This window comes from Eublepharis macularius, chromosome 14 (genome assembly GCF_028583425.1).
Source record: "Eublepharis macularius isolate TG4126 chromosome 14, MPM_Emac_v1.0, whole genome shotgun sequence".
NCBI lineage: Eukaryota > Metazoa > Chordata > Lepidosauria > Squamata > Eublepharidae > Eublepharis > Eublepharis macularius.
The window spans coordinates 11,176,656-11,465,013 of record NC_072803.1 but is presented as its reverse complement, the minus strand read 5'-3'; the positions used below and the strand labels follow the sequence as shown (position 1 = coordinate 11,465,013).

Genomic DNA, 288,358 nt, shown 5'->3' with positions numbered 1-288,358 from the left:
TGCTGGCTAGAGAACAGCCCTCTAAATGATGCATCAAAGTGCTAGGTTCCAGCTTCCCAAACCAGCCTTGCTTCCATCCAGGGAGGAAAACGGTTAAAACTCCCATTTGAGTCACTGAATTAGATCCAACTCCAGGAAATTAATAGCTTGCCTCTCCCCTAGGCTGTCTGCTGGTTCCTGTCATCTATAGTCACCCACTCCACCAGCCACGGCTTAATGCTTCTAATCCCTACGCCATCCCCAGAGAAATCAGCTCATCATTGGGGTGCAGAGACGCAGTAAAGGATTTTCAGCAAGCAGATGCTGCTGGGAGAGATCTTGGCGGCTGCAACCTGAGCCTTTGTCGACTTGCAGGGAATTCCCTGCTTTCCCTCCCGCTCTCCCCTCCTCACTTGCAACCCCAGCCTCCTGAATTTTATAAACTAAACTCATTGTAAGCAAACCATGAAATTGCAAATTTAACTTTGTTTGTTGACAGAGACTTCAAGGAAGCTAATGCTCCTTGACTCCTATCTGTGGCTTAATTTACAGAATCAACTGGAGATGTGCAGGAAGAGGAAATCTAAAGCAGAAGCAAAGGCGTATCATTGGCTTACAGTATCGTTGGGATGCCTCTTGATATATTTCCCTGTGGAGGAAGCCTTAGCCAGATGGGGAGCTGTGAATACAAAGTCTGTTATGTGACTTTCCCAAAGTCTCACCAGTAATCAGTGGCAGAGAAACAAAGCAACACTCCTAAATGATCGACTGTTTCTTCTCTCCTGTACCCATGCAGTTCTCGCTTGTCTGATTTATAAAGCATGGAAGAACATGCGGAAGAGAGAACATTGGACTTGGATCAGAGAATTCAATTCCCTGCTTGGGCAGGAAACTTATGGTGTAGGACTGGGCGACTCACTTTCCCTCTCAGCATTACAGAATGAGGTGCAAACATAAAACGGGCTAATAGAAGGTGCGCTACAATGAGCAGTGGAAGATTTTTATTTTGACCAACCAAAGCTGCCAGTTATTGTCCCAGCATGTTATCTCCCTACCTGTTCTATCTCCATGCAGAGTATATCATAAGGAAAACCGGATTAGGTCTAGCAGAAGGTGGAGTGAAAATTGGCGGAAGGAACATTAACCATTTGAGATATGCAGATGACACCATGTTACTTGCAGAACATAGTGAAGACTTGAAATGACTACTGATAAAGGTTAAAGGAGAAAGCACCAAAGCAGGATTACAGCTGATCATCAAGAAGACAAAAGTAATGACTACTGAGGAAATGCATAATTTTAAAGCTGACAATGAGGCAATCGAAATTGTTCAAGACTTTCTATTCCTTTGCTCAGACCAAAAGGGAGTCTGCAATGAAGAAACCAGAAGAGGATTGAGACTCGGAAGAGCAGCTGTGAGGGAACTAGAAAAGATCCTTAAAGATAAGGATGTCTCTCTGGGAACCAAGACCAAGATAATCCAAACAACGGTATTCTCTATTACTATGTATGGATGTGAAAGACGGTGAAGAAGGCTGACAGGAAGAAAACTGACACATTTGTAATGTGGTACTCAAGGAGGGCTTATGAATACCATGGACCACCAAAAAGACAAATAAATTGTATCAAATCAAGCCTGATTTCTCCCTAGTAGCTAAAATGACAAAACTGAGGCCATCGTACTTTGGTCACATCATGAGAAGAGAAAGTTCTCTGGAAAAGTCAATAATGCTAAGAAAAGTGGAAGGCAGCAGGAAAAGAGGAAGACCTAAAACGAGATGGTTTGACTCCAGAAAAGAAGCCACGCCCTCCAGTTTCTGAGCAAGTCTGTTAATCAGGGCTTTTTTCCAGCTGGAATGCGGTGGAACGGAGTTCCGGAACCTCTTGAAAATGGTCACATGGGTGGTGGCCCCGCCTCCTGATCTCCAGACAGAGGGGAGTTTAGATTGCCCTCTGCACCGCTGGAGCGGCACGGAGGGCAATCTCAACTCCCCTCTGTCTGGAGATCAGGGGGCGGGGCCACCACCCATGTGACCATTTTCTCCGAGGGCAACCCACTGAGTTCCACCACCTCTTTTCCCAGAAAAAAAGCCCTGCTGTTAATGATAAGACATTTTGGAGGTCTTTCATTCATAGGACCACCATAGGTCAGAAGTGACTTGATGCAACATAACACGGAAAAAGAATGTTACTCAACAAAGAAAGCTGCACACATTTCCCAGCCGAGCTGCCAGCCCCAGTGCCTTGGGCAGTGATCTGCTGTGGTGTCAAGCCCAGCCTCTGCCTCTGCCCGGCCCACCCCTCCAACTGCTTACAAAGTGTCAAATACCCTGTAAAGTGTAGGGGGAAGGGGAGGGCTGGGAGAGTCCTCATTAAGCTAATGGAGTACTAATTGTTTGCAGGCAAGAGGGAGGGATTGGCTGTGCTGCCTCATTTGCTCCATGGAAGAGGGTCATTAAAAAGAAGGGTGGCAGGCTGGGAAAGATGGAGTGGGCGGTTGGGGCTGCCAGCTGCTGGAGGGATGGAGTGGCGGGAGTGGCGTGTTTAGTCCGATCCGGACAGATGAACCCTGAGCAAGCCTTTGGAACATGGCAACGCTTTGCAGAGCTTAAATTATGCTGGGGGAGGGGGAGGCAGCTACAGCTGTAGAAATTATCAAGAAAGTCCTCCAAGCATGACAGTTTGGCTTAAAAAAATTTTTAGGGGAAATGGTAGTTAATTAACATCAGTTTACAAGTTGCTTGCCTTGGATATTTAATCCCACGGAATCCCGGAGGCTCTGATCAGACACATCCTCACAGTAGTCTGAGGATGTACACAACAGTAGTCAAAATTAGACAAGACAATGACAAACGGGACCCCTCAGCTCCACACCCATTCCCCATAGATTCCTACACTGGCTCTTGTTTCAAATGAGAGCCAGTTTGGTGTAGTGGTTAAGAGTGGCAGGACTCTAATCTGGAGAGCCAGGTTTGATCCCCCACTCCTCCGCTTGAAGCCAGCTGGGTGACTTTGGGTCAATCACAGCTTCTCGGAGCTCTCTCATTCCCTGGCAGCCCTAATCCCAGCTCTGCCAGAGCCCCACCCACCTCACAGGTTGATTGTTGTGGGGATAATGATAACATACTTTGTAAACCGCTCTGAGTGGATATTAAGTCATCCTGAAGGGTAGTATATAAATTGAATGTTGTTGTTGTTGTTGTTGTTGTTGTTGTTGTTGTTGTTGTTGTTGTTGTTGTTGTTGTTGTTGTTGTTGTTGTTGTTGTTGTTAGAAACCCTTTCCTGGCTTCCAACTCAGTGAGATCAGAGCAAGAGCCTGGTCTCCCTCTTCCTCTGATTCCTCATATTTAGAACTCCAATGCGCTGGAGCAAAATGAGCTCTATGGGAACTTCCTATGCTCATATGACTTTCATATGACTTGCTGATATGACTTGTAAGGTTTTCCTGAAATGCCCAAGAGACGGGATTTTTCATCTTCCCTTGGCCTGTGTCTTAAAAAAAAATAAACCAAATTAGTAAAGGATGAAAGACCATATACTTTTTAAATTTAAATATGCTCTCATCTCCCATGAGATGGGGAAAAGAATCCCCCCACCATTGTTTATATATGTGTGTGTGCGTACATATGAATGTGCATATTTGCAAGTGCATGTGTGTGAGTATATAAAATCTCTTCTCTTCTCCAAACAGAATCATGTTTGAAGGATTAGCTGTCAAAGGAATGGTTCAATACCACATTATTACTTTCTATTTTTGATGAGAGATTCCTTACCTCCTTTCTTTCCTTTTCAAGTGAACAAGGGGGAAAAAAGAATAGAACAGACCTTAAGCGTCACTTTCAAGCCTTTCTCTGGGTTGAATGTATGTACATTGTGCAAGAAACTTCTCGCTCCCTCATTCTTTTAAAGGCAAAGTATTTAAATGCTTGCAGATTTGTTCCCTGCTTTCTGGCCCCCTGAAGATTCCTGCACAGCAAATAATGTACTTAGCCCTCCTTCTTTAAAAGACTCAATCTACTATATTTCCAGAGTGTATGTGGTTTGATCCCCCCCACACACACACACGGTTACTAGAGCCACAGCTAGTTCCACAGTTTAAAACAGACTGACAGCCACCTATTTTTAACAATAACCTCTACTAACTCAACATTAAAGATCGAGGTTTCTCTGTCTCCAAGTGTTTTATTATTAGAAGTGGAAATGCTGCTTCCCCCCTCCCCTCCGCTCCTGCATGCTCTCTTTACCTTCCCACTGGCAGTAGAAAAGAAAGGGAGAAATCTGATATTGACAAGCGCAGGATGCACTTGCCAGATTGACAATCGTACAAATTTTGTGCAGGAGAAGGCAAGCGGTAGGTACCAGCATTTCCACTCCTCCTAAATATTGCCAAGCTCACTTCAGCCTACAAAGGCAGAAAAGGGAAAGCAGCAAAAGTGACAGGAAACAAGAATCAGCAGGCATTAAAAAAAAAAAAACAACTCAGAGCTGAGTTTCTGACATTCTGGGACTGAAGTAATCCACTACCATTTATTTGCTTAGAGTATTTATCTGCTGCCTTTCTAGAGACTTACTCATGGCCACTCCCAAAGTAAAATAACACAATAAAAATAATAAAAACAAACATCCCGGCAGCCTAAAATGAGGTTCCTACCCACAGTCTTCAGGCTAGAAGAAGACCATAAAAGCAGCTGTAAAAGATGCAACCCCTCAATTAAAAGTCTGGGCAAAAAGAATTTTGACCTGGAACCTAAAGGAGACTATTAATCTCAAGAATGAATCCTCTTGTCTTGTAGGTATTTGGGTCACCCTCGAGAAGTTGATGCACAAATAATTTCTTCACACAGTGCACAGTTTAATTCGTGGAACTCAGGGCCAAGCTACACATGACGAATGACACTTGAACGGCAAGTGGATTGAGTGGAGGGCAAGTGAATAGGCAGAAATACACTTGCTGTTCAAGTGTCATTTGTCATGTGTAGCTTGGCCCTCAGTGTTACAGTATGTAATGATCCCAGCTAAATTAGATAGCTGTAAAACAGGACTGCAAAAATACATGTGGAGATAGGCCTGACAACTGAAATCAAGGGCAGTATCTTTCTGAATGCCCTGACCCGGATGGCCCAGGCTAACCCGATCTTGACCAATCTCAGAAGATAACCAGGGTTTGAATCCCCTAGCTGCCACCACCACCTCCTCTGCTCATCTGGCCAGGGGGAGGGGATTAAAGAAGGAAATGGGGACTCAATGGCAGGTTCACATGGTTGCTAGTGACATAATAACATTGCCAGCAAACACATTGATGTCACTTCCTGTGCACCAGGAACAGACATCATCACATTGCTGGTGAAGCCATAGTTTGAGGGCAAAAACTTTAGAGTTTCTGCCCGAAAACCAAAGCAGTTCCAGTGGGCTGGAGACATGGTGATGTCATTTGTGGAAGTAGATCAAGATAGGTAGCTGTGTTGGTATGTCAATAGCAGCAGAAAAGAGTTCAGTAGCACCTGTAAGACTACCAAAATGTGTGGTAGGGTATGAGCTACCACAAATTTTGTTAGTCTTACAGGTACTACTGGACTCTTTTCATTTGCAGAAGTGACACATGATCAGGCTGGTAAGTCTCCTGCCGCCTGCCATCACTCCCTGCCCTCCTGCCTGTTGCTAGGGGAAACCTGGCAACACAATGGATGGGAGAGCATGAAGGAAGACCAGGGTCACTCCACAGAAGCAGGCAATAGTAAACCATCTCTGTTTGTCTCCTTCCTTGAAAACCCTACAGGGTCATCATACGTGGGCTGCAACTGTCTGAATATTAGTTGCTGGGAGGGGGAAGGACAACAAGAGAAAGCGTTGGCCTCGGTGCCCGTCCAAATGAATCTTCTGGGGCATCTGGCTAGCCTTTGTGAGCAACGGCATGGAGTTATCAATTAGGTGCACCCTTGGTTGGATCCAGCAGGGCTTTTCTTGCGTCCGTATGAATCAGAAAACGGAACTGCAAGCAGTTCGAGCTAAGACCATTGCAGAGCTGTGCAGTTTTTGCCTGACCTGGGTGTTGACTGCCAAGTGACCCTGGAAAGCCCAATCCAGTGCTGCTGTTCAGGATAAGGCTACCAAGATCTATCTTCCTGCAGTCTGGGCACCTTATTGCCTATGGAGACTACCAGCAGGTTCTCCATTTAGGCAGCCAGGAGAGAGTTCCGCAGATATGTGATGCCACAGAGTTCATCGTCTGAACTTGCCACTTTCTCCGGGGGAACTGATCTCTGTAGTCTGGAGATTTCTTGTAATTCCTGGAAAACTCCAGGGCCTGCTTGAAGGTTGGCAACTCCAAATACTGACCTTTGTTGACCCACAGTTTGACTGCCTATAGGGCCACTTCATGTGTTCATAGGGGCATATCCAGGGCTTTTTTTCTGGGAAAAGAGGTGGTGGAACTCAGTGGTGGAACTCAAGACTGCACAATGATGTCACTTTGGGTCAGCTGGAACAAGGGGGGAGTTTTTTAAAGTTTAAATTGCCCTCGGCAAAAATGGGCACATGGCTGGTGGCCCCACCCCCGATCTCCAGACAGAGGGGAGTTTAGAGTGCCCTCCGCAAGCCTAGAATCATGGCGTCCAAGTATAGCCACCTTAATTCCCTCCTCACTAAGAAGGAATGCCATGTTTCTAGATGGGACTCCAAACGAGTTAATAGGAAGTCTGTGATTAACTCACAAGCAATAGAAACTTCTAGGAACCTCTCATAAATCCCAAGTATCTGTATTGCTGGTGTCAATCTTAGACAAATAGAAAAAAGTCCAGTAGCACCTTTAAGATGCATCTGATGAAGAGAGCTGTGGTTCTTGAACGTTTATGCTACAGTAAAGTTGATTAGTCTTAAAGGTGCTACTGGACTCTTTTCTATTTTGCTACTGCAGACTAACACAGCTAACTCCTCTGAATCTTAAACAGTTGTTTTTAAGCTGAGAAATTTTAACCTACTTCTTAAATAAACCGTACATTTCTCCCAGTTAATCACCCTTCTTCCATGCCTGCAGTCAGGACAGCTAAAGGAAGATCCAGCCCTGCCCTGATGACTTAAGCAGGAAAACTGTGGTCATTCTGAGGGACAACAGTGACCTTGATGGACAGACGGTCTGATTCCACATAAGGCAGCTTCATGTGTGTGTTCTTGATCATAGAAGCTCTTCAAAACATTTCCACGTCAATTTGGTGACAGCTCTAATTGCTGGTCTGATAAACGATAACCGTAGTTTGGGACTCAAATCCTGTACATAATTCTGGAATTTTGAGAGTCTGGTGGATACCTGGGCTGGGGCAGCGATTACAAAACATCAGGGGGTTCCATAAAATGTTAAGAAGGTTCAAAACGAGTGGAGCCATTAAAGAAGCAGCTGAACAAGCTCCACAAACCCACATGGGACCAGCCAAGCCCAGTAGAGCAAAGAGATGCAGAGGACTCCTCTGAGGAAGAGGCATCCGGAGAACCTGACCCAGATCCACAGCCAGGGGCAGAGGCACTGCAGGAGGAGGCAGTCTCTGAAGGATCAGACATAGACCCACACACAGACCCACAACCAGGTCCCCTGGGCCGGCAACAGAGAGGCAGGCACCAGTCAGCTCTCCTCCCTCATCACTGGGGCCCTGGGAATGCTGTTGGAGGAAGGCAAGGAGAGACCTCCAAGTCAGAAGGCGCAGCGCCCATCTAGCAGCACAGCACCAGCCCAGCATCAATACTGACGCTCAGCGCTTGCAGGAGCAGGATTGAGGCAGCTGGCAGCTGCAGGGTACAGCACAGGTGGCTGAGCAGTGCGGGGCTTAAAAGCAGCAGAGACAGGAGTGGCTGAGTGGAAGCGATGCGTCCACTAACTACTGACTTTGCTGCTTGCATTCAGAACTGATCTCCTCATCTCTGACCTTGGCTTGTTCCTGAGAAACCTGATTCCAGAACACTCTCTTTGACTTGATGACATGAGTATTGCCTGGCCTGTGCCTGAACCTTGGAACTGTACTCAGATGTCTCAAAACTACCTCTGTTTGCCTGCTGTGCATCAGTAACCAGGACAACGGGCTCTTCTGAAGTGCCTCCTCTGCCGAAGAGGTTAAACCATAGAGTTTTGGCCAAATGCTAGAGTGTCACTGGAGGTGCACTTACATCATTTCTGGTTGGACCAGAGGTGATGTCAGTGTGTCACTGACAATGTCATTATGAGGCATCCCTAGTCCCCTGGCTCTTGTTTCCTATCACCACTCAGATTATATGTATGCTCTTGCACTGCTTCTAGAAGATATCAAGAATTATAGGGAAGGAAATTCCAAAGCTGAGAATCACCCTTAGAGAATGTTTCCTGCATAGTCCAATGGTCTTCATTTGCTGCATAAATAATGCACTTAAGGAAAGGAATCCCAGGAGGAGATCCTCAGTGTTATAACAGAGATCTCTTGGCTATGCTGGGCTCAGATTCTTTAGGGTGTGAGCATCCACCAGCATCTTGAATTGAGCTTGGGAGGCCAGAGGTTCACTGAATAAATGACATCATATGCTCTGGATGAGCCGCCGTAATCAGAAAATGGGTTTCGGAGATTTCCCATGCCCAGAAGCCAACACACAAAAGATATTGCAGTAGTCTAGCCTTGAACTAACTGATCCAAGATCAACAGTCGCTAGGTCTCTAAGCAGAGACCACAGAAAGAACTACCCTTGCCAGCTCAGTGAATGGATCCAGCAGCATCTCAAGGGTGAAAGTCCAAATGACCAGAGGGGATCAAAGTGGCCGTGATGGATGACACGCACAGTGAATGAGTCAACAACATAACAGGGCAGCATTTGGCGCACGCTCAACCCTGAATGCCAGCAGTGTATTATAGATGTGAATTTGCAACAATGTCAATTTTGTGATCCTATAATTAGTTTGGGAGACAAAGAGCAGCATTTACCCAACCGTCTGATTGCTGCTTCGAGCCGGGGTTAGGAAACCTGAACACCATCATTTGCTCCTGCGGGTAATTGCAGAGTAAAATTCAGGCTTGGATGGAGACACTTTTAAACTTCGAGTCCTCAATATGGACGTCATTCCCCTTTTGCAAAAATCAAAACATTTGGTATATTCAGAAATGCCACCTTCCTAATGTCAGTCATTTTAGCCATCTCTTTGCTGCTCATTTCCATGTTTTAAAAAAAATAATAATGTGAAGTGTGGGGGGAGGAATAGAATTCCAGCTTGCATTCATGTACACAATAGAACCATACAGCAAAAAGGGGAAAATAGTTATATAAATGAACAGGTAGATGAGCTTTCATTAAAATTGCTCCATTTAAAAAACCCATAGATGAGACTGAAGACATGAGGTTAGATTTAATTGACTAAATCAGCAGAGACGCTAAACACTGATTATATCGTTGGGATAAATGTAATATTGGCTATCACAATTTTCATAATATATTATTACACATCAAAACCTATTATTCAAAAATAGGGAGTACAAATAATATTTTCCCCTCAAATCCCTGACAGATTTAAAGAAAGAAATGATTGGGCTTTTCTTCAGCACTTGAATAATTTTCATGCGACTGATCGAAAGACTTGCCGAGTTGGAGGAAACGGATCCTTTGAAATCATGGAGACTGAAAGATGAACACAATACACCAGCCAGTCAAAGGAACACAACGTGACACTAGGAATTTGAAACAGTCTTGGTTTTCATAAACTACTGGGAATGATCAGGGCTTTTTTTCTGGGAAAAGAGGTGGCGGAACTCAGTGGGTTGCCCTCAGAGAAAATGGTCACATGGCTGGTGGCCCCGCCCCCTGATCTCCAGACAGAGGGGAGTTTAGATTGTCCTCCGCGCCGCCGAGCAACGCAGAGGGCAATCTCAACTCCCCTCTGTCTGGAGATCAGGGGGTGGGGCCACCAGCCATGTGACCATTTTTAAGAGGTTCCGGAACTCCGTTCCCCCACATTCCCCCTGAAAAAAAGCCCTGGGCATGATCCACAGAAACGTCTGCTCTGGCTGAGCCAAAATGAAATGAAGGAGGCCTGCTGTCAGGCTCGGCCAGTTAGATCCCCAGTTACTTCACTGAAGACACTTCAAGAGTCCAGTTAAAGTTTCTTTATTAGAGATCCATCAGTATCAGTGCACTCAGACAGTAACATTGGCAGAAGTGACATAAAGGGGGAAAACAATGTTAGTTATAGGCAGGGGTCATTTTGTAGAAAAAGAACTGGAGGAACATAACTCATTAGCATAACTCATTAGCATATGCCATGCCTCTTGACATCCCCGGAAGTGGTTCATTAGCATAACTGATTTGCATATGCCACACCCTCTGACATCACCTATCCTGGCTGTTTTGGACCCAATCCTGGCCATTCAGGGCCGAAATTAGGCCCAAAATGGCAAAAGGGGGCTGAAAATGGCCAAAAAGGGGCCCAAAATGGTCAAGATCGGGCCGCTGCTGAGTGGGAGAGTGATCCATCACCCATCAGAGGCCCGATCCGGGCCGTTTTGGCCCCAATCCAGGCTGAAACGGGCCCAAAATGGCCGAGAGTCAGGTGGGCAGGGCCACCTGGCATGTGACCTCTTTGGGGAACTGCCGGAACTGCGTTCCTGAGCGTCCCCCCTCAAAATGAGCCCTGGTTATAGGGCAGGGTTCCCGCCTGGGGATAAAGACCGTTAGAATTTAGGCGCACAGGGCCTAGGAGGTTGGAGGGGGTAGAGGAGAGGAAGGCAAGGATGAGCTCATTTCATGTCTTGGGGAGATACTGCTCCGGCCAGCACTTCAAGGACACTTTCCCATGCCAGTCGAGAAAGTGAAAGCAGCCACCTGCAAGATAAGCGGCTACACAGTTAGACAGCTACACAGACTGTTCTTTACACATTCTCAGAGGCCCCAAATACAGCACAGAGAATAATAGGCACACATGGCAGATAAGCAGGGCGCATCTGACACCTGCAAAAGAACAAACGCATATATTTGGTCCATGAAATCTGCTCCCAAGATACCATTTCCAGGTCTCTCAGCACTCCCAGGTTTTTGTATAAATAACCTAGACCACATCCAACATTCTGTGTTAAGAGATACTAATAAGCTATCCAGTCTTTTGCACATGGGCAGTGAGATTATAGTTAATTAGATGTAGTATGAAGAAGTACTTTTGTTGGTTCTGAATCTACCACATCAATTTTGTTGCGAGTTGCCAAGTTCTAGTATTACAGGACAGTAGGGTTGCCAAGCATTGTCTGACAACTGGAGGGATTATGGGAAGGTGAGGTCATGTGGGGGCACCACCAGCCATGGTGTGATGTCACTTCCAGGAAAAGTTATGTCACGCCTCTTTAGGAATTGCTGGAGAATCTATAGATTTACCATAGCATTTCTGGAAATTCCCAGAAAGGCATGGATAGACACACACAGAAGTGATATCATGCCATTAACCAGATATAAGTTTGTGTATTTATTTTTCTCCCACTGCCACTCTGAGAGGTGGCTAGAAATGAGAGCTGGGGCAGGCGATGCAGCCCAGCAGCTGGCAACCCCTAGAAAGAATTGGAAGCAGGGTCCTGGTGCTCTGGCATCATGATGGCATCCTTATGTCATTTCTGGTTAAAAAAATGGATGTCTTTAGGTACTCTAGCATTTATGAAAAACTCTACAGTTTTACCATAGAGTTTTTGTAAACTGCTTGACTGTCTAAAGACGTCACTTCTGGTTTTTACCAGCACTCCTTCCTATTTCCTCCCATCAGCACCTTGGGCACTGGTGAGCAAGAAGTCTGGATCCCCATCTGTGGGGAGAGTCAGGGAAAAAGTTTGAGCAGCGCAAGAAACCAGGCCTCTAGAACTCCCCAAAGATGGAAACTATTTAAGGAATAAATATGACATTGTAAAAATAGGTGGATCAGGTTCTGGAAGCTATTTGCTCCTTCAGAAAAAGGAGTTAATGCCACAGCTGCGATTATAATGGATAGTTCAGTAGAAAAGGAAACTCCAATTTGATACAAATTTGTTCACTCTGTCCTTTCCAGTATCTCCTCTTCCCAGCACCAGCTAACCCCTGGCACCCAGTGCTCTTTCATACAAGGTATAGAGCAAACCACCAAGTCGGGAGTGATTAACTTGAATTTATCTCTAGCCAGCAGCAACAGTTGCTAGAAAATGCACAAATAGGAACATTGGAGGGAGGAGAAAGACACAACAAAGATTTGATGTAATGTTAAAAATATGCAGATAAGCCCTAACAAAAGGCCTTGGGCTCTCAATTACACCAATTACATTCTAATTACAGACAGTGCCATCAAGAGCTTTTCAAAACCCACATCTCTTCTTAAAAGTATCTGTCAGACAGGCTTCCTTGGAATTAGGAAGCTCCAATTAGTATGCAGGTCTGAATTCTCTGCTCTAACTCCCCAGAATGGAGGAACTTGATGGGAATTGGTCTCCAAAGCAAGAGGACGACGACAGGCCATTGCAGTTTATCGAGAAGAAACTCTACCTATAAATTGCCAGGCAATAGAAGACATCCTATGACCCTGCTTTCCCAAAGCATCTTCTATCTTCATCTGAAAGAGATTTGCACACCGCCTAATCCACCAGTTTATGTTTACTGCTTCAAGCTTAATAGGCGAACGGAAAGCACAACGCCAAATAACTCTTAGCAACAAACGCTGGTATTTCTACCAAGGTCTCGGCTGGCTACTCTGATAGCTTAGATTGCTTTAAAGGCATTTTACAAAGGGGCTGTTTGAGATTACAACTATTGAGAGGTTACGGTATTTCTGCCGCTTTCGGTTGTGACTGTTTATGACTTATTATTGATTGAACTGTTGCAAGTTTGAAGCCTCGATACTGCGCAAGGGTCTACCTTACAGGCTTGGCCTAAAGCAGCGCGCCTCGGGGAAGCCAGAGCCTTCGACTAAAGGAATGCCAATGTTTCTTAATAACGGTAGTCATCACCTCAGGGGCCTTAGCTGTTAGGAAACAGCTCCGGCCAAGTACCAATCTGGTCTCAGAGGAGGTGACCTTTCCCAGCTGGAGGGTCGGGGACAGAGGCATGTCTATGCCTGCATTTTTTAAGAGTCTGGCAGAGATGGGAAGAGAAGCCAACAGGCTTGGATGAAAACTACATTTTCCACCAGTGGATCAGAGCTTTCCTGCCTGTCTCCTATCGCTGCAGCCCACTGAACTCCACAAAATGCTGTTTCTGGGGCACAGGGAATCCCGAGGAACAAACTGATGCAAGTCCAAACTGCCAGTTTAGTTGGGATCCAACCCAGAGGTGGCTGAGAGTTGGCGGAAGCTCCCAGAGAATGTGGAATCTCTTTCCTCAGGAGATCCCATGTGGGGCAGTACTCTCCGGGGTCTCAGAGCCAAGCTACAAGTGACATCTTATACAGGTTGGACACTTGTCAGCTTCCCTCAAGTTTTGATGGGAAATGTAGGCATCCTGGTCTTGCAGCTGTAATGGAGAGCCAAGCTGTAAAACCAGGACGCCTACATTTCCCATCAAAACTTGAGGGAAGCTGACAAGTGTCCAACCTGTGTAAGATGTCACTTGTAGCTTGGCTCTCAGGCAGAGGTCTGTCACATCTCCTCCTACCTGGTTCTTTTAACTGGAGATGCCAGAGATTGAACCTGAGACCTCCTGCATACGATGATACAAGGCGACGCGTGACCTGAGCTAGAGGGTTTTTTGAGGGGGGGGGGAGAGCAAGGCCTCCACCATCCCACCATACTGCCTGGCCCACACTTAGGAGCAGGGTTCCCAGGTCCCTTTGCCCTCCCAGCGGGAGTGGGTGCACTCAAATTGCCTTTGCTCCTTGTGAGCGCATGCATCTTTTGCAGCAGAGGTCTGTCACAGGAGCCCAAATCGTCCCACTGAGAAGCGCAGGAGCACTCTTGGGGCGGCACAATAATGTCACTCCCAGCAGTGGTGGGTGGAAGGTGAGAGCGGGGATCCACCCAGGGACCTGGGATCCCTACTTGGGAGCCTCAGCAGCCGATGCAAGATGGGCAAGTTCAAGAAGCCCCATTGGGCCAGCATGATGCTCCATACTGCTTTTCAACACTCCTGGGGAACAAAGCGGGAAGCAGCCTGAGCTGCTCTGGTTCCTCAATGGAGTAGGAGTGGGGAGAGGTGGGGGGGCACAGGGCAGAGAGCCTTAGGAAGCAGCCCATGTCGATCCCTTATTGGTGAGAACGTGCCTCCCTCGGACCAGTCAGCCTTAATAGCAACTCAGCAGAAGCCGAACACAGCTCCTGCATTTCAGGCCTGACTGGCCTGGAACTGAAAAACTGGTACCAAAAAATATCAAAAGATATTTCTCCTCTTGTTCTAGGGGGTCCACGCTCCCCTTCATTCTGCTCCTTCTGAATTCCGGTTTAAACTAGGAGAATTCTGGTCATTAATTGCAATTGGATACAGCTGTCAGTTCCTTCGAAATGGTTGGCATCTCCCTCCCTCCCTCCCCATGTACATTATTGATGAACACATGCTTATTATCAATTCTGCATAAAAGCAATCTCGGTGTGATTGTGTGTGATGATTGCGGAATCTTTCAGGGCTGCGTTTGATGAGCACCCGTGCTCATTGGCAGTTGTGTCCGTCCGTACAATCACATCAAATCTCATTTTTGCAGGAGGTTTTTATTATTAGCATTGTTATTATTACTATTAGAGCACATGTGCTTATCAGTAATGTAGAGAGGCACAGAGATGCAAAGAGACAATTTTCAAAGTTGCCACAGATTATGCATCATGGTATTCAGGACAAAAATCAGATTTTTTTTTTAATGGAAAGTTCCTTTGCATCAGTTCCACCTGAGAAACAAGTTTCAAATGCCAAAATCTGAGAAGGCATATGGACGGGAGAATTTTGGACACATCCTTAATTTGGAAGTAGCTCCTAAGCCATCACACACAGCCAGTGGGCTTCGTAGCAGGAAATTGTGCAAGCTAAATTCTCAGTGAATCTGTGTTGTGGATACTGTTGCTGCCCCAAGTCTCAGCCTTTTAGGGAAGCCTTTGGGGGTTGCCAGGTCCCCTTACCCTCCCAATGGGAGGAGAGGACCCAACACTCACCTTTTCATTGCTCCTTGCATGCGCATGTTCCTGGGTTTGCATGACGACATCACTTCTGGAAAGTGATGTCATCACGCCGACCTGGGACCAAACACACACACTTTGCAGCGGGCCAATTTGGAATTTGGCTCATTTGGGGCCCTAGTTGCCCCACTGCAAAGCACACATGTGCTCCCAGGTCTGTGCGATAACCGTTTGGGACCAAAATCATCCTGCTGCAAAATGTGGAAGAGCTCCCGAGGCGGCATGATGATGTCACATCTGGGAGTGACATCATCACACTGCCCCAGGAGCACACTCAGGAGGCCTGTTTCCCCCGCTTTCCCTCCCGTCAGCCAGGTGAGTGATGGCGGGGGGGGCGGAGGGTTGAACTGGGCATCCCCCACCCCCACTGGGAGACTTGGGATCTCTATAGACCATTCAGGTCAACAGAACTAGTAGCCAGCCTAGGTAGATGGAGTCATTCCAAAACCTAGGAACACGTCAATATTCAGAGCTCCAGACAGTATGTTCCTGGTTCTAGCCCTGGCAGAGGACAACGGCTGTGATGCAGCAGGAATTATTGAGATTGCACACCTTGCCACGGTTATCCATACTAAAAATATCATGGTTAAATAGGGTTTCTAACCTCCAAGTGGGGTCTGGAGGTCTCCCAGAATTACAACTGATCTCCAGATTATTTCAAAGATCAGCTCCCCCGGACGGCTGCTTTGAACAGTGAACTGTACAGCATTATAAGCTGCTGAGGTCCCTCTCATCCTATCCCCTCTCTACAAACCCCACCCTCTCCAGGCTCCACCCCCTAATCTCCAGGGATTTCCCAACCTGGAGTTTGTCTTTGCAAACTGCCCTGGAATGTTAATGGATACAAATTGATACAGCAAGAATATTAACTGGGGCGTTCTGCAATTAGCATTTCACTTCCACGTTCACCTCAACGTGCTGATTTTGATTTCAGTGGCCCAGGGCATCTCTCGAAAGGATTGCCTTCTCCTCATATGAACCCTTCTTTAAATTTCCTTATTTTCTAAGGTGACCAGGAACGGCCTCTCTCCCATGGCACCACATCTCTGGAATTCCCTCTCCACAAGACACTTTCACTGCTGTCAGTGAGACATCATTGCTCCTGCAGGCTTTTCTCAACTCCAGAGTTTGGCCAGAAGTTTATACACTGCTGGTCTGCTGACTTTCTTCTTCTTGTTACTTTTTTTCTTGTTGTTGGGGTTGAGTAGAGAAATTTCTGGAGATTTGGGGGCGGAGCCTGAGGAGGGTGGGGTCTGGGGAAAGCAGAGGCCTCAGCTGGGTATGATGCCATAGAGTCGACCTTCCAAGGCAGTCATTTTCACCAAGGAACGGATTTCTGTCATCTGGAGATCAGGTATAATTTTGGACGATCTCCAGCCACCACCTGGAAGTTGGCGGGCCTAGTTGTTACTGGTTATTTCAACACAGTTTATCCTTTTTAAAAATTTTTTAAAAAAATGTGTACTAGCATGATGCATACCTCAGAGCTGATGCCATAAAAATGTGCCTGCTGTGGTTGCATCACCAACTGTATAGCTTTGTAGTGCAGACCATGTTTCTTGAGTATGCATATGACCGATAATGTAGATCCCACAACAGAGACGTGAAAAACCCCTGAGAAAATTTGATGGGTCTTATTGGAAATTTTGTTGTGTGTCTTGAAACTTAGACTCTTGAAACATGCCAGTCTGTGAACTTACAGTCTCTACAGGCAAGATCTAGCACACTTTAGAACAAGGTCCTGGGCTCCACAGCCACCCAATTTGGCCCGAGGAGGCGGCAGGACTGATGGGCACACCTTCCAGCCCTTCCCTTCTGCGATCAGCTGGCACTGCTGCCCTTCTTCGGCTCAGATCAGGGCACTGTGAAGGGGGCAATGCCAGGCCCAGTCACCCTGCCCTCCCCCCACCCTGATCATAGCGCTGGCTAGCGGGCAATGCCAAGCCCATTCGCCCTGCCCTCCCCATGCTCCAATCAGGGTGCTGGGGAGGGGGCAATGCCAGGCCCGGCTGCCCTGCCCTCCCCCTGCACAGATCAGGGCACAGGGGAGGCAACAATGTCAGGCTGAGCCACGCTGCCCTCCCACTGAAGGGATCAGGGCGTGGCAGAGGCGGCAATGCCTGGCCCGCCTGCTCTGCCCTTTCTAGAGCCTATTGTATTTTTTCTCCACAACTGGCTTTGTTACTAGTGACCTATAATGCAGATCCCACAATAGAGACATGAAAGACCCCTGAGAAAATGTGATGGGTCTTATTGGAACTTTGTTTTTGTGTCTAGAAACTTAGACTCTTCAAACACGGCAATCTGTGAACTTAGTCTCTACTGGCAAGATCTAGTACGCTTTAGAACTAGGTCCAGACTTTGGACAGCCTGGGCTCAGTACTGAAAAAATAGTTTGTGTTTAGTAGCATTAACTGGTATGGTTGGCTAGAAGAGGCACCGCATTGAATGAGAGTTTGCGCCCGTGCTCCTGCCAACACCCTCACCATTACCATCTTCATAAATATCTTGCCAGGCGAGAACTGTTGCCATACCACTTTGCATTTCACATTGGCTTGGCTCTGGCTGGCAGTGCTGTACGTTACAACCCCATGCCTGTTTCATTTTGGCTTCCGTAGCCACTCCGCCACCTGCAAGGCCTTCAGACTGTGGCAGCAAGTGGACAGGCCAAAGCATTAAGATCCTTGGCACAGGCTGAGAGGCAAGCCTTTCATCAGAACCTTGCAAGAGAGTGGTTTAAAAACCTGCCAGGCTCCCTCCTTCTTGCTACTGATTCACTCGGGCTTATTAACAACAAGAAGCACTCTGTGGGAGCTTCACTTGTTTTCCAACTCCAAGGCGAAATTCTGTCATTAATGAGCTCTGGAAATTAGGGGAAGTGGGGCAGTGTCTAAGCTCAAAGGCCAAGCTGGTTGCTTTTTTTTTTTTTTTTTTTGCCCTGGCAGGAGGGGAAAACTTGACCCCTGAAAGCTGAGACAGAATGGCCGCACTTGTATGAACATTGTCCTTGGAGGAGACTTGAATGCTTTTAGCAACAGGAAGATGGCAAGAATAGCCCTGCTTATTGTGTGTGTGTTTTTCCTTGCCCCCTTCCTCTGAGTATGACAAGTTGCAAATCACTTCCAACTTTATCTACTTGCAAGAAAGCACAGGTGCCTAAATCTCAAGATTGCCTTCAAATCATGAGAGGTAAGAATAATGCATGTAAGATTTACTTTTGCCTTCTGGCTTCACCTGAGCTAGCAGAACATATAATTCAATGAGTCATGAGTGACATTTTCCCTGGAGGAATAAATTTCGCTTTCTGACTTGAGGCTGCCAGCACAGGAGCTCTGCAGGCTGTATTGCAACAGCCTGGGTTCTGATGCTGTTAATGGGCAGTTTAACCCAGTGTGTGTATCGGGGCTAGCTGCGGAAACTACCCTGCTGGCTTTAATGCTTTCCTCTTGCTTTCCTTTGGCTCCTTTCTCATCAAATCCTTGGCCCTTCTCCAAGAGGTAAGGAAGTCTGAAACCTGCAACGCAGCCTCAGGGCCAAGCTACAAGTGACGAATGACACTTGAACGGCAAGTGGATTGAATGGAGCGCAAGTGAACAGGGAGAAATACACTTGCCGTTCAAGTGTCATTCGTCACTTGTAGCTTGGCCCTCAGTTGCAAGCTCAGAATTTTAACACAGCTCTAGGCTCAACCCTCAGACTAAGAACAAAAGGACAAGAGTCCTTCGACTCACACCTCTGTGCGTGTCCAGTCTTAAACACCTGTGTGCAGAAAGTTTCAGGTAGGTGGCCATGCTGGTCTGCAATAGAACAGCAGGATTTGAGTCCCATGGTACCTTAGAGATCAATAAGTTTAGGAGGGCATCAGAATGTAATGGGACTGGAGCTTGCTGCAAGCAGAAATTAGCATCTGTAGTGAGATAAGAATCCTACATTTTTACAAATCCTAGAGCATGCCAGGACATTTTCACTGGAAGTGTGGTGATAAGCCAGTGTCCACCTCTTGAATTTTTCCAGGGGTTGCCAGGACACAACGTCATAGCACTATCAGTCTTCCTGACACTTTATGGAGTTCCTGTCTTCATGGAGCTTATTGATCTGAATTCCAACGTTGAAGAAGCAGAGGAAGAAAGGGAAAGTCCACAGCAATGAATAAAGAAATGGAGCAGATACTGTTGCATTTCCCTATTTGTTGCCCTAAAGTTTTTCTTTCCTCCTTTTTGCTCCTTCACTGTGAGAATGTAGACGAGTACGCTCCTTGAAGATGAGAGAATCCATTTCCAAAAACCAGTGAGTGGGGGGATTATTGGGGAAGGAGAGAAGAGAGAAGTTGCAGCCCTTGGTCCTCATCCTCTTACACAGTCCACAGCCATCCCCTGTGGAGTGGGACAATCTGTGAACAAGGGTCTTCTCTAATTAAAGCAGGGTTCTCCAACCTCAAGTGAAAGAGGCCCGGAATTGGCAGATAAAATATTGCAGAACTGTGCCAAAGCTGGCAGCCTGAGTATGTGTGCGTATGTGTGTGTGTTAAAAAAGAAGATGATAGCAGAGGTCTTCATCTGGAGGGGCACAATTATTTCACTGCCATGCTAGGCTTCTATTCCCCAAGCTGTCTGGCAAGTTCTGTTTCCAGCTTGCCTATTTGATCTCTGGTTATATTTGCGGTCCTTTCTTTGCAAAAACCTTCTTCTCCCCGGGCGGCTATTTAATTTGTTTCATTCGGTGCAATGCTTTCATGAGTAACTTGCATGCACACTTTTCTTCTTCAAAACTTCCCTTCCAAAATTTTCCAGTTAAAACACTGAAAGGGGAGGGTTTTAAAAAAAAAATCGCTGTGCCATTAAAGGTGATTTTTGCATGTGTTGCAAGAGAAGAACAAACATTTCAAAAACTAGAGAGCAGGGAAGGAAGAGAGGCCTTTGCTAGTCACTCCATGGTGTTTGGTATGAAAGAACCAAGCAACCTCTCTGTGTCTTAGCCAGTGGCTTCTAAGCAAGGGCATCAAGAACACAGTCAGGAGCAAATCAAAGCTTCCATACAGCTGATGGCAAAACCCAAATGGGAAACCTTGTTTGACAACCGTTCCTCTCTTGTTCAAAGGCCTCCACGGCTGTCTCCCCACTTCACTGTGGCCATCAGCTGTGCTTCCTCCCACTCAGCCTGCTCCATTCACAAGCACGGATGACACAGGTATTTAAAAAATGGTAACAAAATTAAGAGGGAGTGGCCCATGGAAAAGGAGCTCCTACAAGAGGACCTCCATCCTGGGCCAGCTTCACCTAAGCAGGGTTGGCAGAATGGATTGCATTTCTAGGATTGCCTCTCTATATTGAAGACTCCCCTCACATAGAAAGCTAGCATAGCAAGCAGCTATTTATGCTAGTTTTCTATTTGCAGGGAAGAGGGGGGTTTGGAACACATCAAACAAATATCCACCGCCTACATCCTGAAGCAGGGCAGTCCAGTCTCTGGTTTGCCCCCAAACCAGAGTGGTTCTGGTGTGCCAACAATGTGATGAGATCATGGAAATGATATCATTATATTGTCAACATCACTGGCAAGGACTTGTGGCAGCGGGTAAGTCCCGTCACCACATTCTTCCCCCATTATATCAGGTGTGCCTGTGTATCAATGCCTCATACTTTTATGCCATCTGTCCTCCAAGGAGCTCAAGTTTGCGACACAGTTCCCCTTCCTCCACTTTATCCTCACAACAGCCCTGTGAAATAAGCTCGGCTGAATGACAGTAACGGGCCCAAGCTCACCCAGGGACCTTTATTGCTGAGTATGGATTTGAACCTAGGCCTCCTTTTTCCTAATCCAGAACTCTATACATAACACCATTTTGACAGTCACTGGACTCCCTGATCTCTCTGTCTACTTCTGCGCACAAAACTCTGGAGACATTCTCGTAGGCAGGGCTTTTTTCTGGGAAAAGAGGTGGTGGAACTCAGTGGTGGAACTCAGAACCGCACAATGACGTCACTTTGGGTCAGCTGGAACAAGGGGGGAGTTTTTAAAAGTTCAAATCGCCCTCGGCGAAAATGATCACATGGCCGGTGGCCCCGCCCCCTGATCTCCAGACCATGGCGCCATGCCGCGGAGGGCAATCTAAACTCCCCTGTCTTGACATCAGGGGGCGGGGCCACTGGCCATGTGACCATTTTCAAGAGGTGCCGGAACTCTGTTCCACCGCATTCCCGCTGAAAAAAAAGCCCTGCTCATAGGATTTCACAGAAAACAATTCTGGTGTGGAGAACAGGTTCCTCAAGAATGCATGACTAGCACAAAACCAGCCCAGATGGATTCGTTCTGATTTCCCGTTTTCCTTTTGTCAGCTTCATTAAGCCAAATAATTAACACAACTCCACGATGTTCCACACAACAAGCGTGCATTTTGAGCACTGACTAAACATAGTTCCCATACACACCTCCCGGGGCCTGGGGCAAGCACATTTATTTATCATAGCACTCTGACAGAATCTAAAGGTCACGGTTGCTCATTGGAATGTCTCCCGGATGTCAGGTGGAGAGGGGTGCCAAGGCCCATCTGCTCTTGACGAGAGCCTCAGCCCGCGTCGTGACTATTGCTTACTTACTGCCCATGAAGGAGAGAACATCTGTTTCTCACACAAGCCCTTTGAGTATTTCCCTGCGTCTATGTTCTTTCAGTTCTGGGGGGGGGGGGGAGAGGTAGTCTCCTGAGTCCACATAGCGATATGCTTCAGCTGGCTGACTCTCCTATACAACCTCATATTTGGGTTCTGTGAGCAGGCAAGAAGGGGGGGAAAACCCTCCCCTGTAGTTTCCCCTGGTGGTCTTGCCTGGGTGAAGAGGCAGATAAAGTTTAAGCCGCTGTGCTTGGGCTTGAATGGACAACTGCTTTGTGCTCTCATCAGTGACCAACAGATCTAGTCTGTGAGACCAGAAAACAGAACAAGCCAGGGAAATTTTACTCACATTTAACCTTAACTACTTCCTGTACTTTAAAATCCAAATCCATCCATCCTTACTTATCTCAGCCCAAGCTCCCCAGCTGAACTGTGGGGATAATAACAACGTTGACGTGGTCCACCGCTCTGAGTGGGGCACTTACCTGCCTAGAAGAGCAGCATATAAGCGCAGTTATTATTATCATTATCATTGTCAGTGGGTAGGGTTGCCAGTCCCCCACTGGGAGTGGGGAATCCCCCACTCCCACCCTCCACCCCACTACCACTTACCTGGCTGGCACCTTCTTGGCTGCAGCGGCCTGAATCCAGCCCGATTCAGGCCAAATCGGGCTGCCACAGAGCATAGGAACACTCCAGGGTCCATCATGCTGCCCCAGCAGGACTTCTGCACTCCAAGCGGCCCAGTTCCCAGAAGTGACGTCATCGCACAAGCTGAGAGTGCACATGTGTGCAAAGCATGCGCACAAGGACCACACTACAGTAAGTGCCAGATCTCCCACCTCCCACCCAGAGGATAAGGGGACCTGGCAACTCTAGCAGTGGGTAGGGTGAAAAACTCTCAGTATCCTTCTCAGACAGAAACTCTGTCAATCTCTCTCTAAACCTGAAGTCCCCAGCATGGTGCCCCTGGGCACCAGGACACCCACCCTCAGCTTTTCTGGTGCCTACCAAGTGTTTTTAGGAAGTGGGCAGGGCTTTTGCCCAGCAGGCTATTGGAGTTCTGTGTAGAAAATTTTTTAAATGTTGCTTTGGCAGCAGCTGTCACCACAACACAAGGATCTCTATTGCATGACAAAACGTAAGTTGCATGTATGCAAAAAATATTTTTTAAAAATATGTACATTTTAAAAGGCATCCTATTAGAACTTCTGCCTGAAACGCTGAAGATTAACAGTTCAGATTATTTGATTATTTGGTCTCATGCCTGCAGGGATTGATCCTCCACCTAAATCATTGCCTTATGCTTTTTATTTAACTACTCCAAACTATTTTAGAGTGTTTTTATTAACTCAGTTGAATGTGCAGCCCACTCCTGTTATGAACGGAAGGCTAAGAAAGATTCCTTATTCAGACCGTATTTGCAGTTGTTCTCAGGGGAAAATTGGTACTTTAATACATATTTTGTTGGAGTGTCCTCTTTATATCAGCTTTAGGATTAGGTTTTTAACTCAGCATCTAGATAATTTTTAATCTTTGTTTAATCGTAACTTATTTTTCTCCTCTTATCTGATAGATCTCCAAATTTTACCCTTGCTGTTGCAAGATTTTTCTATTGGTTTAATGTTGTGTTCAGCTGAAGTTAGTTAGCAGACGGGTTTTGACTGCTCAAGACTTTTAATCAAGGAGCTTTAATCAGATTAAAGGAAAGGAAGGAAAGGATTAACAATTAGAATTAGGCATAACTTTCCTCTCTGACATTTTGTGGTTGAGCCATCACCCTGAGCCAAAATTTCAAAGATGCCTGCAGGCTCAAAAAGGTTGGAGACCCTTGTTCTGAAATCTCTCAAGGAATTCTGGGTTTTTCCCCAATCTGGACTAGTTAACTACAAAGAAGTCTACTTGCCGATCTGAATTTCATCACATATTAAATATTACCCACGTCCTATTTAAAGCAAAGCTTCCACTTGAAGCCAGCTGGGTGACCTTGGGTCAGTCACCACTTCTAGGAGCTCTCTCAGCCCCACCCACCTCGCAGAGTGTTTGTTGTGGGGATAATAACAACATACTTTGTAAACCGCTCTGAGTGGGTGTTAAATCATCCTGTAGGGCGGTATATAAATCAAACGTTGTTTTTGTTATTAAATGCTTCCATGCACAATCATTTCACTTGCAGTTGCGCTGCATCATAGGTTTTACAGTTTCAAAGATGCAAAACAGCAGTCCGTGGAGGCCTAGAAGGAAAGGCATAACATTATCACCTCCTTCTTTCTCCTCCTCTGCAATTCCTCATTGGTCATGCTCTTCCGGGGTGTTTTACATAGGTCCATGCCAGCTACACACCCTGCCTTCCCCAAAGCCTATTGGGACTTGCAAATCTCAGAGGCCAGACTATCCTTCTTTGATGCTGAGTACATCATCATGTCTTAGTGCCTTCCAGGTTAACTCCTGCTTCCAACCCAAGGTCTTGCCACTTCAAATCCACACAGGCTTCAAAAAAGGCATGATCCTCTTGTGCCTTCAAACAAGCTTGCCAGTCTTCTATAAGCTGTCCTAAATTACCCTTAGCAAAGCTATTCCCTTGCTGCTCTCTCTCCCCCATGTAAATCTCCATGGTAAACTAAGATTTTCACCTTCACCCAGGATGGATTACTCTGTGACTGACTCAGTAGACTGGGGGCTATGAGAAAGAACATCTTTTTCAACTGCTCAGTTCTTAGAGTCTCATTAAACTCCCCTCGCCATTTATATCCGATAGCCTCGCTCACTCGCTCGCTCTTGGGGAGAAAAAAAATCCTTGGACTGCTTTACTTTACACTTTTATATGTAATCTTGTTTTAAAATCCATCCTAAGTAAAGATCAAACCTTGACAATTTTAGCCTCTAGTGTCAACGCTTGGTATCCTAGCAAGAGGGGCTTACAGTTGTTAGACTGCTTAAACAACCCGCTCAGTTTTTGTAATATTATTGAGCATCTGTCAAAACCTTGGTAACTCACAGGCTTTTCATACACTTACTTGGCTTTCTGGAAATCTATAAGTAGCATTTTAGGAGCTGCCTAGTTGCTGCAGCTGCTAAGCTTACAGAGATGCTTGTGTGCAACAGTTTTGGAGCTGCAAGCAGAGCATTCCCGGGCATATTAAGAGCTGTTGCAGCCCTCCCGCACCCACTTCCTTCTCTCGCATGCTTGGATGCATTTGTGTTGGGTCGCTTGCAGCAGCAGGGATAGATTCCTGCTGTACAAAAGAAATGCAAGGATAGGCCAAACGGAGCATGTCTCACAATTATCCAAGGGGTGTGAGTGTGTGTTCTATTACATGTTCTGCTGTGCATCAATGCACAGTGTGTCCTTGAAAAAGTTACTGCACCATAATTGCACCAAAGCAAATTTGTCTCGAAGATAAAAATAATAAGGCATAGAGGTAGGAGCACGAGGCAGCCATTATTAACTTGTCTTTACGTTAGCTAAGTGTTTCACAGTGAACAGGCTGGTGTCAGGTGCCAGCAGGGCAGCACAGCTGCAGAGGTTCTGAAACAGGCCGAAGACCCACCCCTCACTGGGCCAATCTCATGGAGAGAAATGCCCAGAGGCATCTGTGGAAGCAATGCATAAGAGAGGAGCATTGTACCAGCCACCCCTTGCCATTAGTCCAAATAATAATAACATAATATTAACATTCAATTTATATACCTCCCTTCTGGACAACTTAATTCCCACTCAGAGTGGTTTACAAAGTGTGTTATTATTATCCCCATGACAGTCACCCTGTGAGGTGGGTGGGGCTGAGAGAGCTCCTAGAAGCTGTGACTGACCCAAGGTCACCCAACCAGCTTCAAGCGGAGGAGTGGGGAATCACACCTGGTTCTCCAGGTCCTGCCGCTCTTAACCACCACAGTAAACTGGCTCTCTGCAATACAGCAAAGCCCTTTCTTGCTTTAATAGGGGATTAAACAAAATTCATGGAGGACAGGTTCTTCAATAACTATTAGGCACAATGACCACATGGAACCTCCATGTTCAGAGAAACTAAGAGCGGAACTACAAGTGACAAAAGGCACAGATTGGACCCTTGTTAGCTTCCCTCAAGTTTTGATGGGAAATGTAGGCAGCTTGGCGGAATGTTGGACAAGTGACAGTTGAAAAGTCCATTGGACAGCTGTCAGAGAGCCAAGCTGCAAGACTAGGATGCCTACATTTCCCATCAAAACTTGAGGGAAGCTGACAAGTGTCCTATCTGTGCCTTTTGTCACTTGTAGTTCCGCTCTAAGCTTCTGAATATCAAGGCAAGAAGGGTAGGGTTCCCAACGCGACCTCCATAAATGCCAGTAGATTTGGGGGATGGTGCCTGGAGAGGCAAAGTTCAGGGAGGAAATAGCAAATAGTTGGCAGCCTTGGCCTCCAAGGCTTGTTGATTGGTCTTCACGAAGCATCTGATGTGCAGTATGTGAAAAAGGATGTGGAACTAGATGGACCATTCCTCTTGATGGATATAGATTTGAAGAAAAGGATTTTATATATTACTTTTATATATCACTTATATGCCTTGCACTTTTTTCCTATGCTCAGGAGCCAATGTAGTACTTGTAATGCAACCTGTAAGAATATGACACTTGAAACAAGAAGATCAAGAGAAGTATGCTGAAACTCTGCAAGAACTGAGAACTAATAATATACTGCTTGTAGAGCTGCACTTATAAAACATTATGCATATGTTATATTATTCTATAAGATTCCAATAGGAACCAGTACCAGAGAGCCTTTTGTAGAAAACTGATTTGATGCAGCAAGCTGGTTTTGGCCACCTGTGGCCGTATCTTCCTTAAGGCTGAGAAGAAACTGGGGGAAAGGGCACAGATGGAAAAAACATCCCTTCTTACCAACAGACTTCAGTTATCAGAGGGTATCAAGGTTGCTAGATTGAGACGCATTGGCGCTATTGAAAGTATTATGCCCAGAAGAAAGTAGGTAAGAGGTTAGAGGATGTCCTTCTAACTTGAGGGCAAGATAAGGGGGTTGCAGGATTTGGAATTCCCCCAAGTAGAAGAGCCAACCCAGAATTGCATCTTCAAATCAGAACTAACCCTAGATACTTTACGAGCCAATAAGATAACAAATATTAGAATATTGTAATATTGTTATGATTATCTGAAAGTATTAATTGCTCAACGCTTCCATTGTAAGAGGATGAGCTTTTACCCACAAGGAGACCATCTACTTCTGTGTAAGAAAAAGGGCTCATCCACTGGGTAAATAAAAACCATCTGTTTTGCTTCAATTCAAGAAGGACTCCTGGATTTTATTTTAATTTTTATTGTGGTTGGTCAGAAAAGGGAGAACGAACCACAAGGGTGCAAAATTTTGCACATAACACTCTGATCATGCAGGGCTGCTCTTATGCTCCTTTCAGCTCTACTGGTACCAAGGATCCATAAAAACCTGTACCAAGCCATGTGGTCCAGTATATCAAAGCAACCTCTCTGCCCCGAGTCTTGCAATCAAAACCATAGAGATCCAAGAGGGAAAGGGAGGCATAAGAGACTAAAGTAAAACAGGATTTCAGACTGATGAAGCGGCATACCTTTCAGGATTAAACAAAATCAAGGTAGACAAGCACAAAGAGCAATTCCTGTTTTTCTCCCCTACCCCCCATCTACTTGCTACTGAACTGTAAATTCTTTGCAGCGGGAATCTGCCTTCTTTGTACAACTCTATCAACTTAACACTGGGAGTCATGCTAGTCTGCTGCAAAATAATCCTGTGGCACCTTGAAATACTAACAATGTTTTATTCTGCCAAAAGCTTTGGTGGCTCTGTCCACCAAAGCTTAAGCTAGGATAATAATGGCTGCACTTATATACCACTCTTTTAAGGCAGATGAGTGCCCCACTTGGAGCGGGGAACAAAATCAGTGTTGTTATTATCCCCACAGTGCAGCTGGGGAGCTGGGGCTGAGAGGAGGGGCTTACCCAAGGCCGCCTACTGAGGTCATGGCTGTAGTGGGAGTCAAACCACCAGCAGAGCAGTGTTTCACATCCCAACCACTTAAGCACTATGCTATAGCGGCTCTTGATGCTGCCTATGCCATATGTATATTCACCAAGTCAGTGTTATTATCCCCACAGTGCAGCTGGGGAGCTGGCTTACACAACACCACCTGCTGAGCTCATGGCAGTAGTGGGTTTCGAACTAGCAGCGTGCTGATTCATAGCCCAGACACTTAAACACTGCTATGTTCTTTCTGAAGGTGCCACAAGACTCCTCTTTAAGAACTCAGAGAATCTAGATGGAAAATAAGCAATCAAAGCAGAAAGGTTTAAGCTGTTTTCCAAGAGGATCCCCCAGCTAGTCCGTTGAGGGATGTGTGTTGGCCTCTTGCTTTTGCATTTGGCTTCATATCCCCTTGAGATGCCAGACTTCAGGACAGAATACAATATAACAAGGCAATACCCAGTACAGCAGAAAGACTACACAATGAAAAATCACCCGGGTATTTAGAAAAATATTCAGTTGTTATTATTTAGCAAAAGGACAATCACTATACCCAATATGTGTGAAAAATTCATACAATGTGCAAACAGTGCATTCCTATACTCTAATTATCTCAAAGAATGTCCTTTTCTCACAGTCCAAACCATGCAGGGAACTCCATGCCCCGCTCCGATCCTCTTAGGAACAAGGCAAGTACTCCGTGGGTAGAAGAGATGGTAAGTATGAATCACTTATGATCCTTAATGTATTTGATGTCTTTTCTTTTCTTTCCATACAGGTGTCTTCCCAGATGTTATTTGTAGTGTCCAACCAAAAAGCAGCCCTAACTGCAACCGCTAAGCGGCAGATTTCGTCCTCATGACTTCCTCAGGGGCTGGTGGACCACCTGTACTCATAAACATCTGTCTCACCACCCAAAGAGCGACACGTGTATCAGTACTCATGAGGATCGGAGCAGGGCATGGAGTTCCCTGCATGGTTTGGACTTTGAGAAAAGGACATTCTTTGAGATAATTAGAGTATAGGAATGCACTGTTTGCACATAGTATGAATTTTTCACACATATTGGGTATAGTGATTGTCCTTTTGTTAAATAATAACTGAATATTTTTCTAAATACCCGGGTGATTTTTCATTGTGTAGACTTCAGGGCAGGGCATGTGTGTCTCCTTTCTCTTTCTCCCCAGACATTGGTAAGCCAATCAGCTCTTCCTGTGCCAGAATGAAGCGTACCTTCCAGCAGTTTTCCACGCAGGGCCCACCCTTGACTCAAGCCAATGCCCCCACTATTGAACAAGTACCCAGGTGGAGAGAGACACTCCATGCACCACTCTCCAAGCAGCAGCTGCCTGCCTGCCCTCTTCATACGCATCACAGAAGGACCATCTGTTCCATCCTTGGACAGGGCAAGGGCAGGCCAGAGAAGAAAAGCAGCCATCCTCTCCATCTGCAGCTCTCTTTAGCAAGCTCTGGCTCCAGCCAGGTCTGCCTCCACAGATCATTTCGCGGCAGAGGCACAGCCAAGAAAGCCATACTTGCACGCTCACTCTTCAACAACTTTCCTGCCACTGCATCCAAGAAGTGGCTGCCGCCACCGCCAGTTTCACCTGCTCCCCTTTTCTTTGCCTGCCAGCTCTGTCAGGCACAGGAACATTCAGGTGAAGCTTCCTCTGAGGCAAGCGCGGCTTTAATTAGTTTGCAAATGCATTTGCTCAGGAAACATTCGTTTTCTGCGCCCTGAAGGTCACTGAACTGGCTGCAATGCAACCTCACTAGCAGCTTTCATCTGCTCTACTAAATTCTTTCCCCTCTAGCCAGCAACTGATTTCATGGAAGGGGTTCTTCCCTCCCCTACCTTTAATTGAGGATTGGTTTTTAAATTACATCCTCTTGAAAGTTTGCAGCTGGAATATGCAACAGGGCTCGTTTTAATACAGAACACTCCACACACAGTCCTTTTAGAGGCGGGCACGAACCAAAATACAAACCCAAGTTCATCATGAACCGAGCTGGTTCGTGGTTTGCAAACTGGTGGTTTGTGGGAGTGCATTTCTCATGAGCCATGGCAAATTTTAGCCTGGTTCATTTGGTTCGTATTTTGGTTCATCACTGCAGACAGTCTGGCACCGATCAATCAGTTTCCTAGGCAACAGGGGGGGTGGGCTCTCTGCAGACCTTCTGCTGACCTGGAAGTGACATTTTTCATGAGCCGAATGAACCGCTTGGCAAACTGGGGCAAGTTCATGAAAGTTCATGCTCTGTGCTTCATGAAACACGATGAACCACGAACCGCAGGGTTCAGAATTTTCCTGGTTTGTGCCCATCTCTACTACAGAGTCTCTCATGCTCCTCCAATCCACATTATATCCTCTTCTGGAAAATATCTGTGAGGCGATCGTAGCCAAATCAGACACTTTCTATCTGGAAACATCTGCAGGCAGGATCACACTTAACTCTTATGCAGGAGTACAAGTCTTACACCTGGAAGATCCAATGGCCCAAGGCATTGAACTGTAAATGGTGATAGCAACAGGACTTCTTCCAGCTGGGAGAGACAGTTGTGTGTTTTTGATAATCCATGTATCAGCATCTGGGAAAAAAGAATTCCTAAAGTGCTGGGAAGAGAAACAGAGATAATAACGTGATTTGAACACTTTCCTTGCAAAGTGGAGGGGTCATAATATGGGTTTATCAAAGATCTTAACATTGTGAAGGGACCAAAGATATATTTTGCTCCTTCTCTGGTCATTGTAGACTGCATGGTCACTAAATTAAGTCAACAGGCAGCGGAAGTCTTTTGTCATACAGGACATAAAGCAAACATTATGTCTGAGATCCATGCCTGGTTTTTGCAATGATGGGGTGGAGGCAAAGCACCCACTGACCTCGGAGCCCCGCCGCGCCACTCTCAGTGAGGATCAGGTGGAGGTGAAACACCCAACGCCCTCAGGGCCACGCCAAGCTGTGCCGCAGCGCTCTTGGTGGGGACCAGGCAGAGGCAAAACACCTGTCGCCCTCGGAGCCCTGCTGAGCCGCACCACAGCACTCTAAGTGGGGACCGGGCAGAGATGAAATGCCCATCGCCCTCGGAGCCCTGCTGTGCCATGCTGCTCTTGGCAGGGACTGGGCGGAGGCGAAACACCCGTTGCTCTCAGAGCCCTGCTGCACTACACCGCGCTGCTCTTGGAGGGGACCAGGCGGAGGCGAAACACCTGTCGCCCTTGGAGCCATGCCGAGCCACGCCACAGCGCCCTCGGAGCACTGCTGAGCTGTTGCCTCCCTACCTGCCATCCCTCCCCAGACCCCTCCTGCCTCTCCACCCTCCTCAAACCCCCATTTCCTCCCTACCTGCCATCCCTCCCCAGACCCCTCCTGCTTCTCACTTCTCCCCAGACCCCCCTTGCCCCCCACCTGCCAGCCCTTCCCAACCCTCCCAACCAGCCCTCCCCAGCCCCAGCTTTCTAGAGCCCATTGTATTTATTTGCACAACAGGCTCTGTTTCTAGTTTAACCATAACTGCAGTACGAACCAAATCCATGTTTAGTCTTCCTTTACTCTCCAGTTTCCTGATCTCAATCATCCCTTTAGCTCCAGAAACGGAAAGAGAAGTTTAGGCACAATCAAGAATCTTATGTGTAATATGTAGTTTGGCTCTTATCTTACAGAAATCACTGCATCAAGATGTGGTGATACCAACTACGTTCAATGGCTTTAAAAAGGGATGAGGCACATTCATGGAGTACAGGTCTATCAATAGTCATGAGCCTGAAGCTAAATACAGCCTCCATGTTTAGCGGCAGAATACCTCTAGGTATCAGAGGCTAGGGGTGAAAAATAGTCAAAAGTTATAGGCTGCTTGCGAGTTGCTGAAGATCTCTGTCTAGTAAACGAAAGTGAAAACCCACAATTCGGGAAAATGAACAGAGCTATGCAAAATTAGACGAAATTTGTTTATATTTAAATAGAATATAAAATGAACTAGTGCTCAATAAATATACTATTATAATAACAATAAATATTTTGTACAAAATTAATATAAGCAATATCCCAATTCAATGATATATCTCTATATAAATCTGCTCAAAAATGGGCAACGGCTGGAAAGTTCATGTAGATGAGTCCAACAACATCTTCTGCAGTGGTTTCTGTTTTCTTATAGGTGCCTGGATCCAAGGTGTTCCAGAGAAGGTATGTATAACTTTTACAGGTACGTAAAAGACAGGTCGAGGACTACTGTCTTGAACTGAAGATTCTCAATTGTTTATCTTTTGTTCTCTCTTCATGTAGGTGGATCCAGAAAAATCAGGACACAATCCTGTGTAGAACCCGACAAGTGGCCAGTTAAATTACACTTGTTTCATATGGAATCATATGAAACACACGGCTTGGTTCTGGGTGTGCTGGGACAGACACACAGGACTATGCAAGTGTGTCTGCCGATCTTTGGTGGAACTGTTGATGGAACCCTCGATGAAATGATTCCATATGAAACAATTCGTTTTGCATAAAATATTTATTGTTATTATAATCGTATATTTATTGAGCACTTGTTCACTTTATATTTTATTTAAATATAAACAAGTTTTGTACCATTTTGGATTTGTTCATTTTCCTGAATTGTTGGTTTCCACTTTCGTTTACTAGTTCTGTGTTCGGGGAGGCTTGTTTGGTACATTGAAGGTCTCCATTGGGCTGCTGCTGGAAACAAAAAACTGAACTAGAAGGACCTTTTGCCTCATCCATTGGAGACAGAGCTCTCTGGGGCCAACTGCTATTCTCTCCACACTTGCTTCTCTGTTTGCCTCTGATGAAGTGGACTCAAACCCATGAAAGCTAGGATAAACAGTGCAATCCTAAAATGAGTTGTTCCAGTCTCTCTGTATATTATGTGCCGTCAAGTCGCCTCTGATCTATGGTGACCCTATGAATGAAAGATCTCCAAAATGTCCTATCAATAACAGACTTGGTCGGATCTTGCAAACTGGAGGACATGGCTTCTTTTACTGAGTCAAGCCTAAGCCCATTAGACTGGAGCAACTCATGTTAAGATCACACTGAAAATATGTTAATCTTGGTGCTGCAAGACTTGTGTTTATTTTTGCTTCTGTACTGTGATTTTCTGCTCTTTCTGCCATAGTTTGGTCCTTTTTTAAAAAAGTGCCCCCCCCTGTTTTCCATAAACAAAGTTAAAGCATTGCTCTGAGCAAAGAGGGGGCTGGAAGGATGGCCTTGTGACTGACAGAAGAGGCAGCCAATCAGAGGTCTATACAGCCAAATAGGGAGTTGGGAGGAAGATAGATTTGTGACAGTCATAATAAACACTTTAGTGCTCACTCCTAAAGTTGATGCGCCTTTATCCCTCATGGCCTTATATACTTGTATTTTCCCAAAAGTTCTTATTTTTTAGGACAGTGCCCTTCTTCTCAGTATAAGTTCAGGTAGCTGGGAAAATACAGTCACTTTCTCTTGAAATTAGGATCTGAAAACCTGGTGAGTATTTAGCACATGTTGAACCCTGAATATTTTGATGTTTGGTAGGAGAGAGTTTGTGAAATAATAATATAATAATAATAATATTTGATTTATATACCGCCCTTCAGGATGACTTAACACCCACTCAGAGCGGTTTACAAAGTATGTTATTATTGATGGTTGTTGTGGGTTTTCCGGGCTGTATTGCCATGGTCTTGGCATTGTAGTTCCTGACGTTTCAGGAACTGTTATGTTATTATTATCCCCACAACAACACACCCTGTGAGGTGGGTGGGGCTGAGAGAGCTCCTAGAGGCTGTGACTGACCCAAAGTCACCCAGCTGGCCTCAAGTGGAGCAGTGGGGAATCAAACCCAGTTTTCCAGATTAGGGTCCCATGCTCTTAACCACTACACTAAACTGGCTCTGCTCCCCCACCAAAGTGTATATTTAAAAAGAGACCTAAATGAAAGCATTGGGAAAGCACATTTTGAATCTAAGACTTCACACATTCTGTGGTGTATTATACCAACAGACCACTTGAAGACAAGCTGGTTCCTTTAGCTTGACCTTGACCTTCCATTGATTCTTGGTGGCACTAATGGAATAAAGATGCACCTACTTCATTTTGTCAGGTCCTGGAGCAGACAAGATTCTCTCAGTCAAGAACTCCAGCCCTTCTGCTGCTCTAAATCCTGGCATAAATCGATTAGAAACTTAGGAAGTGTTCCGTTGCAGAGATATACCTCAGGACTCATTTCTGGAAAGGCTGCTGCCAAAAAAAAACAAATTAACTCCAAACACAGCGCCAAAGAATGGGAACAGGCCCAATTTCTGTGCTGAGAGGAAATTATGGAAAGGGAATAAGCATTAGGCATGCTGAGAACTTTGACATGGACACTATTGCCAGGCGAACTGATTGTGTTCAAACACTCTTTGTTACATGCAAGGCAAGCTCCTGATTGGATCACCTTGAGGGTCCAGGGTGAAGTTCATCTGGAGTGTACAATCATGCCAGGCAGTTTTGAACCTGCAGAGGAGGCACCCGGGCAGGGCGGCTTCTGACTACGTCTGCCCAGAACGGAACGATCTCATTTACAAAAGAAAAGACAGGGTCATCCTACTTCAGGTAATTAAAGTGAAGTAGCCTTTAAATGTGGAAGTAGCCTTTAAATGAACAACATTGGCTAGATTGCATTGGCTTCTTTTTGCACCTGCACAGTATGTTCGGTTGCCAGCCTCCAGGTGGTGGCTGCGAATCTCCCGGACTGTCAACTGATCTTCGAGCTATAGAGATCAGTTCCCTTGGAGAAAATGCCTCTTTGGAGGGTGGACTGTATGGTGTTATACCCTGCTGAGGTTCCTCCCCTCTCTAAGCCTCCCCCCTTCTCTAGGATCCACCCTCCAGATCTCCAGGAAATCCCCCACCTGGAGCTGGCAACTCTAGCAGCATGCAGCATTTATTCAACAAATAGTTGCAACGGCAGATCCTGAAACTTGATTCTGTCTTCTACTGTATTTGCTACCCCTCCCAATTTAGTATCATCTGCAAATTTAATAAAAATTCCCTCCATACCTTCGTCCAAGTAATTTATAAAGATGTTGAACAGCACAGGGCCCAGGACAGATGCCTGAGGCACTCCACTTGTCACTTCTCTCCAAGAGGATGGAGGAACCATTTACAAGCACTCTTTGGGTGTGATCTGTCAACCAGTTACAAATCCACCTAACCGTAGCAGGATCTAAACCACATTTCACCAACTTGTCGACAAGAATATCATGTGGAATCTTACCAAAAGCCTTACTGAAATCAAGATAAACTATGTCTGCAGTATTCCCCTGACCCAACAGAGTAGAACTCTCTCTGAAAAGGAGATGTTGGTCTGACATGACTTGTTCCCGAGGATCCCATGCTGGCTTGACCAGACAAAGAGCTTACAGGCCTTCCAGCACAATGGACAGCTCTAGCCACAGACAAGTTGGGCGGCTGAGCAGCAATTTGTAATCCAGTAAATGGGTTCTTCAGCACCCCTCCCATGGTGCTCCATCAACCTCTCTACCCTTATGGCTACAGGGTGCCTGCAGCACTCTCTCATCATACTCTGCTCTCCGTTTCTACATCCCCAACCACCACCGTCATCCTTTCTCAGAAGTGGAACAAGGCAGATAGCCAGCCAGCCTTGTTCCATATCACACCTCTCTGGGATAATAATGGGATAGAAATTTTAAATCACATTGCCCGTGTCTGTCAGCCCGATCTGAAGTGCAATCCCCCCCTCCTGGAAGGCAACGAGTGATAAATCTGCCCAGTAGAATCGGAGGCAAGGGTGCAGGGCGAGGACTTATCCTTCACATACATCCATACAGGATTTATTAAATATTTAAAGTCACTACATAGATCTAAAGAGCTGTGTTGTTTATTTTCTGAAGGGGCTGCTGATCAGTCATGGATGTCCCCAAAGGAAACCAGACCTTTAACTACTCTTCTGATTACAGCGGCTCCATCCCCGTCGCCCCTGACGGAATAGTGCTTAATATTTCATCAGTGCAGCTCCCAGGCAAAGCAGGACTGGAGGCTGATTTCCTAATGGAACAGCTATTTGGTTTGTGGGATTTTTTTTTAGCAATTTGGACTGAGGGGATGGGTGGGAAGAGAAAAATCACCTTACCGTGGTTGTCTTTGCTTTCTCTCTCTCTCTCTCTTTCAAAGTCTTGGCAGATTTACTTTACAAAACTAATCCTGGCAGAAAGGGGAGCTTCCGTTTCAGCTGCATGAGCCAACATGCTGGATCTGAGCAACACAAGCCGAGGAGCGGGCAATGTCTGCGCAGACAGTAGAAGCTGCCCACAGTCTTGCATGGGTCAGCCAAGACAAATTAGGCATGTTGGAGACAATTAAGAGAAAGGGCCACTTTGTTGAGAAATAGTTCCGCGCCTTCCACTTAGGGAAGGCATGCTTGAAAGATGCTTTGCATGGCCCGTTCTCTCATCGGAGAGTTCTCGGCAAGTTTCTCAAGTTGGGCCTGGTAGTCACACCTAAGAGCCATTTCATATTTTTTTTAAATTTAATTTACGTTAATTTTAGTCCGCCTTTCTCACGGAGACTAATGCATATTACACAGTGTAATTCAATACGATCAAGTTCATCTGGGACAGAGAACTTCCTGGGAGGCCAATACGGACCTGAATACAGGCTTGGCAGACGGCGGTGCCTTTGTACAGTAAGCCGCATGAGGAGAACGCATCATAGCACACTCGCTATGTTCTAGTGAACTTTGATAAAGCCAGGAACTCAAGGCAGCATGCATGGTTCTTCTGTCTTTCCATTTTAACCACACAACAACCCTGTGAGGAGGGAAGGGCCAAGAGTAACTAACTGGCTCAGGATCACCCAGCCAGCTTTGTAGCAGGATGGGGCTTTGGACCCGGGTCTCCTGGATAAGATTGCCAGCTCCAGGTTAAGAAAATCCTGGAGATTTGTGGGGTGGGAGCCTGGGACGACAGGGTTTGGAGAGGGAAGGAACCTCAGCTGGCTATAATGCCATAGAGTTCACCCTCCAACCATTTTCTCCAGGGGAAATTATCTCTGTTGCCTGGAGATCGGCTGTAATTCTGGGAGATCTCCAGTCACCACCTGGAGGTTGGCAACCCTACTCCCGGATCCTATCCCTACACTCTAACAGCACGGCATCACACTGGTTCTCCATAGTTAGATGTCTGGTGAATCCTGCACGAGTCACAATAGGTTCGCAAGCAGGTTCTCTGGAGAGGCGGCGTAGAAATTTTCTAAAATGTACATTTTTGGATTTTTAACACATAATGTATTAATTTTGGTGTGTACATGTAAACTAATAAAATTAGTTTTCAGGAACACATTTACATACACGTATGTATTTCCTGGCTTAATTGTAAAGATCTCACCCCTTTAGGTCCCTTGATATGCCTAATGATCCCATCAGCCGCACACAAAAAAATCTCTTTGTGCACTCCCAGCACAGATCGGGCACCTCTTGCTGTGTCTCCTGTCCCCCCACCCTCCGCCAATATTTCAAGTCATCCAACCATTTGGTGCATCAAGTACAGTATTTATTCAAGTGCAAAACTAAATTTTCCCCCAGGTATGACATCAAAATTGGGAGGGAGAATCACATTACATTCACATACAAGTTACAGTTATGTTCAGTAATCCATTTTTGTTTGCATAACATTTTTAAGGGGGTCGTCTTACTTCCTTTCAAGTATATACGGTATGAGAAAGAACCTGAAGGCTGATCTGATACACAGCAAATCCAGGGGAAAAATCAGCTTAATGTTTAGATATCCATGAAACAGCTGGATAATGAATCCTCTTTTCCAGGTCTAATTACAAATTGTGCGTAGGGGGGAAAGGCCTACCCATCACTAAGCATTCCATAAACCAGGATATGCATTCACTATTTATTTAAAATATTCATACCCTATCTACTAGCTGAAGTTTGAGCAATTTACCATGTATTTAATATGCAATAAAACAAGCAATCAATGTTAAGACATAAAGACAACCTGCCAAAAGATAAAGAACGGCGGCAGAAAAAGAGAAATGGATCAATCCGTTTCCAGGCTGATCAGCAAAATGTTATGGACTAGGGAGGTCACTCAGACCAGTCTGTAGTGATTGAAGTGCTGGGAGGGAAGTACAGGGAAGAGCCGGCCCACACATCTCTCAGATACACAAAAATAAGATTTGGGAGCTGATGCCTGCAGGTAAGGAAATATTATTATCAGCCATCTGTGTTGCCTTGTACACCAAAGGGGGAAAAAAACGGCAAGCTGAGAAGCTTGCAGCTGCTTGCCCTATGAGAATGCAATAGCAGGTGGGAATTGGGCTTCTGCTTTTAGCAGGGAGAAAACTTCCAGAGCAAGCGAAACCCTCGAGACCCCCGTTAGTGTTTCTCCACATCTGAGTGACTCCAGGTTGCATGCTACGGGCAGGAGCCTGTCATTTTCCTGTGCAAGAGAGAGTTCTCTCCTTGACAGTAGATGGCCAGTGTTGGTGCACGGCAGCTACCGAATGACAACGGAAATTTTGAAAGTGACGGGGGAGCTCTTGGAGCCAAGCTTCATGATCAGCAGCCTCACGTGAGGAGAGGTTCTTATGGCTCGACAGCAACATTACAGATTGCAAGAGAGGAGCTGGATGCAACTTTTCTTTTAAAATTGCTGTATATACAAAAATGGTCAAGGAGGCAGTTTTAGCATCGGTTTCTCCTTATTATTTTTACCTTCAGAGAGCTTCCTTTCCAAAGGGAGCATCCAGGCAAATATCCAAAACCCCGACTGGCTGTTTCAACAGTACCATCCTATGATGTTATCATTGCACAGAAGAGACTCAACCCAGAGAAATTTTATTTTCACCACAAAAAGGTGTGATAGAAAGAAACCTTGAACTGTTGGCTGCCAGCAAGAGCCAGGCTGCAACTAGAAAGTGAAACTGCTCTTGCTGAGGATGAATTCCAGCTGGGAGGGCTGGAACTTTGCTTGAGGTTGCATCATGCATCCAACTCAGACAGGGGCAGGATGACTACGGTTTGAAAAACAAAACACTGCGCTCAAACACATTCGTTAAAGTTAGGCCTGAAATCTCTAGAGGAAACCAGAATTAGGGCAAATCTCGGAAAGAAGGAGAGCAGGACTCCAAGTGCTGCATTTCTGATAACTGTGCAGAAGACAGGTTTGCACTGCAAGTTGTCATGCTAGAATTTGTAGCAGCTTTCAATGAATATACATACCCCATTGTTATTAATGTACATGTTCACATTGATGGCGGTGGAGAGTTCCCTCAAGTCATAGCTGACTCACGGCGACCCCTGGTAAGGTTTTCATGGCAAGAGACTAGGGCATTGCCAAAAAAAAAAAATCTGAATGTGATCAAAGATTACATTAAAATGGTCATAGATCCAGAGGAGTTAGCTATGTTAGTCTGTAGTCGCAAAATAATAAAGAGTCCAGTAGCACCTTTAAGACTGACCAACTTTATTGTAGCATAAGCTTTTGAGAACCACAGTTCTCTTCATCAGATGCATGCATAAGCTTTTGAGAACCACGGTTCTCTTCGTCAGAGAAGAGTCTGTAGTCGCAAAATAGTAAAGAGTCCAGTAGCAACTTTAAAACTAACCAACTTTATTGTAGCATAAGCTTTTGAGAACCACAGTTCTCTTCGTCAGATGCATGCATAAGCTTTTGAGAACCACTGTTCTGTTCATCAGATGCATCTGTAGCATAAGCTTTTGAGAACCACAGTTCTCTTCGTCAGATGCATCTGTAGCATAAGCTTTTGAGAACCACAGTTCTCTTCATCAGATGCATGCATAAGCTTTTGAGAACCACAGTTCTCTTCGTCAGAGAAGAGTCTGTAGTCTCAAAATAGTAAAGAGTCCAGTAAAAACTTTAAAACTAACCAACTTTATTGTAGCATAAGCTTTTGAGAACCACAGTTCTCTTCATCAGATGCATGCATAAGCTTTTGAGAACCACCGTTCTCTTCATCAGATGTATCTGTAGCATAAGCTTTTGAGAACCACCGTTCTCTTCATCAGATGCATCTGTAGCATAAACTTTTGAGAACCACAGTTCTCGTCAGATGCATCTGACAAAGAGAACTGTGGTTCTTGAAAGCTTATGCTACAATAAAGTTGGTTAGTCTTAAAGTTGCTACTGGACTCTTTACTATATTACATGAAAATGGTTTTTGTGTAGTGTTCTCATGATGCAAACCGTGCCCCTGAGTACTCATAATACTCACACAAAAGGAATCTTGATACAACTGTGCATACAATCACGTCAAGATTTCTCTTTTGCAGCTTTCTATTACCACCCAAATGTACATTGGAGGAAAAGGAGTCCCTAAAACTGAGCATCATGACAAACTGTGCATAAGCAGTGCTCAGATGTTTTTTTTAAAAAAAGCAGAACTATGGAGAATATCTAATGCACGTTCCACTTCAGGAACCAGGTAACCCAGAATTCCAAAATTCAAGAAGAAAATTTGGAGGGGGAAGATAACAGAAACAGTCCTACATATCCAGAGGAGTTATGTTTTGCTGACATGAGTAAATCCAATAAAAGCAAAGTACATATATTTTGGTAAGTCCTAGATTGCAGCAGAGTTCTGAAGAGCCTTTTATCTGTTCAGTTTGGCAAATAGGAACCATCCCCCAGGTGGGCAGGGAGAGAAACTTTGGAATGTCGGAAGAGAATCAGTTGATAACTAAAAAATGTGAATCATTCATGTACCGCAACTGACTTAAGTGTCTGTGATGGGCAGGTAGGCTAGTTATTTTCTTTTTTTTAAAATGGACTCATAATTCCATGCACTCATTTGCAAGGCTGATTTATGTTGGCAGAAAAACACAGCAGCCTCCAACCTTACTTTCCCTGGTGTTTCCACATACCACATGTTTCTAATTTTTTTTTTTAAAAGACCAGATACTTCCCTTCATAAGCTCTGCTCTGCATTATAAGGAGTACTGCAGGGGGACCTAAAACTGCATATGTGAAGCTACTACAAGTCACTGCACTGAGCATTAGTTGCACTGATCTGTTTCAGAAAAGGGCATTTTCATGTTCTCTGTCCGGAGCACTCCATGGAGGGGAGTGGATTTCTTTAATGTTAAATGGGGATTGCTCCAGTACATCTCTTTGGCAAGCCTGGTCTAACTGGAATGCTCACAGCCGTGCTTGCAGGCCATGTATCACAAGACCAGCCACAACTGTATCTACATAATCGAGATTCTTCTTTGCATGGCCAAGTTCAAAAAAGTGACAAAGAAAAGTGGGAGGAAGCCAGAGGAGGAAAGGAAGGAAAGGAGGAGGAAAGGAACAGCTTTGCCTTAACCATAGCATGTGGGTGACAAAGATGAATGGTGACAGAGAGAAAAATCACCATTTTGCTGGTCTGGAACATTCCTGAGGGGGAGCAGGCAAGAAGGGGGCATCGAGAGGCCAGTCCAAACACATTCCAAAAACAGAACCCGTAAAAGGACAACATGCTGTAGAGAAGCTCATTAGCAACACCAGCACTCGTTTGAGAACAAAAATTTCACTAATTACTCTCTAGCCATGAAAAAGGCCTTTTGATGAACCTGGAAGAGGACAGAAAGCCCCTTCGTCAGGAGTGGAAACCCATCCTCCACTCCTGCGGCAAACACTTGTATGCTCCTCGTCGACAATTTCCTTTCCATGGGTCTGGATTTTAGATGGAACAAGAGCAAAGAGCCAGCAATCAAAGCCCGTTGACTGTCAGTGCAACTCTAAGGAGAGTTACTCCAGTCTAAGCCCACTGAATCAAAGGGCTTAAACCACAGTAACTCTTCTTAGGATTGCATTGTCAGTCCCTGTTAAATAGTGGGTTCAGACTCGAGGTAATTCAACAGCTCTTTATTTTGCAGGAACACAACACACACTGACTGAACAGAAGCCCTCAATATATATACAGCAGCTCCACCCCCAGAATAACTGATAGCCAATGAGAACACATACTTTACAATAGCATCATTTGCATAAACTATATACAATGTTTGAAGTAGGCAGGCTACTGATTGGTCTATAGAGGACCGATTGGCTGCTGCCTTGAGAAAGTAACCTGTGATATTGCAGGGATTAAGGACCAATGAGAATGCAGGCATTGGGAGCCTTGACTGAACCTTAAGCTCAACACAGTATAGTGCATTGCAATCAATACAGTAAATCCTTTAGAGGCCTTGCTCGGCCCAGTACACAACAGTCCCTCAAGACCGAAGACATGAGAATCCCTTAACCCCTTTCTCCCTGGGCTGAACATCAAAAGACACCTGGCAAAGTCCCCTCCTTTCATGCATTTACAGTGCCATTCTAAGTAGAGTTACTCCAGTGTAAGCCCATAGAGTGGAGTAACTCTGCTTAGGATTGCAGTGTAAGTCACAAACAGGGGTCAAATAACAGCGGGGTTGCATACAGGGAAGGATTTTCCTGAAGTCTCTATTGCTGTTTGTCTCTGTCATGATCTGGCTGTGCCAGGAAGGCCTAGCAAGGCCTCAGAAGCCTGTTAGCAGTGGGAATAGGCCTGCCTATGATTCCCAGGAGCCCCTGGGCCGTTTTGGCGCCCTTTTTGGCCAATCAGAACACAGGGGACTGGTGCTATATAAGTCCAGGAGGGGGCAAGCCTACGTTCTTTCTCCCAGGGAGCAGGCCAGAGGAGGTTTCTGCTAGGGAGAGGCCCTCATCCAGGTAGGGTGAGAAGACAGGCCTGGCAGACAGAGGGACAGTGAGTTCAGTTGTGCTAGGGCCTTTTGTTTATTTTGCTTTCACCCATCTATTGTTGGTAATGCACTTTGCTTGTTTGTTTGTTATTAACTGACCTCCTTGTAAATAAATCCTTTTGTTTGTTGTTACTGTGCTGGGTCCTCATGCCTGTTTATTGGCCAAGCTATGGAGGTCAGAAAGGTTGGGAGGGTACTCTGGGCCTTCCCAAGGGACGCTAAATCCCAGAGTGGTGGCAGCATAAGGTGGCTCACCCCACCTGAGGCATGACAGTCTCATATACAACAATGTGTGGTATTGGTTATAGTGTTAGACAAGGACTGGGGGAGAAATGGTTTCAAATCCTTATTAGCCTCTCTAGAAGCATGCAATGGTATACTGACACTTGTTGCAAGCACCAGCAGAGCTACCTGCTCTCTGGACTCCCCTCTACTAACCTTCAGATCTGTTTGCCCTTCTCTCTATTTTCCTCCTCCCACCTCTTTTGATGGCCACTCTAAGGGAATGGTGTAGCTAGCTGCTTTCTGGGTTGAATGAACCTGCATTATATAATAAAAAAGGTGAAAATTACTAAATCCATTCAAAGTTGAATGAGACATAGGAGTAGCGCTTGTACTTGCAATTTTCAGCTGAGCTCCCAGGAACTGTGGGGTTTCCTGGAAACACATTGTGAGACGATGCATAATGGCAGATGAGAGGCTCTCGGGAGAAATGGCTTGCCTGCTGCTACCCATCTCCTTTACAGCTGACAGCCAGAAGCAGGAAGAGAAACTGGTTTTTGCCGGGTTTCAGCTCATACTGGACAATGGCAAGGCCCAAGAGGACCAGTCTGTGCCTTTCCCACCTGCTTCTCATGTGCCTCTCCCCCCTCCCCATTTTACCTTCACGACAATCCAGCAAGGCAGTAGTACAGGCTTTATCTATTAAAATATTTGCATCCCGCTTTTCCTCTCCCCTCACTGCAGATAAGGGACCTAGGACAACCCTCAATTTTCATGCCACAGCAGGCATTTGAGCCTAGGTCTTCCAGATCCTAGTCCAACACTAGCCATCGCATCACACTAGCCTGAACTGAAACAGCCAAATGAGGCACCAAGGTGGCTTGAAGCACTTCAGACTGCAGGGGGGGGGGGTGTGCGTGAGAGTAAGAGAGGCAGACAGACAGACCAGACAGATAGGAATGGAAGTACAGCTGTTGGGGATGCACAGTGATGCTCTCCTTTAATTTTGTTTCTACAGAGTGTCGCTAGCGTTACTTCTGCTTTCACTAGAAAAAGAGCCCGTTGTGCAAATAAATACAACGGGCTCTAGAAAGCTGGGGTTCGGGAGGGCTGGGGGGAGTGGTTAGGAAGGGCTGGCAGGTGGGGGGCAAGGAGGGTCTGGGGAGAGGTGAGAAGCAGGAGGGGTCTGGGAGGTGATGGCAGGTAGAGAGGCAATGGGGGTTTAGGGAGGGTGGAGAAGCAGAAGGTCTGGGGAGGAATGGCAAGTAGGGAGGCAATGGGGGGTGGGGAGGGCTGAGAGGCAGGAGGGGTCTGGGGAGGAATGGCAAGTAGGGAGGCAATGGGGGTCTTGGGAGGGTGGAGAAGCAGGAGGGGGTGGGGAGGATTGGCAGGTAGAGGGACAATGGGGGCCTGGGGAGGGCTGAGAGGCAGAAGGGGTCTGCGGAGGAATGGCAAGTAGGGAGGCAATGGGAGTGGGGAGGGTGGCAGGTGGGATGTGTTGCGCTAGGGAGGGTGGGCAGGCAGAGAGTGGCATGCCACAGCTCCTGCAGGCCTCGTAGGGCGGCAGCGCTTCGCTTGCACACCCTTGCCCCGGGTCTGAGGAGAGTGGCGCGCCGTGGCTCCAGGAGCCTCTCAGGGCGGTGGCGCTCCGCTTATGCCCCCTCGCCCCAGGTCTGCGGAGAGCGCTGCGGCTCCTGCGGGCCTTGCAGGGTGTTGGTGCTCCGCTTGTACCCCCTCGCCCTGGGTTTGAGGAGAGCGGCGCACCGCGGCTCCAGGGGCCTCTCAGGCCGGCAGCACTTCGCTTGCGTCCCCTCACCCCGGGTCTCCGGAGAGCGGCGCACCCGGCTCCGGCAGGGCTGACGCGGCAGCGAGCGCTTCCCCCTTCGCTCCGTCGCCTCATCCCTGCCGAAAGCAGTGCAGCTCAGCTCCAGCGGGGGTTAGAGGGCGGCGGGCTGCGGGCGCTTCTCCCCCGCCGCGGCTCCCCCTGTCAGAACTGTGGCTAGATAAAATCCTTACTCCAGTCTGCCTTCTGCAATTAGACAAAAGTCCATTGTTTCCAAAAAGCATTTAATGAAGAAAAAGATTGTTATAGTCCACTGGCCTGAATGCAAGATCCAGGTTGGTACATATTCATTGTTACCAATGCTAGGCAAAGCAAGAGATACATATTAAATATCATAGCTGACCCATCCTCCCCCCACAGTTCTCATAATATTCCCTTTGAAGCGGCAAAAGCGAAAGCTTCCCCAAGGCCGGTTCTTGGTGGAACGTCGGTAGCCAAAACAATGCGGGTCTGTGAGATAGCTGCCTGGGAACCTCTGCACCTGGGGAAGAAAGCACTGAATACTGAAAGGATTAAATATGGAGTCGGTTAAGCATAGGTATACAAAAGAGCGTTCTGATCCTGACATTCTGCCCCCCCTAAGAAGCCCCCCCCGGTTTATGTGGATAGCGAGAGTGGAACGCTTTCACCAGTCTAGGGGCATGAACATGTACAGCACTGACCCACTCATCAAACCCAGAATCAAAATCCTTCCATCTAATTAGGTAAAACAGCTGGTTTCGTTTAATTTTTGAGTCCAGTATTTGTTGTACTTCGTAGTGGGTCTGGTCATCGATTAACGTTGGAATAGGGGGGCCTTTGATGTGCCACTGGTCATCTGTTGGAGCCCTTTTTAGGAGGCTGACATGGAAAACCGCGTTTAATACCCCACTCGGACAATATGAATATTTAGTAATGCCTTTTGGCTTGACTGGCGCCCCGTCAGTTTTCATGTCCATGATCAATGAAGTCCTACATGAATTTCTGTACCAGGGTGTAGTAGTGTATCTTGATGATGTGTTGATTTACTCGCAAACGGAGGAGGAACATGTGGAACTTGTACAAAAGGTCCTAACTACACTCATGAATAACAAACTGCCTATTAAACTTTCCAAATGTGAGTTCCACAAAACAAAACTCAATTATCTGGGCTATTGTATATCGTCAGAGGGCTTGAAAATGGACCCAGAAAAAATACAAGCTGTATTAAATTGGCAAGTCCCCTCCACCAGAAAGGAATTGCAGTCGTTTCTAGGGTTTGCCAATTTCTATAGAGAATTCATTGCTAATTTCGCCCAGACCACGCTCCCCTTAACTGAACTGTTAAAAACGAAAGACAAGGGGGAGCAAGCAAAGAAACCTGGTGCAAAGCTTGCATGGACACCCGAATGCGAGGCAGCATTCAATCAATTAAAAGAGCAATTTGTCTCAGAACCCGTCCTACAACACCCCGATGACAACCGCCCCTTCATAGTACAGGTCGATGCCAGCGATATGGCAATTGGGGGTGTGTTATTGCAACGAGGAGAGGACGGGAATCTCAAACCTTGCGCCTTCCTTTCTCGAAAGTTTTCTGAAGCAGAGAGAAATTGGAATGTGTGGGAGAAGGAAGCCTTCACTGTTAAAGCGGCGCTCACAAATTGGAGACATTGGCTAGAAGGAGCCCGACATCCGTTCGAAGTCTGGACGGATCACAAAAATTTAGAGGCCTTGCGCAGCCCTCGCAGACTAAACGGCAAGCAATTGCGATGGGCGGAATTCTTCTCGAAGTTCAATTTTACCTTAAACTTCCTACCAGGCAAAACTAACTTCCTCGCTGACGCTCTATCACGCATGCCCCAACATAAAAGCAAAAGGGAGGAGACAGTCGACACGGTGTTTTCGCCTACGCAATTAGGGGGTGTGATGACTACGCGCAGCCGCGCTAAGCCCTCCCCATCACCCGATCAGTGGTGGAGAGAAAAGCTGAAAGCTGAAGTGGAGAAGGAGGGGGGGGAGGCGCCCAAAGACAAACTGCAACAATCCGCCACGGGGGAATGGCTTTGGGGAGACCGTTTTTATGTGCCTAAATGTCTGAGAAAGGATGTTTTACAACGATGTCACGATGCCCCCACAGCGGGACACTACGGTTACCTAAAAACGCTGCACTTGGTGCAACGCCAATTCTGGTGGCCAGGCATGCGCAAGGACATTTCCCAATACGTAGCCTCCCCCCACAGTTCTCATAATATTCCCTTTGAAGCGGCAAAAGCGAAAGCTTCCCCAAGGCCGGTTCTTGGTGGAACGTCGGTAGCCAAAACAATGCGGGTCTGTGAGATAGCTGCCTGGGAACCTCTGCACCTGGGGAAGAAAGCACTGAATACTGAAAGGATTAAATATGGAGTCGATTAAGCATAGGTATACAAAAGAGCGTTCTGATCCTGACATTCGTGGGTGTCAGGATCAGAACGCTCTTTTGTATACCTATGCTTAACCGACTCCATATTTAATCCTTTTTTATACAAGATGATCTTGGAGGACTCCTCGCATCTCGGGCATTTGGCAGCGAGCTGTCGGAATTGTGTGGCATAGTCTCTAGCCGACATGCTGCCTTGCCTAATTGCTTGCAACTCCGTTCTAGCCCGAGTTTCCTCCAAGGGATCTTCATATTGCGCCCGAATAGCATCCACTAGCCCTTGGAGAGTTTCTAACTCGGGGGCCCCCACATTATATAGTCCCACGTACCAGTCAGCCGCTTTACCTTGGAGACGCGATCCCAGATGCTCTATCTGACTGGCTTCGCTTCCAAACAGGTGTCCCCAACGATTAAAAAATTGCACCACTTGTACCAGGAAAAATCCCAATTTGGAAGGGTCTCCATCAAAAGTAGCGTCCAGTTTGACCCATCCCATGGGTAAATCCTGTCTGGGGGTTTGGTCTGGCATGGGATAAACGTCCATTGGCCCCAGTTGCAGCGGTGGCTGGCGCGGGTGAGGATACGGTTGAGGTTGGGGAACCGGTTGCCTTGGCGTTGGCTGCGGATGCAGAGGTTGTAGAGGCGGAGGGGCCACTGGCCCCGTTAGCGGTATCGACCCCGGAGATGGCAGGGGTCCCCTCGGTGTCGGCTGGCGCGGCGTCGGCCGGGTTGGCGCTGGTCGGGTGGGGCGAGGTCCCCTCAGCGAGGTCTGCGTTCCCTGAACCACCCGCGGCGTAATTGGTTGACTTGCTTGAGTTGTCGGTGGGTGAATTATAGGAGAGGTCGGCCCATGTGGTTGTGCCGGCAAAGTTCCCGGAACCACCGTCGGTGTGGTGGGTTGACTCGCTTGGGTGGTTGGAGGAAGAAGTATAGGGGAAGCCGGTCTGCGTGGCGGTTCTTCCTCCTCCGTCTCCGTCTCCTCGCTGCTGCTGGTATCAGTGGTTGCGGGCTGGTCGGGGTACCGGTCATCCGGACACGGTTCACCACCTTCTCCCGTCAAAAGAGATCCCCCACCAGTGGCCCCAATCTCCTCACCCGTTTCCGACGGTTGCTGCGGCCATATCTGTTCTTGCAAGTTAGCCAGACTCTGGTTAATGTCAGACAGGCCCGTTGGCGGGGCCCGGTCTCTGTCTCCCGCCACCAAAACTGATAGCAGATGTACAGCGTTGGCTAGACTCTCTTCCATATTCCGTAGTCTATTCTCCAATCTCTGTACTCTGTCTGTGGACTGCTGCGGATCCCCCGTATCCCCAGTAGTTGGAGGGGTTGTCGGGTGGTCCGTGCTCAGCGTCTGTTGCCATGGCAGGGGTGCTTCCACCCCTTGTTCCTCCTGCGACCGCGCAGCAAGTACACCTTTGGTTAATCCCGTGATTGCTGAAATCCCAGAATCAATGGCAATGGTTCTACTCTGGAGCTGTGCCCATTGATGCTCTCCGACATCTGGCTCCCCCTCTCTCGGGGTGACTTCGGCATAGTCCCAGCTCAGAGCACTTCGTTGGGAGGTATCCCCTTCCGTTCGCTCGGCCGTCCGGTTCCAGAACAGCCATGGACAGCCCTCAGCTTGCTCCGGTATAGACCCCAGGCTACGCCGGCTATCCAACTGTATTTGGGTAAACATCGCACTGATCCTCCGCTCCCTCGTCTCTCTGGGCCGGGCGCCCCACTGCATCGGGGTCGGCACGCTGAACAATGGAACGGCTGATGCGCTGGGCCTCGTTCTCTCCGTACTGGGAGCGAGGGTAAAAATAGTTGTAACCGTGGACCCTTGTCTTCTTGGCACAACTTGAGAAGATTCCGAGCCTCGAGGACCGGGAGAGACATACGGATCGAACAAAGGGTCCCGGGGCGGGACAGCTTTGGAGTCCGTTTGATCCGGTTGAGGCATTGGAAAGATGATTGGTAACAAAATGTCAGAACTGTGGCTAGATAAAATCCTTACTCGTCTGCCTTCTGCAATTAGACAAAAGTCCATTGTTTCCAAAAAGCATTTAATGAAGAAAAAGATTGTTATAGTCCACTGGCCTGAATGCAAGATCCAGGTTGGTACATATTCATTGTTACCAATGCTAGGCAAAGCAAGAGATACATATTAAATATCATAGCTGACCCATCCTCCCCCCACAGTTCTCATAATATTCCCTTTGAAGCGGCAAAAGCGAAAGCTTCCCCAAGGCCGGTTCTTGGTGGAACATCGGTAGCCAAAACAATGCGGGTCTGTGAGATAGCTGCCTGGGAACCTCTGCACCTGGGGAAGAAAGCACTGAATACTGAAAGGATTAAATATGGAGTCGGTTAAGCATAGGTATACAAAAGAGCGTTCTGATCCTGACACCCCCGAGGCTTGCCGGCACACCACCCTTCTGGCCTCCCACCTGCCGCCAACTGGGCTATGAACCCAGCGGCAGCAGGCTGGGCCTCCTCTCCCGGCCTCCACGCTCAGCAGTCTCAGAAGTGGCCTTCCACGGCGCCCTTTTATGCTGGTGCACCCAGCATAAATGTGCGTCATCGGGAAGATGCTAAGGAAATTATATAGTAGGATAGGCGAATAAGCATCTGCTGATGGTCCCCAGCTCCAGGGAGGTCCGCCTGGCCTCTACCAGAGCCAGGGCCTTTTCAGCCCTGGCTCTGACCTGGTGGAACTCTCTGTCTGAGGAGACTAGGGCCCAGCGGGATTTGTTATCTTTCTACCGGGCCTGCAAGACGGAGTTGTTCCGCCAGGCATTTGATGGGGGCTAGGTTGTCCTCTTGTCAACCATACCATTGAAGAACGTCCACCTCCCATGCAGGAGCTCACAAAGTCTGATGCAAGGCATTTTGTAAGACTTAGGCCTTGAATTTTTTTATATCTGCCCCTGAGAAATTTTATTGTATACGGGAAAATGTTTTAAATGTTTTAATTGCTTATTCATGATGTTTTTATTGTTTTAAATTGTATGTTGTAAATTGTTGGTTGTTACACCACCCTGAGCCTGTCTGATGGGGAGGGCAGTCTACAAATGTAATGTAATAAATAATAATAAATAATAGGCAGCCTTACCCATTCATGTGTTTCTCTTACGGCATTTCTTTACCACTAATGGCTTAATTGGGTGTCTTTGGCATGAGGAGAGAGACTTACAGGGTTCAATTTGCACAAGGAAGACACAAAGTGAAGGAGGATTTTTTCAGTAATAATAATATTTGATTTATATACTGCCCTTCAGGACAATTTAACACCCCCTTGGAGTGGTTTACAAAGTGTATTATTATTTTTTGTATGGAATTTTTCTTTATTTAAACTATAAACAATAACATAAAAGCTATAGACAACAAACACAAGATAAAAAACAACATTCTAAAAAGAAGACACACTAACAATACATAAACAAGTGAAAAAAGGGGGGAAAGAGAAAAGAAAAATAAACCCTAAAACTAAACTACAGATTGAGTTCTGATTTTCTCCGCCACAAATACGGCTCGTATTCAGAGTCTCACTTATTCTAAGTTGAACATAAGAGCCTTCTTTTTTCTATTGTTCATGATTCTTAATCCATAAATCCAGATGTCATCAAGTCATTATCCATTTCATGTAAAAAGTCTACAAATGGTTTCCGTTCAGTCAAAAATGTAACTAATGTCTTTTCCCTAATCAGTGAAGTAAGTGTGTTACTATTATCCTCATGACAATCACCCTGTGAGGTTGGTGGGGCTGAGAGAGCTCCAAGAAGCTGTGACTGACACAAGGTCACCCACCTGGCTTCAAGCAGAGGAGTGGGGAATCAAACCTGGCTCTCCAGATTCAAGTCCTGCTGCTCTTAACCATGTCACCAAACTGGCTCTCAAGTTGGAACAATGAGCAGCAATTAGGCTTGCTAAATCAGGGGTGGACAATTCCTGGAAATTTGGGAGTGGAGAGTGGGGTTTGGAGAGGAGAGTGACATCAGCAGGATATAATGCCAGAGGGCTGCCATTTTCTCCAGGGGAACTGACCTCTGTAGATGTAATTCTTGGAGCTCTTCAGGCCCCACCTGAAGGTTGGCAACCCGAGTGGCAAAACAAGGTAGCATCCGGCCTATCTTTGAATGCTTCAAACAGTGAACAAATTACCTGCGAATAGAAAACTAGCACAGCAAAGAGAAAAGATGCACTCCTGCACTTTCCCAACTGCTCCGCATCTATTTCTAGCGGATTAATATATATATTCGTATTTCTACTGTCTAGCATCTCGTGAATTTTAAAATTACAATACACCAATAACCATGGCATCAATAAAAATGAATAAAATGAGTCAACACCCAGCATAAAATTTAACAATAAACAACTCGGAAACAAATGCTAAAGTATACCTCCATGCTCAGTAGCAGTGTACCTCTGGATAACTGTGGCTGAGTGGGAAAGAGCAGGGGGAGATCTTGGCCTCGATCCACTGATTGTAAATCTTCCCAGGTTGTTGGCTTCTGTAGGAAATAGGATGTCGGAGTCAACGGCTTACCTGTTTGACGTAACAGGGCTCCCCTAAGTTGTTACAAGAATAGCAATAGGTGTACTTCGCTCTATCAAGCTAATTACAATATGTATTATAGATAACTTCCTGACACTCTAATTTACACTCCTCCCAGCTTCTGCTTGGATTATGATTCTTTTTCCATTCATTGTATCTGACGAAGGGAGCTTTGAATCTCAAAAGCTCATACCCTGGAAATCTAGTTGGTTCCAAATCTAGGCTGTTTTCTCACGGTCTAACAATAGTGCAATACTCACAGAAGGCTGCCGGCTTCCTCGCACAATTTTTGACACCATCCATTTAAAAAACAGTGGCAGGCAGTGATGATGGCACTTTTGTGGCTGCCTGCCTCTGTTTTGTAACTGGGTGGCATCGAGGAAGCCGGCATCCTTCCTGAGAGTATTGCACTATTTTTAGACCATGGGGAAATGGCCCTAGTTGGAAATCTAGTTAGACCCAAATCTTTCTCTTCTACTTGCTCTTCTCCTACAGAACAACATCTGAAACTATCTTAATGGTAACCAGTGCATCTCTTTGGGAGCGAGTTCCACAGCTAGAACATTGCCACTGTCAAGGCCCTTGCTCTAGGAGCCACTCACCTTACCTCAAAAGGACAGAGAGCTCTTCCAAGAAAGCTCTTAGGTCCTGAGCGAATTTATACGCAAGGAGATGGGTCCCTGAAGAATCCCTGCTCTCAGACCATAGTAAGATTTAAATGTGAACTCCCACTACCACCTGCATTCTAAAGCAGCACACTCCATTCATAGAATCATAGGGTTGGAAGGGACTGCCAGGGTCATCTAATCCAACCCCCTGCACAATGCAGGAAATTCACAACTACCTCCCCCAGTGACCCCCTGCTCCATGCCCAGAAGATGTCAAAACACTGTCAAATAGGAAAGAGTCCAGTAGCACCTTTAAGACTAACCAACTTTGTGCATGCATGCATCTGACGAAGAGAACTGTGGCTCTCGAAAGCTTATGCTGCAATAAATTTTCTTAGTCTTAAAGGTACTACTGGACTCTTTACTATTTTGCAACTACAGACTAACACGGCTAATTCCTCTGGATCTAAAATACTGTCAGGATCCCTAGCTGAACTGGAGTGAGAAAAATTGCTACCTGACCCCAAGGTGGTGATCAGCATTACACTGGGCCAGTGAGAAGGGGCCACAAGAACTAAGGACTAACGTAACCTTTCCTGCCCTTCCTCTCATGACCTGCCTAAGTTCACAGAATCAGCATTGCTGTCAGAAGGCCATCTACCCTCTGCTTTAAAACCTCCAAAGAAGGAGAGCCCACCACCTCCCGAGGAAGCCTGTTCCACATTCTTCTGTATGTAGAGATGAAGCTCACGTGTATAACCCAAAACACGTGTGGCTCTGTGAAAGATGCTCTTGGCTTCCTCCACAGTTCTTGCTGTCGAAAGGGTTCCCAGTCGAAAGTTTCAAAACTGGCTTACGCCCTCTAGGGAACGTTCTGTTCTTTGAATTAATTGCATAAAAAGCCACTTTAGGACTCCTGGTTCTTCTGTTCTTTTTTATTATTTCACTTGCACCTACTATGACATTTGCAACAATATTGTATCCCATATTAAAAGACCAATTAGACATTAATAGAAAAGAAAAATGAGACAAATCTGTTTATGCCCAATCTGAAGAAAAACACATATCGCAAAACAGCTAATAGTCTTTTGAGAAGGAAAAGCATGAAGCAATGCAAGCTGAGCTAAGTGCTCCATGCGCAACAGGCTCCCTGCGCAACCATATGCGCCTGCAGGCATGAATAGAAGACTTTAAAAAAATAGAAAAGTCACAAATTTCGTTGGGCAAGAGAATTATTAATCTCACTCTTTGCGCACTTTAATTGCACATATAAATTAAACATTCACTCATTCCATTCTGGATAAAGCCAAGGCACTCACCTCAAAGGAATTGTGCTCGTTGATTTTTTTTTTTGCTCCTCTCCTAGAGTGTAACACACACAATACAAAGCAAATGCCATGCTGAATGGAAAATCAGACTGCCTGCTTAAAAAGAAGAAATAGCCTACGTTTGCCATTTCAACTCTGTCTTGATTGCCAAGATATATTTTTTTAAAAAAAGTTTGCTGCTGTGTTTGTACAGAGTAGCATTAATTGAGTGTTAACGAGCTGTCAGGCCGGCTTCCCACTGTCCTTATTATTGGATGTCAGAGTCCCAGTGATGTCCCAATTACGCACAACCTAAATGCTATTTAATAACACTACCGCCGCATAGTAAACTTTTTCCCTGGGTATCTTCAACTCATTTGTCAAGAGGTTTCCCATTATCGATGGTCTGATTAACACAATACAAAGCTGTCTGCATGGGAAATCCAGATACTGGTGGGAGATGTACATAGACAAGAAATACTGGAGTGGATCCAACCTTTTCCCAAGAAACCTTCCTCCTCAGTGGGTCCGCTGTCGGAGGAAGAGCAACTTAATTTGGAGGAAGGCTCCAAACGTTGCTCAGTTGAATGGTAGGATTGGAGTAGTATCTGCCCCCATGAATCCACTCTACAGAGGTTGCAATCAATGCCGTGGAAGAAGAAGCTAAACTTCTTAAGTGGTGTGTCCCAAATGAGGTGCCTAAGAGGAGCATTGAGGGACCAGGAAAAGCTCTACCTAGCACAGCATCCTGTTTCCAATAAATAGGATTTCCTATTCTGAGAGATCTCTCACCAATTATCTACATTGTCCACTAACAGGAGAAAAATAAAACACAAACTGCTGGTGTTCTCCATGCTGGCACATCACTTCTGGGTATAATCCAGAAGTGACCGTGGGTGTCTCTAGGAATCATCAGAAACCACAGAGTTCACCATAGAGTTTCCAGAAATTCCTAGCGCTATCCATTGCTGACACCATCTGCACTGACAGCAATGTCAAATGCTCCCCCATGTCTCTGCCCACCAGCCCTCCCACTGGTTGTCAAGCTTGACCTGCTAACTCTGCCAATGGAGGCAAGATAACTGGCTGTAGGGAACCCTCACGTGGGGCATGAAAGCAACAGTCCTCCCTCAGTGAGGGACTCCCAGCAGCTGGCATTCAGAGGTACACGGCTGCTTCTAGATGTGTTGAGCTAGTCATCATCAGCCATCTCCTTACAGGTTGTTGGCACTGGGTTGTTGATTTTTTTCCTGCATCCCTCACAGCAGAGTGCTCCATTTTTTCATATTCTGGGATTCCCCCTGATTTCCCCCATCTTTCTCAAACCTAAATAAATAAATATACTACAGAGATATAAGGGGAAAGGTGTATCTCCACAACGAAAGACGCTAGATATACTTTTTAAAAAACGAAATCTGGGGATTCAGAGGACCTGGTCCACACATCGTTAAGATGTGATATCCTTAGGTGCTTAAATGAAATCTGCTTCAGGAAGGGAAGAGATTGACAGCACTGTAGGGGGGGCTTCCCAATTTCCTCTTGATAGGAATTCCCCTTAGAATGTGCCATTGTGATGCAAGTTATCCACATTGCAGGATGCGTATTCCTTATTCCCATTTTCATTTGGTGTGGTCTAAATGGGTGGTGTTGGTATTCATTTGGATATGCATCACCATGATGGAAATAAGGATTACTAAGCGTGTGCAAAACAAAATAAATGAACCAGAAACGCACCCAGAAATCACTGGTTTGGTTTGTTAAAGCAGCTTCTGGAACAGGGAAACAAATTTGGGAAATGAAGCTGTAAAGGTAGTTCCCTGTGCAAGCAATGAGTCATTACTGATCCCAGGGGGGACGTCGATAAGGCATGATATTAACTACTTATAGAACTAAACTACACGAGACACCCGGCACATGTCCTTCACGTGTCAGGTTCTCACAAGTTTCCCTGGGAAGTGTAGTCTGACAAAGAATGGCAGCTCACTGCACTTCTCTGTTGGGGAGAATCACCAGGGTAGGGAGTCCCTCTAGAGGCTGGCCAGCTGTTCTCCCCACTTCTCCCTCCCTTGCACTTTGCCGTTGTTCCGCACTCACACTTCATGGGTCAAATGGAGCTTGCTTTTTTCTGTGGTTTTAAAGATGCATCTCGGCAGATAGTGGGGGAACCCGTTGTTTCTCCTCCTCCTCCTCTCCCTTTCCCTTCTGAGGGTACTGTAGTCACTTTGCCAGCTTTGCAAGAGAAAGAAGAAAAAAAGCAGGCACCACAGCACCAGGGAGATTAGACGCCCCCCCTCCCCCTCCCCCGGCTGCACCACAGGTCGCCCTTTTTTCTCTAGTCCAGTTCAGGGCGGATCACACTTTTCTTCCTCCAGTAGGGAATTCCATGCTGCCTACCAAGCAGCATTTCATGTAGTTTAGCTCTTAGGTACGCTATTTTGCTTTTATTTGAACATTCATTTCAGTTCTCCTCATTTTCATTGATGATTGTTTTATGCCATTTATGTTGAATGGATGCTCATAAAATTATGTTGAAATTTGTTAAAAAATTCCATGTGTGCAAAAAGAAACGGAGGCAACAATAAATAAACAAACATCTTGGGTTCATTCGCCATAAGGGACAAAAAGGTATATTTGGAGACCCAATTTGGTGTAGTGGTTAAGAGTGGTGGGACTCTAACCTGGAGAGCCGGGTTTGATTCCCCACTCCTCCACTTGAAGCCATATGGGTGACCTTGGGTCAGTCACAGCTTCTAGGAGTTCTCTCAGCCCCACCCACCTCACAGGGTGTTTTGTAGTGGGGATAATAACGGCATACTTTGTAAACCGCTCTGAGTGGGTGTTAAGTTGTCCTGAAGGGCGGTATATAAATCAAATGTTGTTGTTGTTGTTATCAAACCAGCCAGCTTTTGAAATTAAACCATAACCCTGTTATCTAAGTCCTTGACACTAGAACTCCTAAAAATGGGGGCAAGCATCCAACTGTCCTAATCAACCCAGAAATTTCCTTTGGTGATTCCACCTTAAATGAAAAGTACAAAAATGGAACAAATCCTCTCCTCCATTGTCTCTTCTTGTTTTGTTTGATCCTCATGTATCACAAAACCCTCCAGTCTATAAGACAGCAAGTTAGTGACAATAGTTGCTTGCAGCCTGTTCAAATCCTTCCACTCCAGCACTGCTTCCCATGAGCTCCCCAAACGATGGTTCCATATGTACATATAATGCATGGGCAGGTGGAATGCCTAAAATTACTAGGTGCTGCGTGACAGTAATTAAAGCCTGCAGACTTTCCATCTTAAAAAATAGAACTGTCTTGACAACAAACTCTTCTTGACTAACTTGGGAGAAACGGGTGCTTATCCTGTCTCATCTGTCTGTTTTAAAACCGATCTCATGCAAAAGAAAACGATCTGTATTTGTGTGTGTGTTGGAGGGGATGATTTATGCCAAGAAAAGTGGTCTGCAAACTTTTCACTCCACTTTCTGTATCTGTTCAATTAGGGTACAAAAAACAAAAACAGCAATCTGTTGCTTTCTCAGAAGGCAACACCGATAAGGAGCTATTTTGATTGAAACAAGAGCAATGATTAGGGTTTAACTGACATGCCAATAAAGGTTGTGTGTGTGTGTGATTAGGGTTTAACTCTGTGTGATGGCAACTAGGGCCGGATCGAGGGGGGCAGGGGGGTACTCTGCCCTGGTGCCCCCACGGAGGGGGCACTGGGCGCAGCTGCCAACCACTGGGAGCACGCAGGCGGACAGCAGGCGGGGCAGGCAAATGACGCGGATGGCTTTCCAGCCCCCTGTGCTGCCTTCACCAACACCGCGGTGTGCCGGAGCACCCGCCCTGTGTGATGACATCACGGAAGTGATGTCATCATGCAGCACCGGCAGTGCACATGCTATGCACGCACATGAGGGGCCAGACTTGGGTTGCCCTAGGCGCTGGCAGCCCTAGGTGCTGGCAACCCTAGATCCAACCCTGATGGCAACAGGTATGTTCACATGTATATGTGCCTTCCCCATTCACAAATAAAGATGAGGGGGGGTCTAATTTTAACATCAAAGAGATGTGAACCAGAAAGGGACCCAAACCCTCTCCCATCTGGCATCTCCACTTTCCATTACCCCTCCACTTCTTTCCCTCTCATTCCAGCATCTCAAATGAACACATGAAGCTGCTTGTCCTGAACCAGACCATTAGTCCATACTGTCAACTCAGACTGATAGTGGCTCTCCAGGGTCTGGGTCTGAGGTCTTCCCATCACCTACTACCTGGTCCTTTCAACTGGAGATGCTGGTGATCGAACCTGGGACCTTCTGCATGCCAAGCGGATGCTCTACTATTGAGCCACAGCCCCTCCCCAAGGTGGGTAGAGAAAGATTCCAGTGACAAGCTGCAAGCAGGTAAGGCACATGAGAGGATGAAGCCCCTTAGCATGTAGAAGTCAGACCCTGCCACACCTTTGCATGAATGGAGGCCTGGGCTCAAACCAGTGTTATTGTTGCCATGCCATTACTGTTGGCCTTTCCACAGTACTTTAGAGATTCAAGCCAACTGCAATTCTTACAATAGACCTGTCAGTAAGATCTCAATTACATATTTAGAGTGTTTATGTGCCACCTCTCTGGAGCCCTGCCCATGGCAGTTTACAACTAAGACAAAGAACCAAAGCCATGAGAACAAGCCATTGCCGCTTTTAGGTAGGGAGGAGCTAGGAGTAAGAAGCTTGCCTTAAAGCCACCAAGTGTATTTACGTCTAAGAGCTAAGCTACAAGAGATGAATTACACGAGGAGGAGCACGTGAGAAAGTCGCAATGTTAGCCGGGAAGCTGAGTTTTAAAAGAGATCAGAAGGCTTTGTTAGTTTCCACTCTCTACAGAGCTAGGAAGATGCTGCTCAGAAGGTTTATTTCCTCTTCGCCTCCTAAAAGGGGAGGTGAAACTGACAAAGCCTTCCAGAGGCAAAGAGGAAATGAACAAACCCTCTGAGCAGGGATCTCCCTGGCTCTGTAGAGAGGGGACATTGACAAAGCCTTCCGATCTCTTTTAAAACTCAGCTTCCCTGCTAACGTTGCAATTCTTTTCAAGTGCTCTTCCTTGTGTAATTCATCTCTTGTAGTTTGGCTCTCAGACAAGATTTGAGGCAAGGACTGCCTAGGTGGTAGCTTATTCTGCTTTTCACCAGCCTGTAGGATCAAAATGAAGAGTGCCAGGAGCGTACAGGGCCCCCGGGAGGGATTCTGTCTAGTACCTTTTGATCCCACCATTCCTCAGAGGAGCTCAGGCAGGCACTCATGGTTCTCCTCCTCATTTTACCCTCACTACAACCCTGCTAGGTAGGTTAGTCAGGCCCAAGAATGGCTGGGGACAACCAAGTGGGGTGTGCCGACCTCATCGCCACCCTGCTGAGAGGGAGAGTAACAACCAGGTGAGAAATACCCAGGCAATTGGCCTTTGCCATGTGCCCTCTTTCCCAAGAAAGGGGCCCCCATGCTGCTAAAGGCTAAAGAGAGCCCAGGGCACATTTCGAGGGGGAACGCACAGGAACGCAGTTCCGGCAGTTCCCCAAAAAGGTCACATGTCAGGTGGTCCCACCCACCTTACTCTCAGCCACTTTGGGCCCATTTCATCCTGGATTGGGGCCGAAATAGCCTGGATCAGGCATCTGACAGGTGGTGGATCCCTCTCCCACTCAGCAGCAGCCCTATCATGACCATTTTGGGCCCCTTTTCAGCCATTTTCAGCCCCTTTTTGCCATTTGGGGCCCAATTTTGGCCCTGAATGGGTAGGATTGGGTCCAAAGCAGCCAGAATAGGTGATGTCAGGGGGTGTGGCATATGCAAATCAGTTATACTAAAGACACACTTCTGGCGAGGGCAAGAGGCAGGGCATATGCTAATGAGTTATGCTAATGAGCTCCTCCAGCTCTTTTTCTGTGAAATGACCCCTGAGAAAGCCTCAGTCCATCAAAGCCAGGCAATAGATTTTTCCAGTTCCTAATGCCTGAAGTAGACAAATGTGTATAAGAAAACCATCCAAAATTGCATTTTTCTTTTTACCCCAAAGCAGCTGGGGCAGGGGGAGATCTGCAGCAGGGGGTGTCTGATCATTTTACCTCTCTTCTCCCCACATCCATACCCAGCAGCTTTTTCTCCTGCAACAGTACAGATAGTGTTTGCCTTGAGATATCTTCCTTTGACCTTTTAATTATGTGCAAATGGACACTGGCAAATCAATGGTGAAGATAGAGCCTCCATGTTCAGAAGCAGTGGCACCACCCTGCACAGCAACAAGACGAGAAAGAAGGACCTGAATTTGCTTGTCTTGGTTCCCACTTGACACTTTTGTGCAGATGCGCTGGGTTTATTCTCCTATCCCTGCATTTAATTGGCATTAAAGATTAAAGAGCAGATCACCAAATGCAATCACAAAGAATCCACTTGTCTATATTTCACAACAGCTCGCAAGCCGTTTGATATTTGCTGTCAGCTGGCATTTAATTACAGTGCCAGATTCACAGCATATAATTGACAGAGTGCTGAGGACTAATTCTTGAAAGGGATGCGTTTGCCATGCGACAGTGCGCGGGCTGACGGAAGCAAACTTCCCCCTTTGCACAAGGCCAGGCGATTTGCTGGATGCCTTCTCAGCTCTTTCTTACACATTAGCAGCCCCGCAACTGCACTTCGCTGTGTCTTGCTTGTTGGGTGCGGGTGGGTGGGAATTGAGGCTTTACATCCAGCAAATGAAAATCTATCAGTTACTCACTGAGTGAAGTGAAATTGACTGGGCTCTTTTCTTTTTTAAAAAAGATCTATAGGAATGTGTACCACAGTGATGAACAGGTGTAGTATGCGAAAATATAAAAACCAATTGGTTAAAAAAGAGAGAGAGATCTGTCAATCAGCAGAGCAAATTGAACACTCACAAAGCTGCCTTACGCTAAAGTCAGACTACCGGCCTTTCAAGGTCAGCGCTGCCTGCTCAGACTGGCAGGAGCGCTCCAGGGTCTCAAGAGGAGGTCTTATTACCTATTACCTGATCATTTAGCTGAAAGAAAAGTGGATTGAACCTGGTATCTTCTGAATGCATATTAGATGTGCTGCCATTGAGCATAGCCCCTCTTCTGTGGGGACTACATTAGAGAACATTTCACTTGTTCGTTTAGAGGGAATGGAGACAGTTTTGCCTTTCCCATTCCAGTTGTTCAGCCCCCCAAATCCCCATTTTAACTTCACATTTGGACATCAATAGATCAGCATAATTCTTGTTCGGAATAAGCGACATACACTGGATGTATGCAAAAAACAAGGGACCTAGATGGCCATTCAGCACGTGTACACAATTCAGAGAAATCTACCAAATAGCAAAAACCAGAGACCCAACCAAATCAACTGACAAACGAATATAAAAACAAACAAAATAAGGAACATTTCTTTATTATTATAGAGAGTTTTATATCATTAAAAAACAAACCTAAGAAGACTACAGGTACACACATACTAATAAAATAAAAACAACTAATCCACAAACAAGAATAACAAAACGTACATAATACAAAAAACACGATAAAAAAAGAAAAACAATCTAAACTAAAAGATTTCCAATTTTCTCCCAAACCCATATTCATATCATATCAAATTTACACTTTCTCTAGATAATAATTAGAGTGCACTTTTTTTCTAACATCAGAATCTCATCAAGTTGTTATTACCTATTTCATATAAATAAATCTATGAAGGGTTTTCACTCACCAACAAACATACTAATTGACTTGTCTAATCAATGCTTTGCCATCTTTGCCAGTTCCAGCATCTTTGTCGACCATTCCTCTACTGTGGGCAGTATTGCACTCTAAAATAAAGAACGTTTCTTAATCCTTAGGCACACAATAAGTCTGGTCCAATTCTATAGTTTGCCATCTTGTTATTTTCCAAACTGGAAGATTGAAGTTTGGAAATAAATTGGTTCAAGATGCCTATTCTAACTTTTAGAAATCACACATTGGGAATCAGTCACCAGAGCCTCAAATATCCTCCAAATCTCATTGAAAAAAATCAAAAGTGATCCCAGCTTCCAATAGCCCTGAAATAGAAATGCGTTTTTCAGCTACCTCATGCAAAGAATAATTGGATAAAACCTCCCTGTTGACATTCTAATAAGCTCCATCCCAGCTCTATAGAGTTAGAGGATTTTCATGGAAATTATCAGAGAGTCCCTCACCAACAAAAGCAACCTTCCCCATCAGCAAACCATTATTTGAACACTTCTAACAAAGACTTACAAGCATTAGTTGGTGGGAATAATTGACTAATGAATTAACTGTGGATTAAAAAGCAATGTGATGTTTTCCGCGAGTTGCAAGAATCAAGGCTATCCCTTGAGAAAGTGTGCCGGTGCAGGCGGCACTCCGGGTAAAAAGCTACTTCTCTAGATTTTAGATGTCACATTCTCATGAACCCTGGAGCCGGCAGGGTTGCCAGGCAGGCCAGCAGGAGAAAGTAGCTGAGAAGTGGAACCGATTCCCAGGAATCCAACACTGATTTAATAGGGGAGTGGTCCACAAAACCAACAACTGTTGCCAGGTAATAACAACAACAACAACATTCGATTTATATACCGCCCTTCAGGACAACTTAACACCCACTCAGAGCAGTTTACAAAGTATGTCATTATTATCCCCACAACAAAACATCCTGTGAGGTGGGTGGGGCTGAGAGAGCTCCAGAGAACTGTGACTAGCCCAAGGTCACCCAGCTGGCTTCAAGTGGACAAATGAGGAATCAAACCCGGCTCTCCAGATTAGAGTCCTGCGCTCTTAACCACTACACCAAACTGGCTCTCAACAGCCAGGTAGCAACAGCCAGCCTTGTAACCTCTCTCTTCCTGGTGCATCAGTGTAGGCTCTGATCCAGGAAGTATCCATCAGGAGCTCTTCTTCAGAAACAGTGCTTGGGAAGGGAGAGACAAGCACTCCGTGCCTTCTTCCCAGCTTGTAGCTGGGACTGATGGGATGGTTGTGAGATATCCTGTGCGGTAAGAAGAGTAGGGCAAAGAGTGTTCCTGTTGTGCTGGAAACACCACTAGCTGTGCCTTCCCTTCTGGCCCTACCACGTTCTGGCATCTGCTGGGAGATCGCTCTCCTGTTTTAAAGACAGTCCCACCTGATTCAGGCTCAAAGATGTGAAAGAGCCTTTGGGGACATGCCAGAAAGAATTTCTGCTTGCAACCCATCTGCCCAAGAATCCAACTGGAGAGGGAAGAGATTTAAGCCAGGTGGACCAGCATGCCAAGCACGTGTTCTGCATTTAAGCTACAACCCCTCTGCTTACTCCTCATATTTCTTCCCTATTCCCACCTTTCTGTTGATTTTCCTGCTCTTGCCATTCCATTCGTTTCCCACTCTGGCTCCCATTTACATAGCAAAATTTAAACGGTATGCTCCTTGGAGACAGAGGCCCGTCCTTTGAGCTTTATGCTCCTCTGTAAAGCACCATAAATGCCAACAGCATTGTGGGAACAAAGGATCCCCATCTCTCCTCTTATGAAAGCTCTTTCAAGATCTAAACAGTGGCTTGAGAGGGCAGAAATTAATCTGATTCTTTGCCTTAGTTTTATGAAGCTGCTTTCAGAAAACTAAACAGTGCAGAGGCATAAATGAGCCCAGTCAGATCTTTGCTCTAGTCATTTCTTTATCGCTTCTGCCCTTCCGATGTGGAAAGCTATATTTAAACCCTAATTGTCTCTCCATTGTAGTTATTAAGGCACGGCAAGGGGGATTTGTAACGCATACGCCATGGGTGTTTTTCTTTTTTTGGCCTGGCCCCAGCAAAGTACAAGCTTTGTGTCTTGTGCCCTTTATTGTTTGTCTCATTTCCATATTTTATAAGCACTCAGTTCCGTAAGAGGGCGGATCATTTTGCTCCTTCATTGGCCACCAGCTAATAGCATTTTCCTAGACACTTGAGTAATAAAGGCTTCAAACTGGGCAGTGAAAGCATTCGGCCAGCCCGTTGCTAAGGCAGGTCAGGTCTTATCCGTGAAGGGTAGCCTAAAGCAATAGTCTCCAGGTTGCTTTCCCGTTCATTTTTAAAAAAACACACACACACCATCTCTTTGACATTTGACAGTAGCTCCACACATCATGTGAAATAAACAAACAGTTGACTGGCAAAGGATGTGCAAAGAACTGTTCCCTTCTTGTCATAGATACTTCCTGCATTCCCACAATGCTGGCACTGCAGATTCAGGACACTTTCTGTCCAATATGACTTTTTGCTTTTTCCAAACTGTCAGGTATCACATAAGTGTGTGTCACGAATGCTACACCATCTAGGAGTCAAAACACACGAGACGAAAAACCTAGATTCAACTCGTGTTCTCTTACCTAAAGGTTTGTCGGGAACTGTAGGCATCCTTGCAGCTTAAAGTTTAGCATTTACAGAGCAGCAGAGAGGGAAGTGCAGGGGTCCTTGCAGCTTAAAGTCTCCCGGTGCAGCCAGGCATCGCTCTGCAGGGCCAGGTTGGGTGAGGGGAAGGGAAAATGCTGTGATGCACCTTGAGAGTGGGAGGAAAGGCACCCCCACACCTGCACTTCCCTCCTGCTGCTCTGTAAATGCTAAACTTTAAGCTGCAAGGACACCTGCACTGTAAATACTAAACTTTAAGCTGCAAGGACACCTGCACGTCTCTCCCTGCTGCTCTGTAAATGCTAAACTTTAAGCTGCAAGGATGCCTACAGTTCCCGACAAACCTTTAGGTAAGAGAACATGAGTTGAATCTAGGTTTTTCATCTCGTGTGCTTTGAGTCTAGAATTCACAGCCATATTTGACCCCTAGGAGGAGACAGAAAGATTTGGGTACTACTGACATTCCTCTTTACATCAGCTAGCATAGCAGGAACAGAATTCTTCCCCTTCAGGTATTTAATGGTTTTCTTTCTCCTAGCAGTGAAAAGGACTCACATGAATGCCATTATACTCATTGGTGGTGCAACCACATTTAGACTACTGCATGCAGTTCTGGTGACCCCACACGGTCCTTTTCTATTTAAACAGTATACATTGTGCTAACAAGCCTACTCTTTCTGCATTCTCCCTTCCTCGGCCACCCCCACCTCCCCTCCAAGTTCACTGTTCACCTCCCTTTGCTACTAATGAACATTGAGTCAAACCACCAAAAGACAAGAGGAAGGCACCACATATCTGTAAGTCACTAAGTGTGAAATGTAGATGTTTTCAGGAACTTAAATTGAGCAAGCAGTCGAGGTCTAGACAATTCATGCAGGAAATTTCTCACACTACCTAATGGGAAATTTTTTCCAGCCCCTGTCCCACTGAAGGCCATTTAAATTATGCATCCCGAGGTGTAAAGAAGAGTGAACTGCAAGTGATCTATGCTCAAGAGAGAGGCGCTTTAATGATCCAACCATGACCCTGATGAATGTGCCTATTGTCAGGTAATTGACACTGACTGCAGAGGCAAAAAAGTTAGTGCAAGCCGCATTTCAAATGCATCTTTATTAATATATATATAAAAATTGTATTTAAAAGAAAAGAAAGTACACTAAAGTAAGCGCATAATAAAAAGATTATACAGATTCTAGATTAGACATTAAGTTGAAACTTATACAATCTTATACAAACAATATGTAAACCAATGCAACTTATTTACTGAGGCTTATGTAACAAATTATGCAGGAAAGCCAGTAGAAGCAGATACTGTGCAGGTGTTCAACGTGGTATCCAATTTGCACTTCCAGTAAACTTTAACGCAAGCCAATCAGGGCTCAGCTTGGGTGCAAAAGAGAAATTTAATCAGGGTAAGTTTGCAACAAAAAAAAATTGCAAAGTTTGCAGCATTCCTAATTAAAATGCCAAATTTCTTCCTTCTGCATCTTACCTTTTCAAAGGGCTTAGAAAACTGTGAGCTGCTTTTTTCAAACACAGATCAGATACAGCTAGACAATTATTTAGATCACAAGTTAGAGGTATTCCAGTTATTACCGAACTGGAACCCTGCTAAAATACAAGCCATAGAATAATTTTAAAACACAAGTACTTCAGTTCTTCAGAGGTTCATTGCTGGTATTTTGTATGGAAATTCCAACCACAGTCAAGAAACTTCTGGGATGCATGAAGCCTCCAACTGCCAGTTGGCGTCTCAAAAGATATTTCCAGCAAAAAATCTCTATACGCAAATAGAAAAATCATTAAGAGCGAATGCAATCAGACACAAGGAAAAGGGAGGAGGGGAGAAGAAATCAGCCTGGAATAGTTTCCTGGTTTGGGGAATTTAGAAGTTATATTTAGAAGGGAACACAATAGAACTAGGTAACTAATATAGCTAAATATTTGCACAAAATCTCCATATTAAAAGAACTCTCAAGAGAAATCAGACAAAGAAGCCAAGATTGCAGTCTGAGGAGGCAAGTTAGTCAATAATGAATATGCATAAAGAAAAAAAGTATTATATGTTTTCAGTTAGGAGAGAGAGGAAGCACAGAGGTTGGTAAAAAAAATAATCAATTTTCGACAATACAAATCAATTTATACAAGGAACAAATGGCAGCAGAATCATCCATCTCCTCAGACTCCCACCAAGATCCCCAGACCATCAAGCATTTGTGAAGTGCTTCATGGGTTAGAGAGATCCACTGCTTACGCCTGCAGCAGGCTTCCCCACCCCACCCCCCAAAAAACCAAAAAGATGCAGATCTCAAAAAGTTGCTCCCTGGATAAACAAGGAAAACTGCCAGGTCCTGTTTTCTAGGTTAGAAAGGAAAGCTGATGACTGCAAAACAGCAAAGGCATCTTCAATCTAGTTCATGCTAAGGGGGTAAGCTTTGGCTATGCTACTTCAGGATGTTGATCGGGTGCCCCCAATGATGGACGCCAAGCAGATGTTCTACTGCTGAGTAGAGATGGGCACGAACCAAAATATGAACCAAAACTAAGTACGAACCAGGCTGGTTCGTGGTTCGCAAACCACTGTTCATCAGATACCATTTCTGATGAACTGCCATGAACTTTTTGGCTGGTTCATTGGGTTCGTTTTTTGGTTCGTCACTGCAGACAGCCTGGTGCCAATCAATCGGTTTCCTAGGAAACAGGAGATGGACTTCCTGCAGACCTTCTGCGGACCCGGAAGTGAACTTCTGCTGGCCCAGAAGTGACAATTTTCTGACCTGGATGTGACATTTTCATGAACCAAACGAACTGGTTCGCAAACCAGAGGCAGGTTTGTGAAAGTCCGTGGTTCGTGAAATTTAACGTGCAATTTGACGAACCACGAACCACATGGTTCGGTTGTTTTCCAGTTTGTGCCCATCTCTACTGCTGAGTCACAGTCCCACTCCAGGAATTTCCAGGAATTTTCCAGTCCAGAGCTGGCACCCCTAGTATGGTTGCCAGCTCTGGGTTGGGAAACCTCTGAACATTTTGGAGGGTCTAGCCTGAAGAGAGCGAGGTTTGGGGAAGAAAGGGGCCTCAGCAGGGTATAATGCCATAGACCCCCGCACCCTCCAAAGCAACCATTTTCTCCAGGGAAAATGATCCCTGTTGGCTGGAGATCAGTTGTAATTCCAGAAGCTTTCCGGTCACCACCTGGAAATTGGCAACTCTAACCCCTAGTCTGATGCCCTTCCAAGAAAAATCAGTGGAAAGGGTCTTAAAGACCCCACTTATGACTAGAGAGCACCCCAGAAGTCTTCCCTGAAGGGAGACCCAACTTGGGGGGTCCCTAAGTGAAAGATGATAGGCAAGCCAAAATAACGGGCAAGATCAGAATGTCTTTACAGCCAAAGGAAAAAAGGCCAGCATCAATATTTTCCAAGTGTGGTAAAAAATGAGGGCCCTTCAATTGCCCCATAGTGAAAAGGCATTGGGCACCCAGAAAGTACACATGTCCAGCCTCATATGGTATGAAAGTTGAGGGGTGGCAGCGTCTTAAAGAGTGCCTGTTTGGGCTCAGGGACCTACCTGGACAGCCTCCTCATTTACTCTTCAATAATACCAACTTATGAGCTAAAATGGCTGGGAGCAGGGCTTTTTTTCAGCAGGAACGTGGTGGAACGGAGTTCTGGAACCTCTTGAAAATGGTCACGTGGCCGGTGGCCCCGCCCCCTGATCTCCAGACAGAGGGGAGTTTAGATTGCCCTCTGCGCCGCCAAGTGGCATGGAGGGCAATCTAAACTCCCCTCTGGAGATCAGGGGGCAGGGCCGCCAGCCATGTGACCATTTTCTCCGAGGGCAACCCACTGAGTTCCACCACCTCTTTTCCCAGAAAAAAAACCCTGGCTGGGAGTTTAGTTTGTAATGTTCCAAAACAGAGAAACAACAAATAATGCAATGTGAAAGTAACTTTGGATCCCTTCCCTCCCCGCCCTCCCGCCAAATGCCTGTTCTTTTTTGAATTTTTTTTTTAATACAAAGGCAGCATATGGGTTAGGTAAATGTAGTGTTATTTTACTTCAGTAACCTATAGCAGCATTCATGACAGAAAAGGCTGGTTATAAATAGAGTTTTTTAAAATAATCGCATGGCAGAGTGTCTCTCAAACTGGAATACGGAGTGGGGGGGGGAGATGAATTAAACTTTTTGAGAGAGAAAATGTGTAGTTCTTCGCTCAAGCCCAGATGGAAACTCCGAGCTGCTCCAGCAGGAGTTCATGGTGAGGTTCCAGTCAGCACTATGGCAGCTCTTGGGTGGGATCTCCTTATTCCATGCCATTGGTCCCTCTACTTCAGTCTACTCTGATTGACAACTGTTCTCCAGAATTTCAGGAAGCTTCTAAGCCCCACAATCTGAAGATGCCAAGAACTAAATTTGATCCTGGGACCTTCCATATGTGCTCAGCAATGTGTAAAAACTGTACTGTACCACCTCCCATATGAACCTGCCCGTCCAGTCATCTTGGGAGGCCCTGATTCAGGTGTCCCTGATAGCTGAGGCTAGTTGGCAACCCAAGATAGGTCCTTCTCTGTCATGTAGGCTTCCCAGTGGCGGGCAGTTTCCCAGGTTGCCCCATCGCATGGCATGGCAACCAAGGAAAGCACGCACCGTGTGTAATCTTGGTGGGGAGTGACTATGTCATTTCCTGAAGTGACATAGTCGTGCCAGCCACAAGCATGTTCCTGTGCTTTACTGGGGCCAAATTTGGACCAAACGGGCTGAATTTGCCTCACACAAAGCGCGGGAGCACACCCATGGCCAGCATGATGGTGTCACATCCCTGAAGTGACATCATCACACAATTCCAGGAGTGTGCGCTCATGTGAAATGAAGACTCCCAGAAAGAAAAAAGTGCCCGGTCCCTCCCCTCCCACCAGGAGCGTATAGGGAACTGGCAACTCTTCCGTCGTAGTGCCTAAACTTTGGACATCCCCCCCGCCCAGGGGCATTTGTTTCTCTCTGTCTGTCTTGTTGTCTTCTACTAATGAATAAAGACTTTTTTTCTTTTGTTTGGCATACTCCTAGCAACTATTGTTGGCCCTCCTCCCAGGTTGTGCATTCGTACGCTGTTGTCGCTTTTAATTTTGTTTAAATATTTTATATATATATATATATATATATAATTTTCTCCAGAGGAATGGAGCTCTGTCATCTGGAGGTGAGATGTGATTCCAGGAGATCCCTAGGAGCTACCTGGAGTTTGGCAAGGCTTGTTGTTGGCCAAAGTAGACAATGCAGGTCCATATAATTCCGTCATCCGACCCAGCATGAGAGCTTCCTAAACTCAGTTTGGGGTACAACCAGTCTTTTCAGACCAGCTCTCAAATCTCCAGGCTATTCTTCCGAGCTTCTCCTCTTAGAGCCACCTGCTGCTCTTCTCTAGATTTCAGCCTTGTAGTTTTCCCTAGCATCTCCCCCCACCCCCCACACACAACTCCTCCAAGTGGGTGATCAAGCCCTTCACTCCTGCGCTGATTTGATTCAAAGTTTAGCATCCTCTGATGTTGGCTGAATCTCATCCTCAGACGCAGAGAGCAAGTTCAGCAGCTCTTGCTTGGCTGCAGGGCCAGGCTGTGCATTAAATGACTTAATAACGGGCTACAGAGAGATAATTCATTCAGCGGAAGCTGAGCAAACAGCAGCATCGGCAGCCACAGCCCACTGCACGATCTCGTTTCCAAATATTTTGAAAGGCCTGTCAAATTCCAGTGGAGTGCATGAGTGAAGCTCCACTGAACAGCAGGGCAGGAGCAAAGAGCGGCTGGCTGAAGCTTTCCTGGAAGACTTTGGCTGAAAACAACTTTGGAATAAGGCAAAAAGGCAGTATGTGTGTGTTGGGGTGGGGGGGGCGGCTGTTTCTACCAGTGAGAAAGGAGACATATAAATGGAGAATGGTGGTGAGAGATAGAGGGACAGGAACAGTATTTTTTGAGGAACAGCTCTCACGAGAGGCCAGGAACTTTGAGAGAATGTGTGTGGCTTTCCATACTACATCAAGAAGGGTTGGAAGTTGTCAACTGAACAGCCACAGGCAGGGCTGAAAGAGGTTGACTGGAAGAGGAAGGCAATGAAGAACAGTCTCTTCCTGTATCCCTGGAGGGTGTTACACTCAGCAAATCTACATCTACTGGTGATCCCTGGACACAAAGGATATTCGCCTGGCCTCAACCAGGGACAGAGCATTTCGGCTCCGGCACTGGCCCGGTGGAACGCTCTCCCAGTTGAAATCTAGGCTCTGGGCCAAGCTACAAGTGACGAATGACACTTGAACAGCAAGTGTATTTCTCCCTGTTCACTTGCCCTCCACTCAATCCACTTGCCGTTCAAGTGTCATTCGTCACTTGTAGCTTGGCCCTCTGTGGGACCTATTACACATTCCACCGGTCCTGCAAAATGGAGGCGTTCCACCAGGCCTAAGACTGTGGCTGAAGAGCTGGCGGACTATCCGGCCGGCCCCTTACTCGGTCTGCTCTGCTTCTGCCATCTTAGTTAGATCTACTGTACCTGCCCAATAATAATAACAATAACAACAACATTTGATTTATATACCACCCTTCAGGATGACTTAACACCCACTCAGAGCAGTTTACAAAGTATGTTGTTACTAGAAACAGTAGCACTAGAGGAAAAAGTGATGTTTTGACGACAGCTTGGGTCTCCCCAAATGCTTAAGGATGCAGTTCAAAGTGCTCTTTTAGGAAATAAATGTGTTTGTTCCCATCTCCAGAACAGACCAAGAACATGCTGATATTCGAGGGTGCCCAAAGGTGCTGCCCTGCAACTGTTCCTGGAAGCCAAGCAAGATGCAAGCCAGAACAATGGTGGGCATCCAGGTTTAGAGTAGGGTTGCCAGCCTCCATGTGCAGGTCCTGGAGGCCTCCTGAAATTACAACTGATCTCCAGTCTACAGCAATCAGCTTCCCTGGAGAAAATAGCAGGATTTGAGACCGGTGGCATCTGAGAGACCAAGAAGATTTTTAGGGTATAAACTTTCAGAAGTCAAAGCTCCTTTCTTCAAAAGGGAATCTGGTATGTGAAGAATAAAGCTTTGACTCTTTAAAGTTTATACCATGAAAATCTTGTTAAGGTGCTACTGGACTCAAATTCTGCTGTTCGACTGCAGACCAGCACGGCTACCTACCTAAAATTACCTGAAGAAAATGGCTCCTTTGGTAGGTGGACTCTATGGCATTATAACCAGCTGAGGTCCTTCCCCAAACCCCATCTTCCAGTCTCTCCCCCCCCCCAAATCTCCAGGAGTTTCCCAACCAGGAGTTGGCAAGCATAGGTTGAGCCCTGCTGGAGGAAACCCAGCATGCTCCCTAGATGCTCACTAGGGTAGGGGGTGCTATAAGTGAAAATATGTTGAGCACCCTTTGCAGGCAGAGACAATTTTCAGTCATGTGACATACCAAAAAGAAGGGAAGAGTGCAAGGGCTTGGATCCAATGAACACCTTCCATGCACGCTAGCAGGGGTCATTTCGTCGAAAAAGAGCTGGAGGAACTCATTAGCATAACTCATTAGCATAACTCATTAGCATATGCCATGCCCCTTGACATCACTGGAAGTGTGTCATTGGTATAACTGATTTGCATATGCCACACCCCCTGACATCACCTATCCTGGCTGTTTTGGACCCAAACCTGGCCATTCAGGGACGAAATGGGGTCCAAAATGGCAAAAAGGGGCTGAAAATGGCCAAAAAGGTGCCCCAAATGGTCAGGATCGGGCTGCTGCTGAGCAGGAGAGTGATCCACCACCTGTCAGAGGCCCAATCCAGGCCATTTCAGCCCCAATCCAGGCCAAAACAGGCCCAAATGGCTGAGAGTCAGGTGGGCGGGGCCACCTGACATGTGACCTCTTTGGGGAACTGCCGGAACTGCGTTCCTGCGTGTTCCCCCTCGAAATGAGCCCTGCAAGCTAGAGACCCTCTGCCGCACAGTGTGCTTCCTCTACCACGAGCAATGGTTTTCTACGAGTTGTTCACAAACCAAAGTGCTAGTGAAAGAGGAGGCATACTCCGTGGAAAAAGCTCTCTAATGATTACAGACTCGTTCATAGGATCCAAGCCATAGACCTTGTGTGGGACGTAGTGCATAAAAATCAAAGAATTCGGAATCTAAATATCATTGCAATTTTGGAATAGCTGGCTGCATTCCATCCTGACCCGCTTTATTTTTTTAAAAAACCAAAGCAACGTGGTTTCTTCCTGATTAATCCTAAACAATACCTGGCACCACAGCCCAAGCTTATCCCCAGAATCTTTCAGCAGCACCTCCATTCTTCTTTCTTGGTGCAAAGCTAAACACAGGATGTCTCTCTCTCGCCGCAACTGAATGCAAAGGCAGAACCGATATCCATAAATCAGCATATTACTCATTTTCTAGCACTGCAGCCTGACAGCTGTTACAAGAGCACATTGTTACGAACTGTCAGGCGGTGAAGCACAGTGCCTTTTACAACATATGTTGACTTTTATCTAATGTTGTTTCATAATTAGCCCCAGGGAGTTGGAATCTGGGCATCCAACTGCCTGTATGATCTCAGCTAACCTTTGCTTCTACTGGGAGAAAGTTAAAGCCAGGAAGGGTGGGGCTGCCACGACTTGTGGCTCAGGAAAGGGGGGAAGAGAAGCAAGAGACATTTTCTCAATTTGTCTCCGCACCAATAGGACCAAGTCAATCCCAAATCCCTTGTTCTTCAGCAAAGCCAGATGGCGGTGTGGCGGTGTCCCTTGCCTGGAATATATCAAGAGGCCTTATACTGAGTCAGATGTCCAGCCCATCTAAGGACCAAGCTACAAGTTATGAATGACACTTGCCTGGCAAGTGAACAGACTCACGTGTATTCCTCCCTGTTCACTTGCCATTCACTTGTGCTCCACTTGATCAAATGGGGCGCAAGTGAAAGGCAAGTGAACAGGGAGGAATACACTTGAGTCTGTTCACTTGCCAGGCAAGTGTCATTCGTCACTTGTAGCTTGGCCCTAATTCTCTCTTCTGAGTGCTGCTCCCTAGAATCTCAAGCCAAGAAGTAGCAAAAAGAGTCCAGCAGCACCTTTAAGCCTAACCAACTTTATTGTAGCATAAGCTTTCGAGAGCCACAGCTGTGGCTTTCAAAAGCTTATGCTACAATAAAGTTGGTTGGTCTTAAAGGTGCTACTGGACTGTTTACTATTTTGCTACTACAGACTAGCACGGCTAACTCCTCTGGATCAAGCCAAGATGGCTCCCATCCATATTCTTGTTACCCAAGGCATTTTCTCTGAAGATATCTGCGAACTGAACCTTCTGCTTGTTGAACCCCCAACCTCTCTCCACCTTTAACTTCCAATCTGGAAATCCATGCTCAATTCTCCAAAGGGCCACCAACTTACATGAAGCTGCCTGAAACTATCCCAGTCCACATGACATATCTGTGGACAAGGCCAATGCATGCAAAGGGGAATGGGGAGGAAGTGTGCTACCCTCAGCTCACAACTGAGCACACGAGCCCCAGTTCCCTTACATGTATTTGTCTGGCATGGGCACAAAGCCGATGTGGTACAGCAGTCAGAGAGTTCAACTAGGACTGGAGAGATTTGGGTTCTAACTAGCACACAGCCCTTAAGCTCAATGGGGTGAATTTGGGCCTGTCGTGTTCTCTTTGGGCCTGCCATATTGGTGTAGTGGTTAAGAGTGTGGGACTCTAATCTGGAGAGCTGGGTTTGATTCCCCACTCCTCCGCCTGAAGCCAGCTGGGTGACCTTGGGCGAGTCACAGTTCTCTGGAGCTCTCTCAGCCTCACCCACCGCACAGGGTGTTTTGTTGTGGGGATAATAATGACATACTTTGTAAACCGCTCTGAGTGGGCATTAAGTTGTCCTGAAGGGCAGTATATAAATCAAATGTTATTATTATGATTATTATTATCTTAGCATGACCTACCTCATAGGATTGTGAAGAAAAAATGGAGAGAGGAACAATCATGAAAGCTCCTTCAAGCTCCTTCAAAGAAGAACTAGATAAAAATAGGACTGATCAAAAAAAGCACAGCACATGCCCATATACGAACTATACACATTTAAATGGCGTGTGCCCATCCATGGATGGATGGATTTCATGCCCATAGAGTTTGGTTGTGAGGATAAAATAGAGAAGGCGAGAGTGTTGTAAGCCACTTTGAGTCGCCATTGAGGGGGAAAGTAGAGTATAAATGAAGTAAATAAAATAAACACATAGAGATTGGGGGAAGAGCGAGCATGCTCATTCCATCTCTTTAAGTGTTGGCCCCATGCACGGATATGGGTTTATAGAACCAGGCCAGCAGCCCATTGGCCATTTAACACTGAACGTAACCTGGGTGCAGGACCCCAGAGAAGATGGCCGCTGTTCATGAGCAAAGCTGGCCACTTGGCTGTCACGAGCCAGGCAGGAATCCTACTATATAATTCCCTCCCCAGACCCCTCCTGCCTCTCAGCCCTCCCAAGACCCCCCTTGCCCCTCTACCTGCCAATCCTCCCCAGACCCCCCTGCCTCTCCACCCTCCCCAAACCCCCATTGCCTCCCTACCTGCCAATCCTCCCCAGACCCCCCTGCCTCTCCACCCTCCCCAAACCCCCATTGCCTCCCTACCTGCCATCCCTCCCCAGACCCCCCTGCCTCTCCACCCTCCCCAAACCCCCATTGCCTCCCTACCTGCCATCCCTCCCCAGACCCCTCCTGCTTCTCACTTCTCCCCAGACCCTGCCTTGCCCCCCACCTGCCAGCCCTTCCCACCCCCACCAGCCCTCCCCAGCCCCAGCTTTCTAGAGCTCGTTGTATTTATTTGCACAACGGGCTCTGTTTCTAGTAGAAACATAAAGCTGAAAGGGTCATCTAGTCCACCCCCTGCACAATGCAGGAAATTCACAGCTATCGCCCCCCCCCCACCTCTCTCAGTGACCCCTGCTCTATGCCCAGAAGAAGGGGGAAAAAAACCCTCCAGGATCCCTGGCCAATCTGGCCTGGAGGAAAATTCCTTCCTGACCCCAAAGTGTCGATCAGCATTACCCTGGGCATGTAAGAAAGGGCCACGAGAGCCTGGCACCCGCTTATCCCTTCTTGCCTTCCCTCTCCTGATCTGTGCACATTCAGACTGAGTCATTGAATTATCACTGATGCCAGGTTCCCATCTAGCCTACGGTTGCCAGGTCCCCTGAAGCCTAATCCAGGGGCCCGGGGGGGTGGGGTCATAGGGAGGTGTGGGGGCACAGGGGGAACTTATCCAAGGGGCTGATTTTCATCAAATCAGCCCAGCACGAGGGCCTTCCCTGCTTTGTCATACTGGGAATGATGTCATTCCCAGCATGACAAGGAAGTGCTCCAGCGTACACTCCTGTAGACTCTGGAATTCCTGAGCCCATTCTCTGCACTCCCACCACCACTGCTGGCCAGGTGAGTTGGGGGGGGGGGGAGAGGCTGGGAGAATGGGATCCCCCACTCCAGGGGACTGGTAACCTTAATCTAGCCTCTTCTTAAATACCTCCAAGGAAGGAGAGCCTACCATCTCCTGAGGCTTTAAGACTCAATAATCCTTAAGGCCCACAGTGTGGGGCAGGGGAAAGTTTTCCAAGCAACAGAATGTTTTAAAACCACTTCCAAGCTAGACTGGTTCTTAAGTGTGCACAATCATTTTGTGGGTCAAACAACTGCTAGCTGAGAGGTATGCCAACCTCCCAAGGTGAGGGCATTTCAACAGCTCACAAACACTTAGCAGACTCTCTTTTTAACTATGGGGTTGGCTGCTGCATGGACAGGGCCATGACTAGCAAGCCAATGTACTCCCTAAGCCACGCATAAGCCTGCAAGATTGCTTTCCTCATCCCCGACAGCTATCAGAAAGGGGAGCGACTCGGCATGCCAGGTAACTTTAAAGAGATTCCCTCTAACAATGCCATGCAGGAAAGAGTCTTTGCTTGATGCTTTGGCTGGCAGAACTCCACCTAAGTCAAAATCAGATTGGTTTCTTCAGCAAGACCCATGCCACAGCACACGTCCCTAGCAGTACAGGGTACGCAGGCTGCCTTCACACGTGCCAATTTCAGGATTCTTCTTCTCTTTCCCCTCCCCAGCATGTAACATCAACTGGCTGCAGGTCAGAAACTGTGCTGCCAAGAATAGGGGCAGGCAGAGAAAGCAAGCACAGCTGGAATAGGAAGCTGCTTTATAACAAGTCATGCCAGCTCCATATGGACTACTTAGACTGTCAGGAGGCCTCCTGGGACAGCCTTCCCTAGCCGCTGCTACCCAAGATCCTTTTAACTGGAGATTTTATGGACCAGACATGGGACCTTTTGTGCGCAATGCATATATTCTGCTACCAGGTCATGGCTCCCCTGCTTCCACCCTAGCAGAAGGGAAAGAGGCATTAAACCATGAGCAATTGTTACCATAAATGAAGGCCCGCCAGTTAGTGTTGCTGATCTCTAGATGGGCATCGAATTACAACTGATTCTGGTCTACAGAGATCAGTTCTCCTGGACAAAATGGCAGCTCTGGAGGGTGGACAATATGGCATTATACCCTGCTGGGATCCCTTCCCAAACCAGGCCCTCCCCAGGCTTCGCCCACCCCCAAACCTCCAGGCCTCGCCCACCATTCTGTCTCCAATAGCAGCCAAATACAGAGGGAAATCCCCCGTGGTACACAATAAACAACCTTCCAAGAATTCAAAATGAATTTGTTTCATAAAATGCAATAGTGTTAATGTGCAAAGCTGCTTCCATTACAATTAATAAATACCATAAATATTATATAAACTAGAAACAGAGCCTGCTGTGCAAATAAATACAACGGGATCTAGAAAGCTGGGGCTGGGGAGGGCTGGTGGGGGGGGTTGGGAAGGACAGGCAGATGGGGGGCAAGGGCGGGGCACCTGCAAGCCCTGGGGGAACTGCAGCGGGGGAGAACTGCCTGCGGCCCGCCGCCCTCTGACCCCCGCCAGAGCCGAGCTGCACCGCTTTCGGCAGAGACCGAGCAACGGGGCAAGGGCGAAGCGCCCGCTGCCGTGTCAGCCCCACTGGAGCCAGACGCGCCACTCTCCACAGACCCGGGGTGAGGGGGTGAGAATGATGCTTCTTACCTCTACAGAGGGGTCTGGGGAGGGATGGCTGGTAGGGAGGCAATGGGGGTTTGGGGGGGTGGAGAGGCAGAAGGGATCTGGGGAGGGATGGCTGGTAGGGAAGTAATGGGGGTTTGGGGAGGGTGGAGAGGCAGGAGGGGACTGGGGACAGCTGGCAGGTGGGGGGCAAGGGGTGTGTGGGGATGGCTGGCAGGCGGGATGTGGAGCCAGGGAGGGTGGGCAGGCAGGCTCGCTCTTCCTGCCGCATCCCCAGCTCATGCCTCCTCGCCCCAGGTCTGCGGAGAGCGGCGCACCACAGCTCCAGTGGGCCTCGCAGGACGGCGGCCGCATCGCTCGCGTCCCCTCACCCCAGATCCACAGAGAGTGGAGCGCCATGGCTCCAGAAGGCCTCGCAGGCAGTGAGCACATCAGTCTCACCCCCTCACCCCAGGTCTGCGGAGAGTGGTGTGTCTGGCTCCAGTGGTGCTGATGCGGCAGTGGGCGCTTCACCCTTGCCCAGTTGCTCCATCTCTGCTGAAAGTGGCACAGCTCAGCTCTGGCGGGGGTCAGAGGGCAGCTGACCGTGGGCACTTCTCCCCCGCTGTGGTCCCCCCAGGGCTTGCAGGTGCACCACCCTTTCTGCGCTTCCACCACTGCCACTGCCCTCCTCCTCCTCCTCCAACTGGGCTATGAAGCCCAGCAGCAGCAGGGTGGACCTACTCACTTGGCCCTCCGCCACTAGCGGCGCCCTCTGGAAGAGGCATTCTATGGCACCCTTTTATCCTGCTGCGCCCGCGCAGGCGCACCAGCATAAATGTGCATCATCGGAAAGACACTAACGGAATTATATATAGTAGGATTACTTACCTCAGATCCAAGAAGCAGCATGAAACCCTGTCATCTGCAGTAGGAGAAAACTGTTATTTTGCATTATTTATGTTGTCTTAACCAGCTAATATTGGAGCTGGAGTGTGACTGTTTTGTATCAGTTTACACTTTGTATCTCTTGATTGTCATTCTTGTTATTTATTGACTTTCTATTTATTGATATCCTCCACCCTCCCCAAACCCCCATTGCCTCTGCACAGAACTGCAGAGCCCAGAGCTTCCTGGAAGCTTGCCAGTTTAAATGTGTATATAGGTGGTGGCCCTATACCAACATGCAGGGGGTTTTTTTATGGGAAAAGAGGAGGCGGAACTTTCAAGAGGGAAATGATGAAGAAACATACGGGATTCTTTGAAATCATATTTTCAAGCACTATCGCCGAGTATTTTCAAGAGGTGCTGGAACTCCATTCCCCCCGCGTTCCCCCTGAAAAAAAGCCCTGCCAACACGGATATGATTGTTGATGCCTCTTTATGTATTGATTGCTTGGTTTTATCTGTTTAGGTGTGTGTTTTACATTTGTGTATTTGTTTTTAATTGCTTGTTGTGAGCCGCCCTGAGCCTGTGTGGGGGGAGGGTGGGATACAAGTCTAATAAACACAACATAACATAAAAATGCTTCCTTGGTATACACATTTCCTGGGAAAGCCCAAGAGACTTTCCACAAATTTTCTAGTCAGAAATCACTTATTTCCTTGAATAACCGCCGTTTCCATCCTCACTGCCCCTTAGAACCACAGAGAATTGTGCACCAACACATTCAATCAGGGCTTCTTTTCTGGGAAAAGAGGTGGCGGAACTCAGTGGGTTGCCCTCGGAGAAAATGGTCACATGGCCAGTGGCCCCGCCCCCTGATCTCCAGACAGAGGGAGGTTGAGATTGCCCTCCGCGCCGCTCAGTGGCGCGGAGGGCAATCTCAACCTCCCTCTGTCTGGAGATCAGGGGGCCGGGCCACCGGCCATGTGACCATTTTCAAGAGCCACGTTCCTGCTGAAAAAAAGCCCTGCATTCAATCTTGTCAGTCTGCAACCTCAGCTGTGCCCAATAACAGATGAGGATGTTAAAAAGCAGGTGGAGCCCAGCTGGATGTCCTGATCTCAAGAAGGGGTTTCCAGGACTCGTTTCTCGGCAGCCCATCTGCTGTTCATCTGCCAAGCAGGATCACCAGGGGAGAACACCTCAAAGTCTTGTTCAAAAGTTCTGATTAGCTTGAGCTGCGTGGAAGGAGGAAGTCTGAGAAAAGGGGTTTCCACAACCTCTCATGGTCAAAGCAAAATATTTTGGAGGGCAGTGGCTGGCAGGGAACAAGGAAGACCCCCAGAAAGCGGCAGAGCCCCACACTTCATATACGAGGGTCTCAAGTTTAATCATCACTGCTTTCAATTTTTTGTAAAAAAAATCCTGCTAGGATTCCAGGAAAAGATTGTGGAGAGGTGCTGCCAGTCACAGTAAATAGGCTGACTGGGTCGATCGAAGGCAATTTCATATTTTCCCTCATGCAAGGGTTCAAGGAACTTTGGCTTTATAGAATGTTTGAAATGAAAGGGGGTGGAATGAAGGAACCAGTTTCATGTAGTGGTTAGTGTCAGGCTAAGATGAGGAAGACCTGGTTCTAAAGCCCCTTTCAGTCATGGTGTTAATGGGGGACCTTGGGCCAGAAACACGCTCTCTTCCCTACCTAACTTACCTCACAAGGCAAGAAGAACCACGTGTGCCACTGATGTTCCTGGAAGAAAGATGAAGAAAAGTAGACACAAGACACCCGAGGTGAGTGATTGCTTCCAAAACACACACTAATGGACACCCAACTCTCATTGTAACCAGAACAATTTCTTATACAAACCTAACTACGTTTTTGATAGGTAAAGTGCAAGCACCGAGTCATTACTGACCCATGGGGAACGTCACATCACTTGGCAGACTTTGTGTTACAGGGTGGTTTGCCATTGCCTTCCCCAGTCATCTACAGTTTACCTCCAGGAAACTGAGTGCTCATTTTACCAACTTTGGAAGGATGGAAAGGCTGAGTCAACCTTGAGCCAGCTACTTGAACCCGGCTTCCACCGGGATCGAACTCAGGTCGTGAGCAGAGCTTGGGCTGCAGTACTGCATCTTACCACTCTGTGCCACGGGGCTCTACTTTACCTTGACGTTTTTGATACCAGACCAAAAATTAAAGTTCTGGGCCAGTTCCTCAGCACTAACTTTGCACTCACTTGTTCTGAATTTCCAGGGAGGGTTTGATCTGACTTTGCCACCCACTCCACTCGATGAGCTTTCCTAAACCATCCAAAGACAGGTCCCTGAAAAGCCATCAAGAAATTTTATAGCCTCTTCAAAAATAAAGCTCCCCAGCATCCCATTCCATCAAAATAAGCCTCTAAAATATTCAGTCTTAATATCTGGATTTAAGTTATTCCCCCTTCATGAAGATGGCACACCACTGAAACGGCCGTAAATCCAAAGAGATTAAGTTGTCCGCAAGTGGAAACAAGGATCTTGGCCAGGGAAAAAAAGCTGTCAAAGTTTTAAGGGTCTTCTACACAAGCATAACCCACCCCTCTTGTTCCTTAAATGCGAACAGGGTGCATGTGTGTGTGTTTAAAGGGGGAAATCAACAACATACCAAGATAAATATGGCTTTTTCTTCTTTTCAGGAGGCAGCTGGCAGTTTGCAGTGAATTCTATTGGCTTCCCCACAGTGGCTGCATAATTCATAAGCGCCCTACTAATATGAAAACATGGCATCTCCCCACAGGCCGTCCCAGGCAGGCTTGTCTAACTCTTCAGTAGGAACCACGAAGTTGAGGAAGCGCAACTGGAAACTTGAAAGCTCGTTGGCCAAACCTTAATTGTGAATTACGCAAAGCGCCCCTCTCATGATTTATACAGGAGTCCCGTTGTGCACCAGCAAGGACATCGCTCAGGCAATGGACTTGTTTATACGTTCTGCTCGGCTGGCTTTGAACTGTAGCTCTCCAACGTAACTCTAACATCCTAATTCCCTTTCTTTTTTAAGCAGAAAAGGAGATATTCCTATCCCTGTCGTTTCTTGGCATTCAATTCCTGTCGCTTTCCAAACACACACACAAATCTTTGCCTCCTATAAGTATAGAAACAATAGGATGGCAATTAGCGTACCCACTGGGACAGTGTCTTTTGGTGGCATGTGCGCATATGTATGTGTGTTTGTGTGTTATCTATGTGGCCTAGGGCTGCCAACCTCCAGGTAGGGGTAGGATAACTCCTGGACTTACAACTTATCTCCAGACAACTGAGATCAACTCCCCTGGAGGATATGACTGCTTTGAAGGGTGGACATTATAGAATTACCCCCGCTGAGGTCCCTCCCCTACTCCGAGCCCCACTGTCCCCCGGTTCTATCCCTAAATCTCCAGAAATTTCCATACCAGGAGGTGGCAACCCTACACTGTTATGCATGCCAAGGGATAGGTTTTGCTTTTCCTTATGTCAGCCTCTTTTGTAAGCAGTCAGGCACCCTCTCCACACTTCAAGGACAGTTTATAGATATGGAATATCATAATCCCCTTGCCAAAAGGGCTAGGCACTGCCTGGCCCCAGGCAGAGCAGATGCCTGTTGGCCTGGAGACTGGAAAGTTACCAACCATGAGTTAGAGGAGGGAATGACTGGCTGACGGCCTCCATGCCCTGGACAGTAGCAGAGAAAACAAGGCTTCCTGAGACGACTCCCTGCCTAATCTCATCAGCGCCTTCCTCCACCTTTCCTCTCCCACTTACCTAATCAGGCTATTCAGCATATCTGATAGCCTTCCTGCCCAATACTTACCAGGTCATCAAGCAATATTTTTACCTAGAGACCATCCCAGATAGTCATATCAAACCCTTCCCCAGTTATTGTCTTACCTCCAGACAAGCCATTAACCCATTGTTTGGGGGCAGAGATGTCGGCTTTGCTCCATGGTACATTTTGCGCTATAACTTGGCTGCCCAGCCATGTGATCAGTGTGTTTGGCTTGGTACCCATCCACACACACAGACACTCTGTTTGGGCTTTTTATCTCCATGAAATGCTGGTCATTTTGCTGCTGCTCCGTGGACCTCCTCCGCTTCTTCAAGACTGGTAATTATCACCCTTCTCCCCAAATCTCTTTCCTATTTCCCCACTATCATCTTAGTTAGCTCTATGGGGATGCTGTGTGTGTTTTCTGTATGCTTGCCTTTTATTCCTCTGCTAATAAAGAAACTTTTCCAGTAGAACATCTGCCTTTTTATTTGATAGTTCTTTACGGGAACAACCCCGGTATACATAGGTGGAGATTCCTAGTTACACCCTCTCTCTGCATCTCCTTTAATGCTAATTCCCCATCTAATTAACAAGACCTCCTATTTGGGTAACAGTTTGCTACATGTGCAAGAGAATGAGGTGATTGGGTGAAATGAAGAAATTCAGACTGTCAGAGCCAAGCTACAAGTGATGCCTGACACAGGTTGGACACTTGTCAGCTTCCCTCAAGTTTTGATGGGAAATGTAGGTGTCCTGGTCTTACAGCTTGGCTCTTCGTTTAATTAAAGTTTACAGAACCCCCTCCGCCAGCCAGCGGAGGGGAAGGGGGGCACCCGGTGAAAGCCCGACGCCTGCACTCCCCTCCCGACCGCATGTTCTCCCTCCCACAGACTGCCGCTCTGTAAACTTCAATGAAATGGAGAGCCAAGCTGCAAGACCAAGACACCTACATTTCCCATCAAAACTTGAGGGAAGCTGACAAGTGTCCAACCTGTGTCAGGCATCACTTATAGCTTGGCTCTTCGTTGCAGGGCTGTGTGAAAATAACATGACTGTATTTCCCCTACACAAAAAGCCACCTTCCAAGCACAGACTAGCAGAGCATGAAGACGAGGTCTAGTCCTGCCCATCTGAGCTACTGTTCTATTTGAGGGGAAGCTCTGTGTATAAAGGAGCTTTCAGAGACAACCTCCAGCTACCTCCCGAAGCAGTGCATTCCATTTGTGCACAGTGATATTCTACCACCTCATTCACCTGATGCATAATCCAGAGCAATTCTAATGTTACATGGCCATGCTTATTAATAAAAAGTTGTCACCTGTTTTCACTGGCTGTGCTCCCGTGCCTTAATGGTAGCATGACCTGGAAAAATTAACATGACTGTTGCAAAGCTGTGACTACCTTTTCCACATCAGACCGTTGCTAGAGGCAAAGTTCAGTCCTGTGCAGAGTTATTCCAGTCTGGTCCCATTGATTTCTGTGGGTTTGGACTGAAATAACTCTAATTAGGATTGCACAGCAGAAGTGCAGGGCCAGTTTTTTAAAAACTGCCAGGGAAAAAGCAGCTCCTCTATAAATACGGTTTTAGTGCCAATGGTTGAATTTCTCATATTTTATCCTATGCTCAGACACAACACCTCTTACTTATCTACAGGCTGAAATTTGTGTTGCATTCTCTGGGGAAGATTCTGAGTAGGTTTTAAAGCACACAGTGCTTGGTAAATAAGAAGCTGCCTTGTTGCATTACACACTGGCCTTCCTTCTACAGCATCAGTGGCCGCCTACATGCCTCGGGGAAATGCACAAGAAAGACATGAAGATGAGAGATGCTGCAAACTTTGTGGCAAACCTGATGTGTTCAAGAACCGTGATCTCCCATCAGTGGAACCTCCAATCCTTTCACTTCTCCACCATTGGCCTCAAAAGGCTGTTGAAGAACGTTGCAGCTGTGCAGTAGCTGTGGTGGTAGAGTTTTGTTTCCTTGTGGTAGTGGAGTTTCATTTCTTAGCTTCATGGGTCTTTCACATCTGTGCAATAGATGAGATGATTCTACCCAAGGTCATGCACAGTAAGGTCAGGTGACACACAGGAGAGAACTACACCTCCCATAAGGTGTGCAAAAATGCACATGTAGAATAATGTTGATAACATAGGCTTCAATGAACACCAAAAATGAAAGACCTTTAAAAAATACGGTATTTATCAGCAGCAGCTGACTGATTGATTTGTTTGCTGTTTATTGAGATATGCTTGCCTGTTGAGCAGCAGACAGCAACATTGAGTCTGTGGGAAGTGGAGAAAGATGGATTCCTACTGGGCTGCGTGAGAACGTGCACAAGTTAAACATCGACAATTTCATTGTGCTGTATTGTATGGAGATGTGAAAGCAACCTGACGAGTGATCTCTGACTGTTTGCAAGCAGCCAAATAGATCAGTGAAAAATCAGCTCCCTTGTTTGTGACTGACAAACAGATCATGAGTAAACTAGGTGTTCGTCGAGCATCTCAAGTGAAAGTGACTGCCGTCACTTACCTTTACTGGCCATCATGGGTATTCTGCCCGTGAGCAAGTAGGTCTCATTTTTGTCTATCCCAATTGGCTGATAATTGATAGACCTGTCCTTGCTTTTTTAAAAATCCGTCCAAATCAGTGGTCGTCACTCCAATGGGTGGCAATGAATTAAGTTCATTATTCAGGACAATTTGTAATGAGCAAGGAGGTAACACTTGTGCTTCTGTGCCATCTATCTGCAAGTAGGTCTTCCCTGCTTTTCTCCAGTTCATCGGTTGCCCTTACGAGAGGCTACAGTTTCTACTTTTAAAACTGAACAGATCATTATCATAATCAGATGAGACACAATCCGAAGTGATTACCGTCTCTTCTGCTAGCTCCCTATCCCTCGTTAATGAAACCTGTGCAGCATATTGCTGAGCCTGCTGCACTGGGCTTGATTCTGTAACCTGCAAGTTCATGAGAAACAGGACTCATTACTTACCATGGCCAAACCTAGCTTACGCCGACATTTTAAAGAACTGGCAAAATGCCCACTCGTTGTTACAGGGAGAGAAAGTGCAGCCTTCCATTGCAAGTATACACAAGAGTGCAAATATTCTCCTTTCAGGAGTTCCTTTTCAACAAAAGCCAACTCGTTGAGAGCCAGGGTAAGATAAGGCATGATCCTGTTAGTTACTACCTATTGGCTGAGTGGCAGATACGTTTTTGTTGAGTTATCAAAGTAGGCACACTCCTAGGGTTACCAGTCCCCCATTCAGCATGGGGGATTCCCTGCTCCAACCTTCTGCCCCCCACCACTGCTTACCTGGCTAGCAGGAGGGAAAGATGAGGGAATGTACCTCCTGGGCTGTGCACCCAGGTGGCACGGCATGCTCCCGCACCCCACAGTGGGCCAATTTGCACCCCAAACAGACTGAATTGGGCCTATGTAGGGCCTCAATTGGCCTGCTGTGAAGCATGGGAGCTCTCCAAGGCCCTCCCAGCAGCACTCCCAATTTGGCAGCGGGCCATATCAGACCCGTTCAGGGCCAAAATCAGCCTGCTGCGAAGTGCAGGAGCACTCCTGGGGCTTGTGTGCTGTCCCAGCAGCTCCTCGGCAAGCCAATTTTGGTCCCAAATGGGCCCGATTCGGCCCATTGCAGAGTACAGGAGCACTGCCAGGAGGGCCCTGGAGAGCTCCTGCGCTTCACAGCGGGCCAATGTAGGCCTCAAATGGGTCTGATTCAGCCCCAAACAGGCCCAAATTGGCCTGCTGCAGGGCGCTGAAGCACTTCCAAGGGCAGCATGAGGCCCTGCGTGATTATTTCACTTCCAGGAAGTGACACCATCATGCAGTCTGGGAGCACATGCATAGACCACACATGAGAGAGCTACACTCTGAGTGCTGGGTTTCCCACCTCCTTCTGGGAGGGTAAGAGAACCTGGCAAACCTATATGCTCTGTGAGTTCAGGTGGAATTCCAAGATGGATGCCCAGCCGAGGCTTTGTGTGCTGCAGTTCAAGTAAAGCAGATGTATATCCTTGACCTGCTGGGGTAGACTCTAGACTTTACTGGTATGAGTAGAGCAGGGCTACAGGGAGTGGGGGAATGTGTGAAATATTTGCCCAAATCAACCTCCTGTACACACACTACAGGAGCGGCACAGAGGGCAATCTCAACTTCCCTCTGTCTGGAGATCAGGGGGTGGGGCCACCAGCCATGTGACCATTTTCTCCAAGGGCAATCCACTGAGTTCCACCACCTCTTTTCCCAGAAAAAAAGCCCTGGCTGGGGAGTACAGCAGAGGCATTAACCAAAGGGCTCTTGATCTGTGGTTCAGAGCCTGTGGCCTTATGTGGGCCAAGCCACAAGATGCGGGACTAGGGTAACCAAATTCAGGGTGAGGGCTGGAGTTCTCCTGAAATTACAACTGATTTCCACATCCCTTCAGAGCTACCTCACTTCTAGGATTGCTGTCTCCAGGATGGGAAATTGCTAGAGATTTAGGGATGGTGCCTGGGGAGGGCGAAGTTTAAAAAGGGAAAGAGCTCATCAGGGACGTGATGCCATAGAGACCATTCCCATCAGGGGAACTAATCTCTGTATTCTGGAGATCAGTTGTAATTCCCGATCTCCAGGCCCCACCCAGAGGTTGGCAACCCTACTAATCTGCCCAGACTTTGCCCTTCCCAGACACTGCCCCCAAATCTCCAGGAATTTCACAAACCAGATTTGGCAACCATGTCCAGGTTGCATCCATGATTTTTAGTGAGTTTTGGTTTCACTTTTTTTTTAATTGCATTTTTTTAAAGTTGCTTTGGGTCCCCATTGGGAAGAAATGTAGGGTAAAATTACTTAATAAATATATAGGGAAATGGTCACCGTAACAGAAGCAAGAAGGATGAGTGTGAACAACAGCAAGCACTGAAAAGTTAGGACAAAGGAATTTTTTTTTTAGAGCACCCTCTTCCCACAAGTGCTATTTTTGTGGTGGAAAAGTACGTGTGTGTGTTATGTGCTGTCAAGTCACCGCCAACCTATGGCAACCCTATGAAGGAAAGAACTCCAAAACATTCTATCATTAACAGACTTGCCCAGATCCTGCAAACTGGAGGACGGGGCTTCTTTTATTGAGTCAAGCCATCTCGTTTTAGGTCTTCCTCTTTTCCTGCTGCCTTCCACTTTTCTTAGCATTATTGACTTTTCCAGAGAATCTTGTCTTCTCATGATGTGACCAAAGTACGATAACCTTAGTCTTGTCTTTTTAGCTTCTAGGGAGAATTCAGGCTTCATTTGATCTAGTACCCACTTATTGGTCTTTTTGGCTGTCCATGGTATCTGCAAAACTCTCCTCCGGCACCACATTTCAAATGAATCAATTTTCTTTCTGTCAGCTTTCTTCACCATCCAGTTTTCACATCCATACATAATAATGGATTATCTTGATCTTGGTTCCCAGAGAGACATCTTTATCTTAAGGATCTTCTGTAGCTTCGTCACAGCTCCTCTTCCAAGTCTCAATCTTCTTCTGATTTCTTCATTGCAGTCTCCATTTTGGTTGATGATTGAGCCAAGGAACAGAAAATCTTGAACCATTTCAATTTCCTCGTTGTCAGCTTTAAAATTGTGTAATTCCTTAGCAGTCATTACTTTTGGAAAGTGAGTCTGCACAAAATTCGACTTGGCATAATGCAGGAGGTATAGGGATCCAAGACCAACATTACCCCTTCAGCTATCACACTGAATAGCCGCTGTTGGTTTGTATGGGGGTAATAAAGGAATGTAACTCAAGGACACCTCCGGAATGGGGGCCAGTACTCCTGTGCCTTGAACAGAGTAGTGGGAGGTTTTGTGCCCCTCCTCCAATCTTTCCAATTGCCGCCTGCTACCTTCCTCTCATACAATCTCACAGCAGGAAGTAAGAATTTAGCTCACTCCTGTTTCCAGCAGGGATTCCTTTCTTGGTCATGCCAAAGCATGACAAACAGAAAGCAGAGTCTAGCTTTTTACATAAATGCAATCAACAGCTGACTATTTACAGCCAGGATGCCATATGCTATACTGTATTTAACTGAAGGCAGCATCCCGTGTTGGCTTCAGGATGTGGGGACTGGGGAAGACTTAACAAATGAAGAGTAAAAGGAAAATTGCAACAGCAACGTCACAACCCAAACTGGAGACTGCAGAAGAGGAAGAAAGCCCGATCTTTTACCTGTTGTCAAAGGTGTGAGAAAACAAGAACACCTTCACCTGACAGGTGACACTCAACTTGGGACCAGGCCAATACAGCTGGGGGGGCACAATAACCAAGAAAGCCCCACTGCTGGTAGCTACCCAAACCACCTCAGAAGCACAAAGAATCATAGAATCATAGGGTTGTAAGGGATCTCTAGGGTCATCTAGTCCAACCCCAAAGAGAAGGGTCTCCAACAACAAGCTTAACAACTAAACTGGTTCACATGGGAGTATGTGGTCTTTCAGGTACCTCAGTAACCAGCGCTCTAAAATTAAAACCCAGCACTTTGAACTGGGCTCAGAAGCAGAATGGAAGAGAAAGACTTCTGTATTGGTGAAATATATTCCTAATAGCTAGCAGCAGACTCTGGGCAGCAATCTCCTTCTGCCTCCTCTGGAGCTCTGCCTGTCTTCCAGGGTTGCCAAATGAAAGCCCATGCCCCTCTGCAACACTGCCTGCCTTCCAAGGGGTGCCAAATGGCTCCCCTCCTTGCTCTGCTAAGTGAGAAGATGAATTTTATGTAAAACAGGGAACATTTCTACTCTCTGCCTGCAATTTGGTAAGGACAAGGTTTCCAGGTTCCCCCTAGCAAACAGTGGGGAGTGGGCGACCACATCGGGTAGAGGATGGAACTTACCAGCTGTGGGGCAACCCTTTAACATCACTTCTAGAAGTGACATCATCACATCGCTGGCCTGCTGGAACTAATCTGGTATTTGGCCAAAAACTATGGTTTTTGCCCAGATACCAGGGCTTCACGTGATGATATGGTGATGTCACTTCCAGGCAAGAGGGAAGCGACATCAATGTGTCACCAGTGCTGCCCACAAGTGCACCTTGTGGCCTGTAAGTCCCTTGTTTCCCTCTCTTTTTTCCTCCTACTGGCCAGGTGAGCGTCAACAGGAAGTGGTGGCTGGGAGGATGGCAGCCCTAGATATGGAGGACCCCTTAAGTGTTGGCAGAGTACCTTTACAGCAGTCAGAAGGACATTGAACTGATTTAAGACTGACAAAAGCTCTATAATTAGGACTGACAAAACTGGATAGGAAAGTGGAGAGAGAAGTCTTGCTGCCTTGCTAGCCAAAACTCTGTGCGGATTTCTAGAACAAAAGCCTAAGAATAGCGTTCTGTCGACAGATAAGGAAAAGCCCCATTGGAAAAAAGCTTCTCCCACTCCAGAAGTCTCTAGCTAGAGCCTGCTGCTGCTTGCAGCATCTTTCCCCCTCTGTACACAAAACGTCGCTTATTCCAACATTAAGCACAGCACATACAGTCCCCTGAGGATTTCATGCAAGTTGGAGAGAAAATCAAGATTACAGCCCAGTGTTAGGGGCTTTCCATTGAAACCTGTTTCCATTGCAACAAGAACAAAAGATTGTTTAAGAAAACTAACATTTAAAAACATGTACCTTTCTAGCCTACCCAAGCCATGCTCACTGTGGTAAGCAACTGCAAACATCACTCTCATTAATGCGGCTACTTAGGACTGGGACAGGCTGTGGCTCAGTGGTAGAATATCAGAAGGTCCCCAGTTCAATTGTTGGCATCTTCAAGTAAAAACATCAAGTAAGAGGTGATGTGAAAGAACTCCACCTGAAACCCTGAAGAGCTGCTGCCACCAATTGTCTGATTCAGGACATACTAGTAAGTGATCCTTTGGAACTTTGGATTTTCCTTAGATCTGAAAGGGTTCCTGCTTATCTATGGACCTCCACTAAGAGGCCTATTTTGCAACCCTCTACAGCTGGTCATGGAGGCCTCTCTTCCCTTCTTCTCCCTCTCCCTCTTCCTCTTCCTCTTCTGCCCTCATATGAAACAGGAGTCTTAAACAGGAGAAATTCTTAATTTTTTCATCTCTCTGGACTGGCTGGCTGGACTCTCTAATCCCCGCTGTGATTTTTCTTCTTCTTTGGCAGAACTGAATCAGCAATATTTTATTTGTGCACTGCCATTTTTTGTGTTTTCACACTCTATTTGTTCGGTAAGTGCTTGCATTTTTCAATATTATTTGCGCATCAGTAACTCAGCGTGATTTGCCTAAATGATTATTTGCCCACATGTCAATACCATGCCAGTTGCAAAGAAAAGCCACATGAGATGCGCGTGCGGCACAAATGGATCTACAAAATGCCGTGCAAAAAAGCAAAGAACCAAATCAATGAATATAAAAAGAAAAAGAGACAATTGGCTCATATAGAGTTCCCAGCTCCAAGTTGGGAAATTCCTGGAGCTCTGGGGGGGGGGGGGTGAAACCTGGAGAAAGTGAGGTTTGGGGAAGGAAAAGACCTTGGCATGGCATAATTCCACAGAATCCACACCCCCTCCCCAAAGTAGCCATTTTCTCCAGGTGAATTGATCTCTGTGGCCTCGAGACCAGGTGTAATTCCGAGAGATCTCCAGCTACTACCTGGAGACTGGTAACTAGAGATGGGCACGATCCCCAAAAAATTGCCAATCCAGCTGATCATGGATCGGCGCTGGTGACGATCCCAACTAAACGATCCACACCAATCATCTCCCATTCCCGATCCGTGGATCGTGGATCATGGAGGCCAAAGCGGGGTGCGCTGCTATTCCCAGCTATGTGGGAAGGTGGGTGTTGGTGACGGCCACTGGGCCCGGCGGGCACGGGGAGACGGTGACAAGCCGCCTCCCCTCAGGGGGCAGGGGGTCTGGCCGCTCACCAGCGGCACCCCCCATGTGCCCGCCCACTAGGCAGAAAAGGAGCGTGCTAGTGAGAAAAGAATGGTGGGTGATGCCAGCGGCATCTGTTTGTGTTTGGCCGTCTGTGTTTGGCCGTCAGAGCTGCCTATCAGGGTTTGCATGGATGAAATTGGAGTGCCCATGGCTACAGAACACTCCCTTCCCCCTCCCTCCCCTGGGTGTCTTCTCCCAACTGGTGACTGCTTTGCTGCTCCATGGTTGGAAGGAAGCCCTGCTGATCAAGGAAAGCTGGGCTTCCATTCGGGTTTCCAGGGTGACAGAAGGAGGGGAAACACAGTTCAGGCATTCCCCTGGCTCCATTGCCCCGGGAATAGATTACTGGTGCCTGAGTGTCTGGCTTCCCGATCCGATCACGATCCAGCCCCGATCCAGCCCCCTCCCAATCGCTGGATCGTTGGCCATGGCCGATCACAATCTGCTGAGTCACGATTGCGCGATCGCCATTATCGTGGGTTTTTTTGGATCATAATGCGGATCGTGCCCATCTCTACTGGTAACCCAAGGCTCCATATCTAGTCTTACAATAGTGATGAACAGCAGGCTTCAACCCTGGAATTCTTGAAATAGGGAACTTGGTGACCTTGCCAAAGGAAATCACCTTCTAAGTTCCTGATAGCATTTTCCCCAGATCCTGTTCTTATGAATTTGCATGTGTGTGTTGATATATTTTTGTCATAGACCAATCCTTCCCTGAGGAATCCCACCATGTTTCTGTTGGCTATGCTGGGCTGGCTACAAATGGAGCAAACGGACAGCGAGAGGCTCTTTAATCCAATTTGGAAACCTATTACAGCTTGCAACCAGGGACCAGTGTGAGAGTGGGCCAATTTTGCTGAAATCTGTCTAAGATGATAACTTTTTGATGTGAAGTCGTGGGTGTATGATAATATCAATTCTTGTTTATGAAGGCCAACACCCCTCTCCCTACATGTCATTATTCCATTCAGAATCTGTCCCACACACACCTAGGAATTAAAAATGATCATAGAATTCCAAGAATGCATGCTACAGGAAGTCTTTCTGGCATATGCCAAATGTGTGAATCAGCCTGGCCTGAGATCACCCAGTCAGCTTCATGGCTGAGGTTGGAACCCAGGTGGTCTGACACTCCTAGCCAGGCACTCTTAACTATGCTCTCATTAAACTTCTAGCTAGGAAAGTCTCAAATATTGCAGCAAATGAATCCATCAGGTGGGCTGTCCATGTTCGGTGGGGAGCGACTGCGCCAAGTTGATCCTGAGATTACTACACTTATGCAGCAAATGTCACAAACTCCCTTGTGCACTGGTTGGTAGCTGCACAGGAGCTTTAATGCTACTTGCTTTTATAACACAGTGATGCACAGCACGGGATGGAAGCTGCAGAAACAAAGCTCCAAAAGAGAAGAAATTCAGCTGGGAGAGAGCTTTCCACTGCAGCAATGGAGCTGCAAAATGGGAAGAAAATCCTTGATGTGAAAACAGCCATAAGGAAAATACAGTTCCCATGCTCCTTTGCTAAACTATGCTCGTGCATGCACAAGAGCTGACTGTGTGAGTATACGGTTGCAATGCTAGATGTGAAGCAACCCAGCATAGTAAGATTAAGTGATCACGTTATCCCGTTATCAAATAATTGAGGGGATAATCACAACTGGTAAATATGATGTTAGCCAAACCTGCAGAAGTTAGTCCATCCCTACTTCTAGATACAGCACATTAACTTGGCCTTCTGTACTTGCTTTGGTAGACAGCCCTAGTCTATGAATACATATTTTATATATCAATTCACATACAAAAATGCAACATGTGTACACATTTCAACTATATCCATATGGGCACAATGCAACTGTATGTACAAAGCCAACAGTGAAAAAAGCTCCGAGCCAAAAGAATTGACAAAAATATACGAATGTTTGCATATAACTACTAACAACAATTCCTCACACAAGGAAACACACCAAGGCTCAATTTCTATACCCAATAAGAAGCGCTACTGAATTGAGGCACTTGGTTCTGGGCAGGTGTGCAGAATCCCCCTCGATCAATAAGGGAGCTCTCATTTGATCAGTGCTCACCTTCCACGGGGAATTCCAAGGAAGGATGGGCAAGAGGAAGGAGCAGAGAAAGGGAAACTAACAAACATAAGATTCATGACTGGCGACGAAGATCACTGTCAGGACTATCTTTTTTTAAAAAAAGACTTTATTTTCCATTTTTAATTTAACCAAACAAAACAATCTAACACAGTAACTGTAACATAATATGCGACAACACTAATTGAATACAGCATTAAGTTAGTAATCGGCACAGGTGAAAACAGTAAACATCCATGTCAGATAATATTTGATGAGAGCAGACATATGCAACTCAAAGAGATGATAAGATCATGTAAATCATATTGCTGTCAGGACTATCTTAAGGAATAGTTCTGGAGGTCACCCCGATATCTCCCAAATGTCTTCTAGTGTATCAGAACAGCCGCAGGCTAGGAACGGAACAGATTGAAAAAGCGGAAGATCTCTCTGCCACTCAGATCATAAAGCATAGTGTACAAAACGGGGAGTCTATGAGGAACTGTGTTGAAGGCAACAATTTGAAAGTCCTGTTTTGCTGCCCAATAATCTGTGAGCTCTTCGGGGCTCAAGCAGGCTGATTTTTCTCTTTTTTAATTTAGATGACATTTCAGCTGCTGTCAATAGTCCATGGCTCCCAGAGCATGTCCAGTACCTGCCAGGCTGGTTGCTATTAGATAGTCAAGATACAACGGTTCTTTTACTATTGCAACTAAATCCATTAACTTTTCTCTCTACCATTCTTAAAACCTTAATGGCAACCTTGAAAATAAATCCTGATGCTTAAGTTGTTATTAGTAATATCATGATGAATGGAAATTCATTGGGGGGGGGGTTGTGGGAGGGAGGGAGTTCAGTGGGGACAAGAAGCTATAGAGTCACTCCAAGAAAACTGATTCCCATATTCTGGAGAGCTATTATAATTCTGGGAGAACTCCAAGCTCCACTGGGAGGGTGACTGTAATTGTGAAGGATAACTGGAAGACTCTGGAATCTGTAAGATTTTCTCTGTAAAATCACAAATAACCAGGAACCAAACAGAAAAGAACAGCTGGAGAGGACTCCTGAAAAAAAGTCACTACTCTTAAATATGCATAAGATTATTCTGTAAAATAGTTTATATAGTCAGCAGAATCATGCTTGAACCTTTTCCTTATACCATTTCAGCTGTGGATTGGGACAGGGCAGAAGTGTTTGATAAATCCCCCACCCCATCCCGAAAAAACTTCCATGGATTTAGGAAAGTATCATATTTTTGGGTAAGGTTGCCAACTCTAGTTTGTTTGTTTGTTCGTTTGTTCGTTTGTTCGTTTGTTCGTTTGTTCGTTTGTTCGTTTGTTCGTTTGTTCGTTTGTTCGTGTCATTTATAGTTAACTTTTCTCACTGAGAGCCAAGCTACGAGTGATGAATTACACTTGCCTGGCAAGTGAACAGACTCACGTGTATTCCTCCCTGTTAACTTGCCCTCCACTTGATCACATAGAGCGCAAGTGGAGGACAAGTGAATGGCAAGTGAACAGGGAGGAATACACATGAGTCTGTTCACTTGCCAGGCAAGTGTAATTCGTCACTTGTAGCTTGGCTCTGAGACTCAAGGCAGATTACACAGTGTGAGATTAGTACAGTCAATATCAAGAACAGTTCCATAAACAATGCCATAGAATAAATAGATACAAGTTCAGAAAGACATAGCATTAGCAGGAATCCTATACATGGTGGTGAAGTCTATCGTTCCTAACTCATTAGCAGAACATCTGAGACCCCCCTCCCTACAATACAGCCCTCCTATCTGAATAAAAAGCCTTTTTGAATAATTCAGTTTTGCATCGTTTGCAGAAAGCCAGGCGAGTGGGGGCTCTCCTGACCTCCTCAGGCAGGCCATTCCACAGGAGAGGGGCCACCACAGAGAAAGCCCCTGTATGAGCTGCTGATTTCACCCATGTGCAGGGTGGCACCTGCAGGAGACCCTATTCGGAAGACCGAAGCAGCCATGGAGGAGCATAGGCTGGGTGAGAACTTCTTGGAAATTTGAGAGTAAAGCTTACGGAGGGTGGGGTTTGGGGAGGGGAGGTAACTCAGGGCCAAGCTACACATGACGAATGACACTTGAACGGCAAGTGGATTGAGTGGAGGGCAAGTGAACAGGGAGAAATACACTTGCCGTTCAAGTGTCATTCGTCATGTGTAGCTTGGCCCACAGAGAGGTGTGACACCATAAAATCCACACCCCAAAGCAGCCATTTTCTCCGGGGAAACTGATCTCTGTATTTTGGAGATTAGTTGTACTTCTGGGGTACCTCTAGGCCCCACCTGGAAGTTGGCAACTCTAGTTATGTAAAAGGTAGGCTGAACTGTGACACTGAGTGACACTGAGGGCCAAGCTACACATGACGAATGACACTTGAACGGCAAGTGGATTGAGTGGAGGACAAGTGAACAGGGAGAAATACACTTGCCGTTCAAGTGTCATTCGTCATGTGTAGCTTGGCCCTGAGAGATCTCTGTCTTTTGGTGCTACACCTCTGAAGATGCCAGCCACAGCTGCTGGCGAAACGTCAGGAACTACAATGCCAAGACCACGGCAATACAGCCCGGAAAACCCACAACAACCATCGTAGGCTGAACTCTTCTCTCTATAATTCTCCTTTCCGACATGCCTCCCCCTCCACTTCAAGAAACAGTCAAACACGCCATCCTCCACCTGCCACCTGAAACAGTACAATGCAGGGGGAAAAGTTACACCACTTGATTCCGCAGACAGTCTATGCCAGCTCGTTGATTCCTCGTCGTCTCTGCTGGAGAGGGCACTTGAATGCCATAATACAATAATCCTTTCCTCATCTTGCCACATACAGACTCCTGAGGAAAAGGTTTTTTAAAAAGTGAATTTTCTTTTTAAAATATCTGGGAGACACAAACATGATGGCGAAAGGGAACCTCAGGCTAAAACCTTACGGGAACAAAAGCTCGGGAGGGGAGGGGAGGCAGCAATGCCTTGTGAATTTTACAAGAGATTATGGCAAACTTAGTTTTGTCTTAAGCCACTAAAGACTTCTAAAAACCCCAAAGATGACTGTGAGCCTCAGAAAAGCCTCCTAGGGCTTAGGAGAGAAAAGTCAATTTGAAGTCAGACAAAAGCCTTGCTTAAAGAGTTAGCGGGGGGGGGGGCGTTGTGTGTGAGCTAAAGTTGAGAAGAATAGCAAAGGACAAAGATTTCCTGAACACAGGAGGGCCCTGAACAAAACTTTGATACAGATGTCCCCGTCGGCTATGAAGATGTGTGGTGCACCAAGACAGATAGCTTCGTTATGCGAATGATTCATAATATATCAATGAAACCAGGAAATACTACCATCCTAAATATTAACATCAAGACATGAAGATTAAAAAAAATACCTGCAAGATACAGATATCTTTAGAAACCACCTGGGATCTGAAAGCCATGCTTCCTTTTCGTGTATCTGCAACTTACAGGCTTTTCACAAATTATATAAGGAAAACACCAGCCAAGCAACCACTGATTCTGCAAGTCCCTTCTACGATGGACGATTCTGACTTAAGGCATCCAACCGAGAGATTAAGGAGACAACAGGAGTGGATATTCCCAGTGTTTTTAAAAAAGAAATAGCAGCTACAAGGATTCCCCCAGTTAGATAGCAGCCCTTGTGTTGAAGGATTTTCCTAGGCAGTCATGATGAGCCTGTGTGTGTTGAGGGCATTCCATTAGTGTAATGCACCACATGGGTAGATATCAACCACCCCCCTGCCATGACTCCCGACTTTTCTTTGGATCATCTGGGAAGAAAAAGCCTCTTTCACTTGGTTTAATTCACTTAGCTCTATTGCTTAATGAACCCTAAATTCGTTCTATTAAGTTCATCTCAACTTTGGTTTATTTCATTAAACTTTATTCTAAACCCTTTCATTTGCTTTGTCAAAGCCTAAAGAAATAAAGCTAATCAAGGAAAATTTCAGCTTGGTTAAACAAGGGAGCGGAGAAAATTAAAACAGAAGGTTTGCTTTCTGTACAGAAATCCATCCCAGAGTCACACCTAGCGTGGGAGAAGCACCAGAGGGCGCTTTTGAGCCTCTAGATTCAACCAGGAACGTAAGGTGAACATTCAAGATGGTGATGGGGTAGTAGATGGATGCAAGCGAGGCATTCTCTTAACAGTTAACAAAAATATATTGAACAAATCAGATTCGGTTTCGTTTTCTCAGCCATGCCGGACGCTCCTCTCGGCTGGTCCGGGAGGAAACGACCGGGCACCCTGACCGGGTGGCTGATCCGCAAGGATTAGCCCCCAGGACTCCCAGGGAGGGAGCCAGGGTCCGGGACGCTGCGGGAAGAACTCCCCGAAATCAATGCGGGGGGGGGGGAATTGCCCGTTTGTCCCTATGGAGGCCGGCAGACATGCGCGGCGCCTCGAGTGCCGCCGGGCAACGAGAAACGGCAAATAAAAGAAACAGGCGGAAGCCCGTAAACAAGCGAATCCCTTCTGTTCTACAAGCGTTCGTGAAGGAGAGGTTGATCTGAAGAAGACTCGTTCTTCCCCTTCGGTGAGTTCCAGAATTTTGTTGGCGCCCCCCCCCCCAATGGCAGCAAAGAAGCAAAGTCCCGCTCTCGGTAAGTCAATCTCGGCTACCTTGAAGGGAGAGTCGCTCGAAGAGTTGGTGCGCAGGGCGGTGGTGGAAGCCATAAAACCCTTTGTTGACAAGCTGAACGAAACTGATCAAAGGGTGGGCTTAATTGAAAGCGAAGTGAAAACCATTAAGAAAGTAGCAGGGGGGGGCAGAGAAGTCTGCTCTGGAAAGTGTGTCACTTGTGAAGGCTACAAAAAAGGAGCTGAAGTTGGTTGAGAACCAGCTGATCGGGCTACAGATGGAACGAACGCAGACAATTTTGCGTCTCCAAAACGTGAAAGAGGAGGAAAATGAGGATCTGTGGGAGGTGGTCTCGGAACTATTGGCGATACCCGCGAGGACGACTAAAGAAGAGGTTAAAAGCGCCATTTTGGAGGTCCGTCGGGCTTCTTCAAAATATGCAACAAAGCGACAGTTGCCTCGTGAGATCATTATTGACTTTTCATTTAAAAAGATTCGGGACACCATCCTATATAACTCATACAATGCGGATTTGGACTTTATGGGTTTGAAAGTCAAGATTTTGAAGGACGTTCCATTTCTAGTCCGGAAAAGGCGTTTTAAGTATAAAAAGTTTGCAGCTCTTCTGAGGGACCATGGAATAAAGTACAAATGGTTATTCCCGGAAGGAATATGGTTTAGATATAAAGATCAGGCCTATAAGATACTATCAGAAGATCAACTAAAGGATTTTGAGGATAAAAACCCGGAATTCTGCTGCACCGAGAACGAAGAAAAGGAGAAGCCGGAGGGGGGGGAAGAGGAGGAGAGCACCGCAACAGCGGTTGCACAGAGAGAATTGCGTCCGGGACCTAGAAGGGGGAGGAAAGTTTAATCAGAATTTGAAATGTTTATTCTCTGTATGATTAACCACTCCATCATTATCCTATGGAGCTATTTTTGTATTATGACAGTATGAAGGGAAAACATTGAAGTGTGGTGTTTAGTGTTTGTAGTTCATTCCCCCCCCTCTTCTTTTTCCATCCCCCTTTGTCCCTTCCCTCTCCCCTTTCCTTGTGATAGTCTTGTGTAGTGTTGTGTAGTGTTTTGTAAAATATATATATATATATATATATATATATATATTGAACAATTGAAGGATTTTATATACTTAATATAACCACATAAAGAGAAGGCCCCTAACATAGCTACTATTTCTATCTAGCTTTTCTGCTTCACAAGGCCCACCAAGGCAGCTAACAAATTAAAAAATACATAATAAAGTCACATTTAAAAACAATTAAAAGCAACCAAAACAACAACAATAACAACACACATCATTAAAACAGTTAAAACCAGAGCCCAAAAAAACCAAGACATAAAAAACCCCAATTACAACAATTAAAACATTGGGCATGAAGGAGGGGACACTGAAGGAATGCCAAACAAAACGAAGTTCTTCACCCAGTGGTGGCAACAGAAGGGGCACATGAATTTTCCTGGGGAGAGAATTCCAGTGTTCTGGGCTCTCTCCCGGGTTGCCACCCACCTAGTTTCTCCAATGACATGGCTCCTTCCCAGCGGCGACGCCAGGGTTTCCCAGGGACACGTGCTTGCCCCCTGACTGCGTGATGACATCACTGCATGTGATGTCATCACGCAGCAAGCCAGCCCCATTGGCCAGCAGGTGGCTGGGACAGCATGCAGAGGCTGCCCACGCTCCCAGTCGGGCACAGCAGGTGGCTGGGGAGGTTCCGCACGCCGCCCCGGATGCCTGCTGTGCCTGGCCTGTGGCTGCTGTGCCCGGCTGGGGGCATGTGATGGCAGCAGCAGTGGTGGCGTGTGGCAGGAGGGCTGGCAGGCTGCAGCAACTGTGGGCCAGGCACACCAGCTCCGTGGTGTGCGCCCCCGCCCCCCTCCAGTGCCCCCTTCAGCACCTCAGCGCTCAAGGTGGGGACCTGCCTCAATGGGCTCACCGGCCCTGCTCTTTCCCATCAACTTCTAGTGGGAATTGCTTATTCCGTTATGTCTCCGCATTAAGTCTGATTGGTCATTTAATTGCTGCTGACATAGCCGGATCTATTGCCCTTGCATGTGTACACATTTATATGCATGTGCACCAGAGATGGGATTCATCCAGACTCCAGGAAGAACAACTCAAGCATCTGAGTCACATCATGTTTAATGCCAGATCCACTGATCACAAATTTACCTTGCTCTGGATGAAATTTCTCCAGCCCATTTTTCCTGAGCATGAGTATTCAGTCTCAATTCTAGAAGGATGCAATTTTTGTCAATTTCATGCAATATAAACCTGACTAGAGTTAATGCATATTTTTTGTAGAGTTTATTGGCTATAGCCATAGGCCATCACAAATTTTCCAAACATCACATCAACTAATAAACAGTTAACTTCCAGCATCACAATTTAAAAAGGTTAATTAAAATTAATTAAAACAGTACAGTATACCAAAACATATTTTAATGTTCCATTTGTGAGACCTTCAACCAACACACATGGAGTGGAAGCACCATTTTATTTTTCAAAAATATATTTAAGACATTTTCATAGCTCTTCCTAATCCATGGATATCCAGGATAGCAAACAACTGAAAATCCAACAAAATAAAATAAAAAAATATAAACCCAACAACAAATATAATTAATGAACATACAACGGCAGAGAAATATCGAGAATCATCAAATCAGAAAAGCAAGTGATAACTATATAGATATTACATCAAAATACATTGCATCATTTATTTCCCACCTTTATCCCTGCAGGGACCCAAAGAGATTCATAACAACAAAATATAAGTCAACCAAACCCTAAATAGAAATAGCAATATCTTGGGTAAAAGGTAGAGGTAGTCCCCTGTGCAAGCACCGAGTCATTACTGACCTATGGGGTACGTCGCATCACATTTTCTTAGCAGACTTTTTGTTATGGGGTGGTTTGCCATTGCCTTCCCCAGTCATGTACACTTTACCCCCAGGAAACTGGGTACTCATTTTACTGACCTCAGAAGGATGGAAGGCTGAGTCACCCTTGAGCTGGCTACCTAAACCCAGCTTCTGCCAGAATCGAACTCAGGTTGTGAACAGAGCTTGGGCTGCCGTACTGCAGCTTACTATCTTGGGCAGGAGAAAGAGATTTCAATAGCAGCTTTGGAGAACAGACATGCTCTATGAAAAGAGGGTAACACTAGAATAGGAACCGCAACCTACCATGCTATGATCCATGAGTAGATGGAGGAGACATCTTTCAACATAATTTTAACATCCAAGTGACACTCAGACGTGCAGGAGATGAAGCCTTTCTAGGTAGGGAGATTAGGAAAATCGCATGTTTTGAATTTGTCCCCATCATGATGCACAACTTGGGGAAGGCAAATTTTACACACTTGTAGGCTAAGTTACATCACCGCTCATGCCTAATCTCCTTTCCCCCACCTTCTCCCTGTGCCAGCAACATTTGAAGGAGTCTCTGAGATGGAGCAAGGCATATGGAATATGAGATGGTTTCCTAGAATGTTACTTTCGGGTGGCTCCATCTTCTCCCACTGATGCTCTTGCTCTAGAACAATCTCGATAGGAAACCAGGCTGTAATATGATGCTGTTGTCATCATTACTACCAGAAGAGACGCAGAATCAGCAGGTGGGTCAGAAAGGAAGGCAAGGAGAGAGAGATGAGGAAGAGGGTCGGCAGTGACAGAGACTTGATGTATGCAACACAGCTGCAGAGTGGCTGCTGGCACAAGGCCTGTTCTCCATGCCCGACTCTGCCATCCCATCAATAATATGCAATAGCATCCATGAAACGGGTTGGCCTGGCCATTTGCGTTGGGTTCCTCTCATGCCTAGAGGGGTGTGTAGTGGAATTGCTGGAGATGATTGTATTTCGAGGAGTTGGTGGTGCCATAGGTCAATCTATCTTGTCTAAAGAGCCATATTTGGCTCACATACGCCTTCGAATATGTGCCTGATACTACGTTATGTCTTGTCGTTCTGTCTCATTTGTTGCTGATGCAAGTTTTGACCTCGAGATGGGACTCCCCGTTACTAGGCATAGTGCAAGGAGAGAGGTATCCATTAGACACCTGGAGCAAGAGTGTGGATAACATCGCATCTTGCTGAAGGGAGGACCAGGCAGTCAGGCCTTGGGTAAGTGCCAGCCTTATCAGCTAGGCTTAGGCCGTCAAGGCCAGCTTGACACTGACAGCATTCCTTAGCCTTGGCCCTCTGATTAGTCACCTTCTCTCTCATTAAGACCCTTCTGGGAAGGCTGATGTTGCAGGTGGGCATAAGCCAGCTTTAAGGTATATAAGTCTGAGCAAGGACCCTCTGAGTGGGGATTTGGTACAGACGAAAGCCAGAAGTGTGCTGTACAGTTGTATTTGGCCGTAGGAGTCTGCCCGTCACCGTCAGAGAGGAGCCCCCGGTGACTGAAAGGGTATTGCTTGCATCGAATGGCATTTTTCCTTTACTTTATGTTATGCTGTATGTTTATCCCCCTTGTCTTGTGTCTTTATGTAATGATTGTATTTGCTTTGTGTAATAAAGTATTTTGCTTTCCCCATCAATTGGTTTTTAATTGTCCTCAAATCCCAAAAGAACCACTGCCCCTTGGCAGAACAGGGTGAAGAAACCAAACCAGGTCTCCTAATGGCCTAGACCACGTAAGGCTCATTTGGACGTTATTTGTGCAGCCTGAGATATTCACTTGCCCTTCAGAATCCTCTCTAGTAGGACATCTGGCTAACATACAAGGTATCACCTACGGTAAGATTCCAGATCTGTGGAGCCTGAACATTATAGGCAGATATTCCCCTTCTGAATCCTCCTGAGCAGTGTAAGTAATTGTCCCAGTTTTTAGTTTCCAGACAGTGAGCACCTTTCATTCTTGATACTCGGTGGTAAGGAGAGAAGACACTCTGCTTGTGCTCTAATGATCCTCTACATAGCCTTCTCAAGGGTTAAAAGGGGTCCATCTTTCATCAATCAGTGGGTGGCTCCAACCATCTTCCAAGTAGCTTTCCTCGAACAAATGGAACCTTCATCTAACTTGTGGCTCTTCTTCCAATGGAAGAGCCAGATAATTTAGAGGAAGGCTTCAAAGTGAGCCCAAAAGGAAAGGTGGGGTAAATTTTTTAACAACAACAACATTTGATTTATATACTGCCCTTCAAGACAACTTAATGCCCACTCAGAGAGCTGTGACTGACCCAAGGTCACTCAGCTGGCTACAAGTGGAGGAGAGGGGAATCAAACCCAGTTCTCCAGATTAGAGTCCCACGCTCTTAACCACTACACCAAACTGGCTCTCCAAACTCTGCTTGGTGGAATGGTACTTCCCTCTTGGTGACAGCTTCATGAAGAATGAGTTATCTTCTGAGCGTGCATGCACCCACGCATCTGGCTTTGAGCACCAAGGCTGCTGTTTGTTGATTGTGCGCGCCATAAATCTCACTTAATATTCTGAGCCAGAGATGGTCTTCAAGAGGAGATTGTGCTCATGATACACCTGAGCGTTTGAGCTGAACTGGTTAATATGGTGATGATGGTCATAGATCCAGAGGAGCTAGCCGTGTTAGTCTGTAGTTGCAAAATAGTAAAGAGTCCAGTAGCACTTTTTAGACTAACCAACTTTATTGTAGCATAAGCTTTTGAGAACCACAGATCTCTTCATCAGATGCAACTTTATTGTAGCATAAGCTTTTGAGAACCACAGATCTCTTCGTCAGATGCATTGTCATGAAAAGAGCTGTGGTTCTCAAAAGCTTATGCTACAATAAAGTTGCATCTGACGAAGAGAGCTGTGGTTCTCGAAAGATTATGCTACGATAAAGTTGGTTAGTCTAAAAAGTGCTACTGGACTCTTTGCTATGGTGATGATGAATCTCAGCACCACAGGCTGTGATGAAAACTAGCCTAGGATTCCAGGATGGGAGAGCAATATCAGGTGCCCAGTGACTTTGTGTCAGTTGAGCAGTAGGAGCTTCAATCGAGGGGGAAGTAGAGATGACTGTGTGCCTCTCTGTCTGTTGAGAGCACCTCCAAGCTGGCTGTGTGTGTGTAAATGCCATCAAGTTGCAATTGACGGATGGCAGCCGCAGCTTTCTACCCCCTTGGCCAGCTATATCTTTAAATGTCATCATCTGCTGTACTCCCAGAGTGGGATGGTTGTATCAGTGAAGGACTTTCTCTCTGTCTCACTCCTGTCATCAGTAAGGAAGTCCATCCAAGTCCCCTCCTGTGAAGATTCTGCCCCAGATGTTGGGATCCAGATGTCAGACTTATAGGGTGACCAAAACAATAGAAAAGCAAGATATACATCTTGGAAATAATAAGCAAACAAATGACGTGCATGCGAGTTTGTCTAGGTAAGCTGCAGAGCATCCATTATGCACTTAGCTATAACATGATTGTTGTTTTTTTCTTTCCTACGCTGAGTGTTTTAAAATATTGTTTTATTCCTACATAAATCATTTGGCGCTTAGGAGAAATGGTACAGGAAAGATTTGAGTAACGTTGAAAGGAAGCAAAAGATCCAAGACATGAACAGTGAGACTCCTTTTACTGACAGAAACTATAAAACTAGAAAGTGGATGCAGGCGGGTTCTCTCCGTTGCTAAGGAAGAAAAGCTCCATATTTTGATCTTCAATGGCCCATTTGACCTGCCTGCTGACTTATAACACAGGGCAATTATACAATGACTTTGAGTCAGGCAAACACACATTGTCACTGAAGCTCCCGAAAATGCCTTGAGAGTGGCTGCAGTTTATCAGCAGTGACAGGAATGCACTCCACTAGGGTTGCCAACTCTGACTTGGGAAATTCCTGGAGAGTTGGGGGTAAAACCTGGAGAGGGTGGGGTTTGGGAAGGGGAAGGAGCACAGCAGGATATAATGCCATAGAGTCCACCCTCCAGGGGAGCCATTTTCTCCAGGAGAAATTCTGGGAGAACTACTAGCCTCGCCTGGCAACCCTACACTCTGCTTATGCTCAGAGGCTGGGAAACATATCTTAGTGAGCCATAGGAGTCCTCTTGCTAATAAGAAGCCCAACTGGCAATGCTCTGACTTGCTTCTCTTTTGATTTTCTTTTATGAAGGCTAGAAACAGCCACAATACAAAGTCTTTCAGATGAGAAGTTCCTCTCTTCCCTTTCCAGTATGAAAGCACTAAGATGCTTTCCCTTTATGTTTCTTGAGATTTTTCTAAGGAGAGGTAGAAACTCAGAACTGATCTCAGTCCCTAATACAGATACATAAAATACTCTTTCTGAAGTCTCAGGGCTTGTCTATACATGCAGCAGAGCGATGCTAGAATTCTGAGGCGACAGAGTGAATTTATCTTACTTACTTAATTTCTGTTCTGTTTTTCTCCCCAACGGGGACCCAAAAGGGCTTACATCATTCTGCTCTTCTTCATTTTATCCTTACAACAACCCTGTGTGGTAGGAAAGGCTTAGAAATTGCAGATGCCCAGGTAGGGATAGGGGATCCCCCATTCCTACTCTCCTCCCCCTGCCACCACTCAGTAGGCTAGTGGGGGGGAGGTGGGGAAACAGGCCTCCTGTTCCTCCACAATGTCACTCCTGGGAGTGACGTTGTTGCACCACCCTGGATGAACTCCTGCTGCAAACTGCAGGAGCGCTCCCAGGCCCTGTGTGATGAGGTCACTTCCCAGAAATGATGTCATCACACCGCCCCGGGAGCAATAGCGTGCAAACACACCAAAAAAGGTGAGTGCCGGATCCCCTCCTCCCACCAGGAAGTTAATGGGACTGGCAACCCTAGTTAGGCTTAAGACAAAGTGTCTGCCACAAAGTCACCCAGCAAGTGGGAATTCGGACTTGCATCTCCTAGATCCTAGTCTAACACTGTAATCGCTATACCATACTGACTTTCTAATTGGTTGTACCATTTTAGACCTCCAATGGGTTATGTAAAGTTTTTGAATAATCCTCCATATGTTTAAAAAGAATCTTCCTTGCATATAGAAAAGTAGTATTTCGGGAAGGATCTAAACTATGCATCCCCTACAATGCTAGTTTTCTACTTGCATGGACTTTTTTAAAAATATAGGAGAGCATTAAAAACTATGATGTCTTCCTGAAGCCTGAGGAATGTTTGTCCTACCTTTTCAGCTTCTAACTACATTCTTATGTTCCATGTGTAGGCTAGGTGTTCTTTTGAAAGTTTAGGAAGTTTGTTTGTTTGTTTGTTTGTTTGTTTGTTTGTTTGTTTGTTTGTTTGTTTGTTTGTTTGTTTGTTTGTTTGTTTGTTTGTTTGTTTGTTTGTTTGTTTGTTTGAACTCATTTCAAACAGAAAACTGCACAGCAGGAAGGTTCTACCCCTCCCATGTTATAGTAACTCTATATGCAAGAAGTTTTTATTTACCTGGGAGAGAGGCTTCCCAAACATAATCCCCCTGCATTCTGAATAGGGTTGCCAAGACAAACTTGGGAAATTCTTGGAGATTTGGGGGTAGAGCAGGGGGAGGGACCTCAGCAGATTAAAATTCCGTAGAGTCCACCCTCCAAAGCAGCCATTCTCTTTGGGTAAAGTGACATCTGTAGTCTAGAAACCAGTTGTAATTTTGGGGATTCTCCAGGCCTCACCTGGAGGTTGGCAACCTGAAGTGTCACTTCTGTTCCAGTCCTAACTTCAAGTGGGTTATCCTGGACTTGACCTTCAGCGCCTCTCAGACTACAGGTTGATACCATTAATTTGGATCCCTTTCAAATCCACGGTTGCCGCGAAGTTTGTGGACTTTTGATTGGCCCAGTTTGTTGCTGCCCAAAGGAAGGGATCCAAATTAATGCCCAGAGCAGCCTGTCACCCAGGTAGCTTAGCTCTTAGCAGGGACCCTGCATATTCCAGACATGCCCATCAGTGCCATGCCAAGCATCCCCTCCACCCTCCTCCAAACAGCCAGCGGGCTGAGTTGTCAAGAAAGAACCAAGCTCCGCCGTTTATCCACCAAGCAGCTTGAACCACTGGAATACGCGCCAGACATGCGTAGCCCCAGGATGAGCAGAGGACAGCAATGGCAGTTGAATACTAAAGGGACCGTCTGCCTAGGCCAGCAACGAGGGAGAGATACCAGGAGTTCAGTTTATGTTTGCCGGAGCCAAGGAGAAAATCTAATTAAAGATGGCGTCTGGGCTTGGCAAGGCTGGCGATGGCACTGGAATATAAAACACGGCGACTGCCCACAGATCAGAAAGCAATATTAATAAACCCGTGGAGGGGGGAATGGCAGGATCAGCCGGTAATATTGATAAAATGCAAAGCAAAGACAAAGCATCCAGGGAATATTGGATGGCAATGTTGATAAAAAATGTAATAGGGGGCCCTATCGGCAGCAGCTGACGCCAGCGTTGCTCTGCCTCCCACTAGTGCTCTCTCTCTCTCTCTCTCTGGCCCTTTTCCATCAGGAAGACATCGGTCCCTAGAATGAGCCCTGGCCTTATTCACAGAGGGTGCCACCTTTGCAATATCCGAACAGACCATGTGCCGCTCCTCACCTGCTTCCCAGGTGGATTGTCCACATTTAGTTGCAGGTGGGCGAAATCTCATCGTATTGCAAGTCTGAAGTTCTGGGAGAGGGATTTTTTTTTAGGGGGGAAGGAGGGGGCTGCTTGTATTTGCATATGCTCAATTAAATGTATGCAAATTTAGAATTGCCACTCCAGATGGCAATGGTACAGATCAGCAGCTCTCAAGCACTATCACCGTGAGCTACCCTAAGTTAAAATTAAAACTACCCAAAGCACCATTCACACAGCTATTATTATATATTGAGAAGGGGTCGGATTCCATGCAAGATGCCAGCTCACAGGAGGGATTTCTGTTAGCAGAGCAGGATTTCCCTGCCTCTCTTTCCTGGAGCAGCCCCAAATGATCCCCAAAATGGTGTTCTGGGGTTCAGGGGATCCCCAGGAGTAGCACAAGGGGAGAGTCAAAGTTCTGCTCTGGGAGGGGGGAAGCAATGAAAATCACCCCCTATTCAGTCAGTAGAAAAATCTACTAGATCCAACCGCAGACTTCCCCCCAGATTATTTGCATGGGTTCTACAAGGAATCGTTTGGAACTTCCCTGTATAGAGGCAGTCTACCTCTAAATACTACCTTTTGCATCCTGTTTGTGAGCTTCCGGAAGCAGCTGGTTACCTGCTGTTAAAACAGAATGTAGGACTATGTGAGCATTCGTCTCATCCAGCCAGGAAGCTCTTACATTCACTGCTTCAAATACCGCAAGAAGGGTCATCCGTCCGTTTTTGGTAGAAGCTACACCACCCTCAAACCTCTATGGCATATGATTGTTATTAATGAGGAGTGTAACAGTGCAATCCTATGCAGAGTTAACGCTACTCTAAGCATCTTGATTTCAATGGGCGCAGCCTACTGTGACTCTGCAAAGAATTGCACTGTTAATTTATCAAAGGGCAATTAAAGATCTTAGCATTGTATGTCTCCGACCCCTTTGTAAGGATTCAATGGCTTGATCCTATAGTCCTCTTCTGAAACAGGCTTAGGAAAGAGAAAATGAAATGATTAAGGGGTTGGATCAACTTCACTATGAAAAAAGCCTAAGGAATTTGGGGCTTTTCCATTTATAGAAAAGACAGCTAATGGGGTCCTTGATAGAGACCTATAAAATTGTGTTTGGCTTGAGGAGGAGAGAAAAAGTTCTATCCTTCTTCCATAATATTAAGTTTCTCACAGTGCAATCCTGGGCATACTTGTCTGAGATTAAGCTCCACTGAATACAGTAGGACTTACTTCTGAGTTAACCCACATAAGATTGCTCTGCCAATGAATAGAATGGCAACAGATTAAATGAAAAACAGAAAAAAGTCCAGTAGCACCTTTAAGACTAACCACCTTTATTGTAGCATATGTTTTTGAGAACCACAGCTCTCTTTGTCAGATGCATCTGACGAAGAGAGCTATGGTTCTCAAAAGCTTATGCATCTGATGAAAAGAGCTGTGGTTCTCAAAAGCTTACACATCTGATGATGCATGTGACGAAGAGAGCTGTGGTTCTTGAAAGACAGCCAGTTTGGTGTAATGGTTAAGAGCATGGGACTCTGATCTGGAGAGCCGGGTTTGATTCCCCACTCCTCCACTTGAAGCCAGCTAGGTGACCTTGAGCTAGTCACAGTTCTCTGGAGCTCTTTCAGCACCACCCATCTCACAGGGTGTTTTGTTGTGGGGATAATAATGACATACTTTATAAACCTCTCTGAATGGGCATTAAGTTGTCCTGAAGGGCAGTATACAAATCGAAGGTTTTTATTATGATTATTATTATTATGCTACGATAAAGTTGGTTAGTCTTAAAGGTGCTACTGGACTCTTTACTATTTTCCAACTACAGACTAACATGGCTAACTCCTCTAGATTAAATGAAGTACTTCTTCACTCAAGGAATAATTAACTTGTGGAATTCATTGCCACAGGATGTGGCAGACTTGGCCTGCAGCATTAACTATGGGTGTCATCTCTTGCAGCACTGCAGGAGGAAGTAGGGTTGCCAACTCCAGGTTGGAAAATCCCTGCAGATTTGTGAGTGGAGCCAAGGGAAGGCACAGTTTGGGACTGGACCTCAATGTGGTATAGTACCATAGAGTCCACTCTCCTAAGCAGCCATTTTCTCCAGGGGGATCGATCTATGTGGACAGAAGACGACTTGTTATTCTAGGAGACCTCCAGGTCTCACCTGGAGGTTGGCAACTAAGGTGGTCACAAGTGATTTCCCCCCAAACACACACACACCCACTACTCATACACACACCTATTGTCTGTGCCACTGGCCTGGTCTGTGCTGAGTGGCTCCTAAGGAGCCGATAGAGCAACTGGGATTTGGCTCTTACTCCTGCTAGCTGTTGGCAACTTATTAGGGCAATGACCCACTCAGAACTTTCCCTGCAAGTTATACGGCCAGTCTATCCCAGCCTAGGTGCCAGAAAAATAAAAGGCAACGTTGGATTTTCCCCTTCCATCTTTTTAGGATATTTTAGGCAGCTTTTCTCTCTGGGGCAGCCAATAGACCCCCTCTGGCTCCACTCCCAGGCCCCACCCAGAATCCAGAGCTAGTTGTTTTCTTGTTCTTTGATGCTGACCCGCTGGGGCCAGAGTCAGCCGCACTGCCGGCATCCTTGTTCACAGAATAGAGAGAGGTCAGGGGCTCGGCTGCCCTTCTTTGGCCTTGGGTGTGGATAACAGGATTTGTCAAACAAAGACAGACTGCAGTGCAGGTGGGAGGAAACGGGGAGAGCAGTGGTAGAAAGACAGGCGCAAGAAGAATCAGGAAAAGCAGCTTTGTGTCTGCCATTCTCTGACTCTCTTTTCTCTCTTCAAAAGGGCTTTTGTGTCTGGTAATGTGAATAAACAGCTATCAGAGAGGAGTGACCCCCGCCTCCTTCCCCGGAGCTGGTAATCGCTGCGGTAACAGGCTGGAGGTGGGAAAGGTGGCAGAAAGAGACTGGAAAGGGACACATTCCAGGAAGAAGAAAAAGGCGACACAAATTCCTTAAGAATGAATCGACACAATAGCAACGGGCATAGGGGAGAATGTGTGTTGTGTAAGCAGCATTTCCTACAATGCAAAACGTTTGACACTGACCTGAAGGGGGAGAAAAGGTTGTTGGGATGGTAGTAGGCAGGTTAGGTGAAATTCTAGTTTAAGTGACTTTAAAGGGGGGGTAGCCAGATGGTGATGGTGATGGTGATGGTGATGGTGGTGATGATGATGGATTTATATACTGCCCTTCAGGACAAGTTAATGCCCACTCAGAGCAGTATACAAACTGTGTTGTCACAACAATCACACTGTGAGGTGGGTGGGGCGGAGAGAGCTCTAGGAGAGCTGTGATTGACCCAAGATCATCCATCTGGCTTCAAGTGGAGGAGTGGGGAATCAAACTCTGTTCTCCAGACTAGAATCCTGCCGCTCTTAACCGCTACACCAAACTGCACGAGGACTGGTCTGACGATGGCTACTAATGGTGGGTAAATGGAGGTATATCTCCATGAAGATTTGGTATGCTCAAACATCCCTCCAAGAACACCCACTGGCTTGGCTCACACTCTGCCAGTCAGTTGTGAGCAGGGAGCCAATCATCCGACAGGCTGATCTGCTGCCCACCAGGGGCCTGACCCCATATGTTGAATCTCTCCTTAAGTGTGACGTGGCGTCCTATTCTTCCGCCTTTCCTGCAGATCTACTGCCGCTGCTTATCAGCTCCCTACGCCTCTTCTTCCCACACAGAGCCACAGCTGTTCACCGTTCAGCAGCTGCCCAGAGGCCAATTGCAGCAAGCGAGGGAGGCTCAGGGCTCAGCCCATGGGAAGGCGCAGCAGTTGAGCACAGTGTGCTCACCAGTTGAACCTACTCCTGCAAGACTGGTGGCACCACCGATGAACCCAGGAAGTTGCCTTTCACTGACTCAGAGCAGAACTACAAGTGACAAAAGGCACAGATTGGACACTAGTCAGCTTCCCTCAAGTTTTGATGGGAAATGTAGGCATCCTGGTCTTGCCGCTTGGCTCTCCGCCTGCCGTCCAATGGACTTTTCAACTGTCACTTGTCCAACATTCCGCCAAGCTGCCTACATTTCCCGCCAAAACTTGAGGGAAGCTGACAAGTGTCCAACCTGTGCCTTTTGTCACTTGTAGTTCTGCTCTCAGACAGCAGGTCGTTCTCTTTTCCCCTGCACCGTCCACTTGTTAATGGCAGGTGGTGAGGACTGAGCTACTGTACTCGATCACCGAGCTTTGGATGCCCCCCCCACCCACATTATGACTAAGGCTCAGAAAGGAAACCAAAGGCTGCTGTGGTTTGCACAAGAAGTACAGCCCCCAACGGTGGAGAGACTTTTGAAGAAGGCTAAGGAGTGGTTAATACATGGAGGAAACTGGGTGTGGGATTTATTAAAGAGAGAAGATAGGACAGTATCAGGGATAGGTACAGATGAGTTGGCTGGTGTGGGAAGCCAAAGAACTGCCAGATGGAAAAGGCAGGAGCTGACTGGGTTTTTACCCAGGAGGGAGACAGTGTGGACAGTCTTCGTGTGTAATGATTGGCAGATGGAGATCTCCCAGCTCTAATCTAAACTCAGCCATGAAGCTCACTGGATGATCTTGTCACAGTATCTTTTGCTTGGCCTAGTCTACCTCATAAGGTTGTTGTGGGGGTAAATGGAAGAAGAGAGAATGGAGTATTCTTCCCTGAGCTTCATAGAGGGACATTTGGATTCAAATGTGTCGGATCAATAAGTGGGTCTGGCAGCTGACTGTAGATCAGCCCAGGAAAGAGGTGATCTTCATCTTGAGGTCATTGTTAGGACAGGGTAATCTAGACAGGGCTTCTAGTCAAGACAAGCAGAGTTGCCAGCTTATCAGCTGGCTGCTGTAGCTGTGCCTTTAATAGCAGCTCAGTGCATATACTTTAGCAGATGGTACCATTCTGTGTTGCAAAAGTCTTCACCTGCTGCTAATGTTTTGATTTGGGCAACACATCAAGCTGTTCTTAAGGGCACGGCAACAGGCCAGGCAAGTTTTAAGACCAGTGGGCAACTCTTTTTTAAAAAGCAGTGTTTCACATCTTATCATGCACCGTCTGTCAGAGAGAAAAAAGAATCAGTTATAAAGCACCCAAAAGATCACAGATTTTCACTGGAAAAGAGTCCGACAACCTTCAAATGTGCAAATGCACGCAGTAAGCCATAAATTCTGGGTCATTTCCTCCACAGCCTAGGAAATGGAATCTCTTAATAGAGACAGTCTACCAAACCCGGGTGGGAAGACAGCTGCTAAGTGGCTGTTGTTGTTATACACATGCAGGCAGATGCGCAGGCGGGGTGTGTGTGTTTTTGATCAAAGTCAAGATTACAGAGACGATCATACTGTGGCCCAGTTTCTAGAGAGAGAGGCTAAAAAGCAAACTCTTAGGAGTCAATGAAAGCTGCTGGTAGGCCCACAAACCAACCGCAGATGGCAACGGTGGCCCAAACTGAGGCAAGTGTGCCATCTGGTGGCCAAAGCAGGCCTCAACTAAGCTAAAGTGTATAACTTGGCGTCACGTAACTCCTTCCATGCAAATCCACTGAATGAAGCCCTCATGTCTTTTTTAAAATTGTGAACCGCCTCAAACGCGCATTGGAACAGAGAGCTGGCGTGCACGGTTTAAATTAATTAAATAAATAAATCCCATCTAATCCCACTAACAGTGGCCAGAACTAGATGCTCAAAAGAAAAGGCTGGATAATGAGTAAGGCTGCCATTTCTGGCCTGGGAAATTCCTGTAGATTTGGAAGCGGTACCTGTGGAGGGGGATTTGGGGAGGGATTTCTCAATAATCTGGAGATCAGTTGTAGTTCTGGGAGAGCTCCAAGCTCCCCTGGAGGTTGGCAACCATAATACACACACACACACAAATACGGGACCCCAGGTCCCTATACCTTCCCGGTGGGAACGGGGGGACCCAGTATTTACTGGGAATCTTCTCTTCTCCCACGTGGTCCTAGTACCAACACAATGATGTCACATCTGGAAGTGATGTCATCACACTGGCCATGGGAGTGCTCCTGAGCTCTTTGAGAACTGGCCCCAAATGAAGTATGAGAACACTCTCACAGCTGGTGCAACGATATCACTTCCGGAAGGGACACTGTCACGTCTGCCAGGAGAGTGTGCACTGCTTGTGTTCCCAGAGTGCCTGCTGGTGGCGGGCAATCTCCAGGTGGCCAGAACCCTCCTTCTGGTTGCCAGTGACCAGTAGGCAAGCAAGTAAACCGTCGGGAGATTGTCTGCCACTGGTCTGCCACTGGGATCCCTAACACACACGCACACATATATGGCCCATTTACAGTCAGCTTTGGCAATCTTCAGAGTCCTGCCTCAGGACCGAGAGAGCCAGCGCTTTAGCTCTGGAGGCTTCAATGAACACTGCCCACATATGTGAAACCTCACACATCCACAGGGACAACAATACTGCCCTTTTAGAGGTGGGGAGGAGGGGAGTATAAAAGCCAGGATTCTCAGAATGCATTCGGCATGGTACTCTTGCCACGCAAATATGCATGTTCTGCTTCTAATATTGCATTCTGCAAGTTTACTTGGCTTATATAGTTTTGTCACCAGCTCTCCAAGGAAGGGTCACCCCTCCCTTGAATGGATTTTTGAGGTGTAAGCCTAAGACATAATTGCTAAAATGATCCTCCAGGATAAATATGGGGCAGCAGGAATCTGGCCACTCCACTGAAGGCAGAGGGGGAAAAGGAAGCAAGATATCTGAGATGCCTCCTGGCATCAGGTGGGGGAGGAACAAGGTTGCAGAGCTGGAGGAGGGAGCTTCAGAGGCAGACTTTGATGGCACTGAGTGAATAACTTCGGCCTGCTCATGCTGGGGCTATTTGCTTGTTGCCAAGTAGGCCCCCTCCCCTGCTTTAAGGCCTGCCATGAACTGTGTTAAAGTTTCCTGCATTGCTGTTTCACTGCTGCTACACAAAGATTGCTTTGCACGTGTGTGCTCTGATACACGTGTCAGTTTCCTGCCTGCGTGTCAATTGCCTTGCTGCTGTTATAGACTGTGTAGTTCCCTGACTCCATGTTTGGATAACTGCACAAGGGACTCTTTTTCTGGGCAGCCCTGCCCTGACCTGTATCTGGATTTCCCAGTGTGTGTTTGGACTGTGTTACGAGTATGCCCCGTGCCTGCATTGCCATCTGCCACGGACCGTGCCTGTTCCCTGCTTTGGACTGTGTTTTAAGTGCTGTTCCCCCTGCCTCCATGGAAGCCTGCCTCATATGGGCCCAAGCCGCTGCTAGCAGCCGGGCGCCAGCCGGGGAAACCTCCAGCGAGCCTGGCTAGGCGCTCCCTGGTCAGTTCCCGCCTGGAGTCTCCCGCGGGCCGGCCCCCGAGCCTGCCCTCGCTACCGGGCAGCCTGCAAACCAGCCCCAGCTATGCCCAGCCGGCATCCATGTTCTCAGGCAGCCAGAAGACCCTGGGAAGAAGACTGCTTTGGGAAGCCATTTCGGCGAAGCGGGCACACCACGTCCGCAGCGAGAGTACCTCACCCCGCTCTGCATATCTTAGGAGCCGCCCCGGAGAAGGAACTAAGTGCCGACCATCCCAAGCACTTAGAGAATACATCTCAAAGAAACCTCCGCATTCCAGAACTGATGACATCAGGACAAGCCCTGTCCGCTGGAACATCCTTTCAGCCCACTTGGATTTCCCCCTCCCTCTTTTGTCCCCTCTTCTTGAGGTGTCACTTATCACGATCTGATTACCAAAGTGGCCCATCCAAGCCATTCAGTAACCCATTAGACCCTTTGTTTTAATCTGTGAGAACCACCAAGTACAGCACCAGCCCCAGGGTACGTTTTGGGTTATTTAAGCCGGTCTCCCAGACCGCATGGTGCTCGTGCCATTCCCGTCCTGTCCCAGCCAGGCGCGTGCCATCCTATCCAGAACCCCTCGCTCTCGTGTCTCTGCTTCGCTCCAGGATAAGTGAGTATTCCCCCTATCATCGTTGGGAACCAGCTAATGCGAACGTCTCTGTATTTCATACTCTGTATTTCCTAGATCTTGTGTGTTTCTTGTATGCTTGTGCAAGTTTAGGCTTACGCCACATTGATAGCAAATACACGTGTTTGGAACCTATTTGTAGTCTGCCTCTTTTTCACTAGAGTGTCTGGAATCGGGACCTCCGTAGACATAGGTTAAGATCCGCGCTAATTTTAAGTTACAGACTGCTAAAGCTAATTTCCCCCTTATAATAAAAAGCAGTTCTGGTAACATGCTCTGCTTGCTTTTGAATAGGGCTGCTGAGAGCTTTCTGGGGCCTCCTCTCACCTAAACCACACCTGACTCAAACCTCATATGAGAACCAACTTTGGGGCATCACAATTTGAACCTGGAGACACAAGTTCAAATCCCCACTCAGTCATCAAGCTCATAGGGTCACCTTCGACTAGTCACTTCTCTTTGTTGGATGCTGCCACTCTACCCGAAGCTTACCGAAGTATTCTGAAGTGCTTCGGTAAGCTTTGCTTCAGTATTTCCAAATTGGCTTAGTAATGCTGCTGCCAATTGGGGAATACCGAATCTTTCCAAATCGGGTCCAATTCTGGTTAAAAACCTGAATCAGAAACCCAAAGTGCACACCCCTAGTCAGAGCTACTTCACAGGATCTCTTGGGCAAAATGAAGGAGAGGAGAACCACATTGGTCACCCTGAGCTCTTTGGAGGAACAACAGGATTAAAATGTGCTAGATTGGTGGATTGAAGCAAATCACAGGCCTGTTCCATCTAAGCCCTCCCACAGACTCCTGGATTTTGTCTGTCTCCCTGCCTGTGGGGCACAGGTCCGAGGGCGTTTGAAGTCAAAAGGCTCCCGGTGTATTCAAAAAAGCAAAATGTGATCACTTTCATAACTGAAATTCTGTCATGACAACTATGAGATTTCTACAGAATTTCAGTTCAGTTCAAGCACGATCTTTTTAAAGAGTGTTCGGACCCCTTGTCTCGCTTTCTTCTCCTCAACACGTCCCTCTCATTCCGAAACTCTCTCTGGCTTTGACTTCATTTGTTACCTACCTTCAATTCCCCTCAAGCGCTGCCAGAGAGTATAAACAAGTGCCAAAGGGCTAGGGGCACATATTAAATAAAAGATCGCACATTGCAGGCGCTTCGGGGGATGATTTAAACATGAAGTCAAAGGCGGTAATGGTGTTGTCAAAACCGCAGTGTTAACACCAATCAATAATTCACTGACTTGCTGCAAGTGTGCCTTCAACGGTTGTGTGTGCCTTTAGTGGGAAGATGGGCCTTTCCCTCAGAAACTAGTCTGCTCAGTTCTGGGTGGCAAAGACATGGCTTCGCTTTGTGGCCTCAGTGACACACCATGTTGTTACTTAGTTCCCAGCGAAGGGGAGAATGACAGAGCTGATTAACCTGAGGGATTTCAGTTGGCTCCCTTTGCTGGACTAGGCTGGAAAATTACTTTATTTGAACACCCTCAGAAGCATCTAGAAAAGTCTCCCAAGCCTCTCTGCTTGAGGAAGAATTTAAAAGCACCCTCCTTCACAATGGCAAATCTGTTGGATGCTTTAGTTGGCTAACCTCCTGCCACATTTTCAACTGACAGAAGGATCAAGATGGGAAGCTGTGTTAGTCTGTCTGCAGCAGTAGAAAGAGCAAAGAGTCCAGTAGCATAACAACATTTGTGGTTAGGGTATGAACTTCCGTGAGGCACAACTCACTTCTTCAGATATCTGTGACTCACAAAAGCTCATAACCTGCCACAAATTTTTGTTAGTTTTATAGGCGCTACTGGGCTCTTGCTCTTTTCTACATTTTCAACTGAGGAAGAGTTGAAGGGTCAGAATTTGGGTTGCAGCAGTAAACCACAGGGGTGGGAACATGGGGGGCAGCCACCAGTAATTATGTGGTGTCCCTTCTGGGAAAAACTGGAAGAGATGTCACATTTCTCTGGGAATTGCCGGAATCCCTATGGTCAAACTTTGAGGTAAAAGCATAGAGTTTCTGGTGATTCCTAGGGAGGACTAATGTCACTCGAGAGTTTGTATGGCTTCCTCAGATCTAGTTAGTATTTTGTTTGTTCCCTGCCTTTCTCCCCCATGGGGACCCAAAGCAGTTTACATCATTCTCCTGCATTTTATCCTCACAGCAACCCTGTGAGGTAGGTTAGGCTGAGCATGTGTGACTGGTTCGTCACCCAGCGAGCTTCCATGGCAGAGTGGGGTTTTGAACCTGGTTCTTGCAGATGCTAGTATGACACTCTAAACATTACACCACACTAGCTCTCAATTATGCAAGAAAAGTGACTCTCTGTACATGCACCCTCCCCCACCCCCACCCATAGTTATCTTTCCCTTTCTAAAGAAGCATTTCCTAAACTATCACTGTTGCATTTGACCAAGAACCTCCTTTGCTGTCTTTCAGTCAACAGATCTACAAAGTGTTCAGCCCCTCCAATAGCAAAGACAATCACACAGAAGTAATGGCAAGGTAGATCAAAGCTTAAGGCAGGAATAGTCATCGTATAGAACTGCCTTATATAGGGCGGGGAGATGGCATGGTGTCAGGTCTTGGAAGCTAAGCCGAGTTGGAACTTGGACGGGAGCCCACCAAGGAAGATTACGGTTGCTAAACAGAGGAAGACAATGTCATACCACCGCTGCCCTTCACTTGCCCTGAAAACCCCTTGATGGGGTCGCCTTGTCAGTTGTGACTTGACAGCACACACATACATGCATATATACTATTGGCCCACGTAGCTCATTGCTACCTGCTCTGTCTGGCAGGTCAATCAATTAGAGGTGCTTTCTTTCTGCCCCTGCTACTGGCAGTCTTTCAAGCGGCAATGCCAGACTTTGAACTGGTAGCCTTTAGCATGGAAAAAAAGTGATGTAGTGTTGAATAACAGCCAAGTCCCCATAGCGGAGCCCAGAACTTCACGAAACTCCAAGAAATATTCTGGAGTGCTTGTAAGTTCCCTTGCTACTCTGTGATTTTTCAGTTGGTTCTGATAAAAGGGCATTTATTAAAAAGTAATGGACAGCTGCTGTTTTGGGATTCTCCTGGGTCAAAATGGCTACCTGCGATGTCCATTGCCATGGGGACTGGGGCCAGCTCCGCTTTCGATTCCCCAGAGTGCCGCCAGCATCTCAGAACGGCAAGCGCCGCAAATGTTCTGACAGGCCCTTTGGCCAGAATTCCACGGAGTCCGTCGGCAGCCTTGCAGAACCCATGACCCACAAACCCTTTGATTAGCGCTTCCTTTCAGCCCCATTTAACTACGCAAATGCCTCTGTCATGGCTGAGTGACCACGTATTTGCCACTTAGTTTCCATTAATTCAGCTCAGAATTGGCACTGCCTGGAATGCAGGTGGAGCGGCTTCCCGAAAGCAACCCTCTTCTGCCAGGGTTAATCAGGCAGGGAACAAAGCTCCCTTTGAGTCCCTTAATGACTTCTTCCCTACCAACGGCGGCAGGAGAGGGAGCATTCAGAACGGCAGCAGCAACAGCATTGTCCGATGTGGCTCTCAAGTACAGTTGCCAACTTTGGCCATAGGCCTCTGCTCCAGAACAGACACTGGGAGCTCAGAATGCTGATCTCCATGACAAAAGAAAATCCAGCAGCTGATGCCTGCCGACAGCTGCCCTGTCAGTCACAAACACAGGCCCCATACGGCTTTTGGAGTCATTTGGCAACCCAACATTTTTACAGTAATTTAAAATCCATATAACAAAAGAGCTAACTTTCCAGGTCCCTGGGTGTGCGTATATTTGTGTTTATCTGCGCAGGGTGCTTGCTAAGAAAATGACTCAGAACGACTTCGAGTAACTTTTCAGCGAATCGTTAGAGATTTCGTACTCCTCCGTTTTTTTGCAGAGCAGGAAAAATTAGCTCCTCATTTTGCATAGTTCCATAGATTAGGAAGCTGATGCAAAATGACGTCTGGACTCACGCCTGTAACACCAGGGGGGTCTTAGCCAATTGGCAGTGGAGCAGCTTCCTTGGGCCCTGTCCTGGGGGGAGGCTGACTGCACAGAGGGGTGGGGGGAAAAGAAGAATAGGCTTCTGCCTATCATGTTCATCCCTCACTTGTGGTGCAAACAATGACCGCTCGTGCCCACCACTGCAGAGTACAGATATCCAGCTCTGCAGCTCTGGCTGCTCACTCCTGCCCTGTCTGGGCCTCAGATGGCTGCCTTCTGGTGGCAGATACCACCTACCTCTCACAGGGCTCGCTTTGCCCCTGCAGCAGGACGGAATGTTGGCAGCTGTGATTCTGGGCCCCGTCCTGGATGTTTGCCCAGGGACTCAGAGCTACTACAAGAGATGAATTACACGTGAAGGGAGTCGCAATGTTAGCTGGGAAGCCGAGTTTTAAAAGACAGATCGGAAGGCTCTGTGAATTTCCCCCTCTCTACAGAACCAGCAAAGATCGCTCTTCAGGGGGTTTATTTATTCCCTCTTCACTTCCCAAAGGCTCTGTCAGTTTCACCTCCTTTTCTAGGAGGCGAAGAAGAAATAAACTCTCTGAGGAGCGATCTTTGCTGCTCTGTAGAAAGGGGAAACTGGCAGAGCCTTCCGATCTGTCTTTTAAAACTCGGTTTCCCAGCCAACATTGCGACTCCCTTCACGTGAGCATCATCGTGTAATTCGTCTCTTGTAGTTTAGCTCTCAGAATCACTCACACCATCTCTCTGCAACACCTCCGGAATCTGCGGCCCGAAAGATCTCCTGAGGGACCTGGGTGCCATAGTGAATGACCAGCAGTAGGCAAGTTGGATGCCCCATAGGAGTTTTTAGGATAGGTTTGGTCGCTGGTCTAAACAAGAAGGCCTCACTGCTTGCTGCAGTCCTCTGCTGCAGACTTGCTCTTGCATTGCTCTGTCTCCAGAACTTGCCCCCAGAGAGTTGCTGGTAGCAGGATCCGACAGCCAGGTTCTCTCTGCATTAGCAGATCATTGGTTGTGAAGCACCGCTTCAGAATGCCTGGTCAATACTACCAAGCCATGAGGCCTTGGAAGGCAGGCAGACTCATATCTTGTATTCTAGAAGAGATGCCACTTAACATTTCAGGTGTTTTCCTTTCTTTCTTCCTTCTTGGCCTGTGACAAAATGACCCCACCCTGCTCCACAACTCAGCCCTGTTTGCTGGCTCTAAAGAGGCATCTTTCAAAGTGATTTGAAAGATGCCTCTTTGTTTGCAAGATGCCAGAGTGAGAGCATCATCTTTTGATTTGACATCTTAACAATACCACACAGCTTCATGGTGGTACCATGTAGCCAAACAGGGTTGATGATGTCCAGAGAGAGGGCCACCAGCCATGCTTCCTGCCTTCACTCTGGTGTAACAAAGACACCCCCCCCCAAAAAAAAGGTGCCAAGTAGTAGTGTGAGGACACAGGGAAGGGGCACATCTATCAGGACTAGTAGATGATAAGTAACACAGAACAAAGAGAGCAACGGAGGGCCACAAAATCTTTAATAAAAACACCCTCCCCTGATAAACCTATTGTCGAAAACGTACTTTTTAGAATATTTGGTTCACTGTGCATTGCTCCACTTGGTTATTTCCTCGGACAAGTATATACTGCCATCTGATGGAATTTTGGTGCAAATTGTGCCAGCCAGTTGGTAATCAAACGAGCGCCCCTTATGTATGTACATTGGCATGCACATACAGAACCCCCCCAACCCTCCCACTGACTTTTCACTCTCTAAAAATAATTCTATCTGCATTTTGGAAAGCATTTTAAACATCAAGCAATTTTATTAATACTTCAAGATTTACAAAACCAGAGGATCACAATACCCAGGGCAATTAAATATATTTGCAGGGTTCACACTGCTTGGCTGGCGATTTCAAGAGGATGGAGCTGTTTCTTTTTTTCCCCTCAACTGGCAAAGAAGAATTGCTGAGGAAGAGAAAGGAAAAAGTGAGTTTGGTTCTCCCCCCACAAGAGTCACACTGAAGGGAAGAACTTTTGAATGAGAAAAGAAAATGGGCTGGTTAACGAGGAAGAATTCCACATCCGCCTGGGTTAACATCAAACACCTGCACTAGGGCTGCCAGATCAGCAGGTGTTTTGCAGGCCTGCCCAGTAACCTTGAGTCTCTCTGCACGAGACATCTGACACGTGAGGAACACATGTCAGGAGATGCAATGGTAGCTGGGAAGTATAGTTTAAAAAGACAGAGCTGGCAGCAGCGCAAAGGCTTCGCTATACACTGGAGCTGTGTGAAGGGGCTGTGAAATGCCAGAAGGGAGACTCCAGGCCTCTATAACATCTCCAGGTCCAAGCTCAGCTCTGGAAGGCAGCTACAGCCCATTTCCATTCCTCACTGCCCTCTGTACTAATTCCACACAGTTTTAGACTGGAGAGGTGAACCTGACAGCACCTTTTGGGAGGCGAAGATGAAATTAACAAACCCTATGAGGAGCGATCTCCACTGGCTCTGTCTTTTTAAACTACGTTTCCAGGCTAACCTTGTGTCTCCCTACACCTGAACACGCACCGAGGCATCTCGTATAGAGAGACTCCTTGTTTTTCATCAAGTAAATTCTATCTGGGGTTCAAAGGCAGTAACATCCTCCTTCTGCCATTCCACATCAGAATACAGCTGCCCTCCCACTCCTGATCCACCAGATCATTTCAGGATCTACCCCGATTCCTCCAAGTTTAGGCCTGGTTTCACTCTTGATCCTAACCCCCCCCACCCCCACCCCCACCCAGTACAAACACAATTTTGACATCAAAAGTGGGTACCCCTAGGAAGCACTGAAGACGAGAGCCAATGAACTCATAGGAACCAGTTGGAGCATCTTCAAGTCGTTCCATATAGCCAGCTCTCATTGCATAGAGATTTGTTTGAGTGATTCATGGAGTTACCACCAAATTCTGGACTGGATGAATTTTTAGGACTCATTTCAACATCCAGGTAAAATACCTGAAAGTCTGAGATGGTCCTGGCGTTCTTGAGACCTCTAGGTATGTGGCAAAACCCAGCAGCCTCTGTTTCTTTCTTTGACTAGTTTCTTTCCTCCAGCTACACAAGAAGGAAAGGGTGGTAGTGACAAGGGCCCCCATCTATTTCAAAAGTGTTGGGGAAAGTTCACCCACCTCTAGTCGCACACTACTTAAACTGGACAATTTTTCTTCACACCAGTTCAGAAAGGTGATGTTTTGATGGCAGCAGGGCTGCTCAGTTGATATGTAGAGCTACTGTATGGGATGGTTTTAAACAGCATACAGATATTGGCTGCTGTGATGGAGGGCACGTTTTAAAAAGTCTGAAAGTGCTGTACACATGCAGCTGTACTATTAAGAGTTACTCTCTCACAGATTCAGAAAGCTTTGAATGACAGGCTACTCCAAGGCATCTGATTGGGTAGCATGAGCTGTAAAGAGGAGGGTCTGGTTTTAGTCAGAAGAGAGAGGAATTAGAATGTGAAGAGTTGGGAGACGGAGTCCTAATAGAGAGTAGTTTTAAAACCAACAGGAGAACTGGGGAAAGCTGGCAAGGAGGTTTGGGAAGTAGGTGCAGACTCGCAAATGGGCCAAAGAAATTTTATTTATTATTTTTATTTATTTAGGTCATTTATAGTCTGCCTTTCTCCCTGAGACTCAAGGTGGTTTACATACAGAAAGGAGTTGATTTTCTAAGGAGAGGAGATTTTCCCTACCCTGTTAAATATGGAGGTAGCTTTGGAACGTAAGGAGATCCCTGGTTGGATGGTTGGAAACTACCTGTGAAGACCTTCAGATTCAGTTAATGACTGAAAGAAAGCACTGGTGTGTGAAAAGAGGGGCATTGGGGTACTCAAAAGTGGGTACCTGCATTCCTAACTCCAGAAGAAAAAGAGAATACTAAAAGAAAGTATACTAGAGTGCTTGGAGTAATATATATAGTATTATTTCATAAAATTTCAGCTCCTGATTTCACCTGTCCTTTCCCCTCGAAAGTAAATAAGCTAGTTAGTTATTTTGGGAATTATAAAAGCGCCTCTGGTGCCATTTCTGTTGTTTAAGGATGAGAGAGCGTCACAGCTGCAACATGTTTGCCAGCCTCCAAATATAATATACCTCTTCCCAGAAGAAGATGAGCAAAATAAATAGAATGCCAGCCTCAGGAAAGTTACATTCTTAAGATGTAAGCAATATGGGAATGGAAAGCGAAGAGGCAAGTATCCGGAAATGAGTGACATTGTACCTGTCCTTCTCTAACGTGAGTATTTAATTTGGATATCAGTTTCAGACGGGGTGCTGTCTGCTTGGAACATGACCCGGGAGACACTGAAAAATAAGGAAATGAAATCAGAATATATTAGTGCCCAGCACAATGGTTAAAACTTGGATACTCGGATCTAAAGAACTTCTTCAGGTACACTCAAGGGCTTATTTATTTTCTTTCCTTATTTTCAAAATTTATAACCCACCTTTCTGCCCTCATCAGGACCCTCAAGTCAGCTAATAGATTAAAAACGTACATGATAAACACTCATCTTAAAAACCATTAAAACAACAAAAATCATTCAAACAATGAGAACCAAGTTAAAATACACATACAATACAATACACAAACATAAAAATGACAATGATAAGCAGAGCACGGAAGAGGGATTGCTGAGGGAATGCCAGACAAAAAAGGGTTCTTCTCTGGCTGACTCAAGATGGCAAAATTAGGGGACAGATGAGTCTCCCTGGGAAGAGAGTTTCAGAGTTTTGATGCCACACGCAAGAAGGCCTTGTCTCAGGTTGACACCTACCTGGTCCAAGAAGGTGAGAACACCTGAAGCAGAGCCTCCAAAGATGGCCAAAGTGGTCAAGTAGGTTCATAAGGGAGTAGGTGGTCCTTCAGGGGTGCTGGGCCCGATCCATGTAGGGCTTTAAAGGTCTACACCAACACCATGAATTGTGCTTGGAAATAGATTGGGAGCCAATGTAGATGGGCCAAGATGGGAGTGATACAGTCCTTATGACCCAGTCCAGTCAATATCCTGGAAACAATTGAAGTTTCCAAATACTTTTCAAGGGCAGCCCCATGTAGAGTGCATTGCAGCAATCTAATCCTATAACTTAATTGTCTTAGCGGGTTTCCGATGACTCACATTTATCCTGGTGCACCTGCGCGAGCACCAGGATAAAAAGTGAGTAGTCGGACACGGCCTCCAGAGGGCGCCGCTGGTGGCAGACGGCCAGGGGAGCCTGCCCGGCCCTCTGCCACTGGACGACGAAGCCCAGCTGGAGGGGAAAGGAGGCATAGGAAGAGTGACATGCCTGCAAGCCCCAGTGGAGCCCAGGTGATGGGTTGAGAGCGATGCGCCCACCACCTTGCAAGCCCCGCTAGAGCCGGGTGCGCTGCTCTCAGCGGAACCGGGGCGACGGGGCATCACCAAAGCACCCGGCACCCTGTGAAGCCCGCTGGAACCGGGGCGTGCCACTCTCAGTGGAGCCAGGGCAATGGGGTGCGAGTGATGTGCCCGCCGCCCTGCAAGCCCCGCTGGAGCCGGGGATGCAGTGGGAAGAGCGAGCCCGCATGCCCGCTTTCCCTGGCCCTGATCCCCGCCCTCCCACACCTGCCAGCAGTCCCTAGACCCATCCTGCCTCTCAGCTCTCCCCAGATCCTTCCTTGCCCCCTACCTGTCAGCTCTTCCCAGACCCCTCCTGCCTCTCAGCCCTTCCCAGACCCCTCCTGCCTCTCAGCCTTCCCCAGACCCCCCTTGCCTTCCCTACCTGCCAGACCTTCCCAGATCCCCCCTGCCTGCCTGCCAGCCCTTCCCAGATTCCACCCCCACCAGCCCTCCCCAGCCCCAGCTTTCTAGAGCCCATTGTATTTATTTGCGCAATGGGCTTTATTTCTAGTTTAGATATAACCAGGTCAAGTACCATAGTTGACTGATCTTTTCTGTCCAGGAAAGGCCAGAGATGGCTAACCAGTCAAGGCTGGGAAAAGGTACGCTTCATCAGCCACCTGTTTATCCAGCAGTAGGAGGCAATAGCACTCCCAGACTATGGATCCTCTTCAAGGAGAGTGAAACCCCTTCCAGAACAGAAGACACTGTTAGCAGTCAGACGCTCTCTTCATGCTGAGAGGAACTTACAGCATCAATATGCCGTTAAGTCCAAAGCACTGCCTAGCCCAAGACAGGGTGAATGCCAACTGAGCAGGAGCTTGGAAAACTACCAGAACATGAGTCAGAGTAGCTTGACTGATTGACAGTCCTCCACGCCCTGGAGAAATTAAGAGATAACAAGGTTTCCTAAGAAAAACCCTGTCTAATCTCATCAACACATTCATATATCTCCCTTCACCCATTTACCTTAATTGAAGCTATTCAGTTACCTGACAGCTCTTTCCATCCAGTACTTACCAGATCATCAAGCAATATTCTCATCTATAGTCTATCCCAGATAGGAATCATCAAACTTCTCCCCACTCACCTCAGGACAAATCATTAAGCCATGGTTTTTATAGCAAGACATCATCTTCCTCCAGGGAAGATTTTGCCCTATAATTGGGCTTCCCAGCCATGTGCTGTGTGTATGTGTTCTGGGACCCATCCACACATTCACAAATTCATTTGAACCTTCTCGCATCCCTCTTCCAGGCAACCCTACCTGGAAGTGATGTGGAGCAATGTCTTTTCTACTATGCCCCACCCCCTAAAGTCTCCCCAGGGTGCCAGGCATGTACCGGGCAATCCTAGTCCTATGTCAAGATAAGACTGCAATTCCAATAATAAGCTAAAGCATTAATAATATTACAATAAGAAGTCGTAAGAAAAAAATAGGATATGATCTCACAGACCTTTTTTACAAGCATCTTAGGCTTTGATGCAAAATGTTCAGGTTGACTTTGCTGAGAGAATTAACTCAGAATACCAGTAGGAAAAAAATAAATATTATAGTATTAAGAGAAGCTTATATTGCAGGTGGGAGGGAAGAAATTACACCTTATTTGTAAGAAACTAAAATGTAGCTAAGAGCTTTTTTTTTCTTTCTGGCTCAGCAAGATCCTTCTTCTTGGGTCTTACCTCTTACTAACTTTGTCCAGCCTCTCTTGCATAGCATCCTTTATCATCTCACTCGTGACACGATACACCCGGGTGTTGCTGCAAAACACACACACACATATATACGTATCCATATACAGGTATATGTATATATGTATTTACATTTGGCTTTGTTTCCTTTGTCTTGGTAGGCCACTAAACAAAAGCCTCTTCAATTATCACTCAAGTCCACTTTCCCCCATGGAGAAATTTTAAAAGCTTGAGATAGAGTTCCTAGGTCCCTATCCCCTTCCAGTGGGAGGTGGGGAACCTAGGACTTCCCTTGTGCTGTTCCCTTGCATGCATGCTCCCGGACAGGCTTGATGACATCACTTCCTAAAGTGATGTCATCACGCAAGCCACAAGTGCACTCCCTTGCTTTGTGTGAGGCTAATTCTGGCCTGTTTGGGACCAAAATTGGCTCCAACGAAGTGCAGGAGCTTGCCTGTGGCTGGTACGATGACATCACTTCAGGAAGTGACATTGTCATGCCCCACCAGGAGGACACCTGGTGCGCACTTTCTTGGGTTGCCTGCCAGTGGCAGGCAATGGCCCACGGTAGGTTGCTACCTCCTGCCGATCACCAGCAATTGGCAGTCAACCAGGCAAACCCCAAGAGATTGCCCGCCACTGGTAAGCATAGCCTAAGTCCATGATAACTTAGTCCATTGGTTTACCCACAAGATTTGCTGTGTTAAATGTGATTCATTCTACTTACAGGGCAACATTGCAAAGTAGCTAACTATTATTCCTTTCTTACAGTTGGGAAAACCGAGGGCACTGAGCTCTCCATGGACTATTAGAATTTGAACATGACTCTTTCTGAAGCCATTTGGTGTAGTGGTTAAGAGCAGCAGGACTCAAATCTGGAGAGCCAGGTTTGATTCCCCATTCCTCCACTTGATGACCTTGGGTCAATCACGGCTCTCTCAGAGCTCTTTCAGCCCCACCCACCTCACAGGGTGAGTGTCGTAAGGATAATAACACTACACTTTGTAAACCGCTCTGAGTGTGGCATTAAGTTGTCTTGAAGGGCTGTATATAAATATATTATTATTATTATTATTATTATTATTATTATTATTATTATTATTATTATTATTATTATAACACAATACTGTAAAAGTCAGCCAATTACTCCACTCCTTTATGTAATTCTTTTTTTAGTTAGAAAACAAAAGTTCACAGCTTGATCACAGCCAAAGTCTTCGGATCAAGAAACAAATATGAATTTATACCACAAACAGAATAAAATCATGTCTATATTGGGCCTTTGCTCATTGTAACTGGTATCAGCTTCGTGCTAATGTGTCTCTTCTCCATAGCATCATTTTTAGTTTGTATCTCACAGCTGGATTCATAGATCTGCATACCTGGCGTAATTATGTTTCATTCCAGGTCAACCCACAACAAATTGCTCAGGTTTTCAAGGCCTAACTCTAAAAAACTGGTGCTCTTGCAGACCCCTAATTGGCCACGGTCTGTCATCCATAAATCACAAACAGAACTTGGCCTAATTCTGCTTATTTTCAAGGTACATCTTTAATGTGATATAAAATGTACAATGTCTTATCAGTGGCTTCTGCTTTTTTTTACCCCTTCAGGGACCAAGGAACCTTGGTCAGGAATGGATTCCAGGGCAATTGTTGCTCAATTCACACTTGCAACAGAGATTTCACAGACCACAGTTTCAGGTGGGTAGCCAGGAGGACCTTAAAGACCAACTAGATTTCCAGGGTATGAGCTTTGGAGTGTCTTCAGATACCAAAGGAGAACTGACTCTCAAAAGCTCATATCCTGGAAATCCAGTTGGTCTTTAAGGTCCTCCTGGACCTGAATCTTGCTCACATAGCGCAGATCAGAGGAGTTCGCCGTGTTAGTCTGTAGTAGCAAAATAGTAAAGTCCAGTAGCACCTTTAAGACTAACCAATTTAATTGTAGCATAAGCTTTTGAGAGCTACAGCTCTCTTCATCAGATGCATCTGACAAAGAGAGCTGTGGCTCTCGAAAGCTTATGCTACAATTCAGTTGGTTAGTCTTAAAGGAGCTACTGGTCTCTTTACTACATAGCACAGAGTAATCCTGTTTTTCATCCTTGTCAGGAGTGGTTTCCCTTTCCCAACAGATGTAGATTGGTATCCTGCTGCCCTGAAGCTCCACCCACTTTTTGAAAAAAAAATAGTGTCCTCATAGGATAATATTACATGTTTTAAAAGCCCATGCATTTGCCCAGAATGACACAATGCTTGAATCCTTTGGTAATGCTAATTTCTGAAAGGTGCTGGGTGTCCCATTGTGGCCATTTACACTGAAAAGACTAATTGGCTTCCCACTGCTTGGGACAAGGGGAAAGAGCCCTTCAGGAACTTTTCAAATACTAATTGAGAGAACAGAGGAAACCACTTCCTGCTTGTACTGTAATATACAAACAATGCTACAACATTGCCCTGACTTCTCCAAATTAAACTTGCTGGAACGGTGGGCTGGAAATCGAGTAAGTAAATACATACATATAAATAAATAAATAAAATTAAAACAGAATCAATTTTGTTGGTGTCAGCAATAACATCAAGGGATTTCGCCGGGAAGCATTTCCTTTCATTCAAACACAGGTTGCACCTTCCCTTCTGGATGCATGGAAAAGATGCCATGCCAGGAAAGATCTTTTTTCCAGGTTTAAAAAAGCAGACAATCCAGGCTTTACATGGTTGTTATGGATTTTCTGGGCTGTATAGCCATGGTCTTGGCATTGTAGTTCCTGACGTTTCGCCAGCAGCTGTGACTGGCATCTTCAGAGGTGTAGCACCAAAAGACAGAGATCTCTCAGTGTCACAGTGTGGAGAAGATGTTGGCAGGTAGCATTCCACACCCTGGAAAACTCTTACAGGATGACTCAGCCCAAACCCACCTTCCTGAGTAGATATAAATTGCCTGCCAACATCTTCTCCACACTGTGACACTGAGAGATCTCTGTCTTTTGGTGCTACACCTCTGAAGATGCCAGTCACAGCTGCTGGCAAAACGTCAGGAACTACAATGCCAAGACCACCAGAAAATCCACAACAACCAGCGTTCTCCGGCCGTGAAAGCCTTCGACAATATACCAGGCTTTACATGATTTGTGCAAGAATGGAGGACAATGTCATGTAGAAACAACAAAAAGGCAGATGCTACAACAGATTAAACCCCTCGTTGAATCAGTCAGGGAAATCTTTCTGAACCCACTGCAGCCTTCCATTGGACCTGTATGCATTGCAAATTATTTTGGACCATGTTCTTAGGCTTCCACTCAGTTCATGGAGATGGCTGGTTACAAATATATTGGGCCTCAACTACCAGGTACACTTTAGAATGTAACCAAGGTTCTACTGTGGCTGTATACTGCAAAAATAAAATAAAATAAAAATGAGAGCACATCACAAGCTATTTTGAGAAAACTTTCAGCATCCTCTCAACGGAAATTCTCTCTTAAAATATACTGTTCTATTGGAGTTGTTCAGGTCATGGAGCTGAATTATGTCTCCACTCTTTTTGACCATTTTTAATTGGTGTATCCCAATTTTGGGGCGGTGGGGGTGAGGGGAGAAGCACTGGATATGCATTTGGATACTATCTTTAGGAAAGTATTGTAGAAGTACAGTTTGCAATGTGTATCAAACACAAATTGAAAAAAAGCATCCACACAACATTAAAGAAATTCACAGCGGATCTCTAAAGTATATGGCAGAAAATATTCAATGCCACAATGTTATGGAATGAACACAGAATGAAATGGCTGCCATTTCCCCAACCCTACTTGGGGATTCCTTGGAAGACAATTTGAAAATGCATGAATGTAAATCATTGAATTGTGTGATCCCTTGGCAATTCACAGTTGGGGGATCTGACATTTATCCAACTCTGAGCACTATGAGATTCAAAAACCTTTGTCTGCCTCTATTTTAATATGGTTTCCACATGAAAAGAAAAGAAGAGCTGCAGATTGTGGCGAAATGGGGCCTTTCCTCCCACTGATAGACCCCGCTCTGCCTACCCCTCCCTTTTCATCTCTGGCCAGGCACCTAAAGGGGCTGTCTCCCTTTCCTGTCTCTGGGTAGTTGCTGCCACCACTGTCCCTGTATGAGGTCCTGGCTAGGCAGGACAGCCTCCTAACCTCCCTCCTCTGCTAGTGGGCCCAAGTGGTTGGGGGACTATGTGGAACAGAAGAGCTTTCTTCCTTCATAAATTCCAAAACTCATTTAACTTCTAACTATACACAGGCAAATATACAGTGAATGGAAGGAATACTCTGCTTCTCTATACTCATGCCCTAATTCAATGTTGTGTGGGCAGGCCCAGTCCTTTGATACCTGGGGTTACACTAGATCTACCTCTCCCCTCAGAGCCATCTCCCCCTCCACTCTCCAGCCACCAACTGTCCACTTCCAACTCCCCTGCACCAACTGACTCGCTCTCCCTCCAATCACATTCTACTCCAGAACTGGCCCCTCCCCTCTGCAGCCCATAGAAAGTTAACTCCACAAACAGAATGGCGTTTCTCCACACAGATACTTAAAACGTTACCTCCATCTGATGAATTGGATCCTTGTCCTGTCGTCTACCAGATCTTGACTAGATGAGGTTGAAAGTTTTGAGTGAGACATATGAATGATTTGCTACAAAAAGAATATGGGTGGTCTGGTTACTTGCAACAGAAGATCTTGGCCAAACTTGTTTTGAGAGTTTCACTGTATCAATCTTATCTGACTTAGATTTTATTTCGTTTTCTTGAGGAAACAAATACATTTGAGGCTTACTCCACAGGCTGCTGCTCCACCTGTCAGGATATACAACCACGATGGATCCTGATTCCTGAACTGGTAACCAGAAGGCTTTCAAGGCAAAAGTTTAACTGTTGCTTCATCTGCTCTGAAACTCAAACTGAGAGCCAAGCTACAAGTGACGCCTGACACAGGTTGGACATTTGTCAGCTTCCCTCAAGTTTTGATGGGAAATGTAGGCGTCCTGGTTTTACAGCTTGGCTCTCCATTACAGCTGCAAGACCAGGATGCCTACATTTCCCATCAAAACTTGAGGGAAGCTTACAAGTGTCCAACCTGTGTCAGGCGTCACTTGTAGTTTGGCTCTGAGTCTGACAACCCTCTGCCCACATCCATCTATCACTCACCCTGGGTGGCCTTCTGTCCTCAAAGTTTTCCCAAGATTCCGGTTTTGATCTTGCTGCTGCCAAGTCTTGGCCAAGAGATGGGAAAGCTCGGATCTCGTTTTCGATTTCCTCCTTGTTTTCTGTCTTGCTTACTGGCTTCCGCTGAAAGAGCTTGGTAGCTTCCTCTTCAATCTATATAAAAATGACTTGAAATTGTAGGCAAAGGGCACTAAAAAAAGCCTATATGCATGTATTATTATTCACAGGGCACAATCTGAAGGCAGATGGTTCAGCAACCTTGCTAAGCTAAGCACCTCTGAATTTGTCAGTGCCTGGGTGGGAGACCACACAGGAACTCAGCATATTTATTTATTTTTATTTTATTTATGTCATTTATAGTCCGCCTTTCTCACTGAGACTCAAGGTGGATTACACAGTATGAAATTAGTACAATCAGTATCAAGTACATTTCAATATAGTATCAAGGACATTTCATAAACATTACCATAGGGTAAATAGATACAAGTTTAAAAGACATAGTATTAGCAAGAATCGAATACAGAGTAGAAAAAAATACTGAAGCAGAACATAATCAGTTCTAGGACTAACATTAAACAACATGGAGCACTGGTAGTACATAGGAATACATATTCAAAGCAGCAGACAACATGCAAGGCATACACCCTCCTGAACTACACAATGGCTGAAAAATTAAATAAACATGCTAATTGTACTCTATGTAATGTATAATGTATGGCAAGATACACAGTGGTGTATACCAGATTGTCTCAATATCCAAGAGTTCATGCCAAACAGAAAGCTGTAAAAGGTAATGGTTTCACATGGATAGAAGAGATGGGATTAAACACTTCAACCCACACCCGCTAATACAAACACCAGGCTCCCTGTACTGTTGGATATTTATTTTTATTTTATTTATGTATTTGTAGTCCGCCTTTCTCGCTGAGACGCAAGGTGAATTACACAGTGTGAGATTAGCACAATCAATATCAAGATCATTTCCGTAACCAATGCCATAGAGTAAATAGATACAAGTTCACAAAGACATAGCATTAACAGGAATACAATATAGCAGTGAAGTCTGTGGTTCTAATCTTAACTCAACAACAACAACAACAACAACAACAACAACAAAGTTTATTAGCCAGAGGCCATCACATTCTTGAAATCAATTCAAAATTACATGATTGCACATCAGCGAGACACACGCCATTTTAAAATAAATATTTAAAAGATACATATTTCAACAATTACCACTTTTAAAATTTACTTATAAAATTGATCAGTCCTAAAAGCATAATTATTTGGCAACAATATAAACTTAAAATATCCAGGCAATCATTAAAATGGTAGCTTACTATAATTTACATAATATAAATACCTAAAATTCAAACTACCTTATATTATCAAATTATAACCATACTTATCTAGGATTCTGCACACTAAGCCAGGATTTCCTCCTATAATCTTAACTCATTAGCGGAGCATCTGAGACCCCTTCCCTACATATAAAGACGTACCCTTAAACTTATACCTTTCTCCCCTTTTACAGCACTATCAACAGCATGGGAAGAGTTTTCATCAGTGAAACCATTGCGGTTGAAGGGCAAATCCATTTCCCCCTCCCTACACAGCTTTCATCTGAAATGGGGCTGTGCTTGTGAGCAATTTACCTTTTAAGGGCAGGTGGAAAGCCGTTTTGACCTGAGATGTCAGTCTCTGCTAACTGTTTGCTAACTGTTTGGGGCTGGCTCCTTCTCCAGTCTGATGGAATTTCATTGCTGCCCTGGTGGTGACACACTCACCTTGTTCAGCCAGTGATCCAGTACAGATGCTATCTCTGTCTCAATGACATTAACATCCTTAAAGAAAAAAAGGAGGGGGATAAGAATTCAACAGAATCAACATTATGCCCTCTCCCAAGACAACCCCTCCCATTTCTTCCCTGGCCCAAAGAGCAGCTTGGAGAACTGAGCACAACACTTAAGCACAACAGGTGCTTACTGGAATTTTGGCCAATCGGCGAGAGTGACCAGTAGCTCTGTGGAGGAAGACAAACCCTGCCCAAGTTGTAATGATCATCCTAAGGCATACTAGGAGCTCAGAAGTTCCAACTGTCTCCTGTTCAACCACAAGTTGTACCAGCTATTAAAAAGGTAGCCTGTACACATGAGAATTCTAGCACACTGTCTGTCCACAGAGAGGAGATATGGGCAACATTATTGCATAGGTAAGCGCAAAACATTGCCTAGGCAACCACGATGTCACAAGGACTTGGAAAGGATTGATGCTTATTGGCCAATAAGACCACACAAGGGGGAAACTTCTACCTCTTTCATTTTACAGGTTCATGAGCTGTTGTAGTCTTTTAGAGCTTGAGGCCTTTTATGCAATATCAACTGCAAAATACTGGGTTGGAGCCTGACTTCATTTTCCAATAGCACAAGGGAAATTTTCTGCCTCTAATTGCTGGTCCTGGGGGATTGGGGACCAGGAAGAACTACACGAGGGGGGTCTACAGTGGGAAAATTGCCAATTTAGTCTAAATGGTGCAAGCACCAATCTACTCCACATACAAGACCTTGCTGATGGACTCCAATGGAAGATAAAGCTCCGTGACCACTAAGGCTGAGTCCTTCATTGAAATGAATGTGGAGACCCATGGAAATGAGGGTTCTGAGTATACATTGGACCACATGATCCTGTAGGGGGCTGTACTACAAACTGTACCTGAGGTGCATGTTTTTTGACATTCTTTGTAAATCAGCTGAGCAATCATGCTGGATCACACCAGAGGTCCATGTAATTCAGCATCCTGTTGGACTCAGAAGCCAACCAGTTTCCCCAGAAGGCCAAACAAACAAGGCATGGGGGCTAAGGATCAACCCTGATGGGACCTCCTGGCACTGGTATTCAGAGGTTTGTGTGTATAAAGTGGCATCAAGGCACAGCTGACTTATGGCAACCCCTTGCTTGGGTTTTCAAGGCAAGAGAAGATCAGAGGCGATTTGCCATTGCCTTCCTCTGCACATTGACCATGGACTTCCTTGGTGGTCTCCCATTCAAGTACTACTACTGGGGATCTTCCGCCCCCACTCCCCACACCCTGCCCCCTTACCTGAGCAGCTGGGGGTGCACACCTTCCTTGCACACCCCCTGTGGTGCGGTGCGTTCCCATGCGCCACAGCCATCAGGATCGGGCCCGTTCTGGCCCGGATTGGGGCCGCTGCGGTGCGCAGGAGTGCTCCTGCATTCTGCAGTGCTGAAAATGGGCCTGTTTTCAGCAGCTGCACAGCGCAGGAGCCTGCGCTCCGCAGCGCCCAAAATGGGCCCGTTCTGCCGTGGATCAGGCCCGTTTTGAGGCACTGCAGAGCGCAGGAATGCTCCTGCGCTCCGCAGTGCCTCAAAACTGGGCCCGATCCACGGCAGAACGGCCTGTTTCGGGCACTTTCTGTGGCCCCCGGCCGCACGATGATGTCACCCCCGTGACATCATCGCACCTGTGGGGGCGCACGTGTGTGCACACATGCCCCCCTCTCCCTAAAGGTAAGTGCCAGGCCCCTGTTCCCTGCCGGGAGATTGAGGGGGGCTGGCAAGCCTATATCAGTCTCAAGTTTGATCGAGGTGGGAACACCCTCATTTTAAAATAACCTTTGGAGCCCAGTATTTTCACTTGTAAGGAGTCCATTCGGGAGTTCAGTCCCAACGTTTCCCCCTAATGTTTTCCAGAAATATAGAGGAAGAGTTGCTGGATTTTACTGAAAAGGTCCAAGAGCAGGGGTCCCCAATGTGGTGGCCATGGCCGCCATTGCACCCGCTGACACTTTTCCTGGTGCCCACCGGTGTTTTTAGAAAGTGAGTTGTGGGGCTTCTGTTCTGATTGGCCATTATTGATTTGATTGGGTATGTAGATTTTTAGATGTATTGCTTTGGCAAAAGCTGTTTCCACAGCACAAGGATCTTCACTGTGTGACTGAAGGTAAACTGTAGCAGCCATTTTGTGGCTCGCTCCACCATCTGAAGCAGTCATTTTCTGGCAGCCATTTTGTGTCAGAATTCCAAAGGTGCCTGCAGGCTCAAAAAGGTTGGGAACCACTCTCCTAGAGAAGGTTTCTGCACACTAGGGTTGCCAGTCTCCAGGTAGTGGCGGGAGATCTCCTGGAATTACAACTGGTCTCCAGGCCACAAAGTTCAGTTCACCTGGAGAAAATGGCTACTTTGGGGGGTGGACTCTATGGAATTATGCCATGACAAGGTTCTTTCCCTCCCCAAACCCCCCTTTCTCCTGGTTTCTCCCCCCCCCCCAAATCTCCAGGAATTTCCCAACTTGGAGCTGGCAACCCTACTGCACACTGAGGCAGAACTAGCCTGGCCTCTCAATTAAACAAAGCCACTTGTCTTATATACACTTGGAATGTTTGCACCCCCATTTGCACCCCACTTTTCTAAATGTGTGCCTGGTCACTGAATTCATGTCTTCTTGTTGATTTTGTTACACAGGTTTCCCAGAGGACCTGCTTCTTTTTCTTTCTTGGTGAATTAATTTACTGTTGGTCCCATAATACATTGTCATACTTAATGGCTTCAAGTGCGCCATACTGACTGCAGCGTGTGGTGTGGTGAGTTGTGCGCCACAAGCTATCTTGGTGTTCATGCTTATGTATTTTATCACAATAGGGTGAAAATGCCCAACACTCACCCAAAAGTTTACTTCTGCAGTGCTGGGGAAGGGGCTGAAATGTGAAGAATGACAACTCTAGAACACATTAGCGCACACGCCATGTAAAAACAGCTCCCCAAATCTCCCCTAAGCAAAATATAAAGCAAGTAGGAACAGTGACCTTCTCTCCAGGACAGTGACCAGAAAATAAAACATGAACTCGGACAACATATGATCATAGGGGTTGCTGATTCAGGTTCTTTTTCCAGAACTCTGGAAGTTGAACCTAAACTGTTCAGGATAGTTCTCTAAGGGCCAAGCTACACATGACGAATGACACTTGAAGAGCAAGTGTATTTCTTCCTGTTCACTTGCCCTCCACTCAATCCACTTGCCGTTCAAGTGTCATTTGTCATGTGTAGCTTGGCCCTGAGTCATGTGGTTCAACTTCTGGAGTCTGACAGAAACACCGTTTAGTCCATTTGGACTCTCCACTCTCACATTCATAGATATATGTCTCTCAAACACATAATTCTCTCCCTTGCTGTCTAGTATGGGAAGAGTCTCTTTTCTTCTGGCACATTTAAACAGGCCTGCCTCCCAAGCACCAGATTAGGACTTGGTAGTAAAAAAGCAAAAGAAATCTGGGGATTATTATATTGTTGCAATAGATGGCTACAGCAATCTGGAAATTCCCAATTTTAAAAAAATACAAAAATTGAAAAAAGCCATCAGTGTGTGGGGGATGGCAGCTGCGGGGACTGAGGCAAGGAAAATGGCACCATGTGGTCAGGACTTGCAAAAATGCACACTTTCCCATCCACACAGCATCCCAAGATGCTTTTGACTGCCATCTCTTCAAGAGAGAAAAGGGAAAGAAAAGCGGAGTGGCGGGGACATAGACACAGGCCAAGGAGAAGACGAGGCCATGTAGATGCTCCCCCAAACCACACTGCTGTAAAGAAGCCAAGCTAGAGCAAAACATTATTGCCACAAAAGTCTGGCAAGCTAGGTTTGGCTGAGTGGCTCAAGTCACCCAATAAACTCTCTAGCAGATGGGCTATCAGTTTCATGCAACCCCCCTCCCTCAAAACCATTATTTATTTATTAAAAAATGAGAAGTTAGTTCAAGATTGGGAATTTTCAGCAGAGAAGCACCCAGGGGATGCTTAAGCCCTATTCCCACCTATCCTTACTGTATTCCAAATTACTCCTCCAATTCTCCTCCTTTTCTAGCAGCATATTTCCAAGAATAGAGAAAGCAGGGAAAGCTGTCCTCTGCGTGATCTTGGGAACGAGAATGGTGGATTTAGCCCCACCATGCTTATTCATTGGGACGAAAGAACCAGCTATTACAAAGAAATACAAAACCTCACTCCAGGAATTTTTTTTTTGAAAATGTTTATTTATATCAAAATACAAAACATTTCTGAAGCAGAGTAATGTTACATGTGGAGCAATTAAATGTTAATTTATCAGTTCCAAAATCCATCAGTCTCCTACAGAATGGCTAGTTTGACTTTACATTGCAACACTGCCATAATTTTCTTTACCGGGTACATTTTTTTTTAATAAAAAAGCAAGAAAAACATAAATCTATGAACATGCAATGTTATTGGTGATGATTTGTTTAGTACTGGGGGGAGGGAGGCTTTTAAAATACCAGCAGGAAAAGGCTTATGGGCATACCATTCACATTTAAGGCAGGGGCTGCCAGCTTCCAATATTCCAAATGCCAAAGGGGCCGACGTCATTGGCAGACAGAGCAGGGTTTATTGCTTAGACTCTCCAAGCCACGCGGGCCCAGGAGCTGCCTCTGGTAAAAGCCAAGCTGGCCAGTTTATTATTTGAGGCAGGGCAAAATGGCAGAAGGAACCAAGAGGGACTCAGCAGCAGACACAGTCTGCATTTCCTTCCTTCAGCCACACGAGGTATGCTGCCTAAACTGGCTGCGATGGAAGGTGTTAAGACAAGGCTGTTGTATTATAAGATAGCTTTGCCGGGTTTCGCTCACCCTCCAGAAGCAAATTTTTCCAATCAAAATTCATGGGCTCGAGGAGGACAAGAAGCAACACAAAGTGAGGTGCTAAGAGTGTCTCTCTACACAATCAGTCTCAACTGGTTTGAAACTAAAGTTCGCTTGGATGGCTTCCAGCAGCTGTGGTGATCCAAGGGAGTCTTCCTAAGAAGTCCATAGGTCATGGACAGAGCGATGCCTCCTTAGAATCCCTGCATTGTGAATTATGAGTTAAACTTGTTTTAAACAGGTTTGTATTTATAGTGCAGATGCGCTCCTAAGTGCAGGTGCTACACTCTTGGGCATTTCTCATTTGATGCCTCTTTGGAGGGAAATCCAGAAGGAAGAGAACCTAGTTGTCTGTCTCTCTCCCCTCCACCCCCACCAATTAGTACCCAAGCTGGGAGGAAAATCTCAGTTGCACCTTTTATCATCATCTCAGGGCCTGAAAGAGAAAAGGGGAGATGAGGGTGACATCTGCATTCTTCCAGCCCCTTTGCCCCTAACGTCAAGCTGCTGACGTTCCTTATAAAAAGTAATTGGCAGTCTTGAAGTTGAGGCAACATCCTATTTCATCCTTCAGATATGTGAAAGAAAAGAGAGGAAGCTGCATACTTTTGGGTCTTGCCCTGTGGCAGGAGATGTCTCCTCCTGGGTTCACTGGCAAAAACTGCACCCCCTCCTATCTGATGAACCTCTTGAAGTAAGGTGAGAAGAAGCCCAAGCCACACACTTCTATCTCCAGTCTTCCTCTGGATGTCTGAAGCAGCTTCTTGTTCCCCAGAGGCAGGGCAGAAATGGCAGCGAAAGTCCCAAGACCAGTTTCCAGTCCATATTCCTAGTCTGCTGGTATTTTATAGGCCTTTACAAAAAGGAGGCAGAGAGCAACAATGCAGATACAGAGAGATTATATATCACGCAGAGTAAGTCTCATATAAGGCTTTGGTACAGCACCATCATCTCTTGGATTTATTTTGTGATCGTTTACAGAAAAAAAACATACTGAAAAAGTGTTTTTTTTAATTTTCAAACATTGATCCTTCTGAGTTATCTGAAGTTCAAAATTAACCCTCTAGTTGCCATCTTGGCTTGCACTGAATGATATTTTTGCTGTATACATGAGTGAAATTTTAAAAACTTGGTAATCAGTCTACCATTACACCAATCCCTTAGCTAGGAGCTAAATGGGGTTGACGTGTGTTAATCAGGGTTTAATAGCACAGATTTTTCAGTAGCATTCACTATGAATCATTATTTTAAAAACCCAAGGGGGGGGGAAGAAAACCACAATGATAAAACACTAAGGAACCAGCAGGGGAAGTGTGTCCCTCTTCTTGGTTTATTGGTTAAGTCACTCCTGCTGGATAATTTTAAAACAGCACCAAAAAGCACCTTAACATGAGTTATATATTGTAATACTCAACATTCAAGAAATGGATTCGAGGTTGAATGGTCTTCGAGGGTTAACGTCAGCTTAATTGAGTAGGCTATTCTTTTAAACAAAAGGAAAAAAAAACCATTTCAATGATTCAAATAAAGTCTCAAAACAACAAAATTCTAAAAAAGGAATAGCACCTTATGGGAAGATCCCATGGATTTGACACACACAGAAGGAAGCCAAGGGGGGTTCTGTAGAACATTTTTAGAGGTTTACCAACTCCCCAACACACAGGTTTAGATATTGATAGATCATTTTGATCTTTAAAAGATACAAGTTCTCTCAGCTCCTGTAGCTGAATGGAGATTACAGAAAAGGTCTTATTTGCTAATACAATTCTGTAGGGATTTTCCACATGGGAAACACCGAGTTCATATGGCTGGACCATAAAGATTTCAGCCAAGGGTTCAGGAACTGGAATGGAAAGCGCTAGTTTAAGTCGTCCAAAACAAGGCAAGTCCCTAAATGTGAATCCTCAATATTTATTGATCAATCTGACGAGGCTTGAGCATTCTATTAGCACTTCCATGGACAGACCACTTGGAAGGGAAAGATCACCAATCCTCCTCTGTCGACGGGAGGAGAACTTTCTGGTTTACACCAGCCCTTGACGGAGCATGAGGTCAAAAGTATGAAGCACTCCAAAGCAAACAGCCACGTGGCATCTTGGAAGTGAGAAGGTCAGGGGTCTGGAAAAGCTGCCAGCTCACCGGGGCTCCCATCCCCACTTCCAGATGTGCACTTCGTAAGGGTGATAGGATATTTTCAGGGTAATCTGCTATGGACTGCTTTAAACAGTATTTTCCTCCATTTGCTAGTGTAGCATCATTAACATACAATGTATTTTCCATATCATCTCATTTGGACACCTGTCTCCAAAGGGAGACCCTGAACCCTAACAGGATAAAGTGAGAGACGAGCTGCGGTCTAGCTTGCATTTGGCATCAAGAGTGTTAAAAGCATTACTATAGGAAGTGTGCTTTGTTAAACTTTTCCCTCCCCTCCTCCAAAGTGGTTAAGATATAGTGAGAAGCTCAAGTATCCTGCCCTCAATGGGCCACCGGATTTGGATGGAAGCCTTCCTCCCAAATGTGCTTGAGTCCCCTTTAGTTTTTGTACGGCGCTCTACATCATTATCACAAAGTCAAAGGTCCAATAATAAAGACTCACCCCTCCCCCACAGCTTTGTTTTATTATAGTGTTAAAACGCTATTTGAACTAGAACCACTCTTCTATATTGATATGCTGGAAGGAAGGAACAAAAATTAAGAAACTGCAGTTGAGAAGGTGCTCACAGAATTCTTCTCCTTTCTTGCATTTGCTCATAAAGAGTATCCAAGGGTGCTCATATACAAAGCCACAGCCTTTGGTGAGTGGAATCTTTTTTTGTGTGGCTGCAAAGTTAACTGAAGAAAGTAAATATAAACCCTTTCCTCACATACCATGACTTCCAACCAGTGAAGGTGGAACCTGAAACACAGAATATTTCTTTCTTTGTGAAAGGAGTTGGACTGTCTCGGGTCCAGCAGATACTACCTCTCCGGTTTTTCCAGCCTGGGGGTACATTAGTAGCACAACCATTATGCAAGGCTGTATGTGGGTTACTCACTGAAGAAGCGGTTGCATAAAGTACGCTTGGCTCAGTTCTGTAGTTGGGTTGTTGGTTTTTTTGTATTATTACCCACTGTTTCTTATGTCCATGCACAAAGACAGCCATCCAGAACTTGTGAAGGCAACTACCGCTATTCAGCTCGGTAGAAAACAATTCTGCCTTGCCTGCACTGCAAGTTTCAAATTCAGTTCAGGTTTTTATGAAATGGGATAGGCAATCCACAATATATGTGCATAAAATATGAACAGAAAACTAAGAACAAAGATCCCTGGGCTTCGTCCAAAGGCATTACAATTTCGAAAAGGCTGTGTTAATATTGCTTGGAATTGTAAGAATGATATTCATATTATCATATTAATATCCCTCTCATGTTTGTAATGCCCAGCTTTCGAGTGTTATTTTGACACTGACTGATCACCCAGTTTGGCAGAATTCAAGGCAGGAACAAGTCTCAGAATCTCAGCTCTCGGACAGCCCAGTTGCAGGACAGGAAGAGGCAGCGTCTGGAGGCACTGCTTAAAGACTTCAAGTTTTGAGATCAATTTAATATAGAGGTATTCAGTGGCCACATAGATGCTGAGACTGTACAACCGAATTTCAAGATTCTGTACAATAGAATTTCAAGAACTACAGATTATACCCCACAATATACTTATCTTCCAGCAGTTTCAAGTCCCTTCCAATAATCTCCAGAACCATCACTTTCTTTTCTTCTACAGTATTGTAAAGAATAAAGCTTCACAGGAGCTCCCGTGTGATCAGAGATGGTGGAGGCCACTGAAAACGGCCATCTCATCATATTGCATTTCCGAAGGCTAACACCAAAGCCAATGTCACATTCTCACCGCTCCCTGAATTTCAGCATACCAAGGCAATAGAGATACCTTAGAAACAGATGTGTAACAAAAAATAGGAGAAATTTTATCTTTTGAAATCAGACTGAACCAATGACTGCTGTACAGTCTTTAGGGGAGCCAAGCAGGCCCATCTCAGTGCTCCTAATGTTCACAAGCAACGCAGGATACATTATATGAAAGAGATGGCAGTTTAGCGCTTCTCTCTGCAAATTCCAATTGGTGAACCTGACCCTAGAAGGATCAGGACAAGCAGCACAGTACGAAGTCGTACCCGATGGCATGGAAATTTGTTGCTAGTTTTGGTTTAATGCTTCACAGTAAACAGTGCAATCCCACGGTGAGTTACTCCAGGTGAACTCTCCGTAGGACTGTGCTGTAAATCAGCCACTGCGGTAATCTGCCATCTACTCCTTTTGTGCAACCTGCATCCCTTCGACAACTGCTGGTTGCTGCTGGCATTCCCAACCAGCTCTTCTGACAATGAAGTTGCCTTCACGATTTAGATCTAAGAAAACCATTCCTCTTTCACAGTTCTTACAAGGGGGAGGAAAACGTTTACAGAGCAGTTATCGCCCAAGGAGACCTCCCCCCCCCTTTAAAACATCATTCCTTACAATTAAATAAATATATAAATCTGAAATGCTAAGCAATCACAGCTATATTCATCTGGTTTTACTTCTGAACTGCCGCTGATCCTAACCCACATAGACAGAACCCGCTCTCCCTGCCCCCCTTTCTGTAGAGCTGGGCGGTGTCTGCAGCTACAGAGGAACTCTCCACCCTGGAGGGCCACAGTTAGGATCACACAACGGGAATGAATGAATAATACTGAAGTCAGATTGCACACTCTTGTTCAAGCCAGAGATTGCTTGCAATTCTCTGCATCACATATCCCAAGTATTTCCCCTGCCCTTACAAAACATCTTTTCCCATTCCCTCCCCTCTCCCACCAGCATTATTCTATACTAATTTGACGGCATTAAAAAAAAAAGCAGTAACTTAAGATGCACTTCACAGAATGGATACACCACACTATGGGGAGGTCTGTTTTTATTCTGTGCTAAAACACCACCACCACCCTACAAAAACCCTCAAGGACTGCATCAAGATTACCGAGATCCCGTAACAAGAAAAGTAGAATTCTCTGACCTGAGTAAATTATGCAGACTCCTCTCCTTTTACATAATTCACTCTGTTACTGGCAGTCATGAAAAGGGGGACTGGTACCTGATACCAAAGTCCCACTCTTTCTGACTAGTGGAATACATGAATTCCTCCAGCTTCCCTCTAGCTTCTATGATTTCACCAAGCACTGCTTGTACGTTTTCAAAAATAGCTTTACAATCATAAAGGCTTGAAATTCGTGGGTTTTATAAAAATGAAAGCTGCAATTGTTAGGAAGCCAAATGTCATCTTCGACTGCTTTTCTGTGCGTTTGCAGAATTGTAACAAACACACAGCCCTGAGCATAGGAAGGGACTGCAACAACAGGGACTGGAAACGCATACTGACCTCATGAGTTTTTTACTCATCTCCCCGGGCACCTCCAAAAAGGGAAAGATGCTCTGCTTATCCCCAGAGACCCCGGATGGTCCCTTGGGAGTGCATTGGGTAGTACTGATCTACGTGGATCTCTCAGAAAGATGCATTTCTTTCACAACCAACAACTCATCCTAAGATGAAGTATTGCTTGGAAGAGTCTAAGCACAGCTACAAAAATAAAGTGAACCTCGCGGAGTAGGATATGCAGACAGGTGAGAAAGCGAAGAATGCTATAACACCAACACATTTTAAAAATAGATATGTATATATTTACCTGATCTGCTCCTGTTCTTTAGCTTCTCTCCACCTCTCACAACCTGGCTAAAGTTTCAGACATATAATTACTTACTATTATTTAATTTTTTCCCCTATTTATTCCCACTCCCCCTTTAAAATAAAAATCAAATTTGAATCTATATAATTTTATATACACGCAGTTGTGGAATATGTGGAGGGCACATATTCAAAGGTTTGTGTAGAAACTGGGAACTGTCTCTCCAGTCCTTTGCAGTTTCTTATGGGGGGAGTCAACTTGGAACCCCAACAGGCCTACGTTTTTAATCAAAGCCTACTGTGAAGCCTTCAGAATGTACCTTTATAGGCCCTAGTTTGGGTCCCAAAATGTGGAACAAAGCTCTCCAATGCCCTATCTGCACTACAAACTTATATCTGTGTTCTTCCTAGGTTTGACAGTCTCCAGGTAGGTGGGCCTTAGAGACCTCCCAGAATTACATGATCTCCAGACCACAGAGATCAGTCTTCCTGGAGAAAACAGCTGCTTTTGACGGTGGACTCTATAGCTTTATACTCAGCTAGGTTCCTCCCCTCCCCAGCCCCCTTTCATCCACATCTCCTGGAATCCCAGGAATAAAGTAGTTTAAGGCTGTAGCACAGATATGTCCTTCATTATAACCATGGAGGTCTACAAGACAGTTTGTTTCATAAGGAAAGACTAAGTTCTCCTTCACCCCAGTTCAGCCTCTTAGGAGGAAAATGTGATTTTTTAAATTAACCAGGACCCAAGCAGACCTTTCTCACACCTCACTGCAGCAGGAGTTGATGGTCTCCGTATACTGAACCTTGGGTTTCATGGCGAAAAGTCCAGCCCAGAGGAGCCAAGTCAGGCCTCTGACCTGTGTGACTTCCACACAAATCTCAGATGTGCACCTTTCATAAAGTCTGCCTCAAGCATACAGTTACCCTGCCAGTGAGCAAAGTTATGGAGGGGGGAGTTTGAAGGGCGGACGGTTTCCAGAACCATCCCCCTCTGACTCTCCATTTTGATTTATTTTCTGTTTTAAAAGCCCTCCAAAGTATCACCATAAGTCATGCTCACAACATCTGACCCTCCCCACCCCAGCCACTCAAGACTGACCCACTTGTCCCATCCCTCTTCTGCCCTCCCCCTTCCCCGTACACTGTTTACAGCTCTCCTACGCCATGCATATATCAAAACTACCCGAGTTCTCATGATTTGGGCATGAGGACGACTTCACTTGCATACATTCAGAAATAAATCAAGAGCACATCCCTGTGCTAGATGCACGTGGCTGAAAAAGAGACAAGAAATGGGTAACTGCAAGATTCAAGCGCATGTAATGAAAATAAACTTGACTAAAGGACTGCATCAAGAATTCAGCTTCATCTCTACAGCGCAATCTCAAGCAGGGCTACTCAAGAGCCTACTGAAGTCTATTCAATGGGGCTTAATCCCAGGAAAATATTTTTAGGATTGCACTGCGAATCATAAAGGTCATGGGCACCTAATTTAGTAATAGGCAGCATTTTTAGAAGATTTACAAGGTCTTAGTCCGTGGAAACCTAAATATTTAGGCTAATTCTAATTCCTTCTAAAATTAGGGTGCTTACACACAGCATTATGAAAGCGCTAGCACTCACCCCGCATCAGAAGCACCATGTCTGATTCCCAAGAAAAGCACGGGGGATTAGGTAGCCTTGTGCGCGTATTGGAACAGAGCAAAACAGTGATCCTCTTTGAGGCTTAAAAAAAGTCAGAGCAAATCTGTTCCAACTCTAGAGAACAATTCATGAACCAGTAGAGCCACAGGTGTTCATTTTGCTGGTGTTTTCAACTTTATCCTTTTTTTAAAAAGGGTGGCACGAGGACTTTTTAATTAATTAATTAATAATCAATCAATCAATCAATGTCTTTTTGCACTAGATGAGTTCAGGGAAGGAGTCTCTTTTTAAAAAATCCTTCACAGTTGGTCACAAAATAATGTGGCAGAGGAAGGAATCACGTACCATTAAACTCCCAGTAGTGTTCATGGTCACAATCCAAATCAGATGTATGATACCTGCACAACCACAGCTCCCGATTTCAAGGGATGCAAAGGATGAGAACAAGGTGTTTCACAGGGACCAGAGTGTAATAAGCCATCTTGCCTTGCCAGGCAAGAACTTGATAATTGATCAAGTTGATCTGTGGAAAAGCCAATCTAATGTGTGTTCATTGAAAGACTAACATACCGCCTTTTTTCACATGTTGTGAACTCAAGGCAGTGAGTAAGTCTTGACCACGTATTAAATGAACCGTGAAGTTATGATGCTATTGTAAGCCAACTCAGAACGCAGGCTAGAATGTCCCATCTCTTAATTCGGACAAATCAAGAAGGATAGGTCAATAGGGACTCCACCTTGCTAGCATCAGGCTTCTGCACTGGCATTCTCCATTGAACCCTGCATTCACATTCATCTGTTACAGCCTCTTGCTACACACAAAAATCCCCAAAGCACAAAGTGAGTGGATATCATTTGGGTCAATAAACTCCATTAGAAGACTGGACATCCAGTGAAGACTAGTAAATACCTCCAGGCCAACTCATTTGTCCCCTGGGACCGATAAGAGAGGTTGAATACAAACAATAAAACTGGACTGAAGGAGCTCTCCCAGTTACAGAAGGCATCCCTGTATTCACGAAAGACCTCCACCACTGTGCTTTTGAATCAACCCATAGTTTTAAGAATCAAACACTGAATTGCTGCCCCAAACAAAATCTGAAGCCAGATAACTAAGGAGTTTTGAAGGAAGCCAAAATATTTTCAACGAGCCTAGCACCATTACCAAGAACTGATGCAACACATCTTTAGGCTGTTGACAGATGTCACCAAAAGGAAAATGCAATGCAAAATTTGGAAGTTCCTTATCAGGCAAACATCTGAGGAATTCTGAGGGATACCAAAATACTTTTGATAAGGTCAGTGAAGTTTCTCAGAGGCTGCTTCACATACTAGTGATAGTATAAAGTCATTTTTGCCTGTGATAAACACCGCGATGCCTTTGGTTTTGTGGTTGTCTCCAGAAACCTGCAGAACTTACACTGCAATCCTAAACAGAGTTACTCCTGTCTAAGTCCATTGAGCTTAGACTGGTGTAACTCCCCTTAGGATTACATTGTTAAGTGTCTCTCTTGCTATATAAATCTCTCACACATACACACACACACATTATTCTCTGTGCAGAGTGGCATAGGAGTATCATACTTCCTTCTGCCAGCCCCCACCCGGGACTCTTTCTGCTTCCATCCCCGTCCCTCCCCAAGTTCCCATCCCCAGTGCCTTCTCCCCACCCCCACCCCACCTTTAATATCTTCCCTATGACTGCCAATAGTTTTTTGCATGCAAATATATCAGACTCTCCTATAATTCTTCTCTATATAACTATATATTTCTCATATACATTCCTTTTCTTTGATTTCTTAAGGGAGTGATCTTTCCGTGAACGGAAAAAAACTGCTGAGAAATGGGCTGAGTTTTGCGTTGGAGGTTAGTTCTTGAGGAAACCTGAAGAAGGTGTGCAGGAATGTTAAAGCCACATGTCCCGTATATTAGAGAGATGTACTTTGGCAATGTCCTAAGAGTGATGATCTCCAAAGCAAAATGCGGCGGGGAAAGTCACAAAAGCTTTGCAGTATCTTTTTCAGATTGTGTGGTTCACACATTGAGCAGCTGGGGTTGGTGGGGGAAATGGTGGCAGTAGGCAATGTATCCTACATACTGCCAAAAAATACTGGGCAGTTTTTAGCCCGAGCAAATATAATATGTGATTTGCATCTTCAAGGAACATTTTTAGTTTTAATATTCACAGCACCACAGCAAGTTACTGCATCAAAACATTTTTGTTCTGTGGGGCTGGAATCCAAGCTTAGAGGACCTACCACTTATTTAAAAAGGTGCTTGTTCTTAGTTTTAACAAGCCCAGTTTTCTTAAGTTGGGGCACTGCATGAGCACGGAATGGATTAAGGAGACACTATTTTGCTGAACAAAAATTGATTGCAGGATTGAATTTGATCACAGTCTATTCACCTTGTCCATTGGGTGGACAGAACAAAGCAAGACAACAAAAAGCCAAGACTTGCTGCTAGCCCAAGAGGCTATACTACGTGACCCAAGAGGTACATCCCAGCATCCTCTGCAATGTCAAAAAGGAAACGGGCATAACCAGGCACAGTCCGAGAGCTGCATTCCAGCACTCTCTGTGATGCCACAAAGGATCCTAGCGGGCGCAGGTGGCATCGTGCTGGATGTCTCAGCAACCAAAGTGAGCAGCATGTTTCCTTCTCATTCTGCTGCCTTTACCCTCCCTAGGGGTTGCGTAAGAATCAGGATCTTATCTCATTGATTTCAGTGTGATTCATTTCTCCTAAGAGCGCTTGGGACTGCAGCCTAAGCCTCTACCAATCACATGAGCACCACAATAATCTCAGTGCCAGAAACCTCACTTGCCACAGGCTTAACATACATATTGCTTATTTATTAGGCATCCACGAATAAGGTGTGGCTACAGCTTAATAGCAAAGAGCCAGGTTTAAGATGCTGTTCCAGTCTTTCCCTTCCCCCTTGGATCAATCTTCTTTGAAACAAAAGGAGAGGATAATGCTCTCTAACAGGCACCCATACCTATTACAGTCCCTGGGATTCTTTGGGAGATGTCAAAAGGGTTAGAAAATTGATTGAAATTTCCAATACAGGTACATGCTAAGAAAAATGTTTTAGAGAACCAAACTAGATGAGATATTGAGAGATCTATTAATGGATCTCCAAAACGTTTGATTTTTTTAAAGATTAGCATACATAGGAATACTATCAAACAGCAGTAATGACAATGACAGGTCAAAGCCAAGACATATGTGACATTAAATAATGTGTTACCCATAGAACTGAATATAAGTTGTACCTGGTTATGAAATATGATGTTTCATACATGACAAAAAAGCATTTCTCAATATATCTGTTAATTTGCAAACTGATACTAATTCTCCTGTGATATGTTACCTTTGACATTAGTACAATCTCCCAAACATTTTACTGGTAAATTGCAGCCTCCAGGGGAAGGTGGGCAGTTTGACTGGAGCCAGAGCATTGCAGGAGGGAGCCCTCGCGTTTCTCTGTTCAGTGGGAACTGAAATGCCTCGCTGGAACAATCCGCTGGAGGAAATGGCAGCTCTGGAAAACCTTTGAAGGCTGGGAAACTCGAGTGGGAGAAAGGGTTACGTGCCACACCACCACGGCCCCAATTTTAACTGGCCCTTGATCTGAATCAGGCCCCTTTACAGCTGCAATACCCCAGTAAAAATGCTCAAAAGCCATTCACAAGTCTCCCAAGGTATTATTTAGATTGGCCCCGTGTTACAGCTGATCTTTATAACCCAGACATACTCCTTTTTGTTATTACTGCCGCCTCTGCTTCTGGCAATGACACAGAGACCAGAATCAGGCCTTTTTTGAGATCTTAATGGACTTTATTTTTCTCACTGATAATTCTGACCAAAATGTCCTCAAAAACGATGCACTGGTTGAGACGGCATCACAAAACCCTGGTTGTTCCATAACAACAACATAGGGACTTGGTAAAAGTTATGCATCCTACATGCACTATGAGAAGATGAAGTGGCTAAATTAGTTAACAACACAGTAACCTCCATTTCTGAGGCCTTTTCAATGCACTGCAAGATCATTGTATCAATTCAAGCTTACTTCACTTCTGTAGTGATACAGTTTTCACACAATACAAAGTCTGTGCGATTTTACTAACCAATGGTTAAGAACTCATTTTATCAGAGGGAAAATTTTGCACAGCTCAGAAGGGGGCTGAGTGTAAATGGGGCTGAGTATAAATGAACCAGAGTCAAACCGGATCCAAGTCCAAATGAACTTACTGGAGGTAAGCTTAAACCAAAATGAATCCAGGTGCCATCACTCACCAGCCCCTTCCCTAAACCAAGCAACCCTATTGCACTAAAACACCTGAAGAATGTTCACTTGAGACAAACTTCATCAAACATGGCATTTGATCTTTTAAAAAAACCTGTAAAGACGTATTATATTGTCCCTAGTTGCATTACGCTGAAACATTAAAGTCATGCTCAATTCCAGAAGAAACATAAACCTTCCTAGTTAGCCTACCAGTGTTCTAATGAGAACTCTTCTAACCAGGCCTACTTCCCTTCCTGCAAAGGTGGGAGATGAGATACAGCCCTTCCTCAATTATTCTGGACCACGGGGGCTTTTCACTCCTTTTCTCTGGCTCCATGTGCTCTACGAAAGACACATGGAGCTAGAGAAAAAGGCAAAAAGACCAATCTACTGCCCTTTCCGCTGCCAAAAGGGAGGGAAACTGGAAGCTCTTTCTCTCGTCACTGCTTGTGACCCTCCAACACCAATACAATCCATCTATTATGCACTTGATATTTTGACGAGAATCCCCATGCCTCCCTCTTTTGACAATCTCAAGCAGATAGTTTAGAAAACTACCATTTATATGTGCAAGATTTGAGTCCACTAGCATTGGCTCCCAGCTCCAACTCACAAGCCTACTACCGTTGTTAACCACATATCAGCCACATATTGAAACTAGGTCAATCTCTCTTTAGTTTGTAACCCACACGTTGTGCAAACATGGCAGCTACATAAATAATGGAGGGGGGTAATGATATAACTGTATGTAATTTACATTCTCTCAAAAAAGAAAGACCCTCTCCCTCCCCAAGCCGTTGCAGACCACAGTGAAAACATTCCTGCTGTCGGTGATATTTCATATCACTCAAAAGAAATTTTTTCCCTTAATGCGAGAATTTTTTTCCAGGAAATTTGAATTAGAGTATCTTCTGGGATATGACAAGAGATAGCAACGTAACATTTCTGATACAATTCTTGACAAGACAGCAATTTTATTTTTATTTAGCACAGATCTACAAAACAATCCCTGACCACTGGAAAAATACCTGACCTTGGCAATTTTCTCCTGTATAGAAATAAACTGATTTCTGGCAAACAAAACAACAAAATAAAAAGGAGAAGCATCTACCACTGTTCCACAAAATGTAAAAAATAATATATAAATTTGGGGCCTCATACATTCTGAAGAGAACTTCTAGAAGAGGTTGTGAAAAACCATTCTAAAGATCACAAAATGGAAGTTTGTGAGCAAAAAATATGTAGCTTAACTTTCACAAGAAAACATGCATGCGTGCATGCGCATGCACACCCCCACCCTATCTCACCTGAAGTTAGAAAGAAAACCCATTTTGCTCTTCTGCCATCCACGTTGCTGTCCAATTCATGTATACTCTGGAGTAAACCCTATTGGGATAATTAGCGCTTACTTCCAGGGAAATGCATGCAAGATCCAGCCACGTGCACATTTTCTGCTCACCCCAGTTAGGTAATGGACCCGTTAGGTAACTGACTATAATTTAAAATTTATATATAAATTTAAACACATATTCCAATGAGCATATTTAAGTAAGACATGGATACAAATTAAAAGGCAAAGCAACCATGAAGATGACACTTCCTTCCAACGTTAATGCCCCTAAGAAGTATGGGACTCTTCCTTCGCCGTGAAGACATATTTACAAGAGTGAACAACAGAATCCACCAGTAAGTCTAATGTAGTAAATGGGCTTTGACTGGAGTAACTCTGTAAAGAACTGCACTTTTAATCGGGGGTGGGGGGTGGAATAAGTAAAACCCCCGACATCATCACTTTTAGCACCAATGTCAGTAAACCCAAAGCAAGCAAGGGAAGTCAGAATCACTTGAGGCATTAGCAGGTCCGGCATGCACTAAAATCTTGGCAGTGCTCTTACACTGCAATTCTAAGAAGAGTTACTCCAGTCTAAGCCCATTGAAATCAAGACCCTCAATGGGCTTAGATTGGAGTAACTCTGCTTGGGATTGCACTGATTGCGGCTGATTTGTTCTTGGAGGGACTGACACACTTCAGGATGGATTCGCGTTTCTGTTAGTAAGAATAATTAAGTGCCATCAAGTTGCAACTGACTTATGGCAGCCTGTTATGGGGGTTTCAAGGCAAGAGGTGAGCAGAGGTCGTTTGCCATTGCCTTCCTCTGCAGAGCAATGTTGGTTTTCCTTGACGGTTTACTAACCATAGCCAACTCTACTTCGCTTCTGACAAGCTTGGGCTAGTCTGGGCTATTCCAGCCGCTAGAGTTTTTGTTAAAAGATCCAAACTAGCAGATGGGCACACCTGAACTGACCATTTGAAAGAGCAACTCTCACTTTTGGTTGCCGGGATCCGAGTATTTCAACTCTGCTTTCATTTGATTCGCAGCACCGCCCCATATCACAAATTGCTTTTAAAACTCCCCTGGATTTTAAAATTTCCCATGGATCTGAAGACAGCCGCTAGAGAAACCAAATTCCAAAGCCTCCTCCAACCGAGGAAGGATGCAGTTTAATCCTAAGCAAGGTTACATGTTTCTTAGTCCACTGAAGTCAATGGGCTTATAATTTCAGGGCTAACTGCCCAATTCTTCGGTTTCTGGCTACAGCAAGCTATGGCTGTGTTTTTGAGTGCCAAGTAGTTTGCTTGGCAGAGCGTCCTTTTCAGTCACGTGACATATTCTGCATCCCTCTTACAGGGAGCAATCACTACATTTCCCCCTTGGCATAATGAGTTCACAGAAGAGAAAACAAGTTACAGACATGGAAAGTAATTATATCTCCATGACACTTTGCATGAGGAAGTTCCCAAGGGAAGTTTCTGCCGTCTCCAACGTGGTATACAACCCCATTTAGGCCTAAGACATGAGAGAATGAAAGTGCTCAGTGGGTTTTTTTTCCCTTTCATGCTTCCAAATGCCAAATAAAGCTAATCACCCCCCCCCCCGGTTCTCCCCCCATCCACCCCCCCCCCCCGAGTTATTACAACCTGGAAGAAACATGAGAAGATAAAACTTGAGATTTCAGTAAATAATTTGATTCTGAGATTTCTAGAAAAGAGGCCTATGGACATTTCCCTCTCCCAATCACTTGGTAAGGTGCACAAAGAGAGCACACTGGCAGAATAGGGCCTACTTTCTCCTCTACACTGACAAAGATCACTCAAAAAGCTCACGGAAGGCTCCATGGAGTGACAGAGGCTTGACGTGTTAAAAACACCTTGCTTATTTTGTTTGCTGTGTTTCTAAATGCACCTGAAGATCTCTGTGGGCTCCCGGATTCAAACCTGAGGATTCTGGGTAGCTGAGCTGGGAAAGACTTTTCTCTCTTTGAGACCTTGAAAGCTGCTGCCAGTCTGAATAGACAGCATTGATTAGATGGACCAACCAGTTGTCTCAGTATAAGGAAACTTCAAACACTGAAAGTATCTGTAGACTATACAAACGAGGCAAAAGGGGCCAGGCCTCTGTATTTCAAATGGATAACACAAGACTTGGGAAACACAGGATGGAGCTCGAGTGTATAAAGTGCATACTATCCCATGAATGAAGTACTGCTACAAAAATGTCCTTAAATGAAAAACTGGCATGCGGAGGCTGCAAATTGTAAGCATGCTGCCTTGGAAGCAAGTTCCATTGAGGTCTGTGGAACTTTTGAGTTCTACATACAAAGAATTGAGCAGTGTGTCCCGATATAGAAGGAACAGCCTGGGTGTGACATCTGCCTCTCCTCTCTGAGAGAGAAATTAATATTTTTAATAGGATATCTTGCTGCTAATAATCACCTGGTTTGCAGCTTTCATTGATTGACTTTAAATGATTCTCCAAAATGCTTAAGCACTGCTATCCCTATTTTACAGTTGGAGAACTCAGAGGCACAGGGCATACAAACAGCATTCCCAAGGCCACACAGCAAGAGCATGAGCAGAGCGAGGAAAAGCAAAGCAAATCTACATATCCTGGCACAAGCACATCTGATCTTGCACCCATGTCATTAGGTCACAGCCGTCATTTTATAAAGCCTTGAAAAGGGAGAGCTTTTATCTGAGTGCCCAAAACTGGGAAAGAAGGCATAGGGATATGGAAACAGTAATGCTACTAACAAACAGAGGACACTGGTGCTCTGCACAATTGTGGTAGGTTGGTTACATTAAAAGTATCCATCGCAGCAGGAATGACCTAACTAGCACACAAGAAGGAGAAGTTTATCAAACTCATCCTTCTGCTCTACTTTCACCTTGTTTCCACAAAGTTTCATAATTACAAGCTTTTATGTGAATTGCCCGGACAAAAGACTAAGTATATAAGTATATTAAAAACTTAGATCAGTTGTCTCTGGATCAGATCCAAAAAGGTACACTCCAGTGAGCGGAAGAAGTCTTTTGAACATGGAATGTCTCTCTGTTAGTGGAAATGTACCTTTGATTCAACCATAGTTTCTACCAAAGAATCCTGGAGATTGTGGAGTTTAGTAAGGGTGGCAGAGAAGCCTAGCACCATGCACAGAACTACAATGCCCAGAAAAGGTGGAAGGACTATTAAACCAAGCTTAAAATTGTAGTGCAGGTACACCCGAATGCTGTCCCAACCTTGCAAGTTCCTTGTCCTACATCTCATCTGTTACCATAGGCCAGGATTCATAGAAACATACAAAGAATCATATGTGCCCAGGGACACTTCAGGGTCCTCTTTCCCATACAGTTGCCCCCATGCTCCATTGCAAGCAGCTGGGGTGGAGGGGGCGTGTCAAGATGTATTTAATTTTAAAAAATCCATCCAATGAGTAAGCCTATGTCTGTGCAAAAAGTAACTCTTATATAGATGTGTATCTGTGATGAAAAAATTCATTTCACCATTACACCCATTCACGTTGGCACCCTGCTCATTTCATCTATCAGTTTCATTAGCATAGTCTTGCTCAACAACTTGTAAGCAGTCAAGACCAAATGCAGCTTGCTAGCCCTGTACTGTAGCCTGCCAAGTTCTGGATACTCCTTCCTAGCTTTTCAGTTGGAAAACTGGCAACTGAAAGATGAGATTTAACTGAATTCCCAGGGACTGACACCTATCATGGGTGAGCCAACTTGAGCTTCATGGTCACAAGTTGTGCAGGCCTGAAATAGCAGAAGCTGCAAAGTTAGCTAGTTTATGAACTCAGATATCAGCTATTTCACAGTACCATGTCAGCCCCCACCCCCACCCCTTGTCTCATCTATGAGTGGGTGCTACATGGGTGCAATTGCACTATTAAGAATAATTAATCGGAGCCCCTCTTTTGGAAGGACAAAGTGCATATAAGTTGTTGGAGGGGCAAAGATTACTTATTCTAAGTCAGTGAGAAACAAATCAAGAAATGCAATGAAGGAAGAAAGACCGCTGGTCTGGACTTTTAAGAAGCTAAGCAGATCAAAAGCAAAGTGAGTCATTGAGGTGCACACAAGCGCAGGGCAGAAAAATGGAATTTGGTTTCAACTTGCTATTGGAAACAAGTTATGATCTCAGAAATGCAAGATTTTATTTTTATATTTATGTTATAGTCCACCTTTCTCACTGAGATTGGGGACTGCTGCAATATTTGCCATTGGTCAGCACTGTGGTTTGATTTAAACATGATGCTGGGTGAGGCAAAAACCCTCCCACGTGAGGCTTGGCACTTAAACTGCACCTTGCCTCTTTGAACGGACGGCAGGCCAGTTTAAACAAGACGCTGTACACGTGCAAACCCCACAGACCAATGTGTCTGCCGTGGCCTGTACCACATTCAAATCAGGACTGGGGCACTGCCTGCAGACAGAATCCAGAGGAGGCATAGTGAGCTGTGTCCCCCTTCCCATCACAGTTGGGGGACGCTATTTTTAACTGCCCCATCATTCCAAAAAACAATCCTTTCCACGAGAAAAAAATAAAAATCTAGCACACCAGGGAGATTCTATTTTTGTCCTCCTCATTCTGAGCTATGTTTCACCTTGTGGATTTTTTTAAATGTATAAATGAAGATTTTAAAAAAAGGGGGGGGTTCCCCACATGCTTCAGTCAGTAGCGATACAGTCCACCTGACCACCGCAGGAAATCTACCACCTCCTGCAGCGACTGTAGCTCAGGCCTGATTAGTATGGACGTGGGTGGGGAAACGGAAGAGCGGGAGCCACAGAAATCACAGCAGAAACGTGACTAGTCAACACCTATGCAGAACAGCAAAACAGCTTCTCCTCACATCTCAGCAATGATCATGTGGATACAAGGGCCCGGATGTAGTGAGGTTTTGTAGTACAAAGACTAAAATTTTTTCATAGCATAGTACAGCACAGATACTACCCTACCGAGATGATCATCTTAAAAATTAGCCAATCTAAACCTACAATTTGCCAGAAAGTACTATCGGAGGGTGCAGAAACCTGGTGTTTTACAGTCACCACCTTTCCAGTCTTTCACGTAAATTCTCGTGTATGTTGATTCAACTGTGCAAAATACAATACACACACTAATTCTAGGTCTTCATTTGACAGATAAGAAAGTAAACTATAATTTGTAATTTCCCACTCAGAATATTTAGACATCAAAAAGGTGTGACAGTTGAGACACAGAGAATTTGTTTTGTGCTGGTAAGTTTTTCTGTTATAATTTTTGCAACACTTGACTAAATTATCAGATTCATTGGGTCCTGGGTTGCAGCTTGGAATCTTTGACACTTAATTGCATCTTATGGTATCTCAACCTGTTTCCTGAATTCAGGCTAGCTTGTTTTCTCCCACCCATCCCGCAGTGTTTTCTACCTAAAGTGAACACACACTGTATAAATACACATTGTATCCTGCATCTATGATGTTTCTTTAAAAAAAATCTATATATAAGTTTGGAATCAAGGTTGTAAAATCTCATCCCCTTTCCAGTACACGTAAAACAGCAGCTACAGCACAGAGAAGAGGATTCGAGGCTCACTCAATTCTTAAATAGGTGGTTATTTTCAAGCGCTCTCTCTCTCTCTCTCTCTCTCTCTCTCTCTCTCTGCCTTCAAATGCCATGCTCCAAGCTCTTACTTTGTCCAGTCCTCTGCAGGAGTTCCAAACAAAGTGAACAAGATTAATTAAACTGGGATATCTTCCCTCTTGTCATTTCCTCTTTCCTCTTTCCAAAAAGGGTATTTCCTAACCACGTGGATTGCATTGTAACCGAAGATGCTGTAGGAAGATGGAAACTCCCTCCCCACCCTGCAGTGGCTGAAGACGAGATGCTTGGGTTTTCCCTTGAACGAATCCCACACGAGGATTCCATGCATCGTTATGTGGCATTAACCACACACCTGTGCTTCAGCACCTTCTCCACCTGCCTTTCCACTACAGACTCTGCTGGCCATGTGATCTTTGCACCCCTTCCCCACTTTCTCCTTGTCCCTTCTCTGGCTGGTGCTACTCTAAAGTAAGGTGGCATGCCCACTGGAATCGTCATGGTCCACACTGTTGAGAATGGCTGTCTGATCCTCGGGAACCTGCCTGTGGCACAGGTCATCCTTCAGCGCTGAGAGGCGGGCAAAGGGGTCCTGGCGAGGGTGACGCTTCTTCTTCCGGAGACAGACAGCTTCATCGGGCCACAGTACCTGAGAGTTAGGATGTTGCTGAACCTGGGAAGCAGAACCATCTGGTTGGAAACAGAACAGAAGGAAAGGATAATTAAGGCTTTGTCCAGGCATCCTAAACAGAAACATGGGCATTTTTTGAAAAGCCAACAGCACACAACCAAAAAAAAAATGCTCCATATATTACCAATGTACAGTCATCATTTTAGCAGATGAAAAGTTTTTGGTGCAGGAACAATAACACAAAAGCCTCAATACAGGAAGGTTGCTCTATGCAGTAAAGGAGAACATGGAGGAAGATGTAATTCATGGGATTTCTGTGAGAATGAATGAACCTTAGCCCAGATTTAATCTGAATAAAAGACATAAATCAAGAGGGGGGAAAAAAGAGGAGGAGGAATTAGGAGAGCTTGAGGAACTGGGGTAGATGGGAGGAGAGAGAAGAAGGGGGCTGAACTTAAGTCTGATACTAGAACGGTGGGAAATATTAGTTTAGGGGCAGTACAGAGATTGGGGTTAGGGGAAGGAGCTATAAACTGTCTCTAGGGAGACAAATGTCCTAAGGAAAAAAACTAGCAAGTGGATCTTTCACCTCTGAAGATTCAAGGAACAGGTGACCTCTCGCACAGATCAATATTCAGAGAGAGTAGCGACCTCTGAGCCAAAAGGCAGAATCAATTCCCATTCCAAGTCATTGACTTCAATGAGTATTGTGCCAGGCCCAAAGGGGATACAGGCAGGGGTAGATTAGACAGGGGTCTCATGTTCCTCGCACTCACTGATCTGTTTTTTGGATTTCGAGGAGCCCTTGGATGGCTTTTTGGGCTTCTTTATCCGCTGGTATTTCAGAGCTTCGAGCCTCTCAGGTGCAGCACCGTTCCGGGTTGGAGATGGACGTTTTCTAGAAAGACAAAACAGACAAGCGCCATCAGTGGCCCTCTGCCATATTCTGTCTCAAGGAGGTCTCTCTGCTGGGAACAGGGCGTAAAACCTCAGCCAGATCTGTCACGGAAAAGGAGAAGATGAGGTGGCTGAGCATGGTAGAAGAAAGCCCATCCCACCATGCTGAAGCTGGAGGTGGGACTATTTTCTCACTTCTTTATAGGATTAATTAATGTTATTTCCCCCCGTGATGTCCCCAATCAGCACTGTTGCTTCTTTCTCTAGGATTTTAATTTTTGACACCATGGTAAATACTGCTCAGGTCGAACCAGGCAAAGGTTATAGAGAGACATGAGACTCCAGCCCTGGCTATTCCTGTGAACAGAATCAAAGGTCCTGTGAAGGGCTGTATCTCTACAGGAACCTGATAAGCCGCACTGCAAAAAAAAAAGGTGGGGAGGAGGAGATTGGCATGAGGCTCTTGCTTTAAAATTATCTGCAATTCCAAAACAAAAATAATTAAAGTAGAAATTTCTTTGTCTGATAAGGCACTTTTTGGAATTAAAAGGCAGAAAGAACACACAAAAAAAGGCACATTCAGGTGTTCTTAGTGGCAGGGTAAATTACCAAATCTGGCAACAAAGGTTGCATCCCAACCACACAACAGAGAGGAAAGCGGGGGGGGGGGGGAAGAAGGTTATAAACTCAACATGAAGGGTACTCACAAGTTAACAGATGCAATGAGGCAAGACCTTTAATCCTGACCCATTTCCAATACACATTTATATCTTCCATGTATTTCTGAGGACTGACTTAGAACTTCTGTACGTTCATACCAAACACACGACGATCAAAGAGAAGTAAAACTTGCAAACCATCTTGCAAGATAGAAGGGTAGGGAGGTGGCTGACCTTCTTGTCTACAAACAACTGTCTCTTGTCCAGTATAAGTGTGAATCAGGTTCACCGAATTGCCCCACTTAAACTGACAACCCCAGCCTAGGATCCAGTTGGTGGGAACACTACAGTCCAAAACACACCTATTCTAGATACACTTGCCATCAAAATCTATGGAACCTGGCCTAATTCATCATACTTTTCTCTCTCTCAAAACCATGTTTTATTTGATGGATAGGAAGAAAAATGACCCAAAGTAAACATCTTTAAAAATACAAACACATACTAGTTACGGTCAAACTTTATGAAGTTTCTTGGATCTTAGTCCTAGCTAGCAACTATTATTGTATAATAAGAGTTTGGAAGATGGAAACAAAATATCCAGATAACTAGGGAACGGTTCACATCATTTTTGCTACCAACAACCCACACGGGTCAAGTGATCAAAAGATGATGTTTGGTCTTCTATAAAATTATTTCATACATCTCCTATTCTAGATTCTACACAGATCTTTATCAGACTTAATACTTTCAGTACGGGTATGAGAATGGGGAGGGGGGTGTCTCTTCATGGCTGCTAATGACAAACAGATAGTAGCAAGTCTGATATTTCTAGTTTCTCAGACATTTCAGCATTGCTCTTCACATTCCCATCAGTTTCCATCTTCACCAACAATGTTCACCAAGGTCTTATACTTTTTTGCCATTCTGAAAAAGTACTATTGCAAGCTTTTCCAAAAAACTTAGAGAAGGAAGATGAACATGAATAACTAGTTCTTCCAGAAGTAATGGTCCCCAGACTCACCTGGGTGGCCAGATTTGCTGCCTGCGGGGTGGCAGCAGGGCACGAGGTGTGGTGGCTCCCATGTCTGGGCCCATGGCCCAATTAAATTCAAATTCCCAGCTGGCCAATCAGGGTTGCCTGCCTCCCATCATTTGGAGCCAGCTGGCAAAAGTTTTGTGGCTCCTGTGGCATTTTTTGCATTAGGATCAGATCTCTTTGGGGGAGATGGGGGCTGCGTGCTCTATCTCCCCATTAAGAGGAGTCCCATAAGGAATCTTGGGGTGAGTCGTGGAGGTGCATGCCCAGCTCGGGGGCTGCCAGGGCAGACTCACTCCCAGGTGGCGGGGGATTCTCACAGGGGAGTACACCCATGTGATATCCCACGGCCTGCCACTCCTTCGTTCCCTCCCCCTCAGCTGGGGTCTGAGGGGATAGGTGGTCATCGACTGGCAAGTGGGCCAGTCGATGCTTGGGATCTGACCCCTATGCTTCGCCAATGCTCCTTTCAGCTGTAATTCAATAAAGTTATGGCCTTCTTTTCTCTAGCTGCTTGTGTTGGGTGGTTTTTGTTGCCATGCCCTCCTCCCACCTGCCGCCCTTCAGCGCTGGGCTGCAAAGGCCAGGATTCAGCTGGTGAGTACCTAAAAATATAAACGTAGCGCAACTGCCCTGTTCTTAGAACAAGAGCCCAGATAAGCATACTCGAGAAGGGGAGCCACTGTTTACTTGCTGAATCAAAAATAAAAGGAATATTGCAGCATCTGAAAGACTACAGACAAATTATGGCAGAAGCTTTTGTTAATCAAAGCCCACTTCATCAGATGCATAAAAAGTATCCTTAGTTAGCAGATATATTGGTACATTGGCACAGAGAATAATTGTAAATAATGAAGTCAAAAGGGGATGGAATGCAGAGAGGGATGTCCGTGACATCTCCATGCAAAACCAACTCGATACAAGTAAGTACACCCTCAGCATTGTCTATCCAATCTATGTTCAAACTTAGAATACAGCCAGAATAGATTTTCCCCCCTCCCCAAATCCTTAAAGGGAAACTAGCTTTGATATGTTCCCTTTGTCGTCACCCATAGAGCAATACCAGCACTAAGGCCTGGGACCAGGGACCCCTGGGGTCCACAGAGGCTTCCCTTTTTGAAGGATGCTGGTTCACACTGATGCCACCACTTGTGGCTACCTAACTTATATTTTATTTTAGATATTTATTAGACACCACCTTTTCTCCTCGTATCGTTTTAGAGTTCTCCCAGATCATCTCAGAGCACTAGCAAGAAAATGTGTTGATTGGTTGCTGAGAACCAAAAGCTCAGTTCTAAGAATTCTGGCAGGTATAGCTCAAACAGTCATAATTGTTACTTTACAGTATAAAACTGAACTGGTTTAAATTCTATTTTCTAATGCCAAGGATTTCAACAGATGCCACTCAGCTTCCATAGACAATAACGGCCCCCTAAGGCGGTTTTCAGTTGAATGCCGGAAATTAAAGTTGTTTGCAATGTTAGTCTTTTCCTTTGAGCAGCTCTTAAAATATTTTCAGGCTCCTTTCCATTCCTGGTCAGTGAAAAGTTATTAACCAAGAAGCAAGTTTCTTGCTGTTTCTGGTAAAAAAAGTCTCTGCGAATTAAGGGGTAAGATTGATTAGAAGGTGAGTTTGGACCTCTTGAGTTGCGGCTCTATAGAATCAAAAGATTTTTCTTATACTTGTAGTAGTTTCACTGAGCTGTTTTGAGGATGCGAAAAGAAAGAAGCCCCTATGAGGCTTTCTACATGTAAATTGGAAAGGGGCTGCCTGGCGCCTGCTTATGGTCAGAGAAGAAGGGAAGGCTTGGGGGTGTGCAAATTTTTTAACAATCAAAATGAGAGTTCTCAGGTTGCTAAAGTTTGAGAACCATTGTGTTGTACCATATTGGGGACCATTATGAAAACATACAACTGCAGCAAAAATATAGAAGCATGCAGCTGGAGCATCAGAAATTTGACAAAAGTCCACAGCAACTTCTGTTTCACGTTTATTGAAATCAAACATTAAATGGTGAGGTGGAAGAAAGTGGCTTTGCTAATTTATGCAGCTTATGATTAAACTTCAACAGAGCAAAAACAAAGAAATGCAACCCAATTTTGCATCCCCCTGATCAATCTTGCAGAACATTTTGAATCCCAGAGAATGTGGAGGGTTGCACTTGACTATTATGAAATGGCTTTATTTGTGTAGCAGAAGCTTAGTTTCCTTTGCTGGCGCTAGAGAACAAGAAAAGCCAAGCCACTAATCAAAAGCAATTTCATAAGAAGGTTTGCAACTTTTTTTGTTGAGATTTGAGTGATTTACATCAAAGGGAATTTAAGAGTAGCAGAACACCAAAAGCTTGTACTCTGCATCACCTTGGAAGAACAGTAACGTACTTGTTTTTTAAAAATACTGTTATGAATTCACATCAACTTTTTACATAGACCATCTTCTGTAGCAAAGAAATAATATTCTACTTAGTGGTAGTTGAGTTGAACTGTATACCTTGTACATTATTATAATAATTATTATACATCTCTTTACCTTAAGTATCAAAAATGAAAGAAAGTGGTCAACAGTCTTTGGAAAGTTTAATTCTCAACTTGGAAGAAAATGCTATTAATTTCAACAAGTATAAGCTTTATTATGGTTGGGAACTGTAAAGCCTTTCAATATATCTCTGTAAATATTTTCACCATGCTGACAAATGATGTTCCATGTGCAAGACACTTACCTGCAGAAGGAATTGCAAATGGATATTTCCTTTGCTAGTTGGTATTCTATCTAAACTGAAACATAATGGGATCGCCGTTTTATGGAGTCCTAGCTTGTTGTTTAAACTGCCACACTCATTCATCTCTTTTTGCCATTTAAATACATTTAATGGACTGCTGGACTATTCCTTATCGCCATTCCCCATTACAATACCTGGTGCACATGGTGCTGAGTTATTTTGCATCCTTCCCAATTCTGTACAATTGGCCCAGGGTGCAGTAAGTTGTTTCTCGTTTCACAGATCCATGGCAATTGTTCATAAATATGTTGATCTATCAGATACATACATAACTGCAACTAGGAATACTGTTAAGTGATCTCTGCTCATGAAAATCATGGATATTTGTTGTTTCCCTGCTTAAGATCACATCAAAACTAAATTATGTCTAAAACTTTTCACCCTCTAGTCTTACTCCTTCCTTTTAAGCCATAAACCCTTGAGTGGGTTGTTTTTTTGGGGGGGGGGTCACAATGATTTTACAACATTCTACAATGCCTGTTCATTAGGGCTGAAGATACAGTGCATTGATTTGCTGTCTAAACTTGCTAGGATTTGAAATGAGGTTTCAAGAAAATGCAAACCACTACTCTGACGCAACCAAGTTTAAGATTTGGAACACAAAATCTGCCTTTCTAATCAAAATCTATGTTGTCCAGCATTCAGTTTATAACAGCAGTCAACCAGATGCCACTGGAAGCTCAGAGTTTCCAATTTTAACTTGTGTGGCTTCTATAGATGATGTGTGAATTTGCTTAATTTAATGAAGATGGAAGAAATGTCACCTAGTCACTATAAGTAGTACCTGTATTATAAACTCAGTGAATCACAACTCAGCTAGTTCATGACCATCCCAATTGTTTAAGATATCCAGACGCCTCCTAACCCCTAAATCTGAATCTTTACAGTCCCAAGAACAGACAATTAGCTGCGAGGCCTTTGCTAAGTTTTTCACTGATAAAATAGCATGAATATGCTCTGATCTAGACGCTAGCTGCAATGCAAACGAGATGGAAGAAATGCTTAATACACCATCTAGCTTACATTTGGACTGCCTTGAACCAATTACAATGACGGATCTGAACAGGATCCTGATGTCTATGAGCCAAGCTACAAGTGACGCCTGACACAGGTTGGACACTTGTCAGCTTCCCTCAAGTTTTGATGGGAAATGTAGGCATCCTGGTCTTGCAGCTGTAATGGAGAGCCAAGCTGTAAAACCAGGACGCCTACATTTCCCATCAAAACTTGAGGGAAGCTGACAAGTGTCCAACCTGTGTAAGGCATCACTTGTAGCTTGGCTCTATGAAAGCCACTACTTGTGCACTCGATCCTTGCCCATCCTGGCTGTTAACATCAAGTAAGGAGTGGACCACATAAGTGAACCACTGAGGTCTATTGTAAATTAATTGCTCACTCAGGGCAGCTTTCTCCGGCAGCTCAAACAGGCCGTTATCCGTCCACTACTTAAAAAACCATCCCTAGACAAAAATGATGCGGCCAATTATCACCCAGTCGCTAATCTGCCCTTTCTGGGAAAAGTGATTGAGAGAGCAGTAGCTGACCAACTCCAGACCTTCTTGGATAACTCTAGTGCTCTGGACCCTTTCTAGTCAGGATTCAGACCACAGTATGGGACAGAAACAGCACTAATAGCATTACTAGATGGTCTCTGTCTGAATATAGACAAAGGCCATGCCTCATTGCTCCTCCTGGATCTGTCTGCAGCCTTTGACACAGTAGACCATGCCGTCCTGTTGAGGCATTTAGAACAGAAGTGGGCATCAGAGGATGTGCCCTGGACTGGTTTAAATCATTTCTTATGGAACAGACTCAAAGGGTTGCCATCGGAGATCAGCTATCTCCAGAATGGGAACTATTTTGCAGGGTTCCACAAGGCACAATCTTATCTCCCATGTTATTCAACCTCTACGTAAAGCCTTTAGGAGAACTCATTCACTGCTATGGAGTTGGCTTTCACCAATATGCAGATGACACCCAACTCTATATCTCACTATCTAGGTCCCCACAGGATGCAGTAGAAATCTGAGATCACTGCCTGACAGCTGTGGAAATGGCTGAAAAACAACAAACTGAAATTGAACCCAGACAAGACTGAAGTGATGCTTGTTGAGAAGGCAGAGATCTTGAAAGATATTGTACTCCCCACTTTTGATAGTTTGTTTGACCTTTGCTGACTTGGTTAAGAGCCTAGGAGTTATACTGGATCCAGCACTACTACTAGAAAAACAAGTTAAGGCAACAGCAAAACAATGCTTTTTACAACCTCTTGCCTGGAAGATATCTTCTTATCTCAACACGGCTGACCTGGCGATCTGGATCCATGCTATGGTAACATCAAGGCTTGCCTATTGTAATGCACTATACATTGGTCTCCCATCCAAGCTAACTAGGAGGCTGCAATTAGTACAAAATGCTGCAGCTCGACTGTTATCAGGAGGAGCAGGACTCCTACAGTCTCTCAATTGGCTACCTATCAGTTACCGTGCTCAGTTCAAGGTATTCATGGCCTTGCTCCGGCATACCTGCGGGACAGCCTCCCTCCCTATGTTCCTCTACAGCAGCTTTGCTCATCTGAACAGGGTCTCCTGCAGGTGTCACCCTACACATTGGCAAAATCAACAGCAGCCTGAATATTGGCTTTCTCTGTGGTGGCCCCTACCCTGTGGAACGGCCTGCCTGAGGAGGTCAGGAGAGCCCCCACTCTCCTGGCTTTCCGCAAACGATTCAAAATTGAATTATTCAATAAGGATTTTTACTTGAATGGGAGGGCTGTATTGTAGGGATGGGGTCTCAGATGCTTCGCTAATGAGTTAGGGACCATAGACTTCACCACTATGTTGCTTTACATATTACCTGTTGCTTTAAATATGTACTCCTAGGTACTACCTGCACTTTATGTTATCTAATGTCAATACTAGAATTGATTATGTTCTGTTTCAGTATTATCTTCTACTTTGTACTGGATTCTTGCTAATGCTATGTCTTTTTAAACTTGTATCTATTTACCCTATGGCATTGTTTATGGAAATATCCTTGCCATTGTATGGGAATGTACTTGATATACTGTATGGAAATGTACTCTGTACTGATTGTACTAAGCTTGCACTGTGTAATCCGTCTTGAGTCTCAGTGAGAAAGGCCGACTATAAATGACATAAATAAATAAAATAAATATTCTGGATGTTTGAAATATCTCAGATGTCTCTCTTTGCTATGGAAATTCCCAATAGTCAATTAGTATGTAGGTGTTAATGAATACAGCTTTCTAATGGGGGCCTACAATACATTAAATGAGTTACACGAATGATCATTTCTTCCAGCATTATTGGTCTGACAGCAGCCATTTGTATGCAATTTGAAGGAAAATCCATAAAGTATAGAAAGAAGATATCACTGTATTTCTGTTCATTCTTAGCTTCTTGAGAAACAGAAGATCATTCATATGAACTTTAAACTCTTTTTGCTATTAAATCATATTACTCTCTGTTAATTTATCCTTGGGGAGGGCGGGAGGTTCAATTGCACCTTATGCCAACCTCTGCTAATGTTCCATAAATCATACATCAAAATGAATTCAGCTTGGTAGCACTCCAACAGGTAAGTGATTCCTGAGCCATGAAGTCTGTTACTGTCCTATGTAGGTGATAACTAGGCTACGGTAAGAGAAGACTAGTATGGCAACTCACAACTCTCAAGGCTCCTCCTAGAGTGGTCATCCCCAAGAAGAAAAAGAAGAAACACCTAGAAGAGATGTATGGGGAATTTTTTTTCCTGGAATGGTGGAACAATGCCCTTGAACACCAACAGCAAAGGAGAACCTCAGCACTGGATCGTGGAGCTCTGCAAGCTTGCTGTGGCAGCTTACCATGAGAATTACTTCTTTGTGTCTTCTTTTTAGGCTGCAGGTTGGAACAACAGAGGAAGAAAGGCAAGGGAGAATTGCAGAGTCTTTGCCCGATGATGGGATAGTGCATCGCAAGAAGTTTCTGGAAAGAAGGATGCAGTGGGCATGGAAGGTTCTCCCAACACATTGGATTCCAGCCTCTCAGATTTGCAGGGTTTTTAAAGCAAAGAACCCCTCCCTCCCCCCCTCTTTCTTTACAAAGGACTGACAGCTTCTGTACTGGCATGGTGTTGTCATATAGCAACTTTACACGGCGAGACAGTAAAAATGGCCAGAAACAGCAAGGAGCCCATTCCCTTCCCATCCCCCAAGCATACAGCTACTGTCGCAGCAGCAGCACCACCAGCAGTGCGATGACATAAGAGGGAAGCTGATAAAGAGCAGGGCACACACCAGAGAAAGGCATCCTTTCTAGAGGTTTGCAGGGACAGCACAACTTGTCTACACAACAGATTTTCACCATGCGGACTAGAAAGGGATGGAGAAGGGGGGAAGAGGGAAACAAGTTGGGCTGGGAAGAGAGGGAAAAGAAGGTGGGAGGAGGAGGAAGGAAAATAGGAAGAGAAAGAATAACAATGGAACCCAAAGTGGAAAAAATAAAAAACAAAGCAAAAAGAATATTGTTTTCCAAAGGAAAAAAAAAATTAAAACGAGAAAAGCACTCAGACAAGAGGACTTACAACTTCTCCAAGCCAGAGCGAGTGTGAAATGCATGCAGAGGGCCAGCACATGGACAGCCTTTAAAGGGGAAAACTGTTTGCTTCCAAAAAGACAGACAAGTCCTCATACTCCAAAGAAATACACCAGAGTGACAGCTGTTTGCAGGGCACATAGGAGTCCCTGACACCCCCCTCCCCTCCTAGACTTCTCTAAGGCTTTGAACAGAAGGTGCTATCCCACTTAAGGGAACAGCACCCAAGACAGAGTACTGCAGTGCAACGCTGCGAGCTGTTCACCAACACGCCTTGTGACTTTTGGGTTTCCCGCTGCAGTTATGTGATCAATGCCAGGAAATGGAGCCCTCTTCCTGGTTCAACAGATACACAAAACCAAGGCAGTACAAGTAAAGGACATAGCATGTCTACACAGCAGAACACAAGCAAAACACACGGGACCATGGTTCAGCGGCAAAGAACGTGGAAGGTCTCGGGTTCAACACTTGACCATTTCCAGTTGAGGGATCTCAGTTAGCGAGTGTTGAGAAAGACTTTTCTCTACCGGTGACGTTGGACAGCCACTGCCAGTCGGAGCAGATAATGCTGAGATGGAATGGCCAGCTCCAAGGTAATTCCATCCTATGTTCACACAACACAGTACTCAGTACTGAATTTAGCTTCTTGAACATCTCAGCTTCCTTTAAAAAAAAAAAGACAAATTTCTAGCCCTTATGGCTATGTTGGTATACTAATATGTGGATGGACAATACCTCTTAACATCTCAGCAGCCAAATACAATATCCAGTGATGGGGCGGGGTGGGGAGAGTCAGTGCTTTATATAGCTTCTTGCCACTTTCCATAGCTTGCAGAACTCGAACAATGCAAAATACGAGAAATTATGCTGACTCGTCCACATAATTTATACAGGGTTGCGGCAGTCAAAGATAGCTGTAGTAGGGGAGTGGGTAGCCTGGAAGCGGCACATGACATACAATGAGCATTTTTGCACAGGAAAAGTTATTCATCTTAATGCATAAACTAGGCCTGTGCAAGTTATAACCAACAGAGCTCACCGGCCTTGTCTAGCAACCTGTCAGCTTTCTGCCAATCACAGCTCAGTCAAGTGCCAAAACAGGGAGAGGATTAGCAAACTCTTGCATAGCCATGATGTGTGGCTAGGCAGCCACATTAAGCTCAGGCTGCATCTTATCCAGGCCTGCACAACAGCTAGTGCTAAAATCCTTCTCATGGTTCTAGAGGAGCAGATTCAGTTACAACTAACAACGCATTTGCTTGCCTTGTGGAGGGGAGAGGGAATCCACTCGTGCGCCCAGTGCTGTGCTGGCCACATTGATCTACTTCACAAGTCGCATAAACCACATCTATCTCTATGTTTATGAGTCCATAAAATAAGAATGTGTGTGTGTGTGGAGGTGTACTTTAGCAGCCTGGTCATAAAGCTATCACAGCTCTTTACCCACTGACAACTTTACAAGTTCAACTCACAAAGCCATCACTTGCTCTGTTCTTTATGGGATCCCTTGTTTAAAAAACAGGATGAACTGTATATTATCTCATGTACAGCAGAACAACCCATCCCCTCTCGTTTAAGGAGAGTCTTCTAGCAAATCAATGCAATAAATCAGGGCGGGCGCAGCTGGTGCCCCTTCAAGCCAAATGCCAACCATTTATGAACCCACCAAGGGCTTAGTAAAAAAATTCCATTTTAGTTATCAGGATGAGACTCCCAGAACAGGAAAGGCTGTAAAGCACCAGACTGGCTGCTATACAAAGCTAGTGGCCTGGGATTAGCTTGGTGTGTTATAAGTCATGCAGAACTGTACCATAGGTTGTCAAAGGTTCAGAAAAGGGCAACCAAAATTAGTTAAGGAGACCTTCCCTTCAAGAAAAGGTTAGAGATTTAGAGAAAAAATACAGCTGAGGCCAGAGACATGACAGAGCTTTTTAAAAAGTCTACCATAATACTGGAACTCAAAAACTCGCAAGGAAGTCAATGAGCAATTGATTCAGACCGTGACAAAGGAAAGTACTTCTACACATGACACTTAACTTATGGAACTCACTACCACAAGATGTAAGCTGTTAATTTAAATGTTTTTAAAAGGAAACTTGACCAATTCTTGTTATACTGGTCTATCAATGGCTAAATGCACTCTACATGCTCAGAGGCAATGCACCTCTGTAAACTAGTTGCTGGGGAGACCAGAAGATGGGGAGGCTTCGGCCTCTGTGCTGTCCTTGCAGGTGTTTTAGGGGCATCTGGGTGGCCACTTTTTGAAACAGGATGTTTGAATGGATAAATTTTTGGTCTGATCCAGCAAGGATCTCCTAACATTTCCAGGTTTCAAAATCAAATAAATGTTATTGGCTGCCGAAAAACAGCACTTGCCCATCTACATCTCCTGGCCCTCCACAAACGCCAATTTAACAGATTTGCAGAGCTGCGATTCACAATTCACTTATGTTGGAATGATGTTCCTTCAGTCATAGACCTTCTCTAAATTAAATGACTTAGTGAAGGGCAGCCTAGACCTCAACAGCCTGATTGCAACAATTGATAAAATAATGTTACCACCGTGGCTGACAACAACGTTGTATGAGTATAAAATGGTCTTCATCTTAAGCGATTATTTGCTGTTTAAGTCTTTATACATGCATGTACACTACAACCCCCAAATCCAAGATTTGGAAAAGCACCAAGGAAGAGAGTTCTCTCAAATGCTTCTGCCAAAACGACTGAAACAGCAAAACTGAATGGGCTGGAAAGGAAAGGCTTCAAAAGGAACAGAGCTGGCAAAATATCCTGCCATGCTATTACACATTTCTAGGTGCCTCTTCTTGACCAATGGTGGCTCTACAAAGAGGACCATTTACAACGACAGCTCATTTATTATCTGTAGTTAGGGTGCACGCGTATCACTCCCATTCTGCAGTCTTCCCATCAGTTACCGGGCCTAATTCAAGGTGTTCACTATCTTGTACAAAGCCCTTCATGGCCTTAGTCCCTCCTTTTTCAGGACCGCCTCTCTCCCTATGTTCCACCAAGACAGATTTGCTCATCTGAGCAGGTTCTTCTGCAGACACCACTCTGCAAATGGGCAAAATTGACAATTGCTCATACAACTGCATTTTCTGTTGTGGCCCCCATCTTATGGAACGGTCTGCCTGAAGAAGTTACGAGGGCCCCCACTCTCCTGGCTTTCCACAAACTTAGGAGGGCTTTTTTACATAAGAAAGAAGGCTGTACTGTAAGGAAATTGGTTCAGAAAGATGCTCCGGTAAAGATATAGGGTCTGTGTAGTCTACACTGTAGCTGTGAGTACTGTCTGTTGCTGTAAGTATGCTCCTACTATGTAATTTCTAATCGCTTTATATGTCATGTATAAATATGCATATGCTTGGTTTTTAGCTCTGTTTTCAGAGTTCTGCCTGTTGTCAGATTTCTGATATCCAAATTCTATTCCACTGTCCATTGGATATCCTGAGCAGTTGATCATATTTGTCTTACACTGTGTAAACGGCCTTGTGCCTCAGCGAGAAAGGTGGACTACAAAAAACATTAACAACAACACAAGGCCCTCCCCCTTGTCACTGCCACTTCTCACCACCTCATGCCACTGTTCTCACCTCAATGATAGAATAGTCAACGCTCCTTCCCTCTTCATTCCCTAGACATGTTTAAAGGCAGGCAGCAAGCCGCACATGCCCAGAAGTTTCCAGAACTCTCACTGAAGTGCAGGAAGCCCAATTGGGCTTCCTGACTTGCCATGCTGTCTTGGGGCTCAAAGAGGGAAGGAGCATTAGCAGAGAGGAGGGTGGAAGGGTAGGGCAAAGCAGCTGCAATGACGATGGGGGCAGGGACCACCACCCTATTGGAAAGCTATGTTTTCACCACTTCCGCCTTCTTGAAGACGACCAGCTTTTCCACTGCTTTCTAATCCGTAACCTCATGCCCTCACCTCTACACCCTGGTGTATTTTAACGAGTTCATCAAGTTCTGATAGCCAAGAGCAGCCTTTGCTGTAATCTATGGCAGTTTTCTCTAAAGCCCAGTTCAAACAAGCAGCAGATTGCTCAGTAAAACTGTTCCTGTTGTACCATTTCAGAAGAATTCAGTCACATAATCACCCACTTGTGGTCTGAAGTGGTACAATCGGGGAATGGTTTTAAAACCTGGCATTCTCCACCTACAGGGTCACTCAGGCATGAGCTGAGATGCTAGCAAAGGCTTCATTAATCCCTCCCTCCCCATGTGAATATTGACATTTTACAGAAATGTTCCCTTATTCATCACAATTGTTCACACCTATTTGGCTGTACTTAGCCCATGTGCAGGATCCAGATGTTGATGTGCAGATAAGGGAACTCTGTGAAAGCCCTTGAAGATGATCATACCATGGTGCACGTGAGTGTGCAAGAGACCTTTGCTTGCATCTCACATCACATGGGAAAAAGCAGGCAGGGTGCAAAGAGTGCGGCCTTCAGATCAAAGAGTCACCAGAAGCCAGACAGAAGACCCTTGATGCACCAGTTGTCTGCCCCTGCTCTACGCAAAGGAAGAAAGGAACTTGTCAAGGACCTTCCTACAAAGTTGGAATTGAAACTCATAAACCAGGTCTGACTAACCGTATCATTCCCCACACTGACTATTCCTACCTTAGCCCAAGTTACAGCAGCACCATATCCTTCTATACAGGCAAACATCCCAAGCCAGAGATCTGAGTTACTGCAGAATGGAGAAACCCAAAAGCCACAATGACTGAGTGTGCAAAGGTTTGTCTTGGATTTGGCAATAACTTATTCCCCTTTAAAGGAAAAAAAAATATATATGTGTGTGTGTGTTATTGAAAAAGCCCCTTTGGTATTCCCTCCCATGCCCCTTTCCCCAACCGCGCCCCACAGTCCCGGCACCATCCTTCCAGATATTGATCACCCTTACCTATTGAGCTGAGGAGTAGCTTGTCTCGACAACACTGCCCAGATAGCTGAGATTAATCAAAAACAAAGCAGTTATAAACACCCGCAAGGAGCCAAGCTCCACAAGACATCAGCACGTCAAAAGGGGGGAAAAAAGAAGAAGAGAGAGGGAGGAAAAAAACTCCAGAAAGGAAGAGTGAGGGAAGGGGGCAAGAAACTCAAACACAAAAACAAACAAACAAACAATGCTGAAGAAAAAGAAATGCCAGGGAGAAACAAAGAAAGGACAAAGAAAGCGAATGGAAGTGGCTTCGCAGTGCAGACAACAGGGCACCTAACACAAAGGGCAAAACTCAAGACTTTGCTGCTTTCGCAGTCATTTCCATTTCTTGGGGTACCTTGGGAACTATAGTTCTGACTGGGGTGCCAGGGCTGACCATACCATTATGCTGGATGAGGTGGTCTATATTGAGGAGAGGGTAGATTTCCGGGTACCGTTAACGAGCAGCAAATTATAGATTGATTTATTGTTCTTTTGGGTTTTCCCCCAGGCAGCGCTACTTTGCTGTGAGGGATTGTTTAGGAGTCTTTAACAGACAATATTCAGCATCTCATCAAATTATAGATCCCATTGCTGGGGGGTGGGGGGGAGACATGACCGTCATAGTTGCACAGAAGCTATTACAGGTCTGTAGCATAGACGTGCCCTGTAGAGCGCCCTGAAACTATTGCTATATATCAGCTTGGTGAATGTGTCAAGGATCCATTTGGTTGGAGATCTCTCTCTCTCTCTCTCTCTCTCTCTCTCTCTCCACACACACAGAGGTTCCATGCATTTTAAACGATGCATTTTTAGAGGTTGTTTGGGTGTTGTTGCTGTTATAATCCTCTAGAACAGATTCCTCTCTTGTCCAATCTCTTGAAATCATCACCCAATAATCATGCTGAACGGGCTTCTAAATGGCTTAAGCTCTTCCCGGTATCAGTGAGTGTTGGACGAATCCTAGGAGGGCACTGCAGGATGAGAAGCCAACCCCCCACACTGTGTTCCCATGACACAGTTTCTCCTACAGTGACCCAAGCCACCAGCACTTGCTCACCCACGAGACCAGCCATACATGCTAACACCCCATCCTCCTTTCTCACCCACTCAAGGTTCCCTTTCCTTCCCCTCCAACTGAGTTTACCTTCACCTGCCTGCATCAAGCAATTAACCACTGTTTCCCACGAGGCCAGGGATCATAGAGGGAGAGGTACAAGCACCACTACATGGAAAACAAAAATTTGCTCCAACAAAGACAAAAAGATGAATGGAGAGCATGGCCTACAGGTTCTGAGAAAGACAGAGGCGGGGAGGGATAGGGAGAGAAGGAAGAGACAGTAAGAAAGAGACGCTTTGCCTGGTGCAACCCTGGTACCTGGAAAACAAGCTGCTGGAGATAAGAGCAGCTGCAATCTCTTGAAGGGACAGGATCCGAGCATGCTGACAGCCTCCTGAATTGACTTCTGTGTGTTTGGGGTGGATTTTTTTTCCTCTCCTGACAAGCTGTTCGTGTGGCTAATGTCTCGTTCTCTCTCCTGGCCCAAGTCTTGGGGGCTGCAGCAACCCTTTTGGAGATGGTGTGGTAAAAAGCAGCTTGTGTGGCCATGTTTCGTTCATGATGGATGACAAACCCTCTCGGGGGGGAAGGGATGTGAAGAAGGCAAAGAGGAGACCAAAGGCCTTACTGTCCCAGGAAAGCAAGCAGCCAGGAACTAGAAGAGGAAAATACTGGTAATTTCTTGGGTCACTTACCCAACAAGGGGAAAAAAAGAGACCCAAATTTGTAACTTTAGACAATCGGACCTCTTCGTTCATCCCTGCACACAACTCCCAAACCAGAGTAAGCCTGCATTTTTATTTCTTGTGAGGGCAGAAGTGGACTCTTGAGCTAAAGAATGACATGCAATCACAAACAAGCCAAAAATAAGGCACTCAGTTAATCTAACCTACTGAGGTGAGCAGTAACAGACCTGGGAGAGGGAGTCAACGGGATCTGGCCCAAGAGTGCACCTTAAATGGGAAGGAATGCCGGCTGGAGCTCATCTCCAAAAAGGATGCTGCAGCATGCCTAAGAAAACTCTATGAAACAGTTGATGATGGCAGGGGAAGAGCTTATGGGAAGGGCAGAGGGCAGGTGAAGTGGGAAGTGGCAAGGGAAAGGAGGACTAGGTTCATGGGAGCAGGAGATTGCCACACACTTACCCTGAACTGGTTGTCGGTGTTGGCTCTGGCCTAAGAATCTCCTCCCCGGCCCTCCTTGGTGAGGGAATGGGTCCAAAGACATCCATTGGCTCTACAGGCAGGGAGGGACATTGAGGGGTAGGATAACCGGTGGCCAAAGAAGTGAAAGCCATGGCAGGGCGGAAGCTGGGGCTCCCTCCTCGGCTGCTCTGGGCAGGAGATCCTGTTGAAGGAGTGGACCTGCGAGAGAAGCTGACCGCTGCTGGAGGCTGCAGGGTGATTTCGGACATTTCCGCCTGCTGGATGAGGCCTGGTCGCGGCCTGGCACGGGCTGTCAGCTCCGGGGAGCTGTTGCGGGAGCTGAGGGGGCTTTGAGTCAAGGGGGAAAGCCTTGAAGGTTGTAGCACCACCTGATGTAAACTGGGCTCGGCCCTCCTGACTTGCCGAGGGCTGGGCCGAGGTCTAGGTTGGGGGTCATACCACCTGGTGTCCAGGCCGAATGTGCTTGTGCCGCTGTGGCTGACTGGCTCGGACGGCCCGTGGTAAGGCAACACAGGTATGCCCATGCCTTGACTGGTATGTCTTAGCTGCCCTTGGCTCGCCATTGGTTGCATAGGTTTGTCCTGCCATTTGGTGGCGGTGGGCACAGAGGGTTGGCTCCTGCTTGGTGACTTGCCAGTCCAACTCTTTGGTGCCTCCAGGGCCAGAATGCCAGGGTAGGATGCAGGGACCTGGAGGGAGGAAGGTGGTGGTCCCCTAGGAAGACTGGCCTTTGGCTGCACGCTCTCAACCACTTCGCACTGGTGAAGTTGATGAGGAAACATGATGGGCGAAGACTCTAGACCGCTGAACGGGAACTCAGACCTGCCCCATGGTTCAGGGGACCGTCCCCCTGTTGGAGTCTGAGTCAGGGGCAGCGTGCTGTTGGAAGCATTCTCTCCATTCTCCTCCGGGATAGTGGGATGTCCAAAGGGCCCTTCAGGGTGCAGAGGAGGGGAGGACATGACAGAACTGAGGGGGCTGACCTCTGGCATGTAGAAAGGCGGAGGATCCATCTCTCCTGGGCTGCTGCTGCTGAGGTAACCATAATACGGGCCATGGTGGAACGGCCTGGGAGCTGGAGGCCTAGCCTGACCAGTGGCTTGGAGGCGGCTCTCCAGTGTACCTGTCCCCTCTAAACCCCGATGGAATCTAGGACTGTATGCTGGTGGCTGAAGGTAAGATTCCTGGCTGGAGGAGAGAGGTGTCAGTTGGGACTTGAGAGCTGTCACAGAGGAGGGCATCACTGGGTCATCATTTTCTTCATCCGACTGGCGGAACTCTGGGTACATGTCTGTCTCCTCAACAAAGGGAAAGCCCTCTATCCGGCGGGTCTTGAGCGAGGGCTCCATTTCTGAAGGATCCATGACGAAACGGCCATCAGGCCCACGGCTGATGAGTTCGATAGGGGTAGTTGCCTCCGCTTCTGCCTCAGCCTTGGAAACACTGTACTTCTTACTGCTGATGGCGCGCTTGGTCTTCTTGTAAAGAGACAGCTCCTTCTCCTTGCTGGGGCTCAGCATACGCTTGCCTGGAGGGCCTTGATCGTCAGAGGACTCTGAGGGGGGCCGAAGCGTGCGGATGCTCTCAGGGCTCACCTTGCCCGAGGACAACCTGGGTCACAGAAAGAACAGAAAGGTGGGTGGGTCGTGGAGGGGAAATCAAGGTCTGAGACTTGCTTGCCACCATACCAGGAACAGAAACTGGGCTGAGATAAAAATTGGACCACTTCAATGGAGTGTGAAAAGAATGAATGTGCATAAGAAGAGACATCTCAACATCCTATTAGGATGGATTTCACCATCAATTCCTGCCTGCCACACCTAAATGATATACATAAGAAGCTGCCCTATACTGAGTCACACCACTGGTTCATTCATCCAGCTCAGAATGGTCTTATCAGATGGCAGTTGCTCTCCAGGTTCATACACAAAAGTCTTTCTTAAAACTTTCTACCTGAACTTTATAGAGACACCAGAACATGGGCTGTCCGGTGAGCAGACCAAGACAGTTGCACTTTGCTCCCTCCCCCTGATTTTCACCAAAATCCCATCAGTGGAAGTATTTTTTAAAGTCTTGGAAATGCCCTTTTCCATTACTCTGAAATTCAGGGATCCTGAGACAAGAACATCCCTGTGGAGCAACATCAAAAAAAGTACCCCCTCCAGAATGAGTCCTTTATGTGCTGTAAAAGATACTCTTCTTCTTTTTATTAATTGTTTTTCACACGCAGGACCAATTTGAAGGAGTTTGTTTTGTTTAAAAGTTGCCAGATGTGGGTGGGCTTTTCATGAGATCTCCAGTTCTCAGAGTTGTGGAAGTGTGCATCAATGCAGATTTTTTTAAAAGTCTCCCACAGACCACTGGGGCACCAGGGAGCAGTATTCTGCCTTCGAGCTTTGTGTTCTGCTTCGTAAAGTGCTGCACAATTTGATGGGAGACTGAGCAAAACTGTGGTGTCGAGACAGAATGAATCCCAATTGGGGTAGTCAGAGGAATGTGCTCCTTTATAGCTTAAAAACCAGGGAGAGCACGGGGTCTAAATTAGTGCATTACCATACTCGAGCCTTACTCGAGCCTCAGGGCCACCTTAAGGCATAAAATAGAACAGGAATAAGAAACACTATCCCCAGTGGGTATGCATTTATATTCCACATTCATCCCCAGTGAGGATCCAAAGTGGCATACAGTGTTCTCCCTTTTTCCATTTTATTCTCACAAATACCCTGCAAGAAAGTTTAGACTCAGGGTACGTGACTAGTCCAAGGCCACCCAGCAAGCTTCCAAGGCAGAGTATGGATTCGAACCTGGGTATCATAGACCAACATTCTAATGACTAGACTAGATTGGTTAGGCCTGAACAAAGCCTGGCCACCTGCTCATGCTGGTCAACTTTCTGCCTACTGCTCTTTAGGCTGCTACACAACCTAAAGACTTCTCTTTGATCTGGCTCAGGTAACCGGACTTCAACAACTTTGATAAGAAAGCACACCCTAGTTCTGGATTTAAGAGCCGCTGCACACTGCCAAGCCCTGCCCCTGAGGCTCTATACAACAACTACTCTAGCAAATCCTGTCCCCCCAGAATTAGCATCTAAGTATCATTCTGGGAAGAATCTAATATACAAGGCAAGTTTCAGTTTGACGAAATCAACCACAGTGCAATCTTAAGCAAAGTTATCCCCTTCTAAGTCAATTGAAGCCACTGGGCTTAGAAGGGCATATCTCTGCTTAGGACTGCACTTCCAATCATTGTGCCATCCCCTTTTACTAAGCATCTGTCAAACTGTGCTAGAGAACTTTTGAAAAGAGGCAACTTTATCTAGAGGTGTTATATGAAATACCAAATCAAAGACTGCACTGTGATAATTTCTTTTCAGGTTTCAATAGAAGTTGTTCTCAACTGAAGGCCAAAACAGATGTGAAAATGGTCACAGATCTCTAGTTGTAGAAAGTAATTGAAGTGTGAATACAGCTATTCATTTATTTTATTCGACTTATACCCCGCCATTCCCACAAGAGGGCTCAGGGTAGCTTCCAACAAAATATACTGTTAAAGTACAATAAAACATTATTGCAAATAGCATAAAATCCAGTATTAATCTACATTAATCCAATTAGCATAAAAATCCAGGTGCCACCAAACAAATCAGGCTACTGCAGAGTCACCAGAAACCACACGGGCACTGCCATGATGTAACTCCAGGGCAGCTGCAAAAGGAGGGTATGGCAGTCAGAAGAGGGGACAAAATACTGGCCCCTAGTCAAACGCCCAGCAGAACATCATCTTACAGGCCCTGCGAAACTGTAAAAGGTCCCGCAGGGCCCAGATCTCCATTGTGAGAGCATTCCACTAGGCCAGGGCCCTGGCCCTAGTTGAATGTCCCTCAGGCCAGGGACCACCAAAAGATGCTTATCTGTTGAGCACAAGACCCTGTGGGGGACACAGTAGGAGAGGCAGTCCCATAGGTATGCAGGTCCCAGTCTGTGGAGGGCTTTAAATACTAAAACTTGTACCTTGAACTATGAATCAGAACAAGGCTGGGTAGCAAAAAACGAGAGACTGGACCCTTCAGATCTCATTAGTTTTGTTATTACTAGGGATGTGCAAATCGGGTTTCTGATTCGGGTAGAACACCCGAATCGAACCCGATTTGCAAAGTTTGGGGATTTCTGAATCGGGCCCAGGATCCCGGGCCCAATTCGTAAACCCCAAATCTAAGCTTCCCGAAGCAATTCGTATTGCTTTGGGAAGCTTCAGGACACAGGGTTTTAAATGTCTCTTTCTGTGCCATTGTGCAGCTGCAGGGAAAGGGGTATTAAAACTGCAGATAAGCTGCCTGGGGGGGAAATCCCCACCAAGCAGCTGATCCATGCCGACAACCATGGGGGATTCCCCCCGCAACCCAGATGGAGTTTAAAGGACCATTTTTGCAATGCAAGCGGTGGCAAAACCGCCATTCCACACTTCACCTGGATCGTGGGGGGGGATCCCCCATGACCCAGATGGAGTTTACAGGGCCCATCGCAAACCCCACCAAGCAGCTGATCTACTCTGGTGGGGTTTGAACCGCCCCCGCCACTTTTTTCACCCGATGGGAGGGGAAGGAGGGTGTTCTCTCCTCCCCCTCCCATTGGGTGAAATAAGTGGTGAGGGAGGGTGTAGTTTGTCGGTGTGCTCCGAATCTTTACAGAGCACACCGAAGCGGGTCAAACAAGGAATTCCCGAAGCAGCTTGCTGCTTCAGGAATTCCTTATTTCCAACTCTTTTTTCTGCTTTGGGAAACCCAATTTTTTTTTTGCACACCCCTGGTTATTACTGTTTAAAAAAATAAAAAAAGAGCATGGGATGCCAATTTTTGATTAGCACTTAAAGGGTTAAATCCCCTCTTCTCTTCCCATTCAGCTCTGATTAAAGTGCGGCAGCACATACAATCTATGATCTTTATCGAGTCTATTTTGGTCCTCAGACAGGCATTTTTGGTCTGAGATCCAAACACAGACTACAGCTCCAACCTGTCCTGCAGTGGAAGAGCTCAGATACAGAGCAGTTTTACTAGCAATGAATGAAATCCTGGGGAATGATTCTGTATTGTTGTTTCTGACTTATGCCAGAAATATTTGTTTACATCACAGAGAAATGAAAATTTCTCTGATTGTGGCTCACCCAGGCTAGCCCAATCTTGTCAAAGCTTAGAAACTAAGCAGGGCCCTGGTTAGTTCTTGAATGGAAGACTATCATGGGAGTCCAGGGTTGCTATGCAGAGACAGGCAATGGTAAACCACTTCATGTTTGTCTCTTACCTTGAAAACTCTATCAGGTTGCCATAAACTGGCTGTGACTTCATGTTACTTTACACACACATGATTGGCTGTTAGGTCATTTGAAAGCAAAATATTGGAAGATTTTTTTTAAGCCCTCTCCCTTTAAGAATTGTGCAAATAAAAAGAAATGCAGACAATGGACTCTGCTACCAAAGAACACAAAGTTTTATTAATGTTTGTAAAAGGAAAAAATGCAATCATTCCAAATAACAGAAATGGATTTATATCTCATAATTGTTACTATGGTTTGAATATTCTTTTGTAATTCTTATTATTAATAATGCAAAAGGAAAAGAAATGCCTCTGAACAGTTCACAAAGGACTCAATGTTCTGGCTGAATGTGTAACTTGGCTTTGAAACTGTAAACTAATACTGGCCAGTTCTGTTTCATGGAGGCACTGTCCTTTCAGAAAACGTTGTCCAATATATCATGGGTTGTGTGGCGCCTATAACACAGAGATACTTACGGTGACTCCAGACTCTTCCTGCAATGAGTTATTGAAAGAGGAGGGTCTGAAAAGGAATTTAAGAAAGAAGATGTTGGAAGATACTGTGAAAGTAGGCTTTATTCCAACCTCAGTTTTACAGAATTCAGGACTTGGATGTTTTCTTTAGACAGTCTTTCTTCAACACACATCCCAATCCAGTCTGAGCAAGTGACCCAATGATACTTTAAAAAAGAAATCTCTTGGGAATTACCCATTTGGAGTGGTCTTGGGGAAAGAGGGAGACCTAAGTTTCTTCCTCTGATTCACTTCCCTCTTACTGACACTGAAAAGACTGTACCAGAACCTGTTAGTTGAATAAATGGTGCTGGGAGGAAATTTTGCCTTCCCAATCTCATCCTTCATTTCAATTTCAAGCTTCACATTGCTGTTTTCTGTAAGTAGCAAAAAAGTTCTAATGCAACCAATACCTGTCTTATCAGACGCACATGCAGATTACCCCTTAATTCTACTGAAGGCATTGATCATTTTACAATGAGTGGGTGAATTTACACTCAAGTATTTGTTAATTCTGTGCTTAGACTAGGAAAGGAGAAAGGGCAAAAGAAGGGCTTAGATTTTAGAATAGCTAAGAATAACAGAAACAATATAATCATATGCATGTTTAATTTAGGAGTTAGCATCACTGAACACAGTGGGGCTTACTTTTCTACACAGACATGTCTAGGAGCATGCTGTAAGTGTGCTGCAAATATTCTCTGCCTCAGAATGCAGCCAACATGCATATAAACCACTTCCCCCGTACTTGAATATACCTGTCTGTCTTCACTCATGGTAACTCAACATGGTAACCATCAAAATTTAGCAAGTGGCAACTGAACGGACTTACCTTTCTTGCGCTTGAGTTTGCGTTTGCGTTGCTTGTTGACGAAGCAGGCAGCTAGCGTGCTGAACAGGATAGCAGCGGCAAGGAAGCAAATGGTGGCAACAATACCTGCCAGCACAGGACGCGCCAAACCTTCATCTGTCAAGTCTGGCGGAGGAAAGATGTCTGGGACAGACAGAAAAGAGAACCTCTCAAGATGGCTTTCTAGCCAAGAAGTGCAAGCTACAAACACAGGTGAACAGAAGTCTTTCCCACAACAATTGCACCACTCTCATCCATGGAGGTGGCTGCGTGGAAATAGCTGAAGTTACATGCCATAGGGAACACTGCTCTTCAAGAGTTTATGTCATGGTCACTTTAGGAACTGCCGCAATCTCAAGCACATGTGCAAAAGAGCTGATAAAAATACTGTACTGGGATGTTTCCATTTCCAGATGTAAATGTATCAATCGCCCTGTGAGACCAGTGACTGAAGGCGGGCAATGCCACATTCTTGAATATGTCATGTATACAGTGAAAATGAGCACAGGAAGTTAAACTTTATGCAACACTCTGCTGCTAAAATCATTGCCCTCTCTTGTAACTCCAACCATTCTAAGCCGGCTCTTAAATCCCTGCCTTAGTTTCCTATCCACTCCCAAATCCAGCACAAAATCCCTTCACTTTAACGTCAGCATCCTTCATGGACTATTCTTCCATGGACCATACTTCCAGATTTTCCACAGAAGTGATGTCACATCATCATTGATGGCTGCCTCCCCTTGCCCCCCCTCTCTGTCTCCCTCTGGTTGCCAGGATAGCATGGTGACTCTAGCCCAAGGTCACAGAGTGAGCTTCATGGCTGAGTACAGTTTGAATCCAGGTTGCCCAGAACAATCCAACACTTTAACCAATACACAACATGGCTCTGAAGATTTGAGTGGGATGCAGGTCTAAAGGATATATATCCGCTTCATTTTCAACGCAGTACTGAAATACACACAGCCTACTAGCTTGACTGAGAAACACCACTAGAGGTCATAGCCAGCCAGGAACAGAGCTGTTTGACACAGAATGACTTGTTAGAATTCTGGGAGACTCCACTTCAGACTGCAGGGGGCGGGGTTATGTTTTTGAATGCTTTCCCAGCGTAAACAGCCCCTGTATAAGGTATGCGAACAAATCAGGGAGAAAACGTTAACATAGCACCCTTTCTAATGTGCTAGTTTAGGGTGCAGAGAGCCTTTTATATGAGGTTGTCAAATACATGACAAACCTCACCATCCAACAGTCTAAAGTGATACAGTCCCCAATTCTCACAGAGATTTGCAGAGAGATAAGACAGTAAGATTTTTTCGATCCTCATATTGTTAATTTATGTTATAATGTTTGAAAATAAATCCTGTATAATTACCCAAAATGCAATACGATCTATCAAGTGTTAATAGTAATACTTAGCATTTACATAGCACATTTAATGCCCAAAGCTATATTATCATATACTTAACAGCAATGGGCAGCTCCCATTTGAATCAAATAAATCTACCGGGGAAATCCCAAGAGCTAGGATATGTTCCTGGAAATCCTGTGTAATTCTCACATTGGCAGATAAATATATTTTTAAAAAAATTAGATGCCCCCCCCCCCAAATCATGTGAAAATATTAAGGGGGGTGGAATTCAGTGATTGGATGAAGGAATGGGAAACCGAGCAATTTAGCAGGTTACTAGGGAGAGGGAAACTGGGCGGCTGGACAGTTTGGGGAGAGTGGATTGAGAGGGGAGTTAGGCAATTGGGTGCTGCCAGGGAACTAGTTTAAACATGGGCACAGCAAGAAGGGAGGAAGCAGGGGCCAGTGAGGGGAGACAGGACTTCCTTTCTGCTCTGCAGGCTTCCTCTTGTCTTGTCATAATCCCAACAAAAGCTCTGTAAAATAACCCTGTATTATTATCCCCACATTGCAAATGAGATTGGCTTCCCTATGGCTACCTGGCAAATTTATGGCAGAGTCAAAGTTTGAACCAGGCAGCTCCTTAGCTGCTATGCTGCACCAGCTCCCCAGAACTAAGCCACTATGAAAACAGCATACTACAAAAGAAGCAAAATACAAGCCAGTGCTCCAAATACGGTAGCAGAGGGAACACCCCACTAAAGACAGAAATGTAGAAAAATACAGACCTGGAGCAAAATGGAACCGCCTCACTAGGCATTAAAAAGTATACCATGAAACAGATTATTTTTCATTCTGTGCTTTTTAACAGCACAATGGCTAAGAGAATGAAACCCGCTCCAAATCTTTCCTTTGTGGGTAGCCTTGAGCCAACTGACATGTTAGCAGCTGTCCATACAGCTTGTCTTTGCCTAGATTAAATTGAGCTGGTGAAAGAGCTTGACAAGAGGCAGGAAGACCTCCCCTTACCTGTGCTGGATACACCTGCAATATTGCTGGGTTCGCTGATGAGGTCCTGCATGACAGCCAGAACTCGGAACTCGTACCATGTGTCCTACGGCATGAAGAACAACATGGGCTGTCAGAAGCAGTCAGCAGCCTACTCACCGATGAAAAACAAAATACTACCCAACAAAGGAAGACCTAAAACGTGATGGCTTGATGCAATAAAAGAAGCCACGTCCTTCAGTTTGCAGAATCTGAGCAAGTCTATGATAGGATGATTTGGAGGTCTTTCTTTCATAGGGTCACCATAAGTCAGAGGCAACTTGATAGCACATAACACACACACACACATCCAACAATCACAGCGATGGATTTACTCGTTACATCAGTTTAGACAAATCAAGTATTAAGCAATCTGATGGCTCGAAAGTGAATGAATGACAAGGCTCCATTGAGAAACATTTTTTGGCCCAATGGAGCATATACCTGTGGTGTTTGGCCTTGTTAATTTAATTTACTGTATGGTATGTTTTCTCCCTTACAGGACTCAAGACAGTGCCACAGTGGCTCCTTCACTCATGCAAGCCATGCTTCAGCAATCTCTTTGCAAGTATGAAGCAGCGTTCCATTCTACATCAAAGACTGCTCTTGCTGAATTTTCCAGCAGGGATAATCCTCCACATAGGACAATAAACCAGTATTTTTTTCTTACTGAAGACTCCGTAAGGCACTGCAGTGGATGGAACTGTGTTGCATGCAGCTGCAGGATTCATCCCTGAATGCGAAGTATGATATACAGTCTGTCCAGGGATACTTCCACCATTTGAGGTTTCTTTTTCTCTACCCTAGATATACTCTCAAGTATACCTAGGAATATATTCATATAGTATGTTAACTGATATGATTTGAGTGCTGGATGTAGGGACTGATTCTGGCTAAAGATTTAAATAACAATTTTCAACTTAAGTACGCTAAGCAAGGAAAAATAAGAAAAACGCATCACTCACTATAACTTTAACAACTGTTCCTGAAACCTGTTGATTTTTGAAAGTGCAGAAAAATCTATTTCTTTTCCATTTGTATCCACCACATATACTTTTTCTTGACTACTCTTAGGCAAGCCTTTTCATGTCCCATTTTCTTAACAGCGTTTCGTTCACTGTCTTTTCTTCAACTCATTTGCCCAACTGGCACTAACTGTTGTGGCCACAAAACTCATTTAGACTTCCTGTCAATCACCTGTTCAGCTCACCACTGCAACCTAACAGAAAGTGTATTTTTCTTGTTATTTTTTAACTTCATAGTGTAGAGAGCATAAACTAAAACCCTCATTTTGTTTCACAAGGCATTAAGTTATAAGTTGCTCTGTGAAAATATTGCATAAGTATATCTAGTGCATCATGCTCAGCTCTCAAAAGGTATTGGCTACCTGTGTCAAATAAATAGCCAATGTCAACTTTAAGTTTTTCACACACTTGTCTAGCACAGAAGCCCTGCATGACTTTGCAAAAGTACTGCATAAAATTCTGAGACATGTTCCTGAGTTCATTATTGTGCAGAATTATAGTGGACATGACAGTTGAGCCTCATTGTGAAGCCACACTGAATGTGGGTGGCGATAATGGACAAACTATCATTCCAATAAGTTTCTATGTCAATGCTAATCTTCTCACTGAAGATATTCTAAGCACTCGCCAAAGAAAACTAGGGCCCCCCCCCAAAAAAACATGGTTAGAAGTGGTGTGTTATCAGATTAGTCCTGCCCTCCTCTCACCTGAGTCAAATCCTTGGCAAAAAAATCATTATCACTCCCCAAAATGGCGTCATCTAAAATCTCCCATCTCTCTCCTATCCGGAACTCCATGATGTAGCGGTCAATTGGAAAACTATGATTAGCTGGAGGAAGCCATGACAACAGGACACCTTGCTGTGTCCGATTGGCTGTTAGGCACCTCGGTGGAGTAACCAGCACCAGTGGTTCTGGAGTTGTTACAGGGAATGCTGAGGATAAAACAAAAGAAAAAAAGGAGTGAAGGAAGTGGAAAAAGCAAGTATTTTAACAGATGCAAGATGGTTTATACAAGGCCAGGAGAGAAGACTGCACTTGGACCGCAGTACATACCACAGTGGTTCTATCTCACTCTGGTGTACTTGCTACAATGGCTGGCCACCACATCCTCTCTCCCTTGCTGTCCCTTATGTCTGGAACTCCATTCCCAAAACACCTACATCGTGTCATTTCCCTCTTTTCCACCCAAGCTTTCTTAAAAATCCACATCTTCAGCAAAACCTTTGGCTTACTCGTCTCCCCAGTGGAAATGAGCCTTAAGTAAATGTTAACTTTGCTTGCACTTACCATTAACTTGCTCTTTCGTTCAGTCCTACCAGATGAGAGAGCCAGAGGGAACAACCTTGAGAGATAATGCCAAGACATACTGGAGCTAGGGGAGCTTGGCATTCTCTATAGAGGACACCAGCTCAAAAGCTACAGAGGATATTCTGCCCTTAGACCCCACCAAATTGAAGGGCTGGTATTTATCCCTTGGCCCACACATGTGCTCCTCCCATGTCATGGGACCCTCCAACAAAAGCAGAAACATGGAGAGAAACATGGGGGCAGTGAGTTCACCTGGCAACAGAGCACCTCCTTTCCCACAGCTGTGCTCCTGAAGAAGAGATTTCCCATGTTTCTATGATCAGAGCCTTCACTGATGCGGCAGGAAGACTGGGATTGCAGGTCGTTCTACGAATCCCCTCAACTACCACTTGGAAACTGAACAGCTTCTCATTGCCAATTACTCTGTGAACAACTTCCATTAATTCAGCATGACAGTCCTAGGACCTGGCTCCAAGCTTGGGCTGCCTTTCACTCCAGGAGAGCTGTCCTATCTTGCTCACGGGACTGTTGGGTCCTCTCCTGGCAGTGGTAGAACATCTCTCCTCCCTGCACTTGCAAAATTTACTAGCTCGTCAAGGGCAGAGACTGTATGTTGTTTTGTAATGTTGCACAGACATTGATGACACTATCTAAAGAACAGTTTCCCTTTCTGTATCAGAGAAGACAGAGGCTGGTTTCTTTTTAAGGTAGAACCAGAGGCACAAGGCTTGTTCTGCTAGCCTGCAGAATGTTCTACCACCCAGCCTTCCTTTCTGAGGCTCACCTAGAGTATTCACAGTGACCACCTCACTGAAGGAGCTTGTGCCCAGCTTGTTTTGGGCCAAGACACTGAACTGGTAGGCAGTCTCTGGTTCGAGGTTATCCACAAGCAGCCAACTGGGACCAGTTGGTACTGGAAGGGAGAGCCAGTCATGAGGTCCAAACTGTGCTCGCTTCATCCTGGTAAGACAGAAGAAAAACAATCCAAGGGACAGGCTCTTTGCAGGAAAGGAATCAGAGAAAAAGGACAAGAAAAAAGAGGGCAGAGAGAAATAGGGTCAATTGCTTAACAAATACTGGAACTGTCTGGGAGGTGGGTTCAAGTTTTACCAAGAACCGTGAGCATACTGTGCTTAAAAAAAATCAGATCAATATCCTGCACCAAGGTAATCAAAATCTGCAACAACAGCTGGTCTGGAAACCTGTATAAATTCACCATATTCACATGGTTACTTTGCATACTTTATTACTCACTTTCTGCTAGTTACAAAGAGAGGAAAGGAGCTATATGAAACTCTGAAACCAAAATCTTTTGATCGCTGAAAATTTTATTCAACAACTCCTTGAGCTTCTGAGATTTCAGCATGTATTACCTACACACTTTCAAGAACACTGTTGCCATCATAATAACTAATGCTGGACTCTGAATTATACACACTAGATAACTAATATGGTTTAGTGGTTAGTGTGGGCCTATGGACCAGGAGACATGGGTTCAAATGTGAGCTCAGTCATGAAACTCTCTAGGTTAGTCTAGGCCTAACTTACTTCCTAAGACTGTTTCAGTAACCTGATAAAAAAGACAAATAAAAAGTACTTACTATCCTATGTCTTTTCTGTGACTACACAGAATCACATTACATCTCTCACACTTAGCCCCATTCATTCAATAATGACAAGGGGCCAAGAGGCTGCGTTTTGCAACTAAGGTAAAGGAAAGAGACGCAAGCGGCTCCCTGCTTGCCACCCTAAAACTAAGACGCTGTCATTTATATAGACATGACTAATGAACTAAAGATAGTGCCCCCACCTCTATCGGTGCAGTAATGGGCAAATATGTCATATTCTATACTCACTACTCTGCTCCTTATGGAGCTAGACCCTGATTATTTGCTGGGGAAAAGCAAAACAATTCTTACTGATGTGTTTCCAATCCAGCTCTGATGAAGACCATGCATGCAGAGCTTAGGCTGCCTGACTCACCATTAGCAGGACTGCCAAGTTCAGCATAGAGCCAAGTTTTGCATTCAACCTCCACAGCAGAGCCAGCGAAGATGGCATCCACATTGTGATTTCATTCTCTCTGGCCTCATTCCAAGCTCTGGTAATGTAACTCAAGGCTGAGCACCAAGAGGCAAAACGTCCATTTATCTGAACGTTCTCCTTCACACTGCGGCAATTAGATACGCTTATAGTGAACACCTGCTTCAACAGAATAAGAACTGGTGGTGATGGCACATGCAGGGGCACACACAGTCTTGAGCAACAATGCAGTTGGGATCTAGGTGAGACAACAACACAGTTGGCCAACACCTCCAAAGATCAATTTTAAAAGGGCAGAGTTCAACCATGGACCTTTCAGTCGCTGCAGGAAAATCAAACCCAAGTAGCTGGCACTGCCCCTTTAAATCCTTCCATTCCCACTGTGATTGGTCTGTGCCTTTTCTTATTCCTGTGTAACTTCCTCTTCCTCTCAACGGACTTCGTCAGTGCAGCAAACCAACCCAAGCAGATCTCTGGACAAACAGTCTATATATTTTCTAAATAAATAATAAATTGCCAACTGAAAGCACAAACTGTTGAGAGTGGCTGTAGTGTCGTGGTTAAGTGGTTGGGCTGCCAATGAGCTGGTTCAACTCCTACTACTGCCATGAGCCCTGCAAGTGGCCTTGGGCAAGCCACTCCTCTCAGCCCAGCTCCACCGCTGTATTGCGGGGATAATCATAACACTGACTTTGCTCACTGCTCTGGGTGGGCACTAGTCTATCCAGAAGGATGATATATTAATCCACTGTTGTTGTTGCTGTTGTTATCATCATCATCATCATTATACTGCTCCTCATTCTTCCTCTTTTTGCAATGCTCTTCTGATTCTGTTGCTTTGTGAGACTGATAAAGGTGCCTGAAATAGACTCAGGCCATAGTAGTTTCCTATTTAGACCAAACGTCCACAAAGTGGTACAATGCAAAAGAATCCTGGGATAGTAAGAAAAAGAGGACAGAGTGCTTAGCGTGGCACCCATAACTGAACCATAGACAGCCAATTGTGGCTTCTAAGCTGTGTTTCAAAATGCCAAATGTGGCCATCTAAAATCACAGGAGGGTGAGGTAGGGGCTTTAGGCAACATTCTGGCTTCGCGGCAGCCATGAGGCCTACTAAAGGCTGGACAGCACCCTGCGTAAGGTGAACGGATTGCCCTCAAATATTCCCTAGAATTCTCTTCAAGGTAATGACGTTCTATGGCAGACACGCTGGATTTCTTGACACATGAAACTGTGTGGAATACATTTCCTGAAGGAAGGAAGTTTCAAAGCCACACTGCCTTAGACCCTTCTCCATTCCAAAAAGGATAATCTTCTAACCACAAACTTGGCTTAATATGGGACTCCACTGCCAGAGATTTCTATGCTCCTCTCCCACACTTCTTGCACAGCCCTATGCCAAGAACCAACCAACCCCCCTCACCTGCCCAATGCTTCACTTTCACACCACATTAACCTATTTTTAAACCCCAGGGTCTGAAAATATCTACAGTCCTCCACAGTCAAATGAAAATATGCCAAGGAAACTGAGAACAAGCACTGCAGAAGCAGCTGGCAGCTCTCCTACAAGGTGAGACGTGTCTAAGAAGGAAGGCAGTTTAATCATTCCTTCTCAAGGACATTCTGCTCATACAGGCAGCTCTGCGAATCTTGTACCCTATGCCTGCTCCTGTGATCGGGCAGGGCTTTTGTCCTCCCTTTCATTGCTTTCCTCTTCTTTCCCTCACCCCCATCTCCTATCTTCCCCTTCATTCCTTCAGCTTCTCCTTTTGTCTTCCTATATAATCACGTAACTCTCTGCTTCCTGAGTGCCAGCATTATTCTCTTTCTGAAGCTGAGCAGGTTTTATTATGAAAAGTCTGTATCCACTCTTTATCATTAAACTCCATCTGGTCAACTTTTTAAAAAGAAGAAAAGAGAGGGTGAAGAAAGGAAACCCCCAAGGATCTAAAGGAAACAACACAACTAAACTGGAGAAGGTCATTCTACATTGCTGCTCCAAGGAAGGGACAGAATGCCAATAAGCTCAGAGGGTGGAAGAGGGACCAGTCATTCCTACAGCACATCGTTCAGAAGGCATGAGATCTGCTGGAGCAGCATTTTGGTGTCTTACTGGTTACTACCTTTCCCCAAGGCCATCAATAAGGATTTTGATCCCTGGGGGATGGTTCAGACATGCCTGTCAATCACTGGATTGTTCAACACTAGAATACAGCTGAAAGTGTCTGCTGACTCCAAAGAAATGGGGTGTGTACGATTCAAAGTACATGTGATGACTCCACAGAACCACCTCGGGTTGTTATTATTTTTCTAAAGTAAGCATAATAAAACGTGGGCATTTATCCGGACACATTCAGGTGACAGCAGGTCTTTGAATTTCACTTTGATTCGTAGTAGTTCCCCACAGACATTTCTCTCCCATTCCACTCCGTCAAACCCAACTTAGTCCACTGTAAAGCACTGCATATGAAATGACAAGACACTGAAGTTCTCTCAGTGATAACGTTTTCACACATCCAAGTCATCATTTGATCCCACACTCGTGAAGCACTGGATGCACAATCAAGCATCAAATGGATTATGCCACTGACTACCTCCTCGGCCAAGACCCAAGAGTTCTGAGACTACAAGAGCAGGCCATATGCTTTACATGCAGAACTTTCCAGGTTCTACACTGGGCACCTCCAGTTAAAAGATTTCAGGTAACAGCTGTAGGGAAAGAGTGCCCTCTGATTGAGCCAATGTCAGAACAGACAAACTGGTGGATGAGGGGAGCTGATTTGGTATAAGGCAGACTGATATGCACAGTGGAGAACGACTTATTGCTTTGGGAAGGGTTGTGGCTCAATAAGAAGACACCTGCTTTGCATTCAAAATGCACCAGGTTTAATCCCAGTTAAAGGATCTCAGGGTTTTGGAAAGGCCCTTCTCTGCTCGAGACCTTGGAAAGCTGCTGCCAATCAAAGTAGATGATACAGAGTGAGATACAACAAGACCATTTTTTCCCCAAAAAGAAACACTTAACTGTGCAATCCTTTGCAGAGCTACTCCAGTCTAAATCCACTGATTTCAGTAAGCTTAGGGTGGAATAACACTGCATAGAATCTATCAGACTACTGATAGCATGAAGGCTACCACTGAGGAAACAGATGCTCTCGGGTGAGGTGGAGTGAACCTCCCCAAAGGAGAGACTTTCCAATAAAAATTGGTACGCCAAGCGTAGACGGTGAACTGATCTGTGTGTGTGGGAGGAGGAGAGGTAGTTCTTCAAGTCTGAGGGTCCCTGGACACTAAAATGTCAAAACCAGCACTTTAAATTGACCCTGCCAACAAATCAGCATCCACGCAGTTATTGTAAAATGAGGCTTATATGGGCACAGTGCCCACAGCAACCAGAAACCAATTTGCTGCTTTGAGCTGAACTTTCTGAATGGTGCTGCTTCAGTTTGGGGGGGGGGAATCACAGCTAGCAGAGGGATTTTTTTTAATGTGAACATTTCTGGTTAATAAAAAAAAGAATCCCTCTTGAACTCCTACAATTATGAGCAGAGCAAGGGGCACAACCAAACTTATCATTTAATAAGCAAGGTGCTCATTAAGTAAATGCTGGTTTCTGATGCCAACAATTCACAGACATGAAAATACACAGACAGAAGCTTAGCAACACAATTACAGAAATTCCTGTTGATTATGCGAAAATCACTGATTCTCCATTCATTTCTTTGAAGCACCACCTGAAAAAAGGTCAGAGAGCAAGACTACCGACAGCCTAGCAGTTAACCACTAATCAAGAAGCCGCATGCTCCTAAAGAGGTTTATCCAGTTGGAAAGGTCTTGCTGCCAGTGTTACCGCTGCACACTTTCTGCACAGATGTAGACCTTTCCTGCCTTTGTTATATAAAGAGGGTGTCACACGAGTGGCTTAGCGCTACAGGGAGTTCCTTGAACTTTAACAATTGTAAAAGTCAGGATTTCTGGAGATGCAGCTCAAGACTGTAACAGTGCCACCAGTGTGAGAGCGGCTGCACCTGACTGCAGGGCCATTTCTACATAGTTCTTCAGGTAAAGAACAGAGATGAAAACTCTGTGGCACAATCTGGAAATTCAGCTTTTCATAACTTTTCCAAACAAAGCTTTGAAAATGCCTGAATTTCTTCTGAAAGTCCTCTGAAATCTCAGAAAGACCTTGCCTATTCAATATGCTTTCCTGCCAGCATTCCGTCGTCCCCAGTTTCCCCTTCAAGCTCCTCTTCATCTTGCAAGCTGTCGTTTACTAGGCCATCCAAAGCTTTACTCAAGCCCTGGAAAACTGTAATTCCCAGGAATCTTTCTGCTGGGAACTTCCTGTTGATAAAGATTTGGTGTTCAAATGAAAATCTGAGCAGTACCCCTCTTCAACACCCGCCCCCAGCACTGCACAGGAAATAAGTTTTGAGGAAGGAGGGAAATGTGTTGAAGTTGCCAGCCAAAACGCCTCTGAATTTGGGGACTTGTAAATGATTTGGGCCCTTTGATTCAGAGGGATTTTGGCTCTTGATTTACAAACTTGCTAATTTCTGAACTGGAAGAAGGGGGAAGTTTGTTTTCAAACTTCTCCCAATTATGAAAAACTTGGCAGTATCAGGAGTGCTGCCCCAGAGTTGCCCCGTCTGCATTCCAGAGGAATAAAGCGCCTTCTAAAAGCTAGCATGTGGTATGAATGCACACGATGCAGCAATCTTGCTGCAGCTGAGCGGCAATAATCTGGTGCCTGCTGAGAGTCTCCCAGTGTTGAGATCCACGGAGGAAAAGGTGATCATATATACATGTAATATAAATAAAATTAGTGACCTCTTTTCTGAATGGAGGCATTCAGCCCCACTCTGGGCCATAAGGAGGGATACAGGATCCTCCCTAAACATAAGCCTGCATCTCTTGTTCCTTCCACTCACTGGGAGGCACAGCAGCCATTTTAGCATGTCAGTCTGAAGAACAGTTAAAGTGAACTAGGCTGGAGAATGGAAAATCTCATGCCTACTCTGAGCTCTGGCCGAGTAGGAAAGAAAAGAAGCAGAGAGCAAAGCATGCTGGGATGACTCACAGAGGGCCGTACCAAACTGAGAATGTCTGTTCATATGCGCCATCATAGCCGGGCTCCCAGGAAACGTTGGCAGAGGTCATGGAGACTGCAACACGCACACTGCCCGGGGCGTGGGGGCTTGTGCCTGAAAAGAGGGGGAAACAGAAAGCAGAGACATAGGCATGCACGGAGAGATGTGGACATTTACAGGCAAAATAATCAGGATTTCTTTGGTTTGTTTTGAACTATGGTTTGAGGGGTGCCTCTCTCCCCCACCTGTGGGTGGCTTTCTAACCTCAGCTTTTTCCAGCAGACAACTACAAAAATTAACACTAATTTCGACAAGGAAGCAAGTAAACAAGAATGCTGGCATCCTGCAGCTACTTCTTCTGCCTTTGAAGAGACTTCTGCTTGTGCTGGGTCAGCTCCAAACTGGATGCACAGTCTACAAAGGCGTTGCTTAGCTCACTTCTCCCATGCAATCCAGGACCTGAAGTTACCAATCAGCCTAAGAGCCAAGCTACAAGTGACGAATCACACTTGCCTGGCAAGTGAACAGATTCACGTGTATTCCTCCCTGTTCACTTGCCATTCACTTGCGCACCACTTGATCAAGTGAATGGCAAGTGAACAGGGAGGAATACACGCGAGTCTGTTCACTTGCCAGGCAAGTGTCATTCGTCACTTGTAGCTTGGCTCTAAGAAATACAGCCACAGTGGGTCCAGAACCATTAAGGTAATGTCAGAAAAGGCTCTTGAATAACATTTGGAAGAATATTGGTTTTAAAATCTAGGAGACTGTAAGTTAAATATTAAGGCTGAAAGCAAATGCCCCTCTGGCTGCACTCTGACCGTAAGGAACACGTGCTCAAGCCAGCAAGGAAATAACCTTCCCCACCCCACCCCCAATCCATCTAGAGACATGGACAAAATAAAAAAAGGGCAGAGATTTAGAGGCAGCATCACTAGAGCATGAAATTAAAAGAAAATGTTGCTCTTTTTCCTGGGAACTATTTCTGACTTGAGCCTTTAGACCCATTCTTTGCCATTGGTAACAGATGAGAAATATGAACTTTCCTTGACACTGAAGAGCAGCTCATCTTCCTCTTCATTATCCTCTAGAAAATCTACTGGCCTGGGGGCTTAAGAAGCAAAGAAACCCCACAAAAACTCGCAATCAAAAGTGCCAGTACATGAAATGTAAAAAGTCCACAAGACTCAAGGGGGGGAAAGTTGTGCAAAACTCAACAAGCAGTCTCCCTACAGTCCATCAAAACATGGAATAATTTTTTTAATGTTTATTGTTTGTAGCTTTTATGTTACTGTTTATAGCCTAAATAAAGAAAAATTCTTCACACACACACAAACATGGAATAATGAACCAGAGCTTCACGGCAGGCACAACAGAGTTTTCTAATCTTCTCTATTTAGTCTCACTTGGAGCCACATCTTTATTAATTATTTGATTATTCTTTATGGATTATTACTGTTTTATGGTCATTTGTTGGCTTGTTGTTTTATGGAAATGTTTGTTGTTGTAACGGCAATTTACATATTGTTAGTGATACACACATTTATTTATTTTTTTAACTAGAAACTGTATTCTATTCTATAAGGATGAGACAGAAACTAATCACCTAAACTTTCTTCTCTGTTTTCGTTATTCATATGAGATTTCACTTTGCCAGATTATTCTCACCAACTCAATACTAACCCTCCTTCTATTCTCCTTTTATGTATGTGCCATCAAGTTGCAATCAATTTATGGAGACTCCAGCAAGGGACTTTAAAGCCAAGTGTGAAGCAGAGGCGGTTTGCTGTTGCATTCCTCTGCAGAGTTTTCCTTGATGGTCCCCCATCCAAGTACTGGACCTGTTTAACTTCCTATATCTGACAAGATCGGGCTCTACCATGCGGCCTCCCCCCACCCCCATTTTTCTTCACACTATATCAACTATAGCACAGGAATTCCTCTTGCTAAATAATGATGTCCTTGATGCCTGTATTCAGCCTTCATCCTCTGTGACCTTGCTGCCATTTTCTCCATTCAATCACTTTATTCTCCACCACTTCTTTGGATTTCAGTACAGTCTGCTACCATAGGGTTACCAGGCCCCCTCAACCTCCCAGCGGCAGGATTGGGGCCTGGCACTCACATTTCTGGGGGGGAGGGCACGCGCACGCGTGCAAACGTCACTTCCAGGAAGTGATGTCATCACACTGCACGCAGCCCCCCCCCCGAGTGCGCCCATGCTCCGCAGCCGAACGGGCCCAATCCGCACCATAATGGACTCGTTTCAGGCCCGTTTTGGCAGTGATTGGGCACATTTTGAGCTGCTGCAGAGCGCAGGAGAGCTCCTGCCCTCCACAGCGCCGAAAACAGCCCCTTTTGGGCAAGGATTGGGCCCGTTTTGAGCTGCTGCAGAGCGCAGGGACGCTCCGCTGCGGCCCCAATCCAGGCCAAACTGGGCCAATCCAGGCGGCTGCTGCGCACAGGAGTGCACAGCACCACAAGGGAGTGCGCACAGAAGGCACCTCCCCCCCCGCCGGCCAGGTAAGTGGGGGCAGGGTGTGAGGGGTGGGGGCGGGGGATCCCCTGCCCCCACCGGGGGTATGGTATCCCAACGCTGCCAACTTCACTTCCTTTTGGAACAGTGATTTCACAAAGATGTACAAAGGGTACCCATTTCTTTTTGTAAATGTTTCTGTCTTGCAGAACACTTCCCGCACATGTCTGAATTACCTTTCTGTAAAAGCAGGTACGCAAATTTTGCGCTGATCAGATTTCTGTGACTCCTAAATCACTACAGTTCACCATTCAAAAGTGCACTGCAACATATCATGAGCAGACTATTTCTCATGTGTTATTCTGAACCACTGTTGCACAACTAACTTTACTACACAAGACTGTGTTTTGTTTTGTTTTTTGTACACAGGGCAATTTGCAAACGTATTGCATATTAAAGATCCTACACTTCAGTAACAAACACAGGTTCTTCACTCCAGGAGGGGGGAATCACAAATATTTGCAGTATCTTTTTTATGGTCAAAGTGTTAGAAATGCCAACGAAACTTTCAAACCGTTTTATACCTACCGATGACTGTCAGATGAGTGCTAGCTGTAATGCTTGTGACTATGTTGGTGGCGACACATTCCCACTCTCCGTGGTCATCCTTACTGAGAGATCTGAATTGCAGGCTGCCGCTTGGAAGGGTGTTGTGCTTGCTTCTACTGGGCTTCCCTACCTTGGTCAAACAACAGAGAAAGCACAGGGAAAGGAAGGGAAAAAAACACAACTCAGAGGCACGTTGCAAGGGCATGGGAACAGGGTGACACACCCTGGAGGTATCCCAGGCCCTCCCTGCTGGGGCCACATTGAGGCATCTAACAAAAGGTGATGCAAATTTGGTAGCCCTGAGAGTCAGGCTATGGTCAGTTCCCCAGAGACAGAGCCAAAACACACGTTAAGAAATACCTAGGTTCAGCACGTGTTCTCTTACCTCAAGGTTTGCCGGGATCTGAAGGCGTCCTGGAAGCTTAAAGTTTAGCATTTACAGAGCAGCAGGGAGGGAAATACAGGCGCCTGTATTTCCCTTCCCCTTTCTGCTGCTCTGTAAATGCTAAACTTGTTCTCTTACCTCAAGGTTTGCCGGGATCTGTAGGCATCCTGGAAGCTTAAAGTAGGCGTCCTGGAAGCTTAAAGATCTGTAGGGGTCCTGGAAGCTTAAAGTCCTGGAAGCTTAAAGGATCTGTAAGCGTCCTGGAAGCTTAAAGGCGTCCTGGAAGCTTAAAGCTTAAAATACAGGCGCCTGTATTTCCCTTCCCCTTTTTGCTGCTCTGTAAATGCTAAACTTTAAGCTTCCAGGACGCCTACAGATCCCGGCAAACCTTGAGGTAAGAGAACACGTGCTGAACGTGGGTATTTCTTAACGTGTGTTTTGGCTCATAGTCTGGATGGGTAAGGTAAGTGTGGGGAAAGTAGCAGGGAGCAGAACTGGTAGGCTCGAGAAACAAAAAAAAAAAGGCTTGCAGAACAAAGTGTAGCAAAAACAAGCAGAGGCAGAGCAAGGGATGGAATCTGTGAGTTGCACACGGAAGTGCTTTGTTGCACAGATATAGTCTGCAAACAAGTAGTTGTAAAAAGACAAGAAAGGGGGTGGGAACCAGTCACAACACGGAAAGGAGGGACATGGCAAAAAGGCCCTTACTCTACTACTGGGTCCAAGGATGCTTATGACTGGGATAGTGAAGTTCAGACACCTTCCCTACCATTAAAAGCAAAACAAACTGGGACTTAAGAGTGATATAGGTTGCTTTAAAATTTCCAAACCTGGAATGTATACCTGGGCTGTCTAAACAGTTGGGGCATAATTATTTAATCCCAATGATCCTTGGATTACACTCTTGCTTAGAAACCCTAGAAGTGCTTTGCAGGGTCAGACCAAGGTCAATATAGTCCTGCATTCTTTGCAAAAAATCTCAGCAACCAAAAGGTGCCAGAAGGTCTACCAGGAATGAGACAGTGGTTCACATGTGGATTGCAGTCTTTCTTCTGCAAACTCCAGCCTAGTTTTCCAAAAGAGTTATACAGAGCCCCACCCTGCCAAACTGGGCTTCCGCCCATCTCTGAAAAAATCTGCAATTACTGTGCAGGTGTCATTGATAAACCTGGAGGGGTTCTGCTTCTGCAACCCCAGGTCTACCACTTAATGGCAATGGGTGAGCATTCAAAGACAAACTTAGAACATCAGGTGTACTAATTTTTTTCAGACAAATGGATCACTAGGAATAATGTAAATATCTGATATAATACCAGCAAACAGGAAAGAGATACCACTACATCTTTTATTGAACTGATTTCTGTCAGTGTACAGAGCCTTTAAAATTCCACAGAACTCTTCATAAGGCAGAGACCGGGTGAAGATCTTCAGCGTAACCTGAAAGATTGCATGTATTGATACCAACAGAAAGTGCCAAAGCAAAACCTTAAATAACTTCGTACGGATGAGCAAAGTATGGTAAAGGCATATACTCGATAAACAGAAACTGAACCTATATAACAAGTATAATGCTGTAGGTGTGCATATTAATTCCATGAGCCTTGAAAATCAGAGCTGACAGCTGATTCCATCTGGAGCCTGAAACACCGAAGGCATGCCTCATTAAAGGCTCATCTGCACAATACTTTCCATGACTGTTAACTGCAGAAATCCTGAGAATTGCAGTGTTGTGGATTAAGGACCTCCAACAAAGAATTTTTAATTTCACAAAACTATTAATTACTAGAGTTCTTTCTTGTTTTCAAGGGGGAGTGGCCATGATGGATGAATGCAGGGCTTTTTTCTGGGGAAAGAGGTGGTGGAACTCAGTGGTGGAACTCAGGACCGCACAATGACATCACTTTGGGTCAGCTGGAACAAGGGGGGAGTTTTTAAAAGTATAAATTGCCCTCAGAGAAAATGGTCACATAGCCGGTGGCCCCGCCCCCTGATCTGCAGAGGGGAGTTTAGATTGCCCTCCGCAATGGAGGGCAATCTAAACTTCCCCTCTGTCTGGAGATCAGGGGGAGGGGCCACCAGCCATGTGACCATTTTTAAGAGGTGCTGGAACTCTGTTCCACCGCGTTCCCACTGAAAAAAAGCCCTGGATGAATGAATGATCCAGTTTCTCAAACAGTACAGGTGTTTTTTTAAATTAACAAATTGTTGCACAGTTTTTGCTTTTGGCCACTAGATGGAAGTATGGCCCTATGGATTTAGCCTGTGATTGCCATGACATCATTCAGGTTGGCTGCATGATGCGGCAATCATTGTGGCTGCTTTGGGAATTCAGGTTTTTCCATTCCCATAGAAGATGATCCTAAACAACTAACGAGGGTTGCCATTTACTTGGGACAGCATTTTTGCTCTAGGAACAGACAGAAAAGGTTTTAAAAAATTTCCTTTCCCTTTCTCACTAGAGCAAACCAAAGAGGGAAAAGACGGATGTTATGGGGTGATATGGATAGAGTAAGCCATCAGGCAAGGAATCCCAGAGGACATGGGTGAAAGAGGAGTCCAGCAGGCCCAGCGCTAGACAAACGGTATGATGAGATCTTGGAAAGGATCAAAGAGGACAAGGCGAGCTGGGGCCACAGGTGGTGAGCACAGCTGTGAAAAGAATGTGTGTATAGCAGAGAGGGAATATGCCTCAACAGGGCTTGAAAAGCCATTAGTATGATTCAAGCTCAAAGAGTGGGCAGGGGGTGTCAGGTGAGGATTCAGTCTTGACGCCACAACCAACTTAGGCCAAAAAAAATAATTACAGGGAACCCATTTTGGTTAAAAAGCCTCTTTATACTGATATGCTAGAGCAGGTTATGTGATACTGCCCAGCTCCTCTAAGGACTTTGACTTTATTCCTGGAGTGAGTGGTAGTCTCAGGCCTGGTTCACACATGCAGACAAATAAGGGAACAATGAGGTGGTAGAATGAACTGCTCCAGTTCAGATTGACAGTGGTGGATTCCAGCTCTGAACATTCCTCTCCATAAAAACCTTCAAGCAAACTGAAAACAGGCCTACCAAGGTTCTACCTCCCCTCTCTGCTTACTGTGCTAGTTTTCTGTCTGCCGAGAGGCTTTAAACATTTGAAATTGCAATCTTTCAGTTGCACCTCATTCCATGTATTGCATGAGCCAGACCTGAGACGCCAACTTAATGCCTGCAAAGGCTCAATAACAGGGAGACAGTCTAACTATGGTAAAGCAGGTCCCACCACTGGAATTCTTGGAAATGACGACCCCTGAGGATTCCTTACTTCAGTCTCACAGCTGAGAACCAGCAAGATACAGCAGATAGCACAGAAAACAAAAGGAACTGATCTGGCACATTAAGGTCTAACACATTTTTATTCCAGCGTAAGCTTTCAGCACAACTTTTCAGATGATCACGGACACCTTCCATATGAGGAAGATGGGATTTTTCAGTTCAGGAAGAAATAACTGGGAGAGGGGACAGATGGTTGCATTGGCATGAAGAACGTGAATACTTTTCAACCGAGGAGTAGTCGATTCAAAACAAGCAAAACTAAGTACTTCTTCATATAATGGAATTACTTCTGGAACTTAGCTATGCACTGGCCACTGGCTTAGATGACTTTAAAAGCCTGTTTGAAAAATATATTATGGAGGAACAATTCATCAGTGATGATCAGTCATGGTTACATGGAACCTCCATATTCAGAGGCAGCATAACTCAGAATACCGTTGCTGGGAATTATGCAATGCGGTCAAGGGCTGTTGCCTTCATACCCAACTTGTGCGCTTCTCAGAACTACATGGCTGGCTACTGTAAGAAAGGATGCTGGACTAGAAGGGCTTTTGGTCTGACCCTACAGGACTTTTTTTTTCTTTTGCATGGAGTAATGCAAACCACAACAACTAGATATGGGAGCGAAAGTTCAGGAAGATACCCTGGAGGAGAAGGGAAAAAACCTCGACTTTGAAGCCCCTCTCCTCAACTAACTATGACCCTCTCTACTCTAGTAACGTGTCATAGCCTGCACACCACAAAAGTGCACAGGCTGCACTATCTCAACATTCTGTTATGAAGAGGTAAGTCTGTCCTGCACACTGAGCAGGTGGCGCCGGAAGCGGTGGGAAACGAAGCCTGAGAGGGGAAGGGCCTGCAGTAGATACCGGCACAGAGCAGCAAGACAAGGCGGTGGGGAGCGGCTCATTTTGCAGATGCTGCTGCTAAGGGTTTTGCTGTTCTAATGCTTTCTTGCAAGGAGCTGGTTTTCCCCCACCCACCTGCGGGACAGGGCGGCAGTGGTACAGCCTGAAGCAAAGCAGCTGCACCTGCAGTTTGCTCTTACCGGGACAGAGTGTGGCTTCTCTGTCTGCAATATTCATCAAAAGCCAAAGGCACTGCAGATTTTTCTGGCAGGCCGGGTACCTTTCTCCAGGCGATGACAGGAAAAGGGTCTCCTGCAGCAGCACAGGGTATCAACAGCTCCCTCCCTGCCTCTTGTCTGTACTCCCAGCCTGGTAGCACCGTGAAATAGGGTGGGTCCTGCAGCAGCGGGTGCGGGGAGGGAGGGAAAAAATAGATCAATCATACCATTCTAGGTGAGCCTGCAACCAAGTATGCATTAGATAGGGATGCTGACTAATTTGGGAACTTCAAGCCAAATTAAACATCTAGTTTCTAGTGCAGTCATTAACAGATTACACTTTAAAAGCATACAAGTGTCTTTTATAAATTCACAAACATAAATGTGTGATATTTTCTCCAAGTCCTTTCCCCCTTCATACACACACACATTCTCTCTCTCTCTCTCTCTCTCTCTCACACACACACACACACACACACAACCCTGCTCGCATGAACTTGCCCACATACCACTATTCATATACCCCTCCCAAACATTTTTTGTAAAGGGAACAAAGCTGTAGCAAAATGGAATCATTTAGGGCGCTCTGACAATGGGATAAAGGCTGCAGTTTATGGCTTTGTTCACTGTATGAATTTCTTGTTTTTACTGCATTGTTTTCTATTCCTGTAATCCAGTTTTTGCATTTCTTATGTCACTTTTTATTGCATTGTTTGCTAACTTTATATTCCAGTCTCATTACAGTGTTCATTTTATATCTTATGCTGTTGCTATTGCACTGTTTGAATCTCAGTGAGAAAAGCAGACTATAAAGTAAATAAACAAACGCGTGCCCCATTCCCATGCACAAAGAGTCAACCAAGGTGACTCTAAATACTGCCCTCTCCACTGAATACATCCCCAACGACTGCACACAGTCCCTCCTTTTGCTAGGCTTTTTGTGCTTTTTATGCTTTTCAGAATTAGAATTGCTCATCTTGGCAGCAGAGACAATAGCCAGAAGGGCTACATTTCAGAAATCAGAGCTGCTCAGAACCAATAGCTAAAATTTCCATAAACCAGTATTTTTTTTTGCAAGTTCTTCTCTCTCTTCTGTTGAGTTGATCCAATTCCGGAACCAGAGCTATGCAGTGTAACCCCTGGGACTCCTTTCAATACACAAAGTTTTTCTGTCCCGGCACCTGGCATTTGGCTGAAGTGTTTGTATGTGGTTCATAAGATTTTCAGAATAGTCACAGATCAGTAGGTGAGATACCTTCAGTACCAGTCGGGCAGGGGGGGACTGGCCCATTGTACCCAGGGCATTATAAGGCACGCAGGTGTATGTGCCGAGAGCTTCTTCTGTTGCCTCTTCTATTCGAATTGAGCCATCTTCCATTAGACTCCAGCCAGAAAACTGCACAAGCGAGACAGGAGATGAGACATCACAATTTTAGGAGGACTGTCACATGATCAATACATAAAACGTCTTTTCTTTTTCCTTTGGCTAATTACCTGATTTAGCTGCAGGCATTTGTTTAAACGAGTGGGTTGTCTGGTCTGGAGTTTTTAAAGTGTCTTTGTCTCTCCTTTTGCCATCAGCTGACATTTAAAATATGCTTTGTTGCAATACAGTTATAATGGGTCAAAAGATGCTGCTACAGTTCTATTTGTGCAGCAAACACTAAGGGACACCTACTGTCTAAGAGAAGAATGACGTATCATTCCAGGTTTTCCATGTTATGGCTGCTTTTATCTTACACTCACACACAGAGATGATGAGCCACTAAGTTTGCAGTTTTAAACAGAATGCCAGCAAGTGAGAAGAGCTTTTCTCTCTCTTTTCTTTTTGCTGTTTTCTGCTCAAAATCACCCTAACCTCACTGCTTTTACTTTGTAAGGGGAAAAGATCTTTAGAAGAAAAACAAGTATTATCTTGAAATATGGTAGGTGCGTTATTCTCAGCATGGATTTCAATACAAGAATGATCAATGGCTCCTGTGAAATACTTAAAAAGAAATCCCATACTTATCTCTGCCTGTATAAATTTGAGCAGCAGACACTGAATCTGGGATGGAAGAGCTATCAGGTGGAGAGACAGGCAATATGCCCTAACCCTGATCTCACCAAAAGGGGAAATGGTGGTAGAAACCAGGCAGATGAGGAAAGAAGCCTTATTTTTAATAACAATCCACCAGGGCAGGTCATGTGGTCAACTGGCCCCTAAACAAGATCCGGCTGGTTCACTGGTCTGAATAACAGGGTTCTGCAGTTGTATTCCTTCTAATCTACCGCTCTTGTCTCGCTCTTGTCCCCAACTTAAGAAGCTGAAACTGAAAATTATCCACACCTTCCTAACACAACATGTCAGATATAGGGATGGGGTTTCCCAACCAAAATGGAGGCCCGAAGCCAAGATATCACTATTATTTTCACAGTGGAACAAATTGCATTCCAACAAGTTCTGGTTCCCAGGCCTTTCTAGAAATCCTCCGCCTTCATGTTCAGAGACTACAAACACAACGAGGGGTCCCATCACTCAACAAGAGTTGGAATATGCAAAGCATAGCCTGGTTATATCCCCTAAAGGCACTAGGCTTCTCTGTGCATTCCTGAAACAAACTATAGAACCCATTTCAGTTTGTGGAGGAAAAGAACTAACACTTTCTAAAACCCACCCAAACCTTCAGAAGTTTACAAAAGCTGTTTGAGTCATCCTTGACTGGAAATATCATAACTGCTCCCCCAAAACCCTATTCCATCTTTATTTCATGGACGACTTTGCCTTGCTGCTTAACCTATCTCATAGGATTGTTCTGAGGATAAAATAGAGGTGAAGAGAAGCCGCTTTGTGTCCCCACTGGGGAAAAGGGTAGGGTATAAATTAAGTAGATAAATACACTCTCGTGGATTTTTGTTTTGCCTCAGTTCCGTCATTGCCATTGGCGGTTGTTTTGTTTCCTATATGCCACTTTCGTGCTGTTTTTATGTACAAACACCACAGAAAAGCAACAGTGAAAAGAGGAATATTTGAATTAAACCAGCAGACTTGCAAAATCTGGTCGCATCCCTACCTTTTTGCCAAGATGAAAAGCTGTAGGCAGAAAGTAAGGCATCAAACCAGGTGAACACTGAGAAGTACCAAACAGAATGGAGGTTTCTTGCATTCGAGGGAGATCCATAAAAACAAAATCCCTTGTCAACATTTTGGACTGCATTTGCAACGCTTTCATTGCTGTCGGCTGGGAGATGATCAGTTATCGTAACTGGCCTACTTGGACAGCACAGATGTATTGCTTCGGGGAAACATGTTGACACAGAGCCCTGCTAATGAGATGTGGACAATTTCTCCTCTTGGCATTGGTCTGAATCTAGCTCAGGTCAGTAACGCTCAATAGCCACAGCTATTGAATGGCCATATGTGGGCTTATGTAAAAGCAAGGACCTCCAATTAGTTCCATTATCATTACAGCTAGGACGAAGGCTTGTTGAAAGCAAACCAAAGAATCAACCCTGGTTCCAGCCTACTAGAGCTTACCTCTCTCATACAGTTTCCTTGCTCTCTTCCCCATAGACCAGTGAGGCACTGACCCTGGTACCAGCCCCACACTTGGGAAGCCACCTATGCTAAATCAGACTAAGGGTCTATCCAGGTTCGGAGTTTCTACCACGTCCTCAAACTCTTTAAACAGGTGGAAGAGGCAGAGACACTGTTGGCAGTAATCTTTATATTTCTAAATTTTCATATAACACTAGAAACAAAGCCTGTTGTGTAAATAAATACAACAGGTTCTAGAAAGCTGGGGCTGGGAAGGGTGGGGGGTGGGAAGGGCTGGCAGGCAGGCAGGGGGGTCTGGGGAGGGATGGCAGGTAGGAGGACAAGGGGGGTCTGGGGAGAGCTGAGGGGCAGGAGGGGTCTGGGATCACAGACAGCTTAAAATTAATTTCCAGATTAAAACAGTGCTTAAAAATCAACTACTTAATTAAAAGCCTGGGTAAACAGAAATGTTTTGGCTTGGAGCCTAAAAAGCCCCAGAATTTAAGCACCAGGCAAGCTTCAAGGGGAAGGGCATTCGGTGAGGCACCACTACTGAAAAAAGGGGCTCATTTTCATTGCAATCCTATACAGAGTTACACCAGTCTAAAGCCATTTATTTCAATTGGCTTAGATTGGAGTAACTCTGCATAGGAACTTTCCATTAGGTAATTTGTACACATCACTATGGTGCAACCCTGAACATGTTTACTCAGAAACAAGCTCCACAGACACAATGCTGCTTGCTCTCAAGTAAATATTTATCATCATGTCATTGTACAGATGTAGAGTGCAGGTTGCATTTGTGAGGAGACAAAATAAGAAGGACTTCTTTACTCAGATAAATTAACTTGTGGAACTGACCGCCACTAGGTGTACTGATAAACACTAAAAGGGAGATTTGGCAGTCTCATGGAGGACAATTCCATCAATAGCTATGAACCACAATGACAAAATGGAAGCTCCAGGTCCAGAGACAGTAGCCATCTGAATACTAGTGGTGGGATGAGTAACTATAGAAGGCAGCTTTGGATGCTCTGCCTGGCTTGTAGACCACCTGGAAGCATCTGGTTGGCCACTGAAACAGCATGCTAAACTAGATGAGACTCACTGGTCTCATCCAGCCCAGCTGCTCTTATGCATATAGAGTTGCAGCCTCAGGTACTGTAAACTTCCATTGCTGTAATGGCGGCTTTAGCCATGTGATCTCCCATGGAGATCTACAGCTTTCCCAAGTGCTCCATCTTGGCTGGGTCGTGTCCATGAATAGCACCACCGCTGCTGAAATCAAAGGCCACATTACTAAATGACTCCAATTTCAAACTCTCAGAATAAAACCTTTAAGTTGTTAATATTTAAAGCACACTCTAAATATTGAGTATTCCACTTAAATATTTAAAAGAATTAAGTCCTGGCTAGGATTTTTAAACCAAGGGAATTGTAGGACCAAGTCTCGTTAAAGAGGATCTTTTAAACACCAAATTCCCATAAATAGCAACAACTGCAGGATGACACTTTATAGCTCCATTGGTGTTAGATTAATGATGCTTATCTCCCACAGTGACAAGAGAAACGAACTCCCTATAAGACCTTAGATGGGAAGATTGCTCTTGATTAAACTAAAGAATGGAGAGGAGGCACACTGGGCTGTTCTTTAACTCCAAGAGAGTGTCCTCCCATGGTAAGCAGAGCATATTTATTTATTTGAAAAATATCTACCCTATACTTCCACTAAACACAATCTCACAGCCAGTAAGGAGCAGCTGTCAGAGTCTCAGACTAGGACTATGGAGAACCTGCCACAAAAGTTCACTGGGTCAGTTACCGTCTCTCAGCCTAACCTATCTCAGGGAGTTCTTGTGAAAATAACAGGGAGCAGGGGGCACTATGTCCCTCACCTTAAGCCCCTAGGAAGAAGGATGGGATAAAAGTCTAATAATCAATTATTATTAATAAAACGCACTAGGTAGATATCTGAATGTTACTTATTTATCCTTTCTTCCAAGGAGTTCAAGAAAGCCCATTTTGACTTCCAAACCACCCTGTGAGGTAGATTGGACTGAAAGAGCATGGCTGGCCCAAGGACAGCTTTCAAGGCAAGTGAGAAACAGTAAGGCAATGGTGTGCCATTGTCTTACTCTGCAAAGTCTTCTTGTTGGTCCCCCATCCAAACACCTACCCTGCTTAGCTTCCAAGATCTAACAAGATCAGACTATACCATGGCACCTTCCCTCCCAACGGAAGGGGATTAACTAGGTCTAATATAAGGGTGTTCCTACATGGAGGGAGCGACAATTTGCTTTAAACTACAATAATTAACACATTCAGAGTCCTTTTAAAAAAAAAGAAACCCCCCCAATAACTCCCTTTACCTTTTCAATGTGCAGAGGGCGTCCATCTTTGTTCCACTTGACCACGGTCACTGGCGGCTCTGCCTCAACTGGGCAGCGAATGTATCCATGTATCCCAACAGGAACATATATGATAGGTGGCATGTTTACCACACGGGCAGGGTCTGGAATGAAACAACAGGAAGTTCAGAATGTAAAGTCTGACAGCTCTTTCAGCTGCCAGCTAAGCATGCCCACATGGCCTTCTTTCCATTGTATCCAGCTAGAAAGAGGGTCAGTAATGTTTTCATCATACCCCAAATGCTAATTCAATAACATTTGCAACTCCCTGGCCTCCAAAGACCATTATCCTTACGCTCATTATCTCCTCCAGATCCATTAGAGCAACACTTAGCATCTACACAGAGCTTTAGTTATTGAAATCGTTTTATCTCTATCTATGCTAAGCTCTAGGAACACATTTTCCTCCAAATACCAGCAAGTACATGCACAACTCCCATCTTTTCTCTCAATTACCAATAATGACAGCAAATACTTGGCCTTGCTTTTATTTTTAAAAAGGAGAAATTCGCCCCACTCAGTATTTAGCAAGCACTGTTGGGGAGGGTGTAATGTATGGTCACTCCGGTGCATTTCACTAGCAACTTCTTACAGGACGTATTTATGGAGTTCTTTAAGGCTTCTGAAAAACACCAGGCCAACAAAACACTCCACACCCGACAATAGCCCTGCAGAGAAGATTAGCACATCAAACACCAATCCATATGCAAAAGAACCTCCTCAGGATACAGTGAAGCCTCCCGCCATTAGCATTCCACACCCTGGGAAACTCTTACAGGATGACTCAGCTCAGTCCCACCCCTCCTGAGTAGATACAAATGACCTACATCTTTTCCACACTGTGACACTGAGAGATCTCTGTCTTTTTGTGCTACACCTCTGAAGATGCCAGCCACTGCTGCTGGCAAAACGCCAGGAACTACAATGCCAAGACCACGGCAATACAGCCCGGAAAACCCCCAACAACCATCTTCTTTAAGGCTTCTTTGGGGGGCAAAATGTCTGAAAAACTTTGAACAAAAAAATATTGATTAAAAATTGCAAATTGGCTAGGTGAGTGCAGATGGTGTCCCATTTTACATAATACAGGGAGTGGGGGAGAAGTCTAAACATTTAATGAATTTCAAGGGAAAGAGTCTTGAAAAGATTAGTGGAATCTCTCAGGAGGGAACATGTCCCCAGTTTTTGACCTCTGCTGAGCTTGTTCACTCCGGGCAAGTCTTTCGCACTCATTCCCACCCCTGTCAAGTTCAGCAATGCTTCCTGGAGCACATCATGAGTACATCTAAGCTGGAGAAACTGAAAAAAGAGCCGTAACTGTGATACATGGTCTATTCAGGGCATTGCTGTCACCTGACGTTTCTTTGCCCCAAAGGCATCCTCAAGCATACTTTGGGAGACAGTAATATAGTATGGTAATTAATACAGCCCAGTCCTAGGGAAAGGGAAAATTCAACTTTAAGGTATACCAAGTCAGGAAAAAGAAAGAAATTTTTTTTAACTGTCCCAGTATAAACCCTATTTAGAAAACAATATAACCTCTCTATTTCTGTTCCATTTCTATCTACCGTATACACTTTTCTTGGCTTTTCAAGCACTGTCTCTTCAACTCCCTGTTTCCTCAGTGTTCTCTAACTGCCCTAACTGCCTCTTCCTTCGAATTTTTAAATTTCCACCAATCAGGTGCACAGCTCTCCCAACTGACCAATCCCAGGCAAGCCAAACAGTAACCAATCCCCCTTTCAGTTCTAACCTCCTTCTTCTAAATTCCCTCTCTTACCTGAGAGACTCTATGGGTCGCTTGAAATCATGATAGTGATATTTTCAAGAAAAACTAGATTGATGTTCAACTGTCCAACTGAAATGAATGAGAGCTTCACAGCTCACAGTGCTTTACAAGACAGGGTCATAGAAGTATCGTGCAGTGCAAGGCAAATAGAAGGTGTCATGTAATATAAGGACATTAGTGAGGCCTGGAGATTCAAAAGGGCCTTTTGCACAGAAAGGAGGGCTGATGCCTCACTCACGAGTTGGGGACTTCACCACTATGTTGTCTTATGTACTATCTATTGTCACTATGGACTACCTGTTGCTTTATGTATGACCTTACTGGGTAGTTCTATGTTGTCTAATGTCAGTCCCAGAATTCCTTATGCTCTGTTGCAGCATTTCTTCAACTTTGTATTGGATTTTTGCCAACGTTATGTCGCTGTAAACTTACATTTATTTACCATGTGGCATTGTTGATTGGAATGTCCTTGATATTGACTGTGCTAATCTCGTACTATGTAATCCACCTTGAGTCTCAGTGAGAAAGGCGGACTATAAGCGACGTAAATAAAATAAAAATAAAATAAAAAACAGAATTACGACTGATGACAGAAATCAGTTCCTCTAGAGGAAATGGAGGCTCTGGAGGGTGGATCCCATGGCATTATACCCCACTCAGGTCCCTCCCCTCCCCAAAATCCACCAAAAAGCACCATCTCCACATTTCCAGGAATTTCCCAATCCAGAACTGGAAACCGTAACAAACAGTTTTCCAGTTTTCTCCAGATGTTATGAGAAGGAACAGCATTCAATACAAATCTATTGCTCTGCAGGAGGATCAGCCCCAATACGGCCTCCGCAGCCATATTGTTTTTCACTTCACTAAGGCCCCTGGCAGGATCAGCCTTTTAAAAAATCACAGCAAAAACAAGTATACCTGTTAACCTATCTTGCTCGTCGACACTAGATTGACTGGAAGGAATTGCAATGGTGGAATGAGATTGACCATTACTTGGTCTATATCTTGCCTATGAAGAAGCCTTTAGGGCAAAATGGGACTGGACTTTTTGCATGCCAGTGAACCCCGTAGGCAGCGTACATTACTCAAGAGAAGACTCCTATGACCTGGAAGCTACATTCTTGTGGAAAATTCTGGCTTTATACGGGACTATTAGGGCTTCCAAGCACCTTATGTTCTGTTTACATGTACTGCTTGTAGAAATTTTGTGACTTGTATACCACCGCTGAGGTCTAAAGGAAATTTGTGATTTCATACCATCGCTGATATTTGTTGTATGACAAATTGTATGAGGGAGCAATTCATATGATGGACTTACTCGCACCGAGCACTTTTAGCACCTTAAATATATGAATTTGGGATAATTGTTGATTGCATTTTCCTAAGGGCTCTTTGTATTTTCTGCTTTTAAAAAATCACAGCAAAAACAAGTATACCTGTTAACCTATCTTGCTCAGTTAAAAAGGAAGAAATGAGACCTTATCTACACCACTTAAAATGGTTTGGTAATAATTCCCTCTTCCCCAAGGAATGTAGTTCTGTGAAGACAGCTAGAGGATGTCTAATGAATGGTTCTCATCACCCCCACTAAAACGTGATTCTTAAGATTCCTTGAGGGAATCTACTGCAGTTGCTGATATAAAATAGATGTGTGTTTGTAATATCGACACACAGAGAGAGGATTTATGTAAAATAGGCACAATTTCTCCAATTGTCTATCTGAGAAAAGAAAAACATGCCAACATCAACAAGGGGGAAAAAATGCGAAAACTGCCACAATAGAGCTCTTTAATTAAAGGTACTAAACAGAGGAATCCATTTTCAGTCATGTTATTTAAAACCATTTATTCTTTAGCTATTTAACCCAGAGGTCTCACTACTGCTCAAAAGAAAAGAGCTGCCTGCAATAGTTAGGACACCCAGGGAGCTGAGGGAAAAAGAAATAAATAATGCTAACTAGAAAACCTCTCTCTTTAAAAAAAAAAATAGAAAGGCAGTGGAGAATCTACAGCAATATGTTGGAGGACTGCTGCTCCGACAAGAACCTTTTGAGAGACAGAACACAGAAGAGAATCCTCAGAGGGGAACTGGAAGTGCCAATAAAGCCTTACAGTTTGGGCCACCTTAGCCAGGTGAGTAAGCCGTTTGAGAATTGGCTGGTCAGCTTCCTGAATGAAATTCCTGAAAGGAGCAAATTGTTTGGACCCATTCCAGTCTGTTTTCAGGCCTGGTAATGGAACTGAAATAGCCTTGGTTGCCCTGGTGGATGACCTGTGCTAGGAGATGGACAGGAGAGTGAGACCTGTCCATGGAGGAGGGCTAACAAGCTGAAACTTAACCATGACAAAATAGAGGTGCTACTGGTGTGTGTGTGGGTGTGGGTGGGTGAGATTTGACCCAAAAATGGGAATATCTCCTCTTCTGGATGGGGTTGCACTCTCCCTGAAGGAGCAGGTTCATAGTTCCAGGGCCGGGGGGAGGATGACTCTGGCAATATGAGACAGGTCCTTCTCAGAGTCTCTCTACACAAGACGCCTCGGTATGTGTTCATCACATTTAGGGAGATGCAATGTTAGATGGGAAACGTAGTTTTAAAAAACAGAGCCGGCAGAGGTCGCTCCTCAGAGGGTTTGTTAATTTTATCTTTGCCTCTCAGAAGGCTCTGTCAGTTTCACCTGCCCTGTCTAAAACTGTGTGGGATCGCAACTAGAGGACAGCCAGGAATGGAAATGGGCTGGAGCTGCCTTCCAGAGTCGGGCTTGGACCTGGAGAGGTTATAATGGGCTAAAGTTTCCCTTCTGGCATTTCACATCCCCTTCATACAGCACTACTGTACAGCAAAGCCTTTGCCCTGCCGCCGGCTCTTTCTTTTTAAACTGCCCTCTCTGGCTAACACTGCATCTGCTGACCCGTGTTCTTCACATGTTAGATGTCTCGTGTAGAGAGACTCTCAGTTGTGGCACTGAAGATCTGGAACTCCCTCCTCAGGGAGATTCGACTGTCTCCCTCCCTCTGCCGTCGTCTTCTGCCAGCAGGTGAAGGCTTTTTTGTTTGGTTTGTTGCTCCTCACTAACTCTTATAAGCCCTTCTTCCTGTTTGCATGTTTTTATACATTTATATTATATTTTAGCATTTTAAATATTTTACATGTATTTAAATGCTTTTAACATATCTAATGTTTCGTTTTAATATGCACCATTTTAGGGACCTTGAATTGCATAGAATGGCAGCTTAGAATTTTTTAAGATAAATAAATAGATGGGGGGGTGGGACTTGAAAAACAGAGAGGAAACACTGACCAATGCTTAAGGAAATTGTGAACTGGAGCCCTCAGATCCATTCCACTATCCACGGTAATTTCCTATGGAGGAAAAAGCCTTCCCCTTTTGCGAGATGCATCATGACAAGGGAAGACTCTTTTTGCAGCAAGGAAGTGCTTCAGCTAGCAGCACCTATAAAAACACCACTGCCAGCTCTTCCTACATTTGACATCCATGAATGAGGCCCCACACCACTAGAGGCCCCAGTGCAGAGGCTGTGGGGACTTTTGGTTCCTGACCTGCTACCTGGGTCCACAATGCAATCTCATAACCCCTTCCTCAAGCATATGTGTCGTAGCTCACAAATGTTAAAACATATATAGAAACTTGCTAAAAGCATTTATATACACCTTTCCCCATGGCTCAAAGCAGTTTACAAATCCAACAACAACACAATAAAATCCCAAATAACGCCCTCCTCCCTTAAAAAACGCATGCTGCCTATACTTCATTAAAAGCCGTAACAAATAAAATGGTCTTGTTCTAAACACCTCCAGAGATGGCAGCAATAATAACAACAACAACAACATTTGAATTATATACTGCCCTTCAGGACAACTTAACTCAGAGCAGTTTACAAAATGTGTTATTATTATCCTCACGACAATCACCCTGTGAGGTGGGTGGGGCTGAGAGAGCTCTGAGAGAGCTGTGACTGACCCAAGGTCATGCAGCTGGCTTTAAGCGGAGGAGTGGGGAATCAAACCTGGTTCTCCAGATTAGAGCCCTGCCGCTCTTAACCACTACACCAAACTAGCTATGAAACTGATGATCAACCTCCTCTCTTTCTGATCCAGCGGTTTTTCAGGAATCCAACATTTATTTTCTTTCATTTCTCTAGTCCCCTTCCCTGGTATTATAGGCAGGGAGAGAAAAGCAAAAGGCATCAGTAATTCTCAGAGTCAAACCCAGAGTGATTGAATGACGCCACCATTGTCAGGGATTTGGGATCTCTCTGTTGTATGATTGATGGGAATGTAAACCAGGCAAAAGGCAAGAATTAATCCTTATTATTTTGGTTTTAGAGGGTTTTGTATTTGTTGCTTTTCTTTTGCATCGCCAAATTTGATGGCCTGCCGGGAACAAAATGAAAGGGGAAAACCAAGACTACAGAGGTATTAAAGATTAAAAACGGAATGATAAAAATCCATAAAAGAGCTCTGTACATTCCCTCTCTATGATGCTTAGGAGGCATTCAGCCTGTGACTTCTGAATGTGGGTAATTGTGGGGTTCAGTGGAAGGAGTGAGATATTTGAGATGTTTCAATCACAGGATTCCTCTGATTGCAACCCCCCTCCTCCCTCCCACACACTTTGCAGGCAGCTGAGGACCGCCAAGGAGCAAGCATTTATCAAGGTCATCCACTGTTGACTGTGGCATCGTAACCCAGATTCAGACCCAGAGCATAATGAAAGACTTGATTTGTATACATGCAGTTTAGCACCATGTCTTAGGAAATGTAATCAACATAGGCTCAGGGGATTGGTAACAGGACACTGAGCTTTTTTACTTCTAGGTCACAGGACAGCTTGGTTGATTAATGACTTGCCAAAAGCCATCACCATCTGACAGCTACTTGGGTGAAGTTGCACAAGACAGCTTTCAGTCCAGACAGGCAAAATTGATGGGGGGAGTACCCCAACAAATTAGAGCCCCAAATAACTTTCCTTCCAGTCTTCGCTCTAGGCTTAGCCATGAATAAAAATGTGCCAAAGACCAAACATCCAACCTTAATAAAAGATACTGCTCGAAAACAAAGATACAGAGCCTCTCTACACAATACTTTTTACACATGTATTTCACGTGCCAGGAGACGAAATGTTAGTCGAGAAGCATAGTTTTAAATGACAGAGCTGGCAGAGATCACTCTGGAGGGGACGGATTCTCTCACAACCCTATCTGTTCAACCTATATGCGGGCATATCATAAGGAAAACCGGACTGGATTTAGATGAAGATGGAGTGAAAACGGGTGGAAGGAACATTAACAATTTGAAATATTCAGATGACATTACATTACTGGCAGAAAACAGTGAAGAACTGAGATGCCTACTGATAAAGGTTAAAGGAGAAAGTGCCAAAGCAGAATTACAGCTGAACATCAAGAAGACAAAAGTAATGACCACTGCGGAATTACAAAAGTTTAAGGCTGACAATGAAGAAATTGAAATTGTTAAAATATTTTCTATTCCTTGGCTCAATCATCAACCAGAAGGAGATTAAGACTTGGAAGGAACATGGAGGAAGCCATGAAGAAACTAGAAAATACCCTTAAAGACAAGGAAATGTCTCTGAGGATCAAGACAATTCACACTGTGGTATTCCCCATTACTATGCATGGATATGAAAGTTAAACAGAAAAGAAAGCCGACAGGAAGAAAATTGACACATTTATAATGCGGTGATCGAGGAGAGTTTATGGATACCATGGACCACCAAAAAGACAAATAAGCGGGTTCTAGATCGTATCAAGCTTGATTTCTCCCTAGAAGCTAAAATGATGAAACCGAGGCTATTGTATTTTGGTCACATAATGAGAAGACAAGTCTCACTGGAAAAGACAATAATGCTAGGAAAAGCAGAAGGCAGTAGGAAAAGAGGAAAACACAAAATGAGATGGCTTGATTCAATAAAGGAAGCCACGGCCTTCCCTTTGCAAGACCTGAACAAGGCTGTTAATGATAGGACATTCTGGAGTCGTACGGTCACCATAAGTTGGAAGCGACTTGATGGCACATAATAGACACACAAATTAGCCCCACTACACACATACCAGTTTTAAATCAGTTTCACTTTCACAGATTACCACCTCCCAATTCCTCCTCTGGGGACTGTACCACAATGAAGATGCTTAGAATTCTCCATAAGGGTGCTATAAGCCAGGGCTCAGTGGTAGAGTACCTGCTTTGCATGCAGAAGGTCCCAGGTTCAATCTCCAGCATCTCCATTTGAAAGGACCAGGTAGCAGGCGATGCGAAAAGCCTCTGCGTAAGACCCTGCATAACTGCTGCTCGTCTGAACAGACGATACCGACTTTGATGGACCAATGGTCTGACTCAGCAAAAGGCAGCATCATGTGTTCATACAGTGATGATTTTTCATCTTCACAGAGGCAATGGAGAATCCACATGGTAGTTTCCCCTGCATATTCCTTGCCTCAGTCCCTCAGTGCTGCCAACCTGCCCCCCCCCAAGTGTTGCTGGAGGTCTACACCAATGTCTCAACTATCACTTTTTAAAAAATAAGTCCTTTGGTTATACACTGGGGGTGGGGGGTGGCAGCAGCTACGGGGACTGAAGCAAGGGAAATGGTACCAATCAGGGTGGAAATTGCAAATATGCACTCCTGACTATCCACACAGCATACAGTGCTTTTACTGCAGTCTTTTCCACAAGATTGTAACCAAACCAGGTTTGGGAAAGAGTGTAATAAAGTGGGGGGGGGGGGAGGCAGACACGGGACAAAAAGAATCATAGAATCATTGAATTGGAAGGTACCTCCCAGGGTCATCTAGTCCAACCCCCTGAACAATGCAAGAAAATCACAACTACCTCCTCCTCACACCCCAAGTGACCCCTGCTCCATGCGCAGAAGGTTGCACGGACAATAACAGGTGGATTCTCACGAAAGCAGTGCTGTAGGAATGAAACCAAGGTGGAAGCCACTAAATAATTCCCTCAAATTCCCAGTATTTTCTGGGAAGATGCAACAGCTCATAAACCAGCTTAAGCATAAAGTGCAGATATGCCCATTCTGTTTTAGAGATAATGTGGGTCAGGATCAAAACAGCCCATTAAAAGCAAGTGTTATGCATCAACTTCTTGGCCTGGAATCACCTCCATCATTCATCATTCACAAACTGCCTAGAGAATGACCTAAAGGATCACAAGGTAGGTGCTACCCACCGAGCTAAGTATGCTTGGTCCCATACGCCACAACTACCTAACTGGAATAAGAGTGGCATTTATATGACCCTTGTGCTTTGCACCAAGGCAGGTGAACTGCACCACAAGCCCTCTAGACTGATCTTACAAAAGTTATTGGGATATCTTGTCTTTGGGCATTTGCAAGTACTGCAAAAAAATATGGGATAATACCGCACCCAGTGGAGGCCTGCAGGAAGCCGCTTTTGAAGAGCATTAAGCAGACTGGAAGCACCGAAATACAACAAATGATAAAGAGTCAAAGCTGATGGGCACGTATCCTGCCTAGGCAAGGAGTGGCAGATTAACCCTCCCCAGAGACATTTAATACTGACATGATACTCCACTTTGAAGCATCTGCTGCTTGATTCGATATGGCAGAGCTAGGTAGTATTGCATTAAACAAAGCAATTAACCCAGCAACTGTACCAATCAGCCAACGTCTCACAAGCCCCAGTAATTTAGCACGATTTATTCTTCATTCTCTACACTGCCACTATGTCAACCCAGTTATTGCAGTGCCTGTAAAAAGTTACAAGGAGGCTGCAGGGAGATGCCACCAGCCACATTTCTCACGCTGGTAAGAGCCGAACTACGGCCTGACATTGTCATGCATTTCTTAGCGCACCACCTAGGCCTTGCCTGCTCAATCCCAGACAAAACACACTCACATTGCACAGTCAGATAGGCAGAAGCGGATGGCGAACGGCCAAGGCTGTTGCTTGGAATGCAGGTGTATTTCCCAGCATCGTCTGATTTGACTCGGAAGATTATGAGTGTACCATCGATCAAGATCCGCACCCTCAGCTTTAGGTCACTGCATGGGAACAAGAGCAAGGAGAAGAGAAGTGGGAAAGGGGCAGAGGAAGAAATAGAACAAATGGAAGTCTCTGTTTGAGATGGTTGATGGTAGGTCACGTGAACTGGTTCCCTGAATAACCCAATCTTTGCGGGCATCCAGGTCACTTAGCCTGGTGTGGAGGAATGCTAATTCACAGGAGCAAAGAGCACAACTGAAAAGAGGGGTGGCTTCTTGTCCATACCACATCAGGTGTTCATGAAAGATGTAGCAGTAACTCCTGGGCAGGCAACCTGACCCTTGGTCAGGATACAAACAGCAGAAGAGCTCCCTTGCTGCTGCACGCTTTTTACATTTGTCACTTCACGCATGGAACCATACTCAGTCCTTGGGAGCAAACAGAGCTTTGGTCGGTCTTGGATAGCTCTGCAGTTGGCCAGGGAGTTGGGAGGCGAGCACAACTGAAAAGGGAGCTACCCAACACCTACACCTCCTAGGTCATCTCCATCAACCCAGCAAGACTATAAGACTAACAAAATTTGTGGTAGGGGATGAGCTTTCATGAGTCACAGCTCACTTCTTCAGGTATCTGAAGAATGCAGGTGTATTTCCCAGCATCTTCAGATATCCAAAGAAGTGAGCTATGGCTCACAAAAGCTCATACCCTACCACAAATTTTGTAAGTCTAATAGGTGCTACTGGACTTTTATTCTTTTCTAATGCTACAGACAAACACAGCTACCCATCTTGATCTACCTCCATCTATCCAGATAGACTTTAGAACAGAACACAAGATTATGAAGTTTTCCTGCAAAATCCACGCCAGTGCTGAAGATTTGCTCTTGTGCATGTTTGCGTGGTGGTCATCCAGTGGAGGAAAGACTAATTGTGACAGTTGTGACATACTGTTCCACAGAAGCAAGTTACATTCCCACAGCTGATGCTCTTTTCCGCCAAGGGAAGCACTCTTTGTAGTAACCTTGTCTAGTCCTATGGGAAGGAGATGTTCTCTTCCCTTCCCAACAATTCCACACAACTTCGGCAATCCAACACAATGCTTCCATATCCTTCCAAGGGCATTTTCCATACAGGAAGAATATTACATTAGAACTGGGCTGAAAAGGAAGTCCCAGGGGGGATCGGCTCCACTTAACTGACTAAGAAAAGACATACTCTGAGTCTTTAAGGACCTCCGCTCTTCCCAGTAGGGCTGGATTAACAAGTACGCCAAGCACTCCAAAGAGCAGAGGAGGTTGGATACATGGCAGCTCCTGCTATGCTTTAATTATTTGAGTTTCCCAGCTGGAAAAGCATGCTGTGCTTGTTCCGTAAAGGAGATTTCTCGAACATTTGCCACAGTTTATCCTATGATGGCTGTTTTCTTATTAGTACAGCTCATGTTTCCAGCTCGGGGGGGAATCATGAACAATACCCATAATCGTCACCAGAACAAAAAGACATTTTTTTTCCTGGACTGTAAAAGATTAGCAAATTTACTGTGGCTTTTATGGGCTAAAACCCGCTTTGTCAGAAGCATGAAGTGGTTGGCTACACTGATAGGTAAACAATCAGGCTTTTCTAGCCAACCAGGGTTTGCAAATCAGCAATCACTCTTCGGAATCCACATTCCCTCCTTTCCCTCATCAGAGGATTCCTCTCTTCCTTCCCTTATCAGCATTAACAATGCTTTAGTACTGTATGTGCATCATTTACCACAGTTAACACTAACACACAAGGGAATTATGGTAAAATTGCGTCCGAGGAGCTCTGAAAAGCAAAAAACTGAAGCAGGTTTGCAAACCATGGTTACAAGGAAGCCTGATACTGGCTGATATGTGGTGCTGAAATGGTGTTTGCACTGATAAAGGAATCAATGAGTGAATTTGCTCTGGAAGGGCAAAGCCAGGAGGAGATAATGTGCACCTATAAGGCTAGCTCCTGATCTGAAAGCTGAGATTTGTGGGAACCCAGAGTGATACCGGCACACAGAACCTGTTTCACATTTCTGGCATGACAGATGAGCCTCTACCTGGAAATGACGGAACTGAGATATGTAGTGAATACCCTTAGCTTTGACATTTCCCCCTTTGGACTTGTTAAAAACATTTGTTACTGAAAGTCAACATTTGCTAAGTTTCTGACATTCACTGTAAGATTTCACGCACAATAAATCGGTTAGTCTTTAAGTAGCCACAGGACCTTCTTTGATCCAAAGATTTTAGTCTTAGGTTGGAGAGAGAGTAAGCGACTGCATAGACAGTGGCAGGCAAGAATGCACAGGTTTTGAGAGGCCCAGAATGTCACTTAATTGCTGCCACAGACAATATCTTCTAATCTATTCCCTGCTGCTAAGCTGGCAAAGAAGTCCCACAAACCAGGTCTGAGCTCACTTCTTAAAGTAGACGTTCTCCTCCTCCCAGTACCAAGTATAGGTCAGGTTGCCTGGATATGCCTCGGCCTGGCAGGTGAACATTGCATCCTGGGAGATGTTGACTGTGATGTTCTCTGGAGGGGAAACGATGAAAGGCGGCCCTGTGGGAGAGAAGACGACAAACAGTTAGCTCAGCATCTGAAAAGGAGAAGATGAGCTCATAGCTCAGAGCACACAGCAACAGTGCAGGGAAGACCGGGACATTGAAGAACGGAATAGATCCTATCATGAAGCACAACACAAGCTCAGTACATTGCCTAGGTCTCAAGATCTAATGAAGCCATTCTCACCATTCCCTTTTCCCATGATACGCAGACTAAAGCCCTACTGCTAGGTCACGAAGGATGAAATCTGGTTTCTTTGAAAACTAGTTTGTGGGTAGCACTCGCCAGATAGCCTTTTCCTAGTGCAGCCACAAATTAGGAAGTCAATGGCTTAGCCACAGACTCAACGATTAAGGCAAGCCATTGTTTCACATCGACAATCTTCCCCATACCCATTCTGAGGTAATATTGTCCTACCATACAAAGGCGTTGTAAGGATCACAAAGATACTGTTATGAGAAGTACTCTAAAAATGCTTCACTACTACTACTACTACTACTACTACTACTACTACGACTACTTCTTCTTCTTCTTCTTCTTCTTCTGAGTTTGGCAAAGGGCCATTTTAAAGCATTCTGCAGACATAACACAATTTTTACAGGAATGTTCGCAATGATCAGATTTGGCCACAGAGCTAGATGAAGCTGCCTTGAGCCAAGAGGAAAGGCCTCATAAATAAAAAATAAATAAAAGGGCAAACTCTTAAGAACTAGGTGTTTATCCATCAGATGGTCAAAGCTCCATAGAAATCTCAGAAGCTCCCTTCCATTTTCTTTTCTAAGCCTGAAGTCTGTGGAGATACCATTAAAAAGTCACAGACAGCCGATGCAAAAGGGCTCTAGGAATCTGCACATACTTCCCCCCAGAGGACCCCACTTATTTTACTAGGGTTGGCTCTATAATTAGGTAATTGAGGCAGCTGACCCACTTACCAGATTTTCAGGGGCATCAACATCCTTTCCTACTTACTACTAACAGTTTGGTAAACCATGATTTCTGAATTTCCGCTTGATTCCTCCTCTTTGTCAGAATTCACCGACCATTTCTGGTTGCTGTTACCATAGCAATCAAAATGGTGGCCACACTCTTAAGAGAGGAAGACGTCACACTAGTGTTCAGGAAGCCCTATAACGCACTGTTACAATATTAAGAAAGCAGGGGCAGGGGAAAGGGTTTTTTTTCAGCTCCTGAATGGGGGCATTGACAGCAGTGGTGAGGCGAAGGAGAGGTGGCTATTTGTTGCCGCCTCAGGCAGCAAAACACCTTGGATTGCCACTGCATTTTGTCATCTCTTAGGGTGAAGACATATGGTAAAACCTATTTGGATAAAGAGTGATGTGGGAAACTGAGCTGCACAAAGTTCTGAATAAGATGTTTGTGCATGTATGTTTCCATCTGTACTGAGAAGAGAGTCTTAGACTACCATTTTTCAAACTGAGGTCCAAGGACCCCTGAGGGTTCAATAAAGCACTCCAGGGGATCGAGGAGTCATTTTGTCAGGACTCAGAATTAGCTTTTTATCATGCTCATCTAGAGCCCTCTGAAATTTTCTTTGACATTTTTTTCCAACAGACTTTGAGGAATAACGTAAGGGGCAAAGTAGAAGCTTGCACTGGGAAAATGGCAAAAACGGCCATCTTCTCTTAAGAAAAGTGTTCTTCACAATGTGTGGTAGGATACTGACTATTTTTTTAAAAAGTGGCTTTTAAAGTATAGTAAACAAAGGTTTCGCTCTACTATTCTGAAGACATGAGAAGATGCCAGCTTACACAGGTCTTAAACGATGAAAGTGCGCAATATTTTTAAATTATGTTTTTGACTTTTTTACTAGTTTGGGTTTTTTAAAAAATTGGGATATTATTTTAAGTCTTTGTTGCCTTGGGCACCCTTGAGAAAAGGAACATGTACATTTTTTAAAAAAAAATTAAAAAGAAATAAAATACATTGAACAGCTTGGGAGGTGGTGAGCTCCCCCACACTGGCAGTTTTCAAGAAGAGGCTGGATGAATACTTGTCAGAGATGCTTTAGGCTGATCCTGCACTGGGCAGGGTGTTGGACTAGATGGTCTGTATGGCCCCTTCCAACTCTATGATTCTATGAGCTTGGTTAGAAGCAAGCAATCCAGCGTGTGAAGCTTTTGTTCGCCTGCAGATGAGGAAAGCTTCACCTGTGGAATTTCTTTCTATCATTCAGCTAATTAAAAAAAAGTCCAGGAAGCCTGCCAGAAAAGAAAAAAAATATATTGGCAACCTCACTTTTATATGTATCTTGGGGGCTAGCAATATCACCCAGCTAAGGGATGCTGAGAAAGGAAAGTTCATCTCAGGAAACCCCTATGAGATTGTAAACTTTGCCTATAAAGACTTGAGCATTATGCTCAGTAAATGGTGTGACATCCCACAGGGGGTGTGAAATCCTAAACGCCACTCTCCAGAGAGCAAAAGCAAAGCAAATACAAGTGAGTGAGTGTGTGTGAGTGTGGAGAGAGAGTGACTCATAAAAAGCACAGACGAAGGGAAGCATTTCATTAAAGAGAAAGCATGGTTGTTTCCCCTCCACAGAGTATTTTTATGGGGAGGGGGAATGGAGTATGACAGCCTTCTTGTAACAATAACAGCCTTCCTATAAACCAGGATGGCTGATTCATTAGGACAATCGGGTCCATCTATAGAGTATTCCAATTGTAGGTTTCGGTAGCACTAGCAATGCCATTCATCACCACTGTGGCAGTCACATCTACCACATCTAAGGTTGCCAGCTCCAAGTCAGGAAATTCCTGGAGATTTGGGGATAGAGCCTGGGGAGGGCAAGATTTGGGGAGGGGGGGGACCTCAGCAGGGCGTTATGCCATTGAGTCTACCCTCCAAAGCAGACTTTTTCTCCAGAGGAACTAATTTCTGTCATCTGGAGATCAGCTATAATGCTGGGAGATCCCCGGGCCCAATCTGAAAGTAGACAACCCTCACACATCCCAAGCCTGATGGGACCTTGGTGTTCCTTGGAGGCAACAGTAATTCCCAACCTATACGCAAGTTTGCATCACTCCACCACATGCTAAAACCAGTAATGTTTTGGGGCCCTACCTAAAACTGAGACAGCCTCAAATCAGTATCCCTGCCCTATAGGCAATGAATCTATATTCTCAGTGACTGAAGAAAACATAGGGCAAGTAGGTGGCTTGCCTTACCCCACTGTCATCAAGGGCACTGTTTGTAATTTCTTCTGGTTTCATTTTGATAGAGGAGTACAAGCATTGCCCTTTTTAAAAAGGAGGGCAAACTCTACCTTCCATCCCCATAAGAGTGAGCTGCTCAAACTTCTGTGCTGTGGTATAGCCATTATGGTGTCAAACACTGTTTTGAATTCCCTCTTAGCCATGAATCTTGCGCCTAGACCAGTCACTATCTCCAACAGTACTGAAACAAGGATAACATGGAGTCCCAAATATACTGCCTGGAGCTCCTTGGAGAAAGGATAGGATTTTTAAAAAACTGTTAGAGAGACCCCTCACTTGTTGAGATCCTACAGCAGCAAATGAAAAGACACTGTAAAAACTCAGATGCAGAATAATAATAATAACAACATTCAATTTATATACCTCCAGGACAACAACACTCACTCAGAGGGGTTTACAAAGTGTGTCATTATTATCCTCACAACAATCACCCTGTGAGGTGGGTGGGGCTGAGAGAGCTCTGAGAGAGCTGTGACTGACCTAAGTTCACCCACCTGGCTTCAAGCAGAGGAGCGGGGAATCAAACCTAGTTCTCCAGATTAGAGTCCTGCTGCTCATAACCACTACACCAAATGGGCTCTCTTTGTGCTTTTTCCTTTAAATAAAAAAGAAATGTCGGTGCTCATGATGTTTGCCACCTTAGAGACCTAAGCCCAGCAGCCAAAAGTGGTGGCACACCCTGCTAGAGTTTTCAAGGCAAGAAACTAACAAGAAATTCCTTTTAAAATAATTTTCTCTGTTTTGCAAACGCCGTCTAACAATGTCACAGCAGCAGGCAGGAAAAAAAATTAATTCTGAAAGACCCCCATGCTCATCACTTTAACAGGCCTTCTGGATGAAGAATTCACTGGGAGGCTAAAACTGCATTTCCAGAAGAAAGGAGTCTTACCACTTTGTAGGAGGGGGCAGCACTGAAAAACCCATATCCCGAATACCTATTGCCCTCATCTGCAACAAAGCAGGCTCTTGGAACAGAGTAATCCCAGCCAGCTTCAAGTCGTGAGCAGGTTCATTCAGGTGGGGTAGTCCTATGAAGTGCACCAGACTCAGAATAAGCTGTCAACAACCCTGGCTATGCCAGGTATGAGAGACAGCTCAATTTGGCCCTATCTACCAGCCTGCAAAGGGAGGAATCCTGGGAGAAGTTGCTCCTTCCCAACAAGCAGCCCATCAGCTTGGGCAGAAGAGAGAAGTGTCCCCTTGCACCGACAGAGTCCATCTATGCAGATTGCTAGGATGCAACAATAAGCCTAACTGGAGAAAATCCGTGGAATTCTTTCTTCTTTCCATTGCTTTCTTCTCTTCCTCAGCACTGTTTTTAAGATGTCAACTTGTAAACCCGAATGGGTCAGCTGCCCTGATTCTTAAGGCTAGGGAGGGTCAGAAATATGAATCAATATATAGATAACAGCTCAGACGGTGCCTGTTAAGCAAAAGGGAAGGGAAGGGAACTGTGGGGGGAAGATCGATAATAAATGCAGACACAGCTGATCAATATGAAATGTCTCCCCTTCCCCAGGCCAGGCAAGTTTGGTTTCCTTTTTGCCTCAAGCACAAGATGATCGAGCATCTCTTACCACTTTGCCTTCTTTGGGCCTTTCAGCTGAGTTGGCAGCCTTCAGCATTATTTAAATGTCTGGGTTTTGGACATGATTCTCTTGTTTATTTATTGATGGCTTTTTTTAAATGGAAGGGTAGAGGTTGTACCGTAACTTGCTACGGGTCATCTTCAACAGATCCAGACCATTACATTCTCCCACTCCCCTTTGTGGGGGGTGGGGAGTGGCAAAGTTTAGCCCACAGAGCAGCAGTTCTTATCCTGTCTGGCACTGTAACCTCTTGAGTTCCTGTAATCCTTTTTATAAGTGACAAAATCTTTAAAAAGTGAATCAGGAAAGAACAGCAAAATTGTGTGTTATTTTAATGTTCATTTCAATCCCCTGGTTAGCAAAAATATAGGATTCGCTTTGCTAGTTGAAAAATTCTTACGACCAAATACATGAAAAGGGCATTATCAGTGTAGTGGTTGAAATTGCTATTCCTTGTGAGATGCAAGGCTTTGCCACAGCCAGAGCACGTCACGAGAGCAGGATCCAAGCTATTAGATATCCAGCAAATGTCTGTATAGAGCAAGAGTACACCAAGAGCAAGAGTACACCGAATTTGACTCCAGATCTCTTCACAATATACTTTGAAACTTCTGGAGTTTGTGGCCCTGCTTTGGGTATGATTAACAAAGTCTACACTGAGGCTACTGAAATGAACCAGACTGGGAGATTCACCTTCATGGCTAAAGCATAATAATGAAGCATAATGCAGGCGAACGTGGCACGTGAAGGCAACCTACATCTTAACACTTGGCACTAAGAATGAATGGCCATCATCAGTTTGGTGTAGTGGTTAAGAGCGGCAGGACTCTATTCTGGAGAACCAGGTTTGTTTCCCCACTTGAAGCCAGCTGGGTGACCTTGGGTCAGTCACAGCTTCTAGGAGCTCTCTCAGCCCCACCCACCTCACAGGATAATAACAACACCCTTTGTAAACCGCTCTGAGTGGGCATTAAGTTGTCCTGAAGGGCAGTATGTAAATCAAATGTTACTGATGTTATTATTATCATCAACAGTTTCTCATCAGCGTACATGCCAAGTAATTTTGCCCACTCCAGCACTTCGTGGGAGATGCAATTCTCCCATGTCCTGAACACAGCTTTTCTGCTGTACTTGCGGTCAACCATTTAGAGAAGAAAAAATCCTCTTTCACAGGCTCCACTTTCAGGAACACAAGCTATTGTTCACAAGACGTAAATGTCTGCTGCTGATTCATCCAGCTGAAGTAAAAAAGTAGGGAGGTTGCTCTCATTTCCACAAATACTTGATTAAAAAAAGAAAGACTTTGCTCATCTCAAAGACTGGGCGTCTCACACCTTCCTTTGAAAGCGAGACTTGGTTCATCTCTCTTCCCAAGGACAAGCCTCGCTGCTTTCTGCGCGACACATGGCTCAACAAGATCCTCTCCGATTGTCTGCAACTTCCTCCATCCGGCAATACAAATCCAGCAATACGGAGAGCGATGCGAGTAGAGGCTTTGAGAACAGCTTTTATTTCTCTGAGCAAAGTAGTCCAATTGAATGCATGTGGGAAGATTTCAGAAGACGCTCCTTCCTTTCTATAAAATGCAATATATTTTCCTGCGCGACTTCAGTCAAAGTGGTCCTTTAATTTGCCGGGCTTCGCGCTCTCCCACTGAAGGCCTTGTTGCAAAGGCGGCACTGAAGGCTTTTCAATGAACTTGTCAACAGGGCTTACGAATCCCCCCTTGTAAAAATGCTGCTTTGACTGGCTGCTTCTTTCCCGAGGCCACGTCTGGGTGCCTGCAGTTACGACAGCTTCGCCCCCACCTGCTCTCAACTTAAGGCTAAGGGGTTAAACTCAGGGTTGGGCCAGGGCCTGCCTGGAGCTCAAAGAAGGAAAAGAGGCAAAGGAATCGACAAGTGACAAACGCCGGTGCTTTGGCAGTAACCCCGCTGCCCTTCTTGGCACACTGCAATGAAGAAAGTATCTGCCGCTCGCCAGAGGTACTCCACTGGGTGCTAAAACTGCCTTTTGCGTTGTAGACTTTGAACAGCGCCATAATACGTAAGAGCGCAGTCTTAGCAACTCTGCTACCACTGGTGATCCAATGCTTGTTATTTCTACCCCACCCAATACTAATTACCTCCCGGTTAACCCCAGGAGAAGAATCTAGGTCAAAGAGGGCTGGAGTGCTGGATGTAATCTGCTACCAAAATCCCCATCACGATGCAAGGTAGGGAGGGCTTCGATATTGTATGTAGTGACTCGCAATTGCTGAATCTCTCACTGCGAATATAAAGGGATGCATTTGTAGAAGAGAGCTTTACGCAGTCTCTCCGGCTAGTGACTCCATCCATGAATCTGGCAAACCTTTGCTTCTTGGTCTTTCTAGGACATGATGGGACACGGAAGTATCTTTTTAGACATGGCAGTGGATAGATGAAGAAATGCTTCGATTCGCTTTAGCAGGGCCTTTTCAGCAATGATGCTGAAGCTATGAACCTCCATTCTCACAAAAATTCACCCTGCCCGTCCTTGTTAGCGCTTAGATACCAGGGAAAGGCAGTTCTATTCCATAAGATGTTTCGCAGACTCTACATCCTGGTAGTGGTTTCTCACTTGACTTGCTACTAATTTTAGCTAATTTCACTGAGTTATTGATTCTCTTGATTTTATTTGTCATGAAATTGGCATGCTACTATTTCCGTCTGGTTTTTCCTATTATATAGGGTGTTGTTGTTGTTGTTTAATTTGATTGAGAGCCACACTGGAGAATTTTCCTTTTTGAAATGACAGTGTACAAATATTTTGCTAAAAACTAAAAATTATGTGATCATTAATATTTCAGTGTTACCGCCAGATCCTCTTCAACATATGCAGCACATATTTTAAATTTGCAAAAAAAAAAAAAAAATCCCTTTCCTCCAAACAAGCTTTCCTTTTGTAGGGTATTATACACCGTAGGGAGAAGCTTTTTGTTTAAGAGAATCTGCACCTCACCTGTTAATTTCTCTTTCCTAGAAGAAACACAAGAAAAGAAAGCGTAGCACATCCAATAAAACTGAAATGCAGTCTCATAAAACTTAATAAATCTACCAAATTAAAGACCCCTCTGGTTCTTTGACCCATACACTCTTGACAAAAATAACCCTCCTTAACAACTCCATTTCCACCTGCCAGTTTGGTGTAGTGATTTAAAGCAGCAGGACTCTAATCTGGAGAACCGGATTTGATTCTCCACTCCTCCGCATGAAGCCAGCTGAGTGACCTTGGGTCAGTCACAGCTCTCTCAGAGCTCTCTCAACCCTACCCGCCTCACAGGGTGATTGTTGTGAGGATAATAATGACACACTTTGTAAACAACTCTGAGTGGGTGTTAAGCTGTCCTGAAGGGAGGTATATAAATCGAATGTTGTTGTTGTTGTTACTACTACTACTACTACTACTACTACTACTTTCTAAAAGTCTCACCACTGCACAGGATGCATCAAGAGCCACAACGGGATGATTCTCTATTCTCCACCCAGCATTCCAGCAATGCTAAACATGGCTAAACGAAGGCTCCAAAAACGTTCCAGGCCAGGAAATTACCTTGGACAAGCAAGCGGGTGGTGTGAACAGCCTCTCCTTGGATACTGTAAGCCCGGCAGGTGTAAGCGCCTCTATCATCCCGACTGATGGACATAACAGTCAAACTCCCATCGCTAACCTGAGAAATGAAAAGCAAGTTCAACATGTGAAATACAAACACACCCACACATCCAGATGGTCTATCCAAGCGCACAGCTGTGCCCACACAGGCCACTTCATGTCAGACAGTGGAACCATGCCTTTAACACACAAACAGCTGCTGGTGCAAAACCTGGAGATTCCTAGAGCAAGCCACTCCTCTCTGAGGGTCATCACTAATATGTAGCAACCCCCCCCCCCTTCTTGCTCCAAGGAAGACCACGCTAGCTGAAACCTGATGTGCCGGCACTGCAGGACAATTTACAATCCCAGTACATAAGCGGTTTTATTTCCCTATTCCGTGCTTAGCATGCCTGAAGGGAGAAGCATGAGAACAGGGCAGGATTATGAGCCTCAAGCCCTGGGAGGAAGGACGTTTCCTGCATGCCTAGAGAGAAGGGGGATAAAGTTACCATACAGGCAGCAAGCAATGCTCATCCTTTCCCCTGCCTGTTATTCCCCCCCCCTCCTCTCCCCCCCCCTCCCTCGCTGCCAATACTGATGTTCATTTTGCTCAGTCCTTTCCTTTCAGCTTATAACAAATGACTTCTAATTACTCTCATTAGCACCAGTGCCGATTCCGAAGGCTGATTTACTCATTACAATTCATACGAAATTCCTGGCTGAAGGAAAGGAAGGAGGCTTTGCGGAAGGGAGCAGAAGCTTTTGGATCAACGAGCAGCACAAGCAGCCTCCTTCTCAGGTTCTGCCAAAGGCACGCTGGGGCACCACACCCCTTGGGGTGGGCACAGAGCCTCGAGGACCTGGCGCAATCTACGCATTCCTCGAGTGACCTCGGATCTTTTTACGTGTGGGTTTTTCGAAAAGCACCCACTCTGCTGCAACGCTTATGAGTTTGATGACACTGTCAGAAGCACAGACGGGGATCAGACGGATCCACGGAGGACGGATTTATTAGTGGCTACTAAGCACAGGGACTAAAGGGGACCTCCACATTCAAAGGCAGTCAACCTCTAAATGCCAGTGCCGGGAGGCAACATCGGGGGAACGCCTCGGTCTCTGTGCCCTGTTGTTGGCCCTCCAGAGTAACTGTTTGGCCACTGTGTGAGACAGGATGCCGGAATAGATGAATCACCGGTCTGATCCAGCCGGGCTCTCCTGATGTTCCTGGGATGCCGCAGGACTCCAATTTGTTTCCAGTTCAAAGAGCTCCGACAGAAGGGATCAGACCTTTCTCCGCCACAGATCCTAAAGAGCTTCTATGAGAGCAGGCAACACTAAGTCGAGTGGGCCAATGGTCTGACAAGACAGCCCCATATGCTCAGAGGGTGTTTTGTACCAAAGGCACGCTTGCAAAAGAATCCGCAAAATGCTCTCAATAGAGACAATGTGGCTAGGAAAAATTCTCTGGATAATCAGCCTATACTATGTTGCTCAGTGACATCCTTTACTGCATTGAATGTCCCATATACAGTTCAGACGCACTGCATCGCTTACGACTTTCCAACCGCCAAGCCCAACCAGTTCCGCTTCTGCTGTCTGCTCAAGACTGCAAAAGAAGAGCATTGCCCAGTACCCAAGGACTGCCACACATGGTCGATTCCACTTTCCTTCCTTGCAAGCCAAACCCATCAGCGAACCTATATAAAAATGAAAATGAAATCCTGCTCTCAAGTCAGAGTTGTCTTATAGCGACCCCTGGCAGGGCTTTCATGGCAAGAGACTAACAGAGGTGGTTTGCCATTGCCTGGCTCTGCAATCCCGATCTTCCTTGGAGGTCTCCCATCCAATTACTAACCAAGGCCAACCCTGTTTTGCTTCTGAGCTCTGATGAGATCAGCTCACCTGGGCTATCCAAGTCAAGGCACAAAACTGTACGTTAATTATCATGCAGGAGGGTTGCTGGGGGCCAGGTAATATTACTTTCAGGTCTTTGATACAGTAAGTGAGCCAGTGTGGTGTAGTGGTCACAGTGCTGAACTAGAATCTGGGAGACCCATGTATGAATCCTTGCTCTGCCATGAAACCTCGCAAGGTAACCTTGAACCTGTCACAAGCTCTCACAAGAACCTACCTCACAGGGTTGTTGTGAGAATAAAATAGAGGAGAACAATGTAAGCCACTTTGGGTCCCCACTTGGGAGAAAGGTAGGGTACAATGAAGTAAATAGAAACAAATGAACAATCAATGGGCTGCTCTTTAGCCACCTCTGACTTAGTTAATAAAAAGCTGCTTGTCTCCTTTACCCTGCAGCAGCACTCTACAGGCTCAGAAAGAGGCTGTTCCTAGCCCTGCTGCCTGAGATTCTTTGAGTTGAGATACCAGAGATTGAACCTGGCACCTTCTACATGCCAAAACCTTACCTGATATTTGTTGTTGGCACCTAAGAGATCCCCCTCTTTCAGCCAGGTGACGGTCGGTTTCGGGTTCCCAAAAGCCATGCAAGTCAGGGTAATGCTGCTGCCTTCTTTAGCCTCTACGTATTGGGGGGGAGTCTCTGTGAAGGTGGGGGGAGCTGCAAGAGAAATTGAAAAAGAGAGGGGTGTCAGGCGGAAACGTTTTTTCTTTGACAAGGCCGTTGGCTGAGTGTTCGTCTTTGCCCCCCCCCCAGGCAAGTAATCAAACTCTTCTAATTCCCACTTTTCACATTTTCCCTGCCCCACCTTAGTTGCTGACTTCACCGCTGCTTAATTTCCTGACTTATTTGGCGGTTTTAAAAATAGACGGCTGCTATTTTTACTACGATATTAATTACTGCCTTACGGCTGATTTTATTGCTGCTTTTTATTGACTTCTATGCTGGTGGGTCTATTAGTTTGACGATGTTACGGTTTTTAATACGATGTTGCAAGCCACTTTGGGAATATTGGGTATACATTTGGGTATAAACAAATATGAAGTTATTTGCAGAAGGCATTGCAAAAGAAGATTGAAGGGGACAGTGGGGGAGAAAAATGGTATGACACGGCTTAAGTAACTGTTGAGGATGGTGTTGTGTGGGATCCCTGGAAAACTTCTCTCCCATTGGAGATGCAAGTTTCATCCCTCTGTGCATACACACCAGCAGCCCACGAGCATTACAGGTTAAATAGTTTCCATCAAGACACACAAAGGCTCTGCAGTGCAGATACTAATTTGCCTTTTGATTAAAGCAAGCGCTTGCAGAATTACACTATAGGCCTAATCATAAGTAGTTGTTAAGTCCAATTTTCTAGGAAGATGTTGCAGCAATCTCAATCGGCTCTGAAAAGAATTGATTTCTGATTCCCGCCCTCCCAAAACATGATTAATTTTTTAAAGAAAAATAAACTGGGCTAATGTGCTATGGGGAGAGGGAAGGGTTCAGCCACACGCCTAAGGAATATTATTCAGTTTATATTTCAGCTGTTGGTTCTAGAGGACTAAGATTGTAATAAGATTATTAAAAGCCTAGAAGGGCTTGACATCACAAGGAAAGGAAGGAGAGATTCCTCGGGAGCTGCAGCATCCTACTGGTATTAAGTAACAAGAAGGGTGCTGTGAATATATCTAGGGCTCGTGGCTTCCAATGTGAATTAGGAATGCTGCTGGATTCAACTTGATTCAGGCCAGAATACTGGCTCAGGCGGAAACATGCTCCATACAGAATTGTGGTGGGTTCTGGGCTCATGCTGAAAGCAGCCGGAGATCTCTGGCACGGCAAGGGTTTTAGAGCTGCCTCCTTGCAAGCCACGGGGTTGAGCATCCAAGGCAAGAATCGAACAAGGTTCCTAGTTCATTGATACCATTTTCACTTTTATGGTATGTGCAATTGCTGAAAAAAAATTACAACTGTGGAAATTTAACAGGAAAATTTGGTGCAAGGAAACAGAAAGTGGCATTTGATATTTGATTCAAACAAGGGGGGGAGGTGAAAATTAGGGTTTTTGAGTTCATTTGGGATCCAGACAACTATTTGAAACCTCGTTAGTTCTTAAATTCCAAGCTCCCCAACCTCCACCTCTGGGACAAGTGAACCAGACACGAGTTGGTTTATTTCTCACGATTCATTAAGTTTTCACAATGAAGCTAGACTGGCAAGTTTCACTTTCTGCAATCAACAATGCGGTAGTGTCTGAGTTGTCAGTTATGTAGGCCAAGAAACATTACACAACAAAAAAAAAATAAAGGGATGCCCAATGAAAATGGTTTAAGTGTTTTCGTTCTTTTAAAACACACAGGCGCAAAACTGTGAAGCAGAACTTAAAGATATGGTTTCCTTGCCAGAGTGGATGAGAGCAAACACGCTGAATGAGCTTCATGATGAAAAAAAGAATCCTACAGACTACAAAATCAAAAAGAGTCCAGTAGCACCTTTAAGACTAACCAATTTTATTATAGCATAAGCTTTCGAGAATCAAGTTCTCTTCGTCAGATGCCTGATCAAAACTGGGCAGATACAGAAGAGGAGGGGGAAAGAGAGAGAAAAAAAGGGGAGGGGGCATAAATCACAAGAAGGCAGAATGCAATTAGCATGGAGGCTATCAAAACATTCCTTTGCTTGGAAATGTAAACATTTCCTTTTGGTGTGCAGTCAGTTTGTAGCAGTGAAGGTATCCAATTCCTATGTAGTATAAGCCTTCGATGACCACAGCTCTCCCTGCCAGCTGCATCTGACAAAGAGAACTGTGGTCCCCGAAAGCCCACACCAGGCGTCACTGGGCTCCCCCAGATCACGCCAGATCACAGTTCTCTTTGTCAGATGCAGCTGGCAGGGAGAGCTGTGGTCATCGAAGGCTTATACTACATAGGAATTGGATACCTTCACTGCTACAAACTGACTGCACACCAAAAGGAAATGTTTACATTTCCAAGCAAAGGAATGTTTTGATAGCCTCCATGCTAATTGCATTCTGCCTTCTTGTGATTTATGCCCCCTCCCCTTTTTTCTCTCTCTTTCCCCCTCCTCTTCTGTATCTGCCCAGTTTTGATCAGGCATCTGACGAAGAGAACTTGATTCTCGAAAGCTTATGCTATAATAAAATTGGTTAGTCTTAAAGGTGCTACTGGACTCTTTTTGATTTTGCTACTACAGACTAACACGGCTAACTCCTCTGGATCTACAGACTACAAAGATGGGCATGTTTTTCACTATCATCTCCTTCTCGAACCAATATATATTTACAACTTTAAAAAAATGAACAGAGGTGAACAATCTTTACATGGATAGTTCAACGGCAGTCCTGTTTTGCTTAGCAAAGTCCCGAAGAGAATCAAAGCATCAACTTGCTTTCAACTTCAGTCCAGTATGTTTCTGTAATGATGGTTATCAGACTATATTTATAAACATACAAGAATTTACCACTGGTTCATTTATCAGAGTCTTGGATCCTCAAGGCCTGAAAGATGACATTTCTCTCCTACTTTGAATCCTCTGCCTAGAGACGCCAGGACTGAATTTCGTATGAACAAAACGAACACTCTGTTATTAAACGATAGCATTCCCCATAAACGATAGCATTCTCCAGCCTTTGTAAGTGGTGTAAGATTTGAACCCCAAAACTCTTGGATTCATTCCCAATGAAAGCAACAGGAGTAAACCACTAAATTGTGCTTCGTAGATTCCTTACACTTAATGTTTAAGGTGCTGCTCTTCACTCGCTCTTGGCATGGGGAATGAGGGATTTGAAACCACAAACCGATAGACTCAAGGGAAAGCAGCTGGACTGAGCCAGTGAGTCATTCATTCAGAAGAAATGCTCTAGTTCTATTGCACCTGTGCATTTCCAACTCTAAAAGAATTTCACGTGCCGACAGAAAGATTCAAAACGGGTCAGTCCCTTCCAAGACTGCTTCAAGACTCCAAAGTCAGCAGTGATGATGTCCAAGACAGATTCTTCATCTACAGTCAGAAAGGACACAATCACAACGCCCCTTTATCCCAAGTACTTCTCCCTTGTGCATTTAGAAGAGGAGCAAAATAGCTGCCAAGATCAGAAAAGATGGAGAGGGGGGAAAACAAACGGGGGGGGGAAATCCAGTTTCATCAGTGCTGGTGAACTGTAAGAATGATAAACTGTGGTTTGTGAACTGTACAGGAATGATCTACTTAGCATGGAAGTTAACATGAGCACCAGAGAGCCCTCCATTAAAAATATGACCCGGGTGGAGGGGAGGGTAAAATTATTTGGTTATCACAATACAAAATCGGGTCTACATCACTGGATTCCTTGCCGCTAATTCACTATGTGATCTTGCAGAAATCCCATGGATCTAAACTTTGCTCCTAGATTTTGCATTCCGTAACACTGAAGCATTCAACTGGACCATTCAAATAACTGAAGAAGATGCCCTTCCCCCCTCTCCGAAAACAAGATAACATATTAGTCAGAGTTTAAGCATGACAGGTGGATACCAAGACATCCCCTTCACAGCTCAAAAATTGCCATTCTCTTTTCACCTTTGAAATGAGAGGTAAGAACATGCTACCTCCCCCCACCCCAAACTAACAAGCTTTGCTAAGTCAGAGTTAAAACAGCCTCTGCAGTGTCTGTGGGAGCCTCGCTTTAAAGCCAGGCCATATTTCCCAAGATTTACGTCTGCACAATCTTTAAGCCACAGCAACGAGAAGCAGAGTCTGGCTCAATGAGCATGCCTAATACTTCGAGAAATACACATTACAAGATGCTCCGTTGAGTGCAAAGCTCTTATTAAAAGTTAACGAGGCCAAGTCGCTCATTCTCCTGAAGGTCTCTCCCAGCCCCAGTCCCCCAGCTAGCATCCTCAAATAAGATACAGAGAGCCATTTAATGAATTTGTGAATGTTCTCTGCTTTTCAGTAAGGGTTTGCCCTCTTTTAGCCTCCCTGATTCTCTCCAAAACATTGGCAACAGCACTTGGGAGCTGCCCTCCTTCCTTGAAAGAGTGACATGCTATTTGAAAAGGGTACCAGGGGGCAGGGGGAATGTACCTAGTTCAATCTGAATGACTGGTGAAAAGCAAAAGGACAGAAACTAAGCAGACCTATACATCCCTTGTCAACAACTAGTTGTCTGGAGGAACACTTCTAAAAGCATGTGAGCAGTGTCTCACCAGCTTCCACTCTGAAGTGGACTTCCAACAATTACCTTTGCAATAGGCACAGTTTGCTCCACATCTCGTGCTTCTAGCTTGCCAAATGAGGGCCCAAGTAGTAGATCCAATGAGGCTAGATTTTGCCCAGGAGATGCCAGTTGTTCAGCCATCCCGTACATGTCCTTTCTTTTAATTGTGCTTCATCTGTAAATATTCCCAGAATGGACACAGCTGCCGCTGACCTGACATGAACCACCCTACTGATGATGCTTCCAGTGATGTCTGGATCCCCTGTTCTTACAAGGCAAACTTCAGGAAGTAGAGCAGATGTGATACTGAACCACCTCCCTCTCTCAATAGATCACACCGCTCCGGAAACTTGCTACTCCTTATTGTCTGATTTTCAGCTTCTGACACCCTCATGTCCTTTGATTAGCCCCTTCTTTTGCCCCCTCCATATTGAGCTCTAGCACCCAGGTACTGATTGGCTGCTGCTACAAAACTACCCACACGTTATAGTTTTGCCAGCTCCAATACTACCTGGTCACCATTTTTCCACCAGGACTGTTTGCATTCCTATAGCATCAAACAGCCGGACTAAACTGATGAGCCATACATTTAGAAGAAATGCTCAAGTTCCATTGTATCTGTGTGTTTCCAGCTCTAAAAGCATTCCACTTGCTAACAGGAAGATTAAAAATGGGCCAGACCTTTCCTATTATTATTATTATTATTATTATTATTATTATTATTATTATTATTATTATTATTATTATTATTATTCCTTTCTCACTGAGATCCAAGGCGGATTACACAATGCAAGCGAAAATACAGTACCATCAACAATTAGGTTCAGGCAGGGCAAAAATACATAGGAATAACTCATCTGCTGCCTATGAGCTGTCCTTGGTCCTGCAGATCTTGTTTCCTTTCCCTGTCGATTCTACACTCTGCCTTAAACGATCCACTACCTGCTTGTTCAATCTGCAGTCATATCTCTAGTTAAAAACAATTCAAGCTCCTGTCTATAATCTGCCAGTCCAGCACATGACAGCAGCTGCCGGCTAAGACGATCTCCAAGGAAAACACTGATCAGTGGGATGAATAACAGAGGATACAATTCTTACATGGGAAAGGCACCTTCCTACATGAAAGTTCTCAACCACTGTGCTCATGAATACCAACTTGGTCGCTTTAGTAATGGAAAGGATGTACTGGCTGTGTTACAGGAAAATCACAGTTCCCCATGATTTGAAATGTCAACTCGATTCAGTGTTTAGCCATTGATTCAGTGCTACTAAACGGACATTTTGTTTCACTAGGCTGGGGGGTACACAGAGCACAGAAATCCATATCCTGTAAAGCATTTATCCTCTCTCTTTTTTCTACCACCTTCCCAGAGAAGCCCCAGTAGTTAAAGTAGCTTCTTCTAAATACCATCCTTTTTCTAGTGTCTTTTATGTAAATTCCTCTATTTCCCTCTCAGCAGCCCCCTTGAAAAGATTGTGATTTAGAATATTCTGAAGCCCTTGTTTGCTACAAGTGTCATCTGAGAAAGAGACAGATGGGGGTCTTGGGCCCTGTTCTCAACAGATGGCTCCTTCAAATATAGCCTGGGGGAGGGGTAGGAAAGAATCAAAGAAGCCCCTAGCAACCAAGACATAGGTGCCTGAAATGCTCACAAAACCCAGAGTGCATTATTGGTATTTTGCATGTATGCACCCATAACAGGAAAGACAAAACTCTGAAAATGTAAATATAAATGTACATAGAAAAAAATAATGCTGTTGGCTTCATAGTTGGGACCATTTTGAACAATTCAACACGTTGGATGCTGCTGAAAAAAGGAGATTCATTCAATGCACCTTGGCAATGAGTGTGTTACAAACCGTTTGTGTGAGTGTGTGCACGTGTGCTGGCAAGAGAGATCAATAGCCTGAAGATGGCTTGGACGAGGAAGCCATTATACTTACCATTGACCGTGAGATGCACCCAGCTGCCGTTGTGAAAAGTGTCATACTGCTGATCCAACATAAGCACTTTGCACTCGTACCAGCCCTGGTCCTCGGAGCGTATCTGTTCGATGCGCAGTGAGGCCTTGTCATGAAGGCTGGCACGGCCTGGAAGAAACAGGCACAAAGTCAGTAGAGGTAAAAACACCAATTTCACCCTGTGGCACCTGCCAATTTACACCAAACATTAACATGGTAGCCACGATTTTTTTTTATTATGCTTCATTTACACAACAACTTTCTCCTCCATGGGGACAGAAAGCAGTTAACACGATTCTCCTCTCCTCCATTTCATCCTCACACCAATCCTGTGAGGTAGGTTAGGCTGAGAGAGTGTGAGTGAGCCCAGATCACCCAGTGAGCTTCCATGGCAGACTTATCCTAGGTTCCCCCCAGCAGGGGATGGAATCTTGTCAATTATGACTGAAGCCAACTACTGCATGGATGAGTTTTCCTCAACAGGAACTTACAGTTTACTTATAATCCTCATCTCCAGAGATTCTGTCATGCATAAGCCAAACTTAAACATTAGTCGTGTCCTGTGTGTGTAAGGTGCCGTCAAGTCACTACCGACTTATCACAACCCTGTAGGGTTTTCAAGGCAAGATATGGACAGAGGTGGTTTGCCATTACCTGCCTCTGTATAGCAACCTTGGACTTCCCCGTGGTCTCCCATCCAAGTACTAACCAAGGTCAACCTTGCTTAGCTTCTGAGATCTGATGAGATTGGGCTACCCTCGACCATCCAGGTCTGGGCCAGTTGTGTCCTATTGCTTTTAATAATAAAATATTTACTTTACATTGTGCTTTAGAATGTTGAAAACACTCCTTGTCCATTAATTCAACAATCATCACAACAGCCCATAAGTCTAGCCACCATTATTATACCCATAAAAGGGTGTGTGTTCCTGCTGGCATGGCTATCAACTTAAAACCATATGGTTATAATAAACCAGCATTGTGGTTCTTAAAAACTTCCTTTTCCAGATGGAATGTATATTGTACCACACGCAATTACTTCTGTCTTCCCTTTCCTCATTCTGCAACCTGACTTATTCTGCGTTACACTGATTTGCGCCAGAAATAACGTCCCAATCTAATCTTACTTTATGATACTACTTATATTGCTGGGCACGCACAAAATGGACTGGAAAAACCACGGGCGGCCCTGGAACAATTGTTGCGAAGAAACCACACAATACCAGGACACCACTATAACGAATGTACATATATTCCTGTCCACATGTAAAAGTGCAAAGTGCAAAGTGCGATGTGTTCAAATATATACAATACAGAAATACACAGTATAATCATATACAGCACATATGTTGTTCAAACAAGTCTTTACAGTCCGTACAGTTCCTTGCTTTCATTTAAAGTGCAACATGCAAAAAAATTTTTAAATGGAAGCCCATGGAGAGAATCGTGGAAGATGTAATCACATTCCCAGTCCCAAAATTCAAGATTTATCCAACAACGCCGACGGGGATGTGCAGGCAATTGTCATTAACTCATGAGTCCGTTAACACCACCTTCTTCTCAAGCCCTCAGAGAATGAGTTTGGTTCTTGCAATTTTCTTGTATCCAGTCTGAATTTTTGTATGCCCAAGATGAAGTGAGTTCTCTCACGAAACGGGTTAATGACAATTGCCTGCACATCCCCGTCGGCGTTGTTGGATAAATCTTGAATTTTGGGACTGGGAATGTGATTACATCTTCCACGATTCTCTCCATGGGCTTCCATTTAAAAATTTTTTTGCATGTTGCACTTTAAATGAAAGCAAGGAACTGTACGGACTGTAAAGACTTGTTTGAACAACATATGTGCTGTATATGATTATACTGTGTATTTCTGTATTGTATATATTTGAACACATTGCACTTTGCACTTTTACATGTGGACAGGAATATATGTACATTCGTTATAGTGGTGTCCTGGTATTTTGTGGGCACGCACAAAATGGCAACTTTTATCTCTGCACATATGAAGCTGCTTGGTATCAGATCAGACTACTGATCCACAGGGCTCGCTCTTGGCTGCTCTGGCCAGCAGAAGCTCTCTGAAGTCTTAGGTGGAGAAAGCCTTTTTTGCTACACTTGTTCTCTGGACAACCTTGAAGAGGAGATGCCAAGAACTGAAACTGCAGCCACCTTCTGCATGCAAACCACGTGCTTTATCTCTGAGTCACAGCCGTGTACCCAATTTCTGCTGAGTGTGAACTCACAGAGGCTGAAGTGAAATTTATGCACCAAGGCTTGCTTAATATGAAGCTCTATACACATAAATCCCTCCAAAGCCGAATGAGCAAAGAACGGCTCAAACATTTTCTAGGACTCAAAGCTCGTTCTACGCTGCCCTTTCTAAAACTATTCATTTAAACGTGTTCCAACCCACACGAAACCTTCCTAAATCGCTAAATCTATTCATTAGCAACAGGATCTCCAGTAAGCTACCAGAAGTGAGAAGGACGCACAAGTTGGTTCCAACAACATGGCTGCCAACCAAGCATTCATCTCTGAGGAAGGGAAGCCCACCTTGTTCATCTACAGCCAACAGCCGATGAATTGAGCGAGGCCACCAAATCCCCACCCAGCTTCCCCATAGCACATGCTCTCCCCACCCTGTCCCATCTCCCTCTCTCCTATGAAGAGTCATATCCTGGTATGCCCTGATGGGAGACCTCCAAGGAAGACCAGGGCTGCAGAGGCAGGCAATGGCAAACCACCTCTGTTAGTCTCCTGCCATGAGAACTCCACCAGGGGTCACCATAAGTCAGCTACCACTTAAGGGCCCTCTCCACATTCTGATATGAGGTCGAACAAGTGCATGGAAGACACATTTATCAATGACTACTGGCCATGAGTACTTGGGAACAAATGACAAGGAAAGTTCCCTTGAACTTTCAAATACATTTCTCAAAGGGTCTCTAAAATGTGTTCATTTACGATCTAAACCAAGGCCACTCTATTTACCAGACAAGATTATCAGGGCCAGAAGTGTACTTCGTTATACAAATCAACCCTGTACAAGCCATCGACCTCCCCAGCAAAGTTAGGGAAGGCTTCCCACGCATGCACTCAGGCCTACCCATAACATAAAAATAACATAATGCAGGTCGATGACTTGTACATTTAGTATCCAGAGTACTTGGAGTATAGCTCGCCTTCAGGAAGAGGAAAAAGAAAATGTCTCCAGACATTTTAACATTAAGTGTTTGGGGAACTACACTTCCCAGTATGCACAAGGCACCTCAGTTAATGGTGCAAAAATACCAGGAAGGAAGAGGGTGGGAGAATCTGTTTTTCCTTCCTCTCCCCCACTTGGCTAGCTGGCCAGCCCCACCACCAGCAACAGAAAGAACACCAGCATAGGAGGAATAAATAAGCTGGGGGGTGCTGGAAGCTTTGGGAATCCCCACAGTGAATCTGATGACATCACCAGACACCCCTCCCCAAGGGTTCATAGTTTTATTATTTATTTATTTCCTTCATTTATATCCCACTTTTCTCCCCAATGGGCCCTCAAAGTAGCTTACATCATTCTCCTCTCCTTTTCTATCTTCACAACAACCCTGTGAAGTAGGTTAGGCTGAGACTGTGTGCGACTGGCTCAAGGTTACTCAGCGAGCTTCCACAGCAGAGTTGGGATTCGAACCTGGGTCTCCCGGATCCTAGTTCGACACTCTAACCACTGCACCACATGGGGTGTCCAATGAGTTACGCCATGATTCAATAGCCTATAACTCCAGGAAACGGCCCAATAAATGCGGGATGTTGCCAGCATTTACCGAACATTCTAATATTCCGATCCATCCAGAGATGGCCCTGGATTCAAGGCCTCCGAGCATCACGAGAACTTGTGACAACGACTAGGCAAGGCAGCCCCATCCATTCTCCTGCTACTTGAGATCTCATTTCCATCTCCCCGGATCTCACAGAATGCAGATGTCCAGAGAGGTTAAGCGCATGAGTGTGAGCAAGTGGCAGCCGCTTCCGCTGCCGAGGTTTTTGGAGCATGGTCCCCAAAAGCATTGCTTGGGGCTCCAAGCTGCTGTGGGGAAGCAACAGTAACATGGGCTACAGCAGTGGCCACCCCCACCCAACCCCGTCTGCTGCCTCTGCTTCTCTCGGGCACAGAAAGCCCAGCTGGCTTCTCTCTGCCACTGCTTAATGCAAACCAACCAGGCAGAAAGAAGGGGATATTTTTAAAAGGAAAGAGACAGAGAGCGAGTGAGCTTCCTGCAAGGGGCGGGAAGACAGGGAGGGAGGGAGAGACAGATTGGCCCAATCCATGTATTAATCAGCCAGCATGAACTGGGCTTAGGACGAGGGCAGCTGTAGCATATTTTAAGTATGGAAGAGGCTGTTTGAAAGCACCTTCACTATCCTGAACCCATACGTTCAGGTTTCTGTCCGGGAACAAGATCTACAGGAAAAGCAAGTTTGCAAGTTTTGGGAGAGGGGACAGCTGACAGCGACGGCCATCAACTGGCTAGTACCTGTGACCTCACCCCATGCAGTCTTCTCTGGTAAGAATCTCCCTGTTCCATGTGATCAGGGAGAAACCACTCCACTCTTTGCCCAAACAAAAAGAGTTAAGAGAAAACACTGGATATTTTCCTTTGTGGAACTAGGACAGCTAAATAGTTCAGACTTTGTATTGTCGAAGGCTTTCACGGCCGGAGAACGATGGTTGTTGGGGGTTTTCTGGGCTGTATTGCCGTGGTCTTGGCATTGTAGTTCCTGACGTTTCGCCAGCAGCTGTGGCTGGCATCTTCAGAGGTGTAGCACCAAAAGACAGAGATCTCTCAGTGTCTCAGACCACGGCAATACAGCCCGGAAAACCCCCAACAACCATAGTTCAGACTTTATCTCACCTTCCTCTAAGAAGCTCAAAGAGGTTTACGTGATTCTCTCTTCCTTTTTTTTACCCTCTCAGGAGCCCGATGAGATAGGTTAGGGGGAGAGAGTGATTGCCATGAAGCTCACTGAGTGGCCTTGAGCCACTGTGGTGATTCGAACTCAAGTCTCCCAGATCTTTGTCTAAGTGCTACACAATACCGTGGAATACATTCCTAAAAGAGATCCGTCTGGCGACTTCCCTGATGCCATTCCACCAGCAAATGAACACTCGTTTTGTTTTTTAAAGCTTTTGCTGGCAGAACTTCTAAGGTCACTCTTTGGAAAGGCAATGACATCATCAGCTATTGGCACAAATTTTTAGAGCATTTTACTATAATTGTACTCTGTTTACCTGGAAAGGGTTTTTTTCCCACACCAAGAAAAAGAAAGGGGCATCTTAAATTGACATATAAGTTACTGTTACGTAGAATTTTTTTTAAAAAAAACCCTTTTGAGGATATAACCTTTTTAGGGAGATTATCCTACATTCAGGGCTATTTTCCTTCCAAGTAACTACAGTATTTTATGTTTTCTTGCCTCGTTTTGTTAAAGCACGTTCATCAGACGGGGCACTTGAGGAAGAGAGCGTGTTTTATAAATACTATAAATAAAGACTTCCTAAATGAAAGCTTCCAACAGATCTTCAACCCCCTCTCATCCCTGGAGCACTTCACAATTGTTTTTAAAAGGTTGCGGTTTAAAAGCATATAAATGCATATATGCCACTTAATTTTTTTAAAAGGCAGACACCTCACTGGAAGTACAACGGAAGTAGACAAGATGGAGATCTGGTATTTGGACTTGCATGAAGATCTACATTTATTATGAAGCTGGCACACATCACACTGTGCTATCCTGACTGCTGCCAAGGGGGTTACAACCACAGTCAGCCAGCGTGGTATACAGTATTTAGGCTGCCAGACTAGGATCAGGCAGTCCCAGGTTCAAATCCCTGCTCCATCATAAAACTGACCTTTTCCTAGTTATTTTCTCTGAGCACAGTTTGCCTCCCAGAGCTGTTATGAGGATAAACTTAATACACGCTGCTCTGAGATGCTGAGAGCAGGGGTAGGATGAAAACAAGATACACAGAATATTCTCAAAAACTTTGCTGGAAAGGCTTGAACTGGCTCAATAGGAAAACTGGAGTAGTCCAGATTGATGGTCATTTCGCCTTCATCCACATTCAGGAGTCCTCAATCTTCCATTCAGCTCTGCCACAAACTCCACAGCCAGTGTCAAGACTGGCATCGCAGGCAATTGCCCACACCTTTCACCTGCCGTGGCACAGTGACGGTCACCACCCACCTCTCTCTGTGGTTGGCAGCACCAATGGGATCAGGTCTCTCTATGGGTTTGGCCCACCCTACCCTTACACATGCACTTGCAACACTCATAGTACAATTTATACTCGCCTGCCTGTATGAACTGTAGTGGCCACATGATCTACTCATCCACCCGTTTCCCTCTAGACATTTTTTGCAGCTCACGGCCACACTGGCAGTTTGCACAGGCAGGCATACAAATGCCATCCCAAAACAGTCACTCCCCTGGCTCCCCTTTCTCTAACTGAGAGGTGGGTGAGCCTGGACCTTGGACTCAATGAGCTACTACCATGTGACAGGAAGTCATATGCTGTCATCGTTGTGTGATAGGAAGGAAGGGAGCCAAAGTTATAACCTTGCCAAGAATACAAGCCAAGGGTCAGAGCCATGGAGGAACCCCCTCCACAGTAGACTGACCCCAACCTGTCATCCTGCTAACCTACTAACCAACCAACCAACCTTGCATGCAAATAAAGGAAGGGGATAAGGTACCTTAGACTCTACGCAGAAGCTCCTTCCAGAAGGCAGCTCCATTGGCACAAGTGAGGCTTGCCAACACTGCCTCAGCAAATGCCAGCTTTTGAAGGCAATGCCTAGGGAGGGGGGGGAGTTTGCAGAGGATGTGATGTCACTTATGGGTGATGCTCTAGGACTTTTCTCCTATTCATGGGGAAATTCCTAGAGCGCCCCCATAGAGGCAAATTTCTGGTCATTTTTTCTTACAATCTTCCATTTCTTGAGGGCAGGGGATTGGGGCCAAGGGCAGGGCAATTGGCAAACCTGGCCCATGTAGTTCAGGGCCTTCCCAACATCTTCCATCATCAATCTTTTAACTGAGATCTTCTGTACGCAAGGCACATGTTCTATTACATGGTTGCACCCCTACCCAGCCCTTGAGAACCCTCGTCTTTGTGGAGACACTTATGGCACAAGCTTAACACTCTAGAAGATCCTGGAAACTGAGGAAGGATCAGGAACCTCTAAAGGATTACTCCAAACTCCAATTCCCAGATTCTTTGGGGGAAGCCAAGCTGGTTAAGCCAGCACAAACCCAGTCTATGCTTGCAAAGCAAATATGCCCTTCAACCAATGCTTCCAAGGGTTTTAGGCTCACCAGCATATTCTGGGTCCACATGAGGTGGGTAGAACCCAAACTTGATGAAGATGGGGATAGGCACTCCAAATTTGAACCACTCCACCACATAAGGAGGGGGCTGGCCCGTCAGTGGATGGATTACGTCGCATCCCAGGATCACGCTCTCCCCAGCACGAGCCGTCACAAACTCGGGTTCCTCCCTTAAGCCGTGGGCACCTGGGGAAAAAATAAAGCGGGTGAGAAAAACCAGCTGCTCCGTTTACTGCAAACTGCTCAGGAGTGACAGAGAGGTGGGTTTTATCAATGGAAGAGCCACACGTTGCAATCCCAGGCAGCAGCTGTCTTCTATAAGGTTGAGAAATCTTTCCAATAATCACAATTGCTTATGGCTTCGGATGGAGTATGGGGGACTAATAAAGCCAATGGCATTCTTAATTATGACAAGGCATAATACGGAACACAGGCCAGCAACGAACTTTCAACAATGCCGCATTTTTAACTGAGTATGGGTTGGATGGGCCAGCGTCCACGTGCACCCCATACAAACCACGGGGCAAAGGGTTCTTTAACCCCCTCCTGCCCACTGTTTGCTGTAGAAGGTACATTGCAGGGACCTCTGGATCACTCCCTAAGCCACTTGTTCATTTTTAAGAGCCAAGTGGTGGTAGAGAGTGCCGTCAAGCTTGGGCAGCTTGGCCACAGAACCGGCCCTGACAAGGCTTCAAGGTGTAGTCAAGGGCTCAGAAACGAAAACGAGGCCGAGAGAAGAAGGGAGAAAGTCGAAGAAAGCAGGGAGGCATGCTTCCTCATTGGGAAGAAAAGGTATGGGTGTGTGAAAAGGGCAAGCACACGATGTACCGTGAGAGGGGGCTGCGCTCCAGTCGTTCTTGCTGCACTAGCGGGCATCCTCAAAAGACCCCCGATCCCAAGGACTTCTCCCCCAAGCCTAGAAAGGCAGGCTGCAGCAGCCACTCCCCTCCCTCTGCCTCTCAGCAGCATCCCAAGGTGACCTTTCTGCAGCCCCCCCCCCCCCGCCTCGCCCCTCTTGCATCCCTGCTCTCGTTCTGGAGGGAGGAGGAGGCGGCGGCAAGCACTGAATAGCTTCTTCTTTTTTTTTTCTAGCCTCTCCGCATTGCCTAATAATACCTGCAGGGAATGTCTCTCCTCCCTGTAACGGGGGAAGCATCCATTCATAAACCAATTTGCTTTTCCATCCAATCACAGGCAAAGAGCTCCAAAAATCCCTGGAACAGGCCTTTGATGGGGAAACCGCTGACGCAGCCCGGCTGCAGTACAAGCCGTGACAGCATTGTGAAAATAGAAACATGATAAATTACAGTCGGTGCAACACCTGAGCAGAGAGAACCCCTCCGATCTATAAACACACACACAGAACTATCAGGGCTCTGGGACCTTTAGGGTTGCCAACCTCGAGGTAGGGCAGGGAGTTCTCCCAGAATTACAACTGATCTCCGGGCTACAAGAGATCAGTTCCCCTGGAGAAAATGGCAACTTTGGGAGGTGGATTTTATGGCATCATTACTCTGTCTGGGCATGCCTCCTTCTCCAAGCTCCACCCTCCCCTGGCACCACCCAAAGTCTCCAGCTAGAGTTGGCAACCGTCCAGAATCAAAGCCTGAAATCTCACTTCTCAGAGTCAGAATTTAAGAGTCAATCATGCAGCAAAAATCAGCTCAGTTATATTGTTACTAATGGCTGGAGCCAGAGAGAGAGAGAAAGTAAAGCGAATCAGCCAACGTTCTACCAAGCCCATGAAGACAAGCCATGTCAAAGCCTACTGTGGTTCTACCCACAACCTGACAGATTGTCAGACCCCACTGCCCACCTGTCCGGTTCTATTTTGCATCCAATCAGGACAGAATATGCACGTTCTGCATCTTCTAGCTCCCTAAGTCTGGCCCATGGAACCAACATGTTTGAAGCCAAACCTGACAGCCTTATAAGCAACACATGCCTTACCATTCAGCTGAACTTGGTAGGAGGCAGAGGAAAGAAATAGGGAAAGATACCATACCCAGTTATACCATTTCCCAGTACATATTACGCAACTGGACGTCTCTTGCGACTGTATTGGTGGTGGTGCAAAGTGCTGTCAAGTCATAGCTGACTTATAGTGACACCTGCTGATGTTTTCATGGCAAGAGTCTTACATAGGTGGTTTTCCATTGCCTGCCTCTGCATAGCAACCCTGGTCTTCCTTGGAGATCTCCTATCTAATTATTAACCACGTCCAACCCTCCTTAGCTTCAGAGATTTAATGAGATCGGGCTTGTCTGGTCTATCCAGGTCAGGGTGCAACTGAATTAAGGGGCTTCTTTTTTAAAAAAAAATTGCAGGGGATGTGGCTCATATGAAGTTTGTAATCTGGGATACAACTAGACTCACCCCTTTCAGAAGAGATCTCACATTATACACGATAAAAGAAGCTGCATCATTAAATCTGGCTCTTTCGCACACTTAAGAACGGTTCTGGAGACACTTCTTCCTTTGCATCTCACCACCCTACCAATAATCAAATTTTAAGAGCCTGCATCACAGGACATGTCCATATTGCTGTCTTAAAACTAATTTCACAGTCATTCACATTCTCTACTAGCTCTGCAAAGAAAGACCAGGGATCTCAGAGCCTCGCCACACGAGACACGTGAAGACTACGTGTCAGGAGATGCAATGTTAGCTGGGAAGGGAAGTTTAAAAAGACAGAGCCAGTGGCAGCGCAAAAGCTTTGCTATACACTGGAGCTGTGTGAAGGGGCTGTAAAATGCCAGAAGGGAAACTTCAGTCCATTATAACCTCTCTTGGTCTAAGACCAGCTCTGGAAGGCCCATTTCCATTCCTCACTGCCCTCTGGTTGCGATCCCACACAGTTTTAGACTGGAGAGGTCAAATTGACAAAGCCTTCCTGAAACAAAGATGATATTAACAAACCCTCTGAGGAGCAATCTCCGCCGTCTCTGTCTTTTTAAACTATACTTCCTGGCTAACATTGGGTCTCCCCACACACTCTGACAGCCAACGTTCACATACACACTCCAATTCAAATACCCGCTCTGCCCTGAAGCTCATTGGCTGATCTTGGGCCATCCTCTGCCTAATCCGCTTCACAAAGCTGTTGTCTGGATAAGAACGGGAGGAGCAGTCATATACAATGAGGGAATGGTGAAATAGGAATCAAATAAGAGCCATGCAATTTTTTAAAAAATAGGGAAACCCTGCCAGTTATAACTTAGTGGCTGAACCAATTGATCAGCTCTCTGTTATTGCATTAGTAAAGAAAGCAGAACTCAAATCACTTTGGAGGGGATGGGAGAGAGTATTAAAACAAAATAGTAAAGAGTCCAGTAGCACCTTTAAGACTACTTTATTTTAGCATAAGCTCTCGAGAACCACAGCTCTCTTCGTCAGATGCATCTGACAAAGAGAGCTGTGGTTCTTGAAAGCTTATGGTACAATAAAGTTGGTTAGTCTTAAAAGTGCGACTGGACTCTTTACTATTTTGCAACTACAGACTAACACAGCTAACTCTTCTGGTATTAAAACAAAATTCATGTTAAAACATCCGCCTAGATTTGGAATTGAAAGAAAAAATATAGATTTAAAATTAGATCAGCTGATGATCCAACATTTGCAGATCAGATCACAGGCAGGGAAAAGAATGGCCCAAAATATATTCCTTAATGATCAGGGGGAAAGTGTTATAGAGGCACTGATGTGCTTTAGATTCAAAAAGCATGTTGTTAAATTAAAGGTCACCTGTGAGAATCTTTTTTGTGGTTCTGCAACAGGGCAGGAGAAACTCCGGATTGGGAAATTCCTGGAGATGTGAGAATAGAGTCTGGGTAGGGACTTCAGAGGGTGTAATGCCCTAGAGCGCACCCTCCAAAGCAGCCATTCTCTCCAGGGGAACTGATCTCTGTAGTTTGGAGGTCAGTTGTAATTCTGGGAAATCTCCAGGCCCTACCTGGAAGTTGGCAAGCTTAAAGGAGAACAAGAGTTACTAAATTCGGCCCAGCTTGCAGAGGAAAGGGGGACCTTGCAGAGCAGCCTGTGCTACCGGCTCTTGCCACTTCTCTTCAGAGCTGGCAAGTGAAGTTGGATTTAGTGTGTTTGCAAAGAAGAATGATGGGAGGAGGGGGGGGGGAGATTAAGGAGATGAATTTAGGAAAGAGGCAGTCAGGAGCTCAACACACGAAAGGATCTGAAGTTGGATCCCTTGGCTTGGAATCCCTCTTCCCCCCACCCCCCATCCTAGATGTGCAGGGTCTGCAGTTGTTCAGTGCTGAACAAATGCACCCTCGTAGAGGGAAACCCAAAGACTGAAAGCAAAAACCTCTATGCAGTTTGCTGCACCTCTTTATCTTGGTGGCATGAAGATGCTTTATACCAAGTCCAACTCTGAATGGCTCTCTAGAGCTCCAGGCAGAAAAGGCTCTTTCCCCACAGCCACTGGAGATCCTTGCACTACCAAGGAAGCCTTTTGCACAAAGCATGCGCTCTCCTACTGAGCCACTGTGAAGGAATCCAGGGAACATACATGGCACAATGCCAGGCACAAGCTTTGCCTGTCCCAGTGCTGGACCCTGCACGAGCCCCCAAGCTCAAAGCCAGCCTCCTCTCTTTCCTGCAGCCAGACAAGTGCCATAACACTGCCTCCGCCTCCTCTCCAGCAGCCTCCTTGGGAGGAAAAAAAGACTTCTCCTCCTCCCGGCTCCTGCGCTCTGCTCTGCAGGGCTGGTGCCGATTGGCCCGGCATGACATCACTGATTTTTCCACAACAGGAGTCTAGCGTGCAGGCAGATCTATTTTGGGCGCTCTCAAGGCAGAGGCATTAAGCAGCAAGGGGCCCCAGTGAGCCCCAGGCTGGCACACACTGAAAGTCCCTCAGGGAGGGAGATGGGTCAGGTGGCCTTGGATCGCAGCCGTTCGCTTGCTGGAGGTGCAAAGGAAAGAACCACCTCCTTTCTACTAGGAAAAATAATGGGTATCTGCAGAGACAGGATTTGCCAGGGGATCACTGGAGCAGAGAGGGGGGAAGAGAGTGGAGGGTAATTTAATGCAGGCTGCACAGCTGAAAACTGAATCTGCATGCCAGCAGTTGCCCTTTAAGCAAAGGTATCTGTTTTAGCCTATGCTTCTCTTCTCCCTGCCCCATCAGAGATGCAGGAGAGCTCTCCCATCCCCCTTTCCCTGCCTGCTACCCCCATCACAAAAGGCACTTGCAAAAAAGCAGGCAAAACCTTCCTCCTCCTCCTCCTCCTCCCTTCTGCACAAAGCTGCCCCCAAGTGCGCCTGCTTTGTTCGCACCTAGATCTGCCTCATTATCACTGCATTGCCAAGGTGGCTGTGGCTTTGGCAAGCCGTCAGCAGACCAGAGGATGACTTCAGCTTCCTTCTCTCCCCTTTCTGCGCAGCCCTTCGTGATGCAAAAAAGCAGCAGCGTAGACCTAGTTTTTTTTTTTTTTATTGCAGCTAGCATGCAATCCCTTGCAGGAGGGCTGGGAGCTGGGCAGTCCCATAGTTTCTTCCCCGAGCTCAATCCTGACCTGCACAAGTTCTGCTCTGCATTGCGGCCACGGCAAATCTGGTCAGAAACTGATGGCTACCCAGTTCTTAAGCCTGGATGGCTTTTTCGAAAGAATGAGATAAATCTTTGCAGGATAGGCTCTTTACACAGTGGGGATTTCCACATAGTGAGGCATTAGAATCCTCTGGATTGCAGCTAGAACAAGGAAAGGGGGCTGCACTTTGCATTCACAGGTCTTGCTTGCAAGCTTCCCAGGGCATCTAGCTAGACATTTTTGGAATGAGAGGCTGACACACCTGTTTGTTCTGGGAAGGAAATCCTTTCCAAATTCCCATTCAAGTTAGAAGAACAGACAGAACCTCAGTTTAAAAAAAAAACTAGGAAAGGACCTGAAACTAAGAAGATATCTGTTCTGCCCTGCATCGTGTCCGTGTACCCTTGCAGTGGGAAGCTGTGCCTTCAAGATGCCTGCCCAGCACGTGAGGACAGAAGCTTGACTTCTGTGCAAAGTTTTATTGATTTACTTAATTTGTACCCTGCCTTTGTCCCCGAAGAGGCTTGCATCATTCTCCCCTCCTCCACTTTATCCTTGTGACAGCAATCCTGTAAGGCAGGGTTAGGCTGAGAGTGACTGGCCCAAAGTCATCCAGCAAGCTTTCATGGCACAGCAGGGATTCGAATCTGGGTCTCCAAGATCCTGTCTGCCACACCACGCCAGCTCGTGGTTTTATCGCCCCTCTCACAGTAATCCCACATAATACACAAATATAATAATAACATTCGATTTATATACTGCCCTTCAGGATGACTTAACACCCACTCAGAGCGGTTTACAAAGTATATTTTTGTTATTATCCCCACAAAAATCATCCTGTGAGGTGGGTGGGGCTGAGAGAGTTCTGAGAGAGCTGTGACTGACCCAAGGTTACCCAGCAGGCTTTAAGAGGAGGAATCAAACCCAGTTCTCCAGATTAGAGTCCTGTGCTCTTAACCACTACACCAAACTGGCTTTATGTTGATACATAAACATTGTTCCACCAGAAGACACTCAAAGCAAGCTACAGTTAATAGGTTTAAAAGTTACTTTCTGTCCTCAAGGAATTCTGGGCATGGTAGTTCCAAGAGTGAGAAGTGACCGTCTGCAGCAGAGATGTTTTATTAATACATAACCAAGCTAAGGACCTCAGGATTCTATGAGAGGAGCTGCTCAGCCACTAACGCCAGAGACTATGCTGTTTTGCTTGAGCTAAAAGAATCCAGTGCAACTTCCCCAATACTCATGGTGAAGATGTGGCTGCACGACTCCATGTTGAAACTGCTGCCTTTAAGGTCTTCAGAGAATGGCTTGAAAGCAGCGGTTGGAGCAGCAGCAGTGGCTCTTGGAGCAGTAGCAGTGGCCTTGATGAACACTTCTTACAGCCAGGTCACCCACCCAACCAAAGCATCTGCCCTCTTCTTCCTTCAACTGTGTCAAGATGAAATACCATTTGGACTTTACCGCTTGGCATGCTAAATGGGAAGTTGCGTAACCCACGCTTGGTACCGTTTCATTGTTCTTGCAATGAAGGCAGACACCAAATCAAGACATCTAGTACAGATTAAGGCACCGTCAGCAACTCCAGCAATTACTTCCAAAAAGTCATTGCAGTGGTAGCAGGCGGGGCAGAAATTGTTCAGATAATTTAAAAGCCTCAACCTAAATTTTCTTGCATATCTTGGAAGTCACACAGACAGGTGAGATGTAGCAACCAGATCATAGGGGAGCCCGGACACAGAGGAGAGAGACCAAGATTTGCGGTGGAGGGTTGCGCTTGCACCAAGAATACTAAGGACATAACACTATTTTCTCTGCGTCAATGAAGACAAAACAGAACTATTTCATCTACAAGTGGAACATACTACCTCAGGTTTTATTTTTTAAAAAGAAGGTATAGAGAACCCTTGGGATCCATGTTCAAATGTCACATTGAGCCATGCTCGCAGGAGACAGCTGACACATGCCTGATGCTGTAAAAACTGCAGCACACAAGAGACACTGAAAGGTCACAGACAGAACAGCAAACTCAGACACGGCTGCCTTCATGGTGTCCAACCACTATGCTTTCCAGCAATCCTTCGGTGGGGACAAATAGCATCAGAGCCCCCCCCCCCCATCACATGAAATCGTAGCCATCAGGAGTGCAAGGCAAGCCAAGGCATGACCTATGCTTTGTGCATTCTTGGAGGTGAAATGACTAGAGACAAAAAATGGTCCATTTGGGGACACGTGGAACATATTTTCACTTGTCACAGACTCCAATTCCAAGAGTGGTGGGTTATACAAAGTCAAGGAGACAAGGCAGCATCTGTTTTCAAGAAGGTCATGATTCCTGGAGAATATTCCATGAAGACAGGTGGCTTTGGAAGGCAGCCCATCAAAAAGAGATCCTCAACTTTTACTATTTCCGTAGACTAAGCTTGGGAAAGGAAGAGCGGACTCCAAAAGAATCCAAAGCGAGCCATGCCTTTGCATGCATTCATTTATTTATACCTCACTTTTCCGCCCAGTTAGAGTGGCTTAGAACGTTGTTCTCCCCTCCTCCATTTTCTCACAACAACCACACTGTAAGGTAGACCAGGCATAAGAGTTTGTGACGGGGCCCCAGGTCACCCAGCCAGCTTCCATGGCAGAAGTGGGGATTCGAACCCACATCTCCCAAGATCTGAGGCCAGCATTCTATCCGCTACTCGACCAAACTCAAGAAAAGGGATTTATGCATATTCGCTACAAGTGAAGAAGACAGAGCCCTAAGTATGCTGCCCGAAGCTCCTGATAGGAAGAGCAGACTAAAAACGTGATGGGAGGACCCTTAAAGTATAATTTTTTTAAAACTCCAGGAGACAGCTTCACAATAACAAAACATCTGGAGTATAGCATAGGGAGCTTGAAAGCCCCTCATTTAATTCTTTCCGCAAGTCCCAACCTTACTGAATGGCCACTCGCTATCCTCTCCATAGGCTAACCCACCCAAGGTCATCCCCCAAAAGTAATACTTAGTATTTATTTGCTCCTTCTGTAGAAAGCAACAGCATCAAATCTCCTGCTTCTCTTTGCAGACATGCCAAGAGAAACACCAGGACAGTGGGGCCAAGTCCTTTATCAGTGAGGAAGAGAATTCCTCCATGGGTTCTTCTGATGCTCAGCTTGTTCTGAGACTCATGGCAGTCCCCATGCTCAGCTTGCATTTCCTGTCCCTGGCAATTTTGGTGTGCTGCTTTTTATTTATTTTATTTATTTATTTTTTTTATTCCGCCCTCCCCACATTTCCAGCAGGCTCAGGGCGGATGACAGTGGTGAAGTTGTAACTTTAGCTCTGCCTGCTATGTGACTCGCAGAGCAATCCTAAGCAGAGTTAATCTTAAGAGAGTTTCAATGGGCTTAGACTGGTGTTGCTCTGTTTAGGATCACACTGTCTGGCATGTGACTGAAGTATAAAATTGTGGGTTGAAGCCCTTATAGAAAGTAGAAAAGTTTATTGTATTCAGCCATAGGCCATTACAAGTCACAAACAACAAACAAAACAGAAACACAAGCTTGAAGCCCTTATAAGGTTATATATGAAATTTTTTATATAATTAAAGTGCAAAAGTGCAAAAGTGTGCAACACAGTTTACAGAATTTTCACTCGAATAAAGTGGTCCTTCTTTATTCAAGTGAAAATTCTGTAAACTGTGTTGCACACTTTTGCACTTTAATTATATAAAAAATTTCATATATAACGATTTGCATTGCTCTCCGGTTTGTATTTCACGTGTTGTTTCCGGGAGCTTCCCTTTTGTTGTTGTCTTGTAAGGTTATGACAAAATGGGCCCCGAGTGTGCGCCACAGATAGTTCACACCATTGCATAATCGAAACTAAGTGAATACTCATGTTACTCTCCAGCACATGGACAGGAGATGGCCTGGACAGCCCACCAAAGGCACTCTGTATTTCTCTGCGAAAAAAGTAATACAACAGTAAAATTAAGTTAAAAAAACGTAATACAAAAGTAAAAATACAACAGTAAAATTCCAAAGATTATGTTCTGGTCTCTAGAGGAAAGGCAATATATACCAAGAAACCAGCTGAGTTGTCAGTCCTTCCCACCTTTTTTAGTTTATTTTAGGGCCCAATAAAGGAGCCACATAACAGCCCTACACCAGGGAGACCCGGGTTCAAATCCTCACTGACTAACAAGTAAGCTTGTGCCAACACCTTTCTCTCCATCTCTGGTAGGATAAAACTAGATACATAACCCTGAGCTCCTTGGAGGAAAGGCTGATTGAAATATGTAATAGTAAAAAAAAAATCTTGCTGAACTTTTAAAACTGTGATTGTGAGTAAGTAGCAGAACAAGCTTCATTTTCGGCTTCTCACACACCTCAGCAGCCTCACACTCCTTGGCCAGCAGTGTATGCAGTGCAGAAGCTCAGAGTCGGTCCCAGCTATATCTGGCACGGCGCAGCTGCAGCGTCTCCTTAACACATGGCAGAGACCTGCCAGCCAGCAGAGGACTTGATGCATCTTGGCACAATCCCCAGCTCTCTTATCTCATGGTCACCGAAAAAGCAACGGCCGCACCAGTAGGCAGAAGAAGAAACAACCAGGTGCAAGGCGGAAGAGTTTATTAAGGGTTTTGTGATCCCTACGCGTTTCTCCTTGAGCTTCTTCAGGGGATCTCCTACGCAGTACTTCACATTTCAGCTTCAGCAATGGAACGGGCTGCCCCTTCACCTGCAGAGCTCCCGAACACACTGGAGCTCCTGAGTCGAAAGCTAGAAGAGGTCACAAGTGGAGGAAGAGCTGAGAATGGAATCCAACTGAGCAATGGTAGGAGGGTTTTTTTTGTTGGTGTCATGCTCACTGTGACCTCTCTTCCCAAGGCAGCCCAGAAGTGACATCACACCACTCTAGGAACTGCTGGAAACTCTATAGTTTTATCATCGATTTCCTAGCGATTCTCAGAGCAGCAAGATATCACTTCTGGATTTCCCCATAAGTGACATCACATGGCATGTGCTGCTAGTTCCCATCTATGTCCCACCGGACACCAGCCATCAGCTGGCAACCCTATTCTCCAATGATATTTCTGTGTGTTTAGCCTTACAGGATGGAGGCCCTACTCAGTTGGGTCTATTAAAAGCATGGACTCCAGCATCTCCTTTGTCCTGAAACCAGTTGCTCCCATGGTCCCATCCCTGTATCTCTTTATTAATAAGTGGATGTTGCTTTGAGTACACCTGCCCATGTAATATAAATATAAGAGCAGGAATCTAAGTGATCCTGACTGACAAGTGAAAAGGAACAGTACAGGAGACTGCTGGGGAGGGGGTCACTGCAGCATAATGCTGTGCAGAAGAAGGGATAGCAGCTGCCCCAAGTTACAATTACATTTTATTATTTTATGCAAGCCCCTTGGAGGTCCTTTAGCAGCAAAGAGCAGGTTAGAAATGAAACAAAGGCCTATTGTGCTTGGACTGCACAACAAAGTTTGTGGATGGGCCAGGCCTGTGAGAAACACTCAACGTTGGGGCCTTCTGTCTTGCCCAATCAGCAGAGCAGGGTCTCCTGCCTGCTAGAATCTGGGCTCAGCTCCCAACGGCAACCTCTGGTTGCAGGGGCACACCCCAAGCTGGGGGACATACGTTGCTCTTGATTTGTGCACAGCTGCCCCCAGCCCAGTCTGGCTCTAGCCAACAGGAACAGCAGGCCAACCTGGTAAAAAATCAGTGAACAATTTACACAAGATCTCCAGTCTGGATTCGCATCCTGATGGAACCCTCTCTAAGATTAGTCCTCGCTGCTACTCACAAGCCTGCAAATAGGAAGCTAATGGACAGGAGGGTGACTAAAAATGGGACTCCAGTTCAGAAAGGAACCCACAAACGCCTGTTTCCTGATCTTCAAGGTGGGTTCCACAGTTTTGTGAGCCAAATCATTGGTCACAACAAACACTTCTGTGAGCATTGCCCTATGAACAAGGTAATAAGGTCACCCCTCACAAATACTGTTTCCAACGGTAGCCATAGCATTCTCATTCTTGCAAGGAGGTTACGTGCATACAGTGGGAAGCTACCTGTTGGCAAATGGGGTCATGCACTCCAGCTCAGAGTGGGAGCATCTGCAATAACGCAGCAGGCAAAGGCTGCATGTGTGTGCCAAGCTCAATCCCAGAAATCAATTCCAGCTCGGAAAGAGCTGGGAGCTCAAACCGGAAACAGAAACTCAGCACACTGCCCAGCTAGACGTCAGATCGATCCCATGTCTCCAGCAGCCCTAGCTGGCAATCCAGGTTCCCCCATGCTATTAGCAACTGTAAAGTTTGCTCTCGACTAGATTGTATTTCGAGACCCTTCCTTATGGGACCCACTGACAGGAAGGAAGCCAGAAATTCAATCTCAGCACAAACACTTAATGGTTTCTCAGCACAAAAAAAAAAAACAAAAACAGAACCACAGCAGAACCACGTCTGCCTGAAGAATGAAGACAGAACTGACAGCCAAATTAACCAGTCGCATGGGACATTGTCTGGCAGTCTCCCTCCCCCTTGCCAGGCATCCATTCCTGCCTGGAAGAATCTAGTCTTCAGAATTCAGATCCAATCATCTTGGGACTTGACTGCCGTAACATGCTCTAGGGAGGGGTCTCAGAGACTTCCGCTAGTCCAAAATGCAGCTGCCCTCAGGACATCCTGACTCGGGGGTGGGGGGGTCCTTCAGAACTTTGGAGTGAAAATGGGGAGCGTTTGGTATCTGAGACAGCTCCTTCTCCCAAGCTTGCAGTGGTTTCTGATAACCAACGGAGAAGAGTCGCTTTATGCTGCATTGGGAACCTCCATGTTCTAATGTTATGGGTGACAGAGAAAGACAAAAGCCTTGCTGTCCTCTTCCTCCGAACCATACATGACTTTCTAAACCTCTGTCCCTGGGGCAAGCAAGCCTTTGAATCCATGCCACCCAGCAGCCCACTTTGGGGGTGGTGCCCCAACTCAAGCAACTAAGGTGATCTTCTGAAGCACGGGCAGTGCCACTGGGACTAGCGCCATTGGAGGGGGCCACAGAAATCGCTTATGCTCTCCAGATCAAAGGTGAGCCCCCCCCCTACTCTCAAGGTACCAGCAGTTCCATGGGGGCTTGGCTTGCTCGCAGAACATCTGGGCAAGTACAACTCTCCAAAGCCTTCTGTTTGGAAGATGTTCTTTTGGAATTCACTTTCACTGGGTTCCTCCTATGAAGGCAGACACCCCGTACTATGTGTGTGACATCATTCTGGCTTACTGCAGTTCAGACCCACTTGCCAACTGTTACGCCGGTTGCCCCCAGAGGCCATTCGCATGAAGGAGGCTACTCAGCCCACAGTTAAAGAGGAGGAGGGGGTGAGAGAATGGATGCAGTACAGGGACAGTTGGATTGGTGCCAAGGCTCATCCTCGGAAACTATTTTTAATACTCGGGCCGAGTCCCGGAATGCATGTAAAAATAAAGATGAGCGCATTTCCCTCTTCACCAAGTGGCTTCAGCCTGTTCTGTGATTGTGAGATTAAGACCGAATAGCTTCTGGGGCAGAGAGCTCCCTGAGTTCCAGCTTGCCTCTCCTCGTAGAAAGTAAGCACTGGGTTGGGGAATGCACTTTGCACTGACACAGCGGCACTGCCTGAAATGCACCCTTCGCTTTGGCCACTCAGCTATTCTAAGAGGGGCGGCAGTGATTCCCCCAGCCAGGAGTTCCAAGTTGCCAACTCCATGTTGAGAAATTCCTGGAGATTTGGAGGAGGAGCCTAGGAAGAGCAGGGACCTCAGCAGGGTATAATGCCATAGAATCTACCTTCTGGATCTGCCATTTTCTCCAGGGAAAACTGATCTCTGTAAGCTGGAGATCATCAGCTGTAATGCCAGAAAATCTCCAGGGCTCATCTGGAGATTGGCAGCCTGAAGTCCCAAACTGCTGGAAAAGGATCTAGGCGAATCCTTTCTCTGCTTGCTCGCCATCACGTCAACTGCAGTGCCGGCTCCCTGCTCTCTTTTGCAAAGATATGAAGTCACCTTCCTTCCCGCCCCCCCTCCTCCCTCCCATCTTTCCTACTCCAGCCTAATTTGCATGACACAAGCCTATTGGATAACAGACAGAGGATGGAACGGCCCGCCTTGATTCATTTGCATCCTGCAAGCTCATCGGAGGAAGCAGGAGCCAGAAGCAGGGCACATGCACGTCACGTACTCCAGAAGAAAGGTTTTGCGTTTCCGCCCCTTTCCTTCTCTCCAGCCCCAACACCAAAATGCTTTAAAGTCTGCCAGGTGCCAGACTTAGGGGGGTGGGGGCTTGCAAGCAATTGCTTTGGCAGCCTCTAAATGCCAGCAGAATTGTACCACAGAGCAGGTGCTCTCAGAGAGGAACCAGCACTTCACGTCAGGCCCATTGCCTTCTCCTACCACTTGCACGGTCAAGCATGGAGGGGGATGAAGTGCAAGCCCTGGCCGGATCAGGGCCGGAGTGGCAAGGGACACAGGGCAGATCACTTGGAGCAGTCAATCCCAAAGCACAGGCAGAGCCAGCTGCGGTCTGAGCCAAGAAATCCACCTAGAAGGGAGCTGACAAGATGATATGAACAGACGGCGCAGCAGGAGAAGTGGGCAGAATCAGGCAGATGCGGAAGGGAGCTGGTAGGCAGAAACAAGAGGAGGAAGCAAGGCTCCTGAAGCTGCCCAGCCAAGGCCTGGCTCTGGCTGGGGGCTTAAGAAGAGAGCCGGGTTTCAGCTGGTTGCACAGGTAGGCACGGTGGCCTTTTTAGAGTGGTAGCAGATTCACGCTGGGAGCCAGGGATCACAGCCCACTCACCCACCCCCTTCTTCCTCTCCCTCTGTAGTCTTAAATGACACACGGAAGGAAGCTGCTGGTTTGAATCCCATCAGCCACACCTTCCCGGTGGCTGCATCTCAGAACGATTCTGCTGTCCTCCAACAACCCAGCACAATTCGCATCACAGGGGCTGTCCAGTCTCATTATGCATCTTCATCTTTCCAGCCGCAGCCCATCCATTCCTCCCCGGAAAATCCAGGTCCTGGCACAGCTGGCAAGAAGAGACTCGAGGGAGAACAGTCCATAGTTCTGCTTCCACACTGCATGCTATTCCAATCTTTATGAAGCCCCAATGAAGACGGAAGACAAGAAACCCTGAGATAATGACATTCATGAAACCTCAGTGCATTTCTGAACCCATCAGAGAGCATCCAGAGACAAACATTTGTAGATGCAATCACCAATCTGCCCCTTCCCCATCTTTCAGATACCGACATAAATACCTAATTGTGTTATTTCCACATAATAAACAGAACAATAAAGCTACACAGCAGACACTGCTCTGAGCGTATTCTTCACTGCAGGAAAGAGAAAACAGCGCAGCAATAAGTGGATCTTAATAGATGAAAACGGTACATATACAAATGCTGCACCAGTTTATTGTAACTTAGTAATGGATTTCATTATGTTACAAAGTCACCTTCATTTTCTTTTGCCTGAGCAATTTTGGCCTATTTTTTTTATTTTATGAATTTTCCAAAAAAATGCCACAAACCATTCCTAACATCTGGAATCTGTTTTGCCTCCAGATGCTCAATGCATGAAAAAAAGGAGACACCAGTTACCCCAACCAAACCATACACATGCAGATGTGTGGGACTGAGCATCCAGGCCAGGCAGCTGCAGTACCCAAATACAGACCGTGTGTCTCTGTTTTCCGGCACAGGGACTTGAAGGTCAGATCCTATGAAAAGTGTTAGCTTAAAAAAATTTGAAATCGTATCTCTAGAAAGACCTGAAGACCCACCCCAACTTCTTCTATAATTCAAATGTGTATATCCAAATGATTCAAGCCAGTGAACCCATAGAGTCTTTTATCCCCTCCCAAACAAAGACATCAGTCGATATGACCTTGAAAAAAGGTCATACTTGACTGTGAACTCATCACCCACTTCCTAACAGAGCCAACATAAAAACAACAGAATGTACCAAAACCAGCCCTCATTTTTAAACCAAATTTGTCAAAACAGCACAAGGTCAAAATGCCCTTTCCTGAGTTCACTCTCTGCTCATACATTTGTCCTCCTCTATGCACCCGTGGCGCAGAGTGGTAAGCTGCAGTACTGCAGCCCAAGCTCTGCTCACGACTTGAGTTCGATCCTGGCGGAAGCCGGGTTCAGGTAGCCGGCTCAAGGCTGACTCAGCCTTCCATCCTTCCGAGGTCAGTAAAATGAGTACCCAGTTTCCTGGGGGTAAAGTGTAGATGACTGGGGAAGGCAATGGCAAACCACCTCGTAACAAAAAGTCTGCCAAGAAAACATCGTGATGTGACCTCCCCGCATGGGTCAGTAATGACTTGGTGCTTGCACAGGGGACTACCTTTACCTACCTTATGCACCCAATACAACTCCTGCCAGGATGATAATATGACTGGTACTATTTAATGATTTCATTTCCTCCCAATGGGGACCCAAAGGAGCTGACCTTGTTCTCCTGTCCACCCTTTTATTCTCACAACAACCCTGTGAAGGAGGATAGGTTGAGAGCATGTGATTGGCCCCAGGACACCTAGCAAACTTCCATGGCAGAGAAGAGATTTGAACCTGGTTCTCCCAGATACTAGTAGCTGCCCCTTCAAAGAACAGTCAAGCAGGAAGTGACAGCCTAGAGTAGCAGGAGAGCCAGCGGGCTCTCTAGGTTGGCAGCAGGCAGCCCCAAGTTCAACTATATATAGTACATATGCCCATCACGTGCCCAAAACACCTTCATCTGTCCTCCTTTTGTGCCTTTACCTGAAAGATAGGTTGCAAGAAGCTTTTCACAGCACGGAGACCATGTTCATCACCTGCTACCATCGGCAATATCACTTCACTGCTCAAAACATAGTTACAGTGACCCGCTGAAAAGCTGGCAACGTTTTCTTGCAAGCCGCTACTCACTGCGGATCAGAAATGCATGAAATGAAACACGGCGAGAACACCTCTTTCCACTTCTTGAGCTCCCGGATGGATCAATTTAGACCAGTGCATTAAAATAAATATTTAAATCCATTAAAAAAAAGATATCAAGTTTCCAATTTTCCAATGCATGCATTTCCTGAAGACAACTGAATACTAATTGGTTACTATAGCAATTAACACCTCTTGGTATGCAAGAGGATCGTCTTCACGCTCCCTAGGAGCACAGGGTCATTCAACCCACACACCTCTTGCTCTGCGCATATAAACATCAGAATTTGTTCTGTATCAGGCCAAATTCTTGGTCCATCTATGTGAGTATTCTGTGCCCAAACACACAGTGGTTTTCCAGAGGCTCTGGCAGAGAAAGGTACCCAATACCCAGATATCAGAGACTTGCTTCACTACCAATCCAAGTCCACAGCTATATCCGTTTAGAGGCAATAAGAAAAACTGCATAAGTAATGCATTTCTGTTCGGCGCTCTGTATCCATGCAAGGACACCAACGGCCAGCTGACATGTTACAATGTCCTCATACTTTCCACGTGCTCGGTTGACCACCATGGGAGTTATGGATGTGGCCTGCATTCAATCACTCTAGCTAAAGTTTCATTAGGGTTACCAGGTCCCCTTATCCTCCTGGCAGAAGGGGGGAGGGACAAGGCACTCACCTTGTTTGACTCCCCATGATGATGTCACTTCCAGAAGTAACATCATCATGCCTGTGGAGAGCACACCCACTGCACACTGGCCCAAGAGGTTTTTTGCCTCCTGGGCACGTTTCCTAGGGCTTTTTCCCCTTGCAGGCCAGATGAGTGGCAGCGGGAGTCAGAGGATCGGAGAAAGGGATCCCCCACCCCCACTTGGAGACTGACAGTGCTAAGTTACATGTAACCTAAGCTAAGTTTTTCCTCTTGTTCTCATAATCAAGCCGGTGTTGGGAACTTAATCCAAGACACATACACACACACACGAAACTCCAGGTGGGGTCTGGAGTTTTCCTGGAATTACAAATGATCTCCAGACTACAGGTCCCCTAGAGATCAGGTCCCCTGGAGAAAATGGCAGTTTTGGCCCAGACGGGCAAACAACAGGAGACTGCGGGGCCAGGAACACGGGGAGGGGGGGAACGCATCTTTGATGGCATAAAGTCACTTCCAGGGAAACACTGGAAGTGATGCCATTCTTCTCTAGGAATTGCCAGAAACTCTATGGTTTTACTTGAAAATTTCTGGTGATTCTTATAACAGCATGATGTCACTTCTGTCATTTCCCAGAAGTGATTTCATACCATCATCCTAACAGCCATTATTTTCCCCGTTGCTTCTCAGAGTGGCAGTGGAAAAGGGGATCTGAGATGAGGACCTAGCAGGGTTGGCAGGTCCCCTTACCGCCCAGGGGGAGGGGGGACACAGCATTCACCTTTTCCTCCTACTTGCAAGTACACTTTGACAGTATTTCCAGGAGTGACGTCACCACACAGTCTCCAGGAGCATTCCTGAGCTTCGCCCGATGGCTCCCCGCGCCCCCCCCCCCCCAGTGCAAATTGTAGGAGTGATCCCGGGGCCTGCAGAATGACATCAGTCCTGGGAGTGACATCATCAAGTCATGCCAGGGGTGTGCCTGAGAGGCCTGTTCCCCCATGTTTTTGCCCTGCCGGCTAGGTGAGTGGTGGCGGGGGATGGAGGGTGGGAGCGGGGGATCCCTGCCCCCACTGGGGAACCTGGCAGCCCTAGGGTCTGGAGAGTCTATGCCCTCCCCATGCTCCACCCCAAATCTCCAGAAATTCCCCAACATGGAGTTGGGAAGTCTACATGGCTTTATTGGAAGAGCAGCAGGGAGGGGAAGAGGGCTTAAGTCTTCCTTTGGAGCATATTCCCAACCGGAAACAGCCCTCGAGGGCTGCTTTTTGCACCACTTGTGTGAGCACTAATGGCTCGTGCAGTCTCCTTACGTCCAGTGGTCCCAATTCCAGCCCCACCTGTGACAGTATAGAACTCATAATGCACATATGATCGCACATACCAAGGAGTACCTTGAGAAAATCCAACATGTACTTAGGCCTAAACCCTAAGGTCATTGGTTACAGTCATACATGCTCATAATCTTCCACAACACATACCGTATAAATCTCAATCTGAAAGTGCTTGATCCCAGAGTCCCAATTCCCCCAAATTCTTTTTTCCCCTTTTAGTACGACTAATGCAGTGCATTTGAAAGAAGGTTCTAGAGCCAGCTTGAAGACAGTGTAGAATTTAATACATTTGTATGACATTCAGATCTCATTATAAACTGAGGAGTTCTTTAAAAGTGCCTTGCTTTAAAAAAAGGAGAGCTTTATCCAACCTGCTGAGTTTTGACAAAGGAAGAAATCAGCAAAGCTAGGAAAGTAGCCTATGAGAAGGCTGCGAAAGAAAAGAGAGAGATGCAAGTGCCGACTCTTGGGATGCAAGATCCACCCCCACCCCCAACCCTGTCTCCTTTCTGTGGTTCTGTATAAAGTGAGCGGCACCGGCCCCTTCTGCCTGAACGAGTACTAGCATCCTAGAGCTCGCCTCCATCCCCTTCCCCCCCTAAAAAGCTGGTTCCTCTAAAATGCATTGCACACTTGAACAGCCACGCTTTTCTATATAATCTGAAGAGTTCACACAAGGCCATGGGGAGAAGGAACTTAGCTGGTTTTTAGCATCCTTTCACCGCAGGCAATGCACCCAGAACAAGGCTTTCTGCTGTCAACAGGTAATTAGAGAGCTCGGTGGAACACTCCGTCACTTTATGCGCTCATCTGTAAGAAGACTGGCGAGACAGATATGATGAACCACTCAGGACTGAGAAACCAGGATCCACTGCATGTCCTTGCCAACCCTGAATCCCTGACCACCTTTGCTGTGTGCCACCACTGACTACAGACAAGTGGCCCCTCTGGCCCTTCCTTTATCAGAGGGAAAAGTGTGCACAATTCCCCATTGCCATCTGTGATGTCATGAGTCATGGTCTAGGCTGGACCTCTCCAAGAATCCACGTCACTGGCAGGAAGCTGAGATGAGTGAGCCTTATGAATCTCTTACGAAGAACAAGAAAGAGGGGATGTTAGGCCTCAAGAAAGGAGGGGAAAGGCAAGTCAGATTCAAAGGCTGAACCTCGCTGCATCTCCAGCGAGATCTTACAGATAGAAAGCCACTGGAGATGGGGTTGCCAGGCACAGGGCTGAGCACTGGGTTACCGGAACTGGCATAAGAGAAGACCAGCTGGATGAGACCAAAAGTCCTTCTAGTCGAGAATTCCATATCCAGCTATGGTTGCCCAGAGGTATACTGCTTCTGAATATGGAAGTTTCACTACGACTACCCTGCACGAATGTGTCAGTGTCAGAATTTTAGCGTGTTTGGCCTAGAGGTATGTGATTCGGGATAAACACCCGAATCAGGCTCGATTTGGAAAGATTCATGATTCACGAATCGGGCCCAGCATTGCTGGCCCAATTCGGAAATACCAAATCAAAGCTTTCCAAAGCAATTCGGATCACTTCAGAAAGCTTTGGGTCAAGCAGGAGCAGCCTGCAGCACTTTTCTGGCTTTTTGCATTTGCAAACAGCCAGAAAAGTGATGCGTGCTCCCCACCCCCGTGGGAGAAAACCGCAGCAGCGTGGGAAGTTTGAAAGCCACTTTTTCGTGCTGCTTGCAAGCGACATGGGAAGGGTGCTTTCAAGCCCCGTGCCACTTGTTTCAGCTGACACGCAGGGGAGCCTCCTCCCTCGCCCATCAGCTGAAGCAAGCGGCACAGGGTTTGAAACTTAAAGCCACCCTTTTTGTGCCATTTGCCAGTGGTGCAAAAAGAGTCGCTTTCAAACGCCCCATTGCTTCCTTCATCCATTGGGGAATAAAGCCATGGGGCAGGAAGTTTAAAGCCTCCATGTGCTCCTGAATCTTTACGGAGCATATCGAAGCAATCTAAACACGCAAATCCCAAAGCGGCTTGCTGCTTTGGGTTATTACGGATTGTTTTCCTACTTCGGGTTTACCCGAAGTGGGAAACCCAAATATGAGTTCACACAACCATAAGATACAATAGCCAATAAAAACTTTAAAATCTGGCAATAAAATTAGTTTAAAACATGAGTGTGTCCAAATCTTTTATCTTTTTAGATGCAAGCAAAACTGGCAGTCGCCCTTGCTTCACATGGCAGTGAATTCCATTAAGTTATAGAATGAGCACAGTACTTTATTTTTGCCTGACACAAAGGGAAGGGGGACCATTGATGATGAACAGGAAGGGGGCTGGCAAATCTGAGCCTTCCAACTCCCTGGATCACACATCGCATTGCCAGTCAAAGCAGACAAGAGCCAGAATCTCTGGGCAAGCTGAGGGGGTGGGCAGGGAGGTTGCCCAGACCGTTAGAAACTACACATGACAGAAAGCTGCAATCAGCTGCTCAGTCATTTAAGAAACTTCCAAGGAAGCGGACTGGATTTCACAGGCCTCCCTCTGCACACACACACTTGCCTAACAAACCCAGGCTGCTCAGGGGGAGGTCTATCCATGTCATGCCACGAGTTATCAATTTCTGAGCCCACCTCTGGCAGTAATCACTCCCACCCACCCACCAAATCACCAGATTTGCAAGCCTCTGGTCAATGACCTTCTCTGCTCCATTCCCCTCTCTGGTTTTTGCTTCTCTGGCTCAGTCATGTGTGTGTGTATGAAGGGGTAGCGCTACGTTCCTGCTCTTTAAACCTGATTTTTCACATGGAGTGATGGAGACCCGAGTAGGTCAAGCGACCTTTCTCAAGGTCACACCGCCAGAGAGACTAGCATAGGGACGAAACGAACTGCTGGAAGGGACAGCCTAATGGTGCATGAGATCATGAACCAGACGCTGCACAATTCCTCTCCTTCACCAAAGGTACAAGGAGGAAAAGAAGACACAGAAGTTGAAGCTCTGGTGCATTCTCTCAGTACGTAAGAAATCTTCTATTGCTGTCTTTGTCTTTCCTTCCAAAGATGACAGTTGCCTTGGCGGAGTCCAGAAGGTCCAGCTTTTCTTTTCTCCATCTGTGCTGCACCTCTCAAAAGTCCCCCTTCTATACACCTATTACACAGCTCTTCCCAATTAGCCTCCTTAAACTATCCCTGCATTGCATTATATCTAGCACGTTTTTATCCCTTCCTCCAAGGGGCTCAGGATTGCAGACATGCCCCCTATTCCATTTTATCCTCACAACAGCCCTGTGAGGTAGGTTAGGCCAAGAGAGTGACTGGCCCAAATAAGCATGGTGGCAGAGTGAGGATTTGAATCCAGATCCTAGACCAGCACTCTAACCATTACACCATACTGGATTCCACTATAATTGAGGCACTTTTTTCTTTTTGCATGGAAGACAGTGTTACGGAGAGAGAGTAGATGCCCTGGGCCTTGTAAACAGGGGCCCATAATCTCTAACCGGAAAAAGAAATGATGTCATTGATAATCAGCCCGCTGTCTTTTCAACGCTGAGCCATCTCTCAAATTGTACTCCAGACCCTGCGACCAAACGCAAGGATTCTTCTGGGACTCCCCAGGCATATGGCTAGGGAAATCCTGAGATGCACTGAATGGAAGAACTCGGGAGAGGAAGAACGAGACAGTAAAATTTGAGCCTTTGGTGACCTCCTCTCCATTAGAGCATAAACTGCCCTCCTAGGGGAAAAAATCCACCTAAGCAAAGTGTGTTTCCAACAGGCAGTTGCCTTTAAACAAAGACATTAACTAGCATCCATTGTCTGTTCTCAGCATCTAGCAGCCAGCATACTGTCTCTGAACATGGAGTTTCTATTTAGTCGTCATGGCCAGTATCTATCAACAAACCTTTTCCTCTGTGAATTTGCCATCCTGAAACATAAAAGGTGAGCCATATTCCCAATGACTCGCCTTTTATGTGGTACAGGCGCAGTCTGCATGCCGGCAGGAAGGACGGCCTGCCTCCCAACCAGACTGGGGCGCCGGGGAGGTGGTAATGCCAGTCCCAGTTGCTGTGCCCCCCCCCCTGAGATCAGGGCATTGGGGAGGGGGCAATGGCTGGCCCAGCCACCCTGCTCTCCCCCAACCCGGATTGGGGCACTGGGGAGGCAGGAACGCCAGTCCCGGTCACCATGCCATCCCCCAACTGAGATTGGGATGCTGGGGAGGGGGCAATCAGAAGGTACCTGCAAGCCGATGGTACGGTAGCCATCAAGCAAGATGGGGCCCAAGGCCTCAGGAAACCATACTTGTGAGGTAGATGCCTGCTGTGGTCTTTTGCTATCTACTACTATTGTACTAGTTTTGGAAACAAACCATAGTCCCGAAGCACCTATAAGACTAAAAGGAAATAAGCACTGGATGTTCGTGGAAGAGCACAGCAACCTCCCAGGCCAGCATCAGTAAACATGTGATTAAACCTACTACTGCTTAAGCACAACACAGCTGCCTTCTGGTAGAGGCTGGTAACTTTGGCCTACAGAATGGTGAATTTCAAACGAGCTCCTGTTTACAACAGCTCAGAGGCTGATGTTTTCCTTCTTTAAAATAATCCTAAAAGGAATAAGCAGGCTGCAAAAAGCACTGTACTTGGAAAGCTCGGACGGGAGAGGGCAAGCCCCTGCTCCACTCTGGACATTTCCTCCTCAGCACAATGCCAGACACATAGCACTGGATTCTCTTCAGGAAGATGGCCCACCAAAGAGCCAGAGAGCCGACAGCACCCCACTTAGGCCGATTCACACAACCACAACCCTCTGAAACGTCTTTCAGCAAGTTCCCCCTCTCCACTAACCAGAGATCTTTGCACCTAGGGTGCCGTTGTTGTCTCAAGGACACAAGAGCAGCCTTTCTTGCTTCAGGGGAGGGGAGAGAACCACAAAAGGAGTTGGGGGGTGGCTCCATGCCCCACTGCCAACTCTAGGCTGGGTATAGGGTTTCCAGGTGCCTGCCAGTGGTGGTCAAACTCCTGAGGCTTTGCCCTGTTGCCCACCAATTCCCCCAGCAATCAGCAGGAACTGGCTCGCCTGCTACCAAAAGGCACCCCAGGAACACATGTAGCACACATGCTCCCAGGGGGCACGATGACATCACTTCCTGAATGATGTCATCACGCTGGCCGTAGGCAAGCGCCCGCCCTTTGATAGTGCCAATTTTGGCCCAAACGGGCCAGAATTAGCCCTGTATGCAAAGCATAGGAGCAAGCTCATAGCCAGCGTGATGATGTTATTTCCTGGAAGTGATGTCATCATACATGTACCAGGAGTACTAGTGTGCTGGGCAAGGTACAAGGTAAGTGCTGGGTGCCCCCTCCCACCGGGAGGGTAAGGAGACCTGGCAACCCTCGTTGGGAAATCCCTGGAGACTTGGAGGATGGTGCTGATGAGGGTGGGGTTTGGGGAGGGACTTCAGTGGAGTATAATGTCATAGAGCTCACACTTCAAAGCAGCCATTTTTTCCTGGGGAATCGATTCTCTTTCATCTGGAAATCAGCTGTAGTTCTGAAGGTCTCCAGACCCCACTTGGAGGCTGTAACTCCAGATCGGTGTTAGCTGAGAAGAGTTTGCACTCAGAATAGGCCAAATAAATTGATCTGGGCCCCCATGTGAATCAAGTCCAAGTCAACTTCTCTGTATTAAGTCCAAGAAAGTTTGCCCAGCTCTACTCAAGGACGTTCATTTGGGCAGCAAGCACCAGCCCCAAGACCACTGGGTGGAAAACACAGCAGCTCCTCAAAACATAACAGGCGGCCATTAGTGCCACAGTCTAGCCCAATGTGACCCCAGTCAAGCCAACTCTATGGCCTATGGATGCTTCCATTGTTGCACAGATTAGTGGGACAAATGGAAGAATATTTTTTCCATGCATCTTTGCAGGGTTTTTTTTCTGGGAAAAGAGGTGGTGGAACTCAGTGGTGGAACTCAGGACCACACAATGACGTCACTTTGGGTCAGCTGGAACAAGGGGAGAGTTTTTTAAAGTTTAAATCGCCCTCGCCGAAAATGGTCACATGGCCAGTGGCCCCGCCCCCAATCTCCAGACAGAGTTTAGATTGCCTTCCATGCCTCTCTAGCGGCACGGAGGGTAATCTAAATTCCCCTCGGTCTGGAGATCAGGGGGCGGGGCCACCAGCCATGTGACCATTTTCAAGAGGTGCCAGAACTCCGTTCCACCGCGTTCCCCCTGAAAAAAAGCCCTGCATCTTTGGATTTTTTAGGATTCCTCTTCTCCAAACCGAATATAACAACTTAGCCCTAAGTGGTTACTAGTTGGCAGAAGAATGGTGGATCCACCCAACACAACTGGTACACAATAACCACCTGTCCCTATGGAAAGCAAGTAGGCTGACAGCCTGGGGCTTGTCTTTGCCAACAAGTTCCAGAGATTATTCCCCAGCCTTGATTACAGCCTGGGAAGTAATCACGAGAAGTCAGATTAATCTTTGCCCACCCAATGAGACTGGAGGATTACAGCGCTCTCGCTCTTCCAAGAGCTAGAAGTCAACGGGAGCTCATGGTGGGGAGGAGGGCAGGGAAAGTTCCCCCAGGTCTCAGCCAAGATTAAAAGGGATAATACAGGAATGCAGCCAAGCCACCCTGGCCAGGCACTTCTTGGAGCAATAACATCTTACAAGCAGGAGAGAGCTTGATGCCAGTTTCCCTTCTGCCGCCAAAGCAAAGAGGACTTCATTGCCAGGTTGCAGACACTGGGGGTCTGCAGCTAATATGAACAACTTCACGTCTTTGGCTACCTACAGATTTGGCACCCAGGGGCCAAATAAATATTTCCCTATATTTCTGAACAATACAAGACTGATCCTTACAGTGTTTTTCACACTGAGGAACAAGTCCTGCAAAAATCCAATGCGATTTCTCATGCGTGGAAGCACTGGGACACGAAGCTCAATCACCCAAGTTAGCTCTTTCCAAGGACAGTCTCAACACTGACTTTTTAAAAACCAAAGTTCCCAAGAGGGTGAATACCAGCCCAATATCTGCCACTTTGGGAGGAAGCCAGTTGTCTTAATACATTTCAATCTGGCTACAGAACCCCCCAAAAAGCTTTGGTTGTTCGGCATGGTCCTTTAGGCACGAAGCAGTTATCATCTTGAAGAATCCTCACGTGCATTGTCTGTACCTGCAAAGCAGAAAAATTTACTGTGAAAAACTTCTGATAAGCTACTTACCTGCCAAAGTTTTTGCTGACATATTGCCTTACCAGCAGGAATTGCAAGAACATTTTCTAAGCGAGTCGGGACTCTACAGCAATGTAATATATCCAGTGGGGTTTGTAAAGAATTTCTGACAGGACCCATTCGAATTTACTGTTTTGATATTGTATTTGTTGTATATTTATTGCATGTATATGGCACTTTTGCACTTTCTTAAAAAGATTTATAAAACTGATAAAAAATTTCTAGACAATTAGAGTTTTTTCCTCTGATAGGGTGCCCCCTTTTTTTCTGATCTACTGGATGGGCCTTTAGCAAAAACATGAAGGACTGCAAGTTTGCTTACACTCTTGGATTTACTGTTGGCTTTGATAGTCAACCGTGACATTCTTCCAAGGAGTCTTGCAGAGCTGGACCTTGAGAGCACAACTTTGCAGTGGTTCTCACCCCTCCTGTTCTTCTCCATGGTCTTATGGAGTTCTTCAGGGTTCCAGCTTGTTTCTCTAACTATATAACATGGTCCCAGGAAGGAATGTGAATCTCTGATTCTCTTTTTCACCAGAAGCAAAGGGAACAGGCAGTGTTCTGAACAGGTGTCTGGAGAGAGTCGTGGATCAGATGAGAACAGAACTGAAGCTCGGAGCTAACAAGACAGAAGGGACATTGGTAGGAGGTTCAAAAGAGCCGCCAGAACGGCAAACGCCTATCTTAACACAGCAGCATGCTCTCTGCAACAGATCAGGTTTGCAATCTGGGGGTTCTTCTAGACCCAGCTTTACTTCTGGAATCTCAGCTGGTGGCTATATAATCAAGGCTGCTTTTTGCCACCTTCAGCAGGTGCCTTCTACCGCAACACGGTGACACACACCACCACCTATGGCTTCATGACTTCTAGATTAGATTCCTGCAATACCATTCCACAGGCCCCCACCATAAATTTTATCCAGAAGCTTCAGCTGGTCCAAAACACAGCGGCTCGTTTACAAGTGGGCCTAAAAAAGAAGCCCATTACACCGCCACTCCTACTTTCTCACTCCATTTGGTTATGGTTTGAATTGATCCTCAAAAGCAAAAAGCTGGTCTTGGTCTTTATTTGACATTCAGCCGCGGAAGAAAGGTCGAAAAGAGCCCAGTAGCACCTTTAAGACTAACCAACTTTACTGTAGCATAAGCTTTCGAGAATCACCGTTCTCTTCGTCAGATGCGTGGAAAGTAAGAAGAAACTGGTCAGATATACAGGTGGAGAGGGGAGGGGGGAGTAGATGCAATCAGTGGCTGATCCTATTATCAGAAGCTACTGATTGCATCTACTCCTCCCTCCCCTCTCCACCTATATAACTGACCGGTTTCTTCTTGCCCTCCATGCATCTGACGAAGAGAACTGATTCTCGAAAGCTTATGCTATAGTAAGGTTGGTTAGTCTTAAAGGTGCTACTGGACTCTTTTTGATTTTGCTACTACAGACTAACACGGCTGACTCCTCTGGATCTATGACCAGAAGAAAGGTCTACTCTCAGAGGAGGACCAACTGAAGGTGCCACTTCGGTGGGTGAAGATTGTCATCTGCCAAGAGCAGAGCTCTCTTCAATGGGTTGCTGCTACTCTGTGAAATTCCCTCTGTCATGACATTCGTCTGTCCTCCAAGTTGAGATCTTTCTAGGAATTTGAAAATGGTTTGATTCAACATGCTTCGACATGCACAGTTTGACACACTTTGTAGAGACGCCCGAGGAATGGGAAAATAGCTGTAATAGAGAGGTGATATGATAACCATCTTCAACTACTTGAAGGGCTGTCGCATAGAGGATGGCGTGGAGTTGTTTTCCGTTGCCGCAGAAGATCAGACCAGAACCAACAGGCTGAAATTAAATCAAAAGAGTTTTCAGCTAAACGCAGTCCCTCAGTGGAACAGGCTTCCTCGGGAGGTGGCGGGCTCTCCTTCTTTGGAGGTTTTTAAGCAGAGGCTAGATGGCCATCTGACAGCAATGCTGATTCTGTGAACCTAGGCAGATCATGAGAGGGAGGGCAGGAAAGGTTATATCAGTGCTTAGTTCTCGTGGCCCCTTACACGCCCAAGATAGTGCCGATCGCCACATTGGGGTCAGGAAGCAATTTTCTCCAGACCAGTTCAGCCAGGGAACCGGCTGGACGACCTCTGGACATGGAGCAGAGGTCACTGTGGGTGTGGGGGGGAGGCTGTTGTGAATGTCCTGCATTGTGCAGAGTTGGACTAGATAACCCTGGAGGTCCCTTCCAACTCTATGATTCTGCGCAAGTACTGCTGAGACAGGAGACTTCTCCCCCCTTTTATCTGCTCACGGGGGGGGGGGGGGCAGGGAGGGAGTGGCAGGCAAGGAATAGCCAACCCTTTAAGTATCTCTTTTCCTCCACTTCTTTATCCCTGCATCCGTTAGGTATTGATCAGGATCAAGAGCTGCTTTGAGGAATCCAAACCAGCCGAAACAAGAATGCAGATATTTATTGACCGGGGGCAGGGGGCACCTTAACATTCCTTTCAGTACTTGTGGTGTGTTTGCACAAAAAGCAAGTCAGCAATTTCAGCAGAGGGCCAAGCGCACAAACACAATCCATCCCCAAAGCCTCAGGATGTATCTCTGCCTTCATTACTTGCCTTAGCTACAATACTCTACACATACCCATGGAACCATATGACCTTGATCACCTATGTTGGCTACATGTGGGAACTGGCATAGACAGGTTACTGTATGATAAACTGTACAAATTAATACAACTCTCCTCTGTTCTTGCAGCAGATATACTGCAGCCCTTGCAAAAGAGGTTTTTCTAGGGGCCTCTTCTGACCTTCGCTCAGCCTTTGGTTTAATGCACCGAACTCCCTTGTTCAAAGTTTTGTCTGCAACATCTTCCTTGAATGCACAGCTGTTGTTGCGAAATTTGGAACATACGTCCAGGGTGTGATTATATGCTTTAAATTCAAGCACCAAGTCAACTCTTGTACCCATTTTATATGGCAGGGAGCCAATGTCCAAAATACATTGCAGGGGGATACTTGAAGCAAAGCCTTCCAAAGGCTGTCGTTGAGTAGCTTTAAAAAGAAGACTCTCTCGTGCCCAGAGAACTTGGGACCTTCCAGACCTTTAATAGTTTCCAGGAGGTTCAGGCATGTCCTCATTCAGAGAGAGTCAAAGTACTCTTGCTGCTTTGAAATACCGTTGCTGATACACTGAAGCATTTATCCACAAAGCCTGCAGCAGAGAGCCAACTGCCGGCCTCAATGTTGCTACTTTGCATTGATTTTGATAAGTGCTGCCCTCTCTGAAAAGTAGTGTCTTCCGGGATGGTCCGTTTTTGATGCCCGGAGGCAGAAAAATCCAAGTGGCGCACACAGAAATTAAATCTGGAGCACAAACAACCAGTAAGACATGCTGTAGAAACCTCACAGAAATCAACAAGCTTGTGCAAAAGCATTACTGTGCACGGGGCAACCTGAGAGGGGATTGTGACCCAGGAGCCAAAGCTATCAATCTGCCACTCATCTTCCGTCAAAGCTGTGCTGCTTCTTAGCAATCTGGCAGGAAACCACGGGCACTCGGCAAGGCTGCCACATGGGCCCAGCAGTATCAGTCATCTGCAGACCCTTCCGATGTGGAAATGATGTGAACCAAACCAGACCAGTCGGCTGTCCACTCCTTCGCAAGAGTACACATAACACAAGAAATCGCCTTCTCTCCAAAGCGCTTTGCCAGCCATTCTCTCCCTCCCCCTACAAACATACTGGGGAGGAGGAAGAGAGAAGGGGAAGATCTCCCAAGTGCGGCTCCAGCAACATGACAGAACAAAGCCCGGGGCTTTTGCATCCTGCTGGTTACTGGGCTGGTGGAGACAACCCCTGCCTCTTGTTCCTGCAAGGCTAAGAAGAAACTCCACCAATCATTTCTCACGGCAGGAAACCGGGAGGCATAGTGAGAAATCCTTGCCCAGTTGCCAAGGGCTCCAGATACACAAGGCACAAGGACTGAGCTGACAGAGCCCCCCCGTACCACTCACTTCACTCCCCAACACGGTTGGCTGGAAGGAGGACAGGCTCCTTGGACCTCTCCAAGTGGTGCTGAAAAGGGAATTTCAGCAAGTGTAGCTTTTCTCAGAAGCAAACAGCATTGTGATCTGCATCTTAATTTTTTTTTTTAAGTTAGACAAATTCATGGGATGACTCCTCTCCCAATAGGTATTTGCCATGACAGCCAGGAAGATCCTCTCTGTTCAAGAGCAATCTACCGAGGGCCATTCCATGGGTGAGCTATCTGAAGGCACTCGGCTTGATCGGATCCAACGCAGCATTCGGCTTCCTCCGCATTCTCTCGAAATGCTACACTCGGTCTTTGCAGAGAGCTCGTTCCCTTCCCCAATTCAAGAGCCACCCAAGGAAAAGCCGAGCAGAACACCCCATGCTTTGTCTTCCCCACAAGCACACCGATACGCACAACCTGCTTGTTCCCATTCTAGCACATGGCGCCCATCCCACAGCACATCTCACCCACGGTTGGGGTATCTGCTGCCCAAGGGCACTCCCCCACCTGCCCAGCTCCTGCAGCGCACGCTTATGCGTATGATGTCAGCCTCTCTGCAGGCAGCACCGTCTTGATTACGCTCCCAGAGTACTCTCAGCCTACACCCACGCACTGTTCAGAGCGCACAGCCATCATTCTTCATTCACTTCTTCTACACACACCCAACCACAGAGCATTCACACTACACACACACAGCCTTGAGGGAACTGCACGCTATCATGGCTCACAGCCCACCTCTTTTGTCTTCCTTTCTCCTCAAAGGCACTCCCGTTTCCCTTTTTAACCTAATTTATTCTCTCTCGTTGCAGTGATGCTGGGAAACGCTCCTCCCCGTTCTCAAGAGCTAGAGGAATTCACACACCTTTCCCCTTGAGAAGGAGGCGGCTGCTGGAAAGAACTTCTGCAGGAGAGGCTCTTCAGTTGCCAAGGGTGGGGGAGGCTCGCCTTTACGCCCTCACACCCAGAGCTTTACCTGGCAGAGGGATGGAGGCACTTGCAACGGTGGGGGGACCCATTTCAGTTGCTTGTCAGGCTAGCAATGCCAGCCATGACAGGCAATGCCAGTCAGCTCTATATGGAATTGGGGGGCCTTAGTGGGTTTCAGCAGCCCTGGGTCTTTACACCCTTCTGCCCCAAACTACTGAACCAACAGCAGAGGCAGCCTTCTCGTTTGGGGGCCACATGCTTCGCTGTCCCAATTCAGGCTCTCCTGCACTGAACAAGGTTTTGCTCACACGGCTCCAAAGCAGGCAGGTTGGCCTGAACCATCGCTTGTGCAGGTGCACAATCTCATTCCACATTCTGGGCTGCGGGAGAACTGGGGCAGGGGGAGGAAATGATGCTTAATTCATAATGCAGCTGAACATTACAAGCTGGAAAAATCTGTACTTCCAAAGCAGGAAATTACAAACTCGGCTAGCATCACGCAAAATTAAGAGTTCTCTCGGATGGCCCGTAACTTTCATGGGCAGCCCAAGAAAAGGGAGAACAGCAGCAGCCTCGCTGGGGGCGTGAACTCTCTGAAGACCCCCACCATTATGGTGCAGTGGTAAAAGTACTATAAAAACATCTGGGAGACCCAGGTTCAAATCCCCACTCTGCCATGGAAGGTCATTGAGGGCCTTGGGCAAATCACACACTCTCAGCTTAGTCTACCTCACAGGGTTGTTGTTGGGGAGTTAAAATGGAAGTGGGGAAAACATTGTTGTCAGCTACTTGGGGGCCCCAGTGCGTAGAAAAGTAGGATATTAAATGTCTAGCCAGTTTGGTGTAGTGGTTAAGAGTGGCGGGACCCTAATCTGGATAACCAGGTTTGATTCCCTACTCCTCCCCTGGAAGCCAGCTGGGTGACCTTGGATCTGTCACAACTCAGAGCTCTCTCAGCCCCACCCATCTCATAGGGTGATTGTTGTAGGGATAAAAATAACATACTTTGTAAACCACTCTGAGTGCATATTAAGTCATCCTGAAGGGCGGTATATAAATCAAATATTCACTCTCAAGACAGCCATGCTTCTTAGACCTACCATTGCTAACCAGATCTTAGAAAGTCTACAGGAATTCAACAGATCACTTTGTTCAATTAGCCATCAACACTAGAGCTGTGTACCTGGCAACATATGCACCTAAAAGAATCTGCACCCAAAGGAACCAAAGTTCTGCACAATGGAAGGGTACATTCTGTATGTTGTATATTCCATGCAAAGATGTATATATTCCTTTGCATCTATTTATTCTGTTCTGCAGGATACCGAATTCCACCCCTAAATACCAAAAACCCTACTGGGCTTCCCTCCTCTCTTTAATAACTTTTCCAGGAATCGCCTACACATTTTAAGTCCTCTGTGCCACCGTAACAGCAGAAACTTTTAAAAACAAGCCCTGATCCTCTCGAAATGCTGGATTCCACAGCTCATAGCCCGTTCTGCAACTTTTCTGTATTTGTGTGCCACTGAATTCACACACCTGTGTGCCTAAATCAGTGAGCTTCACTCAGTGTTTCAGGAGCCACCTGTGGCTCTTTGACATGCCACCTGCGGCTCTTCTGATCACCGTTCTCCAATGTGACACCCGCTCCATGTTTCAGGCAAGTGGGTAAGCCATTGCTTGGTGGGACTTGTAGTTGGCAAGAGGTTTTCTCCTTGAAACAGTCAGCACAGGAGACAACTTTACATGCTCAGAAGTACAATGGTAATTAAAAAGTTTATAGCTACATATAAAATTTTAATAGTTGTGTTTGATGGTGTGATGCACAGGACATACAAGTCACATGGCTCTTAAAGTCAATGGTAATTGAAAACGTGGCTCTCCATGGAGTGAATGGCAGTAATCACTCTGTGCCCTGTCGTTGGCATTCCAGAGTAGCCGGTTGGCCACTGTGTGAACAAAACGCTGGACTAGATGGACCACGGGTCTAATCCAGCAGAGTTTTTCTTTTCATGGGTACCACCAGGGCTCATTTTGAGGGGGAACGCACAGGAAAGCAGTTCCCGCAGTTCGCCAAAGAGGTCACATGTTAGGTGGCCCCGCCCACCTGACTCTCAGCCATTTGGGGCCCGTTTCAACCTGGATTGGGGCCAAAACGGCCCGGATCGGGCCTCTGACGGGTGGTGGGTCACTCTCCCAGTCAGCAGCAGCCCAATCCTGACCGTTTTGGGCCCCCTTTTGGCCATTTTCAGCCCCATTTTGGACCCAACTTTTTGCCATTTTGGACCCAATTTCGGCCCTAAATGGCCAGGATTGGGTCCAAAACAGCCAGGATAGGTGATGTCAGGGGGTGTGGCATATGCAAATCGGTTATGCCAATGACACACTTCCGATGATGGCAAGGGGTGTGGCATATGCTAATGAGTTATGCTAATGAGCTCCTCCAGCTCTTTTTCTACGAAATGGCCCCTGGGTACCACTGATCTAAATCATCCGCCAAGATGCTGCACGCATTGCACAAAACGATCTTCATATCCCCCCAAGCAACATGTTCCGGACACATGAACTACTGTTCTCCTGGTTACTTCTGCCAAATAAAAGTCCTTTCCCAGTGATCACAGTGAGAACTCTTTTTAAAATGGCCAAATGTACAAAGAAGCGTCATGTTGAAACAGAGAGCCTTATTGCACAAACATTTGCATCCCTCTGAAAAGCACATCCCCGTCAGCCATTTTTGCATCCTTCTGTGCAAGTGCATGACACTCTTCTCAAGAGGGAAGGTGCTCAGGAAGAATGCCCAGCTTCCCCTGGGTCAAGCGAAACAGGGTGGCACTTCATTGTCCTGATGCAGTCAGATGGGTGAAGGCAGAACATTAACAGAAAAGTACATAAGTATGTGGGTATCGCCTTTACAGCCTGCCTGACTTTCATACGGATGTACATCACCAAGTCCTTCCTGTCCAAAGTAGTCACTGCAAGCAGAGCTGACTTTCAGAGGGCAGAAGTCTTGCTCATGCCACCCTGACAGGCAATTTAAGCAGCTGGAATGGCAAGGCATAATCAGGGGCCTGGGCAGAGGGTAGATCAAGAGGATTCATTCACCCTCCTCGGCTTCTTTACGTAGCCAAAATGTGATTGGCTACGTGGCCCCATGACATCTTTGAGTTCACTGCAGGAACCCTGCCTGGCTGATCACACAGAGAAAAGGCCTTTTCAAATGGAGCAATGCTGCTGCAAGTAGCAGGTTGGTGAGCAGGCAGACACACACACACACACACAACTCCATGCTAGGATTTCTTCAGAGGGGATTTGTTCTCTCCTGAAATAGAAACTCCTGCAGTGAAAAAAGTCAGACCTCCCCAAAATTTAGCAGAGTCATATCCTCCGCCCCCTCTTTCCAACTGTTGATGTGTCACAAATGACTAACAGAGATTTGCAGAGGCAGTTAGGCTACGATATGGACCAGTAACTTATAGCCCTTCAAAGCTTGCTTTTTCTATTGCTGAATAGTTCTTGAACCAATTCCTCTCACCTCCCCCATTTATTTATTTTTATAAAGGATCCCACATGCAAAACTTGCTAAGCGATATAGCTGGCTACTGTGGGAAGAGAGACTGGAAGGACTCTAATCCTGCAAGGTTCTCTTGATTTTTTATGATGCTTTATAGCAGAAGTTTAGAAAGTGTCTCAACAGATCCCTGCTTTAAAGAGTTTACAACCTAGAATGCAAGGACTATTCCAACACATAACTTGCATTATTGCTTCTGCTTCTCCCACCTCCACCCTCCATTAAATAAACATACAAGAAACTAAAATGTTAAACATTTAGAGTAAAAGAGGTAATTTTGATTAGTAGTCTAGACATTACTTAAAATGAGTTGGGGTCATTTATTGAACAAGTCTGCCAAGGTCAGGACTTACTATAATCTAACTTCCTCTCAGCCATAAAGTTCACTTCTTCTGTCAATCCATCCTACCTCACAGGTTTGTCGTGCGGATAAAGTAGAGAAGGCAAGAGGCATGCCATCTTGACCTCCTTGGGCAAAGGTGGGACTAATATGTGACCAACTTCAATTTACAATATTTGATTGAACACAACAGGTTGGGTTGGCATCCACCATGCAAAAAAGACCAGAAAAGAAAGCTTTATTTTTGAGAGCCCACTTGCTGGCATATGCAGACCTTTAAGGCACACCAGCAGCCTAAAATGAAAAACTCAAGGACCAAATTCAATTTCACAAAAAGCTTCCCTGACTTGACTGCCCTGCAATAATTGTCACTCACCACCACAAACTAGGCTGGTGTGATCAATTTAAACCATCTGCCTCGTGCTCTGCTCCAGTCTAGGAAGATGTGAAAGAATCCAGACCCATCAATTGCTAATAGAGTAAGTAAATAGAGGTTTACTAATATACAAGATGGGACCCACAAATAATTGCAGGCTGGGGAAAACTGGAAAATCCCACACCATCTCAGTTCTCTATGCTTCTCAGCAAGTTGGAGTTTTCCTCCCACCCCCGTAACTGACACTCAGAGGCTCTGAACACTCCATTCCCTTCTGCAGCATATTCAGATTATTTTTTTAATTTAACCACCCGTAAGCCAACATTTGCTCCATCTCTATTGACAGGCGAGATTAAAATATGCTAAACATGAATGGGTAGAAATTGGGACTTTGATTTCCATCTGCAGCTCTGCCACCATTCATAAAACGAACCTTAAACAAAACAAAAAGGCTTGTTACAAATAAAAAGCTAGCGCTTCAAGAAGAAAGCCTGTTTCCCAAGTACTAGTTTTCTACATGCAAGGGTTTTTCCTCCCTCAAAAAAATGTGATACACCAGCTTATGCTCAGGGGGTAGCATAGTCCATTCTATCACCTCCTTCAAATGCATGTGTAGATCAGTCATAGTGCAGAGGGAATAACAGCCTGAACAGGAAGATTGACAGACAAAATGCATAGACGCGAACACACAAGATTCTGAGCAACTGGGAAAATGCAACTGATCTAATGGAACATAAGCTTTGCTTCAGAAAGTTTGTCCCTGGAGCTCATCTGGGAAATATATACTGGATACCACCAATTAATCAGAGTCATCCTTTACTAAAAGTATCTCCTTTATAAACAAATCCCAAAATTGAATAGGAGAGCTACCAAGAAATCTTGGACCCAAATCTGCATGAGCTGATGCTAGACATATTAACAACTATTCAACTGGTTACCAACAACAGGCATAAATCATTCTAAGTGATTTTCTTTTTTTGCAAAGCAGAAGAGGTGGGGTCCTTTTTCAGGTCACTGTCTAAAATGACAGTAAAAAATAAAATTTCAGAAATTTTAGAAAATAATTTTTTTAAAAAACAATGTGGACTAGGAACTTTGACAGATTGACTAGCAAGCCGAGCTTACAATAAACACTAGAAAGAGGGCACCTCCTCCTGGCCACTGAAGCACTCTGGAAAACTTCTTGAAAAGAAAAACCTCACATTCCTGTCTCTCCCCCCCCACACACAGCCCAGATTACTATTGGAAGCATTCAACTGTCTTATTCTCTGAAAACACAATGCATAGCCACCATCTGCAAACAAATGTTTCATAAACTTTCTGGATTCGGGTTGACTGCCCTCCGGGATGTCATTTAAAAAACGATTAGCATTTTCATAAGACACCAAGGGCAGCTCTGGCAGTTCTCCCCTCCCATGGACATGCCTTAAAAGGGATTTTAAGAGAAAAATGTTTTGCAAGATGCTGCTCAGAAGCATTTAAGTACTTAACCATCATACATAAGCAATGCAGAGATGCGGCAAGCAGGAAGAGAAGGCACATTTCTCGGCTCGGCACAGCGAGCGACAGCGACAGAACGTGCACTCTGGTGTAGCATTGCATCAGTAAATGCAAAAATATATCGCAGGAATGGCACGCCAACTCAATCAGAATTGCCTCCCGAGGCGGCAGCAGCCCACACAGCCGTCTGGAGAAGCCCAGGGAATCCAATCTGGCAGTTCGGAAATAAAGTTGGACTCTGACGATTGTCAAGCATCTACGTGCTTGTTTTTTTTAAAAAAAAAAAAAAGCTAAAGTAAATATTCATCAACTTGCTACTCGACTAGCTTTGCAGATTTAAGTAAGCCATGTGAGATTTGGCCACTCCATCAACGCCAGAGGCTCAAAAGAAGAACTTCCCAAGCCACCTCTCCAGCCCCAAAAGAAGGATGGGCAGGGAAACATAGTCCTTCCTCTCTAGCAGGATTTTTTTTTTCTTTTTCACCACTGCTGCGGGATAGGAGAGCCAAATGCATGTCCTTCTAAACCACCCTGGCTCTGCTTGCTTATCAGGAGTGATGCTACAGAACTCGATTGGATTTACACCCAGGTAAATGCATGGCAATTTCAGTATTTTTTTTAAAAAAAAAGCTTGCCAGACACCAGATTCGGACAAAACGTTTGGGTCATCTTCGCACATCCCTGCCTGGTGCCGCTACGTCGACCCTGATTCATGCCAAAGCCTGCTCTCCCCGCAAGAATCAGAGAGGGAGTCCCCTTAACCCCCCCCCAAATTAAAGCAAGAATTATTCTTATTCTATAGCAGCATCGCAGGCAAGTCTTGGGAAGCATTCGCCTGGACTTCCAGCCTCCTCGGGGGGTGCATTTTTCCTCAACTGGGCGGGGGGGGGCTCATATTTGCAAGTTTTCCCCAAGCCGGCCACCCTCTCACCCCCCCCCCCCCCGGGAGAAGCCTCTTTCCGAAATCCCAGGATTCGGCTGGCAGGAGCGGCAAGGTTCGGGGATGCGAGATCGCCCGAAACGGGGGGGGGGGGGCACCGCAGAGAGGACCCCGAGAAGGCGGAGAGGGACGCGCCAGCTCGCCCCGGCCCCGGCCGCGCAGCCCGCGCCTCACCTTGAGCGGCGACTCCTCCTCGGGCGCGGACGAGACTTGCTATCAAAGCGGCCACATACCAAATCATAGTACTACCGCCCCACGCCCGGGCGCCTCATTATCCTCGCTGCCGGGCGCGCGTCTGCCTGCCTGCCGGAGCCCCGCGCATCGCCGAGCCCCCGGGGCGCCGCCGCCGTCTCATGCCCGCAGCCCTCGGCCGGGCTGCTGCTGCCGCTGCGGCCGCCTCCCCGCCGGGGCGCTCGCCATCGCGTGTCCTCCGCCCGCGCTCCGCTCCGCTCTCCTCGGCTCCGCCGAAGCGCAGCGCCCAAGAGGCTCAACCCGAGTCGCCGGCGCGCAGCCTAGCCTGCGCTCTTGAGCGGCTCGGGAGACGCCCCCGCGCCCGCCGATTGGTGGCGGGGAGGGCAGCCGGCCGCCGATTGGCTCCGGGCGCCGACAGCCGGCGAGGGGAGGGGAGGGGGCGCGGGAGGGGAGAGGCCGCCCTCCCCCTCGCCAAGGTGGGTTGGAGCGCGGAGTGCGCAGAGCCGCAGAATCATGCGCAATGCCGGGAGGGGGGCCTCTGCTTGCGCCCCCGCCCGGGCTTGCCTTGATTCCCCCGCCCGCCCTGCTCACGCTGCATGGCCGGGTTCCCGGGAGGGAGTTTGCTCGTGCTAGAGGAGGGCAGAGTGGCCGAGGCTGCAGAGTGCCTTCCCCGGCGCAGCTCTGCAGAGCTGCCCATCCAGCTGGGGAAGAGGGGGAGGGAGGTCGTGTAAGGTTGCCAACCTCCAGGAATTCCAACAGACTTCAATATAACAGAGATCGTCTCCCCTGGAGAAAATGGCTACTTTGGAAGGTGGATTCTATGGCATTAGGTCACCCCCCTCCTCATCGCCAGACTCCACCCCCCCCCAACTTTCCAGGAATTTCCCAACCTGGAGTTGGCAACCCGACGCCCTTTCCCCTCTCCCCTTCGCCCTGCTGCCCCCGCGTGATGACACGGCCCCGAGTGGGCCGGGAGAGACGTCAGCCCGCGCCCACTCGCTGGCTCGGCGTTGCTCAGTTGTCTTTGTGCTCCCGTGATTGATGAACGGGGGGGGGGGGCGTGCCTGCGTGTCTCCGGCAAGGCTCTCTCCCCTATGTGCTGAACACACGCTGACATGTGGCATTCCTTTCTCCCGGGCGGGAGGGTTGCCCCCCTCCAAGCCAGGGTTGTCAACGACTAGGCGGGGTCTGGAGATCTCCCTGAATTTCAACAGATCTCCGGACGACAAAGATCAGTTCCTCTGAAGAAAGTGGCTGGTTTGGAAGGTAGAGTCTATGGCATTATACCTCACTGAGGTATTTCCCCTCAATAGTCTCCACTGCCAAATCTCCAGGAATTCCCCATCCCAGAGCTGGCAGCCCTACCCCTCAGGTGCAACCCTTTGCCATTTCATAGGACCAAACGGCAGCAATTCAGTTTTCAAGGGTGCATTGAGGGGCACCCTTGGGATGTGCACTAAGCTTGACCCTGCCCCTCCAACCGGTATTCTCAGCCCTTGGGAATCCAGCCTGCTTCTGCATTGGCACCGGCCTCCTCCTGGCCCATCTCTTGCCCATGCCACAATGTGACTGAATGGGTTTTTATAATATGGAGAAAAGGGGAAGGGAAGCCAATCGCAGCAGACTTCTACTGGAGTATTGCAAGAATTCCCTTCTTTAGGCGAGGATGTCACACTTGCATCCTCTATCGGTTACATTTTTATCCTGCGCTTCTCGGCAGTGCAGGACAGCGTACATGGCTGTCAGCTCCTCTGTTTTATCTTCCCAGCAGCCCTGCGCTCAGCTGAGAAAGAATGAGCGGCCCCAAATCGCCCAGCGGATTCCAGGGCAGAGTGGGGCATTGTGCTTGGCTCTCCAAGATCCTCCTCCACCGCTCTAACCTCTACACCGCACTGACTTCATCTCCGAATGATAACTATCCCCAGCCATTGTCTACATCACTCGGGCAAATGGTGAACAGTATTTAAGGTTGCATCTTAAAACTATGTGAATAGAAGCCCACAATTAATTAATTAAGCAAAATGTCACCGATGTTAAGGGCTATTTGGGTACAACAAGAACAGCGATGCTACAGGGCGTTCTTACTTGGAAATAAATCCCACCGAGTTCACTGGGACTTACTTCCTAATATGTCTCCAAAAGATTGCATCCTGCGACGAAAATTATGCACCTCTCACTGCCCAGTTGCGGTTAGTATTTAACAAGTAGGTTTCATGCTATTTCTTACAGGCTAGTTCTGTGTAAGAAATGTGAACAGTGTCCTGGCAATTCACCAGGAGGGAAAGGAGTGTTCCAAGAGGGTTTAATGAGCAGCCATTCTAACATCCAGTCTAGATTGCCCAAAGGTTGTAGTAGCAAGAGTGTCCAGGGCAATTTCCAGGTTATTTTTGGGTAGGCTTCGAAATGTTAAATTTTTTGCAGCTAGTGGGGCTGAGCACTCAAGAGCATAAGCTAGAAATCCCTGGCTGAAAATTCCTGGCTCAGATTGGCCGTAAACATACAGTGCAATCCTAAATAGTGTTTCTCCAATCTAAGCCCATTGATTCCCCTCCAAAATGAGGATCAGTGGCCTGGTTGCCTCTTTTTCTTGTAACAGTCACTGAAATAATATATGTGATTACCTTTAAACATTCGATAATGAATAGGAAAAAATGCAAAATATTCATGTGGCAGATGCTGTTCTTCATACCACATCTGATTCTGTTAAACTTTGATTCCCTCTTTGGAGTTTAGAGCAAACGACATGGTTCTTCAGTTTTATCCCCACAATAGCCTTGTGAGGTAGGTCAGATTGAGACAAAGGGGCCCATGGTCACTTAGTAGGCTTCATGGCTGCATAGGGATTTGAACCCAGGTCTGGTTCTCAAAGGGATCTTCCTTCTCACCTGGTTAAAGAGACCACATCTCTAATCAGCCTTGACTGTTTCCATTTCAGTGTAACAGATGAAGCGGAGGGGAACCCCATCAGCTGTCATGATCTAGAAGATCCAATTAAGGCAGAGCGTGTCAATTAAGTCTGAAGGTGACGAGAACCCTGAGGCCAGCCAAGGCATTCTAGATGAGGTTCTCCATCCCAAAGCCTTTGCAATTTGCTTTCATGGCAAGAAAACAGTAGACCTTAAGCAGGAGAGAAAGCTCTGAATCAGTCTTGAGCTCAACCTCTGAAATGAAAGCTTGCAAATTCTGTACCCTCCAGTACCAGTGGCTCAATCCCCTTGTGACTTGATGGGATTCTTCTCATTGTTTTTTTTTTTAATAGGACACCGCCATCTTGATGTCTTTATGTTCTCTTTTCCACTTCCAGGTACCGTTTTATAGGATCCATGGAGACTTCAGGCACCCTGAAGATACCAATTAAGGCCCGGCCTCTATCCAGAGGGGACAATCAATTAAACCCATGCAGCTGCTATACACAGCGCCCAAACGTTGACCCACCCGGCTCAGTATTGGCTGCTCCAACTGGCAGCGGCTCTCCAGGGGACCAGCCTGAGAAGGACATACCCCAGCACTGAACCCAGGACCTGCTGCGTCCAAAGCGGCATTTATACCACTGAGCTAGTCCCCCTCCCCTTCCAGGAATATCTCCTGCACATCAGGAAGTGCACAAGCACATTGCACAGTTGTCTGAATCCTATTATGTTTATAATATTTAAAATGCTCCTGCCACAGCACATGAGACATGGGGAATTTAAATCGAAATAAGTGGATAAATACATTGATCTTAAAAGGGTCTAGGAAGTTCCACAGAACCAGACCCCATTCCCAGCTGTCAGAAATGTTATTCACCCTCTGGCATTACAGCAGGTGCTGTCCACGTACTTAAGACATCTTTTTTGTAACCATAAGTAAGGCTTTTTTTCAGCTGGAACGCGGTGGAACAGAGTTCTGGAACCTCTTGAAAATGGTCACATGGCTGGGGGCGGGGCCACCAGGGGGGCCACCAGCCATGTGACCATTTTCTCCAAGGGCAACCCACTGAGTTCCACCACCTCTTTTCCCAGAAAAAAGCCCTGACCATAAGGACTAGAAACTGGTATTTGTAAAAGAAATGAAATTCTCAGGAAGTCGAAGTCTTTGCTCAGCTATGTGCTTGCAAGAACGGCAGCATGCCCGGTGACCATGTTACTAATCCACACTAAATGAGAATCTGGTCCTTCAGGTTATAAAAAACAAAAACACGGATGTTTGTAATTCTAAATTTAAACCATATATGGTGCCCCTCTGTCTAGCCTCCCATGAGAATGTCCTTTGGACTTCCAAGTACATCTAGTCAACAATGCAAAATCAATTTCCTTGCAGAGACCCAAAAGAGATTAGAACTTCATGGTTTGCAACTCATTATGGGCTTCTGGATCAGATGTAGCTGCACTTGGAATAAAATCTCAAGTGCTAATAAAACCTTTTGCAGCAGGGTAACTTACTACCTGTTGCTTGTTTTGAGCGAGTCCAGTTTTTCATTGCTCAAACAAAGCATCTCAGCATCGAGCCTAGACTAGTTCTAACCAGCTCAGCCTTCTCCCTTGTGATTTGAGGCCATTTACAACATGGCTCCTTTATGGTTATGAGGAATTTAACTTTATGCTAACTAATATGGGAGTGGGTGGAGTTTCACAATAAGCAACAGCATACCATGGCAACTGACGGGTTGGATCCAGCCAGCTTTTTTACTCAATCCTCTTTACGACAGCCCCCCACATGGCTTTTCTCCATGCAGGACTCATGAACCCTTTTGGTTGTCAAAGGTGATACCTTCTCCTTTTCACCACCTGAAAAGCTGGTTGGATCCAACCCACTACATGTGGTTAAAGTGTTGTGGTATCACCGATGCTAAGAAATGGGCATAAACCAAAGATTCTGCTCCCAATCTTGCCTCTGCCATTAACTCATGAGATGGTCTTGGGCAAGACCTTTATCAATCTGCTCCTTTACCTGCAATAGGAGAACAATAATAATAGAAGAAGAAGAATAGTGGTCTACTGTTTAAGGCTGTAAGAAAGCTCGTACCCTGGAAACCTACTTGGTTTTTAAGGCGCTATTGAACCCGAATCTTGCTCTTCCTCCATAGAGCTCAGTCGACATACTTGGTTCTTCCATCCTCCAATTTATCAACACAACAACCTTGTGAGGTAGATTTAGCTGAGTGAGAATGAGGGGCTCAAGGTCATCCAGTGAACTTCTTAGCTGCCTTGGGATTTCAGAAAGTCCTCCTAGTCCAAGGCTGATTTTTGTATGAAACCCACTGAGGAGCTAAAATGACATATATAAGAATTAAGAAGACTTGCCAAATTCTCCGCTGGCTCTGTTCCTGGGTTTTCAATGAACTTCCTGTCAGGCAGAAACAGAGCTGGTGAAGCTTTTCCTACTATGGAGATAAAAGTGGCAAGGAAAGCTTCCTCCATTTTTCAAAGGCAGAGGAGCAGGGCCAGAGGAGAGGTTGGCAGCCCTAGCGTTAATCTTACTATTTGAGGATAACGGAACTCATAAAGGACAAACAATGATTTCCCAGGGGTGGGGTGGGGAAATGAGTACTGATAGCATTTGAAGTAAGATGGAGACTGTCCTAGATAACTGCAGAGAGAGAGACGGTGGCTTCAGTGATTATCATATTGTTATTTTTTTAATGATCCATTTGGCTGAGAGGATGGAGTTACACAACATATGCCAGCATGGTCTAGTGGAGTGAGAGTGTTGGACTAGGATATGAGAAACCTACGTTCGAGTCCCCATTCTGCCAGGGAAACTTGCCAGGTGACCTTGGGACAGTCATCTCCGCTCAGTGTAACCTACCTCACAGGGTTGTGGTGAGGATAACACGGAGGAGAGGAGAATGATGCAATCTACTTTGGGTCTCCACTGAGTAGAAAGGTGGGGTACAAAATAAACAAATAAACAAGCTGGATCAGAGCAAACGGTCATCTAGTCCCACATGCTGGTAAAAAGGCCACAGGCGAGGCAGAGAAGCAAAAACCTTCTAGCGACCCTCATTCAGAAGCTGAACCATGAAACCATGAGACTTTTCAATCATTTACAGGTGTTAACTAGCTTAGTAAAGCTAGAGAAATTGGCGCTATCACCAATTACCACTGCCGTAACTGGTCCCTGCACTTCCCTTCATCACACTTGAATTGTACCTAATTACATCTCACTTTGTACTTCCTGCCGTTTGGCCTTGCAGTTCAGAATTTTTTTCTTCATAATCTTGTGTGTGTGTGCGTGCGTGTGTGTGTTCATGCATGCATGTGTGTGTGTAAATATATATGCAGGTCTACTGTATATAGTCTGCCCAGTGAGAACCCCCTCCGTGCGCCTGACAGAGTGGGCTCTCATCCATGAGCATTTACGCTTGAATAATAATATTTTTTTAAAAAAATTATAATCTTTAAGGCAGATCAAGGCTCCACTTGATTTTAACAAACCATCTCCAAAAAAGAGGAGGGGGGGGAATGAAAAAAAAAAAGGAAAGGACTAAGAAAGATACAGAGACTTCTTGCAAAAGAGGGACACTCAGAACATCCGTCAACGGACCTGGACACTTCTTTTTTCTTTTTCTTTTTTTTGCAGAACCAGTTTGAAGTGTATGTAAGACAAGCCCTTGAAGGAGTTGAGGTTGAAGGCAGTGTCCAAGAAGCACTGCAGTTTGGTCAGGTGATTCTTTTTGGACACTTCTTGAATGCCAAGGGTCAAGTCACTGAGTCCAACTCTATTCTCAAACATAGTTACTTAAAAGTCCTGAGTACGAGATAGTTTCAGAGCTCAGCTCTCCTTCCCTCTTTCTCCAGTTCAACATTTTTATACACCCACCATTCATGCACATGCTTCCAATTCAATTTGCGAGATCATTGTGTGGGAACGGGGAGTGGATTCTTAAAATAGAAATGCTGAGTAAGCCCGCCCTTGCCCCATGTCACTGTGAATTCATCCAGGCAGGCCAGAATTAGGATGATACTGTAAAATAAGCCCCTTGAATGAGACTCTAAAGGACAAAAAGGTCAAATATATCAAGGAGTATTATTGTTATAATGCTGGCTTCTTGCATCTCCCCTTCTTTCCCTAGAGGTTCCATGGTTTATAACTTGGGTAACTGTCACAGCTGGCTTGAGGGAGGAAACTATTTTTTGGTCCTCCTGTATTGAATGATCCACCTGTGATTATTTTATTTTAAGAGAAAAAATTAAGTGATGGGGTAACTCATGCAGAATGGGTCAATTGAATCATATTAGCAGCTCTCCTGCCCATTAGCACATTTCCTAACATATCTTATTAGTCATCAATCCCTCTAATAGACTCGCTTGCACA

General features: G+C 45.7%; 1 protein-coding gene across 1 annotated transcript; it reads right to left on the bottom strand.

Moving 5' to 3' along the window:
• Positions 1-156,620: 156,620 nt before the first annotated feature.
• On the bottom strand, positions 156,621-274,488 carry IGSF9B (immunoglobulin superfamily member 9B). The gene is made up of 20 exons (XM_054998006.1): positions 274,455-274,488; positions 243,484-243,681; positions 236,104-236,250; positions 229,462-229,613; positions 227,000-227,117; positions 218,457-218,598; positions 215,939-216,084; positions 206,197-206,339; positions 201,566-201,706; positions 200,373-200,489; positions 195,531-195,681; positions 192,457-192,580; positions 186,118-186,293; positions 184,731-184,957; positions 182,981-183,065; positions 180,586-180,747; positions 179,718-179,763; positions 173,908-175,539; positions 157,562-157,683; positions 156,621-156,844 (listed from the first exon to the last, which is right to left on the bottom strand). The coding sequence occupies exons 1-20, from the start codon at positions 274,486-274,488 to the stop codon at positions 156,621-156,623; spliced, it is 4,287 nt and encodes a 1,428-aa protein (XP_054853981.1).
• Between the last annotated feature and the right edge of the window lie 13,870 nt (positions 274,489-288,358).

What these genes read in the sequence shown, in the direction of transcription:
- IGSF9B (XM_054998006.1), bottom strand. Translation starts at nt 274,488, where the DNA reads ATGGTTCAGGCCAACCTGCCTGCTTTGGAGCCGT. An exon ending in CCTGCCTGCTTTGGAGCCGT is followed by an intron (nt 243,682 to 274,454) that starts GTGAGCAAAACC and finishes TTTTTTCCCCAG; the next exon opens with GTGCCCACGGCTTAAGGGAG. An exon ending in CAAACTCAAGCGCAAGAAAG is followed by an intron (nt 179,764 to 180,585) that starts GTAAGTCCGTTC and finishes ATTCCTTTTCAG; the next exon opens with ACCCTCCTCTTTCAATAACT.